At 45.9% G+C, this 288,358-nt stretch overlaps 3 protein-coding genes and 1 non-coding gene across 6 annotated transcripts; 2 read left to right on the top strand and 2 right to left on the bottom strand.

The window, feature by feature from the left end:
- Positions 1 to 47,219: 47,219 nt before the first annotated feature.
- On the bottom strand, positions 47,220 to 47,345 carry LOC141096650 (U6atac minor spliceosomal RNA). Its single transcript, XR_012233745.1, has one exon. It is a non-coding gene; the product is annotated as a U6atac minor spliceosomal RNA (small nuclear RNA).
- A 29,962-nt stretch (positions 47,346 to 77,307) lies between these two features.
- On the bottom strand, positions 77,308 to 149,601 carry NHLRC3 (NHL repeat containing 3). 2 transcript variants are annotated; one of them, XM_073583264.1, is made up of 8 exons: positions 149,465 to 149,601; positions 134,447 to 134,662; positions 121,026 to 121,178; positions 111,595 to 111,748; positions 107,571 to 107,795; positions 105,434 to 105,525; positions 87,171 to 87,283; positions 77,308 to 79,780 (listed from the first exon to the last, which is right to left on the bottom strand). In XM_073583264.1, the coding sequence occupies exons 2-8, from the start codon at positions 134,531 to 134,533 to the stop codon at positions 79,555 to 79,557; spliced, it is 1,050 nt and encodes a 349-aa protein (XP_073439365.1). In that variant the 5' UTR covers positions 134,534 to 134,662; positions 149,465 to 149,601; the 3' UTR covers positions 77,308 to 79,554. The 2 variants fall into 2 exon arrangements, with proteins under 2 accessions (XP_073439365.1, XP_073439366.1); XM_073583265.1 differs by having other exon boundaries at positions 107,571 to 107,771.
- Positions 149,602 to 149,848: 247 nt separating this feature from the next.
- Positions 149,849 to 230,478, top strand: PROSER1 (proline and serine rich 1). The gene is made up of 16 exons (XM_073583263.1): positions 149,849 to 149,993; positions 151,695 to 151,786; positions 165,884 to 166,111; positions 174,982 to 175,047; positions 175,552 to 175,620; positions 177,414 to 177,508; positions 189,597 to 189,690; positions 194,213 to 194,323; positions 196,808 to 196,888; positions 196,990 to 197,068; positions 221,241 to 221,384; positions 223,944 to 224,033; positions 224,109 to 224,153; positions 225,076 to 226,690; positions 227,658 to 227,787; positions 228,038 to 230,478. Exons 3-16 carry the CDS (start codon positions 166,067 to 166,069, stop codon positions 228,158 to 228,160), a joined length of 2,787 nt encoding a protein of 928 aa, XP_073439364.1. The 5' UTR covers positions 149,849 to 149,993; positions 151,695 to 151,786; positions 165,884 to 166,066; the 3' UTR covers positions 228,161 to 230,478.
- STOML3 (stomatin like 3) lies at positions 229,268 to 272,459 on the top strand. Of its 2 annotated transcripts, none has more exons than XM_073583266.1 (8): positions 229,268 to 229,391; positions 245,800 to 245,869; positions 254,996 to 255,099; positions 255,188 to 255,260; positions 256,704 to 256,786; positions 261,080 to 261,283; positions 269,920 to 270,054; positions 271,894 to 272,459. In XM_073583266.1, exons 1-8 carry the CDS (start codon positions 229,386 to 229,388, stop codon positions 272,080 to 272,082), a joined length of 864 nt encoding a protein of 287 aa, XP_073439367.1. In that variant the 5' UTR covers positions 229,268 to 229,385; the 3' UTR covers positions 272,083 to 272,459. The 2 variants fall into 2 exon arrangements, with proteins under 2 accessions (XP_073439367.1, XP_073439368.1); XM_073583267.1 differs by lacking the exon at positions 229,268 to 229,391 and adding an exon at positions 238,649 to 239,018.
- Positions 272,460 to 288,358: the final 15,899 nt, after the last annotated feature.

Here is a 288,358-nt window from a genome sequence, read left to right as displayed (position 1 = left end):
AAAAAATCATATTTTTCCACAAACATGATCTTTTAGTCCCCATTTTTTTTATTTTCCCAAGGGTACCAGGAGAAATTGGACCCCAAAAGCTGTTGTCCAATTTGTACTGAGTACGCTGACACCCCATATGTGGGAGAAAACTACTGTATGGGCACACGTCGGGGCTCGGAAGGGAAGTAGTGACGTTTTGGAATGCAGACTTTGATGTAATGCTCTGTGGGTGTCGTGTTGCTTTTGGAGAGCCCCAAATGTACCTAAACAGTGGAAACCCCCCATATGTGACACCATTTTGGAAACTAGACCCCCTAAGAAACTTATCTAGATGTGTGGTGAGCGCTTTGAACCCCCAAGGGCTTCACAGAAGTTTATAATGCCCGGGCATGAAAATAAAAAAATCGTATTTTTTCCACAAACATGATCATTTAGTCCCCAATTTTTTTATTTTCCCCAGGGTACCAGGAGAAATTGGACCCCAAAAGTTGTTGTCCAATTTGTCCTGAGTACGCTGATACCCCATATGTGGGAGAAAACTACTGTATGGGCACACGTCGGGGCTTGGAAGGGAAGTAGTGACGTTTTGGAATGCAGACTTTGATGGAATGGTCTGCGGGTGTCATGGGCGTTTGGAGAGCCTCTGATGTACCTAAACTATTGAAACTCCCCACAAGTGACCCCATTTTGGAAACTAGACCCCCCCGCGGAACTTATCTAGATGTGTGGTGAGCACTTTGAACCCCCAAGTGCTTAACAGAAGTTTATAACGCCCAGGCGTGAAAATAAAAAAATAATTTTTATTCCACAAAAATGATATTTTTGCCCCCAATTTTTTATTTTCCTAAGGGTAACAGGAGAAATTGGACCCCAAAAGTTGTTTTGCAATTTGTCCTGAGTACGCTGATACCCTATATGTGGGGGTAAAACACTGTTTGGGCGCATGGCAGAGCTTGGAAGGGAAGGAGCACCATTTGACTTTTTCAACGCAGAATTGGCTGGAATTGAGATTAGACGCCATGTTGCATTTGGAGAGCAACTGATGTGCCCAAACAGTGGAAACCCCCCAATTCTAACTCCAACCCGAACCCCAACACACCCCTAACCCTAATCTCAGCCCTATCCCTAGCCCTAATGGGAAAATGGAAATAAATACATTTTTTTAATTGTATTATTTTTCCCTAACTAAGGGGGTGATAACGGGGGGTTTGATTTACTATTTTATGTTTGGCAGCTGTCGCACGCTAAAAGATGCTTTTTATTGTAAAAATAGTTTTTGCATCACCACATATTGAGAGCTATAATTTTTCCATATTTTGACCCACAGAGTCATGTGAGGTCTTATTTTTTGCGGGACGAGTTGACTCTTTTATTGGTATCATGTTCAGGCACGTGACATCTTTTGATCGCTTTTTATTCCAATTTTTGGGACGCAGAATGAACAAAAACCAGCGTTTCATGAATTTCTTTTGGGGGGTGCGTTTACACCGTTCCGCGTGCGGTAAAATTGATAAAGCGGTTTTATTCTTCAGGTCAGTACGGTTACAGTGATACCTCATTTATGTCGTTTTTTATGTTTTGGCGCTTTTATGCAATGAAAACAATTTTATATAAAAAATAATTATTTTTGCATCGCTTTATTCTGCGAGCTATAACTTTTTTATTTTTTCACTGATGATGCTGTGTTGTGGCTCCTTTTTTGCGGGACAAGGTGACGTTTTCAGCAGTACCATGCATATTTATATGCGTCTTTTTGATCGCGCGTTATTGCACTTTTTGTTCAGCGGTATGATAAAAAATCATTATTTTTTGCTTCGTTTTTATTTTTATTTTTTAAGGGGTTCGCTAAAGGGGTTAACTAATGGGACAGTTTTAAATGGGTGGGTTGTTATGGACACGGCGATACCAAATATGTGTACTTTTATTGTTTTTGTTTTTTTATTTCCAAAAAATGAATTTATATGGGAATATTTTTTAATTTTTTTAAAATTATTTTTACACTTTTTTTTTTTTTAACTTTATTACATTGTCCCAGGTGGGACATCACTGTCCTGTGACAGATCGCTGATTTGTCACATCACAGATCACTGTGACAGATCAGCAATCTGTCACAGGCACGGCAGGCCCCCGAAGGTCCCCTTCGCCATATTGGATTCGGGGACCTGCAGGGATGGAGCCCCCCGCAGCAGCGCTGCACATTGCGCTGCTGTGGGGGGCTCAGGGAAGCACGGAGGGAGCCCCCTCCCTGCCGATGCTTCCCTTTAACCCCCGATACACCGCGATCGTGTTTGATCGCGGTGTGCAAGGGGTTAATGTGTCGGGGGCGGTCCGTGACTGCCCCTGACACATTGTGCCGGGTGTCAGCTATGATAATCAGTTGACACCCGGCCGCGATCAGCGGTGCTCACCACGTGGGCGCCGCTGATCGCTCTGACGTACTCTCCTGTCCCTCAGTATTAAGTCCCAGGGCACATGGACGGGATAGTACACCACATAACAGAAAGGGGTTAAAGCATGAGACTGCAAAATATGTAGAAGAGGTCATGAAACTGAGGTGACGTCTCCTTTATTACAGGAGTACATTATCCCATGAACTATACATCCAAGCTTCTAGAGAACCTCCTTCATGTCTACCACCAGTTCATATGAAACACCCTTAGGCTACTTGCACACATCAGGTTTCTGCCGTCAGGCGCGATCCGGCTATTTTTAGAAAAACCGGATCCGGCGTAAATTTTGGAGAACTTAAGAAACGGATCCGTTTTTCCGCCAGATCCGTCTAGCAGATTTATATCTGTTTCCTGGGGGCTGGCCAATTGGATCTGAGCATGGGCAGACTTAAAAAACCGGATACGTCTTTTTCCGGATCCGACGCATTGCGACGTCCATAGACTTCCATTGTAGCAAAAATCCGGAAGCGCTGGATCCGGCGTTTCCGCCGAAGACTAAAAAGTCACTGTTGCCGTTTGTTCCAAACACCGGAATGCAAAGTTTCGCCGAATCCGTCAAAAAACGGACAAACCGCAAGGCCATGCAGCACGATCCGGCACTAATACAAGTCAATGGGAAAAAAAAGGATCCGTCGTTACTAGAGTTGAGCAAAACGGGTCGAAAAATTTCAAAAGTCGCCGACTTTTGGTAAAGTCGGGTTTCATGAAACAAAACCCGACCCTAGGGTGAGGTCGGCCACGAGCTCGGCGACTTTAGCATCAAAGTCGCGTTTCAAAAGTTTGTTTTCCGCCCTTTTTCAGCCAATCAGGATCCACGGACACTGTGGGCAACGTGATGACATAGGCAGGGGTCACCACCATCTTTGAGAAGGGCATGCAAGTGATTGGCTTGCTTTGGGGGGTGTCACAGGGGGTATAAAAGGGAGTGCACACCGACTGCCATGTTACTCATGCTGATCTCAGAATAGGGAGAGCTGCTGCTGCTGCTGATTCTGTAGGGAGAGCGTTAGGCAGGGAAGAAGACACCAAAAACTGCTTCTGCTGCTAGCGATTTTGCCTGTACAACACACCAGTCACTGTGTGTGCAGTGCAAGTGGAGGCTATATTTTGCTGGATCAGCCGTGTTGGTTGTTAGGCTGCCTTATAAGGCTTCCTGATAGCTGCATTGCTGTTTTCCCACTGCTCTGCAAACTGCTTTTTTAAAAGCAATCCAAATTTTTTTTTTGTCCTGGTGAGGTACTGAGCGTGCATTTTTTCACACCATACAGCGGTGTACGCTCCTCACACAGTACCGTGTAACGGCTGTTATCACGGCCACAGTGAAGCTATCTGTGTGTGACTCTGTAAGGATAAGTCGAGGATATGTTCCGTTCTTACAGACCTCCACCTTCTAGTTTTGTCTGGTTTTCAAACAGTTAAGTATATTTGCTGTTTGATCACATTCAAAACTATAGAGTGACAGCGTGTGTCAGTCCGTATACTTAAAAAGCACGGAGCTTGACAATTTTACGGACACCGGACAGCGGTGTACGTGCACGCTCCTCTCTCAGTACTGTGTAACGGCTGTTATCACGGCCACAGTGAAGCTATCTGTGTGTGACTCTGTAAGGATAAGTCGAGGACCTGTTCCGTTCTTACAGACCTCCACCTTCTAGTTTTGTCTGGTTTTCAAACAGTTAAGTATATTTGCTGTTTGATCACATTCAAAACTATAGAGAGACAGCATGTGTCAGTCCGTATACTTAAAAAACACGGAGCTTGACAATTTTACGGACACCAGACAGCGGTGTACGTGCACGCTCCTCTCTCAGTACCGTGTAACGGCTGTTATCACGGCCACAGTGAAGCTATCTGTGTGTGACTCTGTAAGGATAAGTCGAGGACATGTTCCGTTCTTACAGACCTCCACCTTCTAGTTTTGTCTGGTTTTCAAACAGTTAAGTATATTTGCTGTTTGATCACATTCAAAACTATAGAGAGACAGCGTGTGTCAGTCCGTATACTTAAACACGGAGCTTGACAATTTTACGGACACCGGACAGCGGTGTACGTGCACCCTCCTCTCTCAGTACCGTGTAACGGCTGTTATCACGGCCACAGTGAAGCTATCTGTGCGTGAGTCTGTAAGGATAAGTCGAGGACTTGTTCCGTTCTTACAGACCTACACTCTAGGGAGATTCCTATTCTGCCCAATTCTATATATACCTTGTAGTTTGTCATACACTAGCCAATTTCTGCCTGTGACATAGCGGTGTGATATTCACTGGGCCTCACACAATCCAACAGTGTCCACAAGTGTGTTCAGAAATTCTACATCTCCCCTGTCCTATAGTGACATTTTTCACACCAGCGACATTGAGACTGTGACATAGCGGTGTGATATTCACTGGGCCTCACACAATCCAACAGTGTCCACAAGTGTGTTCAGAAATTCTACATCTCCCCTGTCCTATAGTGACATTTTTCACACCTGCGACATTGAGCCTGTGGCATAGCGGTGTGATATTGACTGGGCCGCACACAATCCAACAGTGTCCACAAGTGTGTTCAGAAATTCTACATCTCCCCTGTCCTATAGTGACATTTTTCACACCAGCGACATTGAGACTGTGACATAGCGGTGTGATATTCACTGGGCCTCACACAATCCAACAGTGTCCACAAGTGTGTTCAGAAATTCTACATCTCCCCTGACCTATAGTGACATTTTTCACACCTACGACATTGAGCCTGTGACATAGTGGTGTGATATTCACTGGGCCTCACACAATCCAACAGTGTCCACAAGTGTGTTCAGAAATTCTACATCTCCCCAGTCCTATATACACCTTGTACCTTGTTTTACATTACTATATAGTTTGTGCGATTTTGTGTACATTTTTACCAAAAATGAGGAAGGCTGGTGGAAGAGGCCGTGGAATTGGGCGGGGGTTGCCAGCTGGTAATGATGGTGTTGGTGGTGGATCTGATGGTAGTGGCAAAAGCAAAATAGGACCGAATGCAGGAGGTGTTGAGCCTGCATCATCGTCTGGCTCCACAAGGCCTTGAAGGCTTAGTTTTCTAGGAGTTGGCAAACCGCTTTTAAAGCCAGAGCTTCAGGAAAAAGTTTTGGCTTACATTGCTGACTCAGCCTCCAGCTCTATCGCCTCCTCTTCTGAAGTTGTAAAAAATAAAAGCACTGAGTCGTCATTGGAGGCTCATGTTCATGAACCACACCTTTCCTTGTGTCCTTCACCCCAACCAAGATTGAAGGATGACGCAGGCCATACAACTGATTGCTCCATGGAGCTGTTTTCACATACCATGCCTGGGTTATCAAGTGAAATGGTGAATTACCCAGGCCAAGATGAATCTGACATGGAATGCACTGATGCACAGCCACTGATAGATGATTCTGCTGGTACATTCACTCAGAGCACTACATTGTCCTCGCAGTGTAATGAGCCAGATTCTGACCCTGATGAGCTCAGGTGCCCCTTCCCACATACTATACCACCATACACGGTGACACAGAGGAAGATGCACATGACATTGAAGAGGAGGTGAAGGATGACCCAGTTGTTGACCCAGATTGGCATCCATTGGGGGAAGAGGGTGCTGCTTCCAATAGCTCAGATGAGGAGGAGGAGCATCCACAGCAGACATTGACATCGCAACAGCTGTTATCTGGCAGGCCCGGAGCACTCCAAAGACAGGTTCCAAAAATCAAAAGAGTTGCTGGACAGCTTGTCCAGACGGTCAAAATAGCACAGCGTGCTAGGCCGCAAAATGTCTTCCAAAGTAGGAAGAGTGCAGTGTGGCACTTTTTTGAACAAAATCCTCATGATCGGGCCAAGGTTATCTGTGAGAAGTGCGCAAAGACCTTTAGCCGAGGGAAAAATCTGAAAAATTTGAATACCAGTTGCATGCTTAGACATTTAACCAGCATGCTCTTGCAAGCGTGGACACAACACCAAACCTCAAGTACCACATGTGCAACTGATCACAAAGAAGGTAGTCAGCAACGCTACATTGTTTCCCCCACTGTAAGCCCACCGGTTAGCACAGCAGCAAATGTTGAGGTGTCGTTGCAAGGCCAAAGCAGTCAGGGAATCCCACTGTTATATCAACGAAAGACTGAATCTAGGCCATCAGAAAGAACACCAACTCCATCACCATCAACCCTCTCTCAGTCCGCCCTGTCCACCGCTAGTTCCACCATATGCAGCTCTCAAGTCCAGCTCACCCTCCCAGAGACTATGAGTAGGTCAAGAAAGTACTCAGTCTCTCATCCGCGTACACTGGGTTTGAACGCCCAAATTGCCAAACTAATCTCGTTAGAGATGATGCCCTATCGGTTGGTGGAAAGCGCAGCTTTCCGCGAACTCATGGCCTATGCAGTACCATGCTATGACCTACCCAGTCGCCACTTCTTCTCTCGCAAAGCCATCCCAGCCCTCCACCATCATGTGAAAGACCGCATTGTCCATGCACTCAAGCAGTCAGTGAGTGGAAAGGTGCACCTCACAACAGATGCATGGTCCAGTCGGCATGGCCAGGGCCGTTATGTGTCCATCACTGCGCACTGGGTTAATGTGGTGGATGCAGGGTCCACAGGGGACAGCGGTGGTGGGACAGTGCTGAATAGCCCACGGTATACGAAACAGTTGATTGTAGGCGTTCGACCCTCCTCCTCCTCCAGAAGCGAAAGCTCGTCCACAGAGTGCAGTCGTACGAGCACTCCATCTGCAGCTGCCACTGTTGCACTCGAGGTGTCCCCCTATCGAGCAGCTAGTGGAAAGCGTCAGCAGGCTGTGTTGCAGATGATGTGTTTGGGCGACAGACACACCGTGGAGGTGCTGGCCGAGTACTTTCAGCGACAAACTGAGTCATGGCTGGGCAGTATACATCTTGAGGCAGGCAAGGTAGTTAGTGATAACAGCCGTAATTTTGTGGCAGCCATAGCCCTTTCAAAACTCAGCCACATACCTTGCTTGGCTCACACCTTGAACCTGGTGGTGCAGTGCTTCCTCAACAATTATCCGGAGTTAACAGCCCTGCTCCAGAAGGTGCGAAGACTGTGCGCGCACATCCGCTGGTCGCCTGTACACTCCATTCGTATGCAGAAGCTGCAGCGATTGCTCCACCTTCCCAACCACCGCCTCAATATCGACATTGCAACAAGGTGGAACTCCACCCTGCACATGGTTGAGCGGCTGTGCGAACAGAGGCAGGCCATAATGCATTTGTGGGAGGATACACGGCCAGGCAGTTTGAGAGCAGACATGGAGTTGACAGGTGTGCAGTGGTCGAAGCTGAAAGACCTCTGTAAAGTCCTTCAGTGTTTTGAGGAATGCACACGGCTGGTAAGCGCAGACGACGCCATCCTAAGCTTGAGCATCCCACTTATGCGTCTGCTCATGCAAACTTTGACGCACCTTAAGGAGCAGGCGTCTGCAGCCAATGTTGACAAGGAGGAAGAGGAGGAGGGAATCCTTGATGACATTCAGCCATTGTCTGCTCAGGGACCTCTCCTGGACGAGGTGGAGGAAGAAGAGGAGGAGGAGGATGATGATGGGGATGATTACTTAGGGGAGGAGGATGCATCTCGTGGGGCAAGTGAAAATGTTGGTGTGGTACAGGGTTTGTGTGTGACTGGAGGGATGTGGATTTGCCAGAAAGTGCTCCTCCAACCAGCACTCGCAGTGCATCATTGACACCGGGAACATTGGCCCACATGTCAGATTATGTCTTGCAGATCCTAAAAAGGGACCCCCGCATTGCCAAAATGATGAACGATGATGACTACTGGTTGGCCAGCATCCTGGATCCACGCTATAAAGGCAAATTACAAAACATCATGCCACAGGAGAACCTTGACCTAATATTGGCTAATAAACAAGCAACTCTGGTAAACCGGTTGATTGAGGCATTCCTAGCACACAGCAGCGGTGATGGTTCTCACACGAGCCGTACGGGCCGGGGGCAGCTTGGCAGTGGTGTTCGTGGTGCACACAGCAGAAGTGGAGTTGGAGACAGGGGTTTCATGACAATGTTGTGGACTGATTTTTCAAGTACCGCTCACACAACTGGTAATACTGCATCGATGGAAAGTGACAGGAGACAGCAGTTGTCAACTATGGTTACAAACTACTTTTCCTCCCATATCGATGTTCTCCCGCACAGGTCATTCCCCTTTGACTATTGGGCCACTAAACTGGACACCTGGCCTGAATTGGCACAATATGCCTTACAGGAGCTCGCTTGCCCAGCTGCAAGTGTGCTATCGGAAAGAGTCTTCAGTGCAGCTGGATCAATCCTGACAGAAAAAAGGACCCGTCTGTCAAGCCAAAATGTGGATGATCTAACCTTCATTAAAATGAACCATGCATGGGTTTCCAAGGATTTTGTCCCACCTTCCCTTGATGACACATAGGTTGCCAGAAAAATGGCTTGCTTTGGTCCTCCTCCTATTCCGCGAACTTGACCTATTTCGCCTTTTGCAGCAGCTGAATGTCCCACATCAACATATGCCACTTTGTAATCCGCCCTAACTGGGCTGCCCCCCCCCATGGCCAGGGTCACCACCTAGCGGGCACTGGCACAGGTTCCCTCATAGTGCAATCAAGTGTCTCTGACGGTGGTGGTGCACACCCGCCGTCAGACACACCGCCATACTATGAGGGGCCCAGTGCCAGTACCGACACCCACGAGTGTGCCCCCCTTGCTTGGGCAGGGCCCCAGCATTTGCAATGTTTACCTCTCCCTGCTCCTCCGCTGCGTAGTCTGGGCTGTCAAATCCTTCACTGGGAGTGCCACTACAAATTGATTGAAATGAAAGATGATGGTTAAGATGTAGCTATGCCCTGTCCTGCTGGCCGGGCTCTAGCTCCAGATGATCAATGGCTTCCATTTCTTATGGACGTCGACTCACAATGACATGCAGTGGTGGTTTATCATCAGCTTTCACAGTTTTCCTACTCACAAACGTGTGACATTCCGGCGCACATTTTAAAATGTGCCCTCTCATGCCAATCAAATAGAATCGCCTACGGCCTGTGGCTTCTGTCTTTTGCACTCCAAAGTTACGTGACAGATCATGATAGCCAGTGAGCACCATGTTTACATTGCTCCCTGTGATAAAAATTTGATTGAGATGAGTAACAGTGATGGAATCAACGGAAGTGCGATACAGCAAGACTTTATTCACAAAAAAATGTTTTCACTGTCTCAACACACAAATTAATTGAGGGTCAGCATCGCCTATGAGAATTCTGACAGAAGTTTTTCCCGTGAATAATAATTCCTAGATTTCTGCAATCACTAGCCTTTATGTCAGTAATTGTATGCATCTCATTTCCTATTGCGGAGAGGCTGGACTGTATTACTGAGACAGAAATATATATGAAGATTTAAAAATAACACCAAAAGTATATAGTTGTGTACGAATCAAATGCATTTCCTTTTTTCCACTTTTTAGATTGCTGTGTAATCCATACTGAGAACACGGAGATTTTACATGTTTAAACTATGCTATATATACCTGCTATCCAGTGATAAAGTACCCTTTCTCAACTTTGTACAATCTGGTCAAATCCATACTGGGCCTGAGAACATCTGAGTCTGCCTCCTGATCTATAGACATATATTTTTAATGTGTAAACTAGGCTACATATATACGTGTTATCCGGTGAAACTGTACCCTTTATCAACTTTCTACAATGTTGTTGAATCCATACTGGGCCTGAGAACGGCTGCCGAGCTGTTAAGCAAGCTACAGCACCTGTGGTTTGGACACGTAATTTTTTCAGGAATGACGGTTAGGCCTAACTCCGGAATTGCGGTTGACCTGAACTTACTGGGAAATCATCGTTCGCAGGGAATAATCTGAATCCCAGATCCCCATCACTAACGGAGTTCAGCAGGTTATCCGCACCTGTAAGCGACAAAAGCTGGTCCTTTCAGTGTAGCGTGCATGCAGCAGTGGACATGTACGGGAATGCTAGACCTGTTATTGCTCGATCTCACGTGCCAGAGCCTCGCTTATCCCTCTAGTAAGCTTGACGCGTACTGCGGGGGCATGCCGGAGTCTCGGTTGTTAACGGAATAAAGCTGAGAAATCGCTAGCACAACTACAAACATACATACCACACCACACACAGAATCGACAAAGCTTTCAAAGTGTGCATCTTTTCTTTAGGTGGCATGGTTGTGGTTTCCCGGGTGGAGTCCAATTAAGTCACAGGCTCCACTCCTGGTGGTGCCCTTTTGGACATTCCTTTAAGGTTCAGCTTTGCAATCATACTGCCCCCGGAAACCAAAAACTTTGCCTTCATGGACGCTGTTTGGAGGTTCGTGGGAATAACGCCGCCCGATCAGCAGTCGGCATATGGGTCGCCCTCCCAGGGCTGTGGGGTACTCGGTACCGGGCCGGTGTCAGTGGGATGTGTCATAGCAGCGGTGACCCGGACGGTGGCCCTGGGCGCCCATGTAAATGGCGTGGTATAATGGTAAAGAGTTTATATAGATAGTTTGACGCCACCTGTGGTGTTTGGCAACATAGATGTTAGGCCGACGCTGCATGCAGATCCTCTGGGACTGATGGTGTTGTGCAGCAAAGATGGTGATGCTCCCCACAGGTGGAGCTGGAGTCCCAGGGAAGTGTAGATGTAGTGATGGGGGAAAGGCACAGGCGGTGTAGGTGCTGGTACCCAGATGTAGCGGTGCTGGAATAACTGTAGGACACCAGAGCGTGCAGTTCCAAAGCTTTACTCACAGTCTGCAGGTTACACAGATGCCTGCCTCCGTGATGTGCCCTCCGGGTCAGGACCTCAGCCAACCTCTGGGACCAAAATGGAAAGCTCCCTTCCAACACTCCGCCAACATGTACCTTCCTGAACGTCTCCTTTCTAGCGCTTGTGGGGGAAGCACTCACAGGACCATGGTTCACTGAAGCGCCTCCTGTCTAACAGATGTTCCTCAGACGTTACTTGCATGGCAGACAGCTGTAGCCTTTTCCTTCTGGCTCCCACATGTCGATGCTGGGTCCTCCGAGCCTTAGTTGGGTACAGAGCATTTATAGCTGCTACTTCCCCTGGTTTCTGCTGCAGTAACGTCAGTGTCCCTATAAACTCGGAGACCGGAATCGGGACCATGCGCTCCAGCTAGGAGTGAGCCTTAACTCTGCTCATCCTCCAGCTCCCCTTCTCATGTCCACACACTTCCCCTTCCCTGCACAGAGTGCCCTAACTTACCTCCTCCTGACCACAGAGAGCAGCTCCTCAGCAGTCAGGTTCAGAGGTCTCCCTGCTAGCCTGGAGTGGGAAATGTGTTGTGTGTTGGTTTCACTGCTAGAGAGATCCTTTGTTGCTCCCAAGCTTGACAACACACTCCCTAGGAGGAAGGTAATGCCACAGTGGCGACCGTACTCTTGGGGACGCCACAAGTGCACTGAGGCCCAGCCACTGCTGGATGATGCTGCTGGTACATTGACCCAGACCACTACATTCCCCTCGCACTCTACACTGCCAGAATCTGACCCAGAGGAAAATCAGGTTCCCCTTCCCACATACTATACCACCTTACACGGTGACAAAGAGAAAGGTGCAGATGAAAGTGCAGGTTCCTTGAGCAGGTGGGGGGGGCATACTCATGGGCGATGGCACTGGCACAGGGCACCGCATAGTACGCAAAAGTGTCTCTGCCGGTGGGAGGGCCTAAACAGCCAAGTGCAGTGAGATGGAAGATGGGGACGACAAGGAGTTCAGAGTAGTGCAGGGATTCCCTAGCAAGGAGACTTATGTAATTGTTTTCAATGTTGGGACAGCAATTTTTGGGGAGCACTATACTCTGGTGAATGATATATGGGGCCCACCATACACTGGAGCATTCCGAAGGTGGACATCAGACACTGGAGCAGCATTTACAGGGCCCATTATACACTGGAGCATTAGAAATGGGGCCCATTATATATGGCCCATAAGACAGTGGAGCTTCATCCATGGGGACCAACATATACTATAGCATTATGTGGAGCTCATCATATACGTTTTGAAACATTATATGGGATCAATGATTCCATATGGAGAAATATATGGGCCTCATTACTCTGTATAGCGCACTAAGCGCTGGCCATAATACTTTATGGAGTTATATACTGTCCGTTTTTGGAGGTATTGGAGAATTTAAAATGGATATCAGTCATGAGATGTAAGAAGTGAAGTATTTTTCATTGTACTATACTATTTCTCTGCCGTATCGGAGCATCATGAGTTGTGGTATGTGTTAAAGGGGCGCTCGTTGGCCCTGGGCCCACGAAAACCTGGAGCCAGCCCTACCCCCCCACAACTGTAGCCAAATAACCCCCATTTTTCAGTGCGTAACTAGTATTATTAAGTAAATTAAGGTTGACAAGCTTAAGTAATAAGAATTGATGCTTTTGGCATTCAAATGGGCACTGTAGGTGTGTTTCCTGTCCTCCTCTCACTGCCGACTTTAATTCCCCATTGACTTACATTGGGTTTCGTGTTTCGGTCGGACCCCCGACTTTTCCCTATAGTCGGCCGATTTTGCTCGACCCGACTTTTGGAAAAGTCGGGTTTCATGAAACGAAACTCGACCCTAAAAAAACAAAAGTCGCTCAACTCTAGTCGTTACATTTTGCCGGTTCCAGGTTTCAAAAAATAGCCGGACCGCGCCTGATGGCAAAAACCAGATGTGTGAAAGTAGCATAAGGCCGTTTGCCACGGTCCGAGAATGGAGGGGTGGGGGTTTCTTACAAGAACTCAGCAGCCTCATAGGTAGAGATGAGGGTGTTGAATTTAGGTCAGAAGACGTACGACCGTTCCTTGCATCACCCTCTGTGCCAAGACCGTGAAAAACGTATGTGTGAATCTAGCCTTTTTTTTTTTTTTTTAAACACAGGTCTGCAAGACTTGAGGCTTTATCATTTCATACAGTTTTGTGTCTTTGGTAATGCATCTTATATAAACCTCTAGTTTTCATGAAACTACATGGTCGGTCACCCAGACGGTGGCCCAAGAGAAATACTGCAATTGCAAATAGGAGATGAGCAGTGTCTATGTAGCACCGCTTATCTCGGACATCATAATGCGAGGTTTATACAAACATTAATTAAAATTTTCCAATGACATGTAGTATACCAGAAATGATTTTAGATTTATATTTGTCTAAAGAATATCTCCTAGCCTTCATTTAAGTCTGAAAATACAAAAAAGAGAAACTTGGATGAGTGACCAATAATTGATAAAACTTTATCACACACGTGCCTGTATACTCCCCGATTCTGCTTACAATGGCCGGCCTGTTTATACGGCAGATGTTGGTGGCGGCGGCACAGATTATCACCAATCACCAAGTTACATCCTATTACAGCAAATACGCTGCGCTGATGCCAGTACATGTCCTCGGTGCTAATAATCTACTGAAAAGCTGTGCTGTATATTCCAAGTGGTTTGTGGTCCAAAGGCCTGAATGTTTGTTCTGATATAACACCGGTACCTGAAGGGGATGGCCACAGTCTATGCTACCGACCAATATGAGGAATAAAAAGGATGCATCCAGCCTTGGGACATATTGTCATTAGCAGTTCTGCGTTGTTTGGGGTATGATCCCTTGAGTGTGCAGATCTTCCACATAATATTATCAGCAAAATGGAGACATTTCATAAAATAGTCACCCACATGTCATGTGTGCCTGCCCATTTCCAGAACCTTTATAGAGATGAAGGGAGAGGGCTACAACTGTGCAGCCACCTGACATAGACAAGTAACAGGGCCATAAGTAGCATATCTGCTGGATATGCCAGGAGTATAGGAACAATGCTGGCCATACTCATGAGAGAGGTGCCCACCAGCTTTCTCTCCCGACTCCCCATAAACACGAGTGCTTGGCATTTGTGTTTTCCATGGAGAGAGAGTAGAAAATGGCTGCTGGACATCAGAAATTCCAGCTGTCCAATCCTTCTCTCCTCATCTCAACACCATCAGGGGAGAGTCAGAAACTCCATAAACACCAGATGGTTGGCTGATCTCCCTCAATATTGTCAGGTTCGGTCTATTTCATTGACTTATGGATATGGGACGGACCCCCACTCCATCTTAAAACCACCATAACTACAGTAAACCTAGGCACTAGGGATACATCCCAAGGTAGGTGGCCTTGAGATGCAGGCTCGAGTATTGATCAGCACAGATACTGCTGACGTTTCCGTTACAATGTGTCAGGGAAGCCTGTATGTGGATGTGTGTAATAGGACCTTTAGTGAGGTTATAGCCATGTGATCACCTGTGGGTGTGGTTATGGACCATATAAGGTACCTGAGGTCTGGTCACATGAGAGAGTGCACATGGATCTGATTGGGCCATGTGGAAGGTCCCGGTAGGCCTTTGTGGAGGAAGGTGTGCTACCTTCCTGAAGACCACGTGCTGAGGCTGCTGACCCGGTGAGGCCTATGTATACTGGCTGTATGTGAGGAGGGATAAGCCTCCTGTGTTTTGCTGAGGCTCCAGGACTGAGCCTGAAGTAATGGACATTTTATGCTTGCTTTCGCCCGAGCTAAAGGCTATTCCTGTGTCTGGCTGCAGATAGAGCTCTGCTATGGACATTGCCTTGGCCTGTGTGTGAACAGGACCTGAGGGAACACAGCTCAGCTAAGGACTGTTTATGCTGCTTTTGACTGCTGTGAAGGCTGGAAACCGTGTTTTGTTACTGTGAGGTTTATGGAGCAAATAAACCGAAAGGACTGGTTTTAACCCTGAATGTGCCAGTGTTTACCGCCAAGACCTGCAAAGTGGGTAATCCCCATCCACTCACATGGTGGAACGTTGCAATTGGTGACAGACTGCGGGCAACAGGTTCCAAAGGCACATGGTGCAGTGAGACTGTGATTGCTATAGGGTGCCTCTGTGGATGAGAGGTACCCGAGAACCTGTGTGGCTGACACCAGCAGGTAACGGACAGGAATCCGTGTTGCACTGACCAGGGTCAGTGAGAGACTGTGCATGTGTTTTTTTTTCTTTTTCCTCTTCTCCTCTGCAAAACCTGAAGGTGCTTGCTGTGGCTCAGTGGGGTCACGAAGGTGACAAGCGGCTTGCTGTAACTCGGCGGGGTTACGAAGGGGACAAGCGGCTTTCGGTAACTCGGCGGGGTTACGAAGGGGACAAGCGGCTTGCTGTAACTCGGCGGGGTTACGAAGGGGACAAGCGGCTTCCGGTGGATCGGCGGGTCCACGAAGATGGCGCAGCAGGAGCTGCAGTGACACCAGTCGCTGTGTGTGTGAACAGCAGCCGGAGGTGCCGGTGATTTGTGACAGCAGGAGCTGTGGCCGCGCCAGAAGGAACTGGTGTGGTGTCGTGATTAAAGTGCCAGTACCAGCCCAAAAAGACATAAACTGTACTGTGTGTACTGTGGCATAAGAAGTTCTGCAGAACGGACATGGGGAAATCCCGAAAGGGGGCGGTTGCCCAAATCGGGGTGGTAGCCCAAAAGGGGGTAGAGGGGCAGTGACCCAAATTGGGGTGGTAGCTCAAAAGGAGGTGGAGTCCCAAATTGGGGTGGTAACCCAAAGAGAGGTGGAGTCCCCGAGGGAGGTGGTGACCCAAAAGGGGGTGGAGTCCCAAAAGGGGGGAACCCAAATTGGCATGGGGGCAAAAAAGAGGCAGCGGCGAAGGCACCATTGGACTGTAGCCGGGAGCAGCGAAGTTCCTGCTGTACTGTGGGTAGCTCGGTCAGTGAACCGACACTACAGTGCCCCTTCTGGCTGGATGGAGAACGGGCGATGGGATTGTTAGACCCGGGGAGTCGGGTGCCTGTGCTAAGAACCACTCCTGGACGTTCTGTGTCGCCTGGGACGGTGACGAGAGTGAATGGCTTTGGTGGGGACGATAAAGAACTTTTGACAGCATACCTCTACATTGACACGACTGAGAGTTCCACGTACCATGTAGTGACAGTAGTCCCGGACTTACAGTGTACTATGGTAATAGGGCGGGACTTAGAAGCCCTGTAGGACTGGTGGACAAAAGGAGAAGTGTCTGTTGAAATAATGTGTATGGGAGATATTAGTGTGGAAAGTCCGCCCCCTAAAGTTGACAGTCCTAAGTTAAGCATGATCAGAGAGAACAGTGCGTCGGCCCAACTTACGGACATGAAGTCACCTGATGTGTACCACAGGGGGACTGATAGTGGTGTGGTAATTAAAAAGAGTGGACCTGACACCCGAACAGAGAGCAACATGAGCGTTTCCCATACGGTGGGGTGTGACACAGGTACCGGGCGTGACTGTAATATGTTATTGCCAGTAGCATCCACTAGGGCTGAAGACAGTGTTTGTCAGACATAAGCTTGAACTCAGTGTAATGACAGTTTTCACCAGGTAAAAGCGCACATACGAAACTCGGAGAGAGAGCGCGAAAAAATCTGTCAACAGTTGCCGAAAGAATGTTTAAAGGTGGCGAGCATGGAAGTTGCCAACTCCACGCAGTTGGAGCGGCTGCACCACCTAGAGTCCGAGCTCTTGGCAGTCAAGGCCCTGAGACAAACGGCCGAGCGCAGAGTGGATGAGCTGGAGAGAGAGGTCTTGGAGCTCAGAGGTCACCTGACAACGTGGCAAGGTGGGAATGAGACCCTCAGAGAAGATGTGAGAGTGCTCAAAGAAACTGTAGGAGGTCTTCTGCGGGAGAAGAAGTTGATGGGCGAAGACTTACAGAGGCCGTGGCCGACTGATAGCAAGGCAGAACTGCCAAAGCCCATCTTGGAAAAGGGTCCTGAAGACTGTAAATCTCAGGAAGATTGTGTGCCAAGAGCTGAATATGACAGTCACCCGGTCGTGGCAGATATCTTGAGGGAAGTATCCGTGGTAAACCAGGAACCATCTGTCCATGAAGAGAGTGAGGCTTCGCGCTTCAAGTGCGTGATGGAGGTACCCAAAGACGTGCGTGCGACAAGCATGTGCCAGCGAGGGTGTGCATGAGACCTTTAAAAAGGCAGTAAAGGCCTATAGTGAGAACTGGGCACCAGAGACAGACCAGTTGGTGACACTGGCAGAAATGGAAGACAGAGAGAAGGGTGGCTGTCCTGAAGGAGATGCACCTACAATGTCTCCGCACGAAACAGATGCTCATGGTGCGTAATAGGAAAGCCGCTCGACGTCTGGGAAGCCGCTCGACGTCTGGAGCTTGCGCGGGAAGCTCAAAGTCGGCTGGACTTTGTGGAAGACATAATTCCATTACCCAGAAATCTGGTGGGGAAAGTCGTTGGCAGACTTGGAAAGGTGATGCAGGAGATGGTAAATCTATCCAGTGTTGATCGCAAACAGATCAGTTGCTTGATCTGTTTGCGATCAACATTGCATGCAGCAGCCACCACAGCCTCCCTGACACTGTTACAAGAGGTGTAATGTTTTCACTCCATGTAGATCTCACATTTTATGAGGGACCACAGGTTCTCTATGGGGTTCAGATCAGGTGAACAAGGGGGCCATGTCATTATTTTTCTTCTTTTAGACCTTTACTGGGCAGCCACGCTGTGGAGTATTTGGATGCATGTGATGGAGCATTGTCCTGCATGAAAATCATGTTTTTCTTGAACGATACCGACTTCTTCCTGTAACACTGCTTAAAGAATGTGTCTTCCAGAAACTGGCACTAGGTCTGGGAGTTGAGCTTCACTCCATCCTCAACCCGAAAAGGTCCCACAAGTTCATCTTTGATGATACCAGCCCATACCAGGACCCCACCTCCACCTTGCTGGCGTCTGAGTTAGAGTGGAGCTCTCTGGCCTTTACTGATCCAGCCTCGGTCCCATCCATCTGGCCCATCAAGAGTCACTCTCATTTCATCAGTCCATAAAACCTTACAAATATCTGTCTTAACATATTTCTTAGCCCAGTCTTGACGTTTTATCTTATGTTTCTTGTTCAAAGGTGGTCGTTTTCCAGCCTTCCTTACCTTGGCCATGTCCCTGAGTATGGCACACCTTGTGCTTTTTGATACTCTAGTAACGTTGCAGCTCTGAAATATGGCAAAACTGATGTCAAATGGCATCTTGGCAGTTTCACGCTTGAATTCCCTCAATTCATGGGCTGTTATTTTCAGCCTTTTTTTTATCAACACGCTTCTTGCTACCCTGTTGGCTATTTGCCATGAAACGCTTGATTGTTCGGTGATCACGCTCCAAAAGTTTGGCAATTTCAAGACTGCTGCATGCCTCTGCAAGACATCTTACAATTTTTGACTTTTCAGAGTCCCCCAAATCTCCCTTCTGTCCCATTTTGCCAAAAAATGGAAGTGACCTAATAATTAAGCACACCTTATATAGGGTGTTGATGTCATTAGACCACACCCCTCCTCATTACACAGATGCAAATTACCTGATTTAAATAATTGCCAGTTGGCTTTCAAGCCTATACAGCTAGGAGTAGGACAACATGTATAAAAAGGATGATGTGATTAAAAGACTCATTTGCCTTATAATTCTGCACACAGTGTATAGGCCCATCATACACTGGAGCATTATCCATGGGGCCCATCATATACTAGAGCATCATATGGGGCCCATTATATATGGAGCATTATATAGGCCCATCATACAATGGAGCATCATCCATGGGGCCCATCATACTCTGGAGCATCATCCATGGGGACCATCATACACTGGAGCATCATATGGGGCCCATCATATACAAGAGCATCATACGGGACCCATCATATACTAGAGCATCATATGGGGCCCATTATATATGGAGCATTATATATGCCCTTCATACAATGGATCATCATCCATGGGGCCCATCATATACTGGAGCATCATATGGGGTTCATTATTTATGGGCCATCATATAGGGTATGGAGCATTATATGGAGCACATATGGGGCCTATTCTGTATGGAGCATTATATGGAGTGCATTCTGTATGGAGCAATATATGGGGCTCATTATTCTGTATGGCGCACTATGTGGTGGCCATAATACTGTATGGAGAAATATACTGTCCGGTTTTTGAGCTATTGTAGAATTTAAAATAGATATCAGTCATGTAATGGAAGAAGTGAAGTATGTGTCATCATTGTACTATACCAATATTTCTCTGCCGTATCAGAGCATCATGAATTGTGGTATGTGTTAGGCTATGTGCCCACGTAGCGATTTTTAAGCGTTTTTGCCGTGATTTTCAGCGCAAAAACGCTTACAAATCGTGTACAGAATGCCCCCCATGCATTCCTATGGCATTCCGCACATGCTGTGCTAATGCTGCGCTTTTTTCCGCGGCGGAGTTGCATCGCGGAAAAAATCGCAGCATGCTCATTCTTTTGTGCGGAATCGCAAAGAATTACCGCGATTCCGCACCCATAGGAATGCATGAGAATCGCTTACTTCCCGCATGTGGCTATGCCCACCATGCGGGAAGTTAAGCGTCTCATGTGCGGTTGGTACCCACGGTGTGGAGGAGAGGAGACTGTCCTCCAGGCCCTGGGTACCATACCCCTGTAAAAAAAAGAATAAAAAATAAAAAATCGGGGTATATTTACCTTCCGATGTCCCGCGCTGCATTCCCGGCCTAGCGTTCCCGGTAATGCCTTGCGGCAAGGCCCTGTAATGACGTAGTCTCGCGTGACTCTAGCGGTCTCGCGAGATCGCTATAGCAACGCGAGACTACGTCATCACAGGCAGAGGCGTATCTAGGCTTTCTGGCACCCGGGGCAATAATTTGGTTCGGCGCCCCCCCCAAGTACATATGCGACTTGCACAGTTAGTCATGTACCCACGAGCTGCCCTTCCTAATGCTCTCAATGTTCAGTAAAAAACTGAAAGCAGGATGAGATGCTCGTTGTCACAGGACCATAACTATGAAAATCGCATATGAGTGAAGTGTCCATGTGATGAGTACTGGAACCTGCAGAGCTGAATCCTGACATTGCAGCTTCTGAATCTCACAACGAATGCACTGCACACTTTTAGGATTCTCCCTTGCCGATGTACAGTCATGTCAGCACAAGTATGTGATTTGTATACTTCTGGCCACATTCCAACTAGACGTGCCCGGTCTCGCTCCGTTCACTTTCATTGAGTGAGGCCACACATGTCTAGTCAGCATGTGACCGTATGTATGTAAATTACCGGCACGAGAGAATCCTGACAGCGTTCAGTGAGCACTGTGAGAATTCAGAAGTCTGCAGTCACATAGAATGTCTGCAGACTCAGCACAAACCTGGACAAACTCTTTAATGTTCCTAACAAATAAAAACATGAGAATTAGTCAGTATCGCAAATATTTACATCCAGGTACCTTATAGATGACGTCGTCTCTGCAGTCGGTCTCCTTTTCTTCTTCTTGTCCAGACCCCATGATGAGTTTTCTCATCCACAGCCGTCTCTGCAGACTTCCATCTTCTCCGGTCTTCTGCAGCAAATCCCCACACGATGCCCTTAAAGATAGAAGTGTCATTATAATGCCCCTAAATACAAATATCTGCAATATACTGTCGCCTCACACTATTCCCCTCCCTCCTCATACTGTCTCCTCTAACATCCCTCCTGTTCACCATACTGTCTCCTCATATATTTACCCCCTCACTCTCTATACAGTCTGCTCACACATATCCCCGACTCCCCATACTGTGTCCACATGCATTCACCCGTTCGCACCCCTTACTGTCTGCACCCATCCCCCATACTGTTTCCTCATACATACTCTTCATTTTGTGTCCTCAAATCTCCCCACATACATTAAATACCATCCCCACTCCAAATCCCCCCCATCCCCAATCCCCCACACACATTAAGTACCCCCCATCCCCACTCAATAACCCCTCGTCCCTACTCCCAAATCCCCCCACACATTATGTACCCCCACTCCAAATCCCCCCACACATTATGTACCCCCCACTCCAAATCCCCGCATCCCCAATCCCCCACACACATTAAGTACACCCATCCCCACTCAATAACCCCTCGTCCCTACTCCCAAATCCCCACACACATTATGTACCCCCACTCCAAATCCCCCCACACATTATGTACCCCCCACTCCAAATCCCCCCATCCCCAATCCCCCACACACATTAAGTACACCCATCCCCACTCAATAACCCCTCGTCCCTACTCCCAAATCCCCCCACACATTATGTACCCCCACTCCAAATCCCCCCACACATTAACCCCCATCCCCACTCATTAACCCCTCCACACATTAACCCCCATTTCCACTCATTAATCCCCCATCTCCACTCATTAATCCCCCATCTCCACTCATTAATCCCCCATCTCCACTCATTAACCCCCACACTCATTAACCCCAATCCCCACATTAACCCCCCACATTAATCCCATCTCCACTCATTAACCCCCACACATTAACCCCCATCTCCACACATTAACCCCCCACTCATTAACCCCCATCTCCACACATTAACCCCCCACTCATTAACCCCCATCCCCACATTAATCCCATCTCCACTCATTAACCCCGCACATTAACCACCACACATTAACCCCCACACATTAACCCCCATCTCCACTCATTAACCCCCACACATTAACCCCCATCCCCACATTAACCCCCATCTCCACTCATTAACCCCCATCTCCACTCATTAACCCCCATCCCCACATTAACCCCCATCTCCACTCATTAACCCCCATTCCCACATTAAGCCCCATCTCCGCTCATTAACCCCCATCTCCACTCATGAGCACCCCCCCATCTCCCATCTTCGGTGGTTCTTCAGCTCCACAGAGGAGCACACTTACCACCAGCGTTCGCTCTGGGCGCCGGGAGTGACGTCAGCAGCGTGATCACATGACCTGATCACGCTGCTGACGTCGCTCTGACCCGGCGGTCAGAGCTTCAATTGTACTGGCGTCTGTATAGACGCCAAGTACAATTGCTGCCTGGGAGTCGGCGTGGCCTCCTTCTCTGCGTCGGCTGTCAGCTTGACAGCCGACACAGAGAACCGCCGACTCCCAGGACTGGTAGCGGCAGAACGCAGCCGCCGGGGGGGGAGATACTGCGGACCGCTTCATTAGGCGGCCGGGCGGCCCGACTGCGCCCCCCTGCTGCCTGCGCCCGGGGCAACTGCCCCGGCTGCCCCCCCCTGGATACGCCACTGATCACAGGTCTCGCAAGGCATTACTGGGAACGCTGAGGCCCGGGAATGCAGCGCTGGACGCCGGAAGGTAAATATACCCCGATTTTTTTTTTTTTTTTAGCATTTTAACATCCTATCTTTTACTATTGATGCCGCATAGGCGGCCTCAGTAGTAAAAACCTGGTCACACTTATCAAACACTATGTTTGACGAGTGTGACCAACCTGTCAATCACTTTCCAAGCGATGCTTCAAATCGCTTGGAAAGTGCTTGAATATCGCACAAGAATATCGCGGCAAAATCGCGATCATAATCACGGTAAAATCGCGGTGAAATCGCGTGGAAAAAAACGCGCGATTTCTGGGAAGGAGTCCGGTTTTTAGTGAGCGTTTTAAAACGCTACGTGGGCCCACAGCCTTAAAGTGGCCCACTGACACTCTTTCGCCCGGGGCACACGAAAACCTGGAGCCAGCCCTACCCCCCCCCACAACTTTAGCCAAATAACCCCCAGTTTTCAATGCGTAACTAAGGTTGACAAGTTTAAGTAATAAGAATTTATGTCGTTGGCATTGAAATGGGCACTGTAGGTGTGTTTACTGTCCTCCACTCCCTGACGACTTTGCTTCCCCATTGACTTGCATTGGGTTTCGTGTTTCAGTCGGACCTTCGACTTTTCCCTATAGTCGGCCGATTTCGTTCGACTTGACTTTTGAGAAAGTCGGGTTTCATGAAACCCGACTCGACCCTAAAAAAGGCAAAGTCGCTCATCTCTACTCATAGGTTATTCAGACAATTACTTTGGAAAAAAAGCAGGCTCGAATCCATCTGGAGTACCTACAAAGGGAAAAAGCAAATGGGGGGCTGGCTATCCCGAATGCTTGGATCTACTATCTGGCAGCTCAGATTCAGCAACTGAAGGGTTGGGATCAGTGAGGGGCACTGGAGAAAAATGGGTGACTGGCAATTCAGAATAGCCCCTGGAGAGTACTAATGTACTCAACGCCAACGCCCGGGGAGGGGGAAACAAATTATCTCAAGCTCCAACTCTGGCCATGATCTATAAGGTTTAGAGGAAAGCACCTGTTGGGTGTTTCTGATTGTTCTTTGTTTACACCATTGTGGCATAATCCTAGTCTCCTGGAATTTCAAACTTTAGAAGGGTGCTCTGATTGGGAGGCGAAGGGGGTGATGACGGTGGCACACATTCAGTCTAAAACTACATTAAAACAGCTTGAACAACTGCGCACTGAAATTGACATTTCCCATAGGTTTTTCTACAGATTTTTACAGCTCCAGCATGCGTATGCAGCTCAAATCAAAACTAGAGATCTTAGTATAGACCCTAATCCCTTGACAATGTTGGAGGGGGGCTTGGGCTCCAGAAGAGGACTGATTTCCTCCATCTATAGAATACTTCTCAATGCATTCCACGATAAGTAGCCCCTTTGCACCAAAGCTAGATGGGAGGAGGATGTTGGCCAGCTCTCAGATGATCAATGGGACTATGTATTGAGTTTAGTGCCCTGTGTTTCGTTATCAGATGCCCAGAGATTATCGCAGGTGTATCTAATACATAGGAAATATAAAACGCCTGCGTTCTTGCACAAAATTGCGATAAGGACGGACTCGTGCTGCCCCCGATGTAGCCTACCTGATGCACACCTTATGCATATGTTCTGGGAGTGTCCTCGGCTTGGACGGTTCTGGAATAATGTTCTGAATATATTGGCAAGAGTTTAAGGTACAAGATTGCTCCCGGATCCAAAGGTCTGTGTGCTGGGTATTATACTGGATATTCCTGTGGAAGACCCGCTGGCGATCAGTATGGCTAGAATTCTATATATAGCACGGAAAACTATTGCCTTGCATTGGAAGCAATCTGCACCCCCGATGGTGGCGGAGTTTATTAATAGAGTTAATAGTTCTATAAGGCTGGAAAAAGGAGTGTATATTAAAAGAATATCGGAAAATTTGATAAAATCTGGAGCCCCTGGCTTAACACCCCGGGTTTGCCATCCCAAATTTTGCTGCTGGAGAATCTGTTCCCTATTGTCACGTGGACCCGTCCTGTGTGATGCGACCAGCAGGCCGGTAACTAGAACAACAGGACGCGGCACGTGATACTGTCCTGTGTGACACGGCTCGCAGGCCGGTAACTAAAACAACAAGACAAAGGGAAGGGAAACAGTTACAATGGTGGGTCCTGCGATAGGGAAAGGGGACATGGAGACCTCCTGCACTCCCCTGAGTCAGTGTCCCTAACGCTCCTAACGTTCCCTATGCCGGTTCCGCACCGGGCGCCGATCAGGAACCTGTCGCCCTAGCACACCCTACACCTATCCCTTGCTAGGGAACTGGGTGGCGCAGGTACTGGCCCCACCGCTGTACTAATACACACTAAGGAAAAACACAAACAGGGAGACACCACTTAGCTTTACTCTGTTGCACTTGCTCCTGGCAACAGAATCCACCACCAGCATGCAGCTCGCCTCCTGAATCGCTGCCACCAAGCTCTGTCAGCGCTACAAGGAAATCCCATATGACTCCTTTCACACCACGCTAAGACAGTGCTGCAAGGAACACTCTCCAGCTCCTTCCTCCACCAAGGATGGTTGAAATGAACACTATCACTAACACTGATTGCAACACCTGTGACTCTTTTATAGCAGAGCCAGCAATCATACCTGCATAATAATCATGTGCACTTAACTAAAGAAACTAGAGTGCAATGACGCTCACCACCACCGGGGGCAAACTTAGAACAAACGACACCACAGTGCAATAATCCTAATGGCCACCGGGGGCAAAAAACAACCTTAAGCACAGCTTAGGGAAAAAAAAAGGTTACCTGTGCTTTTTATATGTCCTAATCCAGCATGGATCATGACACCATCTTCAGCCGCCCTTGCCGTGCTTCAGCAGCAATTGCAGATTCCCGCTCACCGACTGGTGTGTGATGTCCCCACGCGTTGGAACTCTACACTTCATATGTTGGAAAGGATTTGTGAGCAGAAGCGGGCAGTTGTTGAATACCAGCATCAACAAGGCCTCCGTTTTTCAGGTTTGACTCCACACATAAGACCTCAGGAGTGGACATGGATGTCAGACATATGTAACATCCAAAACTTTGAGGAGTCCACCAAGATGCTGAGCGGCGATGATGCCATAATTAGCGTCACCATCCCGCTCATCTGCATTATGAAAAGCTCTCTGCTCACAATGAAAGAGGATGAATTGCAGGTGGAGCATGAGGACATGGATCACGGAACCATACAGGGTGATTACACACAGCCCAGCCTCATGTCATCCCAACGTGGATTGGTTGACAATGAGGAAGAGGAGGAGGAGGAGGAAGAACAGGAGCTACTTTCATGCGCTATAGACGGGACTACAACCACAACTGTCATACCATCTGTTCAGCGTGGATAACCTGAGGACAGGGAAAAAGAGGAGGAGGAGGACACCTTGGTCAGTCATCCTGTTGGTGAGGACACAGAAGGCTTGCTTGTTACCAGTCTGGCACACATGGCTGACTTTATGTTGCGCTGCCTTTCCTGTGACTCTCGTATTGTGAAAATATTGGGTAACAGTCATTACTGGCTAGTAACAATTTTAGACCCACGCTACAGGAGAACTTTCAATCTCTTGTTCCAGAGGCAGACAGGTGTACCAAAATGGTGCAGTACCAAAGGGCCATTGTTGCTGAATTATTAAAAAAATTCCCATCTCAAAACGCTGGCAGCAGAGATAACAGTTCGTTGGCCTACCAAGGAGGACAGGCGAGAGAGACACAACTCCAATCCAGCAGAGGCAGGGGAACACTGGCAAAGTTCTGGGACAGTTTTCTAAGGCCCTCCCATCGCCCTGGCACTGAGGCATGGGGTAATCTCACAAGGAATGCAATGTTTTCTAAGATGCTGAGGGAGTACTTTGATGACCGCACCAACGTCCTCCGTGATTCCTCTATGCCTTTTAATTACTGGGTATCCAAACTGGACACGTGGCATGAACTGGCCCTCTACGCCTTGGAGGTCCTGGCCTGCCCTGCAGCTAGCGTTTTGTCAGAGCTGGTGGAATTATCACAGATAAGCGCATTCGCCTTTCAGCGGAAAATGCAGACAGGCTGACTCTTATAAAAATGAACAAGGGATGGATTGGTCCTGACTTCTCGACACCACCAAATGATGACAGCGAAACATAAACTCCAATGTAGTGTTTTTTTTGGGAGGTGTATTCCCATGCACCTCTTCACACCCACACATGGGTATACGATTCCCGATTTTGACTATTTGGTGTCCTCCTCCTCTTTCTCCTCATCCTTACCATCCACCACTCGAACACCAGGGTGAATGTATTCCGGCATGCTCCAGCCACTCTATTTTTAGGCAAGGGTGTTATGATACCCGTCACCAAAATACAAAAAATATGTACACCCCACAGGGGAAATGTTTGACAGGCCATACACTAAGTGTATGGGCATTCCAAGTCTATGAGACCCGCTCCTAGAAATCGGGCCTATTTTTTAATCAGCATAATACCCTCCATAATGATATAAATTGAGATGAAAATGTATATATTTTATTACACCATCAAAAACAAGGACAATAAATACAAAACACACAAAAATTGATCAAGGTAGTAAAAGAAGTGAAATAAAGGTGAGGATTAGAGTTGAGCGACTTTTGGTTTTTTAGGGTCGCGTTTCGTTACGTGAAACCCGACTTTTCCAAAAGTCGGGTCGAGCAAGATCGTCCGATTATAGGGAAAAGTCGGGGTCGTACCGAAACACGAAACCCAATGTAAGTCAATGGGGAATAAAAGTCGTCAGTGAGAGGAGGACAGGAAACACACCAACAGTGCCCATTTGAATGCCAAAAGCATCAATTCTTCTTACTTAAGCTTGTCAACCTTAATTAACTTCATAATACAAGTTACGCACTGGAAAATGGGGGTTATTTGGCTACAGTTGTGGGGGGGGAGGGCTGGCTGCAGGTTTTCATGTGCCCTGGGCGAAAGAGCGCCCCTTTAACACATACCACAACGCATCATGCTCCGATACGGCAGAGAAATAGCGGTATAGTACAATGAAAAATACTTCACTTTTTACATCTCATGACGAGGCCCATCTATTTCTCCATACAGAATCATTGGTCCCATATAATGTTTGAAACAGTATATGATGAGCTCCACATAATGCTACAGTATATGTTGGTCCCCATGGATGAAGCTCCACTGTCTTATGGGCCCAAATAATGCTCCAAACATAATGGGCCCCATTTCTAATGCTCTAGTGTATAATGGGCCCTGTAAATGCTGCTCCAGTGTCTGATGTCCACCTTTGGAATGTTCCAGTGTATGGTGGGCCCCATCTATCATTCTCCAGAGTATAGTGCTCCCCAAAAATTGCTGTCCCAACATTGAAAACAATCAAATAAGTCTCCTCGCTAGGGAATCCCTGTACTTGTCTGGACTCCTCGTCGTCCCCATCTTCCATCTCACTGCACAGTATTTCAACTTTGCAAGTGCTGTGATCCTGAGCAAGCAGGGGGGGCCCACTCGTTGGCGGTCTGATAGTACGGTGGTTTGTCTGATGGCGGGTGGGCCGAACCTGCACTTTCATCTGCAGCTTCCTCTTTGTCACAGTGTAAGATGGAACTGTATATGGGAAGGGTAACCTGAGTTTCATCAGGGTCAGATTCAGGCCATGTAGCGTGCGAGGGGAATGTAGTGGTCTGGGTCAATGTACCAGCAGATTCATCGAGCAGTGGCTGGGCATCAGTGCACTTGTGTCGCCCCCAGGAGTACGGTCGCCACAGTGGCATTACCTTCTTCCTAGGGAGTGTGATGTCATGCTTGGGAGCAACGAACGATCTCTCTAGCAGGTTAACTGATTGGGCGGCGTTATTCCCACGAGTCATGACCCTCCAAACAGCGTTCATGAAGGCAAAGTGTTTGTTTTACGTGGGCAGTATGGTTGCAAAGCTGAACCTTAAAGGAATGTCCAGAAGGGCACCACCAGGAGTGGAGCCTACGGTTAAATTCGACTCCACCTGGGAAACCTCAACCATGCCAGCTACAGAACAGATGCACACATTGCAAGCTTAATTCCGTTAACGAACGAGACTCCGTCATGCCCCGCGGTCCGAGTCCGGCTTACTAGAGGGACACGTGAGGCTCTGGCACATGAGATTGGCCAATAACTGGTGTGTCACGCCCTTACATGTCCGTGGCTGCATGTGCGCTACACTGAAAAGGCCAGCGTTTGTCGCTTACAGGAGCAGATAACACGCTGAACAACGTTAGTGATGGGGATCACTGATTACAATTATTACCCGCGAACGATGATTTCCCAGTAAGTGCAGGTCAACCGCAGTTCCGGAATTAGGCCTAACCGTCATTCCTGAAAAAATGAAAAACTTACGTATGCAAACCACAGGTGCTGTAGCTTGCTTAACAGCTCGCCAGCCGTTCTCACGCCCAGTATGGATTACACGTGATTGCACAAAGGTGAGAAAGGGTACCATATCCCCGGATAACATGTATGGATAGCGTACACATTCAAAATATATGTCTATACATCAGGAGGCAGGCTCAGACGGTGTTAGGCCCAGTATGGATTGCACGTGATTGCACAAAGGTTAGAAAGGGTACCGTATCCCCAGATAACATGTATGGATAGCGTACACATTCAAAATATATGTCTATACATCAGGAGGCAGGCTCAGACGGTGTTAGGTCCAGTATGGATTGCACGTGATTGCACAAAGGTTAGAAAGGGTACCGTATCCCCAGATAACATGTATGGATAGCGTACACATTCAAAATATATGTCTATACATCAGGAGGCAGGCTCAGACGGTGTTAGGCCCAGTATGGATTGCACGTGATTGCACAAAGGTTAGAAAGGGTACCGTATCCCCAGATAACATGTATGGATAGCGTACACATTCAAAATATATGTCTATACATCAGGAGGCAGGCTCAGATGGTGTTAGGCCCAGTATGGATTGCACGTGATTGCACAAAGGTTAGAAAGGGTACCGTATCCCCAGATAACATGTATGGATAGCGTACACATTCAAAATATATGTCTATACATCAGGAGGCAGGCTCAGACGGTGTTAGGCCCAGTATGGATTGCACGTGATTGCACAAAGGTTAGAAAGGGTACCGTATCCCCAGATAACATGTATGGATAGCATACACATTCAAAATATATGTCTATACATCAGGAGGCAGGATCAGACGGTGTTAGGCCCAGTATGGATTGCACGTGATTGCACAAAGGTGAGAAAGGGTACCGTATCCCCAGATAACATGTATGGATAGCGTACACATTCAAAATATATGTCTATACATCAGGAGGCAGGCTCAAACGGTGTCAGGCACAGTATGGATTTGACGGCCCAGATTACACAGCGGAGGAGCAGGGAGAGGTAAAGATTGCAAATGCTGGGGCCCTGCCCAAGCAAGGGGGGCCCACTCGTGGGCGTCGGTACTGGCACTGGGCCCCTCATAGTACGGCGGTGTGTCTGACGGCGGGTGTGCACCACCACCGTCAGAGACACTTGATTGCACTATGAGGGACCCTGTGCCAGTGCCCGCGCCCAAGAGTTGGCCTACCCACCTGTCCAGGGCAACGGCACTCGCACGGTGTCGTGCGCTAGGTGGTGACCCCGGCCATGGGGGGGGGCAGCACAGTTAGGGAGTTTTAGAAAGTGGCATATGTTGATGTTGGACATTCAGCTGATGCAAAAGGTGAAATAGGTCAAGTCCCAGGAAGAGGTGGACCAAAGCAAGCCATTTTTCTGTCACCCTATGTGTCATCAGGGGAAGGTGGGACAAAATCCTTGGAAACCCATGCGTGGTTCATTTTAATGAAGGTTAGATCATCCACATTTTGGGTTAACAGATGGGTCCTTTTTTCTGTCAGGATTGATCCAGCTGCACTGAAGACTCTTTCCGATAGCACACTTGCAGCTGGGCAAGCGAGCTCCTGTAAGGCATATTGTGCCAATTCAGGCCAGGTGTCCAGTTTAGCGGCCCAATAGTCTAAGGGGAATGACCTGTGTGGGAGAACATCGATATGGGAGGAAAAGTAGTTTGTAACCATAGTTGACAACTGCTGTCTCCTGTCACTTTCCATCGATGCAGTATTACCAGTTGTGTGAGCGGTACTTGAAAAATCAGTCCACAACATTGTCATGAAACCCCTGTCTCCAACGCCACTTCTGCTGTGTGCACCACGAACACCTCTGCCAAGCTGACCCCGGCCCGTACGGCTCGTGTGAGAACCATCACCGCTGCTGTGTGCTGGGAATGCCTCAAGCAACCGATTTACCAGAGTTGCTTGTTTATTAGCCAATATTAGGTCAAGGTTCTCCTGTGGCATGATGTTTTGTAATTTGCCTTTATAGCGTGGATCCAGGATGCTGGCCAACCAGTAGTCGTCATCGTTCATCATTTTGGCAATGCGGGGGTCCCTTTTTAGGATCTGCAAGGCATAATCTGACATGTGGGCCAATGTTCCTGGTGTCAATGATGCACTGCGAGTGCTGGTTGGAGGAGCACTTTCTGGCAAATCCACATCCCTCCAGTCACGCACAAACCCTGTACCAGACCTTGCCACGCCAACATTTTCACTTGCCCCACGAGATGCATCCTCCTCCCCTAAGTAATCATCCCCATCATCCTCCTCCTCCTCCTCCTCTTCTTCCTCCACCTCGTCCAGGAGAGGTCCCTGAGCAGACAATGGCTGAATGTCATCAAGGATTCCCTCCTCCTCTTCCTCCTCATCAACATTGGCTGCAGAAGCCTGCTCCTTAAGGTGCGTCAAAGTTTGCATGAGCAGACGCATAAGTGGGATGCTCATGCTTAGGATGGTGTCGTCTGCGCTTACCAGCCGTGTGCATTCCTCAAAACACTGAAGGACTTTACAGAGGTCTTTCAGCTTCGACCACTGCACACCTGTCAACTCCATGTCTGCTCTCAAAGTGCCTGGCCGTGTATCCTCCCACAAATGCATTATGGCCTGCCTCTGCTCGCACAGCCGCTCCACCATGTGCAGGGTGGAGTTCCACCTTGTTGCAATGTCGATAATGAGGCAGTGGTTGGGAAGGTGGAGCAATCGCTGCAGCTTCTGCATACGAACGGAGTGTACAGGCGACCGGCGGATGTGCACGCACAGTCTTCGCACCTTCTGGAGCAGGGCTGTTAACTCCGGATAATTTTTGAGGAAGCACTGCACCACCAGGTTCAAGGTGTGAGCCAAGCAAGGTATGTGGCTGAGTTTTGAAAGGGCTATGGCTGCCACAAAATTACAGCCGTTATCACTAACTACCTTGCCTGCCTCAAGATGTACACTGCCCAGCCATGACTCAGTTTGTCGCTTCAAGTACTCGGCCAGCACCTCGGCGGTGTGTCTGTCGCCCAAACACATCATCTGCAACACAGCCTGCTGACGCTTTCCACTAGCTGCTCGATAGGGGGACACCTCGTGTGCAACAGTGGCAGCTGCAGATGGAGTGCTTGTACGACTGCGCTCTGTGGACGAGCTTTCGCTTCTGGAGGAGGAGGAGGAGGGTCGAACGCCTACAGCCAACTGTTTCCTATACCGTGGGCTAGGCAGCACTGTCCCACCACCGCTGTCCCCTGTGGACCCTGCATCCACCACATTAACCCAGTGCGCAGTGATGGACACGTAACGGCCCTGGCCATGCCGACTGGACCATGCATCAGTTGTGAGGTGCACCTTTCCGCTCACTGACTGCTTGAGTGCATGGACAATGCGGTCTTTCACATGATGGTGGAGGGCTGGGATGGCTTTGCGAGAGAAGAAGTGGCGACTGGGTAGGTCATAGCGTGGTACTGCATAGGCCATGAGTTCGCGGAAAGCTGCGCTTTCCACCAACCGAAAGGGCATCATCTCAAACGAGATTAGTTTGGCAATGTGGGCGTTCAAACCCAGTGTACGCGGATGAGAGACTGAGTACTTTCTTGACCTACTCATAGTGTCTGGGAGGGTGAGCTGGACTTGAGAGCTGCATATGGTGGAAGTAGCGGTGGACAGGGCGGACTGAGAGAGGGTTGATGATGGTGATGGAGTTGGTGTTCTTTCTGATGGCCTAGAATCAGTCTTTCGTTGATATAACAGTGGGATTCCCTGACTGCTGTGGCCTTGCAACGACACCTCAACATTTGCTGCTGTGCTAATCGGTGGGCTTACAGTGGGGGAAACAATGTAGCGTTGCTGACTACCATCGTTGTGATCAGTTGCACATGTGGCACTTGAGGTTTGGTGTTGTGTCCACGCTTGCAAGTGCATGGTGTTTAAATGTCTAAGCATGCAACTGGTATTCAAATTTTTCAGATTTTTCCCTCGGCTAAAGGTCTTTGCGCACTTCTTACAGATAACCTTGGCCTGATCATGAGGATTTTGTTTAAAAAAGTGCCACACTGCACTCTTCCTACTTTGGCAGACATTTTGCGGCCTAGCACGCTGTGATCTTTTGACCCTCTGGACAAGCTGTCCAGCAACTCTTTTGATTTTTGGAACCTGTCTTTGGAGTGCTCCGGGCCTGCCAGATAACAGCTGTTGCGATGTCGATGTCTGCTGTGGATGCTCCTCATCTGAGCTATTGGAAGCAGCACTCTCTTCCCCCAATGGATGCCAATCTGGGTCAACAACTGGGTCATCCATCACCTCCTCTTCAATGTCATGTGCACCTTCCTCTGTGTCACCGTGTATGGTGGTATAGTGTGCGGGAAGGGGCACCTGAGTCTCATCAGGATCAGAATCTGGCTCTGTACACTGCGAGGACAATGTAGTGCTCTGAGTGAATGTACCAGCAGAATCATCCATCAGCGGCTGTGCATCAGTGCACTCCATGTCAGATTCATCTTGGCCTGGGTAATTCACCATTTGACTTGATAATCCAGGCATGGTATGTGAAAACAGCTCCATGGAGTAATCAGTAGTATGGCCTGCGTCATCCTTCAATCTTGGTTGGGGTGAAGGACACAAGGAAAGGTGTGGTTCATGAACATGAGCCTCCAATGACGACTCAGTGCTTTTACTTTTTACAACTGAAGAAGAGGAGGCGATAGAGCTGGAGGCTGAGTCAGCAATGTAAGACAAAACTTTTTCCTGATGCTCTGGCTTTAAAAGCGGTTTGCCAACTACTAGAAAACTAAGCCTTCGAAGCCTTATGGAGCCAGACGATGACGCAGGCTCAACACCTCCTGCATTTGGTCCTATTTTGCTCTTGCCACTACCATTAGATCCACCACCAACACCATCATTACCAGCTGCCAACCCCCGCCCAATTCCATGGCCTCTTCCACCAGCCTTCCTTATTTTTGGTAGAAATGTAGACAAAATCCAACAAACTATATAGTAATGTAAAACAAGGTACAAGGTGTCTATAGGACAGGGGAGATTTTGAATTTCTGCTCACACTAGTGGACACTGGACACTTTTGGATTGTGTGAGGCCCACTGAATATCTGAGCGCTATGTCACAGGCTCGATGTCACAGCTGTGACCAAAGTGACTAGAGGATAAGTGAGATTTTGAATTTCTGCAGACACTTGTGGACACTGGACACTTTTGGATTGTGTGAGGCCCACTGAATATCTGAGCGCTATGTCACAGGCTCGATGGCACAGCTGTGACCAAAGTGACTAGAGGATAAGTGAGATTTTGAATTTCTGCAGACACTTGTGGACACTGGACACTTTTGGATTGTGTGAGGCCCACTGAATATCTGAGCGCTATGTCACAGGCTCGATGGCACAGCTGTGACCAAAGTGACTAGAGGATAAGTGAGATTTTGAATTTCTGCAGACACTTGTGGACACTGGACACTTTTGGATTGTGTGAGGCCCACTGAATATCTGAGCGCTATGTCACAGGCTCGATGGCACAGCTGTGACCAAAGTGACTAGAGGATAAGTGAGATTTTGAATTTCTGCTCACACTAGTGGACACTGGACACTTTTGGATTGTGTGAGGCCCACTGAGTATCTGAGCGCTATGTCACAGGCTCGATGGCACAGCTGTGACCAAAGTGACTAGAGGATAAGTGAGATTTTGAATTTCTGCAGACACTTGTGGACACTGGATACTTTTGGATTGTGTGAGGCCCACTGAATATCTGAGCGCTATGTCACAGGCTCGATGGCACAGCTGTGACCAAAGTGACTAGAGGATAAGTGAGATTTTGAATTTCTGCAGACACTTGTGGACACTGGACACTTTTGGATTGTGTGAGGCCCACTGAATATCTGAGCGCTATGTCACAGGCTCGATGGCACAGCTGTGACCAAAGTGACTAGAGGATAAGTGAGATTTTGAATTTCTGCTCACACTAGTGGACACTGGACACTTTTGGATTGTGTGAGGCCCACTGCATATCTGAGCGCTATGTCACAGGCTCGATGGCACAGCTGTGACCAAAGTGACTAGAGGATAAGTGAGATTTTGAATTTCTGCAGACACTTGTGGACACTGGATACTTTTGGATTGTGTGAGGCCCACTGAATATCTGAGCGCTATGTCACAGGCTCGATGGCACAGCTGTGACCAAAGTGACTAGAGGATAAGTGAGATTTTGAATTTCTGCTCACACTAGTGGACACTGGACACTTTTGGATTGTGTGAGGCCCACTGCATATCTGAGCGCTATGTCACAGGCTCGATGGCACAGCTGTGACCAAAGTGACTAGAGGATAAGTGAGATTTTGAATTTCTGCAGACACTTGTGGACACTGGACACTTTTGGATTGTGTGAGGCCCACTGAATATCTGAGCGCTATGTCACAGGCTCGATGGCACAGCTGTGACCAAAGTGACTAGAGGATAAGTGAGATTTTGAATTTCTGCAGACACTTGTGGACACTGGACACTTTTGGATTGTGTGAGGCCCACTGAATATCTGAGCGCTATGTCACAAGCTCGATGGCACAGCTGTGACCAAAGTGACTAGAGGATAAGTGAGATTTTGAATTTCTGCAGACACTTGTGGACACTGGACACTTTTGGATTGTGTGAGGCCCACTGAATATCTGAGCGCTATGTCACAGGCTCGATGGCACAGCTGTGACCAAAGTGACTAGAGGATAAGTGAGATTTTGAATTTCTGCAGACACTTGTGGACATTGGACACTTTTGGATTGTGTGAGGCCCACTGAATATCTGAGCGCTATGTCACAGGCTCGATGGCACAGCTGTGACCAAAGTGACTAGAGGATAAGTGAGATTTTGAATTTCTGCTCACACTAGTGGACACTGGACACTTTTGGATTGTGTGAGGCCCACTGAGTATCTGAGCGCTATGTCACAGGCTCGATGGCACAGCTGTGACCAAAGTGACTAGAGGATAAGTGAGATTTTGAATTTCTGCAGACACTTGTGGACACTGGACACTTTTGGATTGTGTGAGGCCCACTGAATATCTGAGCGCTATGTCACAGGCTCGATGGCACAGCTGTGACCAAAGTGACTAGAGGATAAGTGAGATTTTGAATTTCTGCTCACACTAGTGGACACTGGACACTTTTGGATTGTGTGAGGCCCACTGAATATCTGAGCGCTATGTCACAGGCTCGATGGCACAGCTGTGACCAAAGTGACTAGAGGATAAGTGAGATTTTGAATTTCTGCAGACACTTGTGGACACTGGACACTTTTGGATTGTGTGAGGCCCACTGAATATCTGAGCGCTATGTCACAGGCTCGATGGCACAGCTGTGACCAAAGTGACTAGAGGATAAGTGAGATTTTGAATTTCTGCAGACACTTGTGGACACTGGATACTTTTGGATTGTGTGAGGCCCACTGAATATCTGAGCGCTATGTCACAGGCTCGATGGCACAGCTGTGACCAAAGTGACTAGAGGATAAGTGAGATTTTGAATTTCTGCTCACACTAGTGGACACTGGACACTTTTGGATTGTGTGAGGCCCACTGAATATCTGAGCGCTATGTCACGGGCTCGATGGCACAGCTGTGACCAAAGTGACTAGAGGATAAGTGAGATTTTGAATTTCTGCAGACACTTGTGGACACTGGACACTTTTGGATTGTGTGAGGCCCACTGAATATCACAGCGCTATGTCACAGGCAGAAATTGGCTAGTGTATCACAAACTACAAGGTGTATGTAGATTTGGGCAGAATAGGAATCTCCCTAGAGTGCAGGTCTGTAAGAACGGAACATGTCCTCGACTTATTCTCACAGAGTGACACAGATAGCTTCACTGTGGCTGTGATAACAGCCGTTACACGGTACTGTGTGAGGAGCGTACACCGCTGTATGGTGTGAAAACATACACGCTCAGTACCTCAGCAGGACAAAAAAAAAAAATTGGGATTGCTTTTAAAAAAGCAGTTTGCAGAGCAGTGGGTAAACAGCAATGCCGCTGTCAGGAAGCCTTAGAATGCAGCCCAACAACCAACACCACTGATACACCACAATATAGCCTCCCCTTGCACTGCACACACAGTGACTGGTGTGTTGTACAGGCACAATCGCTAGCAGCAGAAGCAGTTTTTTTTTCTTCTTCCCTGACTAACACTCTCCCTACAGAATCAGCAGCAACCTCTCCCTATGCTAAGATCGGCAGAAGTAAGATGGCGGTCGGCGTGCACGCCCTTTTATACCCCCTGTGACGCCCACCAAAGCAAGCCAATCACTTGCATGCCCTTCTGAAAGATGGTGGTGACCCGTGCCTATGTCATCACGTTGCCCACAGTGTCCGTGGATCCTGATTGGCTGAAAAAGAGCGCAAAACAAATTTTTGAAGCGCGACTTTGGCGCGTAAGTCGCCGACCTCGTGGCCAACCTCATCCTAGGGTCGGGTTTCGTTTCATGAAACCCGACTTTGCCAAAAGTCGGCGACTTTTGACATTTTTCGACCCGTTTCGCTCAACTCTAGTGAGGATACAAAAAACCTGAACTAGATCACATTGCACAGAAATACAAGCTCAGACCCTGAACAATCCACAATAGTATCTGCATGATAAATTTTCTAAAGTAGATCACACCAACGCATAAGAAACAAGGTCAGACACTAGTGTGCATGCCAGACGTCAGTGAGATACTACAATAAGTAAGTACTGTATGTACTCCTTTCAAGAAATTTCTCATAACTGCAGGCAAAAAAACTGCCAAATGTGCAACAAGGCCAGTCAAAAGAAGAGAAAGCAGTCACTATAGGGAAAGAAAAGAACTGCAAAGAAAGAGCCACTAATCCCTTGCTAAAGTGCAGGACATAGTGCAGACAGGGTACCTAGTATATAAAAGAGCTTACCCAAGTGGGTGAATGTGCACGGTGATCAGCCAGGACCGTGCCCCAACGCACATTTCGCTCACTGGGCTTCCTCGGGGGGCGCACATTCACCCACTTGGGTACTTATTGTAGTATCTCACTGACGTCTGGCATGCACACTAGTGTCTGACCTTGTTTTTTATGCGTTGGTGTGATCTACTTTAGAAAATTTATCATGCAGATGCTATTGTGGATTGTTCAGGGTCTGAGCTTGTATTTCTGTGCAATGTGATCTAGTTCAGGTTTTTTGTATCCTCACCTTTATTTCACTTCTTTTACTACCTTGATCAATTTTTGTGTGTTTTGTATTTATTGTCCTTGTTTTTGATGGTGTAATAAATATATACATTTTTATCTCAGTTTATATTATTATTGAGGGTATTATGCTTTTTTATTTTTATAGGCTCCAATTGTTTAGGGAGTTACCCTTGCTCTACTTATGAGCATGTTCACTGTATTTACCCATAGTGTCGGCTTTGTTAAAATTCTATTTTTTAAACAGGCCTTCCTCCAAAGTCTCGTTATCCACCGCCACTAGATCAAAAGGGTTTACGTGTACGATGTAGCTACAGCCAGTGTCGAATTCCGAACAAGGGTGTGTGGTTTTGCTGGACATAAAATACTTGTTATGGAAAAGGTTGAGGTGTACCCCACAGGGGAAATGTTTGCCAGCCTTTACACTTAGTGTATGGGCATTACAAGTCTAGGAGACGCGCTCCTTTTTAATGGGACATTTTTGGTTAAGAGGCCCTCCTCCATGTTTCTTCCAAGGGGGATTGGGGTTATTGGGGTGCAGAATGGGCATACAAAATGTATAATGTGAAGTGGATTTTCCTGTGCCCATCCAGTACCTGGGTTCAAAGGTATATTGGGGTGCATATGACTTGGTAGCAGAGCAAGCCTTGCAGACAGTTGGGTCGCCCTCTCAGGGCTGTGGGGTACTCGGTACCGGGCCGGTGTCAGGGGAATGTGTCACAGCAGCAGTGACCCGGTCCGTGGCCCTGGGCACCCAAGTAATGGGGGAATGTAGTTAATGGAATTCAATAGTTCGTGAAACCACCTGTGGTGCTCGGCAAGGGAGGTGTTAAGCCGACGCTGCATGCAGATCCGCTGGGACTGATGGTAGGGTGCAGCAAGGATGTAAAAGCTCCCCACAGGTGAAGCTATAGTCCCAGGGCAGTGTAGAGGTGGTTGGCACGGGGATGTATCGGTGCCGTAAGGGTAGGAAGCAGACAAGACACAGCGGGGTGCAATTTCTGTACCTTTACTTGATAACTGCAGTCCAGGGTCCTGATTACAGATGGTAACGGAGCAGGCTAGCCTGGAAGCATTTCAGGGATTCTCTCGCAGCAGATGGGTTGTGCAGTCTCCTTCCTAGCACTTGTTTGAATGAAGTACTCCAAGTACTGAGTTACACTGAAGTTCCTCCTGTCAGATGTTCCTAAGAACCTTACTTGCACGGCAGACAGCTGTAGCTTTTCTCGGGGACTCCTCTCTCCTGGCTCACTATCCAAGCTGCTGTTGTGCCCTCAAGTGTTAGATGGGAGTAGGGCATTTACAGCCTCCTACTCCTCTGGTGTCTATTGTAGGACCATTAGTATCCGTACAACCATGGAGACCAGGCTCCAGTTCATGCGCTCTCACTGTGAGGGAGCTCTCCTTTCCTAGCTCAACCTCCAGCTTCTCTCTACACGTCTGCACACTTCACCCTCTGCAGACTAACTGACCACTCCTTCCTCTTGGCCCTCAGAGAGCACTCCTCCCCTTAATCCCGGTTCAGAGTTCCCCCTGCTGGCCTGGAGTGGAACTGTGTTGCATGTATGGATTGACTGCGAGAGAGACCCATCATCGCCTCCAAGCCTGGCATTACCCTCCCCTGGAAGAAGGCAAAGCCACTGTGGCGGCTATACTCCTGGGGGCGCCACACAATGCATTAGAAAAGGGTTTGGGATTACGAAATGAATAATGTGAAGTGGATTGTCTGTTGGACATACAGTACGTGGTTTGAAAAGCTTATTGGGGTGCATGTAACTTTGGGGCAAGCCATGCCTTGCATTCAGTGCAACATTTTTTCAGGAAGCACTCCTGGACCTCTTGTGAAAGGTGTATTTGGGTCCGTCGTAATTCTTGGCAGCTCATCCACTCACTGCATAGGAGATAGGAGACCCACTGTTTAATAATGGCCCTTTAATCAGATTAATGCCGCCTGATGCCCTGGTAAAAATAGGCTCTGTGACTTTGAGTCCCTCCTTCATAAATGAAACAAGATGTGTCTGCTTATGTGTCACACACCACATGGCCAGCTAGGGTTGTGATATGTTACAATGACATTTCCCAGTGAATGCATTTGTATTGGTTGAAAGCAATGTAAAAGTTGAAAAACGCTTCAAAAACGCTGCGTCTGAACATAGCCCAAGTGGGGGAGGAACATTTTGGTCTAGGGTTCATTATTTTGCCTTATATACAAGTCATTAACCTGGAAAGGATGTACCTTAACATATTTCCCAGCAAAATCCGTTTTGGTATGTTTTTTGGTGCACCGGTAAAAATGGCATGAAACTCTGACAACATTGTTTAAAGTTGTGAACTAGGAGTCAGGAATGTTTCCAGGGGCGATCCCCATGAGGTCCCCATGTCATTTGAACAATATTTCCACCATTTTCAGACCTTAAAAGGCCCCCCGGGGGGATCGTGGTAAAAATGCTCGGGTCTCCCACAGACATACATTGAGCTCGCTGTTCTGCCCGAGTACCCAAGTATTCCAATTTTCTCGACCCAAGCAACGAGCACCCGAGCATTTTAGTGCTCTCCCATCACTACTCTTTATATTGCAGAGAGATATTGTAGATAGAAGAATAGCCGGTAATTCATTTGTCGGCTTCTGTAAAATCACTGCAGGAGCTGACAGGATAGAAGACATGGTTTACATACACTCAATAGATGCAGAATAGTTGGATATATAGATGTCAGTGACCAATACAGTGTGTGTGTGTGCAAATTAGGGGACATGTATGTAATTAATTATTCTTTTGGGGGGAAAAATGGCGTGGGCTCCTGTGCTATTTTCCAATCCAGAAAGGAAAAAACAGCGACTGGGGGCCAATGTTTATAGCCTAGGAAGGGGTTAATACCTATGGATCTCCCCAGGCTATGAATATCAGCCCGCAGCTGTATACAGTGTGTCCGTAAAGTCATGGTGCACTTTTGGCGCCATTTCTCTGGTCAAATCATATCAGACCTGTTCAAGAGGAGAGACACCAAGAACCAATCAAACAACACAAACTCATTTAAGCTGTCGCTGCTGAGCCCCCAGTCAGATTAACCCCCGATAAACTGAACTCTGATTAATACACTGCCAGATCTGGGACATCATGCAACCACAAGCTATAGATTGGATGTGTGTAGGGCGGCAAATGGCGCCCACATCGAACTGCACTGAATAGGCATGAAACTGGGAGAGATTTTCTTTTATTTGGAGCAGATTTCACATTTCTGTCATCTTTTGTTGCTTTCCAGTGACTGGTCAATAGTGCACCCTGACTTTACGGACACACTGTATTTAGCGTTTACTGGCTATTAAAATAGGGCCCCCCTCCAAAAAAATGACGTGGGGTCCCCTTATAATAGCCAGAAAAGGCTATGCAGACAGCTGCGGGCTGATATTCATAGCCTAGGAAGGGGCCATGGACATTGACCCCCCGGCTACAAACACCAGCTCTCAGCCGCCCCAGAAATGGCACATCTGTAAGACGAGCCAATTCTGGCACTTCGCCTTTCTCTTCCCACTGCCCTGTAGCGGTGGCATATGGGGTAATTGTTTGGGGGTTGATGTCACCTTTGTATTGTAAGGTCACATCAAACCCGGTTTACTAATGGAGAGGTGTCAATAAGACACTTATCCATTACTCATCCTATAGTTGTTACAGGTTCCATAAAGACACAGCCAGAATAAAGTCTTTTAATGAAATAAAACACTGATCACAGTTTTTCATCTTTATTATCCAGCTAATCATGTGACGCCCTCGTTCTCCTGTAATAAATATAAAAGAAAAGACAACGATATACCACACCTGTCCGTCGTTCTGTCCCACGCAGTAATCCATACAGTTTGCAACCCGGAGCCGTGCTGAGACGCGACTGCCCCGGCTGCTCACTACTGCGCCAGCACAGCTCCAGAGAATAGCATGACGTCACGGAGTCTGCCCTGCCGGCCTGACCTGCGGTGACCTCTGCAGCGTGGGAAAATGTACTAGCATTCGGCTGTCTGCCCACTTTGATGCCGGTTCTGATGCCCAGAACCCATTTGGGCCAGGCTGGAGGAACCTGCATCTGTGTGTTAATAGCGTGACATCAGTGGCCCAAAGTCATTTAACCCTTTCATTAATGCCCTTTGGTGCCAGTTTTATCATTTTTTTTACACTGATTTTAAGCGTATGCATATCAGGGCACCTCCCTGCATTGTTTTTATTATTGTGTTGCTTATTTTTTGTTATTAACCCCTTACCTACAATTGACGTAATATTCCGTCCATGTGACCATGGACCTAATTACCATGGACGGAATATTACGTCACCATGATCAGCGGCGCCCACGTGGTGAGCGCCGCTGATCGCGGCCGGGTGTCAGCTAATTATCATAGCTGACACCCGGCACAATGTGTCAGGGGCGGTCACGGACCGCCCCCGACACGTTAACCCCTTGCACACCGCGATCAAACGCGATCGCGGTGTACCGGGGGTTAAAGGGAAGCATCAGCAGGGAGGGGGCTCCCTCTGTGCTTCCCTGAGCCCCCCACAGCAGCGCAATGTGCAGCGCTGCTGCGGGGGGCTCCTTTCCTCCAGGCCCCCGAATCCAAGATGGCGACGGGGGCCTGAGGAAGCTGGCTTCCTCAGTGCCTGCAAAGCGCAGGCATGAGGAAGTCTGCAGCAGTGCCTGTGACAGATCGCTGATCTGTCACAGTGATCTGTGATGTGACAGATCAGCGATCTGTCACAGGACAGTGATGTCCCACCTGGGACAAGGTAATAAAGTAAAAAAAAAAAAAAAAAAAGTGTTAAAAATAATTTAAAAAAAAAATCGCTAAATAAATTAGTAAAAAAAAAAAAATATATTCCCCAATAAATCCATTTTTTCAAAATAAAAAAACTCAAAAACAATAAAAGTACACATATTTGGTATCGCCGCGTCCGTAATGACCTGCCCTATAAAACTGTCCCATTAGTTAACCCCTTTAGCGAACCCCTTAAAAAATAAAAATAAAAAACGAAGCAAAAAATAATGATTTATTATCATACCACCGAACAAAAAGTGCAATAACGCGCGATCAAAAAGACGCATATAAATATCCATGGTACCGCTGACAACGTCATCTTGTCCCGCAAAAAACGAGCCACCATACAGCATCATCCGCAAAAAATTAAAAAAGTTATAGCTCGCAGAGTAAAGCGATACAAAAATAATTATTTTTTATATAAAATTGTTTTCATTGCAAAAAACCGACAAAACATAAAAAAAGACCTAAATGAGGTATCGCTGTAACCATACTGACCCGAAGAATAAAACCGCTTTATCAATTTTACCGCACGCGGAACGGTGTAAACGCACCCCCCCAAAAGAAATTCATGAAATGCTGGTTTTTGTTCATTCTGCGTCCCAAAAATCGGAATAAAAAGCGATCAAAAAATGTCACGTGCCCGAAAATGGTACCAATAAAAACGTCAACTCGTCCCGCAAAAAATAAGACCTCACATGACTCGGTGGGTCAAAATACGGAAAAATTATAGCTCTCAATATGTGGTGATGCAAAAACTACTTTTACAATAAAAAGCGTCTTTTAGCGTGTGACAGCCGCCAAACATAAAAACCGCCATAAATAGTAAATCAAACCCCCCGTTATCACCCCCTTAGTTAGGGAAAAATAATAAAACTAAAAGAAAATGTATTTATTTCCATGTTCCCGCTAGGGTTAGGGTTAGGGTAGGGTTAGGGTTAGGGCTAGGGTTAGGGTTAGGGTTAGGGTTAGGGCTAGGGTTAGGGCTAGGGCTAGGGCTAGGGTTAGGGCTAGGGCTCAGATTAGGGTTAGGGGTGTGTTGAGATTAGGGTTGGAGTTATAATTGGGGGGTTTCCACTGTTTGGGCACATCAGGTGCTCTCCAAAGGCAACATGGCGTCTGATCTCAATTCCAGCCAATTCTGCGTTGAAAAAGTCAAATGGTGCTCCTTCCCTTCCAAGCTCTGCCATGCGCCCAAACAGTGTTTTACCCCCACATGTAGGGTATCAGCCTACTCAGGACAAATTACAAAACAACTTTTGGGGTCCAATTTCTCCTGTTACCCTTAGGAAAATAAAAAATTGGGGGCAAAAATATAATTTTGCCGAAAAAAATGTTTTTTTTATTTTCACGCCCAGGCGTTATAAACTTCTGTGAAGCACTTGGGGGTTCAAAGTGCTCTCCACACATCTAGATAAGCTCCGTGGGGGGTCTAGTTTCCAAAATGGGGTCACTTGTGGGGAGTTTCAATAGTTTAGGTACATCAGGGGATCTCCAAACGCACATGACAACCGCAGACCAATCCATCAAAGTCTGCATTCCAAAACGTCACTACTTCCCTTCCGAGCCCCGACGTGTGCCCATACAGTAGTTTTCTCCCACATTTGAGGTATCAGCGTACTCAGGACAAATTGGACAACTTTTGGGGTCCAATTTCTCCTGTTACCCTTGGGAAAATAAAAAAATTGGGGACTAAAAGATGATGTTTGTTGAAAAAATACGATATTTTTATTTTCACGCCCGGTCGTTATAAACTTCTGTGATGCACTGGGGGGTTCAAAGTGCTCACCACACATCTAGATAAGTTCATTAGGGGGTCTAGTTTCCAAAATGGGGTCACTTGTGGGGAGTTTCCACTGTTTAGGTACATCAGGGGCTCTCCAAAAGCAACATGACACCCACAGACCATGCCATCAAAGTCTGCATTCCAAAACGTCACTACTTCCCTTCCGAGCCCTGATGTGTGCCCATACAGTAGTTTTCTCCCACATATGAGGTATCAGCGTACTCAGGACAAATTGGACAACAACTTTTGGGGTCCAATTTCTCCTGTTACCCTTGGGAAAATAAAAAAATTGGGGACTAATTGATCATGTTTGTGGAAAAAATACGATTTTTTTATTTTCATGCCTGGGCATTATAAACTTCTGTGAAGCCCTTGGGGGTTCAAAGTGCTCACCACACATCTAGATAAGTTCCTCAGGGGGTCTAGTTTCCAAAATGGGATCATTTGTGGGGGGTTTTCACTGTTTAGGTACATTAGGGGCTCTCCAAAGGCAACATGACACCCACAGACCATTCCATCAAAGTCTGAATTCCAAAACGTCACTACTTCCCTTCCGAGCCCTGACGCGTGCCCATACAGTAGTTTTCTCCCACATATGGGGTGTCAGCGTACTCAGGACAAATTGGACAACTTTTGGGGTCCAATTTCTCCTGTTACCCTTGGGAAAATAAAAAAATGGGGACTAAAAGATGATGTTTGTGGAAAAAATACGATTTTTTTATTTTCACGCCCGGACGTTATAAACTTCAGTGAAGCACTGGGGGGTTCAAAGTGCTCACCACACATCTAGATAAGTTCCTTGGGGGGTCTAGTTTCCAAAATGGTGTCATTTGTGGGGGGTTTCTACTGTTTTGGTACATCAGGGGCTTTCCTAACGCGACATGGTGTCCGATCTCAATTCCAGCCAAAAACGTCAAATGGCGCTGCTTCCCTTCCGAGCTCTGCCATACGCCCAAATAGTGGTTTACACCCACATGTGGGGTATCAGCGTACTCAGGATAAATTGCACAATATCTTTTAGGGTCCTGTTACTTTTGGAAAAATAAGAATTGAGGGTGAAAAGATCATTTTTGTGGAAAAAATATGATTTTTTAATTGTACTGCTGTACGTTATAAACTTCAGTGAAGCACTGGGGGGTTCAAAGTGCTCACCACACATCTAGATAAGTTCCTTGGGGGGTCTAGTTTCCAAAATGGTGTCATTTATGGGGGGTTTCTAGTGTTTTGGTACATCAGGGGTTTTCCAATCGCGACATGGTGTCCGATCTCAATTCTAGCCAAAAACGTCAAATGGAGCTGCTTCCCTTCCGAGCTCTGCTATGCGCCCAAATAGTCATTTACACCCACATATGGGGTATCAGCGTACTCAGGACAAATTGCACAATAACTTTTAGGGTCCTGTTACCCTTGGAAAAATAAAAATTGGGGGTGAAAAGATCATTTTTGTGGAAAAAATATGATTTTTTAATTGTACCGCTGTACGTTATAAACTTCTGTGAAGCCCTTGTGGGTTCAAAGTTCTCACCACATATCTAGATAAGTTCCTTGGGGGGTCTAGTTTCCAAAATGGGGTCACTTGGGGGGTTTCCACTGTTTAGGTACATCAGGGACTCTCCAAACGTGACATGGCGTCCGATCTGAATTCCAGCCAATTTTGCATTGAAAAAGTCAAACGGCGCTCCTTCCCTACTGAGGTCTGCCATGCGCCGAAACAGTCGTTCCCCCCCACATATCAGGTATCAGCGTACTCAGGACAAATTGCACAATAACTTTTGCAGTCCAATTTCTCCTGTTACCCTTGGTAAAATAAAGAAAATTGAACCTGAAGTATTTTTTTTGTGAAAAAAAGTTAAATGTTCATTTTTTTTTTAATATTCAAAAAATTCCTGTGACGCACCTAAAGGGTTAATAAACTTCTTGAATCTGGGATTGAGCACCTTGAGGGGTGCAGTTTTTAGAATGGTGTCACTTTTGGGTATTTTCTATCATATAGACCCCTCAAAGTGGCTTCAAATGTGATGTGGTCCGTAAAAATAAAATGGTGTTGTAAAAATGAGAAATCGCTGGTCAATTTTTAACCCTTATAACTTCCTAACAAAAAAAAATTTTGGTTCCAAAATTGTGCTGATGTAAAGTAAACATGTGGGAAAAGTTAGTTATCAAGTTTTTTGTGTGCCGTATCTCTGTGATTTAAGGGCATAAAAATTCAAAGTTGGAAAATTGCGAAATTTTCAAAATTTTCGCCAAATTTCCGTTTTTTTCACAAATAAACACAAGTTATTTGAATGCAATTTTACCACTAACATGAAGTACAATATGTCACGAGAAAACATTGTCAGAATCACCGGGATCCATGGAAGCGTTCCAGAGTTATTACCTCTTAAAGGGACAGTGGTCAGAATTGTAAAAATTGGCCCGGTAGTTAACGTGCAAACCACCCTTGGTAGTGAAGGGGTTAAACTTGTAAAAATAAGAAAAGACAAAATTGCGGAAGAAACCAACTTCTGCCTCGTCCATCATGGCGGAAGGAAAACATTGGTTAGAGATGCCAGGGAGGTGGCGATGCCGTAACCGTACATGTGTTGTGAAGGCCGCGCGGCCTCTTCCATCCTTGTCTAGGGGAGTGCTAACCAGCTCTCCTTTCATACAACACAACAGACAAGCGCACCTGCGCGGTATATATAGCACGCCTAGCTCCGGGACAGACATATTATGGTGACCACCAGACCTCGGTATATTCCCGCTCATACCGCTGCGGATCATCACTCTCGTCATCCTCAGAGAGAAATCTCCGCTCATTCAACTCGTTTAAGCTGTCACCAAACTGTCTCAGGAGTGCGCTAATTACATATGCAAAATCCGCATGGACTTATGGGACTTGTCTTAGAAGCTGGATCGTCTGCGGGTCTGCCTGAGTGCAAGGACTTCAACTCCCAGCATGCACCGCGCTACACGGCTTCCTCCTCCCTCTGCTTATGGCGGGGAGTTTACAAAGATCCCGCTTGTGATGTGAAGTTTAGCAGAAAGATGAACACAAGTAGGTGAGTGTGGGGCAGCGGCGCCCTGTGCATCTGTGTGTAGTCGCAACAGATTGGGCTCCTATAGCAACCAATCACCGCTCAGCTTTCCCTTCGAATTCTGCTCTTACAAATTGAAAGCTGTGCGGTGATTGGTTGCTATTTGTCACCAAAGGCAGTTTTATAAATCAGTATTAGAGGAGTGTTGTGGTGAGTGACTGGTCACACGTAGTGTAATGTGGCGTGCTACACGGTCAGACATCATCCTAAGGTCCCTGTCCAACCTTTGCTCCTGCGATACAGCCAAAGTATCCGAGCGTATATGTACGGCACAGCCGCCTTCTCCGCGCTGTGCAGCCATACTGTCAGGCCGCTGCCTATACAAGCCAAGGAGGAGACGGCAGGGGCGCTCTGCCCGCTGTTTCCGTTTTTCGGAACCGCCACAGTGCGTGACCGATTTTCAGCATGTTCCCCTCTATGATGCCTCAGAGCAGGGTGCACAACCTGTGGCCCGGGGGTCCATGCGGCCCACACTGCAGGGGTGCTGTCTGCGGCCCCCCGCTACATGGCCCCCATCACAATGGTGTAGCTTAAAGCTCTTGGGCCCTGATGCAAAAGCTCCAATTATTGCAAGTCTTTAATAGTATTGCTCTTTTTATGGGGACTTATGGGGCCCCCTAGGCTCCAGGGCCCGGGCGTGATTGCAGCCCCTGCACCTATGGTAGCTACGCCGCTGGCCCCAGACGTGGATGGCCGTGTCAGGAAGCTGCTCCTGTGTATTTCCCCTGTAATCCTATGTGCTGAGTGTTTTGGAGCAGGTCTGATCTGAAAAATCAATCAAAAATTCTTTAATGAATCCTTCCTGATCATTTCTATTGTAAAACCGCTTTACTCTTCATATGTTCAGTGTTTTGAGTGTTTTTTTCTGCTTCGGGCTTTGAACAATGCTCAGTGGGAGACATAGAGTGCGTGTCGTTCCATGGAATCTGCTCCTGATGGCATCAGATCCAAACCAGGCAATGTGCAGTCACGAGGCTGAAGAAACAACAAACCCCTGCAGGACAAAAACGCTACAGGAAGTGAAAAACTCATTCATTCTTCCAGCAGATCATGCATCAGGTGCCCGCAATCCAGACCTGGCAACGTGTTCACTGCGTCCAAACGTCTATTGAACGCAGGTGAATCCGCATGTGATCTCTGACCCGTGCGGATTTACTGCATTCAATGCATTCTATTCCTGTAATTTCTCTTGTGGAGACTCGTGTCTCTGCAAGAGAAATTGACATGCTGCGGTCTGGAAAGACGTGCCACATGTAAGTCTCCATGGGTGATCTGCAGGCGTCTGTGGGCACATAGTGGGGATGTAATTTCTTGAAATCCCATCCACTATGCTGTAACATCTGGACGCTGCGGGTTTGACGCTACATAAGTACACAGCAACTCGGGATCGTGGGCACATAGCCTCAAACAAACTGAGCGCAGAGAATGAATCCTAAATTGGATTAGATTAGTGAAGTGGAAGTTTTATTGTCCCAATATCCAAGTAAGATCAGAGGCCTGGTGCCCTCACTGTCTCTGGAGCGGATTCCTCAGTTCTTGTAGTAAGTCATAAATCCTGACAGATTTAGTCCTATATGGAGGGAATCAAAGACTCTTAAAGGGAATCTGTCACCCCATTTTTTGACTATCAGCTGCCGGCACCGACATCAGGGGCTTATCTACAGCATTCTGTAATGCTGTAGATAAGCCCCCCCCCCCCCCCCCCCCCGATGTAACCTGAAAGAAAAGAAAAATGAGTTATATTATACTCACCCAGGGGCGGTCCGGGTCCAGTCTTGGTCCGATGGGTGTCGCGGTCTGGTCTGGCGCCTCCCATTAGCTAACGGTGACATCTGCCCTGTTGAGGTTAGAGCAGAGTCCTGCAGTGCGCAGGCGCCGGACTTCTCTGACCTTTCCTGGCGCCTGCGCACTGCAGATCTCTGCCCTGCCCTCAACAGGGCAGAGCAGTGCGCCTGTGCAGGAGCCACGACAGGAAGGAAAGAAGAGGACGTCACCGTTAGAAGTTAGGAGGCACCAGACCAGACAGCAACACCCATCAGACCAAAACTGGACACGGACCGCCCCTGGGTGAGTATAATCTAACTCGTTTTTCTTCTCTTTCAGGTTACATCGGGGGCTTATCTCCAACATTAGAGTGCTGTAGATAAGCCCCTGATGGCGCTGCCGGCAGCTGATAGTCGAAAAATGGGGTGACAGATTCCCTTTAAGGGTTCACTCACCCTAGCTAATAAATTGGTCTAATACAATCTGATTAAAAAAAAAATTGGATTTTATTCAGACCAAAGTTATTGTATTCTTTGTGCGCATTTGCGTTTTTTTTCACCTCCGATCAGACTGCAAAAATAAAAAACCACAGCATACTGCAATTGCATGCAAAATTTGGAAAGCACCCACCCATGTATATGGCGCATGTAAATCCTCACACTGCACTCCATCACCCAAGTTCAGTGCAATTCCCGCAGATGCCGGCAAAGGAGGAGATGGAGAAATTAATTTCTCATTCTCCTCCACACCTTCCTTCTGATTTTCTGGAGGATCTGACCACATTTCACTGATACATTTTCCCAGTCCCCAGACCTGAATATCATTGAACATCTGTGGGATGATTTGAAGCGGGCTGTCCATGCTCGGCGACCATCAAACTTAACTGAACTGGAATTGTTTTGTAAACAGGAATGGTCACAAATACCTTCATCCAGGATCCAGGAACTCATTAATAGCTACAGGAAGCGACTAGAGGCTGTTATTTTTGCAAAAGGAGGATCTACGAAATATTAATGTCACTTTTATGTTGAGGTGCCCATACTTTTGCACCGGTTAAATTTTGTTTAAATGCAGATTGCACATTTTCTGTTAGTTATATTTCTGGATTCAAATGAGGTTTATTGTACTGAGTCCATCAGTTATTAGATATATGAAACTGAAATAGCTGTTGCAAAAACCAAAATTGTTATAAAGAAAAAAGGTTAACATTAATAGGGATGCCCAAACTTTAACATATGACTGTGTGTGTATATACAGTGCCTACAAATAGTATTCAACCCCCTGCAGATTTAGCAGGTTTGATAAGATGCAAATAAGTTAGAGCCTTCAAACTTCACACAAGAGCAGGATTTATTAACAGATGCATAAATCTTACAAACCAAAAAGTTATGTTGCTCAGTTAAATTTTAATACATTTTAAACATAAAAGTGTGGGTCAATTATTATTCAACCCCTAGGTTTAATATTTTGTGGAATAACCCATGTTTGCAATTACATCTAATAATCGTCTTTTATAAGACCTGATCAGGCCGGCACAGGTCTCTGGAGTTATCTTGGCCCACGCCTCCATGCAGATCTTCTCCAAGTTATCTAGGTTCTTTGGGTGTGTCATGTGGACTTTAATCTTGAGCTCCTTCCACAAGTTTTCAATTGGGTTAAGGTCATGAGACTGACTAGGCCACTGCAACACCTTGATTTTTTCCCTCTTGAACCAGGCCTTGGTTTTCTTGGCTGTGTGCTTTGGGTCGTTGTCTTGTTGGAAGATGAAATGACGACCCATCTTAAGATCCTTGATGGAGGAGCGGAGGTTCTTGGCCAAAATCTCCAGGTAGGCCGTGCTATCCATCTTCCCATGGATGCGGACCAGATGGCCAGGCCCCTTGGCTGAGAAACAGCCCCACAGCATGATGCTGCCACCACCATGCTTGACTGTAGGGATGGTATTCTTGGGGTCGTATGCAGTGCCATCCAGTCTCCAAACGTCACGTGTGTGGTTGGCACCAAAGATCTCGATCTTGGTCTCATCAGACCAGAGAACCTTGAACCAGTCTGTCTCAGAGTCCTCCAAGTGATCATGAGCAAACTGTAGACGAGCCTTGACATGACGCTTTGACAGTAAAGGTACATTATGGGCTCGTCTGGAACGGAGACCATTGCGGTGGAGTACGTTGCTTATGGTATTGACTGAAACCAATGTCCCCACTGCCATGAGATCTTCCCGGAGCTCCTTCCTTGTTGTCCTTGGGTTAGCCTTGACTCTTCGGACAAGCCTGGCCTCGGCACGGGAGGAAACTTTCAAAGGCTGTCCAGGCCGTGGAAGGCTAACAGTAGTTCCATAAGCCTTCCACTTTCGGATGATGCTCCCAACAGTGGAGACAGGTAGGCCCAACTCCTTGGAAAGGGTTTTGTACCCCTTGCCAGCCTTGTGACCCTCCACGATCTTGTCTCTGATGGCCTTGGAATGCTCCTTTGTCTCTCCCATGTTGACCATGTATGAGTGCTGTTCACAAGTTTGGGGAGGGTCTTAAATAGTCATAAAAGGCTGGAAAAAGAGATAATTAATCCAAACATGTGAAGCTCATTGTTCTTTGTGCCTGAAATACTTCTTAATACTTTAGGGGAACCAAACAGAATTCTGGTGGTTTGAGGGGTTGAATAATAAATGACCCTCTGAATAAACTTTTCACAATTTAAAAAAAAATTAAACAAAGAAATAACATTCTTTTTTGCTGCAGTGCATTTCACACTTCCAGGCTGATCTACAGTCCAAATGTCACAATGCCAAGTTAATTCCGAATGTGTAAACCTGCTAAATCTGCAGGGGGTTGAATACTACTTGTAGGCACTGTATATACACTCACTGGCCACTTTATTAGGTACACCTGTCCAACTGTGTGTTAAGACTTAATTTCTAATCAGCCAATCACATGGCGGCAACTCAGTGCATTTAGGCATGTAGACATGGTCAAGACAATCTCCTGCAGTTCAAACCGAGCATCAGTATGGGGAAGAAAGGTGATTTGAGTGCCTTTGAACGTGGCATGATTGTTGGTGCCAGAAGGGCTGGTCTGAGTATTTCAGAAACTGCTGATCTACTGGGATTTTCACGCACAACCATCTCTAGGGTTTACAGAGAATGGTCCGAAAAAGAAAAAAAATCCAGTGAGCGGCAGTTCTGTGGCCGGAAATGCCTTGTTGATGCCAGAGGTCAGAGGAGAATGGGCAGACTGGTTCGAGCTGATAGAAAGGCAACAGTGACTCAAATTGCCACCCGTTACAACCAAGGTAGGCAGAAGAGCATCTCTGAACGCACAGTGCGTCGAACTTTGAGGCAGATGGGCTACAGCAGCAGAAGACCACACTGGGTACCACTCCTCTCAGCTAAGAACAGGAAACTGAGGCTACAATTTGCACAAGCTCATCGAAATTGGACAGTAGAAGATTAGAAAAACGTTGCCTGGTCTGATGAGTCTCGATTTCTGCTGCGACATTCGGATGGTAGGGTCAGAATTTGGCGTAAACAACATGAAAGCATGGATCCATCCTGCCTTGTATCAACGGTTCAGGCTGGTGGTGGTGGTGTCATGGTGTGGGGAATTTTTTCTTGGCACTCTTTGGGCCCCTTGGTACCAATTGAGCATCGTTGCAACGCCACAGCCTACCTGAGTATTGTTGCTGACCATGTCCATCCCTTTATGACCACAATGTACCCAACATCTGATGGCTACTTTCAGCAGGATAATGCGCCATGTCATAAAGCTCGAATCATCTCAGATTGGTTTCTTGAACATGACAATGAGTTCACTGTACTCAAATGGCCTCCTCAGTCACCAGATCTCAATCCAATAGAGCATCTTTGGGATGTGGTGGAACGGGAGATTCGCATCAGGGATGTGCAGCCGACAAATCTGCGCCAACTGTGTGATGCCATCATGTCAATATGGTCCAAAATCTCTGAGGAATGCTTCCAGCACCTTGTTGAATCTCTGCCACGAAGAATTGAGGCAGTTCTGAAGGCAAAAGGGGGTCCAACCCGTTACTAGCATGGTGTACCTAATAAAGTGGCCAGTGAGTGTGTGTATATATATATATATATATATATATATATATATATATATATATATATATTTTCTATATACACAGTTACATATTTAATTTTTTTTCACAGTTTTTTGTGTTCTAAAGTTGTATTCCAATAAATATATTATGTTCTATCTAAATATCTTGATTATTGTATCATAAAAATGATTAAGTGTCTGATGATCACATTGTACAATAAATTTTTCACTTAAATATAAGCAATATATGTGGGAGTCGGAGTCGTGGAGTCGGAGCTGGAGTCGGTGTAAGGGAAATTGAGGAGTCGGAGTCGCAGGTTTGGCTTACCGACTCCACTGCCCTGGTTTTTATTCCGGTATCATTTCCCTGTGGGATGTCTGCGTTCACCAGAGCGCTTGAATCCGTTGATCACTTGGTCTTCTCTATAGTGAATCCTTTATTTTATTAAAATTGTAAAGTTCTTGGAAAACTTTGCAATTAAACATTTATTAAAAAATCCTCTCCGGTCTCAAGAACAGAGGGCTTTATAATTCTATACTTTATTCTCTAGTTTTGCCTATGTTCCTGGCTACCTCTGCAGTGTATCAGATGTGACCGGCTTCCTAAGCAAGGAGTGCTGTGCTTGCGAACGCTGCTATAAAGCTGAGCAGATTGCTGGATCCGTCCAGCCTGATTGTCCCTGCCCTACTACGGTTCTGCAGAGGCATTGAGCAGCGCGCAGTACTGGCCAACGGTGCAGCCATGCTGGTGGTATGACCGGTCAGTCTTCAGGAAAGCAGAGGTTGAGAAGCGGTGTACTCTTGGAAGAAAAAGATTGAAAAATCTCTTTTAATGCCTGTGATGTCTTTGTTGCTCCTCTTATACAGGCAAAATACCTTACAGAAAACCCTAACAGAGCAAAAAGAGATGACGGCGGAGGGTCTGCAGCTACAGGTAAGGCCCAGGCAGCACCTGGAAGGAAAAGGGAAAATTGCAACTGCCCGAACCCTGTGATCTGCATTGTGGGGGTATAAAAATGCCATGGTTGTCTTCTCGCTCATAGTCACCTGTGATTAGTTATACCCCTCCTGCATTTATTGTGTTACTGGGCAGCCTGTTTATTAGGGAACATGATACAGGTGGCTTTAGGCTACATGTAAAGACTAAGGGGCCGATTCAACAAGGCTTATCCGTCAGAAAAGTGGCATAAAAGTTTTGAAAAGACACAAAATTTTGCGACTTTTGGCATTTTCATGCCAGTTTAAGGCCGCGTTCACACTATCAGTATTTGGTCAGGATTTAACATCAGTATTTGAGTCAAGATCAAGAGTGGATGAAAATTTCATGAGTTGGTGATGCGTTTCTATTATACTTTTCATCTGATTTATTGTGCTCCTGATTTTGATGTAAGATATTGATGACCTGGTCTTCACCCGCGTCTGCTCTCTTTCTAATGTCACCATCTCCCTCTATCCGACCACCATCTACTCACTTTCTCATCCCTGTCCTCTTCTCCTGGCACCCATGTCCAACAGCATGCGCACCCCCCGCAGAAACCTTGCACACCTAGACACCCACACGCTCTCTCACTCTATTCTACCACTCCACGACACAGACAGTGCCACTGCTTTCTACAATGCCACTCTTGCATCAGCTATTGACACGGTCGCCCCTCTCGTTCATGGCTGAATGCGACGTACCAACAGACAATCCTGGCACAATAACACCACTAAAAAGCTCCGGCAAGTGTCCAGAGCGGCATTGGAAGAAAACAAATTCGCAAGATGACTTCACTGCATTCAAACAGGCAACACTTGCGTTCAAATCTGCCCTCACCTCTGCTAAACAGGCCTACTTCACAACCCTCGTATCTTCCCTATCTTACAACCCCAAACAGTTATTCAAAACTTTCAACTCCAACCTCCCTCATCTCTGCTGAGGACTTTGCCACACACTTCAAAAATAAGATCGACCAAACACGGCAAGTCTTCATTGTTCAACCACCACAACCCCTTTGTATACCAGACTAATGCCCAAACCCCATAACCTCCTCCAACATCACTGAAGGGGAGCTTAATCGTCTCTTCTCCAAATCGCAACTCACAACCTGTGCACTTGATCCCAACCTCACCACCCATCACTAACGTCTGGTACCTTCCTTCTGCTTTCAAACATGCCACAATCACACCTATCCTTAAAAAGCCAACCCTCGTCCCAACCGCTATGTCCAGCTATCGCCCAATATCACTGCTCCCATTCGCTTCCAAACTCCTGGAGCTGCACGTCCACGCTGAACTTTCCTCCCACCTCTCATCTAACTTGCTCTTTGACAATCTACAATCTGGTTTCCGCGCCCATCACTCCCCTGAGACAGCCCTGACCAAAATTACTAACGACCTACTTACAGCCAAAGCAAACGGACAATACTCTATACTCCTGCTTCTAGACCTGTCCTCTGCATTCGACACAGTTGACCACTGCCTCCAACTACAGATCCTCTCCTCCTTTGGCATCAAATACCTTGCCCTATCCTGGATCTCCTCATACCTTTCCAACTGCACATTCAGCATCTCCCACTCCCACGCTACCTCCTCATCCCACCCTCTCTCTGTTGGGTGTCCCCCAAGGCTCTGTTCTAGGACCCCTACTCTTCTCTATTTATACCCTTGGCCTGGGTCAACTCATAAAGTCCCATGGATTCCAGTACCACCTTTATGATGATGACACTCAGATCTACCTCTCTGGCCCAGACGTCACCTATCTGCTGTCCAGAATCCCAGAGTGTCTTATCAGCCATATCCTCCTCCTCTCGCTTCCTCAAGCTCATTGTGGACAAATCTGAACTCATCATCTTTCCTCCATCTCACAGATCTTCCTTACCTGACCTATCTATCACAATTAATGACATCACGCTTTCCCCAGTACCGGAAGTCTGCTGCCTCGGAGTAACCCTTGACTCTGCCCTGTCCTTCAAACCGCACATCCAAGCTCTTTCTACCTCCTGTCGCCTCCAGCTCAAAAATATTTCCAGAATCTGTTCTTTCCTCAACCCTCAATCTACTAAAATGCTTGTGCACACGCTCATCATCTCCTGCCGCGACTACTGCAACATTCTTTTCTGTGGTCTCCCTGCTAACACCCTCGCACCTCTCCAGTCCATCCTTAACTCTGGTGCCTGACAAATTCATCTTTCTCCTTGCTACTCCTCCGCTTCTCCCCTCTGCAAATCTCTTCACTGGCTCCCATTTCCTCAGCTTTTCCAGTTCAAATTACTAATACTGACCTACAAGGCCATCTATAACCTGTCTCCTCCATATGTCTCTGAACTATCTCCTGATACCTTCCCTCACGTAATCTCCGGTCATCCCAAGACCTCCTTCTCTCCTCCACACTTATTCGCTCCTCACCCAACCGCCTCCAAGACTTCTCCCAAATATCCCCCATCCTCTGGAATTCTTTGCCCCAACATGTCCGACTATCAACCACACTCGGATCTTTCAGACGGAACCTGAAAACCCATCTCTTCAAGAAAGCCTACAGCCTGCAATGACCCCGCTGCCTCCTCACCCCTACCGGAGATATCACCTCAACCAACAGTGGAACTGCTGCAACCCACCAACCTACTGTCTCCTTCCCCACCATCCTGTAGCATGTAAGCCCGAAAGGGCAGGGTCCTCTCCCCTCTGTAAGTGATATCTGTAATTTGTATGTAACTCCTTCTCATGTACAGCACCATGGAAGCAATGGTGCTAAATAAATAATAATAATGTAAGATGCTGAATGTGTGAACGTGGCATTAATCGGCTCCGTGGACATGGGTGGAAATAATGCTACGCCTCCATTTCTGGGGTAGCACATGGAAGGGCACGACTGTTATAAAATGTGCAGAATTCATTAAGTGGTGTCCGCCTCTTCATGAATTCTGCACCTTATACTCGTATCAAAACTGATGGGCACAACCCCAGTCTTGATGGATCGGCCCCAAAATGTGCCACTTTTAAGGACGCAAATTTATTTGTGCATTTAAAAAAAAAAAAAATAATATTGAAAAGTGAAATACATCTGGGTTTATGGTGCTCTTCATTTTGCATTATATCAGCAGGAGCTGGAAACCCTGAGGCAGATGCGTTCTTCTGTCAATGCCTTGAATCATATGACTCTCACTTTACAGAAGGTAGGTCTTGTCTTCTTGTGGGGTTCTGTCTGCCCTAAATTTGTGTGGATTCACCATGAACTCACTGCAGTCACACTAGCCTTGCCCCTGACAAAGGCTGGTCTGAAATGAAATAACCTGCCGGGTGTCAGGTAGCATTGGTGAACTACATACATTTAGACTTGCTTTCTATTTATTGCTCATGAAAGATATTGTGGGGAGGTCAAGGCCTCGCTCCAGTCCTCCTCTGATATGGAGGGCATTACTCTCCTCCATTTGCCTTCGACCAACAATGATGATGCGCAGCATCTCCTCTGTAGTAACTATGTATCAAAAGGAGATCAACCCCTTGGGTCTCTGGCTCCTTAGAATCCCAATAATGGGGTATGAGGATATGAGAGACTTTCCAATGTCTGGGAACTGGGTATTTAGGGAACATCTTAGTTGCAGGTACCTAAAGAAAACGTGTCTGTAGATTTGATGGTGCAGTTGACATTGATGTAAGGAAACAAGAACACCCTGGATATATACCTGTGCCAGTGTCTTGACCCCTAATTTCAACCAAAATTGAGCATGTTGGGAATGTAGACATTCGGGAAGAGCACTGATATGCTATAAGGGGGTCTCAGCTACTGTGTTCTTGAATTGAAAAATCTTTTTGGTCGCTCTCCACAATTGAACCGCAGGTCTATGAATTGGGAAGGAGTGTGTGAGTATTGCTCTGGTGCCTGAGAGACCCCCCATAGACTCTGAAGACTCAAAACAGTGCGTAAAGTGGTGGTCAGAATTGGGCAAATGATGATCTGCTATCCAGTGTTGTGGAAAGTGAAGTTGGCCAGATAAGTAGTATAAGAAGTCCTGGAGTGCCGCACCAACCTCATCCCTGGGTCACTGAAGAGTGGTCAGTTTCTGTTTGTGTCTGAGCCCCATATGAATGATGATAAATGGGAGTTCATCATGGCGAAGACCTTCTGTGGGACAATGGAGGCTGAATGCTCCTGAACATTCAGGAATTTAGGGAGGACTATCTATACGCAGAGTATCCCACTGTAAATATCTAGGTATACACATAGGAAGAATTCCTATACAACGCAGTGATTTAAATATATCCCCTCTTTTGTCTTACCTGCAGGAGAAACTTAGAAACGCTTCTTCTCCTGACATCACGCCAGCCTTTCTAGAAAACACTGGCGATTGTCTAAACGCTGTGTCTAACATCATGTCCTCACTATATCTGAAACTGAACCTGTCAGACTGAACTCCTTGTGTTTCCTCCCGCTACTAATGTACCTATACCCGACATTGCCATTTCTGTGTGTGGTTCCACTATTACTCCCCAGCAACATGCCCGCTGTCTTGGGGTCATACTTGATTCCGAGCTTTCCTTTGTCCCCCACATTCGATCACTTGCTCGCTCTTGTCATCTGCACCTCAAAAACATTTCTAGAATTCGACCTTTTCTTACTTTTGACTCTGCAAAAACTCTTACTGTTTCTCTTATTCATTCTCGTCTCGACTATTGTAACTCTTCTAATCGGTCTCCCTCTTACCAAACTCTCCCCTCTCCAATCTGTCTTGAATGCTGCAGCCAGGATCATATTCCTCACCAATCGTTACACCGATGCCTCTACCTTGTGCCAGTCATTACACTGGCTACCCATCCACCCCAGAATTCAGTATAAACTTATTACCCTCACCCACAAAGCCCTCCATAGCTCAGCACCACCCTACATCTCCTCCCTTGTTTCAGTATACCACCCTACCCGCGCCCTCCGTTCTGCTGATGACCTGAGGTTAGTATCCTCAATAGTCAGAACCTCCCACTCCCGTCTCCAAGACTTTACACGTGCCGCGCCAATTCTTTGGAATGCACTTCCCAGGTCAATACGATTAGTCCCCAATCCCACAATTTTAAGTGTGCCCTGAAAACGCATTTATTCAGACTGGCCTATCACCTCAACACATTAACCTAATCTATCCCTGTGTGGCACAGCCAAAAGTTTTACCATAACCAGATTCCCGCATCATGTTCCCACATGCTTTATGCATCCATTAGCCCTCTGTGTCTGTACTGTTACACACTTAACATTATGGCTGGTCCATACAATCAGGGCAACTGTTACCACCCACCTTTCGTGTCTACCTCTTTCCTCATAGACTGTAAGCTTGCGAGCAGGGCCCTCATTCCTCTTGGTATTTGTTATAATCTACTTTGTGATTATTGTTATGCTGTAAAGTCTATTGTCTGTACAAATCCCCTCTGAAATGTATAGTGCTGCGGAATATGTCTGTGCTATAGAAATAAAATTTATTATTATTATTAGAATATGTACCGTAGTACCCCTTCTATTAACTTGAGTGACCAATGATTATTTCCTTATATGGCCACTAGAGGGCGCACTAACCAGTCATTAAAGACAGCCTGACTAATGTAACTGACTACTGCAATCAAGGCCACAATCCCATATAAGCTCAGGTAATATAAAACAGGCTTGAGTAGCTATTGTTCTAGCAATCATCAATCTATAAATAATAAGAGCATTGGTTGGTGCTCTAATCACAATCATTGTCTGGTTCCTTGTGCTGAATACAGGAGTGATCCCGCCCGGCCGTACCTGCAATCAGCATGGGTAATGCTCGCGCTCAGGTCATCACTTGTGTGAGTTACAATTAGAATAATGTGTATATTATTAATTTTTTATTTTTCTTTAAAATTACAGACCCTGGAATCCATCGCTAAAAACAGTAATGACATGAAAAGTAAGTATTTTGCTTTTATTCATAAAAGAGGAAAAAAAAAGTTCAATGACCAAAATAAAAAAGGTGTATATAATATTCTAATACGTGCAAGGGATAAATCTTCCTGTGCATTCCTGCCAGGAATCAGCATGTTTGACGCTAGAGCTGATTTTCTGCACAATACAGACCTCAACATTGAAATCGCAACACAAAGAATGAAAAGTCATGGAAGTAGGGGAATCGCAGGATGGACCGACATGGCAATGATTTAAAAAGAAAACCGCATGTTCAGAACCTCTCGATTTCTACAGTATGGAGTATTATCGCTATCTCAGAAATCCCCACACTTGGCACGCGTTGTGAGCGGACGCACACCTGACAAGCGGACTAAACTGTTATACTTACCCTACCCTCTCTGGCGCAGTCAGAAAACTTCCCGGCAAGCTGCCACCTGATATGAAGAAGGGAAAGATGCCTCAAGGCCCAGAGCGCGAGGCACAAGATGGCGCCGACATGTGCGCGGCAGGAGCCACAAGCCGCGATGGGGACCAGCAGAGAGAAGCTGCAGCCAGGCTTGAAAGGTTTGCCAGAGCAGGGGAGGAAGGTGCGGTAGAGAAGCAACAAGAGGGATATGTCCAGACCCCAACCTGTTCTCCCCTCTGCTGGATCTTGACCAGCCTGAGCCCAAATCAGAGGACAAGCCAAGTAAAAAAAAAAAAAAGCCAGGAAACCTGTGACTATTCCCCCTATTAAGAATCCACACTTAAAGGGGTATTCCCGTCTCCAAGATCCTACCGCAATATGTAGTAGGAATAATATTACTATTATTAAATACCTGAACAGCAAAAGAACAACAAGGTTTACCCATACAGGCCTCCAAACAAATGCACTATCAGGATGCAGTGGACCCATATAATAAAGATGGCAACACAGGTGCAAAAATACCAATCAAGCAACTGCTCCAGCCTACCAATACATGGAGGGGGCGATTGCCTGGTATGTTGATGCACAAAACAACTTGTATGCGGCGCTGTTCACACTATGGCCATGCACAGCATCCAGGCCAGCCTAGTACCAACACCCTTCTATTAGTTCAGGCGGGCTGCCCAGCGCTAAAAAAATGCATGCCATGTGAACAACAGACACCGCAGTTTACAAGACCAAATGGGCCCAACTGCACCCAGAATAAAAAGTGCAAAAAACACATTTTAAAAAAAATGTGGAGTATTAGCTGATATTTTGGCCAAAATACGTGAGCCCGTAACCTAAGTCAAAGATCTCCACGCTTACGGGTACCTAACACTAAATAATAATACAGCACAGTACAAAAAGAGGACTTGAAAATCCTCCAATAATATTGGGCTCACGTATTTTGGCCAAAATATCAGCTAATACTCCACATTTTTTTAAATGTGTTTTTTGCACTTTTTATTCTGGGTGCAGTTGGGCCCATTTGGTCTTGTAAACTGCGGTGTCTGTTGTTCACACGGCATGCATTTTGTTAGCGCTGGGCAGCCCGCCTGAACTAATAGAAGGGTGTTGGTACTAGGCTGGCCTGGACGCTGTGCATGGCCTTAGTGTGAACAGCGCCGCATACTTGTTTTTGTGCATCAACATACCAGGCAATCGCCCCCTCCATGTATTGGTAGGCTGGAGCAGTTGCTTGATTGGTATTTTTGCACCTGTGTTGCCATCTTTATTATATGGGTCCACTGCATCCTGATAGTGCATTTGTTTGGAGGCCTGTATGGGTAAACCTTGTTGTTCTTTTGCTGTTCTCATTATTGGAGGATTTTCAAGTCCTCTTTTTGTACTGTGCTGTATTATTATTATTAAATACCTCCAACTAGAATTGTAGTATAGTTCTTCTGATTCACTCTGTCTCTTTCCTCATGTGAAGGCATTGCAGGACCTTAGCTATCCATGGTTGCGACCACTGATCTAGTGACAGCTACTTGCTAGTGGTTGTAACCATGAATACCTAAGGTCCTGCCTCATTGTATGCTCCTAACACACAACCCACAGCTGAGGAGTTGGACAGATTTCTATCTCTCCTCTCTCTTCCCAAAATGACAAGATTAGATTCTTAGTTCTAAGACCGGCCTGTTACGGTGGAGGAACTTGAGGAAGCTTTGAGCTCCTTATCAAACAACAAATCAGATGATGGGATTCCAGTGGAAGCGTATAAAAGTACAGTAAACTTATTCTCCCACAACTTTCAGAGGTTTTTAATGATGCAAATGAATGAAGCCACCATTGTAGTGATCCCAAAGGAAGGGGAGGATCCATTACTACCAGTCTTACCGCCCCATCTCATTTCTTACAGTGGACATGGAGATTTGGGCAAAATTACTAGCTAATAGGCTTAAAAAGGTGATAATATCCATAATTCACAGAGACCAGGCTGTGTTTGTCAGATGTTTCAATCGCAGTTAATATTCGTAGATTATTTCTAGTTCTTCAGTTTCCCTGTAAAAACCATAAATATAAGGCAATAGCACTTCTCGATGCAGCTAGAGCCTGACAGCTTCGAATGGTCCTTGTTGTGGAGCACGTTATCTCATATAGGATTTGGGGAGAAATGTATTTCCTGGATTTAGCTTCTTTATTCTGCCCTCACCCCCAAGCTAGGATTCAATTTAATAACCTTAAATCTGAGTCTGTCCCTTCACAGGGAGGCACGAGGCAGGGCTGTCCCATCTCTCTATTGCTATTCACCATCACTGTAGAACCGTTGGCCACGACAAAGTCTCTCCTCAAACATTCAGGGTTTCCCATAGGGGAAATTGCACTGTAGGCCGATGGTCTTCTTTTCCTAGACAATAGGCTGAAGCTATGGCCATTATTAACAAGTCTGGTTTGCTACCAGGCATCTCTATCATTTGGGGTAAATCAGCACTTATGACAGTGGGAACGAAACCCCTTAATGTGGTGAAGGCGGTGGGACGACTTAAGATGGTTAATTCTTTTAAATATTTCGGCATAGTTTTAAGTGAAGATATTACCGAGTATGAATTCCTAAATATCGACCCTCTCCTATCTAAATTCCAGGCTAAAACTACTTTAAACTGCCTTTATCGGTGATGGGGAGGGCTAAGTTCATTAAGATGGATCTTGGTCCGACCTCATCTGGAATACTGTGTCCAGTTTTGGGCACCACATTTTAAAAAAGACATCAACAAACTGGAGCAAGTTCAGAAAAGAGCGACCAGAATGGTGACCGGTCTGCAAACCCTGTCTTATGAGGAAAGGTTGCAGGATTTGGGAATGTTTAGCTTGCAAAAGAGAAGACTGAGAGGAGACTTAATAGCTGTCTACAAATTTCTCAAGGGCTGTCACATTGTAGGAGGATCATCCTTATTCTCATTTGCACAAGGAAAGACTAGAAGCAATGGGATGAAACTGAATGGGAAGAGACAGATTAGATATTAGAAAAAATTTTTTGACAGTGAGGGAGATCAATGAGTGGAACAGGCTGTCATGAGAGGTGGTGAGTTCTCCTTCAATGGAAGTCTTTAAACAGAGGCTGGACAGACATCTGTCTGGGATGATTTAGTGAATCCTGCTTTGAGCAGGGGTTTGGACCAGATGACCCAGGAGGTCCCTCCCAACTCTACCATTCTATGTATCTAATCTATGATTTTGCCACAGCTGCTTTACCTATTGCACAACGCACCAACATGTCTTCCCCCTACAATTTTTTTTCTAAAGTAAATGGCATATTCAGAGATTTGATTTGGAAAAAGAATATTCCAAGAATAAGTCTTGAGGCCTTGCAAGGTTTTTCAGGAATTTCAGAGTTGGGCATTCTGAATAAAGGATTTTGAGCAATATTTGCAAATAAGGCCGGGATCACACATGCGAGAAACACGGCCGAGTCTCGCACGTTATTACCCAGCACTGCCGCCGGCAGTCGGGAGCGGAGCTTGTGGCTGCATGTATTTCTATGCGGCTGCACGCTCCGCTCCCGAGTGCTGGGTATTAACAGGCGAGAATCGGCCATGTTTCTTGCATGTGTGATCCCGGCCTAAGACTATGACTACACAATGCAAAATAGACAATCTCCATTCATCCAAAGTACGAGGACAGCATTTTTAGACAGTGTGGTTGGGGATGGCTCGACGATGGTTATTATCTCACTTCATTATAAGTGCTTGATGGAGCAGATTCTTTAGAAAAGAAGCTGTGATCTTAACACCAAATGGGGACGTAGACCCTATAAGTGAGGATGTGTGGGAAGATATTATGCAGTAAATCCCCATGGAATCAGTGAGTGAAGTTCAGTGACTTTCACAATACTACCTGACTCACAGTATATAATACCCCTCTGCGGTTATACACCTTTTCGTTATGAAACAGATTCAAAGTGTTATATAGGAGCATCTCACAAAATTAGAATATTATCAAAAAGTTAAATTTATTTCAGTTCTTCAAAGCAAAACGTCAAACTCGTATATTATATAGAGTCATTACACACAGAGTAATCTATTTCAAGTGTTTATATCTGTTTAATGTTGATGATTATGGCTTACAGCCAATGAAATCCCAAAAGTCATTATCTCAGTAAATTAGAATACTTTATAACACCAGCTTGAAAAAACTGATTAATATCTGAAATGTTGGCCTACTGAAATGTATGTTCAGTAAATGCACTCAGTACTTGGTCGGGGCTCCTTTGGCATCAATTACTGCATCAATGCGGCGTGGCATGGAGGCGGTCAGCCTGTGGCACTGCTGAGGGGTTATGGAAGCCCAGGTTGCTTTGATAGTAGCCTTCAGCTCATCTGCAGTGTTGGGTCTGGTGTCTCTCATCTTCATTTTGACAATATCCCATAGATTCTTCTTTGGGTTAAGGTCAGGCGAGTTTGCTGGCCAATCAAGCTCAGTGATAATCTTGTTTTTACACCAGGTATTGGTACTTTTGGCAGTGTGGACAGGTGCCCAGTCCTGCTGGAGAATGAAATTTCCATCTCCAGAAAGCTTGTCAGCAGAGGGAAGCATGAAGTGCTCTAAAATTTCCAGGTAGACAGCTGCACTGACTGGTGTAGATAAAACACAGTGGACCCACACCAGCAGATGACATGGCTCCCCAAACCATCACGGATAGTGGAAACTTCACACTAGACCTGAAGCAGCTTGGATTGTGGCCTCTCTACTCTTCCTCCAGACTCTGAGACCTTGATTTTCACGGTCTAGTGTGAAGTTTCCACAATCGGTGATGGCTTCAGGAGCGTGCTGATACCTTGCGTGCGTGCGTGCTGCCGACCAAAATTGAGATGTTTAGAAAATTTTGTATCAATTTTTGATCAACTACATATCATTAACACATCTATCCATCCTGGGATTTCCATAACCCTATGACTTTTCCTTCTTGGTGTTGCAGTTTCAATGTTGAGGAGTGTATGTCGTCTGACAGGTCAATGCTAATCCTAAATCTTCATTGTCCTCTGACTTGTAACGGTCCTCCCAGATATGTGCAGTCCCGTAAAGGTATCCGTTATGATATAATCCCTGTTTATCCCAACAAAAGCAAATCTGAAGCTTGGTCCACCAAGTGCTCACATCGGCATTCCCGAATTAAATGGATGAAGCCTCCACACACATTAAATGACATAGACCGAACCTGACGATATTGAGGGAGATCAGCCTACCATCTGGTGTTTATGGAGAGCTTCTGACTCTCCCCTGATGGTGTTGAGATGAGGAGAGAAGGATTGGACAGCTGGAATTTCTGATGTCCAGCAGCCATTTTCTACTCTCTCTCCATGGAAAACACAAATGCCAAGCACTCGTGTTTATGGGGAGTCGGGAGAGAAAGCTGGTGGGCACCTCTCTCATGAGTATGGCCAGCTTTGTTCCTATACTCCTGGCATATCCAGCAGATATGCTACTTATGGCCCTGTTACTTGTCTATGTCAGGTGGCTGCACAGTTGTAGCCCTCTCCCTTCATCTCTATAAAGGTTCTGGAAATTGGCAGGCACACATGACATGTGGGTGACTATTTTATGAAATGTCTCCATTTTGCTGATAATATTATGTGGAAGATCTGCACACTCGAGGGATCATACCCCAAACAACGCAGAACTGCTAATGACAATATGTCCCAAGGCTGGATGCATCCTTTTTATTCCTCATATTGGTCGGTAGTATAGACTGTGGCCATCTCCTTCAGGTAGCGGCGTTATATCAGAACAAACATTCAGGCCTTTGGACCACAAACCACTTGGAATATACAGCACAGCTTTTCAGTAGATTATTAGCACCAAGGACATGTACTGGCATCAGCGCAGCGTATTTGCTGTAATAGGATGTAACTTGGTGACAATCTGTGCCGCCGCCACCAACATCTGCCGCATGAACAGGCCGGCCATTGTAAGCAGAATCGGGGGGTATACACGTGTGTGATAAAAGTTTATCAATTGTTGGTCACTCATCCAAGTTTCTCTTTTTTTTTTTTTTTTTTGTATTTTCAGACTTAAATGAAGGCTGGGAGATATTCTTTGGACAAAAATAAATCTAAAATCATTTCTGGTATACTACATGTCATTGGAAAATTTTAATTAATGTTTGTATAAACCTCGCATTATGATGTCCGAGATAAGCGGTGCTACATAGACACTGCTCATCTCCTATTTGCAATTGCAGTATTTCTCTTGGGCCACCGTCTGGGTGACCGACCATGTAGTTTCATGAAAATTAAGGGTTTGTATAAGATGCATTACCAAAGACACAAAACTGTATGAAATGATAACGCCTCAGGTCTTGCAGACCTGCTTTAAAAAAAAATAAAAAATTAAGGATAAGGCTAGATTCTCACGTTTTTCTCAGTCCTGGCACAGAAGATGATACATGGAGCGGTGGTGGGTCTCCTGACCCAAATTCGACAGACTCATCTATACCTATGAGGCTGCTGAGTTCTTGTAAGAAGACCATTCTCAGACCGTGGCAAACGGCCTACGGGTGTTTCATATCAACTGGTGGTAGACATGAAGGAAGTTCTCTAGAAGCTTGGGTGTATAGTTCATGGGATAATGTACCCCTGTACTAAAGGAGACGTCACCTCAGAGTTTCATGACCTCTTCTACATATTTTGCAGTCTCATGCTTTAATATGGTCAAATTCCTGTGTAACTTCAGTATATCAATATACGAATAATTCACAGTACACTATACTGGCCTGTATATAATCCTTGAAGTAATACCAGGCCATATAGTGCTTGTTCTGACTAGGACAACAGCCCCAAACATGCAGCCAATGTGATTAAGAACTATCTTCAGCTTGAAGGAGAACAAGGAGTCCTGGAAGTGATGATATGGCCTCACAGAGCCCCGATCTCTACATCATGGAGTTTGAAGACAAAAGGATTTGCGCAAGCCTACATCCACAAAAGATATGTGGTAAGTTCTCCAAGATGTTTGAAACTACTTTAATGTTGCGCTCCTTCAAAAACAGTGTACAAGTGTAAATTAATTGATGTTTGTCACTGAGAAAAATTAAACTCCATAACGATGTCTCCAGAGAGGGGTCAAATCACACTTACATGGAACATATGGGATTAGTTCTAACTGGTGAAATGAGAAAGAGTTGACACTTCAGCCTCCATTGAAGTAGGGATCTCCTGCTGTAACAAGGTAATTACAATAGGAGAGCTGTTCTGAGAGCCAGACAGAAAACCTGGGCTTCATTTATTCAGAGGCAGAGTAGTACACTTCCAAAGCAAGAACTTCCTTTGTTCAAAGCACTGATAACAGAACTTTTGGAGCCATTGGTTAGTGATGCATATTTGGGTTTGCATCAATCCAATATTTATGGGAACTATATTATTGGCATCATAGTGAAGGGACGAACATAATGCATTCATTCACCTCACCGTAAGGTCATTCTATCCCTGACGGATGCTAGCCATGCCATGTTTCATCCCTACAGAAAAGTGAAATCATGACTGGAAACAAGATGACAATATCTACCGCCTAAGAATCTCCATCGTCGAAGATATATATATTTTTTTATTTGTTTATTTTTTTAAATTTGTTTATTAACTCAAAAGAATGTATACATTGATATGTAGTTAGTATTACATATGTGCATTTGCCAAAGTATTCATAAGAGTACAAATTTGCACAATAAAAATTATTTCTACAGTGTTGATTATGCAAATCTTATTATGTAGGTAATCAACCAATTAACAAATGAACAAGAACATCAGACATTCAACCTAATATATTTGATAGTGCATAAGAAGAATAAGAAGTTAAAATTTTGGATGCAACAAATTACCAATCCTCCACTATTCTCTGTTCTTCCTGTTTGGTCTGTGCTGGGAGATTCCGCTTTTCTGTACAGTTACTGTTTCCTTGTGGATCTGCAACATCTGGCTCTGCTTAAAATGTGCTGTATGCTGCTCCGTTGTATGTGCGCCATCCTGTATAGCCTGCTGTCTAAGGCTACTTTCACATTAGCGTTTTTTAGCGCTGCGCCTCGTGCGCAATAGAAACGCATGAAAAAAACGCATCATGCGTTTTGCATGCGTTTGCTTTTTTTAGGCGCATGTGTTTTAACCAGTTTCTAGCCATGTTAATTCTTAAAACGCTTGCGATTTTAAACGCAGGCGTGTGCATTGACATGCGCACGCCTGCGTTCCCATAGACTGTGTTATTTTGTCGCATTCAGTGCACAAGCGTTTTTTTTGTCACAGGTTGGAAGGACCAAAAATGCAACAGTTTGCGTCCAGCGCGCCTAGGCGCACACTATTAAAAAAAAAAAAAAAAAGCATGCGCACGAAATCGCATATGAACACGTGCAAACGCTAGACCATACACCCCCCATGTTAAACATAGGAGCACATGGCGCATGCGGATGGACACGCACGATGCGCTGCGCTAAAAAACGCTAATGTGAAACCAGCCTTAGTCCTCACTGATCCACCTGTCATCCATTAAGACCTGCTCAGCTGCCTTATAGTCTCCGGTCTGCACTGCTCACCCACACTTACACTATGTTCCAAATTATTATGCAAAAAATATTTCTTCATATTTTCTCTAAATTACCTATATGAATTGCAGTCATTGTTATTTTCCAGTCTAATATCTAATATTCTAGTATAATCGCAATGTTTTTGAACAAACTGCCTATGAAAACAGTATATTTTTAAAAATAAGAAACACTCAAAATGCATGTTCCAAATTATTATGCACAGCAGAGTTTTCAACCTTTTTATTTTGAACAAAAAAATGGTCAATTATGAAATTATAAGCATTATCAGCTTATTACAAAATGAAATCAAACAGTTTTCAAGTCAAAACTTTATTCTAGGTGATGTTACATTTGCACATAGGACCCCTTGTTGGAAAGAAGCTTCTGAACTCTCTTGTCCATTGAATTTGTCAGTTTTTGGATGGTTTGTGCTTCAATTGTTTTGCCTGAGGACAGAATACCCTCCCAGAGCTGTTGCTTAGATGTGAACTGCCTCCCGCCATCAGAGACACTCCTTTTGATGATGCTCCAGAGATTCTCAATGGGGTTGAGGTCAGGGGGATGATGGTGGCCACACCATAAGTTTGTCCTCTTTTATGCCCATAGTAGCCAGAGATGAAAACGTGTTATTTGCAGCATGAGACGGTTGTCACGGTCACGTGTGTCTGGACGCAGCGAGTATCGCAAGGCGAACCCATGTGACGCACGTGACCCTGGATACACCGCCTCCAGTGGGGCGAATTTAAATAATAAACACGTGCAGCTGGATACGCCGCCTCCAACTGGCGAATTTAGACATTACACATATATACAAGTCTGGAAACCCCGCCTCCAGTAAGGCAAATTTAAACAATAAGGGAAACCTGGGAAACATTAACAATGGTGGGCCCTGCGATAGGGAAGTGGAGACCCCCTGAGCTCCCCTGAGCCAGTGTCCCTGCACTCCTAACGTTCCCTAAGCCGGTTCCGCACCGGGCGCGCCACAGGAACCTAAAAACCCTAGCTCGTCTTGACCTAAACCCTCACTAGGGAATTGGTCGGTGCGGAAACTAATCCCACCACTGCACTAAAACACACATGAGGAAAGATGACAAAACAGGGAAAACACCACTTAGCTTTGCGCTGTTGCGTACGCTCCTAGCAACAGAGCCCACCACCTGTGTGCATCTTCTCCACCCGGATCCATCACCATAACTGGATCCTTCACCATAGTGCAGCCTTGGAGCAGAGTCCACCACCAATTGCAGAAGTCCAGTAACAGAGTCCCAAAGATGAGTTCAGCTCCTGCCCAAAAAGTCCAGCATGCTTGAGTCCAGCTCTCAGCAACCAAGTCCCACATGCTGAGTGCAACTCTCTCCATAGTCGTCACTCCACCAAGCCATGCAAGCACTTCCTGCCAACACCATAAACTGTGACTCCACCACGCCATGCCAGCCCTTCTTGCAGACCACCTAGCTGCCACTCGTCCCCTCTGGCTGGGCTGCGCAGGACTCATGTTCAGCTCCTTCATTCACCCAGGCTTCCTTGTGAATGACTAACACACAATATCACCAACTGTGAATGATACACCTGACACTCATTTATAGAGCATGCACACCTGTTACCTAATCACGTGCACTTAACCAAAGAACTAAAGTGCGATACCATTCACCACCACCGGGGCAACTTAGAATGAACAACACCACGTGTAATAATTCTAATGGCCACCGGGGGCAATCAACCCACTTTGGCACCAAGCCAAAGGGAAAAAAAAGTTCAGTTTGTGCATTTAAACTGTCAGATCCAGCCTGGATCATGACAGTACCCCCTCCTTAATGAGGGGCCTCTGGACCCTCAAGACCACTCATTAGGGAAACACCTACGGCGGGGACGCCCAGATCCTGAGTTCACCCACCACTACCTGACAGACACTTCAGGTTAATGACAAACGCACCGCTGGTATTGGCAATACATGTTCTGGAGGCACCACTCATCTCCACAGTGCCGACCTGGGGAACGAGTTTATGTATGTGTGTTTAGTATGCGCAGGTAACACTTTGCAACACACTTCCACTGATGTTTTTTTGTGGCCACCCATACATGCTCGTTCACACACAGGTCCGGACCTGAACGTTTATTGCACACATTCATTTGTCATATTTTGGTGAACTCATTCTGGACTCGACAACAGAGGCGTCCCCCTACTGTCACCACACTCACACCCCCGCTATTCACCAAGGGACACCACCCTCCAACCCTTTGACCATGAGGTCTGCGCCTCCCAGTGTTGGTTAATGGCGAGGGGTGAGATTTGTCCCTACTCCCCCGCAGCAAACCTGGAGGAGAAGGGGACAGGAATATGGAGGAAATATACACTCGCTGGTCGCCTTCCTCCAAATGACCAGGAGGGGGCGGCTTCTTCGGTGGTATAGAAGATTTGGCGTCAGCCCCGCGGCCTATCACCAGTCTGCTCACTACAGGTACGTACCCCTTCACCTCGGGGAACCCCAGACAGCACCATGGGGATCACCAACTCCACCCACCTGTCTGGTTACGTCCGCCTGCATGAACAAGTCCCGCTCCCCAGCAGCGACTCTAGGGGGCACTTTACCAGAGCCGCAGGAATATGGAGGAAAAATACACTTGCTGGTCGCCTCCACATGACCAGGAGAGGCGGCTTCTTCGGTGGTATTGAAGATTTGGCGTGAGCCCCGCGGACTATCACCAGTCTGCTCACTACAGGGACGTACCCCTTCACCTCGGGGAACCCCAGACAGCACCATGGGGATCACCAACTCCACCCACCTGTCTGGTTACGTCCACCTGTATGAACAAGTCCCGCTCCCCAGCAGCGACTAGGGGGCTTTTGCCAGACCCACAATTTGCCAAAGCCGCCATTTTGATTTTCTGGTTACCTGAGCAGAGGCCCCAGACCCTGATAACTGCTGCTGCAGCGGCTCTAAACACCTTGCCGCTCCCCACTCACCTCAGTGAGGCCTGGCAGCAATTACTCAGCGGTCTCCACATGGCCAAAGCTCACCAGTGAAAAAAAAAAGTATGGTTGGTGATAATGTCACGGTCACGTGTGTCTGGACGCAGCGAGTACCGCAAGGCGAACCCATGTGACGCACGTGACCCTGGATACACCGCCTCCAGTGGGGCGAATTTAAATAATAAACACGTGCAGCTGGATACACCGCCTCCAACTGGCGAATTTAGACATTACATGTATATACAAGTCTGGAAACCCCGCCTCCAGTAAGGCGAATTTAAACAATAAGGGAAACCTGGGAAACATTAACAATGGTGGGCCCTGCGATAGGGAAGTGGAGACCTCCTGAGCTCCCCTGAGCCAGTATCCCTGCACTCCTAATGTTCCCTATGCCGGTTCCGCACCGGGCGCGCAACAGGAACCTAAAAACCCTAGTTCGTCCTGACCTAAACCCTCACTAGGGAATTGGTCGGTACGGAAACTAATCCCACCACTGCCCTAAAACACACATGAGGAAAGATGACAAAACAGGGAAAACACCACTTAGCTTTGCTCTGTTGCATACGCTCCTAGCAACAGAGCCCACCACCTGTGTGCATCTTCTCCACCCGGATCCATCACCATAACTGGATCCTTCACCATAGTGCAGCCTTGGAGCAGAGTCCACCACCAATTGCAGAAGTCCAGTAACAGAGTCCCAAAGATGAGTTCAGCTCCTGCCCAAAAAGTCCAGCATGCTTGAGTCCAGCTCTCAGCAACCAAGTCCCGCATGCTGAGCGCAACTCTCTCCATAGTCGTCACTCCACCAAGCCATGCAAGCACTTCCTGCCAACACCATAAACTGACTCCACCACGCCATGCCAGCCCTTCTTGCAGACCACCTAGCTGCCACTCGTCCCCTCTGGCTGGGCTGTGCAGGACTCATGTTCAGCTCCTTCATTCACCCAGGCTTCCTTGTGAATGACTAACACAATATCACCAACTGTGAATGATACACCTGACACTCATTTATAGCGCATTCACACCTGTTACCTAATCACGTGCACTTAACCAAAGAACTAAAGTGCGATACCACTCACCACCACTGGGGCAATTTAGAATGAACGCCACCACGTGTAATAATTCTAATGGCCACCGGGGGCAATCAACCCACTTTGGCACCAAGCCAAAGGAAAAAAAGTTCAATTTGTGCATTTAAACTGTCAGATCCAGCCTGGATCATGACAACGGTGCATTATCATGCATGAAAATGATCTTGCTGCAGAAAGCACAGTTCTTCCTCTTGAAACATGGCAGGAAGTGCTGTTTTAGAAACTCCACATAGATTTACCCCTTCAGGGATCCTAAAGGGGCCGACAATCTCTCTCCCCATGATTCCAGCCCAAAACATTACTCCACCTCCTCGTTGGCGCCTTAGCCGTGTTTTCATGGGGTGTCTATCAACCAGCCATCCTCCACTCCATCCATCTGGACCATCGAGCGTTGCACGGCAATCATCAGGTGAACAAAACAGTTTGGAAGTCAGTCTTCGTGTATCGTTTGGCCCACTGGAGCCGTTTCTGCTTGTGTGCAGTGGATAGAGGTGGTCGACAGGATGGCTTATGCACAGCTGCAAACCTCTGAAGGACCCTGCATCTTGTTGTTCAGGGGACGTTGGAGGCACCAGCAGCTTCAAAAACTTGTCTGCTGCTATGACAAGGCATTTTTGCAGCCGCTCTTTTAACCTGACGCAATTGCCTGTTGGAAAGAGTCCTCAATTTTGCCTTATCAGCATGCACACGTGTGTGCTGGGAATCAGCTACATACTTCTTGATTGTGCGATGATCACGTTGAAGTGTCTTGGCAATGTTGATTGTAGTCATGCCTTGACCTAAATACTCCACAATTTGTTGCTTCTCAGCAGCCGACACATCCTTTTTCTTTCCCATTTTGGCAAAAAATGTAGGCTGCTTAATAATGTGGAACAGCCTTCTTAAGTAGTCTTGCCTTTATTTGGACACACCTGCCAAACTAATTTGCACAGGTATCTGCAATTGCTTTCAGTGATATAAAGATCCCTGACACACATCACCATCAATGAGTGTAAAGCCCCCGTTACACACTGCGATATCGCTAGCAATATCGCTGTAAAGTCACCGATTTTGTGACGTTATAGCGATATTGCTAACGATATCGCTGTGTCTGATACTTACCTCCGACCCCTCCCCCGCTGGTTATCGCTAATCGCGCGAGAAGCTCCTGGACCATTCCTCGTCGGTCACTTCCTGCGGCGCTTCCTGCTGTGACGATGAGCGACGCGTGGAGCCGGGCGGGAGGGCGCAGGATCGCCGCGTCTGACAGGTAAGTAGCGACCCCCGTCCCCAGCGATGTCGCTGGTGAGATCTGCCCATTTGGCAGCTCACTAGCGACCACCTAGCGATGCACCAGCGATCCTGACCGCGTCATATCGCTAGTCGGGATCGCTGGTGCATCGCTAGGTGTAACGGTACCCTAAATGACAAACAAAAAAATTCTAACCTTATCACTACTAAACTCTTTTTGCATAATAATTTGGCACACAGTTTAGGTGAGCCCATAACAAAATCGGCTTCTTTCTCCTCCTGGACTGATCTTTCACAAATAATGTGTAAAATCTGACACACATCAGACATTTTGCTGCAAGTTCTCTTTAAACGACAGTTTCACTTTAATGATGCTCTAAGGTTTACAATAAAATCATTTTTGGCATGACTCTGCAGGTGCTTGTCCCACCCCTAAAAAAAAAAAAAAAAATATGATATCCCATTCATGAGAAATTTAGGGTACAAGCCACAGTCAAATCAGTCTGGAAGCACACTAGGGTGTGTCAGTGCACTTGGACAGCTTCTAAGTGCAGTGATACTTCCTACTGGACTTCCAAATTGATATAGTTTCTACACTATAATTTTCATGACTGGAACATCCGATCTGTACGAAAAAAAAAAAAAATATCATATACACATCTGTTTTGCTCAGGGAGAAGCACCTATACCACTACTTCCACATGTAAAACCAATCCTTTACCTATGCATTATGCACTTACTGGTTGTAATGTCAACATCTGATATGTAAATCTGATACTACTAATGTTGCAGCAGGTGAAATATTGCATCTAGAACAGATCAGCTATAGGTTACAGGGCCTGTCTCCACAAAAGGTCCCAAAATGGTTCTTGATCGCCAACCCTTTAATTTCCTTCCATTTTGTTTAAGCTGAGACATCGTTATACATATACAAACTTGTGCAAAACTTTTAATTGCCTTGTTATAATCAGAACTGTCACACGTTCCATTAGAACTGACTTTAATTATCACCTTAGAAGGATCCTGCACTTAGCCTTTCAGTGCCTAGAGCTCTACTTCTATCCTCTTTAACAGAAACATGATGAAGCTGTAACCTCTATAAGTAAGAATTCACATTTAAAGGGAATCTGTCAGCATAAATTTACACCACAAACTATTTATATGCTTATATAGACAAAGACAAGTCCAGCAATACCTTTACGTGGCCAGTCCGTTCCTCCGTTACTAAGCAAGAGGCTGCGGAGCTGTGCAGGGATAGAGCTGGAGCGACGGAGGCTTTAGATCTATGATATTCCTTAAGCATAATTTGCATATCAATTTAAACTCTGATTTCTCAGTAATGGAGGATCGGACTGGCTATGTAAAGCTATTGCTGGACTTTGAATGAGATACATGTACATATTAACAGTTTGTGGGGTGAAATTCTGTTGACAGATCCCCTTTAAAGCAGATCCAGTGATCAAAATTAAGAAAGTCTTATAGCTACTTCAGCCTTCACTCCATGTGCTAGATGCACGCTACACGCTGGATTCATTCCTGCAGCCACTGCACTTCTTCATCCAAGTAAGTGGACTGCAATTTCTTGTTCGCACTGTAATTATCTCCAATGGGTTTTTTTATTAGAAATGGTCTGTAACCAGTACCGCATATTTAATCGATCCATTTAAATTCTCCGCAGCATTTCTGCAACTCCCCGCCGCGGGTAAAACGCATGCGGAATTCGCATGCATTTTCCCACAAAACACAAGCGTTTTTAGCTTGCAGAATTCTTGCGCTTTTCCAAGCGATTTGAAGTATCACTTGGAAAAGTGATTGACAGGTTGGTCACACTTGTCAAGCATAGCGCTTCACAAGTGTAACCAACTTTTTACTATTGACGCTGCCTATGCTGCATCAATAATAAAAGATATTTTTAACATTCTAAAAAAATATATGGATATACTCACCTCCTGGCGGCCCCCGGTCTCCTCAGCAGCGCTGACGGCATGTTCCGTTCCCAGGCGTGCTTTACGAGAATGACCTCTGATGACGTCGTGGTCACACGACCACTACATCATCAAAGGTCATTTTGCCGCAAAGCACGCCTGGGAAGCACCGCTGAGGACTCCGGGGGCTGACAGAGGGTGAGTATATCCCTATTTTTTACTTTAATTCTATTTTTTTACAGCATTATGGTACCCAGGGCCTGGAGGAAAGTCTCCTCTCCTCCAGACCCTGGGTACCATCCGCACATGAAGCGCTCACTTTACACATGGTGAGCATAGCCACATGCGTAAAGTGAGCGTTTCAATGCAATCCTATGGCGGCTACTAAAGGGGTAGATGACCGAGACAATTCTGACTGCTGTGGGTCTTACGTTAAGAGCCCTCACCGTCCCCTTCCCTTATAGTAGGTCATGAACATGTAATTGATAAGTGTCTGGCCAACAATCCTCTATACCTGCAAGTGCTGCCACTTTCTGCTGATGGGATACCTTATCCTTGGGATCAGTGAAAATCAAAGAGGCCGCATCCCCATCGGTGCCATGCCATCAAACTGTATAGCTGGACCCTTCCCTTACTTCAGAATGAAACAAACGCACATTTTCACTTTTTTTTAATCATTCAATTCATTGAATATTTTCCAAGGAGAAGTACCGTATTCACTAAAAGAGAAATGTCCACATAATTATATCCAATGAGATGAGCAGCACAGGACAATCTATGACCCGACAGGAGCTAAATATTTCCACATAATTAAGTGAAGATGGAAAACGAAATACAAAATATTTTAAAAAGGAAACCAGTCAGGAGTTTAGGGTCACACAACCACCTTAGTAGGGTAAAAATAGACAAACTGTGCCATGCCTCCATGGGCAAAAACGGAAAATCAATATTTAAGTTCAATATTTAAAGGAATGAAGCTGCAAGTACACTGGGGGCGGAGCTATCACAATTGTCCCTGCTTAGCTCCACCCCCATGGGCTTGATTGATGTCTATTCAGCGCTGCAGATAACAGCGACATAGAAGCCCGGAAGGTATGGGCGAGCTTGTCTGCTACTTCCCTACACATTGCAGTCTTGACTTTGCTAACCTAAAGCCCCCCAATCACATTAGACTAATGTGGGCCGCACCCGCCAATACAGACGTGTTCAGCCAATGCTCTAATGTGTATCGGGGCTCCAGCCGACTGATGATTGAGGGGTGGTCAATCGGGCATGTCCAATTTCGGACAGCTCTCCGCTTTGATCTGGAGAGGAGCTGCTGACAGATTTCTGTTGATGGCCTTCTTACAGAGAATACAGGAGCGAGCGAGCGCCCCCGTGTATGGGAGAGATGGCCGACAGACAAAGGATCGGCCGAAGCTTCGTTCTAGAGTGTATGGGGGCCAAAACGCTCCTGCCTGGTTCCCTTTAAGGTCTTGTTCTTATTAATACACACATTTCTTACTTTCACAATAAGCAGCATGCTTCATTGCCATCTCTTATATAAAACCAATTCGCCCTTCTCGGGGTCACAGTCCCACGTTTAGTATATTACATCAGTATTTGGTCGGCATTTCACATCAGTATCTGTAAGCCAAAACCAGGAGTGGGTGATAATACAGAAGTGGTGACTTGTTTCTATTATACTTTTCATCTGATTGTTCCATTCCTGGTTTTGGCTTCCACATACTGATGGAAAATACTGACCGTGTGAACATGGCCCAAGAAGTCGAGGCAAAGGGCATTTGCCGCATTATACAGCACAAACCACAGAACTATACGGACTTCAGTGTAATTCTATATTCTAGCTGTAATTTTAAGTGCAAAGTATAACTAAAGTATAACCAAGATCAATAGAACAGTCCGTACATTGTATAATTCCAGCATATTTGCTCACCATTTTATATCTAAGGAGAAGGATGCAATAGATATCGTCTCTGTAAAGGCCCAAACACATTAAAGTTGAGCGAACCCATCAATTTTGTCATGATTGCGCAAACATCTGATGTGTATGGGGGTATATCTCCAGGTAGATAAACCACCGCCAGGTTAGTCTGACAGGCTTAAATGGGTTGTCTCACCTTCTTACATTATAAATTTGCAAAATGCTTCTAAAATCAAGCAACTTTACTGCTTGTTGCCCAGATTACTAGCCACCTCGCCAGTGTATCAGAGGTGGCCTGTTTCCTAGGCAAAGAGAACAGCACTTGCAAGCTTCTTGCCGTAGAGGTTGTAATCTCTGCTCTGAATTTGTCTGAATCAGCTTCAGTTCCTCTGCCCTCCTCTGCTGTTTTAGAAGCAGAACTTCCTCCGTCTCTGTTTGCAGCACTGTACAGGGCAAAGTATGGACAAAGAGTGCAACCATGCCACTGGTCCAAAGTGCCGATCATCAGGAGCACAGCGTCCTCCCTTCACCTCAGCAAGCAGGAAGTCAGTAGGCAGTGGAGCGGTGCGCTGCTGAAGACTGAACACGAGACAAACTTTTCACTCTGCTCTCCCCATAGACGACAAGTGAGTCGAGCTGGACATTCGTGTGTATGATGGAGGGAGGATCTCGACTCTCCGATCTTGCAATGATTCTTGGAGTATCACACAGTTTTATGCTGGAAATGACACCTTTAAATGTCAGATGCATGAAATAAAAAGAAAAAAAAAAAAAATCCATAGAACCTCAGAACCCGACGTCCCTCAATATGAGGGGGAATGGAAACTTTACATACACAACATATACATTTACTTACATTAATTCATTTTCATGAAAACCAGAATACCAACATTTAGATGAACAGAAGAAGGAACAGTAAATGGCACCAAACCTTACAGGCAAGAACCACTGGAAAGTCACAATGTTACGCTGCTTTTTAAAGGGGCACATATTTCTGAACTTGCTCAGCACCAAGTTCTGCGACGTATATGGCCCCGGTTTTGACGCTGACATCTACGAGATGAGGCCGGACCCCGTCAGCCATCTGGATGGTGCTGACAACGTTGCAGTCTCCAATTGCCCCGACTGGAGGTGCAGACAAGAGCAGCAGTCTGCTTATATTTAGCTGGACCACCACCACATACTTCTTGTCAGATGTAAACCTACAGGACGGAAAAAATGACACATCTTACAATGTCGCTTATAGCAGGGTCCGAACAGAGAGCCACAGAACATGTCCCCGGACTATAAAGCGGGGTCCGAGCTGCCATTCATTTCTTCCATATCTCATTTTCCTTCTCTGAACTTCTTCAATTTTGAGCTCTATGAAACTAAAGGGGCACCCAGAGCATAATGTAACCAGAACTGGTATGTAAAGACCATATTTTACTTAGCGCAAATTTCATGACCTGTCTGTGCCATTTTGTGCAATGTCAGCCAATACCACAAGATGGGGAAAAAAAGAGTGACTTAAAAAAAAGCCACAAACTATTAGTCGGGCCCCACGTGTCTGGGTACTACTATATATGACACTTCTGTACAGTTCTGCAATTAAGGTTTTTTTTTTTTTTTTAAGAATGTTGCTCAAGAGCGGGAACCTGTTAATATCAGTAACATTTACTTACTCCTTAAATCTCTCATGGGTCCAGTGTTCCCCATTGGTCCTTCTGCACTCATTACTTACATCATTCATGTGACTGCTGCAGACAATCATTGTCCTCAGCGGTTATGAGCCGCACATGCAAGCATCAAACCAGCTGTGATAGGACTGTCATGTTCTTGCTGCAGGACTGACGGGGACCACCCGTGTGACAACACAAGATATTTACCGAATGAGAACTGGTTTTGTTTTCCTTTCCATCATTTAAGGTTTTAAAAAGATGTGTAAAAGCAGTAGACACCCCATCTGTAAATTTACAGCACATGGTCCTGGGCTTTATTATAAATTTATGGCATTCCTTCTGCAATCGAGCAGGAGCAAGTAGGGTGCCCGACTGTCAAACACAGGCAGGAACCCTGGGGAGAAGCAGGAACCCTGGGGAGAAGACAGAAGAGGTTTACCACCACTTTTGTCTTCTGTGTTGCCTGCAATATATCGCTCAGTGAGCACTATGTACTGAAGAGAAGTATCTGCAATGCCAATGCCTCTGTAACACCTGGCAATTATATGATCGCCAAGTGTCTGCCGGCACAGCAGAGCTGCCGGGTTACAGATCAGCTCTGCTGGTGACTTCTATCACTGTAGTGGACAGTTTTCCTCTATAACTTGGTCTCCTATGGATTTCCCAGTTACAGTAGAAAAATTGAATAATAAAAAATTAATAAAATTATTCTGTTCGATGGAGATCTTTTTGGGCATAATAAAATATGCATAAGTTTATATTAATATATTCACAACAAAATAAATATCTGTTTTGGATATTCAGTGTGAGACAAAAAAAATTATAAAAATCTAAACCAAAAAATGCTAAACAGAAAAATATTTTTTTTCTATATTCGCAACACATAAAAAACAGTTATATAGATAACATAGTAATTTATATACATCCCAAAACAGTGTTAAAATACAATTTATCCAGAGTATTAAAACAAGCCTCATACTGCCAAGTCAGTAAAATAAAAAAAATATGTCTGCTAAAATGAGGCAAAACAGGCAAAAACAAGCAAAAAGAAAATGGTCTTTCAATAAGGCTCTTTCAGGTCTGATAATTTTGGGATTAGTAGGAACAAAAAAAAATTAAAATTTGACTCCATCAATTAACTAAATACTTTTAACCCCCTAAATGCAGAGGTGCTGTCTTCTGTCTCTATCAATTTATGAGCTGTACACACTGAGGGGGTATCTAGTCTAAAGACTGAGATCACTTAAAGGGGTTGTGCCACTTCTGATTAAAAAAAAAAAAGTCATGCACAGTAGAGTAGTGTGTGTTGCAGGTGTGCAGGGCACGGCGATATTTTTGGGCCCCCTAAAAACACATTTAGACTGGCTGATAATCAGTGACAAACGCTTATAGGAATGTTCATTTACAATTATTGGCCTGTCTAACTGGCTAGCAAGCACCCAACGAATGAGCAAAAACGTTAGTCAGGTGAAATGATTTTTAACCCCTGGTGCCCGTGTATACTCAGCCATCATGTGCTAACAGCATTGTGCAGAGCTGAGCTCCGCCAGCTGCCATTAACCCCTTAAATGGCTCTGTCAATACCTGACAGTGACATTTAACGCACACGGTCCATAGAGAAGATTCACGGTTCGCCGATAACTTGAAAACACATCCACGGTATGTGGAAAACCTCTGTGGCTGTCACGATGGTGGTCTTATGAAGACCAGCCGGAGGTAAATGATCAGATGATTGCAGGTTCAAGCACACTAATGGACTGAAAAAAAGAGTAAAGTAGAAAAAGGTCTAAAATATATTTAAGAAAATATAAAAAATTTGATTAAACACTCCTCCCAATTAAAAAAAATATATTTAAAAATTGAAAAATACACATGTGGAATTGTTGCATCTATAACAGTTTGTTGTATCAAAATATAAGATTAACCTGATTGCTAAATGTCATAAAAAGAAAAAAAAAGACAGTTGTGGTTTTTCGGTTACTGGAACACTGCAAAAGAATGCAGTACCTGATGAAACATCGTATCTACGCCAAAGTTTTTATATACTTTTAATAAAAACATTCAATTTATTGTTTTGCCCCCTTGGGGGACTTGAACCAATAATTGTATCTCAACTTGTACTATATACTGCAAATCCAACTTTATTGCAGTATATAGCTGAAAACATGGGTCTCCGATTGGGATTCATAATTTGTCAGGGGAGTCAGGAGGCCCCCCCATATACATTAGCTTGTCGGATAATCCCAAAATTAGTGGACATTGCTGAACTTAGTCTGGTGTGTATGGAGGCATCAATCCTTTCTCTAATCCTAATCCTAACCCCAAATCCTAACCCAAGTTCTAATCACAGTCCTAATCCTTACTCTTAATCCTAGTTCTAATTCTATCCCTAAATCCTAACCTTTGTCCTAGTTCTAATCCTAACCTTAGTCCTAATTCAAACCCTAGTTCTAGTCATAACCCTAGCTAGGATTAGAAAAAGTAACGTTTATTATAATGTTAGTGATTTTTTTGAACTGGGGAAATCCCTAACAGCAAGTCTGTCTCCAGTCAGTTCCCAGCACACACCAGCTTTCAGTCAGTTCCCAGCACACACCAGCTTTCAGTCAGTTCCCAGCACACACCAGCTTTCAGTCAGTTCCCAGCACACGCCAGCTTTCAGTCAGTTCCCAGCACACACCAGCTTTCAGTCAGTTCCCAGCACATACCAGCTTTAAGTCAGTTCCCAGCACACACCAGCTTTCAGTCAGTTCCCAGCACACGCCAGCTTTCAGTCAGTTCCCAGCACAAGCCAGCTTTCAGTCAGTTCCCAGCACACGACAGCTTTCAGTCAGTTCTCAGCACACGCCAGCTTTCAGTCAGTTCTCAGCACACGCCAGCTTTCAGTCAGTTCGCAGCACACACCAGCTTTCAGTCAAAAGGGAGGATGTGGCACACCAAAATGAAGATAAAAAAAACTTTATTCGGCACTCAAGCCATAATTAAAAACCATGCAAAACCTGACACGTTTCCGGTGCAAAAAACACACCCTTAGTCATAGGATACACAGATAACACAATGGTCACATTAAATAGAGACAAGCAACAAATCACAGCCACTTAACAATTACTAGGATATGCATGAACATGTGAGAAACACAACACTTAAGGCCCCGTCTCACTAAGCAATCGCGGTAGCAAGATCGCTGCTGAGTCACAACTTTTGTGACGTAACAGCGATCTCACCAGCGAGATCGCTGTGTGTGACAGCGATCAGCGAGCGGCCCCCCTGCTGGTATCGCTGATCGCTGCAAGAAACCTCTGGACATTTCTTTGGTCACTGGTCTCCCGCTGGCCAGCACGCATCGCTGTGTGTGACAGCGGGAGACCAGCGATCAGGTGTAAAAAATAATAAAAAAAATAAAAAATATAGTTATTCTCACCTTCCGACGTCCCGTTCAGCCATCCCGCCTCTCTCCACGCTCCGGTCCCAGTGATCCTTTGCACGAATGACCGCGAGACTTTGTTATCCCGCGAGACCGTGACATCTCGCGGTCATTCATGCAAAGGATCACTGGGACCGGAGCGTGGAGAGAGGCAGGATGACTGAACGCGACGTCGGATGGTGAGAATAACAATATTTTTTATTTTGATTCTATTTTTTACAGGCTGGCCAGCGATGCCGGGCGCTCGGCATCGCTGTGCTGATCGCTGGTGAAGCTGTCTGTGTGACAGCTCACCAGCGATCACATAGCGACTTACTAGCGATCCTGACACCTTGATATCGGTGTCGGGATCGCTGGTAAGTCGCTTAGTGAGACGGGGCCTTTAGAGAAACGGCTTCAGTAGATGTAAAACAAATCGTTTCTTGAGTTCATTCCTCTTGGAAAACGTGTGTCCAATTTCAGGATCCAATATGCCTCTCTTGTAGTTATCTTCTATTTATTACCACCCTGTAGAGGATTGCGGAGCTTTTCAAAAGCATAAAAAGAAATATTAGTGAGCTCTCCGTGCTGCACACTGACAAAATGCTTTGATGCGCCAGAATAAGATGCATTTTTATTATGAATGTTGGTAATGTGCTCAGCAATACGTTTCTTGATTTTTCTTGTAGTACATTCAATGCATTGTATCTGACATGGCGCACAGAAGATGCAATATATCACATATTTTGTATCACAATTCAAAAAAGAAGTAATGGTAGAAGAAAAACCTGAAAAGGAATTAACAGATTTAGTTCTATCAATGGCGAAAGCGCAAATATTGCATCGATTATTAGCGCACTTAAAAAACCCTTTGCCGATATCCACATTTCAGAAGAAGACTGGCGTTTTAGGAGAATCGGTGACAACGCATTGCCCAAACTGTATCCTCTCCTAGTTAACCAACATGATGTTAATTCTGCCTTTATCAAAGTTTTGAATGAACCTCGGTTTGGATCTCCTGTTAATAAATTGTCTTCGACCAACAGGCATCCTCCGTTAGTTTTTTCAACTCCTTACAGCCCTCAATTTAATAGCATTAAAAAACATTGCTAAAAAATATTTACCTATTGTCAACCAGGACGAAAAATTGCGTAAAATTGTATCTGTAGGCTGTAATTTTGTTGCTAGGAGAGGATACGATTTGGGCAATGCGTTGTCACCGAGTCTCCTAAAACGCCAGTCTTCTTCTGAAATGTGGATATCGGCAAAGGGTTTTTTAAGTGCGCTAATAATCGATGCAATGTTTGCGCTTTTGCCATTGATAGAACTAAATCTGTTAATTTCTTTTCAGGTTTTTCTTCTACCATTACTTCTTTTTTGAATTGTGATACAAAATATGTGATATATTGCATCTGCTGTGTGCCATGTCAGATACAATACATTGAATGTACTACAAGAAAAATCAAGAACCGTATTGCTGAGCACATTACCAACATTCATAATAAAAATGCATCTTATTCTGGCGCATCAAAGCATTTTGTCAATGTGCAGCACGGAGAGCTCACTAATTTTTCTTTTTATGCTTTTGAAAAGCTCCGCAATCCTCTACAGGGTGGTAATAAACAGAAGATGTTGTTAACTACAAGAGAGGCATATTGGATCCTGAAATTGGACACACGTTTTCCGAGAGGAATGAACTCAAGAAACGATTTGTTTTACATCTACTGAAGCCGTTTCTCTAAGTGTTGTGTTTCTCACATGTTCATGCATAACCTAGTAATTGTTAAGTGGCTGTGATTGGTTGCTTGCCTCTATTTAATGTGACCATTGTGTTATCTGTGTATCCTGTGACTAAGGGTGTGTTTTTTGCACCAGAAACGCGTCAGGTTTTGCATGGTTTTTAATTATGGCTTGCGTGCCGAATAAAGTTTTTTTTTATCTTAATTTTGGTGTGCCACATCCTCCTTTTTTTGCTCCTATGCAATGCTGTGCTTTCCAGCCTTTGTGTGTACCCACCTGCTCTACTGATTTGGCTTAAACCTATGTGGTTTCATTCTGGATCCTGTGGAAGCTCCTACACTCTTCTCTCCTGCACAGCTTTCAGTCAGTTCCCAGCACACACCAGCTTTCAGTCAGTTCCCAGCACACGCCAGCTTTCAGTCAGTTCCCAGCACACGCCAGCTTTAAGTCAGTTCCCAGCACACGCCAGCTTTCAGTCAGTTCCCAGCACACGCCAACTTTCAGTCAGTTCCCTGCACACGCCAGCTTTCAGTCAGTTCCCAGCACATGCCAGCTTTCAGTCAGTTCCCAGCACACGCCAGCTTTCAGTCAGTTCCCAGCACACGCCAACTTTCAGTCAGTTCCCAGCACACGCCAGCTTTCAGTCAGTTCCCAGCACACGCCAGCTTTCAGTCAGTTCCCAGCACACGCCAGCCTTCAGTCAGTTCCCAGCACACGCCAGCTTTCAGTCAGTTCCCAGCATACGCCAGCTTTCAGTCAGTTCCCAGCACACGCCGGCTTTCAGTCAGTTCTCAGCACACGCCGGCTTTCAGTCAGTTCCCAGCACACGCCGGCTTTCAGTCAGTTCCCAGCACACGTCAGCTTTCAGTCAGTTCCCAGCACACGCCAGCTTTCAGTCAGTTCCCAGCACACGCCAACTTTCAGTCAGTTCCCAGCACACGCCAGCTTTCAGTCAGTTCCCAGCACACGCCAGCTTTCAGTCAGTTCCCAGCACACGCCAGCTTTCAGTCAGTTCCCAGCACACGCCAGCTTTCAGTCAGTTCCCAGCACACGCCAGCTTTCAGTCAGTTCCCAGCACACGCCAGCTTTCAGTCAGTTCCCAGCACACGCCAGCTTTCAGTCAGTTCTCAGCACACGCCGGCTTTCAGTCAGTTCCCAGCACACGCCGGCTTTCAGTCAGTTCCCAGCACACGCCAGCTTTCAGTCAGTTCCCAGCACACGCCGGCTTTCAGTCAGTTCCCAGCACACGCCGGCTTTCAGTCAGTTCCCAGCACACGCCAGCTTTCAGTCAGTTCCCAGCACACGCCAGCTTTCAGTCAGTTCCCAGCACACGTCAGCATTCAGTCAGTTCCCAGAACACGCCATCTTTCAGTCAGTTCCCAGAACACGCCAGCTTTCAGTCAGATCCCAGCACACGTCAGCATTCAGTCAGTTCCCAGCACACGCCAGCTTTCAGTCAGTTCCCAGCACACACCAGCTTTCAATAAGCTGAATTAGAGCCAGCTGCATAGCACAGGCAGCCATTTCAAACAGAGGGAACTGCGCATGTTCGGCCACAAGAAGATGGTTAGCAGGACGGACAGAGTGGCCAGTAGTACCAACACTTGGTACAAGGACATATATTTTAGATGGGGCATCATTTTAAATACATTTCAATTACAAAGAATATTTATTTACAAGGTGTCTGCATCATTAACAGTACTTTGTATCGTGGCACAACTCCTTTAAATAGACAACGCCAATATTGGCCTTTGTGTAATGAACTGTGTTTATAGTTTATGTATATACCTGACTGAGTAAGGACCATCTTCTGAGAAACAGGAGTCCCAAGAACCAATCCATTCTCCACCGACAGTATCAAACACCTGTATCCTTTTATTTCCACGATCTGCCACCCATATCTACAAGGAAATGGAGAAATGAAGGGCAGCAGAAAAAGCTGTACAACGAGGATACATGTGGTTTTTTTTAACACTTATCCCGTTACTAAACAGAGAAAGTAATGGACCAGAACTAGAAGCAAGAGGCAGAGAATTCGAAAACTGAGTCTGAACCAGAACATAATGTAGTAGAAGAGGCCATGAGGCTCAAGCACAGGTGGCAATTGGCAGCATAATATAAGGGCAACCTGTTACCCTGAATCTGCCGGCAGCATATATGGAGCAGAATCATACTGTGTGCAAAGGGGATTCAATATACACTGCTCAAAAAAATAAAGGGAACCCTAGGCACTCTTACTGAGCAGACACATGGATGTTAGTGACCTTCCTATCATTTCTACCTGTTGTTTATTCCATTGGCACAACATCATGAGAAATGAATCACAATGTTGATTTCACAGAAGTGTGACTGTCTTGGAGTTAGATTTTGTTGTTTAAGTGTTCCCTTTATTTTTTTTTGGAGCAGTATATTTATAATTCAACTCCGTGCTCCCTCTGGATTAAGGAGTCCAGTGGGCGGTCCTACTCAGTGATTGACAGCTATATCTATATGTACACTGTACCAAGGAAGGCTGTCAGTCACTAAATAGGACCTCTAGGGCTTTGTGCACACAGCGGGATATTTTAGGAGTCTTTTGGAGCGGGTCTGCTGTAAAAAGAATAAAAGAAGCTGGAGAGACTCTTCCCAGTCTTTTCTATTTCAAAAGTTTCATTCACACGCTGCGATCAGTACGCCAATTCTGTCAGAATTTAAGCAGTGATTTTCGCCTAGTCAAATGATTGTAAAAAAACAGAAAAACGCTAGTAAAAAAAGGCAAAAAGAAGTGTTTTTTCTGTCATCAATCTGGTTTTTAGTGCAGAAAAGCCACTGGAAAAACACAAAGTGTGAACAGGCGTTTGATGGTCTTGCTCCAAAGACCGCCTGAAAAAGTGTTCAGAAAATGCTTTAAAGAATCTTCTGTTCACTTCTGTGTAAAGACGACTCGCTGTGCAGATTTTTAAACATCTTTCAACTGCTTCAGGTTTCAAAAAAAAAAAAACCCCAAATGGTTAAAGGTGACATGTCTATTCTTCAGGCGTTTTCCTCTATGAACAGGGGCGGGCTGGGCCGGGTGGCAGGAGGGCATATGCCCCCCGGGCCGGTGCCTAAGCAGTTGCACAGGGCCGCTGGAGGACCGGCAGTGATTTATACAGAGCGCACCTGTAGTGCTCGGTTACGTCATCCCCCCAGCTGCCCCGACATGCAGGCTGCAGCAGTATGTCATGAGCAGGTCTAGACTGGCAGTGGCAATACGCTGAAGGTAAATTGGGCCGCTGCGGCCTGGGACAGCCAGGGAGCCGCAGAGAGTAGTTGCAGGGAAGCTTCCGGCTCTGTTCCTGCAGCCGCTTCTTGGAGGAGGAGTATGACAGCTCCACTCCTCATCGGCTCAAGCTGCTGGATGTCTTCTGCTGTATATTCTGCTGCCTGGGACCATGGAGTTCCTGCACTGCTGGCAGGTGAGCACCTTCCCATGACTCATCTCCTTCCTGTCTGCCTCACCTCCTGCGTGGGCTTCTTCATCCTGGGTGGTAAGAGGGTGTATTATGCCAGATTGCCAGCTATCATAGACATTACTGCAGGTCTCCCCATTACAGGTGCAGTAATGCTGTCACTCAGGCTGTAGGGAAAGGCTTCCTCACACTGGAGTCCTCATATTCCACTGGGGACGGAGCTTTGTGCATAGACTAGTGAGGAGAAGAAGTCTGGATTCTGTCTTGTGGCTGCGGTCGATTTATGGCAGCTGCTTGAACTTTCTCTTGAGACCCCTGATCTGTGAGATTTGAAACAGCTGCCACAAATCGCATCATACCACAGGCAGAGCAAGCGACTGACTCCCCCCCCCCAGACAAGAATCCTGCACTGGACTGAAAACTGTGACCCGGGCAGCAGAACACCAATGATAAGACCATCATATATACATATATATATACAGTATATATATATGTGTGTGTGTGTGTTTGTGTGTGTATGTATGTATGTATGTATCTAGTGTGGTGTAGTAACCACTGAGTCCGCTAGGGGGCGCTGTGTGGATGTCCCAGGAGAAAGGATGAATGGCAGAATACTGAATGGCCGTTATGTATCTCAAAGTGGGTGGCTTTGGGATGAAGACTTACAGTGCTGGCAAAAAAAATCTTTACACTTGCGCAGCAAAAAAAACCTTTACATATAAAATCCACATCATAATTTCACTTTTTAAAAGTGTACACAATGAGGGAGATAATAAAAAACTGTCTAATATTAAAGCTGGCTTTGTTGCAAATATCAACCAATCAACGCTCAGTTTTCACTTCTCTGGTAAAGCGAAAGCTGCACTCTGATTGGTTGTTATGTGCAGCTCAGCCGGTTTTGCTATTAGGCAGTCTTTTATTATCTCCCTCAGTTTTTTATTATCTCCCACAATGGGTCGAAAGAAGCTTAAAATGGAAGAGAAATCCCGTGCCTTGGCTCTGCTCGAGAAGGGGGATTCGGTGATTGCTGTAGCTAGAGATCTGGGAGTGTCAAGAGAAGCAATTTATCAACTGAAGCGGTCGGCGGCATCATTGCCTCCTTGGATGGTACCGCAGAGGAAGTCAGGCTCTGGCGCACCTAAGAAGACTTCACCAAGGACTGATAAGCTTCTGAAGCTTGAAGTGATGTCAGATCCTTCTATAACTGCTGTTGAAGTACCCTCTGCTCCTCCAGAACATCGCAACTAGGACAATTTGTCACCGCCTGCAGAAGGACCTGGGTCTAACAAGTTGCCGTGCCGCAAAGAAGCCCCTGCTCACAGCAGCAATGAAGAAGAAAAGGCTTGCCTTGTGTAAGAAATATCAAGATTGGACATCTGAAGAGTGGAAGAAAGTGATGTTTAGTGATGAGAGCACTTTCAGGCTGGTCAGGGGAGGCTCAAAGGTTGTGCATCATCCGAGTACCGTGTCACGGTATGACCCAAAATATACAGTTAAGACTGTTAAACACCCTGACAGTGTGATGGTGTGGGGTGCATTCAGTGGAAGCAGGGGCAGGGCAGGTTTGTACTTCCTTCCCAAGAATGTAACTATGAAAGCAAGCAATTATATTACTGTTTTGGAAGAACACATGCTTACTTTTTGGGTCATACATCAGCGTGATTACTTTATGCATGATAGAGCCCCGTCCACAAAGCCAAGGCCGTGAGAAAGTTTCTCAGTGACCATAACATTAACATTTTAGAGTGGCCAGGTAATTCCTCTGACCTTAACCCCATAGAAAATGCCTGGAATTTAATGAAAAACTAGGTTCAAGAGACACAACCCAGCAACATCAACAATCTAAAGGAGGCGCTGAAGACACTGTGGGTAAACATGGGCTCCACATACTTAGCCAGCCTTGCTGAATCCATGCCTAAACGACTGCAGATGGTGATAAAATGTAAGGGTGACATGACAAAATACTAATTGTAATAAAATATCCACAATAAAACACTTGAATCCACTTGAATATTAAGATTTTGTGGTTTCATTGAACTTGTAAAGATTTTTTTTTGCCGGCACTGTATGTGTTGATCAGCAGTGATACTGGTGATGTGTTGTTTCAATGTGTAAGGGAGAAGTCTCCAGGTAACTAGAGAGATGGGCGGCCCTGGTTACCTACAAACCCACCCAGGGGGTGTGTTTAAAGCACTATTGTAAAGCGTGTGTAAAAGCTTGAAGGACCTGTGATGAGTTCAGAGTCATGTGACCCGGTGGGCGTGGCTATGGACCATATAATGTGGCCAGGGTAGGTCACATGGGGTTGAATGCTGGGACCCGGTTGGTCCAGTGTGGAAGGTCCCGCTGAGATGGAGCTTCCTGGCTAACAGCACGTATGGACGCTGTGTTTAATGGCTGCAAGTGCCTGAGAGTTCCCAGGGAAGGGAATGAACGTCTGCAGTAAGCTGAAGCAGCCATGAGGAGATCCGGACGTGGGTGAGATAAATGTGGCTAAGAGAGCCTGTATGCTGGACATTGTACAAACCGTGTGAACACAGGGTTTACAGAGTGAAGCTATAATGGACGCTCTGCTGTTTATATGCTGAATCTATGGAGTTTATGATATTGCTTTGGTTTATGATGATGAATAAACCTCATGGACTATACTGCTTCATGAAAACCCATGCTGGATCTGGTTTTGTGGCGGCTAAGCGAGAATCCCCTATCTGAATGACAGCGCTACCTCACACTAGCTATGAACCCGTTCTACGCCCGGGTGGCGAGCATTTTTATGGGTATATGGTCTCCCATCCTGGTATGTGCTGCCCCCTCCTATCCTGGTATGCATGGTCCTCTCGCCCCCTCCTATCCTGGTATGCATGGTCCTCTCACCCCCCCAATCCTGGTATGCATGGTCCTCTCACCCCCCCAATCCTGGTATGCATGGTCCTCTCACCCCCCCAATCCTGGTATGCATGGTCCTCTCACCCCCCCTATCCTGGTATGCATGGCCCCCTCACCCCCCCTTTCCTAGTATGCATGGTCCCCTCACCCCCCAATCCTGGTATGCATGGCCCCCTCACCCCCCAATCCTGGTATGCATGACCCCCTCACCCCCCAATCCTGGTATGCATGGTCCTCTCACCCTCCTTTTGGGGTATGCATGGTCCCCTCACCCCCTATCCTGGTATGCATGGCCCCCTCACCCCCTATTCTGGTATGCATGGTCCCTTCACCCCCTATCCTGATATGTATGGTCCCCCTCACCCCTATTAAACTGCACACATACACAAAAGGCCGGGGGAGGAGTGTGGTGCCGGAGCACGCGCATGCCCATACCGTGCTGTCCGGCGCCATATTGCTGAAGACACTGTAAATGCGTCTTCAGTAAAATGGCGCCGGATAGCGCTATGCGCATGCAGGATTCCGACGCCTCGGTCTCCAGCGAGAAGAGAAGCGCCGCGGCAACGCTCCTCCCGGTCAGGTAAGTATGGTGCCGGAGATCGCAGTATGCATTCAGTGTCTACGCGTACCGCCATCTCCTGCGCCATACACACTCCTCTTACTTGTAACCGCTGGATGCCTCCTTCTGTCTGGAGCCAGACTGCGCAGGCAGGTTGCGCTTGCGCAGTCTATAAAGGCTTAAGACAGAGTGACGCTCCCAGCGTTATAGATATAAAATAAACTGTATGATTGTGCGTGTTCATATGGACATGTGTGGATATGTGTGGTACTGTTCAGACATTGTATTGGTTTTGCTGAGGCACATTATGGTGGTATTAGTAAAGCATTGTTCATTGGTCTTAGTGAGGCAGTGTACTGTTCTGTTGAGAAACTGTGTGGTGGAAAAGGTGTTATCGAGGAACTGTATGGTGCTGGTATGGAGGGACTGTATGGTGATGTAATGGAGGGACCGTATGGTGATGGTATGGAGGGACCATATGGTGCTGGTATGGAGAGACCGTATGGTGCTGGTATGGAGGGACCATATGGTGCTGGTATGGAGGGACCGTATGGTGCTGGTATGGAGGGACCGTATGGTGCTGGTATGGAGGGACCATATGGTGCTGGTATGGAGGGACCGTATGGTGTTGGTATGGAGGGACCGTATGGTGCTGGTATGGCGGGACCGTATGGTGGAGTAATGGAGGGACCGTATGTTGGTGTTTTGGAGGGACCGTATGGTGGTGTTATGGAGGGACCGGATGGTGCTGGTATGGAGGGACCGTATGGTGCTGGTATGGAGGGACCGTATGGTGCTGGTATGGAGGGACCGTATGGTGCTGGTATGGAGAAACCGTATGGTGCTGGTATGGCGGGACCGTATGGTGGAGTAATGGAGGGACCGTATGTTGGTGTTTTGGAGGGACCGTATGGTGGTGTTATGGAGGGACCGGATGGTGCTGGTATGGAGGGACTGTATGGTGCTGGTATGGAGGGACCGTATTGTGCTGGTATGGAGGGACTGCATGGTGATGTTATGGAGGGACTGTATGGTGCTATTATGGAGGTGCTGTATGGGTGGTGGACGGTGGGAATGGTGAGCAGTGATTCACATAGGAAATGAAGATTACATGGCCTGACAAGAGAGGAGGGAAGGGAGTATTGGGCCAAGTGTTTTACTGCTAGAGTAGATTCAAGGACTGTGGTGTGTGTGTATCATTATACAGTGGGGCTGTGTTTGTATTATTCGGCGGGTGTGTGACTGCAAGTTTGTGATTTGCATACATGCGGTCACATGCCGACTAGACTTGCACGGCCTAATGCAACTGTATTGAGCAAGGCCAGAAACAGTCTAGTCGGAATGTGGCTGCGAATATACAGTGGGTATGGAAAGTCTTCAGACCCCTTTAAATTTTTCACATTGTTTCATTGCAGCAATTTGGTAAATACAAAAAAAGTTCATTTTTTGTCTCATTAATGTACACTCTGCATCCCACCTTGACTGAAAAAACAGAAATGTGGAAATTTTTGAAAATTTATTAAAACAGAAAAACTGAAATATCACCTGGTCATAAGTATTCAGCCCCTTTGCTCAGTATTGAGTAGACGCACCTTTTGAGCTAGTACAGCCATGAGTCTTCTTGGGAATGATGCAACAAGTTTTTCACCCCTGGATTCTTCCTTGCAGATCCTCTCTAGTTCTGTCAGGTTGGATGGTGAACGTTGGTGGACAGCCATTTTCAGGTCTCTCCAGAGATGCTCAATTGGGTTTAGGTCAGGGCTCTGGCTGAGCCAGTCAAGAATGGTCACAGAGTTGTTCCAAAGCCACTCCTTTGTTATTTTAGTTGTGTGCTTAGGGTCAATGTCTTGTTGGAAGGTGAACCTTTTGGCTAAGGTCGGGGTCACACTTGCAACTGCAATGTGAGAAACTTGCGTGAGTCTCTCGCTTCAATACCAGGACTGCTGCCGGCATTCGGGACCGGAGCGTTCAAACTGCATAGGAATACTTGCAGCCGCACACTCCGGTCCCGAGTGCCGGCGGCAGTGCCAGATATTGAGGTGAGAGACTCGCGCAAGTTTCTCGCATTCTGGTTGCAAGTGTGACCCCGGCCTAAGTCTGAGGACCAGAGCACTCTGGAAGAGGTTTTCATCTAGGATATCTCTGTACTCGGCCGCATTCATGTTTCCTTCAATTGCAACCAGTCGTCCTGCCCCTGCAGCTGAAAAACACCCCATAGCTAGTGTTGAGCATTCCGATACCGCAAGTATCGGGTATCGGCCGATACTTGCTGTATCGGAATTCCGATACCGACTTCCGATATTTTTTCAATATCGGAAGTCGGCATCGGAATCGGAAGTTCAAAGTTGATTGACAGCCGAAATGACGTCATCATGATGCGCGGTGTGTGCGCATCATGATGCGCCGTCATTTCGGGCCTTCCGGGGGTGCCTGCCGGGGGGCTGTGTGGACTGCCCGGGGTCTGTACCGGCCTGCCGGGGGGCTGTGCCGGCCTGCCGGTGGTCTGTGCACCCTGTGGGGGTCTGTACCGGCCTGCCGGGGGGCTGTGCCGGCCTGCCGGTGGTCTGTGCACCCTGTGGGGGTCTGTACCGGCCTGCCGGGGGGCTGTGCTGATGTCCGGGGGTCTGTGCAAGCATCGTCCGATGGGACTATAAGTCCCATCTGGCGATGCCTGCTACCATGACAGTGATTGACACATTAGCCAATGATGGGACAGTAGTAGTCCCATCATCCGGCTAATGTGTTAAATGTTAAAAAAAAAAAAAAAAATACTACATACATACTACATGCATGCTACATACATACTACATGCTACATACATACTACATATATACTACATGCATGCTACATACATACATGCTACATACATACTACATATATACTACATGCATGCTACATACATACATACTGCATGCTACATACATACTACATACATAATACATACATACCACATATATACTACATACATACTACATACATGCCACATACATACCACATACATACTACATACATACTACATACCAAATATATACTACCTACATACTACATGCATGCTACATACATACTACATACATACTACATGCATGCTACATACATACTACATATATACTACATACATACATACTACATGCATGCTACATACATACTACATGCTACATACATACTACATGCTACATACATACTACATATATACTACATGCATGCTACATACATACTACATGCTACATACATACTACATACATACTACATGCATGCTACATACATACTACATGCTACATACATACTACATATATACTACATGCATGCTACATACATACTACATGCTACATACATACTACATATATACTACATGCATGCTACATACATACTACATGCTACATACATACTACATACATACTACATACATGCTACATACATACTGCATGCTACATACATACTACATACATACTACATACATACCACATATATACTACATACATACTACATGCATGCTACATACATACCACATACATACTACATGCATGCTACATACATAACACATATATACTACATGCATGCTACATACATACTACATGCTACATACATACCACATACATACTACATACATACTACATGCTACATACATACTACATGCTACATACATACTACATGCTACATACATACTACATGCATGCTACATACATACTACATGCTACAGACATACTACATACATACTACATGCATGCTACATACATACTGCATGCTACATGCATGCTACATACATACTACATACATACTACATGCTACATACATACCACATATATACTACATACATACTACATACAATACATTCATACAATACATACATAGACATACAGTACATATAACATAGAGTAACATACTTACCAATACTTGTCACATTTTTCCCCGAAGCCATTGTCTTTTACTGTATAAATATTAACATAACAAACCACAAAAATACTCACCCACGATCCGAAGCAGTCCACGAGTGTGTCCCACGACGATCTTGGGTAGAGAACTGCAGCATCAGCTGATGCTGCCGTTCTCTACGGGCTGCAGGAATCCAATGACGGAAGGTAGGTATCCTTCCGCACTGTATTCCTCCGCCACTTTTTGCATGCATGTAGTATATATGTAGTATGTATGTTGCATGTTGTATATATGTAGTATGCATGTAGTATATATGTAGTATGTATGTTGCATGTAGTATATATGTAGTATGTATGTTGCATGTAGTATATATGTAGTATGAATGTAGCATGTATGTAGTATGTAGTATGAATGTAGCATGTATGTAGTATGCATGTTGTATGTATGTAGCATGTAATTTTTTTTTTTTTTTACATTCAACACATTAGCCGGATGATGGGACTACTACTGTCCCATCATTGGCTAATGTGTCAATCACTGTCATGGTAGCAGGCATCGCCCGATGGGACTTGTAGTCCCATTGGACAATGCCTGCACAGACCCCCGAAGCCTGCACAGACCACCGGCAGGCCGGCACAGCCCCTCGGCAGGCCGGCACAGCCCACCGGAGCCTGCACAGACCACCGGCAGGCCGGCACAGCCCCCCGGCAGGCCGGCACAGCCCACCGGAGCCTGCACAGACCACCGGCAGGCCGGCACAGCCCCCTGGCAGGCCGGCACAGACCACCGGAGCCTGCACAGACCCCCTGGCAGGCCGGCACAGCCCCCCGAAAGGCCCGTACAGACCCCAGAGAGGCTGTACAAGGCAAAAACAGGGTTTTTCTTATTCCGATACCGGAAGTCCCATAGACTTGAATGGGACTTCCGGTATCGGAATCGGCGATACCGATACTTTTTTTTTTAAGATCGGCCGATCCATTCCGATCCGATACTTTGAAGTATCGGACGGTATCGCTCAACTCTACCCATAGCATAATGATGCCACCACCATGTTTCACTGTTGGGATTGTATTGGGTAGGTGATGAGCAGTGCCTGGTTTTCTCCACACATACCGCTTAGAATTATCACCAAAAAGTTCTATCTTCGTGTCATCAGACCAGAGAATCTTATTTCTTATAGTCCGGGAGTCTTTCATGTGTTTCTTAGCAAACTCTATGCGGGCATTCATATGTCTGCCACTGAGGAGAGGCTTCCGTCTGGCCACTCTGCCATAAAGGCCCGACTGGTGGAGGGCTGCAGTGATATTTGACTTTGTGGAACTTTCTCCCATCTCCTACTGCATCTGTGGAGCTCAACCACAGTGATCTTGGGGTTCTTCTTTACCTCTCTCACCAAAGTTCTTCTCCCATGATTGCTCAGTTTGGCTGGACGGCCAGGTCTAGGAAGACTTCTGGTGGTCCCAAACTTCTTCCATTTAAGGATTATGGAGGCCACTGTGCTCTTATTAACCTTGAGTACAGCAGAAATTCTTTTGTAACCTTGGCCAGATGTGTGCCTTGCCACAATTGTCTCTGAGCTCCTTGTCCAGTTCCTTTGACCTCATGATTCTCATTTGGTGTGACATGCACTGTGAGCTCTTATATAGGCAGGTGTGCACCTTTACAAATCAAGTCCTATCAGTTTAAATACACACAGCTGGACTCCAATGAAGGAGTAGAACCATCTCAAGGAGGATCACAAGGAAATGGACAGCATGTGACTTACCATAGGAGTGTCTGAGCAAAGGGTCTGAATACTTATGACCATGTGATATTTCATTTTTTCTTTTTGAATAAATTAGCAAAAATTTGTACATTTCTGTTTTTTTTTCAGTGAAGATGGGGTGCAGAGTGTACATTCATGAGAAAAAAATAAACTTTTTTGAATTTACCAAATAGCTGCATTGAAACAAAGAGTGAAAAATTTGAAGGGGTCTGAATACTTTCCGAACCCACTGTATATATCGCATGCTTGTGGTCACAAGACCACCTGTTCCCGGCACCGGCACCAGACTATCATCACAACACATGGTGCGCATGATGTGAGGATTCACACGTAATAAATGTAGACATGTAGCTTACGATCCGACAACCCCTTTAAGGATGGGCAACTACTCGTGGGCCACTGCTGTGTGCTTGCCCCCCAGGCTAAAATTTGCCAGCCAGCCCCTGTCTATGAAGCCGCTCCATACTGTGTAACAGAAATCAATTGGAAACCTAAGAAAAAGAAAGTGCCCGGAAGACACTTGGGCATCTTTTTAAGCGTTTTCTAAGTGTTTTCACCTAAAAAAATATAAAAAAAAATCAAAAACAAAAAAAAACCCTAAAAGTTTTATTATTGCTTAATGTATTTAAAAAAAACATCCAAAAATCACCTAAAAGAACGTCTATGACATTAACAGAACACTAACAAAAATACTTCAGGATACTAAATAAATAAATAAATAAATAAAATGCTGGTGTTTCCTGAAGCAGTTTCCACTTGAAAAAAAATGTTTTTGCCTGCCTGAAAAAAAACAAAAAATTGTGTGAACATACCCTTACTGAACTCAAGGTTGCAGAGTGAGCGGGTATTTGGCAAGAGTTTTTTTTTTATGTTTAATACACTGGAAATGTTCAAACATATACCGCACGTTTCATTCAAGTCAATATTAGAAACCATATAATGGCATACCTTCACGGTGGCACTGTTCATGGAAGCCAGCCAGCCAGTAGTAAATGTTATTCAGTTTATTGCCGAGCGTGGCTTAGCATTTAGAGGAGATAACGAATTGCTTGGATCACCTAGAAATGTAAACTTTCTGGGCATTCTTGAAGTCATCGCCCAGTACGACAACTTTCTTGCACAGCATATCAAAAATCAAGCCAATCACGGCAAGGGTCATACAGACTACCTGTCATCTACAATTATGGAAGAAAATATCAATGTAATGGGTGAACAAGTCCTCAGAGAAACTATTTCTCGAGTTAACAAATCAAAATACTACTCCATCTCTTTGGACTCCACACCTGATGCAGCTTACGTTGACCAACTAACCCTTGTATTGAGGTATATGGAGAAAGATGGCGCTGTGGAACGCTTTGTAACATTCATGGCAAACAAAGGCCTTGGCGCTCAAGACATGTTCAATGCCTTGTTGGAATTTTTGAAGAGACATGTAGCTTACGATCCGACAACCCCTTTAAGGATGGGCAACTACTCGTGGGCCACTGCTGTGTGCTTGCCCCCCAGGCTAAAATTTGCCAGCCAGCCCCTGTCTATGAAGCCGCTCCATACTGTGTAACAGAAATCAATTGGAAACCTAAGAAAAAGAAAGTGCCCGGAAGACACTTGGGCATCTTTTTAAGCGTTTTCTAAGTGTTTTCACCTAAAAAAATATAAAAAAAAATCAAAAACAAAAAAAAACCCTAAAAGTTTTATTATTGCTTAATGTATTTAAAAAAAACATCCAAAAATCACCTAAAAGAACGTCTATGACATTAACAGAACACTAACAAAAATACTTCAGGATACTAAATAAATAAATAAATAAATAAAATGCTGGTGTTTCCTGAAGCAGTTTCCACTTGAAAAAAAATGTTTTTGCCTGCCTGAAAAAAAACAAAAAATTGTGTGAACATACCCTTACTGAACTCAAGGTTGCAGAGTGAGCGGGTATTTGGCAAGAGTTTTTTTTTTATGTTTAATACACTGGAAATGTTCAAACATATACCGCACGTTTCATTCAAGTCAATATTAGAAACCATATAATGGCATACCTTCACGGTGGCACTGTTCATGGAAGCCAGCCAGCTGTTAAAAGACCCTTCCACAGATAGGCTTAGTGCAAGAAACTCCGTTTACCAGATCCCTGGGGTCGCCCCAGCCTCCACCCTTTATTTCCAGTTTAGAGATCAGGACTTACCCAGGGACCCCTGGGCTGCAGGCCTGGATTTAGGGGGGGCCCAAGGGGCCCGGGCCCTGGGCCACCCACCAAGCGGGGGCCTCCCACCAATATAGGAATAAATATCTCAAAACATGTAAAATACACATCTCTCTTTGCCGTGAACCATTTCTAATGATAAGGAACATTTAACAAAAGAGAAACTATTGAAAGTGTAGAGACCTGGCTTCGGTCCTACATCTCAGTGGCTGGCGCAGAGCGGCAGAGTCATGGCACCTGCGTCAGCATCCACTGACCTGGCTAGCCAGACTTCCGTAGTACCTGTACCTAATGCTTAGCTTATGGCATGCCGCAGCCTCCTCCGATCCCAACAGAAGCTTCTAGGCGCGCCGCGCTACCTATTCAGCTATATCGCTCCCTGACCCTCGGATTAGATCAGATGATAGTTTGTTCAGTTCAGCTACCTTCGAGGAAGGAGGCACAGCCACGGAGTCGGCGCGAGAAGAGGATTCTCCACCGCGGAGCTCGGCAGGACTTCACTCCTCTGGATCTTCAGTCACTGAAGATCCAGAGTGAAGTGGTTCAGTCTTCACAGTGTCGCGGTGGGCGAGTATGATCTCTGTCTGTGTGTGTGTGTCTGTCTGTGTATCTTTCTTGCAGCTCCTGTCCTACACAGTACCATACTGTATATACAGGTCCACACTATATTCTGGATTGCAGTGTGTCTGTGTATACTGTATGTATATAGTGTGGACCTGTTTACAGTATAGTGCTGTGTATACAGTTTATACAGCCCCTCAGCCTCTACTCTATATACAGCCCCTCATGTATATACAGCCCAGCGGAAGCCTCTCATACATATACAGCCCAGCAGCAGCCTCTGACATATAGAGCCCAGCAGCAGTCTTTGATATAGACAGCCCAAATTTCTACAATATACATACATACTGTACATATGTACATATCTTAATCTTTAATTCCCTTTCAGGACTTCAAGGTTTGACAAGGTCATTTTGTTATTTTTAGATTACCATCATGGACAATCGTGAAGGAGATAGGCACAGACATCGCACAAGAATTTGGGAGTCTGGGGCTTCTAAAAGACGTAAGGCAAAAGAAGCAACAATGAAATCAACAGAAGAGATAGCGAAGACAAGAAAATTGGACGAGTTCTTCACTGTTCATTCAAGGCAAGTGTCGGGAAAGGATTAATGACCTTGTAGAATTTGATCAACCTGACAATGCTTCAGTGGAAATGCTTGTTGATCCTGGCAAAGAAAAGGCTGAAGTAGTAACGTGTACAACTGAAGAACACAAAGAAAAGGAGACTGATAGTGGCACATCTTATGGAGGAGGTGAAGTTTAGGGCCCACCAGGGGGCGATGACTTTGGACTTTGGCCATCCATTATTTTGGAACAGATGCGAGATTACTGGCTGAAAAGGGGTGTATCAACAATCCACCACTGTGATGAAAGTTTGTTCATTGCACACTCGGTTCAGCAACCTAGAAAGGACTGCAAAAGGACAGCAGTATTCCAAGAATGTGCACACTTGGGCTTTTCCGTCGTCAAAATCATAATAGAGAAGTCATAACAAGGAATTGTTTATGCTTCTCTTCCTCTAAAGGACGCATTTACTGCTTTACGTGCAGATTGATGTGCTTTATTACAGCATCTGAGTCTTCTCAGCTTTCGTCTAATGCACGGTTCCCCAACTCCAGTCCTCAAGGCCCACCAACAGATGTTTTCATGTTTTCAGGATTTCCTTAGTATTGCTCAGATGATAATTGCTTCACCTGTGCAATACAAAGGAAATCCTGAAAACATGATCTGTTGGTGGGCCTTGAGGACTGGAGTTGGGGAACCCTGGTCTAATGGATTCTGTGATTGGAAACATTCACAAGACCGTATAAAAAGTAATGAGCAGTAAGCAGAACATCTGAACTCTACAATTGCTTTCAATATGAGGTTAAAAGCGATTGGGCGAATTGATACGGAGCTAACACAACAGGTCGAGGCTCAGGAGCATTATTGGAGGTCAGTATTGAAACGAGTAGTAAATGTTATTCAGTTTATTGCCGAGCGTGGCTTAGCATTTAGAGGAGATAACGAATTGCTTGGATCACCTAGAAATGTAAACTTTCTGGGCATTCTTGAAGTCATCGCCCAGTACGACAACTTTCTTGCACAGCATATCAAAAATCAAGCCAATCACGGCAAGGGTCATACAGACTACCTGTCATCTACAATTATGGAAGAAAATATCAATGTAATGGGTGAACAAGTCCTCAGAGAAACTATTTCTCGAGTTAACAAATCAAAATACTACTCCATCTCTTTGGACTCCACACCTGATGCAGCTTACGTTGACCAACTAACCCTTGTATTGAGGTATATGGAGAAAGATGGCGCTGTGGAACGCTTTGTAACATTCATGGCAAACAAAGGCCTTGGCGCTCAAGACATGTTCAATGCCTTGTTGGAATTTTTGAAGAGACATGACCTAGACCTGGGATATTGCCGCGGTCGCATTTATGACAATGCATCTGCAATGAACAACAAATACAACGGCGTGCAAACCAAAGTGAGAGAGAAGAACAATCTTGCATCCTGGATTCCTTGTACGGCACACTCTTTAAATCTGCTTGATAAAAATGCTGTAGAAAGCTGCTCGAGTACTGTACATTTTTTTTTTTACTTCCCTTGAAAAGCTGTTCCTCTTCTTCACAATTTCAATGCATCGGCATCAGCTCCTGACTGAGACTTTGAAAAATATTGACTCAGCAACAGCACTGACTCTCAAACGTGTACAACAATGCGTTGGTCCTGCAGAGCTGATGCTACTAAGGCCCTTAAAGCATGACTATCAGCAGACTAAAGATGTACTTAAACAGATTGCTGATGACTTTGAAGAAAAAAAGCTGTGTACGGTGTGAAGCAGAAGGACTGTTAAGACAAATGAATCAGCTTGAAATTGGTATTAACACCACCTTCTGGAATGATATCCTGCAAAGAACAGATGCTACTAGTAAAAATCTACAACACGCAAAATTCGATCTAAACACTGCTGTGGCGTCACTAACCAGCTTAAAAAAACTATGTTGCATCAAAGCGTGACTCCTTCAAAATTTATGAGAAGCAAGGCGAAGAGCTGTCTGGTTCATCTGAGTATATTCAGGCGATAACTCGACACAGGCGCCGAAATGTCTGTCTCAGTCCATTGGATTATTGCCATACGGAAGAAGTACAACTCAGCCCCTCTGAAAAATACAGAACAGAAACTTTCTTGCCTATCATTGATCAGTTTATCGCTTCTCTTGATCAACGTCTTCAAGCATAAAAAGATATATCATACAAAATTTAGCTTTTTTAGCCATCTGAAAGAACTGTCTTCAGACGAGCTTAAGGCCACAGCAGAGCAACTCGTCAGGTCTTATTCAGATGACTTGGACATTACATTTATCAAGGAACTGTCAGTTTGTAACATTTGCCAATTTATTCACAGACGAGGAGCCAAAAGATATCAGCACTAAACTTTTCATGTACAAGCTTATCATGGAAAAGCGTGTGCAGTACACTTACCCAAATATTGAGATAGCTCTAAGGATATATCTAAGTTTGATGGTAACAAACTGCAGTGGAGAGCGTTCCTTCTCAAAACTCAAATTAGTTGAAAACCGATTAAGGACATCCATGAAGCAGGAACGACTTGTAAATTTGGCTATTATGAGCAGCGAGTCAGATATACTGCATGAATTGGACTTTAGTGACATCAGTAGTGATTTTGCAGCACGAAAATCAAGGAAAGTGCCTGGATTGTACAAAATGAATGATTTTACCTGAATTAGTCTGCGTAAATGATTTTTGTAAATAAACTTGCTTCGTTTCATTTTGTGTTTTTGCATTACATATTGCAACACCTTGAAAAATGGGCCTCCCTCCAAAATGGGCCCCGGGCCACCCACCTCTTAAATCCGGCCCTGCTGGGCTGTGGCCATAAGGTCAGCTGCTGACCGGTGGAGCAAGCTGAAGGCAAGAAGGGTGGTCAAATGGGGCAAGTGCCAAGAGGTCGAGTCAGGGACAAAATCAAAAAGCCAGCAGATAGCCAAAATACAATCCAAGGTCAGAGAAAGGAAAAAATCAGAAAGCCAACATAAGAGCAAGGACTAGAGCTACAAGCCAGGTAAGCAGAACTCACTGACTTGCAGTGAAAGTCAGAGGCACAGGGGTTTAACTAGAAGGCAGAAAGGAGTGATTAAAACCAGACAATCTAGTGCCAATGATCGAATAATAAAGCAGGACTGTTGCTGTCAAGCAGCACCCACAATAAACATGCTGCGCCACCCAGCAACCGCAGCAGAGACAGAACCATCACAGATATTACACATCCATCAGTGCACAACGGATTCCTTTGTTTAAAAAAAACAAAACAGCATACTGTGTAGAAAACATTTTTCACTGAATGTCACTATATGGAATAGTGTAGTCTACTGGCCATTCCATACAATAAAATAGATGGTTGTGCACTGGAGAGTCACTGCATCTGAGACAGGAGCAGAGCGCCAAGGGAATGGAAGTGAGATTAGTAGGTGGTGTTTTTTTTTCATGTGTATAGGATGCTTGTATGTATCTGGGAGGCTACGTGGGGGCTCATGCCATATCTGGGAGGCTAAGCGGGGGCCTCTGACGTATCTGGGAGGCTATGTGGGGGGCTCATGCCGTATCGGGGGGGCTACGCGGGGGGGGGCCTCATGCCATATCTGGTAGGCTAAGCGGGGGCCTCATGCCGTATCTGGGAGGCTAAGCGGGGGCCTCATGCCGTATCTGGGAGGCTAAGAAGGGGGCTCATGCCGTATCTGGGAGGCTACGCGGGGGCTCATGCCGTATCTGGGAGGCCAAGAAGGGGGGCTCATGCCATATCTGGGAGGCTACACAGGGGGCTCATGCCGTATCTAGGAGGCTCATGCCGTATCTGGGAGGCTACGCGGGAGGCTCATGCAGTATTTGGGAGGCTACGCAGGGGGGGCCTCATGCCGTATCTGGGAGGCTATGTGGGGGCTCAAGCGGTATACAGGGGCTGTGTGTGGGCTCTTACGGTATATAGGGGGCACATACGATATATAAGGGGGATATCAGCATTTGTAATTCTGCTCAATATTAAGCAATACAATTAATATTAAATAATTCTATATTACTATTAATATTGAGCTGAATTAATTTCAGCCTATTGGTTTGGCCCTTTACAGTCAATGTCTCTCATGTGGCCCCTTAGGAAAATTAATTGCCCACCCCTGCACTCTACTGATATTATTCTAATTGTATGTCACACATAAAACAGAGGAGATGAATATTTGCTGAATATTATAACATTAAAACGCTTACCCGGCCTACGTCATCCACTACCACACTGTGAGGAATGTAAAACTGACCAGGTTTGGTTCCGTTGCCCCCCAACATCCATTGCAAGCTGAAATCTTAAACAAAATGAAATCATCAAAACACATGAACAAGTTTCATCATTTACCCCCATCAAAAAGATCAGGGGACGCTAGAAATGTAGCCCACATCGTATCTTGTCCTCACACCCCAAAATCAGTATTTTTACGATCAGATGGCAAATAGACTGGGAAGCTAAGAAAAGGAAAGGGAATTGCCCACTGTAAATAGGAAATAAAACCTGTCTATATCTTGATGGAGGCCATTCCAATAATGCTGAACGACAGAACATAAAGGGAAAAAAGGAAGGGATGAATGGCACATCCACGTTGAATAATAATAAAAAAAAAAAATCTTCAAACTTTATTACACATTCATCAGATTAAAATCCACATGATGATTTTGGAAAAAGCACTCTGGCGCTAGCTGCACCTTTAGTCATAGACTACACACTAAGGCTACTTTCACACATCCGGTGTGTGGGGTCTGGCAGCGTGCGGCGAAAAGCCGGGCCGCCGGATCCGGCCTGCAGCTGTGACACCGGATGTGTGTGCGGCGAGAGATACGGCTCGGACATTACTTAAAGGAGCCGCAGGAGGAGGTGGACAGAGGCAGCCGATGAGAGACAGCTGCTGAAAGGGAGGTGAGGGGAGGAGAGGAGAGGATAGGAGAGGGGAGGGGAGAGAGAGAGACATGGGGGGTTAACACTTAGTGTCCAGGCGAGAGAATTTCTCTCTCTTGCCGGGCACTTGTAGGGTTAACCCCACAGAGAGATCTCTCTCTCTCTCACCCAGACACTGTGAGTGTTAACCCCACAAGTGCCCGGCGAGAGAGATCTCTCACAAGTGTCCGGGTGACAGAGAGAGATCTCTCTCTCTCTCGCTGGGCACTTGTGGGGTTAACATTCACAGAGTCCGGGCATGCGCTGTGGAAAAAGCCGGTCCGGCGCTGACAAAAAACGTTGCAGGGAACGTTTTTTGCAGCTGCCGGACGGCTAATTTATGCCGTGTCCGGCAACAACCGGACACGACGCATAACCATCCGGCACGATGCGGCGACCATGAAATCTTATGGGACAAAACCGGATCCGGTGCTGGATCCGGTTATTAAAAATTTCGCCGCATCGTGCCGGATTACTAAAACCGGATATGTGAAAGAGGCCTTAGGGAGCAACTAGCGCCAGAAATGCGTCAGCGTGTGTTTTCCAAAATCATCACGTGAATTTTAATCTGATGAATATGTAATTAAGTTTGAAGATCTTTTAATTCAACTTGGAGGATAATATAAGTTGCACCAAGTAAATATGTAGTCAAAAAAAGCTTAAAGTGGTTGTTTCAACTTGAGAAAAGCAAGCAACTTTGCAATTTACTCTTCATTAGAAAAACAAATTTTTCAAGAACTGGGGGATTTTTAATTCTACAGTTTACTATGTGTTGCCACTACTGCAGTCTATCAGTCGTGGCTGGACTACTAGGCAAAAAGCACAGCGCTTACAAGCTCCTTGGTATGGGAGCTTGCAAGCGTTGCCCTGAAGCTGGCAGGATCGCAAAATCAGTTTAGCTTCAAAGTCTCGGATGCTACAGCGGTATAGCTGCCTCTGCTTGAAGCACTGGAGAATTGACAGTACGGACCAGAGGCACAATCTTCAGGAGCGCACTACTCCCCTGGCAAGCCTTGAGCTAGTGGAGCAGTGAGCTCCTAAAGAGAGAAGATAAGAATGGACCTTTAAAACTCGGTGTAAAACATGTGCCAAAGCTCCAGCAGTAATCCATATAGGATCTGAATATTATAAAAGTGAACGGTCCTATGTATAGCACGATAATCCCGTCCATTACTAAATAGTTGTGTAATTATTGTACTACTCATACACATGGCTCTTCTGCTCATTTACAGTTTTGCTAACTCCATGGTAGGCTTATGTGTCTCATGAGACTTTTGGAGGACTTATGTGTAAGTGTGACTGCATCTCTTTACCTCTTTTCTAGCCTGCAACCATCTCCAACAGCTCAGGGCAAGGGGATTAATGATCAGCAGATATTTCTTCTGCGGAGAGATCTTGGTGGTATAAAACGTAAAGACGTACCATCGGTCAGCTTGAGAAGCCTGTTGTTCATTCCTCCATCTCCATCCACGATATACACTTCATCTTCCCCTTTAATGAATATATCTGCAGGCTGATCAAACTGGAGGGGACTCAGACGAGAGCCGGCTATGCCTGGTGTCCCAAGGGTTTTGAGCAGCGCTCCAGATGGTGAGTACTGTTTTACAGTGTGTCCATAAGGTCCTGAAGAACGTAATGACAGGAAAGCTATTAAAAAGATACTAGGATGTAATATAAAGTCCGCCCAACCTTCTGTTATCACTAATTGTGAGAAAGCCTAATTATCAGTTTCTCTTCCAATGAGAGCTCCTTTGACCGCATGTTGTGGGTTCACAGCAACAGCTTCCAAATGCAAATGCCACACCTGGAATCTGTTCCAGACCTTTTACCAGCTTAATTGACGATGAATTAATGAGGGAAATGAGCATTCAGCCCATTAAGTAGCTTTTGAGATAAATGTTTATGGCCGGTGTTCATAGGAGTTCATGATTTATACTACATATAGCACAGGCGATCGGATGATTGCTGCTTCAAGTCTCCTAAGAGGACTATTGAAGCCAGTTAAAAAAAAACTGTTCAAATCACTCTCCTTTTGCCCATTCAAAATAAAACAATTAAAAAAAAACTACACATATTTGGCATTTGCGTTCAGAAATATCTAATCTATCAAAATATAAAGTAAATTAATAAGATCAGTAAACGGCATAATGAGAAAAAAACACAAAAAGGCCAAATTATTTTGCAGTTAAATGCAATAAGAGGGGATCAAACCATCGTTTGTACCCCAAAATGAAATCAATAAAAACATCAGCTCGGTGCACAAAAAAATAAGCCCTCACCCAGATCACGAAAAATGGAGCCGCAACATGTCTCGGAAAATGGCCAAAAATGTTTTTCTTCTTGCAAAGTTTGGATTTTTTTCTTCACCACTAAGATAAAAAATAACCTATACATGTTTGGTATCTGCATATTCATACTGACCTGGGGAATCATATTCGCAGGTCAGTTTTAGCATTTATTGAACATGGTAAATAAAAAACAATTGTGGAATTTTCCCTTTTTTTATTCTTCAATTTCACCGCAATTAGAATTTTTTTCCTGGTTTTGAGTGCACCATATGGCAAAACCAATGGTGTCATTCCAAAGTGCAAATTGTCGTACAAAAAAATAAGTCCTCATAAGGCTACATTGACGGAAAAATAAAACTTATAGCTCTTGGGAAAAAAAGGGGAGGACTTAATGGACACAATCGAGAAACTTGGATCATTCTTAGGTTTATGGATAAACTGGTCAAAGTCTGTTCTGCGTCCCCTGGACAATAGCGATAATTTAGTTCTGGATGGTTTTTCAAATATCCCAGTGCCTCAGAAATGTAATTACCTTGGTATCCATATTACCAGGAAGACAGAAGACAACCTGGGCAAAGTGCGGCCCACATCCGGCCCTCTGGCTGTCTCAGCCAGGCCTGCAAACCGAGACAGCCGTGGGGCTGGAAACCAGAGGTTCACACGCCACACCGTGCCCTCACATATCCGCCCGCTCGCTGTCTCCATCTGTGCTGTGTTGGTGGAGTAGGGGCCTCTGGCCACTTCCTCCACCAATCAGCGTGCGAAACAGCAGACGCGATGACGTCATTTCATCGTGTCAGATGTGTGTACTGCGAAGAGTCAGAGCACCAGAGACACCGAGACAGGAGCAGAAGCAGAGCCCGGGGAACGGGACCGAGGTGAGCATGTGTTATTCTTTTATTTTTTTTTTTTAATATGTATGGGATGTTTGGGTGGGTATGGGGAGGCTGTGGAGGTGTCGTGCTGCACATGGGGAGGCTATGGGGGTGTCGTGCTGCACAATGGGAGGCTGTGGAGGTGTCGTGCTGCACATGGGGAGGCTATGGGGGTGTCGTGCTGCACAATGGGAGGCTGTGGAGGTGTCGTGCTGCACATGGGGAGGCTATGGGGGTGTCGTGCTGCACAATGGGAGGCTGTGGAGGTGTCGTGCTGCACATGGGGAGGCTATGGGGGTGTCGTGCTGCACAATGGGAGGCTGTGGAGGTGTCGTGCTGCACATGGGGAGGCTATGGGGGTGACGTGCTGCACATGGGGAGGCTGTGGAGGTGTCGTGCTGCACATGGGGAGGCTATGGGGGTGTCGTGCTGCACAATGGGAGGCTATGGGGGTGTCGTGCTGCACATGGGGAGGCTATGGGGGTGTCGTGCTGCACATGGGGAGGCTGTGGAGGTGTCGTGCTGCACATGGGGAGGCTATGGGGGTGACGTGCTGCACATGGGGAGGCTATGGGGGTGACGTGCTGCACATGGGGAGGCTATGGGGGTGACGTGCTGCACATGGGGAGGCTATGGGGGTGACGTGCTGCACATGGGGAGGCTATGGGGGTGACGTGCTGCACATTGGAAGGCTATGGGGGTGACGTGCTGCACATGAGGAGGCTATGGGGGTGACGTGCTGTACATGAGGAGCCTATGGGGTGACATGCAGCACATGGGGAGACAATGGGGTGACAGGCAGCACATGGGGAGGCCTATGGTGGTGTCGTGCAGAACATGGGGAGGCTATGGGGGTGATATGTTGGATATGGGGAGGCTGTGGGGGAAACATGTAATATATATGGGGAGGCTGTGGGGGCCTCATGCAGTATATAGGGAGACTGTGTGGGGCTCATGCTGTATACAGGAAGGCTGTGTGGGGCTCATGCAGTATATAGGGAGGCTGTGTGGGCCTCATGCAGTATATAGGGAGGCTGTGGGGGCCTCATGCAGTATATATAGGAAGGCTGTGTGGGGCTCATGCATTATATGTATATGGAGGGGCTGTACTCAGGTTCAAATGACATAGCGGGATGTCAGCATACCTTTAATTCTGCTTAATATTAAGTGATACAATTATCAATAATATAAGATTATAATACATCGATGTTAATATTGAGTAGAATTAATTTCAGCCTATTGGTTCGGCCCTCCGCAACAGTCACGGTCTCTCATGTGGCCCCTCGGGAAAATTAATTGTCCACCAATGTAGAAAACTATATACACTCTTAAATTTGAGTCCTTTGATTAACAAAATGAGAAATAATGTTAGTGCTTGGGGGAAATTACCGATATCAGGTTTGGATAGAGCAAACCTCATTAAATTGTGCTTTATGCCTTGCATTCTTTATGTTCTGCACAATTCTCCCATATGGATTACTAAATATTGGTTCAGGAAAATGCATAATATCTTTACAGACCTGGTTTCGAAAATGGTTATTGAAGAGTTAAATTGGAAAAAGCTACAGCTACCTAAAGATGAGGGAAGACCAACACTGCCACATATTCAGGGATATTTTTTAGCTTCTCAGTTTCAGTATTTTAGAGGATGGACCTCGGAGGGGATTTTAGAGGCTGGGGCGCTAGTGTTTAAACACTTGGGGGGGTATGTTTATGGTTTAAATTTACTTGTGACCAGTAGTGATGAGTGAACGAGCTCAGATAACGTGTTATCAGTGCAGGCTCATGTGCTAACAGATTGTCTTCGGCGTGCTTGAATAATATGTTTGAGTCGCCTTGCCTCCATATCTCACGGCTGTTCGACAGCCACAACTGCACGTGTTGTGGTTGTCAAACAGCCGCAAGACATGCAACCGAGGGGACTGGAGCATAGTATTCGAGCACGCTTAAGACACTCGGTTAGCACTTGAGCATGCTCGAAATAGCAAGAGCTTGTGACTGACGCATGCTCTCCCTGAGCAATGAGAATGGCAGAACAACGCGTATACCATCTTATTGCAGGATCTCGCTCTGGGGTGTGTAACCAGAACGAACGAGGTAAAAACTTACATAATTATTTTGGCTACAAAGCACAAACTCTAATGATCCATGAATGTACGATTGTGATGTTAGAAAGATCCCTCCAAGGGCGCGAGAAAATGGATTTTATTAGTCATAATTTTGATTTCTACACAGAAAAATAGTAATTTTCCCAAATATGCATTGAATAAATTGTGCCGTTACCTTGCCCTACATCCGTTATCCAGAGGGACTTCAACTGCTCCTCCTCAATCAGAGCGAATATACCATGGGGCATGTCAAGAGTGTTCGTCTTCCAGGCGGTCTCGAAGTATCCTTCCTCCGTAAACACCAGCACCTTGGACACGTTATCCCCTCTCTAGGGTGACAGATACAATGGGACAATATGGAACTATGTTGTCATTTTGTGATTATATATAAGGCTACAGAATATACTGGTGTCATGTTCTATCCTTACAAGATCCAAGGTGGACAGGATTCTGTCAGGTGTCTTCCTTTTTAAGAGGAGAGAGAGGTGCAGGATTACAGAAACAGGCCCGCTTCCCTCCATAAACAGGACCATCCATGTCTGCAGGTTCAACCAACACCCTCTCATATCTGCACCCCATGGCTCTGCACGTTTGCCAAGGAACAATGGTAAAATGACCCATCCAGCACTGCCCATGTCCCCTCCAAAAACTATATTTCGCAGGTGCGTCTGATGCGCTCTTCTTGCATGAACACAGATGAGCAGCACCAAGGCAAAAACAAGAATTACAGCGGGACGTAACCAGAACCCATGGGGCATGATTAGGATGTTGGGAATATTCCTAGGAAACCGACTGCTCACTAACCATTATTTACTGTTTTCCAGTTGTATACAGGAGCTCAGGCAGGATGGTCATGTACAGAGTATAAAATAAAATGAACAAAAAAAAAAGTATATGTTCCACTATCTAGTTTTAATTCTTCCAAATAATATGGGTGATGATATAAATAATACAGGGGATATATTCCCTTTAATTGTCGCTGACAACCTGTGACTTCGGCACCATAGAGAGGTCACCAGCAGGTATCGGTGACAGACTGGGGCCGGGCTCAGGTGGCCGTTGTTAAAATTGCGCCAGTCACGTCTGCAACTTGCCATATGCAGTTGCGTGCCAGCTATATCATGCCTTATTCTGGGCTACAAAATGGACAGTATGAGTGCATGCTGCAATAATCTTCTACATGGACCACTGGTGCACATGGACAACATGACTAAAAATACGCTGATCGGACTGATCCCTAAGGCTTCACCTTCATCCGAGTTGGAGGAGCCACTCATCGTGCATATAAATTAGCACTGGATTCGCGATGGACATCTCAGTGGTACCTGACCCACCTCCATGAAAGTCAATGGGATCCGTGAAGTGACCAAAGATATCCATGATTCAACGACCCCGCTACCAGAGGAGACTGAAATATCCCATTGGAATCATTGTGAAACATAACAGAAAACTGCCTGATAGGAAAATGGGGCCTATCCCTTGCGTGAACATCATAGATTCAGACAAAAGGTAGCAAAACCACGAGGGCACACATATGGGTAAAATCTGTATTTCCTAGGAAAGATCCAGTCTGAACAGGTGATCTGAATAAAAAAAGGTAATTTATTTAGGCTGAAAGTTACAATTAAAAGGGATAGATAAACGATAAAATCATGTTGACAATAGTGGTACAGGTCGGCCCTGAACACTAAAAGGATGCAGTATTTAAGTAAAAATTCTGGCACACAGGCATGAGCGCATGTCCAATCCAAAATAATACTGCACCTTACACAGTCAGGTTTGCAGAAACAATTCCCAGGATCTTTTTATTCCTAAAAGATCAACATACTGATCTCACACTGATAAGTTTCATCCTTCAGTGGCAGACCACAAGTTTCTGTGCTGATTAGGGTTTTTTCACAATATTCTGCACAGTTGATTACAGAAATGTGCAATGCAGCCGGATATATAATAACAATTATTACTAATCTAGGCAATTCATAGATAACTTATATTGATTATTCTCTATCAGCAAACAATGAGTAAAGAAGCAGATGTAAAACAAACCAGAATGTGTGTTAACCCTTAGATTCAGACTCTGATGACAGCTTTTTACCCCCTTGGCAGTCTCTCCCGCAGCTCCAGCAGGTAATCAGCTAAATGGCTTCATATCGGTCTTGAAGGAGTTTCCAGAGGTGCTGAGCATTTGTTCACTTTATGGTCCAACTCATCCCAAGAGACCTCAAATGGGTTGAGTTTGGGCGATTGCGGAGGCCATGTCATCGGACACAGCCTCCATCCACCCTCTTGGTCACATTATATAGTCTGGAGTTGTGTTTCGGGTCAATGTCACACTAAATGCAAACCACATGGGCAAGCTTATAGATGCAGAATGCTGTGGTAGCCATGCCGGGTACATTTGTCATGAGTTTGTGGAATATATCACCCACAGTGTAACCAGCAAAGGACCTCACACCATCACACCTCCCCCTCCATGCTTCACAGAAGTGCCACATACATAGAAACCATCTTAATTTTCTCATATGTCACAAATACATGGTGGATGGTACCAAAAATCTCTAATGTCGAGTCATCAGACCACAGCGCAGATTTCCACTGATCTCGTGTCCAATCCTTCTGCTAATTGTCCCAAACAAGTCTCTTCTTGTTTGTGGTCCTCAGTAATGGCTACTTTGACACAATACGACCAAAATGGTCTGCTTCTCGCAGTCTCCTATGGACAGTTGATGTTGAGATCTCTCTGCTATTTGAAGTCGGTGCATCATTTATGAGTGCTATTATCGGAGGCGCCGTAATATTGCAGTTTCAGAAGCTAGCACCTCTGAAGAGCTTATCCTCAGCAACAGAGGTAATTCTTGTTCTCTCTTTCCTCAGGCTGTCTTCACAGGGTCAGTTTCGTCCAACCAAAAGACTGTGTTCATGAATGTATTTTAGGATACCTTCAAGGTTCTAGCAATTTTTAGGATTGACTGACCTTCACGTCAAAGTAATAATGGACTGTGATTGCTCTTTACGTAGTTAAGTGGTTATTGCCATATTCCAGCTGAGAATAATTTTGCGATAGGGCTCAGCACTGTATGGAACTGATTACCAAAACACAACTGATGGTTACAAACACTTTCGGAAGGCTGTAGATTGCACAAATGAACTCTTGATGAGGCATACCTGTTCATTGGATGCCATTGCAGGTAACATTACCTGATGAAGCTGCTTGAGAGAATGCCAAAGGGGTGTAAAGTAAAGTAGTCATCAGAGTCAGAATCTAAGATTTATCACATATTCTGGTTTGTTTCACTTGTGTTTCTTTACTCCTTAATTGCATGTGTCCTTAATTCCATGTGTGAACCTTTGTCAATTTAGCCTGAAGGCAGCAAAACTACAATGTGGACTTTCCAACTAGATCAAGAAAACCCAAAACATCGCTATAACCAGTGTGTACAAAGTTTTGACCAGTACTGTACATGTCACAAATGTATAGCAGATGCAGCTACATACCAATGCATGCATCTGTTTGGAGGAGAACGGTGCTCACTGTGCGCAAATGACGGTAGCAAGATGTCGAAATTGCTATTTGTAAGGGAGGTCTGACCACCTCTCCAGTGATAGCAGCAGCAGCTGCTCGCTCTTGTGATAGATAAAGGTCCAATTGTTTGGATCACATCTACTATGCAGTGGCTTGGCTTTTTACCCAATTTGTTATATTATAACCAGTGTTGAAATATTGTGGTAATCTGATTTAAGTGTGATGTATCAGCACTAAGTTGGTGAAGTGAGAAAAACATAGGTATGAATTATATTTATTTGATCAAATAACTAAAAATTTGCAAGTGTATATGTATTCACACCTTTTGCTATGAAGCCCCTAAAAATAACTAGTGCAAGCAATTACCTTCATAAGTCACATGCTTAGTGACTGGAAGTCCACCTGGGTGCAGTCTAAGTGTCACATGTCTGTCAGTATATACACACTTTTTCTGAAAGACCAGAGGCTGCATCACCATTAACCAAGAGGCAACACTAACCAAACAACATGAAGACCAAGGAGATCTCCAAACAAGTCAAGGACAAAGTTGTTGAGTAGTACAAGTCTGGGTTGTGCTATAGAAAGAAAAAAATCCCAATTTCTTATGATCCCCCGGAGCACCAAATCCATTATGATCAAATGGAAAGAACATGATACCGCAAAAACCTGCCAAGAGAGGGCCGCCCACCAAAACTCTCAGCTCAGGCAAAAAGGGCATTAATCAGGGAGGCAGCAAGCTGCAGAGTTCCCAAGCGGAGACTTGAATATTTAACCATATGACCACAATAAGCCATACACTCCATAAAAAAAAACTTTAATTACACACAAAAACTGTAAGGCTCATATTGAGTTTGCCAAAAGACATGTGGAAGACTCCCCAAATGTAAGGAGGAAGGTGCTGTGGTCAGATGAGACCAAAATTGAATTTTTTGGCCACCAAGGTAAACGTCACGTCTGACACCAAACCAACACAGCTCCTCACCCCAGGAACGCCATCCCCACTGTGAAATACGATGGTGGCAGCATCATGCTGTGGAGATGCTTTTTGGCAGCAGGGACAGGGAAACTGGTGCGAGTCAAGAGGAAGATGGGTGGCATGAAATACAGAGATATTCTTGAGCAAAACATGTGCCAGTGAATTGAGATTGGGATGGAGGTTCACCTTCCAACAGGACAATGTCCAAAAGCATACTGCTAAAGCAACACTCGAGTGGTTTAAGGAGAAAGGTGTAAATGTTTTGGAGTGGCCTAGCCAGGCCTTAATCCAATTGAAAATCTGTGAACTTCAAGATTGCTTTTCACCAGAGGAAACCATCTAACTTGAAGGAGCTGAAACAGTTTTGCCTTCAGGAATGGGCAAAAATCCCAGTGGCCAGATGTGGAAAGCTCATAGAGACTTATGCAAAGTGACTTGCAGCTGTAACTGCCGCAAACAGTGGCAATACAAAGTACTGACTATAGGGGGTTAATACTTATACACTAAGGCTACTTTCACACATCAGGTTTTCGGCGTCAGGCGCGATCCGGCGTCGTGCCGGAATGCCGGATCCGGCAAATGTTTTGTAAAACCTGAAGTGCCGGATCCGGTTTTCTGCCGGATCCGTCTTGTTCTTGACAGACAAAACCGGATCCGTCTCATCCGGTTCATCCGTTTTTCTATCCGTTTTTCGACGGATTACGCCGGATCCGGTTTTTAAAATTGACCCTTCTGGCCTTCCGAACGGGATTGGCTACTGGAAAACTAGATATAGCATGTTCCTACAGCCCTTCTTTGACAGGTTGTAGAGAAGAAAGTGCAGGTTGGAGAGAAGAGCAAGTTACTGGCGAAGATGGATGTTGTCATTGGAAATATTACCACTAGAAGTTCTGTGACGGTTTCAGGGACAATTTTCCACTATACTTTATGTCACCTCAAGGCAGAGTACACTGGGATGACAGAGTGTGAAAGATTTGTGCCCTAAACTTGTGTACCTTCTGGACCAACAGTATATACCTTTGCCAACCAAAGTTGGCTATCTTGTCATGGTCTTACTATTTTTACCTTTAGGCCACAGGTGTGTACCTGGTTGTGTTTTATGCAAAGTATTTCACCTTTTAACAAAAGTTGTGTACATTGTTAGGAAATCACCAACAATAAACACAACTTTTTAGGTGAAATACTTTGCTTCAAACACAACCAGGAACACAACTGTGGCAAAAAGCTAAAATTTACCCACAGTTATATACCTGGTTTTGAATACCTTTTTACCTTTGAAATACCCTGTATTTAACCTTTTTTTTAAACATAGTTCGCCGCAGAAAGAAATGACAGACAACCATTGTGAAACGATAATTTAACTTTTATTAAAATTTTTTTTTTTTTTATGTTTTTAAAGTGCAAAAAACTTTTTTAATAAAGGTTTTAAACCCAATGGGCATTTTTATTACAAAAAAAAAACATTACAACTCTGTGTACTGTGGGGTGGAAATACTGCTGGAGGGGCTGCGGGACACTTCGACACTGGGTGTGTGGAGAGAGGACTGGGATCGTGGTGGGGAAGGAACAGTTAGAGGTGAAGGTGTGGAAAAAGCTACAGAATGGGTGGACATGTGGGAGGCAGAAGAGGTGGTGGGCGGTGGAGTGGAGGGTTGGGCAGGGACTGTAGGAGCAGATGATGTTGATGGAAAGTTGTATGGGGAAGGAGTTTGGTACGGGGAAGGAGTTTGGTACGGGGAAGGAGTTTGGTACGGGGCAGGTTGCTGGAAGTGGGGAGATGTCTGGTACTGGGGAGGTTGCTGGTATGTAATAGGAGGGGGAGGATGGAAAGTGGCTGGAGGGGGTGCAGATGTAATAGGAGGGGGAGGATGGAAAGTGGCTGGAGGGGGTGCAGATGTAATAGGAGGGGGAGGATGGAAAGTGGCTGGAGGGGGTGCAGGTGGAGGAACTACAGTGGTGGGAGGTGGAGGTTGGGAGGTAACCTGCTGTAGAGCACCGTGGCACGAATGCATTACATGCATCTGCTGGGTAGGAGATAGTGTTGCCATGCGCTCCACAACAGACCTGAAAAAGGTGTGGTTTGGCGAAGATCTTGCTTCTGAATGCATGGTTTGCAGAAGTGTCTTCACCTCCAGAATGCTGGAGTTGATCTGCTGAAAGCCTGCGGAGATTTGCTCTGACAAGACTTTGAGACAGTTCTGGAAAGATGCATTCAGATGCAAGAACTCTTGCGCATAACTCTTTTCCTGACCCCTCTGCCGCTGCCGCCCAGTACCCGCAGGTGTACTAGAGGTGGCAGGGGCAGAAGGGTGGGGTAAAGGGAAAGCGATCTCCTCACCAGCAGCTTCATGTAATGTAGGCGGCCACGATGCTCCTGTGCTGGTGGATGGGACAGATGGGTCGAATGTGTGGGAAGGCTGGGAAGGTGCAGATGTACCGGGGCGGTCGAAGTGTCCCTCGGTGCCGGTCTCCTCAGGGATCGCCTCAGAAGGGTCCAATCGTGCAGGCTCCCGAGTGCTGCTCACCGTGCTGTGGAATAAAGAGAAAAAAAAACAATTAAAATACTGACATGGTATGGCCCTGGCTGAAAAAAAAAAGTTACATCTAACATTTTTTTCACATGTGGTGTGTAATATTTACCTTCTGGTGAGCATTGTTTCCCGGAGGAACGACAGGGCTCGTGCGTACTTGTACTTGCTCCTGCGTCCTCCAGATCCACTCGGGGCCCGCATCTCTTTATTGAACTCCTTCTTGAAACGATCCCTCACAGACCGCCACCGATTCACAATTCTGTTCCCTGAAACGAGAAAGGAGTGGTTAGTATACAACATCAGTGTTTCCCAAACTCCAGTCCTCATGGTCCCCAGGGGTCATGTTTTCAGGATTTCCATAGTAAATAGAAATCCTGAACACATGATCCGTGGGGACCACGAGGACTGGAGTTCGGGAAACACTGGTTTACATCAAGCAACCGGTACTGTATATACTTACGCTCTTTAATCTGGGCCCGAGCTTCGAGGTCCTCCCAGCGGCCCACAAGGAGAGAACAGATTTCCTCCCAGAGTCGTCGGGTAACGATAAGGTCAGCGTGGCGGCGGTCAGCCATATTCCAGAACGGCTCCCTTTCTCTGACGAGATCGATGAGGTGGTCCACATCGAGTCCTCCATCCTCACCGTCAGAGTCGGGAGCACGCTGTGAAGGCTGTTAAAAAAAAAGACAAAAATAACATAATTAGCCTCCACAAAAGAAATGAAATAAAAAGTGCAAAAAAAAAAGCAAAAATATTTATACTTACACGCTGGTGACCGCCGCGTTGCTGTCGCCGACGACCCTGGGAGGCACTGCGAGGACCTCTTGGCCGAGCACCAGATTGGGAAGACTAGAGAAGAAAACAAAAAATGTTATGTCTTTGGATGTAGGCATTTGTTTGCTGTGTGTGGTCTGCAGAACATTGTTTTCTATGTGTTGTGTGTAGTGTGATGTTGTGTTTCTGCGTTTGATGCAAAAAACTTACCAATTGTGAGCCCACTCCAAGTGTCTGTCCACCCCTTCCTTCTTCTTCTGGGAGCTCCTCTTCATCTTGTGATTCCTGTTTTGAAATAAAAGGCAATGAATAGACATATATTACAGAGATGATGGATTTTGGAAATAAAAACTTACCGTCAAACGCTGACGATGCGAGGGAGGGCTCCCAGAAGAAGATGTGCTGTCCTGTTGATGGCCAGACTCCATGGCTATGGGTATTGCTGCTGCCAGTGATGCCATTTCTGCTGCTGCTGCTGCTGCATCTCTTTGGCGGCTGTTGAATAAAGAGAAACAAAGGGCCAATGAATATCTTGATATTCCATGGCCCTAGTTTGGAGGAATGGGGGATTTGATAATTACCGTCTCTCATCTGCTGCTGGCCTCCCCTCCTCAGCATGTTCCATTTGCTTCTCCATTTGGGGTGGTGGTGGTGCTGATGGTGCTGCAGTGGTCTCCTGCCTTCTCCTGCTTCGCTTGGTTGCTTTCTTGGGTGGCATGTTGGGTGTGGCTGTGGGTCCCACTGTCTTGCTTTTATATATGTCTTGTGGGCAGAGCTACTGAGCATGCTCAGACCAAAAAAACTGGATCCGGCCACCGGATCCGGCTTTCGCCGGATCAGGCGCATTGCGGCGCTCATAGGCTTTCATTGTGTGAAAAAGCCGGACGCGCCGGATCCGGCGTGTCCGGCTTTTTCGCCGGAGACAAAAAACGTTACAGTAGACGTTTTTTCCAGACGCCGGATCGCGACACATTGCGACACATTGCCGGATCCGGCGAAAACCGGATGAAACGCATGGCCATCCGGCGCGATCCGGCGCAAATGCAAGTCAATGGGGGGGAAACCGGATCCGGCATTGCATTTCGCCGGATCCGGTTTCTGTCAAAAGCGCCGGATCGTGCCCGACGGCGAAAACCTGATGTGTGAAAGAGGCCTTACACTTTCAGTTATTTTGTCCTATTTGTTATTTGCTTTACAATAAATAGAAAACCAAAAGTTCACAGTTGTAGATGTTCTTTACATGAACTAAAACAAACCCTTGGGGTGGGGGTGGATACTTTTGCAATCCTTTGTGAATTTCTGCAATATCCTGTGGATATGTAAAAAAAAAAAAATGTATGAGATGGGAATTCCCTGTTAATTCACTGTGACGTCTCAGGGATTGTTATTACCAAGGATGTAAAGTGCGTTAGGACAGTCACAAGAAGTTAAGCAAAAATGCACAACCGGTCACTCTTCCTGCACATTCTTCTTACGTATTATAGACCGAGTCAATAAAAATGTCATAAATAGTAAAACAATTGGGAAGTTGTGGGTGACTTGCTGGTATTGTATCCAATAAAAGATACAAGGTAGGTCACCCACAATTTTGGAAGTGCTTTACTACTATGTTGGTGTCGCCAACCTTTGGACCTGCAGCAGCTAAGATCTACATCTAAAACCCTTACAGTGTTGTGCCTCGCACAACCACATCAGGCTAGAAGTACCGCTTTTTGCTCAACGCTGTAATTTGGATAACACCCTGTTGCGCTTTACTCGTTCCCTCAGTGATTTCCTAATAAATAACAGAACGTAATGAATACCTGAGCTACGTAGACCAATGAGTTCACATGATCCACAGCCACGTCGTAGGGCACGCCTGTAATATACTCGGGGTTCCTGGGCCAGGCGGCATCCAGTTTGTACAGTTGTTTTGGTGCAAGTCGTAGAAAATCAAAGACTGATTTAACCCGGACCTATAGGAGATATAGTTGTAAGACTGAGTATCATATACAAGACGCCATTATGTGTGTATAAAAGTATTGAGGCTCTAGTACAACTGGAGGATGCAGGGATACAAGCAGTGGGCACAATACAGCAGTGGTCCCCAACCTAACTTACCTGGAGAACCACATTCAGCTCTGAGATAGGGTGGCAAGCCACATCCAGACCCACTGAAGAGCCTATATATTGGAAACTCTGCCAAAAGTGACACCATTTTAAAAACCGTACCCCGCAAATACTTCAAAACTGAAGTCAGCAAAATTTTTACCCCTTGAGGTGCTTCACAGGAATGAATGCAAAGTGGAAGGAAAAAAAAAAAACAAAAAAACTTTTACCTTCAAAATGTTCCTTTAGCCCCATTTTTACAGGGTAGCACGACAAAATGGACCCCAAAATGTGTTACCTGGTTTCTTCTGAGCGTGCCGATTCCCCACATGTGGTCAGAAACCTCTGTTTAGACAAACGGCAGTGCTTGGTACAGAAGGAGCGCCATTTGAATTTTGGAACACAAATTTGGCTGAAACAGATTGTGTGCACCATGTCACATTTGCAGAGCCCCTGAGGTACCAAATCAGCAGAAAACCCCACAACTGACACCAATTAGGAAACTATAGCACTCAAGGATTTTATCCAGGGGTAAACTGAGGATTTTAAAACCACTAATAAGACACAGAATTTGATAAAATTAGATCGTCATATTGAAAATGTTAATTTTGTTCACGAAAATGTTGTTTAAGCCCCAAATTTGTAATTTTCACAATAGATAATAGGAGAAAACAAACTCCAAAATTTGTTACCCAATTTCTTCCAAACATGATACTTCCCCATATGTAGTCAAAAACTGCTGTTTGGGCACATGGCAGGGCTCGGAACGGAAAGAGCTATTTGTCTGGAATAGATTGTGAATGCCATGTTGCATTTGGAGAGCCCCTGATGTGCCAAAACAGCAGAAATCCCCCACAAGTGACCCCATTTTGGAAACTAGACCCCCCCTATGGAATTCGTTTAGGGGTGTACTGAGCATTTTCACCTACAGGTGACTTATGAAACTTTATAACATTTAGATGTGAGAACAAAAAAAAAAAAAAAAATTTCCACTAAAAATAGAATTAGTCTTACCGGTAATTCGGTTTCTAGGAACCTTCTACGACAGCCATATCGGAGGATGTCTCCCCGCCCTGACGGGGGACAGGAAATGCACAAGAGGTTAAATAACCCTCCCCTTCCTACCACCTCCAGTGTTTTTTCTGTACACACTAGCATGTATAGTTACCACCAAGGTGCAGGAATCATCCAGTAGAGTATCAGATAGGGAGGGAAATTAGTGCTGTCGTGGAAGGTTGGAAGGTTCCTAGAAACCGAATTACCAGTAAGACTAATTCTCTTTTCTCTAGTCACCTTCCACGACAGCCATATCGGAGGAATACCAACAACTAATTTCTTAGGGAGAGATAACAGCCTGCAGAACGCGTCTGCCAAACGTTAGAATCCTGTTGAAATTTAGTCTATAATGTCTGGTGAATGTATGGACAGACGACCAGGTGGCGGCTCTGCATATCTGCTCCGAAGATGCGATCCCTCTTTCTGCCCACGATGTTGCTACTGAACGAGTAGAGTGGGCTCTTAGCGATGTAGGAGGGGGAACGTTCTGTGACGAGTAGGCAAGGTTGATCGCTTGCTTAATCCATAGTAACATAGTTTTGAAGGCTGAAGGAAGACCTTATGTCCATCTAGTTCAGCCTATTTTTAGTGCAGCTGTTCTGCATTGTTGATCCTGGGGAAGGCAAAAAATCCACAGAGTAGAAGCCAATTTTCTCCATAGGGAAAAAAATTCCTTCCCCTAAGCTGGGTCAACCATCTACCTATAATATTCTGTTATTCGTAACCTTCTATACTGTTACTCACAAGAAAAGCATCCATTCCTTTCTTAAATTCATTCAGTGAGTTGGCCATCACCACTTCCTCAGGAAGAGAATTCCAGAGCCTCACTGCTCTTACCGTGAAGAACCCTCTTCTATGCTGGTGCAGAAATTGTCTTTCCTCCAAACGAAGAGACTGCCCCCTTGTTCTTGTCACAGTCCTTGGTACAAACAGTTCATTGGAGAGATCTCTGTATTGCCCTCTGATATACTTGTACATATATATTAGGTCTCCCCTAAGTCTTCTCTTTTCTAGAGTAAATAGACCTAATTTTGATAACCTTTCTGGGTATTGTAGTGAACCAACTCCATTTATCATTTTAGTAGCCCGCCTTTGAACCCTTTCAAGTTCAGTAATGTCTTTCTTGAGCACCGGCGTCCAAAATTGCACACAATACTCCAAGTGTGGTCTGACGAGTGATTTGTACAGAGGGAGAATTAGGTTTTCATCTCGTGTCCCCAGACCTCTTCTAATGCATCCCATGACCCTATTTACTTTGGTGGCAGCTGCCTGACACTGGGCACTCCAATTTAGCTTCTTATTGACTAAGATACCGAAGTCTTTTTCCATGTCTGATTTCTCCAGCAGTTTCCCATTTAGTAAGTAATTGTAGCATCTGTTTCTCCTTCCCATGTGCATAACCTTACACTTATCTGTGTTAAACCTCATTTGCCATTTTTCAGCCCAATTCTCCAATTTACTTAAATCTGTCTGTAGTTGCAAACTGTCCTCCTTTGTGTTAACTACCTTACATAGTTCTGTATCATCTGCAAATACTGATATTTTACTGTGTAAGCCATCCACTAGATCATTAATAAATATATTAAATAGTAGGGGGCCCAATACAGAACCCTGTGGTACCCCACTAGTAACTCTGGCCCAATCTGAGTATGCCCCATTAATAACCACTCTTTGTTTTCTATCACTAAGCCAGCTACCTACCCATCTACACACATTTTCCCCTAGCCCAAGCTTTCTCATCATACTTACCAATCTTTTATGTAGGACAGTGTCAAATGCTTTAGAGAAGTCGAGATAAATGACATCCAATGATTCTCCTTGGTCCATTTGAGAGCTTACACCCTCATAGAAGCTAATCAGGTTAGTTTGACAGGAGCGATCCTTCATAAATCCATGTTGATATGGAGTTAAACATTTATAACATTGAGATATTCCATAATGGAGTCCCTTAGAAACCCTTCAAAAATTTTACCCACAACAGATGTTAAGCTTACCAGCCTATAGTTTCCAGGTTCCCTTTTACACCCCTTTTTGAATATTGGTACCACATTTGCTTGCCGCCAATCAAAAGGAACAGACCCTGTTTCTATAGAGTCTTTAAATATAAGTAATAGAGGCCTGTCTATCACATTACTTAACTCCCTTAATACCCGAGGGTGAATGCCATCAGGGCCTGGTGATTTGTCCATTTTAATCTTACTAAGGCAGTTCTGCACTTCTTCCTGGGTTAGGCAGGTAATACTTAATGGGGAGTTTACATTATCACTCTGCATTTCCCCTGGCAAATCCTTTTCCTGTGTGAACTCTGATGAGAAAAAAGTATTTAAAACATTTGCTTTTCCCACATCGCTCTAGGATTTCACCCTCATTGTTCTTTAAAGGGCCGACACCATCAATTTTAATCATTTTACTGTTTATATAATTAAAGAATAGTTTGGAGTTTGTTTTACTTTCCTTAGCAATGAGTCTCTCAGTTTCCACTTTTGTTAATGTATTTGTTTTTTTACACAATTTATTTTTTCTCTATATCTTTTTAATGCATCTTCATTGCCTTCTTGTTTTAGCTTCTTAAATGCCTTGTTCTTATTTATTGCCCTTTTTACATCCTTATTTAGCCACATTGGTGTTCTCCTGTTCCTAGCCCTTTTATTTCTGTACGGTATGGCTAGCTTGCAGTGGGTGTGTAAAACTGATTTAAATATTTCCCATTTATTTTCGGCGAAGGTCCTCTCTAAGCTGATCAAACTTTGCTTTCCTGAAATTCAGCGTTTTTGTAATCCCCTTCCTGGGCACCTTACTGAAGGACAAGTGGAATTGTATTATATTGTGGTCACTGTTCCCTAGGTGCCCATTGACTTGTACTTCTGTTATTCTATCTGGCCTGTTGCTTAAAATTAAGTCCAGAAGGGCTGTCCCTCTAGTTGGGCCCTGCACAAGTTGTGACAGATAATTATCCTTGGTCACTGACAAATTGGTTTCCTTTCTGAGATACGCAGGTTTCAGTTTCCCAGTCTATGTCAGGGTAGTGGGCTTTAAAGTGGACTTTATATATAGACAGACTCCACCCCGTTTCCTTTTTTTACGATCCCTCCTAAACAAATCATATCCTTGCAAGTTAGCCGCCCAGTCATAGCTGTCGTCTAACCATGTCTCAGTTATTCCTACTATGTCGTATTTTTCCTCATACATTACCAACTCCAGATCTTCAATCTTATTGGTCAGGCTTCTTGCGTTGGTCAGCATGCAGGAAAGAAGTTTTGCTTCATTTTTCTTAGCTTCCTTCTGAGTACCCTGTCTTTGGTCCTCTTTACCACATCTAGTATCCTTGATTAGTTTGTCCTTCTGCTGCATGTTCTTGTCTTCTGTTTTTCCTCCCAACCCCTCTTCTTCTAGTTTAAAGCCCTCCTGATGAGTGTGGCAAGTCTTCTGGCGAATGTGTGTTTCCCAGGTTTTGTGAGGTGCATCCCATCTCTTGCAAGAAGTCCATCGTAGAGGTAATTCACGCCATGGTCCAAGAATCCAAATCCTTGCTGCCTGCACCACCGTCATAGCCAGTTGTTCACCTCTAGTATCCTATTCCATCTTCTGATGCCATGACCATCGACTGGGAGGATTGATGAGAAAACAACCTGTACGTTCCGTTCCTTTATTTTCTTCCCCAGAATATCAAAGTCTTCGCAGATAGTTGGTAGGTCATTTCTTGCCGTGTCGTTTGTGCCTACATGTATCAGTAGGAAAGGGTAGTCGTCCTTGGATTTGAGGATAGTTGGTATCCTGTTGGCCACATCCTTGATTTTTGCTCCTGGGAGGCAGCATACTTCTCGTGCGGTTATGTCCGGCCTGTAGATAATTGCCTCCGTGCCTCTTAGTAGTGAGTCGCCCATAACTACCACTCTTCTTTTCTTTCCGGACGCACTGCTTGTTACTCGTGAGTGTTTTTGAGTGTCATTTGTTTCCGCTTTTGTTGACAGAGTAACTTCTTTTGTTGATAGTGTGTCTTCTCTTGTAGATACGATATCATCCTGAGCTGTGCCATTTTCGCTCTCCAGCATGAGGGCTTCATATTGGTTGCTAAGCTGTGTGGGAGGTGATGACCACTTGATCCGTTTGCTTCTTTTCGTCACATGGCTCCACTTTTCAGCCTCTGTATGGGCTCTGAAGCTTTTCTCACTTTCCGTATCCTGAATGGTTGCTTCTGCTTCATCCAAGAAGTCCTCATGTTCTTTAATTACCTTCAATGTTGCTATTCTTTCTTCCTGTCCCTGCACCTTTTCCTCTAAGAGGGCAACAAGTTTGCACTTCTGACAGGTAAAGTTGAGTTTTTGGTCCGGAAGATCCGTAAACATGTAGCATGTGTTGCAGGTGACCATGTGGATTTTTTTCTCTTCCATATTGCTAGTGCAGATGCAGTCTATGATGGGTGCGGCGCGCGGTTTTGCGATGTCCTCAAACAGCGAGACCCGGCAAGTCCCAGTGATCGATCAGCTTAAGGCGACTTTTCTCCTCTTCCCAGAATGCACCGGAAATATGCAGATGAGCTTCCTGCTTCTCCAATCCCTGGTTTTGCAATGTCCTCAAACAACGAGACCCGGCAAGTCCCAGCGATCGATCAGCTTAAGGCGACTCTTCTCCTCTTCCCAGAATGCACCGGAAATATGCAGATGAGCTTCCTGCTTCTCCAATCCCTCCAATTCGCGATTGTATTTTTTGCCGCCTTTATTTCGTTCTGAAATCTGAATGAATAAATTCTGATCAATCCTCCAACTCTCCGTCTGCTGGAGGTAGAAGAGAACTACTCTGCGGACATGGAGGGTGTGGAATACTTCTTTCGTGTTGGAGGGGTTTGGACAGAAGGAAGGCAATATGATGTCCTGGAACCTGTGAAAGTTCGAGACTACCTTAGGCATAAAAAAGGGATCTAATCTCAGGATGATGCTATCCTCCATGATGGTTAAATATGGCTCTTGTATTGAAAGGGCCTGCAATTCTCCTATGCGCCTTGCAGTAGTGATTGCTACCAGGAACACGGTTTTTAGCGTTACGTTTTTCAGAGTTGTGGAAGACAGTGGTTCAAATGGCTCACTGGTCAAGCTCCTGAGAACTAGGTTCAAGTCCCAGGGGGGGATCTGGCTACGAAGTCTGGGCCGGATCCTAGACGTATTAAGTTATGAATCGTTTGATCCATTGATGGTTTGCCAGGTCCTGGTCGTAGAATGAACTAAGGGCTGACACCTGTACCTTTAAAGGTACTAGGTGTGAGTCCCAGATCCAGACTGTCCTGAAGAAATTCTAAGATCTGTGCAATGTTAGGATGGAAGGGATCTGGAGCATTTGGGGTGCACCAAGATGAGAACTTCTTCCAGACCTTCCCATAAATAGCATTAGTGACCGATTTCCTATTTTTCTGTAGGGTTCGGATTACTTTGTCAGATAGGCCTTTAGCATTTAGTATTCTGGCTTCAGTAGCCAGGCCACAAGGTTCAATTTGCGCGGGTCTGGGTGCAGTAGAGGGCCCTGGTGAAGAAGATTGGCCTTCTGGGGCAGAAGTATTGGACCTTCCTGAGCCATGTTTCGTAGGGCTCCGTACCAGCCTCTCCCCGGCCATAAGGGAGCCACAAGGATTGTAGTGACTTGTTCTGCCCGTATCTTTTCTAGTGTTCTCGATATCATGGGAATCGGAGGAAAGGCGTAGGCCAGATTGAACTGCCATGGATGGGAGAAGGCATCTACTTTCCACGCTCCGTCGGTGGGGCTGAGGGAGAAAAAGGTTTCCACCTTTGTATTCTGACCACTGGCAAAAAGGTCCACCTTGGGATATCTCCATCTCGAGACCAGAGACAAAAAGACTGTTTGGTCTAGGCTCCATTCCCCGGGATGAACATCCTTCCTGCTGAGAAAGTCTGCCTCCACATTGTCCAATGCCCTTAGATGTACTGCTGATATCGACAGTAGATACCTCTCTGCTCAAGAGAAGATTCTTGCCTCCACCAATTTTAGGCTGAAAAATTTCGTGCCTCCTTGGTGACGGATATAGGACACTGTAGTCATATTGTCTGATCAGACACGTACATGATGATTTTGGACAAGGGACGATGCTGCCTTCAGTGCTTCCTCTACCGCTCTTATTTCTCTCACATTTGAGGAGCTGGGGGCCATATCCCCTGGAAGTGTGATCTCTCCACTATAGCGCCCCAGCCTTTCTGACTGGCATCTGTGGTGATGATTTTTAGGGGAAGCTGATCCCAGCTGACCCCCTGCTGGAGATTCTGGTGGTTCAGCCACCACAGAAGAGACGCCTTCAAATGACCGGGAAGAGGGGTTCTCCTGGTCAGTATATTCCGGTGTTTCCTTGAACACCGGAGTACATAGGACTGGATGATCCGAGTATGGGCTTGGGCCCAGGAAACGGCTTGGATGCAAGCTGTAAGCGAACCTAGCATGGACATTGAGTCTCTCAGGGTTGGTGCTCTCTGAGCGTGGAGACTCTCTGAACCAGGTCGAGTTGACGTTCCCTGGGTAGAAAAGATGTTCGTTTTTCCGAATCCAGGAGTATCCCCAAGAACTTTTTCCTTGTTAAGTGATGAAGGTCTGATTTTTCCAGGTTGGGGATCCAGCCCAAGGATTGTAAAATCTCCAAAGATTTTCCTACATCCTGGTTCAGGCAAAATATGGATGGAGCTATTATTAGAAGGTCGTCTAGGTATGGGACAATGCAGATCCCCTGCTGGCGAATGAAAATCATTGCCTCTGCCATCACCTTGGTAAACACACGAGGGGCTGATGACACTCAGTAAGCGTCCCTCAGGTCTATTGTAGCCATCACCCAATCCTCTCCTATGAAGGGGATTGCTGTCTTGTCCATCTCCATCTTGAATCGCATGTACTTCACCACTTGGTTTAAGGGTTTCAAGTTTATAATAACCCTGTGTTTCCCTGAGGGTTTTACGACTACAAAGAGGCGAGAGTAGTGGCCTCTGCCCACCTCCTGTTGTGGAACTGGGGAGATCGCGCTTGCTTGCAGAAGTGTTTTTATGTCTGACAGCAAGGATCTTTGGAGGTGTGCCTGCAGGGAGGTTATTCTCAGGCATTGAGGGCGAGGACTCTCGAATCCCAATCTCACTCTATCGCGAATGGTGCGAAGAACCCATTGGTTTGAGGTTATGGACTGCCATTGATCTATGAAATTCGAGAGTCGGCCCGCGACTGGAATACTGTCATTGTTTGTCAGTAGGGTTTTGTTGTTGTTGGGGGGGCCAGAATATTTCTGCCCTTACCCCCTTTCGGATAACTCCACCGGCCCGTCTTGCCGTTCCCTTTGAAATCTCTCTGTGGGGGCTGGTCATGGGGGGGGATGTAAAAAAATCGCTTCTTGGTTTCCTTTGTTCTGGCAGCGACTTCTTCTTGTCCGTGGCTTTCTCCAGGATGTCATCCAGAGCTGGGCCAAACACGTATTTTCCCTGGAAGGGAATTGCACTGAGTTTTGTTTTTGACGTAAAGTCTCCTCCCCAAGATTTCAGCCACAGTGTTCTTCTGGCTGAGTTGGAGAGGACCGCAGACTTCGCTGCTACTCGTATGGATTCCGCCGAAGCATCGGCTAGGAACCCTATTGCTTTTTGTAAAAGGGGAAGGGAGTCAAGGATTTCTTCCCTGGAGGTTCCTTGAGTGAGGTGGTCTTCCAGTGTACGCAGCCAGCGGAATAGGGACCTGGCTACACACGGAGAGGCTATATCGGCCTTGAGTAGGGTCGTGGAGGAATCCCAGGATTTCCTGAGCAGAATTAATTCGGACAGAATAAAGGGGGGACCCACCCCGCTACTTATAGTAGGAGGGTGAACGCTGGGCTCCGCAGAAGCAGATCGTGAGGGCTTATCGACGTCCCTGGTCAGTCTGTCACAGTCACCAGTGCAGAAATGGCCTTACCTGGACGCCCTCAGACCAAGTTTTTAATAGCCGATGTCCACCAGCGCGTTCTGTGCTCTTCCTCCCCTGGTCCACAGGTGGGGGTAATCACGATCACCCCTCCTCGCGGTTGATTCCGCAGCTTTCAGTGGCCGTCCCGTTCCCCCGCCCCATCTGGGGCCGCTGGCTCCGCCCCCTTGGTCCCGGTCTGCCTTGGTGGCCCGTCGGTGGGGGGGGGGGGGGCGCGGTGGTTCAGTACGGGGCCCGAGACGCCGCCAGCTTCTATCAGCGGCCGCCATTGGTCGCATAAGCGTTCCACCTGGAACGCTGGAGTGATGAACCGGAAGTTCGGAGCCGCGTCACTTCCGGTGCGCTTGTGTGCCGGCCGTGGTGGGGAGGAGGACGCCGGGGAGCTCACCGAGGACCCTGGCTGCACGTTGCGGCCTCACTTTACCCCCGGGGGGGGCGCAGGAAAGGCGGGCAGGAGTCCCGAGTCGCGCCGCAGCGGAGATGGGAGCGGCCAGTCATACAGAGGAGAGCGGAGCCCCCGACCATCGGCCGCCCGGCTTCCAGGTATTCGGTGCAGTGCCTCCGGTCGCCGGCCACGGCAGCACTATCCGGACCTCTTCATGCAATATAGAGGAAAGGAAAAACACTGGAGGTGGTAGGAAGGGGAGGGTTATTTAACCTCTTGTGCATTTCCTGTCCCCCAGTAGGGCGGGGAGACATCCTCCGATATGGCTGTCGTGGAAGGTGACTAGAGAAACACTGTATTAGCACCAAATTTATAATTTACACAAGGGGTAATAGGACAAAATGGGCGGCACAATTTGTTATGCAATTTTTACTGAACGTGACAGTACCCCATATGTAGTTCCACGCTACACACTTTTTAAAAAAAATGTTTTAAACATTTTATTTACCTTGTATTTTACTTAGTCCCTCAATGGGAGATGTATATTTTTTACTCAGATGGCTGGTCTCATGCACTGCAGTACCCAGGTATTGCAGTGCATGAGAACTGCCAGTGTCTCACTGACAGAGCGCGTTAGATGCTGCACAGCTGGATCTTACAGGCCACCGTACCCTAGGCTGATCAGGTGATCTCTAGGTTCCTTGGCAGCCAACGGCTCCCGAGATTCCGAATGCGGGGGTCCGACGGTGACAAAGGGGTCTTTTAACCCCCTTTTAACCGCTTAGGTAACACTGTCACAATTGACAGCAGTATTTAAGAGGTTAATCGGTCGCGATCTATTCCAAAACCGGTCGGAGACAATACCGCAGGGTGTCAGTTGTCATATACAGACGAGTTATCTTCTTGCCACTGCAAGATTGAGCGTGCTAAACACCCCCCACCCCAAAAAAAAAAAAATAAAACCATCTCTCTATGAGGTTATTGCTCAGTATGAATACTGATTAATTATAATGTATTACACCCAGAAAAAAAATAAAAGACGAACACAAAATTTGGTATACTGAAGACTCAATGCAGGTTCATGGTTACACAGAAAGGTCTTGTAACTACCATTACTGCACCATAAAGAGCGAGCCCTTCTACACAGCCCAATGCATACTGAACAGGAGGGCTGCATCAATACCATTACCTGGTCCCTGAACACTTTGTGCAGTGTCGGCAGCACTGTATATGGGGGATTCACTACTGACAACCATGATTTTCAGATCCCTTAAAACAAAATGATCAGTGACCAACGACCATTTGTGTTACCCATCATTTCTAGACGTCCGTTTATCCACCACCCTCGGATCCATGCACGGTAAATTGCGACGAATCAATAGGAAACCCTGGCACAACAACCTTGCCTAAAAACTTTGACAAGCATCCAGGGTCGCGGAGCGGCGTTGGAAGAAAAGACGCCTGCCAGACGACTTCATTGCTTTCAAACAAGCTACACTTGCCTTCAAATCAGCCCTCACCTCTGCTAAACAGACCTATTTCACAAACCTTGTATCTTCATTATCCCACAACCCAAAACAACTGTTCAGCACATTCAACTCTCTCCTCTGCCCACCACTGCCACCCCCAACTCCCCTCATCTCTGCTGTGGACTTTGCCACTTACTTCAAAAACAAGATCGACCAAGCAAGGCAAATCTTTACTGTCCCACCACCCCAACCACTCCACATACCAGACCTCTGCCCTTCCCCAATAACCTCCCTCTCCAACATCACTGAAGGAGACCTTACTCATCTCTTTTCCAAATCGCACCTCACCACCTGTGCACTTGACCCCATCCCTTCCCACCTGCTCCCCAACCTCACTAACATGATCATTCCAGCCCTAACCCATCTCTTCAACCTATCCCTATCTTCTGGTACCTTCCCCTCTGCCTTCAAACATGCCACCATCACACCCATCCTCAAAAAATCAAACTTGACCCAACTGCTATGCCCAGCTATCGCCCCATGTCACTGCTCCCGTTTGCTTCCAAACTCCTTGAACAGCATGTCCATGCTCAACTTTCTTCCCACCTCTCATCTAACTCCCTCCTTGACATCCTCCAACCTGGCTTCCGCCCCCACCACTCCACTGAAACTGCCCTTACCAAAATTACTAATGACTTACAGCCAAAGCTAACTGACAGTTCTCCATCCTCCTCCTTCTTGACCTGTCCTCTGCCTTCGACTCAGTCGACCACTGCCTATTGCTACAGATTCTTTCTTCCCTTGGCATCAAAGACCTTGCCCTGTCCTAGATTGCCTCATACCTTTCTGACCGCACATTCAGCGTTTCCCACTCCAACACTACCTCCTCATCCAGCCCTCTCTCTGTTGGAGTCCCCCAAGGCTTTGTCCTGGGGCCCCTACTTTTTTCCATCTATACTCTTGGCTTAGGACAACTCATAAAGTCCCATGGCTTCCAGTACCACCTGTATACGGACGACACTCAGATCTACCTCTCTGGCCCAGATGGCACCTCTCTGCTGTCCAGAATCCCGGAGTGCCTATCAGCCACATCCTCCTTTTTCACCTCTCGCTTCCTAAAACTCACTGTAGACAAAACTGATCTCATTATCTTTCCTCCATCTCGCGTATCTTTTCTACCCAATATATCTATTTTTTAAACCATAAATTTTATTAACAAAATGTGCCAAGCATTACATCGTATTGACATTAATTTCTTAATGAATAACACAATATTATAGGGGATGGGGAAAGGAGGGAGAAATGGGGTAGGTGGTGACATTACATTTACAATCCAATCACATTCTCTAAATGCGAATCTACATATTTACTTAACTACAGTATTTAAATGGAAGGATAACCAATTATTCCATTTTTTATGAAATTGAGACATATTGTTAGATGCAGCAATTATTTTTTCTGATAAACAATTCTCGTTAATCAGCGAGACTACTTCGGAAAACGAGGGGCATTTGGAGTTTGTCCAGTAGCTAGCAATTTTAATTCTTGTCGCCACAATAATATGTACAATTACTGTGCTGAACTCATAGGGAAACGAGTCCAGATCAATGGCGAGTAGCGCCTGCTGTGCGTTAAGAGACACTGATATACCACACATTTGAAGTATCAAATGGTCTATAGCTGTTAACGTTGTTACTTATGACTTGTGTTTTGAAACTGTTAAACTGTAAAGCGCTGCGGAATATATTGGCGCTATATAAATAAAGATTATTATTATTATTATTATTATCCTTCAAACAGAATCTGAAAACCCATCTTTTCAGGAAAGCTTACAGCCTGCAATAACCATTCTGTCGCCTCATCACCACCAGAGCTGCTGCACCCCCCACCTTCTGTCTCTTCCCCACCATCCCATAGAATGTAAGTCCGCAAGGACAGGGTCCTCTCTCCTCTGTACCAGTCTCTCATTCTAAATTTGTTTACTATAAACGATATCTATAACTTTGTATGTAAGCCCTTCTCATGTACAGCACCATGGAATTAATAAATAATAATAATAATAGACGATTGGTTTTGCTGCGGTGAAATACTATCATTTCTTCTCGAACTTTGCCACGTGCCCCCTTGTCCCATCTCTGCCTCCTTGCACCAATAGAAGATGTAGGGGGGGCACTGATGCGGATAATTTGAGGCTTCCGCCCTATGATCTTTGCTGTGGGGTAGAGTTTATAGAGTTGAACCGCCACTCGATTACTGTAGGGTTAGACCCTGAATACCGCACATCCCAGTTCCTCACCTTATGCTTCCCATCGTAGTGCAGTAAGGCATACAGGGCCAGGCTCACCAGGGCGGCAGATATGCAGATACTGGATTTTAGCTTCATGGCGCGGTCGTCTTGTGGCTATATTGACATGGCGCAGACTCTTCCTCAGCACAATGCCCAAGCAATCACGCCTGGCATCACATCAACTGCTCCTCCCCGAAACAATGCCAGCATGGATTATACATACGTCTGAAAGAAAAAGACGTTCTGTGAAAAATACATTCATCACTTCAGCCCCATCAGAACTTGCCGCAAGAAGGGTAGAACCTCCGATAATACAGTATGTTGTGTACCTGGCTAGAGCGCTGACATGCTGTGTACCACCAGCGACTGCTGCAGCCAATCACCGACCGCAGCGGTACATAGCAAAACACCACGGAAGCAACAGGAAAACTTCACACAGATGTTGTCCTGGGTCAGCTCTGAAACCATGAACCCCGACAGCGCGGACCACAGGGGCACCGTGCTGCCCATCCCTATCAAAACTCAGCTCATAGACCAATGCCACAAGGCAGTGAGCCCCCCCCCGAATACTCAAGTCTGAAGCCTTTACACAATATCACACATTTTAAAATGCATAAGATTTATAAATACCAGCGTTCGTTTTATTTGCAACAATTGGTTTTTTGCCATTTTTTTATTTAGACGCACTAGACAAGTCTCGATAAGAGCAAATGATTATGGCGGGTGAGAAAATCTGCCCGATGATTGGCGTCGGCAGATGTGTGGTCCGTTTCTTTCCTCAGACACCCACACACATCCAATATACCAATCGGGCCAGTGTCTCTGCTCCATGGGACTCAGAGCAGCTCCTGTTCTCACCCATTTAGCCGATCAGTCTCAGCCATTAAGGTCTATGATGATCCATAGAAAACATGTGAAATAGAAAAGACACTGCGCTTCAGTTTTCCATCCAAGTTTCATCCTTTTTTAAGGTGAAGGTCACACAAACGTACAAGGGCGTCATTCACACGTCAGTATTTTGCATCAGTATTTGTAATCCAATATGAGGAGTGGAACTTACAGAGAAAAACTATACTTGAAAGATTGACTCCTGTTCTGTGTTTTTTGGAGACACTCCTATTTTTGGTATGGAAATACTGACGAAATACGGAAAAAATACTGTCGTGTGAATAAAGCCTAAGGCCACGTTCACACGTTCAGTATTTGACATAAGCATTCATAAGCCGAAACCAGGAGAGCACATGTCAGGGATAGCAAGGCAAATGGGACAGTGGTCCTGGGATGCCCTGACATGTGCTCTCCTGGTTGGTGACTTGCTGGCTATTTTAGTCCTAAGCCTTACCTTGGTGCTATTTTCTATGCAGGTTATTTTCACTTTAGGGGGTATTCCCTTATCACATGGGCACCATCTTTACAGGTATCTCATGAAAATACTCTGATCTCATACAGGGCTCTCTCTTTTTGCCCTCTGGGGACGCCCAGATTGGCACTATTTCTGCAAGTATTCAGGATTCATATATATACTACTTTGTCTTGGGGATTCTTGTTTCACCCATATTATATTGTATTGTGGTGTGCTATATTGCTGCTTTATGGGACCTATGTGATGTTTTTTGTCTTTTTAACTGATTATATTGTGGTTTGTTTTGTCTACTAATAAAAATTGTTTATACACTTTCTTACGTATCATGGTCTACATATATTTTTACTCATGGGTGTGTGCTTTTTTGTGCATGGATCTTTTTTCTCTAGCTTTTTACATGTTTCTTGCTGTGCATTATGCAGCACCCCTGTTTATTTTTAATCTCTGAAGTTATATACCCTTCAGCTGTGCCCCCTACCTTTTGTCCTTCTACTGCTCTGCACTGCATCTGGATGTAGCAGAGTTGGGGATTGTTGGGGGACATAGGATGGATTTATAGCAGAATCCTTTGGATTATTTGATGTTAACCCCTTAAGGACCAGAGGTATTTTTGGGTTTGCATTTTCATTTTTTGCTCCCCTTCTTCCCAGAGTCATAACTTTTTTATTTTTCCGTCAATATGGCTATGTGAGGGCTTGTTTTCTTGCAGGACGAGTTGTACTTTTGAATGACACCATTGGATTTACCATGTCGTGTACTTGAAAACGGGAAGAAATTTCCAAGTGCGGTGAAATTGCAAAAAAAAGTGTAATCCCACAGTTTTTTTTACCATGTTAACTAAATGCTAAAAGTGACCTGGCATTAGGATTCTCCATGTCACTACGAGTTCATAGACACCAAACATGTCTAGGATCCTTTTTATCTAAGTGGTGAAAAAAAATTAAAAAATTTGATAAATAAAAAAATATATACAGCGCCATAATTTCAATAGCCGCAGCATCTCCATTTTGTCACAAATGACACCATTTTGGAAACTAGACCCCCCCCCCAAGGAACTTATCTAGATGTGTAGTGAGCACTTTGAACCCCCCAGTGCTTCACAGAAGTTTATAACGCCCCGGCGAGAAAATAAAAAAATCATATTTTTCCACAAACATGATCATTTAGTCCCCAATTTTTTTAATTTCCCAAGGGTACCAGGAGAAATTGGACCCCAAAAGTTGTTGTCCAATTTGTCCTGAGTACGCTGATACCCTATATGTGGGGGTAAAACATTGTTTGGGCGCATGGCAGAGCTTGGAAGGGAAGGAGCACCATTTGACTTTTTCAACGCAGAATTGACTGGAATTGAGATCAGACGCCATGTTGCATTTGGAGAGCCCCTGATGTGCCCAAACAGTGGAAACCCCCCAATTATAACTCCAACCCTAACCCCAACACACCCCTAACCCTAATCTCAGCCCTAGCCCTATTGGGAAAATGAAAATAAATACATTTTTTTAATTTTATTATTTTTCCCTAACTAAGGGGGTGATAACGGGGGGTTTGATTTACTATTTATGGCGGTTTTTATGTTTGGCAGCTGTCACACGGTAAAAGACGCTTTTTATTGTAAAAATAGTTTTTGCATCACCACATATTGAGAGCTATAATTTTTCCATATTTTGATCCACTGAGTCATGTGAGGTCTTATTTTTTGCGGGACGAGTTGACGTTTTTATTGGTATCATTTTCAGGCACATGACATCTTTTGATCGCTTTTTATTCCGATTTTTGGGACGCAGAATGAACAAAAACCAGAGTTTCATGAATTTCTTTTGGATGGTGCGTTTACACCATTCCGCGTGCGTTAAAATTGATAAAGTGGTTTTATTCCTCAGGTCGGTACAGTTACAGTGATACCTCATTTATGTCGTTTTTTTGCTTTTATGCAATGAAAACAATTTTATATAAAAAATTATTATTTTTGCATCGCTTTATTCTGTGAGCTATAACTTTTTTATTTTTTTGCTGATGATGCTGTATGGCAGCTTGTTTTATGCGGGACAAGATGACGTTTTCAGCGGTACCATGGATATTTATATGCGTCTTTTTGATCGTGCGTTATTGCACTTTTTGTTCGGGGGTATGATAATAAATCATTAGTTTTTGCTTCGTTTTTTATTTTTATTTTTTAAGGGGTTCGCTAAAGGGGATAACTAATGGGACAGTTTTATAGGGCGGGTCATTACGGACGCGGCGATACCAAATATGTGTACTTTTATTGTTTTATTTCCAAAAAATGAATTTATTAGGGAATATATATTTTTTTTATTTAGCGATTTTTTAAAAATTATTTTTACACTTTTTTTTAACTTTATTACATTGTCCCAGGTGGGACATCACTGTCCTGTGACAGATCAGCGATCTGTCACAGGCACTGCTGCAGGCTTCCTCCTTGCCTGCGCTTTGCAGGCACGAGGAAGTCAGCTCCCTGCAGGCCCCCGAAGTTCCCCGTCGCCATCTTGGATCCAGGGACCTGCAGGGAAAGAGCCACCCACAGCAGCGCTGCACATTGCGCTGCTGTGGGGGTCTCAGGGAAGCACGGAGGGAGCCCCCTCCCTGCCGATGCTTCCCTTTAACCCCCGGTACACCGCGATCGTGTTTGATCGCGGTGTGCCAGGGGTTAACGTGTTGGGGGCGGTCCACTGATCGCTATGACGTAATATTCCGTCCATGGGACTTAGGTCCCAGGTCACATGGACGGAATATTACGTCCATTGTAGGAAAGGGGTTAATGCAATGTTGCGCCGACGAAATAAACATAATTCTGTTTTAATTTTTTTTCTCACTACGCTGTTTAGTGATCAGGTTAATCCTTTTTTTATATTGATAGATTGGGCGATTCTGAACGCGGCGATACCAAATATGTGTATGTGTGATTTTTTTTATTGCTTTACTTTGAATGGGGAGAAAGGGGGGTGATTTTAACTTAACTTTTTTTTTTTTCTTTTGGCATGCTTCAATCGTCTCCATGGGAGACTAGAAGCTGCCATAACCTGATTGGCTCTGTTACATACAGGCGATGATCAGATTAATTCTGCTACATAGAGGCACTCACTTACAATGAGCACTCACCACTGGGTGGCGCTCATAGCAATCCAGCAGTGACAACCATAGAGGTCTGATGGAGACCTCTGGTTGTCATGCCAACCCATTGGCGACCCGCGGTCATGTGACATGGGTGCCAATGGGCAGGATTTCCGGCACACTTGCCGGAAGTGCATGTTAAATGCCGCTGTCAGAGTTGGACAGCGGCATTTAACTAGTTAACAGCCACGAGTGGATCGAGATTCCACCCGTGGCTGTTGGAGGCACGTCAGCTGTTCAAAATAGCTGACATGTGCCATTAAAGATGTGGACTCAGCGACAAATCCCACATCAAAGGGAGGGAGTCCGAGATTGGCGTACTATTACGCCCGATGTCGGAAAGGGGTTAAAAGTAAAAAATGGGTAAGAGGGTCGAGGACTGCTTTGTACAAATAAAGACCTTTGCTCTCTGTGTGTTTTTTTGCTTTAAACTTGCAGGGTTAGTAATGGATGTGTCTCCATTACTATCTCCTGGGCTTGATGTCAGCTGACAATACAAAGCTCTAAAGACTAACGGCCCCTTCCCAGCTATAAAGTCTGGGAAGGGGCAAACGTCCATGGTCCCTTCCCAGCCTATAGCTGTCCGTTTAGCTTTCGCTGGTAATATAAGGGGGCCCAAAGCCATTTTTTTTAGGTCCTCCCTTTTTAATAACCAGTAAAGGCAAAGTAGACAGCTGCGAACTGATATTAATAGGCTAGGAAGCTAAATGGATATTGGCCCCTTCCCAGACTATTAAGACCAGCCCTCTGCTTTCCTTCAGCTGGTTAATAAAAATAAGGGGGACCCCACGCCATTCTTTTCTTTATTAGCTAAATACAAGTACAGCAAGCCACAAACGCTGCACTGATTATATATCTCCCTGACAGCTGTGAATTTTCTGTACTTGGTTGATGAAACATCAGGTTTCCTTTGGGAAATGTGTGTAAAATCGCATGGTCCGTGTGCTGCCTGATGTTTTTCTCACACTCATTGGCGAGTCTCGGCGGCTTTACGCGGCCATACACAGCCTGCTGTGATTATTTCCTCTCCCCAATCCCAGATGAGAACTTTCTCACTAACATTGGTCACAGCACACACTGAGGTTCTCATGTCGCACGCGCCGATTGTACTCGCGGACGAGAGTGAACCCGTAGGCCGGACACTGTGCACTACACGCGCCTGTGTGACACCATGCACTACACGCACCTGTGTGACACTGTGCACTACACGCACCTGTGTGACACTGTGCACTACACACACCTCTGTGACACTGTGCACTACACACACCTCTGTGACACTGTGCACTACACACACCTCTGTGACACTGTGCACTACATGCACCTGCGTGACACTGCACTACACGCACCTGTGACACTGCACTACACACACCTCTGTGACACTGCACTACACGCACCTGTGACACTGCACTACACGCACCTGTGACACTGTGCACTACATGCACCTGTGACACTGTGCACTACATGCACCTGTGACACTGTGCACTACATGCACCTGTGTGACCGGCACACTACACACCTCATTGTGCAGTTATTTTACTAGGCAGCCCCAGGGGCGGGCTGGGCCGGGTAGCAGAGGGGCAAGTGCCCCCCAGCAGCAGTTGCGGGTCGCCCGGCCCTTTGCTGCCTAGAAGCCGGCTAGAGGCACTGTGCTTCAGCCCTGCACAAGTGCCTCCCGGCCATCTCTGACTTGCAGACACGCCCACACTGCGCGGCCATGTCTTCTGATATCACCTCAGCAGCGCGCCGGTCTGGATGCTTTGGTAAGCCTGAGAGCAGCTTCAGAGAATAGGTCAGCAAGGGCTGGGGCAGGGGGTCAGGGACAGGGCCGGATCCTATGTCCTCGGAGGCTGTGAGGATTTATTGCACCACTTTGAACTTTCATGCAGCTCAGGTCGTGCTGTCAGTGGGAGTCATAGGCTCCAGCATCACCCGATCTGCAGCAATAACTCAGTCAGGGTCAGACACCAGTATGCAGGGTCATTCTGCACTGACTGCTCCTGAGCCTGGCTCCAGGACATTGGAATTATATATGATATATAATGTGAGGTCCTGAAGCCCGGTCCAGGTGTGATCAGTCCAGTACATATAACACTAGCCATGTGCACATAGTATAGTACATTAGTACACAGATTAGTGTATGACTGGTATGTATTGTGTTACAGACATCATCTCATGCCTATATAAACTTTATACCTATACCATATAGAGAAAAAACGCACATGGAGAGAAAAAGAGTTTAATAAAATGTCATTTTTTTTATTAGAAAAATGTATTAAAATTTTACAATAATAGTAAAGGAGGGGATAGGGAGACGGTGAGGACTACCAATATGGTGGGACAGCAGACAAGAGGAACATGAAGTATAAGTTCAAGATGCCTATAAATAATAGGGTATATTATACACTTATATGGAACAGGTAGGTGCCGGATTGTAAGTACAAAATATAAGGCCACCGGTGGGAATAGCAACGGACAGTAAAAGAATATAAGGGCAAAAAGAACCAGATGGTAATAGATAGTTACCTCAGACCTGCGGTACCACCACCCCTTGCGGGTATCGGCTTGTGTGCCTTCTTCCGGGGGAGGTTTGAGGTAACCATCTATTACCGTCTTGTCCTTTTTGGACCTTATATTCTCTTACTGTCTGTTGCTATTCCCACCGGTGGCCTTATATTTTGTACTTACAATCCGGTACCTACCTGTTCCATATAAGTGTATAATATACCCTATTATTTATAGGCATCTTGAACTAAGGCTGTGTGCACATGGTGCAGAATCTGCTGTGGAATTTTCCGCACAGATTTTGCTAAATCCGCAGGTAAAATGACCTGTTATACCTGCGGATTCAGTGCAGATTTACTGCGGATTTTCTGCAGTTTTTGTGTGGTTTTCCACTGTGCTTTGACACCTGTGGATTCCTATAATGGAGCAGGTGTAAAAACGCAGGAGATCTGCACTAAAGAAGTGACCTGCTGCAGTTTTGAATCCGCAGCAAATCTGCACGGAAAAAACCGCAGCATGTGCACAGCAGTTTTTTTTTTTACATAGCCTAAAATGGTACTGTACATCACTTGCAGATCTGCTGCGGATCCGCAGAGCCAAATCCGCTGTGGATCCGCAGCAGAATCCGCACCGTGTTATACTTCATGTTCCTCTTTCCTGCGGTCCCACCATATTGGTAGTCCTCACTGTCTCCCTATTCCCCCCTTTACTATTATTGTACAATTTTAATAAATTTTTCTAATAAAAAAAAAAGACATTTTATTAAACTCTTGGTCTCTCCATGTGCACCTTTTTTCTATATGGTCTATGTACTGTCATCCACTGAACCTCTTTACTTAATCCCCTATGTGGACACAAGTGGCTATATTCTTATCAACACTGTGGCATTGTTATCTACATCTGATTTAACCTTTATAACTACAGCACTAATTGGATACTGGTATAAAATAGAAGTGACAAAACCTTGTATTAAAAATATTAAAAGCAAAATGTACTGAAAGAAAACAGGCAAATAAACTTATATACCGTATATACTCGAGTATAAGCCGATCCGAGTATAAGCCGACCCCACTAATTTTGCCACAAAAAACTGGGAAAACTTATTGACTCGAGTATAAGCCTAGGGTGGGAAATGTTCAATAGATTATTCCCCCATATGCTGACCCCATAAGAAGCTCCTTAGATTATTCCCCCATATGCTGACCCCATAAGAAGCTCCTTAGATTATTCCCCCATATGCTGACCCCATAAGAAGCTCCTTAGATTATTCCCCCTTATGCTGACCCCATAAGAAGCTCCTTAGATTATTCCCCCATATGCTGACCCCATAAGAAGCTCCTTAGATTATTCCCCATATGCTGACCCCATAAGAAGCTCCTTAGATTATTCCCCCATGTGCTGACCCCAGAAGAAGCTCCATAGATTGCTCCCCCATATGCTGCCCCCATGTGCTGCCGCTGCTGCATGTAAAAATTTAAAAAAATGACATACTCACCTCTCCGTCGCTGGGTGTCAGATTCTCACCTGTCCTGCGTCGATGGCTGCTCACCGCTATCTGCCACGTCATCAGTCAGTGACGTTCAGACTGCAGGGGGCGCTGCACGCACTAACCACGTCACCGCACCCTCTGCTGTCTGAAGTCACTGACCGATGACAGACAGCAGCAAGCAGCCATGGACGCAGGACAGGTGAGTATCGCTATACTTACCCGTCCTGACGCTGTCGCTTGAGCCCCCAGCTTCTCCGCGCTCTCTTCCTGCATTCAACGGTCATGTGATACCACTCATTAAAACTCATGAATATGCGCATATTCATGAGTTTTAATGAGCGGTGCCACGTGACCGCTGAAGGCAGGAAGAGAGAGCGCGGAGAAGCTGGGGGCTCAAGAGACAGCGTCAGGACGGGTAAGTATGACCTGACACCTCCGACCCCCCGGTGTATATGACTCGAATATAAGCCGAGAGGGGGGACTTTCAGCCCCAAAAAATGGGCTGAAAATCTTGGCTTATATTCGAGTATGTACGGTAATTTAGAATTTTAGCACCATAGGTATAATAGCAGCATGAGTATAATATAGTATCTATTGCACAAAATCTTGGCTAAAAAACATTAATATGTAGGATGTATGCCTATATATAGGGGGCTATGTGAGGGCTCATATCGTATATAGGGGCTCATACTGTATATAAGGGACTATGTGGGGCTCATACTGTATATAGAGAGGCTATGTGAGGGCTCATACTGAATATAGAGGGAAACGTGGGGGCTCACACTGTTTTTAAGTGGCTGAGGCGGCTCATAGTGTACATGAAGAGGTTATGTGGAGGCTCGTACTGTGTCTAGGGGGCTATGTGGGGACTCATACTGTATATGGGGGCTATGCAAGGATTGACACTGAATATAAGGTACTATGTGATGGCTCATACTGTATATAGGGGCTCATACTGTATATAAAGGACTATGTGGGGCTCATACTGTATATAGAGAGGCTATGTGAGGGCTCATACTGAATATAGAGGGAAACGTGGGGGCTCACACTGTTTTTAAGTGGCTGAGGCGGCTCATAGTGTACATGAAGAGGTTATGTGGAGGCTCGTACTGTGTCTAGGGGGCTATGTGGGGACTCATACTGTATATGGGGGCTATGCAAGGATTGACACTGAATATAAGGTACTATGTGATGGCTCATACTGTATATAGGGGCTCATACTGTATATAAAGGACTATGTGGGGCTCATACTGTATATAGAGAGGCTATGTGAGGGCTCATACTGAATATAGAGGGAAACGTGGGGCTCACACTGTTTTTAAGTGGCTGAGGCGGCTCATAGTGTACATAAAGAGGTTATGTGGAGGCTCGTACTGTGTCTAGGGGCTATGTGGGGACTCATACTGTATATGGGGGCTATGCAAGGATTGACACTGAATATAAGGTACTATGTGATGGCTCATACTGTATATAGGGGCTCATACTGTATATAAAGGACTATGTGGGGCTCATACTGTATATAGAGAGGCTATGTGAGGGCTCATACTGAATATAGAGGGAAACGTGGGGCTCACACTGTTTTTAAGTGGCTGAGGCGGCTCATAGTGTACATAAAGAGGTTATGTGGAGGCTCGTACTGTGTCTAGGGGCTATGTGGGGACTCATACTGTATATGGAGGCTATGCAAGGATTCACACTGTATATAAGGGGCTATGTGACAGCTCATATTGTGGATAGAGAAGTTATTTGGAGGCTCATACCTCATATGGGGGGCTGTGTGTGGACTCATACAAAATAGGTTTTATTATACTCACCTACTGGGCAGTCCGGTCCGATGGGCGCCGCAGTTCTTGTTCCAGTGCCTCTCTTCTTCTTGCAATGACGTTCTCCTTCCCTTGCATGGATGACGCATCCAACTTCGTCCACATAGTGTTCCCCATCATGCTCCTGCGCAGGCGCGCTTCTGTCTGCTCTGCTGAGGGCAGAGCACAGTACTGTAATATACATGCGCCTGCGCTCTTTGGCCATTCCCCACACATGCGCAGCACTTGGCTCTGCCCTCAGCAAGGCAGATAGAAGTGCGCCGGCACAGGAGCGCGATAGGGAGCTCTGTGTGGATGACATAGGACGCGTCATCCACACGAAGCAGAGCCCTCACATGACGTTTAATATTATATGATATTGTTATTTTAATATGAACTAATATGTTAATAATAAAACTGAGCAGAATTAATTTCAGCCTATTGCTTTGGCCTCCACGACAGTCATGGTCTGTCACGTGGCCCCTCTGAGAAATTATTTGGCCATAGTATGTGCACAGACATCAAATGTTATATGCAGGATAATATGTGACTGGTGTAACGTCTGGTGTCTGTTTTCCAGAACATACCATCTGATGCCTGTAGTCACAGTATATCATACTAGCTATTGAACCTGTTCTACTCCCGGGTGGCGAGCATTTATATTGGTACATGGTCTCCATCCTGGTATGTGCTGCTTACATCCTGTGCCCTAATCTTGTCATGTGCTGCTCCCATCCTGCGTCCCTATCCTGTCATGTGGTGCTCATATCTTGTCATGTGCTGCTCCCATCCTGCACCCCAAGCGCGGACTGCGTAGGCGCCGATTCCGGCACTACAACCCACCCTCTCCTGACATCACGGACTAATTTCAATAATTTCCGCCCACCAACAAAATGGCGCCTGAAGTGCGCTATACGCATGTGCCATTTCCGACGGAGGATTCATGTCCCGGCCTCTGGCCCGAAGAGACCCCGCGGCAATACCGGATAGGTAAGTTGCTGTGCCGGAGATCGCGGTATGCGTTCAGTGCTTACGCATACCGCGATCTCCTGGCCACAATCCTCATCCCCGGATGTGTAACTCTATGGGGGCCAGAATGCGCAGGCGCGTCGCGCTTGCGCAGTCTATAAAGGCTTCAGACAGAGTGATGCTCCTAGTATTATATTATAAGATACCAGTCATATATTCTCCTGTACCCTGGATGTGGTATACTGTGTGCACAGACATCTAATGTACTGTATACACAGATGATATGTCACTGATATATCATATACCAGTCACATATTATCTTGTATCCATATTTCTAAATGTAACTATGTCTACTACACAGAAAGGATACAACTGTGCCAATTATATTCTGCTTTAAAGAATCCCCCTATAAATTCCCCCCCCCTAATTCTGTGTAGAGGTTAGGGTAGTGTCAGTGTAGCGGCATGTTCTCCGGTATCCAGCACCGCTCTGCTTCTCGTCTGAGTGATGTCTTCACTCTTTGGGCTCCGGCTGAACACTATCCTTTACAGGTGCATCTCACAAAATTCGAATATCATCCAAAAGTTAACTTATTTCAGTTCTTCAATACAAAAAGTGAAACTCATATATTATATAGAGTCATTACAGAGTGACCTATTTCGACACTGTGGATCATCAGCTCCTCCTCACTATGCTCCGTTCCATTGGTCTCAAGGACACCGTTCTCTCCTGGTTCTCCTCCTATCTCTCTGACCGCTCCTTTACTGTATCTTTTGCCGGTTCCTCCTCCTCTCACCTTCTCCTTGTACACTGCCCCTATTGGTCAAACAATCAGTAGATTTGGTTTCCAGTACCATCTCTATGCTGATGACACCCAATTATACGCTTCTTCTCCTGACATCACGAGAAAACACCGGCGATTGTCTAAACGCTGTGTCTAATATCATGTCCTCACTATATCTGAAACTGAACTTGTCAAAGACTGAACTCCTTGTGTTTCCTCCCTCTACTAATGTACCTATACCCGACATTGCCATTTCCGTGTGTGGTTCTACTATTACTCCCCAGCAACAGGCCCGCTGTCTTGGGGTCATACTTGATTCTGAGCTTTCCTTTGCCCCCCACCTTCGATCACTGGCTCGCTCATGTCATCTGCACCTCAAAAACATTTCTAGAATTTGACCTTTTCTTACTTTTGAGTCTGCAAAAACTCTTACTGTTTCTCTTATTCATTCTCGTCTCGACTATTGTAACTCTCTTCTAATCGGTCTCCCTCTTACCAAACTCTCCCCTCTACAATCTGTCTTGAATGCTGCAGCCAGGATCATATTCCTCACCAATCGTTACACCGATGCCTCTACCTTGTGCCAGTCATTACACTGGTTACCCATCCACTCCAGAATTCAGTATAAACTTATTAGGCTGGAGTCACACTAACCTGCGCAAAATACGCTCCGTATTTTACATGCGTAATACGGATGACAGACCCCTAAACAGTGCTCCGTATGTCATCCGTAATCAAGGTGTGGTCGCGTATTTTGCGCATGTCAGCATCTGTATGTAATCCGTATGGCATCCGTATGGTGAGATTTTCTCGCAGGCTTGCAAAATGGACATATAATGGAGCCCTATGACAGTTTTAATAAAGAAACCAAAGAATAGATATAGACACATAGAATACATATATATATATATATTCTATGTGTCTATATCTATTCTTTCATTTCTTTATTAAAACTGTCAGTGTGAGTTTACTGTATAGTGCACTGAATTGCCGGCTTTGCTAAAAGACATAAGGTGCGTATTTCTCGCAGGTCACACGTGTGTTCCGTGTGTAATCCGTATTTTTTGCGCACCCATAGACTTGCATTGGCGTACTACGGGCGTAGTACGCTGACAATTGCAGCATGCTGCGAGTGGCACGGAGCGTAGGATACGGAGGAGAAATATACGGCTGGTGCGAGTGAACCCATAGAGAATCATTGGTCCGTGTCTAATGTGTGCTTTTAGCGCCTCTCACTCTCCCGTATTCCTCGCCAGTGTGACTCTGGCCTTACCCTCACCCACAGAGCCCTCCATGGCTCAGCACCACCCTACACCTCCTCCCTTGTTTGTGTACCACCCTACCCGCGCCCTCCGTTCTGCTAATGACCTGAGGTTAGCATCCTCAATAATCAGAACCTCCCACTCCCGTCTCCAAGACTTTACACATGCTGCGTCAATTCTTTGGAATGCACTTCCCAGGTCAATACGATTAGTCCCCAATCCCCACAATTTTAAGCGTGCCCTGAAAACGCATTTATTCAGACTGGCCTATCGCCTCAACACATTAACCTAATCTATCCCTGTGTGGCACAGCCAAAAGTTTTACCATAACCAGTTTCCCCGCATCATGTTCCCACATGCTTTATGCATCCATTAGCCCTCTGTGTCTGTACTGTCACACACCTAACATTATGGCTGGTCCATACAATCAGGGCAACTGTTACCACCCACCTTTCATGTCTACCTCTTTCCTCATAGACTGTAAGCTTGCGAGCAGGGCCCTCATTCCTCTTGGTATCTGTTATGATCTATGTGATTATTGTTATGCTGTAATGTCTATTGTCTGTACAAATCCCCTCCGAAATGTAAAGTGCTGCGGAATATGTCGGCGCTATAGAAATAAAATGTATTATTATTATTATTATTACAGAGTGATCTATTTCATGTGTTTATTTCTGTTAATGTTGATTTTAAAATCCGAAATGTTGGCCTACTGAAATGTATGTTCAGTAAATGCACTCAGTACTTGGTCGGGGCTCCTTTGACAACAATTACTCCATCAATACAGCATGGCATGGAGGCGATCAGCCTGTGGCACTGCTGAGGGGTTATGGAAGCCCAGGTTGCTTTGATAGTAGCCCTCAGCTCGTCTGCATTGTTGGGTCTGGTGTCTCTCATCTTCCTCTTGACAATACTCCATAGATCTCTATGGGTTTAAGGTCAGGCGAGTTTGATGATATTCTAATTTTGTGAGAAGCACCTGTATGTGACCTGCAAGTTTCTTTACAATGTAAGTCTATGGATCCTCATTTTGAGCCTTGTTCTCAATATCCATAGACTTATATTGTAAAAACCACTTATGAGCCACAGAGCGCAGCATGACCTGTGGAGTCTGAGTAGCTGTCAGATGACTTAGAAGAGGAGCGGCACTAGATACTGGAGAAGACTTCGATCTGTGAGTATCTTAACACACTGACACTACACTACACTAACATTTACACAGGTTTAAAGAAAAAAAAGTCATTGACTGCTTCTTAAGGTGCCTGTTGTATAATGGGTGAGTAGATATGAATCACTTCTATGAGGACAACATGCAATGTCCAAGCCACACACTTGTTTCCCCCCAACACTGTTTTCTGGGCTGTAGGTGATTTTCTGCAGTGACGCCGTGTGATGACAGGTTACTGATTGATGACAGTGCACACGATCATTATTCCCTGGAATTGCAGCGTAGTCATCGCAGGTGTGAGTCTGTATACTTGCGATGTTCACAAGCCGACTAGTGTCTCAAGGATGGGCCGCTGCGGTGTGCGTGACCCCCAGGCCAATATTTGCCAGCCAGCCCCCTCCATGGATGGCCGGCGTGAGTCTCACCAGTACACTGCCCCCTTTACCATGGCAGCTGCTGCAGTGCACTAGTATTGTGACCTGGTGACGGTACAGCTGCCCTTTCTGCTGCGGTTTTCTCACACCTCTACACTGCTGGGCACGCAGAGGCTCCCTGGTACCTGTAGTTCCCCACAGCTCCTGGCATTACACGCCCCCTGCCTCCTATGTAGTCGGGGTCTTGCAGTTGCGGCACCTCACGCAGTCCTCTCCGGCGCTGCACAGGTTAACGAGCGCTCCTGCCCCCCTCGTGGTCAGGTGACCGTAGCGCCCGACGTCATCACTCTGCGACCCCGGGAGCTGTCTGTGCGGGGGTCCCCGAGGGTCTGCGAGACAGACGGACGAAGACGCTGTGCCGTGCGCGCCTGCTTTGCGGGCTGAGGCTGTCGGTGCTGCCTGTGTGCGCGGGGACGGCCGCTCTCCGTGCACGGCGCAGATAATATGGGGGATACCCGTGTGGCGTCATTGCAGGAGGGGGGAGCCCTCCTCACACACCCCCCTGTCAGGGTCCCGGAGCTGCGCGCGGTGACCCGGAAGTGGTGTGCCGCATCCTGCCGCCGCTCATCCATTGTACGGTCGCGGAAATATCTGCTGCATGCTGTTCAGTGATCGGCCGACGGATCTGCCCGACCTCCGATCCGGAGACAGGCGGTGAGTGGCGGCGCTCCCTGCACGGGGCTTCTGAAAGGGATCAGCTGCTTCCTACAAATAAACCGAAATTGCTGCACGATGAGTTCTGCCACTTTCTAGGACCCCCTGCACCATATTACAATTAACTCTTTGCTGTCAGTGGATGAAAACACCCTTATTCTTAAAATGTGGGTCTCTGGCCCGCAGACTCTTGAGGTGACCGATCACACCGTGTCCAGGGGCCGAGGACAAATCTCTGACCAGGGGGGAAAACTCCGGGGGATTCGTGTCACATAACAATAATGTTATTTCTATAGCGCCCACATATTTCGCAGTGATGTACAATGACAGACGTCACAGAGTAACGCCCCACCACCGCAGCAGTGAGCGTACATAGGGGGCGAACAATAGGTGAGAAGGGCTCGTCCTGTACGGTCCGGCCATTACCAGAAGTGATAGGATAGAACGTTCCATGATCCGGTCACCGGCCAGGATCTGACCGAGTGCCGTCACCTGTGTGGGCAGCACGTTACCTACAAGGGTTTCCAGCCTCTAAATAATAATGGTTCTATTCACTGTTTGCAAGAAATGACAAGATATTGTAACTTTGTAACAAACTTCTTGTTTACAAACAACTTTCTTGCTTTCTAGCAGGTGAATATTGTACATGGTGGGAGTCCTGACCCCACAGGAGGCACAGGATGACCCTGCCGCTGTCAGGACAGTGTTTTCCCAGCTGGTTGTTCTGGCGGAGCGTTGTACTCGGGGTGGCTCGGCAGAGAACGGCTGCAGTCTCTGGTGTAGACGCCGTGTCGCTGTTTGTTGGAGCCGGTCTCTCGGGCGTTCGTTCTGTCCTGTGCCGATAGTTGCCCATCACACAATATTTACTGTAATCGTTTAGGTCTGCGAGCGCCTGGACAGTTGTCGGATCAGGAGCTTCACATATGTTTACAACGATGTAGGATTGAAGTCCACAAGTAAGCGCCGAGCTGGGGCATTATTGGGTTAAAGGATCAGTTATATGGGATTCCCCGAGCACAAGTTTTATAATCCCACTTTACAAAGTGAAGGCCTATGTCTGTAGGAGAATTCGCCGCTTTCTGAGTGGTGGCATCTGACCACCAGGAGTGAAGGGGTCGAGGACGGGCCCCAGTCATTAGATATCGGGTCACTGTATTACTTGTGCTCTGGTAGTGATCTGCTTTGCTTTTAGTGCAAGAAAACAAACAAACTGACTTTACTCACCCACCCCTGATGTCGCTGCAGCCAATCAGCGAGTTCAACGACTGTGAGCAACTCGTGCCGTCACTGGCATGGCTACTGTGCTCCCTGATCGTCCGAAGCGCTGTCCATGGACGTCACTGCTGTGTTGGACCCGGGGAGGGTGAGAAAAACTAACTTTAAAAGCCTGAAAGCTACGCCAAGGGGAAGGAATTTTCTGACACTGGAAACCCCATAAGCGAAGTCTTCATACTTGCGTAAATGATCCACTGTATGCAATGTGATCAGGTCATGTCTGTATGTCTAGAGATCCCAGGGAAATCTACAGATGGAGAATTCCAGTGTCCATCAGCTGATATGTCTGTGTTCACCTTCTTTCTTGTTACCATCAGATTGTATGTAGGTAGAAATGTTTTATATGTGGCAGTATGTTTCCCAATAAATTAGGCGAATATTCCCTGCATTGATAAATGAAATGTGTTTTTTTTTTTTTGTATATAGGAGCTGGTGTCAATCATGAAATCCGCCATTAAGATTTAGGAGGCCATCGACACAGAGCCGCCGACCAATGATCTTGACATCGCTGAACACAGGTAACTTTCTAACGTCCCTGTCCACCACTGGGTTCAGCGGACACATCAGATGAATATTGTCCGAGCCTGGTGAGATCTACCTTCAATCTGTTTTGTATGGCGGCCAGGAAAGAAGGGGTAAAAAAGAAGCCTGACGTTGGGCTACAATAGGAACGTCCAGCAGAGATGTTTGTCAGCAATTTACTCCCCCCTCCCTGTCGGTATAGCTGAGCCAAATGTGCCTGTGTATGGGGGGGATAGAAGGAAAATCTCAGCAAATTAGTGTTTGGTCACCAACTAGCTAAAGATTACAGCCAGTCATAAAGGGGAGCTATGATCAGAAAATGACCTATTACTGCAATAAGGTTTTTGTGTTACATTTATTTTTAAAGAAATATTGGCCATGTTTATTTTCACGGCAAGATCTTTATTGAAAAAAAACAAAAAAAAATTATAATTTTGCAATTTTCACAATGGTTATTAGGGCACTTGTTCGACTTATTGTTATTGTAATTTCAGGAACAGTTTTCAGCAGGCTCCTTATCGTCAGAGTCAGGGTTACAATGACAGCTAACAGCTCTATTGTAACGAATGGAAGCGGAGGCAAAGATGGTGAAGTTCACATTCGTTTTTTATTTTTAAAGTGGAACCTCGGTCCGGGGGGCTCCGAAGGGGGCGTAACTAGTGAGCCCCGGGTACCCGTAGTAAAGCCCCTCAGACAGGACCAGAATGGAATACCCAAAGGACACAGGTGCTACCTTCAGTTAGACCCCGGACACGTGGCAGCTGTCCCAGCGGGACCAAAAGGGATAACAGAAATGACAGCAGAGTTCGTAATGACTGGTCCTGGATCTGGGTAGATGGTGTGTAGCTGGCTCCGGTAACCTTGACTCAGTTCTCGGACTCGGATGGCTGTTGGCGGAAAGGGATGGCTTTCGCCCAGATGATTGCAGGTATAACCAGGGTTATCAGGATTCAGATATTTCTGTGGAGACAGAGCATAAGAAAATGCACAGAGACTGCTACGCAGCGCAGACAGGTTAACATCAGAACCGGCTGTAACAAGTATTGATAATGGTTACTCCGACGCTCTCCCGATGGAAGAGAGGTCAGAAGTAGCAGCCAGTGCGCTGCCATTGGATAATTGCTTATTTTGAAAAATGCACGCTGTCCCTTTAAGAAGCCAGGGGGGCGTGTGCGCGTGCCCTAATAGCTCTGGCTGAAGACCTGCCGACAGGACACCAGGAGGTGGGTGAAGGGGAGAGACCTGAATGCTGAGAAGCAGGATGGGACACACAGGGAGCCAGCTGCTGCACAGGCACAGCGTTCAAGGCACGAGGTGAGTGCCCTGAACGGGGCGCAGCGGCAGACCGAGGCGCAGAGCCAGGACAGGGACCAGGTGTAACAGTATCCCCCTCTTTACGCCCCCTCTTTTTCAAGCCTGCGTGAAATCTTTTAAGAAGAGGAGCCTGGATGTTCTCCCAAGGCTCCCAAGATCTCTCCTCAGGACCAAAGCCTTTCCAGTCCACCAGGTAGTAGTTCTTACCCCTTACTTTCTTAATGGCCAGTATATGTTTTACCTCAAAAACATTATCCTCCGAGACAGGGTCAGGAGTGGTGCCCGGATCCTTAAAGAAGGGGCTCAAAACTACTGGTTTAAGGAGAGAAACATGAAAGTAGTTAGGCACACATAAAGAAGAAGGCAACTTCAGCTTATAAGAGACTGGATTGAGTTGTTTCAAGACTTCAAATGGTCCAATGAACCGGGAACCCAATTTGTAGGATGGCATCTTGAGACGGATATACTTGGAGGAGGGCCATACCTTGTCTCCGGGGCGAAAGGTAGGAGCATCCAAATGTCTCTTGTCCGCGTGCCTCTTAATGCGCTGGGAGGCGTTTTCCAGAGCAGTTTTGGTGTCCCTCCAAACCTTAGAAAAATCTTCAGAGAAAGTATCGGCAGCAGGAACGCCAGATGATCTGGAGATGGGAAGAGGTATTCCGGGTTGCAGTCCAAAGACAATCTGAAAGGGAGACTTTCCAGAAGATTCACTTACTTGATTGTTGTAGGAAAATTCAGCCCAGGACAGTAAGTCTACCCAGTCGTTGTGATGCGCGTTGACGAAGTGACGCAGGAATCCAGCCAGGATCTGATTAGTCCTCTCCACTTGACCATTGGATTGGGGATGGTAAGCCAAGGAAAAATCCAGTTCAATTCTTACCAGTTTACATACTGCTCTCCAGAATTTTGAGGTGAACTGGACTCCTCTGTCGGACACGATGTGGAGAGGGAAACCATGGATACGGAAGATGTGTCGGATGAACAGATCCGCCAGTTCAGGAGCGGTAGGAAGACCGGGTAGCGGAATGAAGTAAGCTATCTTAGAAAAACGGTCCACTACTACCCACACCACAGAACAGCCAGATGAGATTGGAAGATCTGTGAAGAAGTCCATCGCGATGTGCTGCCAGGGGGCGGACGGAATTAGTAGAGGCTGAAGCCTACCAGCAGGTAGACGTTTGACAGTCTAGTTACGGGCACAGGAAGGACAGGCTGCAACGTACTCCTGGGTATCCTTAGCCATAGCAGGCCACCAGTAGTATCAGGTGATGAGTTGCAGAGTCTTCCTTTGTCCGTCGTGACCAGCCAACTTGGAAGCGTGACCCCACCGAAGGAGACGAGTACGTTCAGGAGCAGACACGAAAATTTTCCCAGGGGGAAGCCGGGTAAGATCAGCAGAAGCGACAGCGACTAACCTTGAGGGTTCAATGATGTGCTGAGGTTCCTCCTCTTGATCAGGAGGCAAAAAGGCTCTGGAAAGTGCGTCTGCCTTGACATTTTTGTCAGCTGGACGAAAATGAACAAAATTAAATCGAGCAAAAAACAGGGCCCAGCGGGCCTGACAGGGATTCAGCCTCTGCGCGGTTTGGAAGTAAGCAAGGTTTTTGTGATCGGTGTATATGACTACCTGATGAAGAGCTCCCTCAAGAAGATGCCTCCACTCCTGCAAAGCCAATTTGATAGCCAGCAATTCCCGATCTCCAACGGAATAATTCCTCTCTGCGGAAGAGAAAAGCTTGGAAAAAAAAAACCACATGAGTTCATTCGATCAGTGGACGATTTCTGGGTAAGTACTGCTCCCACACCTACGGAGGAAGCATCGACCTCAAGAAAAAATTGCTTATTACAGTTAGGACGATGGAGCACAGGTGCGACAGCAAAGGCCTTCTTGAGAGAAACAAAATCCTCCTCTGCATCAGGAGGCCAATCCTTGGGACTTGTACCTTTCTGGGTCAGGGCTGAGATGGGAGCCGCTCGGGTTGAAAAGTTAGGAATGAATTGTCTGTAGTAGTTGGCGAAGCCCAGGAATCTCTGCATGGCCTTCAGCCCAGACGGATGAGGCCACCTGAGTACAGCCGATAACTTCTCCGGATCCATTTTCAATCCTGTGGAGGAAACAATGTAACCGAGGAAAGGCAAAGAGGATTGTTCAAAGAGGCATTTCTCAAACTTGGCATACAGTCTGTTTTCTCTGAGCCTCTGTAAGACTAGGCGTACTTGCCTCCGGTGCGTGGCCAAATTAGTGGAAAAAATCAGAATATCATCCAGGTAGACAACACAGGTATAGAGCAGATCCCTGAAATTGTCATTGACGAACTCTTGGAAAACAGCGGGTGCATTGCTTAGGCCAAACGGCATTACCAGGTACTCGTAGTGACCATCACGGGTGTTGAAGGCTGTTTTCCATTCGTCTCCTTCCCAGATTCGGCTCAAATTGTAGGCACCTCTGAGATCCAGCTTGGTGAAGATTTTGGCTCCTCGGAGGCGGTCATACAGTTCTGAAATGAGAGGCAAGGGGTACCTGTTCTTTACCGTGATCTGGTTTAGTCCCCGGTAATCAATACAGGGCCGCAAGGATCCGTCCTTTTTCTTCACGAAGAAAAATCCTGCCCCTGCTGGTGATGATGATTTTCGGATAAATACTCTGGCCAAATTCTCCTGGATGTTGTCCGTCATAGCTTGAGTCTCTGCCTGGGAAAGAGGGTAAACTCTCCCATGGGAAGGAGATGTTCCAGGAAGATGATCTGTTGGACAGTCATACGACCTGTGGGGGGGGGGGGAAATCTCTCAGCTTCCTTTTTCCCGAAGACATCCGAGAAGGACCAGTCAGCGGATGGTAACCCAGGCAGGGTAGCAGGTTGGACAGGGGGTGAAACTGGTTCAATCCGGGTTAAGCATCGGTCCGAGCAGGAATCTCCCCAACGCAGAATCTCGCCTGTTCTCCAATTAAGGACTGGTTGATGTTTCTGGATCCATGGTAAACCTAAAAGCAAGGGGTGAGACAAACCAGGGTACACATAAAAACGGATTCTTTCAGAATGCATTAGACCTAACCGGAGTTCCACTGGCTCAGTCTGGAACGGGACGGGTTCGGTCAGTGGCTTGCCATCGACAGCGGTCACCCGCAACGAATTGGGAAGAGCCTGAACTGGTAAGCGGTAATGATACACAAGCGTCTGCTGGATAAAATTCCTGACGGCTCCGGAATCCAACAGACAGAGTCCAGAAAATTTTATTGCCCCGCAGGACACTGAGACCGTGATCTGCAATGAATGAGAGGAATATTCTCTACCTAGAGTGGCCTCTCCTACCGAGCCTAGGCACTGGAGTTTCCTGACTTCGTTGGACAGGAGCGGATCAGATGTTCGGAACTACCACAATATAGACAGCTTCTGACGAGCCTCCTGGCGGCGGCTGGACAAACTTACTCGGTCAACCTCCATAGCTTCGGGAGAAGGTGAGGTAGTCATTTTGGAAGAACTAGAGTCCGGGTGGTAGGACCTCCTGTCTCGCTTGATCTCCATGGAACGCTCCTGAAAGCGCAGGTCAATCCGGGTTGCCAAGGATATCAGATCATCCAAGGTGGTAGGCCTGTCCTGTCCCACCAGCTCTTCCTTGTTTTTTCCAGATAGGCCCTCCCAGAAGGTAGCCAGCAAGGCCTCATTGTTCTAGGATAACTCAGACGAGAGGGTGCGGAATTGAACAGCATACCGAGCCACCATAAGGGTTCCTTGGCGTAAGCGAAGCAGGGCAGAAGCGGTCGACGTGACCCAGCTAGGTTCATCGAAGGCCCTGCGAAAAGTCTCTAGGAAAGAGAGAAGATCATTAACCAGCGGGTCTCCTCTCTCCCATAATGGGTTTAGCCAGGCTAGAGCCTCTCCTGCTAGATGTGACATAATGAAGCCCACTTTGGCACGGTCAGAAGCAAACGTGCCCCAAGATTTCAAAGTGTAGGGTACACTGATTGAGAAAACCCCGACACTGAGTGGGATCACCGTGGAAGCGGGTAAGAGCCGCCACATTCGTTTTTTATTTTTAAAGTGGAACCTCGAGACCACAGTCCGGGGGGCTCTGAAGGGGGCGTAACTAGTGAGCCCCGGGTACCCATAGTAAAGCTCCTCAGACAGGACCAGAATGCTACACAAGGACACAGGTGCTACCTCCAGTTAGACCCCGGACATGTGGCAGCTGGACCAAAAGGGAAAGCAGAAATGACAGCAGAGTTCGTAATGACTGGTCCTGGATCTGGGTAGATGGTGTGTAGCTGGCTCCGGTAACCTTGACTCAGTTCTCGGACTCGGATGGCTGTTGGCGGAACGGGATGGCTTTCGCCCAGATGATTGCAGGTATAACCAGGGTTATCAGGATTCAGATATTTCTGTGGAGACAGAGCATAAGAAAATGCACAGAGACTGCTACGCAGCGCAGACAGGTTAACAACAGAACCCGCTGTAACAAGTATTGATAATGGTTACTCCGGCGCTCTCCCGATGGAGGAGAGGTCGGAAATAGCAGCCAGTGCGCTGCCATTGGATAATTGCTTATTTTGAAAAATGCACACTGTCCCTTTAAGAAGCCAGGGGGGCGTGCGCGCGTGCCCTAATAGCTCTGGCTGAAGACCTGCCGACAGGACACCAGGAGGTGGGGGAAGGGGAGAGACCTGAACGCTGAGAAGCAGGATGGGACACACAGGGAGCCGGCTGCTGCACAGGCGCAGCGGGCAAGGCACGAGGTGAGTGCCCTGAACGGGGCGCAGCGGCAGACCGAGGCGCAGAGCCAGGACAGGGACCAGGTGTAGCATCTATACACAGCTCCTCCTCCCTTCACAGTGACCTTTGCAGATGTTCATTATACACTTTAGTACAAAGGATGTGGCCAGGATCAGACTTTTGTGGCTATGTACATTAGGGTGAAAAGGAAAAATGAACCTTGCAAATTGGTAAGTCTTACCTCTGAAATTTGTTCCTTTTGGCATAAGGATTCACCATGTAAAATATGTTGACATTAAATTTAGAATTATCACTTGCTCAAGTATATAAAAAAGAGAGAGAGATAGATATATATATGAACAACGGCAAAGCAAGGTCCAGCAATAACGTGAGCAATCCAGGAGGCTGTTAAAAAAAAATTTCTTTCTTTTTATTCATAAATCCATTAAAATACAATGGTCCAAGCAGTTCAAAACAGCAGTAATGCAGGAAAGTAGTGCAGATAGGACTACGCGTTTCAGCGGTAGAACCCGCCTTCTTCACGGTCCAGAATCTAATCTGCTTTCCAAACATGGAACCTTATATACATCCCACTCCCATCAGGGTAATTATAAACATATGTGAGAGACTTAAAAACATGAGCTATAAAAGCAGATCAAACATATAAACTATCCACATATTGATCAGTATACAACATGCATGAAGATTATAAGGAAAGGATTCAACATGTTGGAGAAAAATACAATCGGAATATCCAATAACCTGACCATAAGATTTGAGTGGTACAAAAACATAGAACAATAATATTAACCAGCATTATATAATACAAATATATCGGTAGTGCATAATGATAGCTAGGCGGTTATTAAAGCCCTGTGGCATGCGAGTCCCCAACTCAAATATCCACCTACTCTCTCTTGCAAGCACTTTTTTATGAAAATCTCCCCCCTCAATGGTTTTTTTTACATGCTCTATGCCCATAAAGGAGAAACCGCGTAAATCCCCATTATGTTTTTTTGAAAAATGTCGGGATACTACTGATGCACCAACCATAGGCAAATTACTCGCGTCTGACAGGTGTTTGCGGATTCTAGTTTTAAGGGGATTCATCGTACAACCTACATATTGCATACGGCATATATTGCAATTAATTAGATACACTACATTCTCCGTATTACAGTTTATAAAAGAACAAACATTAAACTGTTTTTTATTGGAAATAGATGTAAATATTTTAGATTTATTAGCAAAACCGCAGCACTTACAGATATTGGCACCGCATTTAAAAAATCCTGTTGTTTTTAACCAATTGCTAGGGGAAATTTTATCCGGATCTTTGAACATGCTGGGTGATAATAATGTAGCTAAAGTCGGGGCTCTTCTTGCCACAAAGGCAATATCATTATTTTCCACAATATTTTTCAAAATATCATTCTGAGATAACAAGGGGAGATATTTTTTGATGATTTTAACAATAGAATTAAACTGAGGACTATAATTAGTACTGAAAACCACCCTAGATTTTTTAGAGTCAAACTGTCTTTTTTTTCTCAGTAGATTCCAAAATCTTAACCCTATCCATGCCTGCTACCATTTTCCTGGCTCTCTCCAAAGACCAATTAGGATACCCCCTTTTTTTTAAATTATTACAGGTCATTTCAATTCCTTCCTCCAATTTGTCACTAGATGTAGTATTCCTTTTTAGTCTAATAAGCTCCCCCACAGGAATATTCTGAATGACATGTTTGGGGTGATTAGAGGAAGCCATTAAAATACTATTGCATGCAATGGATTTTTTATAGGGAGATATCAGAACCCCATCATTGTCCAGATCTGCGGTCAGTTTCAAATCCAAGAAGTTAATTGATACCTCATGACCACTACTAGTAAATTTTAGATTGAAATCATTCAAATCCAAATAAGAGAAAAAACTTTTTGCAGACGAGAGACTACCCCTCCAGACAAATATCAGATCATCAATAAATTTTTTTTTTTCTCTTATTTGGATTTGAATGATTTCAATCTAAAATTTACTAGTAGTGGTCATGAGGTATCAATTAACTTCTTGGATTTGAAACTGACCGCAGATTTGGGCAATGATGGGGTTCTGATATCTCCCTATAAAAAATCCATTGCATGCAATAGTATTTTAATGGCTTCCTCTAATCACCCCAAACATGTCATTCAGAATATTCCTGTGGGGGAGCTTATTAGACTAAAAAGGAATACTACATCTAGTGACAAATTGGAGGAAGGAATTGAAATGACCTGTAATAATTTAAAAAAAGGGGGTATCCTAATTGGTCTTTGGAGAGAGCCAGGAAAATGGTAGCAGGCATGGATAGGGTTAAGCTGTTGGAATCTACTGAGAAAAAAAGACAGTTTGACTCTATAAAATCTAGGGTGGTTTTCAGTACTAATTATAGTCCTCAGTTTAATTCTATTGTTAAAATCATCAAAAAATATCTCCCCTTGTTATCTCAGAATTATATTTTGAAAAATATTGTGGAAAATAATGATATTGCCTTTGTGGCAAGAAGAGCCCCGACTTTAGCTACATTATTATCACCCAGCATGTTCAAAGATCCGGATAAAATTTCCCCTAGCAATTGGTTAAAAACAACAGGATTTTTTAAATGCGGTGCCAATATCTGTAAGTGCTGCGGTTTTGCTAATAAATCTAAAATATTTACATCTATTTCCAATAAAAAACAGTTTAATGTTTGTTCTTTTATAAACTGTAATACGGAGAATGTAGTGTATCTAATTAATTGCAATATATGCCGTATGCAATATGTGGGTTGTACAATGAATCCCCTTAAAACTAGAATCCGCAAACACCTGTCAGACGCTAGTAATTTGCCTATGGTTGGTGCATCAGTAGTATCCCGACATTTTTCAAAAAAACATAATGGGGATTTACGCGGTTTCTCCTTTATGGGCGTAGAGCATGTAAAAAAAACCATTGAGGGGGGGAGATTTTCATAAAAAGTGCTTGCAAGAGAGAGTAGGTGGATATTTGAGTTGGGGACTCGCATGCCACAGGGCTTTAGTAACCGCCTGGATATCATTATGCACTATTGATATATTTGCACTATATAATGCTGGTTAATATTATTATTCTATGTTTTTGTACCACTCAAATCTTATGGTCAGGTTATTGGATATTCCGATTGTATTTTTCTCCAACATGTTGAATCCTTTCCTTATAATCTTCATGCATGTTGTATACTGATCAATATGTGGATAGTTTATATGTTTGATCTGCTTTTATAGCTCATGTTTTTAAGTCTCTCACATATGTTTATAATTACCCTGATGGGAGTGGGATGTATATAAGGTTCCATGTTTGGAAAGCAGATTAGATTCTGGACCGTGAAGAAGGCGGGTTCTACCGCTGAAACGCGTAGTCCTATCTGCACGACTTTCCTGCGTTATTGCTGTTTTGAACTGCTTGGGCCATTGTATTTTAATGGATTTATGAATAATAAAAAAGAAAATTTTTTTTAACAGCCTCCTGGATTGCTCACGTTATTGCTGGACCTTGCTTTGCCGTTGTTCACATTTGTATGGATGTACTCCTACATCCTGATCCGGGCACAACGTAGTTAACCAGGTTAGCTGAGGTTCCAGGTGGTTCACAGGAGTGAGCTGGTCTACATTGTTGGATTTATATATATATCTATCTATCAGTCCAGAGAAAGAAAGAAAACATCCGGCACTGTCCCTGGGAAAGAAATACCCGCAAAAGCTGCTGGTAACCGCTATCGGTGTAACACCTGTAACCCTTTTACTGAACGGGGGATCTATCCATCTGAAGAAAAAACATGAAATGTCATAGTAAAAAAGACAGCAGGATGGCACTCACCGTTCACTTGAGATGATTCACTTTATTTCCCATGGGACCTGTTGAAGTGCATTCTGCACGAAACGGCTGTTGTCCGTCTTTTTACATTTCTCCCGTGCCGGTGCCTATGCTTTGTCGATATGAAATAAAGTGAATCATTTCAAGAGAACGGTGAGTGCCATCCTGCTGTCTTTTTTACTATGATATAAAATATATACACACACACACACACACACTTTGGTTTCGCCGCATTCAGAAACGCCCGATCTATCGAAATATAAAATCAATTAATCTGATCGGTACATGGCATAACATACCTTACATAACGCGGGATATGTCTGACGATAAATACTAAACAAACATTTAAAACTGCAATATGATGTGCCATTGAGCAACCAGTAAATGATAACTAATCTTAAAAAAAAAAAAAAAAATTATAAAATATCAATGACCAAAAAGGAACAAAATTAGGAAGGTAAGACCTTCAAAAACTTGCTACTTAATTTTTACCATGCATTTCCTTGGCACCCTAATGTACATGTTTTATATCCTGTAAGGACTCTTTCACATGTCTTGATTATTACGGTACCGGAAAAACCAGTATCGGATATATCAGTGTCCGTGTGTGTAATACTTGTGGCATACGTGTGACAACCATGTGTGTTATGAATGGGTCACCGAGGAGGATGGTAGGAACAGGCTAAGCCACCAGAAGACCAGAGAAGTTGGTAACTAAGCGGATTGCAGACCCCTGATCCTATCAAAACAACTGGCAGTAGCCGTGGAGCGTTCCTACGGTGCCCTAGACTCTTCGTCACAGCCGGAGGACTAACTAAGCCTAAAGACAGAAAGGTGAAATCTAAACTGCCCCGGAGCAGATCCCCAAAGGAATAGACAGCTGTTATGAATGAGTCACCGGAGGAGGAAAAAACAAAAATACAAGCTAAGTCCAGAAAACCGGAGAGGTTGGTAGCTAGCGGATTGCAGACCCCTGATCCTATTCACAACAACTAACAGTAGCCTTGGGGTGTTCCTACGGTGGTCCTAGACACCTCGTTCACAGCCGGAGAACTAAATAAACCTAAAGAAAGAAAGGGGAAATCTAAACTGCCCCAGAGCAGACCCCAAAGCAATAGAAAGCCCCCAACATGTATTGACGGTGAAAACAGATGAAAATACAAACACAGACAGAAAGACAGGCTGAGCAAACGATGGGGCCCTCACTAACTAGATAGGACAGGAAAGAAAAGCAACTGTCTGCAATCACGCAAAAACCCTGCCAAAAATAATGTCCAACACGTCTGATAGAAAAGGCCCTGAAGTCACTAGGCTTCAAAATCACTCTATCAGCACTCAGGTATATTCTGAAAACAGAGCAAAGAGATCAACTGATCAGAGACAAAAATGGAGTTCAGCCAGTCCCAACCAGGGCTGGCTGAACACAAACACTAAGTAAACAGACAAAATCTCATGGAAAAATAGCAGAGCAAAAACTTAGCTTTAGTAGACAGGACTATACTGGAGGCCAGAGCTCAGAGCAGAAAGGCTCACCAGCAACCCAGCAGGGCGTCGGCGGCCTTATATCCACTCAGAGATTCCAGATGTCCAATCACACTCCACCTGTTCAGATGACAGGTTTTTCCCATCCAAATCAATTTCACTACCTCCTTTCACCAGCAGAGGGAGTTCATCGGACATCAAAGGTGAAGGAGAAAATGAGTTCATAACAGACAGCCCCCAAACATATATTGTCGGTGAGACAAGATGAGACACAAACACAGGCAGAGAACAGACTGAGCAAATGGTGGGGCCCAAGCTGTCTAGACAGGACAGAAAAGATACTGTCTGCAATCACGCACAAAACCCTAAAAAAGTCCAACACTTCTGATATACAAAAAACCTGAGGCCACATGAACTCACCCCTGCTAGATCAGCACTCTGTTATAACCTGGAAGCAAAGCAAAAAGATACTAACATAACGGGACTGAACAAGCTGTACCATATGAAACGGCCCAGCAGGGAGTACGCTGAACCCTAGCAACAAAGCAGAAAGCAAAAAAAAAAGGCAAAACCAGATTAGATGCAAAGGATTAGCAAAAAAATCCCTTAACTGAACCATGCAGATCAGGCAGGGGACAAAAGAACTCCAAATGCACAAGGAGGAAAAATTACCAGCAACCTTCAAGAGCAGCCAGCTCAATTATATGCTCCCAGCCAGTAGTAGTAATAATAATAATAATCTTTATTTTTATATAGCGCTAACATATTCCGCAGCGGTTTACAGTTTGCACACATTTCCCAGGTTTCCAATTATCGTCGTCAGGTGGGGAACTTCCATCAACCTGGCCAGCTCCACTACTCTCACTCTCAGTAACCACCAGAGGGAGCTTCGGCACAGAAATCCGAGCAAGAGAATTCACAACACATGTGCCACTTGAGTATCACACGTACCAGCGCCTGGGAAACATTTTCCCCTGCTCTGTCGGCGATAAGCGCGAGCAGGTGAGAATGTTGAGAGTTATATTCAACTGATACAGTGCTAGCAGGCGGTGGCTGATGGAAGTATACGTCTGCCTGCTCCTGTGCTATAAATAAATTTAAAAAAAATGACGTGGGTTTCCCTGTATTTTTGACAACCAGCCAGGCAAAGCTGACAGCTGCGGGCTGCAGCCCTCAGCTGTCAGCTTTAGGAAGGCTGGTTATCAAGAACAGAGGGGTCCCCACACCGTATTTTTAATTACTTAAATAAATAATAAAAATGTGTGGAGTACCCCCCCATTTTTTGACCACCATCCAAGCTAAAGCAGACAGCTGGGGGCTGGTATTCTCATGCTGGTAAGGGGCCATGGATATTTCTCCCCCCAGCCTAAAAATAGCAGCCCGCAGTTTCTCAGAAAAGGCACATCTATTAGATGCGCCAATTCTGGCGCTTTGCCCTTTACTTGCCCTGTAGCCGTGGCATGTGGGGTTCATATTTGTGGGATTGATGTCAGTATTGTCTGGTGACATCAAGCCCATGGCTTAGTAATGGAGAGGTGTCTGTAAGACACGTATACGTTCCTAATCCTATAGTTATACGGTAAATAAACACAGCCAGAATAAAGTCCTTTATTTGAAGTAAAAACATAATACACTGATCTTTTTTTAATCTTAAAATAACAAACAGTTATACTCAACATCCATTCCATTGAAGCCCTCGTTTCTTGTAATAAAACAAAAGTTAAAAACTACCATATCCCTCACCTCTGTTCTTTCCCATACTGTAATCCCAGTCCTGGTTTTAACCGTTTTCAACTTGAACGGTGCCGAGATGCGAGCATCCATGCTGAGTACCACTGCTGAATGAGCTGCTGCAAATGCAGCCTCCGTGAGCAGCGGTGAACTCATCGAGGTTACCGAAGGTCACTGATGCTTCGTTCCCAATCGGGCTGAACTGCGGTGACCTCAGCACCATGGGAAAAAAGTCAGTGAGTTTACAGCAGATCACCGTGAGAAATTACTTGGCATCGTCCAGGTTGAAAACTGTTTATCCCCAGACATGGATTACAGCGTGGGACAGAACGACGGATGGGCGAGGGATATGATTGTTTTTATTTTTGTTTTATTACAGCAGACATAAGGTGAGTATAACTGTGTTTGGTATTTTAAGATAACAAAGGATAAGTGTATTTTGTTTTTATTTCAAATAAAGGATTTTATTCTGGCTGTGTCTTTACCATACAGCTATAGGATTAGTAATGGAGAGGTGTCTTATAGACGCTTGTCCATAACTAAGCCGTGGGATTGATGTCAACAGACAATACATAGGTGACATCAACCCCACTTGCCACTGCCACAGAAGGGGCTACCCAGCACCATCAAAGTTAGCTATAACCGAGGTATAGGCTATGATTGGAGCCACGGGGGGTGGGGTGGGGTATTGTCTACCCAGCACATCAAAGTTAGCTATAACTGAGGTATAGGCTATGATAGGAGCCGGGGGATCTACCCAGCACCACAGAAGTTTGCTATAACCGAGGTGCTGGCTATGCTAGGGGGCAGGGGGATCTACACAGCACCACCAAAGTTTGCTATAACTGAGGTGCAGGCTATGATAGGAGCCGTGGGGATCTACCCAGCACCATCAAAATTGGCTATAACCGAGGTACAGGCTATAGTTGTCTCCTTCTGTGCGAATCTTCTTTCATTGCATCATTTGATCAGTTTCTCCATCTTCTTTTCAGATTGCAGCATCTTATCAATGTGCGTCCTGCAGGAGAAAACGTCTGTGATCATGGGCTCTTTGTGCTTATAACGCTGTGAGATCAACTCTGTTACACCTGGCCGCACAGGAGCCAACAGAGAAAACAGCTCCCGAAATCTTTTTACATTGTGAACGGTCTTGTGAGAAAGCTAGAAGCGCAGCCATGGATAAGAAGTCATTTGAGATGGTGTTGGATGAAGTCAGAAAGGTACATGTAAATTACAGGGCGCTCTATGCTTACAGCTTCGGAGCCATTGCACAATGCGCACACATCCTTTATACATGATCTACATAATGTAATGTCGCTGTGGACATCACTGCCATACAGCATCTGTACCGCTGCCACCGGCTGAAGACAGTGGGAAGTAGTTCTAGTGTTACATTTTTTGGATTTCCCACGGCTCCTGCTATTATTCTAGTGTACCACAGGTGCTGTATGTGTTCGATATTTGAGGTTGAGTTAAAAAATTTCCACACACCGGTTATAGTCAGACTTTTGGTGGCCACAATGTCTTACTGGCGCTTTCCATACGCCCTCTCCCCAGTCCCTGCTGCTCAGGGTTGAATGTGTTACATCTGTGACTGGGGTGTGAAAAACAATGGCTGCCTCACATGTGATTTTCACCAAAGAGCAGCGTGCAGGGATTTGTCTGCTGACATTTCGCGAAGATTTTGTGCACGGGATGGAGAACGTTTCTTGTCGGGAAGAAGTGTGTATGAACAGACAGAGAAGTAATGACGGTGGCACAAGTGTCAGCCCTGAAGAAGGAGCCGGACACCCGTCCATGTCCATGACTGATGACAACATTGAGCAGGCACGGAAACGGATTCTGGTGTGTAGAGGGCTGTGGAGTCGGTAAGCCAAACCTCCGGCTCCAACTCCTCAATTTCCATGACACTGACTCCACGGCCCTGTAGACAAGTGATGGCGGATTATTTCCCCTGAAAGAAGCCCCACAAAGTTGAAGATTCATGTCTGATGAAGAGGTGAAGACAGCGGTGCAGCTCAGCCGAAAATATTTTTTTAAAGGGGGAACGTATTGAAAAGCTGAGAGATTACGTCCGAAAAATGTTACATTTAACTTGATGAAAATCAATTCTACAGAGTGCGTGTAATTTTGACTCATCCTTGTGTCTTTGTGTAAAGGATCCATCTTGGTTGGTTGCAGAGCAATAGTGCATTGAGAACCGGTCTGTCATAGACACAGTATCCCCATTTAGAGGAGTTTTCTTTGATTTTTCGAGAGTTGGCACAGAGTAGGTAAAGAAATAAATCTGACTTATCCCCTTGAAATCCTAGTTCTGAGGCCACCCTGGTCCACACTGGTCCCACAAGTGATATCTTCCCATCCAGCGCTTGCATGACAGCTTCAGTCAATCTCTAGTCTCAGTGATCTTGCGCCATACGTGCAGATGTCACCGGTGAGATCTGTCATTGGCTGCAGCGGTCAGGTACATAATGGGACAACAGATTCAAAGGCTAAGTAATACTTCTTCCTTTATCACATTCTTTGCTTTTTTTTCTGAAAAATCCTACAAAACACCATAAAAAACCCTTCTAGATGCTGTAATGGAAGGCACAATAATGCAAAGCTGCTGCGGCCATGAAATCCAAGCTGTGCTCACTCCTATAGGGGAACATTTACACTGCATTCCCTGGAGCGCTGATCCTGATTATTAACCAAAATGGAAGCAAGTTGCCAGTCGCTTCTGGGGAAAATTAATTAAGTTTGCTTATGCCCGTCAGAACCTTGCAATTTTATGTTTTTGTGTTCCAGATCCATAACTTTTATTTTTTTTACTTTTCCGTCAATATGGCCATGTGAGGGCTTGTTTTTTTACGGGACGAGTTGCACTTTTGAACAACACCGTTGGTTTTACCGTACCGTGTACTGAAAAACGGGAAAAAAAATTCCAAGTGCAGTGAAATTACAAAAATGCAATTTCACAATTTTTTTTTTTTTTTTTTATTATTATGCTCACTATAAGGTAAAGCTGAGCTGGCAATGTGATTCCCCAGGTCAGTACAAGTACGCAGATAATAAACATGTACAGGTTTTGTTTTTATTTATGTGATGAAAAAAAATTCAGAACTTTGTCAAAAAGTGTAATGTAGCTTTTGTCGCCATTTTCCAAGACCCGTAACATCTTAGTTTTTCGAGATCTGGGGCTGGGTGAGGGCTTATTGTTTGTGCCCTGAGCTGATGTTTTCATTGATACCATTTTGGGGCAGATGAGATGTTTTGATTGCCTGTTATTGCAATATTACTGCGGCCACAAAACCGTAATTCTGGCGTGGTTTTTTTCTTCATTATGCCATTTACCTATCAAATTAATTTATTTCATATTTTGATTGGACAATACTGAACACAGCAATACCAGATGTGTTATTTTTTTTTATGGGACAAAGGGGATAATTTGAACTTTTTAAAAAAAGTTTTTAGAACTTTTTTTCTCCTTTTTTACTGTATTGAATAGTCCCTTTAGGACGATCATAGCTGCAAGTCCCCTATCACTTGTGCTGTACATAGCAGTGCATCAGCCCTGCTTTATGTAGAAGAAATCACTTTCTCCTATGAATGCCGGACTAGGGCCGGCGTTCACAGGAGCTCAGTAATGGCAGGCACAGGCGGACATCAGCAGACCCCTGGCTGTCAGAACCACCCATTGATTCCCCATGATCATGTCACGGGCATACCGATGGGCAGGAGCAGTGACTCACTCCCCGCTGGTGTGTGTTAAAAGCTGCTGTCGGAGATTGTCACCATGATGGATCCTGTCTTGCTCTCTGTGATTTGGGGTGAGACAGAGGCCATAAGATTTGATCTTCCAGCATTTACCCTCCATACATGTAAAGTGGCAATCCTAATATGTCAGTTGTGTAATGTGACTGTCTTTCGCAGTGGTGCGACCACGTACAGGTACAGTGACGTCAGTTTGTTATCTGGGTATCTCTGGTGTAGGGTTGGGACTCCCGAATCCTCTGATTTCTGGCCTTACATCAGGTTTTAAATCCTTTTTTCTCCATCGCTTCATTGGGGGACACAGAAACCATGGGTGTATGCTGCTGCCACTAGGAGGCTGACACTATGTACAAAAAAAGGTTAGCTCCTCCTCTGCAGTATACACCCCACCGACCGGCACTTATTTCCCCAGTTTAGCTTAGTGTCAGTAGGAGGTGGACACGGGTCTTTCATTAGACCCCTATCTACCTCAACGTGCGTCGTTTCTTTACAGGTTCCGGAGGGATACGGAGTGATCAGTCACATCCGTACTCCCACAAAGAGACTATGAGTATGGCGTGTACTGCCATCCCGTATCCTCATATGTCTGGATGGCAGGACCCAGAGTCCGAGCACGGATGCGTGTCAGGCGATCCAGCTGGTCCTCGCCCCCCCCCGTCTCCCACCCACTCGCCCACCAGAGCCTGTTGGTCTGGAAGAGACGTGGTCCTTCTTCTACAAGGACCATTGCTGAGGGGTAAGTATGGGACCCCGGAGCATCAAGCCCTTCCCCTCCCTGCCTCCCCGGCTGCTCCTTTCTTTATCTTTTGGCCTGCCATGCTGCAGGCCCGGGTACTGGAGGAGCGGGCGCATGTATGGGGTAGCGATCACGCGGGTGCAGCGTTACCTCCGCGCCGCCCCACGCTTCCCGCCGGCCGCCGCTTTCTAATCCAGGCCCCGGCTTCTATTGCGGCCTTGTCCGGCGTCGCGGCCACGCCCCCCGCCTTTTTCCTCAGGCGGGCTTCTCTCCCGCCCGTTCTAAGCCCGCCCACCGCTCGAGGCCGCCCTTCTCTCTCTCCTCCACGTCTGCGCTCCAGGGGCGGTGCTCAGCCTTCTGGCCTGCCCATCAGCAGCAATCCTTTGCTGCAGTTAACCCGCCCTCCCTCTCCCTGTCTTCACAAGGAAGCGCGCTTTTTCTTTCCGGGCTCCCCTCAGGCGGCCGCCATTTTATCCAGCCTGTCAGCCGGACCTCATCGACTCTTCTGTGGCCCTGCAGACTCGAACGAGCCTTGCAGCAGCGCTCGCCGGAAGCTTCCACAGGACGCCGGACCGTGAGTAGCTCTGCTTCTGCAGACTGACACCCTCCTCTGCCTCCTGTCCCCCAACCTTCCGGCACTGCTTCAGTGACTTTCCCTCATTATGTCTAATTCTAAGCCTGATCGTGCTCGCCCTCCGGCTTCCACCTGCACCTTAGTCAAGTTTTTTGCATGCTCTTCTTGCAAATGCAAACTACCCTCAGGTCAGCCCACTCCCCTCTGCACTGACTGCAGCAACCCCATCCAGACCGCCGCCCTGGAGCCCCCTATTGCTCCGGGTGAGAGCGAATCCCCCATTCCAGACTGGGCTTCTTCTTTATCTCAATCAGTAGCGGATCTCACCAGGGTATCTCAGACCCTAGTGGCCGTTCTTGATAAGTTGCCCCTGTACACCTCTGCAGGACCCAGCAGGTCACAAGAGGTTCCATCTGAACCAGCCAGCATGAGCCGCAAAAGACCCAGGCAGGATCTCCGGCCGGAATCCTCCCCTCACCGCATAGTCCTTCCCAGCAGTCGCCTTCCCGTGCCTCCTCACCTGAGTCCGCCATCCGATGAGTTTTTAGAGCTGGATTCGGACCATACCGCGGACATGAAGGTTACAGTACAGAACCTCATTGCAGCGATTAACCACACTTTTGAGATCACAGACTCCCCTGCGGAACCCTCAAATCAGGAGGTTTCCTTCAGACGGGCAGAAACACCTTCCAGAGTCTTCGCTCCTCATTCTGAGTTTGCCAAGCTCCTCACCAGGGAAAGGGAAAATCCGACCAGGTGCTTTCAAAGAGGGAAGCGCCTCGGCGTGCTGTATCCATTCTCTCAAGAGCTCACAGACAACTGGTCGGCTTCTCCCTCTGTAGACGCCCCTGTGTCCAGACTATCTAACAGCACGGTCCTTCCGATTTCAGGTGTGGCGGCTTTGAAGGATTCTAACGACAGGATCATAGAGTCCTTAGCAAAGTCAGCATTCGAAGCGGCTGCAACGGTGCTAAGCCCAGCTTTTGCCTCCACTTGGGTAGCAAAGGCCATAGCTACTTGGGCGGATGATCTCCGCCAAGGCATTCTTGATGGAGCCCAGCCAGAGCGACTGGCCGAGCTAGCCAACCAGATTTCCCAGGCAGGGGAGTATTTGGTCTCCGCCTCTCTAGATGCCACCTCTTGCGCAGCCCAAGCGTCCAGCAACTTAGTTGCAATCCGGCATACGATTTGGCTCAAGGTTTGGCAGGCAGATTTGTCTTCGAAAAGGTCCCTTACCAATCTGCCCTTTCAGGGTGCACGTCTTTTCGGATCCCAGCTGGACCAGATTATCAAAGACGCCACGGGGGGCAAAGCTCTCTTCTCCCTCAGTCCAAGCCTCGTAGACCCCCTCCAAGGCGTCAGTTTCGGCCCTTTCGATCTTTTCGCCACGCCGCGACAACAGAGCCTTTTTCCAACCAACAAAGGCCACAGGCACGCCAGGATAGGAAGAAGGTCTCCTTTAGGCCCACTCCATCCTGGCGATCTCACTCCTCCCAGGGCAGATCCTCCAGATCCAGAACTGGAAGGTCCACCTCGGCATGACTACCTAAAGTGTCCCGAGGCGCCTTTGCAACTGGGCGGCCGACTCCTTTTCTTCATGGATGTCTGGCTGGCCTCAGTGGAAGACGCTTGGGTCAGGGAGGTTGTATCCTCAGGATACAAGATAGAGTTCGTTTCTCGGCCCCGGGATCGTTTCTTCGAACCCCGTCCTCCAAAAGACCCCGCCTTAGTTCCGGGCTTCTTTGCATCCATCGACTCCCTTCTCAGTTCCGGGGTGATTGTGCCCGTTCCCGAAGCAGAGCGATTCACAGGGTTCTATTCAAACCTGTTTGTAGTGCCCAAGAAAGGCGGCGCGGTCCGGCCCATTCTGGACCTCAAACTGCTGAACAAGAGTGTCCGCCTGCGTCATTTCAGAATGGAGTCCCTTCGTTCAGTAATCGCTTCCATGGAGGCGCAGGAATTCATGTGTTCGATAGATATTCAAGATGCCTATCTGCATGTCCCCATCTTTCACGGACATCAGAGATTTCTGCGTTTTGCGATCCATCAGAACCACTTCCAGTTTGTTGCTCTGCCGTTCGGTCTCGCCACTGCGCCCAGAGTGTTTACAAAGATCATGGCGGCAGTGATGGCCCTGTTAAGGATCAGAGGTCTCGTACTCTTCCCGTACCTCGACGACATTCTGATCAAAGCTCCGTCTTTTCACCAGACTCTTCAAAGCCTTTCCATCGTTCTCGACACCCTGTTCAGTTTCGGGTGGCTCGTAAACAAGAGGAAGTCCTGCCTCGTTCCGACTCAACGTCTTGTGTTCCTAGGCTTATTGTTCGACACCCGTCGATCGAAGGTCTTTCTCCCGGAAGAGAAGTTGATCTCTCTGCGGCGAGATGTTCGATCACTGCAGAGCCCGAAGCTTCCATCTTTCCGGTCAGCAATGAAGGTCTTGGGAAAGATGGTGGCGTCGACCGAAGCGATCCCCTTTGCTCAATTTCACACGAGACCGCTTCAACAGGCCATTCTGTCTCGGTGGAACAGGTCCGTTCTCTCCCTGGATCGTCCACTTTGTCTCTCGTTCCGGGTCAAACAGTCCCTCAATTGGTGGCTGACGTCACCCCTCATTTCCCTGGGACGATCATTCCTTCCGATTCACTGGCAGATTGTGACAACGGACGCCAGCCTTCTCGGCTGGGGAGCTGTGTTTCGCAGTCTGACGGTTCAGGGTCGGTGGTCGTCTCAAGAGACAACTCTGCCGATCAACGTCCTCGAGATACGGGCGATTTATCTGTCTCTCATTCACTGGGAAAGGCTTCTCAGGGGTCTGCCGGTCCGCATTCAGACAGACAATGCCACAGCGGTGGCATATGTCAACCACCAAGGGGGGACACGGAGCTCCTCGGCTCTAGCGGAAGTGTCCAGGATTCTCCTCTGGGCAGAGGTATCGGTCCCAGCGATATCCGCAGTGCACATTCCCGGCGTGGAAAACTGGGCCGCCGATTTTCTCAGCCGCGAGGGTCTCGCGGCGGGAGAGTGGTCCTTACATCCGGACGTCTTTCATCAGCTTTGCCGTCGTTTGGGGACTCCGGACGTGGACCTGCTGGCGTCTCGCCTGAACAGGAAGGTCCCACAGTTCGTATCCAGGGCCCGAGATCCTCTCGCAGTCCTCTCTTCTTCCCAAGCTGTTGAAGAAAATCAAGGCGGAAGGGGTACCAGTCATCCTCATTGCTCCGGATTGGCCCAGAAGAGCTTGGTTCGCGGACATGGTCAACCTTCTCGCGGACGCTCCCTGGAAGCTTCCAGACAGAGCAGATCTTCTGTCTCAAGGTCCGATCTGCCACCCCAATTCTCGGCCGCTCAATTTAACGGCGTGGCTGTTGAAACGGCGGTTCTGAGGCGGTCAGGTTTTTCAGATCGGGTTATTCACACCATGATCCGGGCCAGAAAACCATCATCTTCCTGAATTTATCGTACGTGGAAGGCCTATTTCACTTGGTGCGAGGCCAATGGCGTTCTGCCCATGTCCTTTTCTCTTCCTTCTATTCTGGCGTTCCTCCAGGCAGGCCTGGATGCGGGCCTTGCCCTCAGTTCTTTGAAGGGTCAAGTTTCGGCGCTCTCCATTCTTTTTCAGAAGACGTTGGCCTCCCGTCCGCAGGTCAAAACCTTTCTTCAAGGTGTGGCTCACACGGCACCTCCGTACCGTGCTCCCGTGGATCCATGGGATCTGAATCTGGTTCTGGAGGCTCTTCAACGGTCTCCCTTTGAACCTCTCAGGGAAGTCTCCCTGTCCCTTCTCTCCTGGAAAGTGGCATTTCTGGTGGCCATCACCTCCATCCGACGTGTGTCGGAATTGGCAGCCCTTTCTTGTCGCCCCCCCTTTCCTGGTGCTCCATCAGGACAAGGTGGTCCTACGGCCCCCGCCTTCCTTCCTTCCTAAGGTGGTGTCCACTTTCCACCTAAATGAGGACATTGTTCTCCCATCCTTTTGTCCGGGTCCAATCCACCCTCTGGAGCGCTCCTTGAACAAGTTAGACCTGGTCAGGGCCATGAAGGTCTACTTGGCTAGGACGTCTCCCTTGCGGAAGACAGACTCTCTTTTCATCATTCCAGATGGTGCGCGGAAAGGTCAGCCGGCCTCCAAGGCTACCATTGCTCGCTGGATCAGATCAGCAATTTTGGAAGCCTACCGGGTCAAGCATCGGGTGCCCCCTCCTGGAATTAGAGCTCACTCTACCCGGGCAGTGGGTGCCTCCTGGGCGGTGCATCACAGAGCTTCTGTGCAGCAGCTCTGCAAAGCGGCAACCTGGTCTTCGATCCACACGTTTGCCAAATTTTACAAGGTCCACACCTACGCTTCGCCGGACGCCAGCCTAGGCAGAAGGATCTTGCAGGCGGCGGTGGTGAGTCCGCTGACCTGATGGAAGTTTGTTTCCCACCCCAGGGACTGCTTTGGGACGTCCCATGGTTTCTGTGTCCCCCAATGAAGCGATGGAGAAAACAGGATTTTTGGTTGCTTACCGTAAAATCTGTTTCTCGGAGCCTTCATTGGGGGACACAGCACCCTCCCATTTCTGCAACTCCTGTTTCTTATGTTTGTTGTTGATTACAGTTGAGTTGTCTGTTCTGTTTTCATTCTGTTTTGTTACTTCTCCTACTGCTTTCTCACTAACTGAGGAAATTAGTGCCGGTCGGTGGGGTGTATACTGCAGAGGAGGAGCTAACCTTTTTTTGTACATAGTGTCAGCCTCCTAGTAGCAGCAGCATACACCCATGGTTTCTGTGTCCCCCAATGAAGGCTCCGAGAAACAGATTTTACGGTAAGCAACCAAAAATCCTGTTTTTATCAAATCCAAGTGTCAGTGCACACTGGAGCGTATTTTCTTGGGATTTGAGTGAAATAGGTTCTCATACAGAGGAGCTCGGCCTGATCTGTGGACGGGCCTTTATTCTGCCACAGAAACAGTGAATTGTGCTGTTACGATACATTGAGCAGTCTCTTCCTGATCATTTCTTTGTCTCTTTCCTTTCTGCAGGCTGTGGTTACGGATTATAAAGTCAAGGCCTTGGAGAGTGTACATGGATATTTTTCCTGTGAGCAGGTACAGTAAATCGGGAACATGTCGTTGACCACTACGGGACACCGCTGTTCATTCACATCCGCCCCTGTATGGACGCAGTGTCTACTACCGAGCTTGGTTGTTTCCTTTCATAGTACATCTAGAAGCCGTATATTTCACAGAGGTCATTTTGGGTAGCTATTATCTCTTCTTAGAAAATAGCCTTTTCCTCTCTGAAGAGACAGTTTGTATATTTAATTTCCCAGAGGAGCACTGCATGGCTTCTAAGTCTCCTCACTCTGATATGCCAGGCTTGTCTTGTCACACTCCACAAGGAGAAATGTTACCTCTTAGAAAATAGCCTAAAACTCTATAAAGACCGCCTCAGTAGACCTGCGGTGGGCTAAACGAGTTGTAATATGGACCCTATCATGCAGCCATACTTTAGCCGTAAAGCTGCTCTGAAGCTCCTGTTGACAGGGATCTGCATAGAGAGTTGTGTGCCGCTCCTCCGGACGCTGTGTAACCTAAGTCTCTCTCCTGTAGGTGGTTGAATTATTAAGATATTTCTCTTGGTCGGTTCCTCAGCTGAAGGCAGTGAAGGCAATGCAGCATGTGAGTACACATGGTATATACTGTCAGATGCGTAGGGTGATGTATATCAGGAAACAATGCCATTATTGCCCGACAAGTGCTACAAGTTACATTCGAGAAGCGGCTCTGGTGTTGAACAGTTGTCTTGTCTGATGATGTCTCTCCCACCAGTGATTGCACTAGATCTTGGAAAAAAAAAAACCTCCATTGACTCAGTTTGTGATGATGGCCGCAGCTCGGTTCTTTCATTGTGCCGATCCCACTTTAGGTCTATTGGCTTTGCAGCTGATAGACCCCCAACAATCTATCTCTGGAGCCTCTTTCTTGGCATATGTGTTTGACAATTAAGCCCCTGTAAGAGCCTTTCCAGTAGATTTCTGAACATAGTGTGTGACCACAGGAGGAATGAGGAGGTCTGCAGTTTTCCCACATACTTTTTCAATTCTTCATTATTTTTAATATCCGTTCTCTGTTAGCGATTGCAATTCAACCATATTGCTCTCAGAGACTGTAAGCGCCATACATAATTGTTCCTGCAAGTTCCACACTTAAAGGGGTTAGCCGGGATTATTTTGCTGTGGGCCTAAGAACAAACAGGCAGATAGTTGCTACCTACCTGCCAGCTGTGCCCGGCAGTCACAGACCACTCCTGCCGGCGGTTTAGCTGCTTTAGCTGACATCATGTTGACCAAGCATCAGCTTTTCTTCCACTCTGCTCTGTTGATGGGGCATCTCTGTCGATGTCATGATGATTGACTGCCGGCTTCCCTCTGCCCAACTGCGGGGAGCCAGCTGTCAATCGGCATGATTTTGGCGATCACGCCCCATGAACAGCACCACAGAAGGCAGCTGAATCGCCGTCAGTGATCCCTGATGATGAGAGATCTGCGCCTACAGACCATTATTTGGGGGGTTTGCAATCTCCACATGTAAATAAGTGTTGTCATTCACTGACAGCAATCTGGTATCCTGACCAATATTCATATAACATCACAAGGGGGCAGAAGATTTCATAGTGGATAGAGAGTTTCCCCGGAACTTTATAACTCCTCCTTGGCACATGCACTGATCGACAAGTCCCCATCATTGGTCACCGAACAGGTCCCATAATACTAGTATTACAGCTGGTCACGTTCCCTTGAATGGGGTAGAGCTGCAGTGGTTGCTCACTGGAGGGTTGCTATATCTGGGTGCCCATGGGGGAGGCATTTGTGTCTAAAAAATGCCCCCATAGTACTATCTGTTTTTGGCTTGAGACTTCATTTTTGTTTAGCATAAAAAAATAAAAACTAAAGCAACAAATATATTCTGCAACGATAGAATGAGGATTAAGCCGCTGCGGTCATGTGTCCAGACGGCATGTTGTCGCTGAGACCGGGGACACAGGCTTGTGCACTAGTGATGAGCTAGCATGCTAGGATTAGGTGTTATCTGAGCATGCTTGGGTGCTAACCGAGTGTCTTCGGCGTGCTCGAATACTAAGTTTGATTCACCGTGGCTGAATGTCTCGTGGCCGTTCGACAGCCACAATACGAGCAGGGGTTTCCTAACAAGCAGGCAATCCTTGCATGTGTTGTGGCTGTCTTGTGAGCCGCCAGACATGCAGTCGCAGTGACTGGAGCATAGTATTAGAGCGCGCCGAAGACGCTCGGTTAGCACCCGAGCATGCTCAGATTGCACCTAATTCGAGCACGCTCACTCATTCACTATTGTGCACCCCTTTCTTATTTTATAACATTCAGCCCATCTGATTATTATTCCTGGGACTTTTAGTCCCTGGCGATGATGATATTTCTCACACTCTTCTGTTGTAGAAAATGGTCGCCATTCCTGCGGTGAAGGTTGTGAATATACTGAATTGCTTCACGTTCAGTAAGGACAGACTGAGCGCCCTGGAGCTGCTGGCGGTGTGAGTACTTATGTCAGCACTTTACATTGTGACCTATGCACTACAGCTCAGGCAGCCTCTGTGTTTGCGTCTCACTTTCAGTCCTGCTTCTGCATTAAAGGCGATTTCCCAAGAATAAACCTCACACAAAACCTTTCAGCTTTTCAATCATTTACAAAACAATAGACCTGTCTCTAGCTATTACCGTTAAAGCGGCGTTGTGGCGCCCCCTGGTGTTCCTCACTTGGCTAGCAGCGTAATTGCCACCATTTGGATCTTATGCGCACACACGCTTCGGCGTTCTTCCTACTATTGTGCAAGAATCCACACAACATTAAAGGAAATGTGTCATCAGAAAATGACCTGTCGTTTAAGGGTTTTCATTTATTAATGTTTGGATTTTTTTTCTTTATTTTTTTGCTAATTGTTTTTTAATGTTTAATATCATTATCCATATAAAATCAGAGTTTTTACAATTTACCCTCCCTTCTAGGTCTTAAGTCTCCTTCAAATATTCAAGTTGTTTTTGTGTTGTTTTTTTTCGTGACACATTGGGCTTAACTTTTATGTCATGGTCCTCTTCTCTTTTTGTTTTTGTTACTGGTTTTGGGCGATATTGGTGGGGAAAGTGACTGAGATTTTAACCTCAGTTACAAGAGAAATCCCGCCTCCTCTTTGCATAGCAGAACTGTGTGAATCTCCTGTGGAGGAATATGCGCTGTCAGCGCCTTCCATTACACGTGCAAAGAGCTTAAGTGCTGTGTATACAGTGAAGGAAAAGGCAGAGACTGTAATAAACCACCTCTGCCTTCTCCATGCGGACTCCAGTCACTTGATGGCAAGATGGTCACTTGACTGCTGTCAGCGCCTCCGATTACTACATATAAAACACTTTTTTAGCGCTGTGTATACAGTGATGGAGACGTAAGAGGCGGTAATAAACCATCTCTACCTTCTCTTTGGGGACTCCGGTCACTTCACAGCTGGATGACCGCTCCTGCAGCTACACGATCGCCTGTGGCTGTGCTACTATGCAATGACCATTCACAACGTCGCTGCATCGGAGGAGCCAGATCGCCAGGATGTGTGAAGTCTATGGGTGGTCTTTGAGAAGGAGAGAGCCCTCTCTTTAAGAGAGAATTTTTAATAAGAGGTAAACTGCAAAGTTTCTTGTTACGTGCCCTTTGCAATTTTACCAACTTATAAGGTAAGTGCACGTTCTGAGAAGGAATGGAAAGAACGGCCGGGGTCGCCATAACTAATATGTCGGAGCAATGTCAAACGATGTTTAAAAATGATTCCAGCGGATGAATTGTTTTTGCATAATAATGAAAATGTCATTTTTTTTTTTCCCCAATTGTTTTGCATCTTAGTTTCTCGTACTCCGAAAATCACTAGAGAATAGGGAAACGTTCCCGCGTTGTTGCCATTCATTGAGTTTTTGTTTCTGTTCACAATTGTTCTTAAAGGGAAGGTGAGCTGCGGCAGTGATGTCCCCTCCAGAGGCATTTGTGGGGTACGCGGATGTCCTCACTAATAGGAGAGAGAGTGTGTGATACCCGCCACTCCCGTTCCTGGTCCGACGCACCTCGGTGGCCTGTCATAAGCTCATCGTTTACATTGCCTTTAATCCTCCTGACAATGACGGTGACGGAGAAGGGAAATGGAGTCACCAAAGGGATCATTAAAGGAAGATTTAGACATTCTAACATCTTTACTAGTGAGAGGACAATTATCAGAGGGATGGCGACAGCAAACACCGAGGTCATTAAGTGTTTTTTGTTGTTTTCAAACTCGACTGGTGTAATTGTAGCTCGGTCCGCAGAGACACTCGCGGGCTCCCGTCTGATTTCCAGCCCGTGATGTAATGCTAGCACAAGTGGAGAAATAATTATTCCTCTCCCTTCCAGCTTCCTCTGGTGCAGATCTTTGCATCTTTTTGTGAATTAGCATTTTTTTTTTTTTTAGCTTCCACACTGCACAGTCTGCCAGGAAAAGTGACCTGTGTATTATCTCCTGTGGTTATCCCAGGAGAGCCCTTACTCCTAATCCTGTTAAACCAGAGAGTTATAAAATAGTTAATAAATAACATTTCCCACGTGTCTACTTTACATCAGCACAATTTTGGAAACAATTTTCTTTTTTTGTTAGGACGTTATAAGGGTTAAAAGTTGACCAGCGATTTCTCATTTTTACAAAACCATTTTTTTAGAGACCCCTCAGTTTGAGGGGTCTATATGGCTGAAAATACCCAAAAGTGACACCATTCTAAAAACAGCAAGGTGCTCAAAACCACATTCAAGAAGTTTATTAACCCTTCAAGTGTTTCACAGTAGCAGAAGCAACATGGAAAGAAAAAATGAACATTTAACTTTTTAGTCACAAAAATGATCTTTTAGCAACAATTTTTTGTTGTCCAATTTGTCCTGAGTACGCTGGTACCCCATATGTGGGGGGTAACCACTGTTTGGGCACACAACAGGGCTTGGAAGGGAAGAAGCGCCATTTGACTTTTTGAATGGAAAATTGGTTCCAATCGTTAGCGGACACCATGTCGCGTTTGGAGAGCCCCTGTGTGCCTAAACATTGGAGCTCCCCCACAAGTGACCCCACTTTGGAAACTAGACCCCCCCAAGGAACTTGGATACCTATATGAAAAAGAAATTCCAATATTGATCCAAAATAATCACTCAGGACTATGAATATGCAAAAAAAGACTAGAAACCCAAAAGAAGATATTCAAAAAATATCAACTAATTTTTATAGACACCACAAAAAATATTCTATAAAATAAAATATTTATTCATGACAGAGATGATGTGTGAACAAGAATTTTTTTATTTTCACAAATGGAATAAAAATTAGACATTAAAAAGACATAAAAAATATAAATGTGTGCAGGGGTACACAAAGAAATCAAGCAGACAGGAGGAAGACCAAAAAATATAACAAAAATCAATGTGGAAAATTCACTAAAGGTACATATGTGTATATAATGAAAAATAATTCTGCCCATCTGAAGCAGAGGAAAAGAAATAATATCCCATTTTTACTTTTTCTGTAAGCCCTGTTTCACACATCCGTTTTTTGGCATCCGCATGCATCCGTCAAAGTGTGAAAAAACGGATCCGTTTCTGTTTTGCCGCAAATGGATCCGTTTTTTTTTTTTATGGATCTGCGGTAGCCGCTAATGGAAGTCTATGGGACAAAAAAACGGATCCTCAAAAAAAATGTCGGATCCGTTTTTTAACGGAAAACGACGGGTTTAGACGGATTTTAAAAAACGGAAGTGTGATCAAGGCCTAACACAAAATGCAATGATCCTAACATGCGAAAAAAAAAAAAAAAGGTTTTTGAACTACTTCCTGAATCTGAATTAATAATACAGCATGGTATCCTTTCTTTTCTTAAGACCCAGTGGTAATCTTGTGTTTAGTTTGAATATCCACCAGGCTTCTCCTTAGAGTCGCCTCAGTGTCACCTTCTCTCATGGGCTTATGACTTTTTTCTATAGCGTAAATTTTAAGCGACTCCAAATTACTCTGGTGGCGATCTATAAAATGTTTTGAAACTTGGGACGTATTCCTATTTACATTTTCAACATCATAGATGTGTTCTCTGATTCTCGTCTTTAATTGACGCTTAATACTGCTATAATACGCATGTTCATTCAACATTGCTAAAATACGTATGTTTTTTCATAGCATTCTTTCTTGCAAACTTGCTAAGCCGGATTTTGGTATAAAGGTGCTGTGTTTTTCAATGTCGCTCATCATGATTAAGGGAGCTTGGTCTCCAGAGACGCGTCGCTCTGACTACTTGTAACCTGTCGTGCTGATGTTTTATCCTCTCTTTGGAATGTGTCCGTGGTGAATAAAACTTTGCTTTTCACTACGCTGTTGAGCTGGACATTCTACTTCATTTGGATTCCTCACGCCCTGACACAGCGGGTTCGTGCTCCAGGCACTAACAAGAAGCAGTGAGCTGGAAAATCTTTCCCTTTCTTATGGTCCCCCTGCACACATCACTCCAACGCACGTTTCGCTATTGCTCCCTGATGAAGCAATAGCGAAACGTGCGTTGGAGTGATGTGTGCAGGGGGACCATAAGAAACCAGGGTTAGTATGATCTTTATTTGATTGCTGCTTTCACAGACTGATAAGGGTCACTACAATATGCTATTGGTGAGGTGCAGGAGATTTTGAAGGCACTAAGCACTTTATGTATGTATGTACTGTATATACTCACAGTGAGTAATTGATGTTGTAGCTGCCCTTATATTAATTATAGGGATTAAAGGACCTAATATTGCACTAAACGCTTTATATATACTGTTTATTTGCACTATTTTATATGGAAATTATAAATTCATTTTATATATAGCACTACTTAGTGTTTATTATAATGCACTATATTATATATTGATGAATTTTTTCATGCATTTCTTTGATGAATTTTCCACATTGATTTTGTTATCTTTGGGTCTTCCTCCTGACTGCTTGATTTCTTTGTGTACCCCTGCACACATTTATATTTTTTATGTCTTCTTTTTAGTGTCTAATTTTAATCGCATTTGTGAAAATAAAAAATTCTTGTTCACACATCATCTCTGTCATGAATAAATTATTTTATAGAATATTTTTTGTGGTGTCTATAAAAAAAATTAGTCGATATTTTTTGAATATCTTCTTTTAGGTTCCCCCAAGGAACTTATCTAGATGTGTAGTGAGCACTTTGAACCCAAGTGCTTCACAGAAGTTTATAACGCAGAGCTCCTCTAAAAATGATTTTTTTTTAGCCCGCAATTTTTTATTTTCACAAGGGTAACAGGAGAAATTGGACGCCAAAAGTTGTTGTCCAGTTTATCCTGAGTACGCTGGTACCCAATATGTAGGGGGGAACCACTGTTTGGGCACACGTCGGTGCTCGGAATGGAGGGAGCACTGTTTGACTTTTTGAATGCAAAATTGGCTGGAATCAATGGTGGCGCCATGTTGCATTTGGAGACCCCCTGATGTGCCTAAATAGTGGAAACCCCTCAATTCTAACTCCACCCTAATCCCAACGCACCCCTATCCCTAATTCCAACCCTATCCCTAATTCCAACCCTATCCCTAATTCCAACCCTAACCCTAATTCCAACCCCAACCCTAATTCCAACCCCAACCCTAATTCCAACCCCAACCCTAATTCCAACCCCAATTCCAACCTCAACCCTAATTCCAACCCCAACCCTAATTGAAAAATAAACATAAAGATATTTTCTTTATTTCATTATTTTCCCTACCTAAGGGGGTGATAAAGGGGGGGTTTATCTACTTTTTTTAATATTTTGATCACTGCGATAAACCCTATCACAGTGAACAAAATGTACCTGGAATGAATGATTGAATCTGCATGCGCCCGCCATTTTGGAAGATGGCGGCGCCCATGGGGCAAGACGGAGGGACACCGGGAGGTACTGGGATTCGGGAGGTAACGGGGGGAGGGGGAATCGTAAGGCGGGGGGAGCGGAGAGGTGAAGAGGGGAGAAAATACGGCGGCGGCAGATCGCCCCCGTCAGTCGGAGGAGGGGGGGGGGCAGAGCGCAGTCTCCAGCCATGGCCGATTATATTGCAGCATCGGCCATGGCTGGATTGTAGTATTTCACCAAGTTTCGATAGTGAAATATTACAATTGCTCTGATTGGCTGTTTCACTTTCAAAAGCCAATCAGAGCAATTTTAGCCATGGGGGGGGGAAAGCCACCCCTCCTGGGGTGAAGTACAAGTCTACCTGTACCTGCGGGTCAGGTGACCTTTCATTGACCCCAGTCACCCAACCCGCAGAAACGCGATCTCCCCATGACGCCACATAGGCGTCACTGGTCAGATTGGCACCGACTTTCATGACGCCTATGTGGCGTCAAAGGTTGGGAAGGGGTTAAACCTATTTTTCATTTTTGCGCGTTAATTTTTTTTTCTCCCCTCTTTCCCATAACTTTTTAATTTTTTTTCTCAACATTGAAAAAAATGAGGTGTTATAATCCACAAGGAATTATAGTCATACCCTTTCTAGCCAACATATACATTAAGGATTACCGTATATACTCATGTATAAGCCGAGTTTTTCAGCACTTTTTTTTTTTTTTCGGCCTATACACAAGTCAATTGTCCCAGAGGGCCGGCAGGGGAGGGGGAGTGGTGGCTGTTACTGTGCCCACTGCTAAAGAGAAATGAATATTAATTTCTCTTATAGCTCGCACAGTGACACCCACAGTCGCTGGCTTCCAGAACACATCCTACTCACCTTCGCGCCCTCTCTGCATCTCGGTTCCAGCTCCAATAGCATTTCTGGCCGATCGATCACATGGCCGCGCTCATTAAGGTAATGAATATGGATTGAATATTCGTTACTTTAATGAGCGGGGCCACGTGATCGCTTGGCCACAAGATTTGCTGGTGCCAGAACGAGATGCATCAGGGCGTGCAGGAAGGTGAGTAGGATGTTTGTTTGTTTTTTTTAATAGGAAACATGCATACAAGGATAGTTGATAAGGAGCCATGCATACAAAGACAGGGACGGGGGAGCCATGCATACAAAGACAGGGACGGGGGAGCCATGTATACAAGGATAGGGACGGGGGGAGCCATGCATACAAGGATAGGGACGGGGGGAGCCATGCATGCAGGGACGGGGAGCCATGCATACAAGGACAGGGACAAGGGAGCCATGCATACAGGGACGGGGGAGCCATGCATACAAGGACAGGGACAAGGGAGCCATGCATACAAGGACAGGGACAAGGGAGCCATGCATACAACGACAGGGATGAGAGGACTATGCATACCCGTCTTATACTTGAGTCTATAAGCTTACCCAGTTTTTCGTGGCAAAATTAGGTGCCTCGACTTATACTCGAGTATATATGGTATGTTCCCATATGGATTATTATGATATAACTAGCTGAAGAGCCCGGCGCTGCCCGGGCATAGTAACTAACTGTGGTTAGTTATAGCAAATTATAATTATCCTCCATCCCATAGTCCCGTGCCCATATACCCATCATACATATCCTCCATCCCATAGGCCCGTGCCCATATACCCATCATACATAGCCTCCATCCCATAGTCCCATGCCCATATACCCATCACACATCCTCCATCCCATAGTCCCATGCCCATATACCCATCACACATCCTCCATCCCATAGTCCCATGCCCATATACCCATCATACATATTCGCCATCCCATAGTCCAGTGCCCATATACCCATCATACATATCCGCCATCCCATAGTCCCGTGCCCATATACCCGTCATACATATCTTCCATCCCATAGTCCAGTGCCCATATACCCATCACACATCCTCCATCCCATAGTCCCGTGCCCATATACCCATCATACATATCCTCCATCCCATAGTCCCGTGCCCATATACCCATCATACATATCTTCCATCCCATAGTCCCGTGCCCATATACCCATCACACATCCTCCATCCCATAGTCCCGTGCCCATATACCCATCATACATATTCTCCATCCCATAGTCCCGTGCCCATATACCCATCATACATATTCTCCATCCCATAGTCCCGTGCCCATATACCCATCATACATATCCTCCATCCCATAGTCCAGTGCCCATATACCCATCATACATATCCGCCATCCCATAGTCCCGTGCCCATATACCCATCATACACATCCTCCATCCCATAGTCCCGTGCCCATATACCCATCATACATATCCTCCATCCCATAGTCCAGTGCCCATATACCCATCATACATATCCTCCATCCCATAGTCCCGTGCCCATATACCCATCATACATATCTTCCATCCCATAGTCCCGTGCCCATATACCCATCACACATCCTCCATCCCATAGTCCCGTGCCCATATACCCATCATACATATTCTCCATCCCATAGTCCCGTGCCCATATACCCATCATACATATTCTCCATCCCATAGTCCCGTGCCCATATACCCATCATACATATCCTCCATCCCATAGTCCAGTGCCCATATACCCATCATACATATCCGCCATCCCATAGTCCCGTGCCCATATACCCATCATACACATCCTCCATCCCATAGTCCCGTGCCCATATACCCATCATACACATCCTCCATCCCATAGTCCCGTGCTCATATACCAGTCATACATATCCTCCATCCCATAGTCCCGTGCCCATTTATCCATCACACATCCTCCATCCCATAGGCCCGTGCCCATATACCCGTCATACATATCCTCCATCCCATAGTCCAGTGCCCATATACCCATCACACATCCTCCATCCCATAGTCAACCATTATTACATCATAATGAGCAGCGGCGAGGCTTGCAACCTATGATGTCATCAGCGTCGCCATGGCAACCATTGTGACATCTTAATGAGGGGCAAGGCTTGATATGCACACACTGTTTCCCCATTATGCAAATAGGGGCATTATGACATCATAATGAGGGGCGGGGCTTGACGCGCACACACTTTTTCCCCAGTATGTAGGGGCAAAATTGTTTGGTGAATTGGAACGCGCGGGGTTAAAATTTCGCCTCACAACATAGCTTAGGACGCTCTCGGGGTCCAGACGTGTGACTGTGCCAAATTTTGTGGCTGTAGCTATCCCGGACAGACACACACACACACACACACACACACTTTGAGCTTTATATATTAGATTTGACATTTTTTACAAACGTAATCCTCCTTGTAGATGATGACTCCATATGCCCATTTGTATATTAAAGGGATACTCGCCCGTATGTTTTGGCTCCTACTTTCTTGATTCCTGTAGTGGTAGGACATGTTTTTTGTTCACCGCAATATATGTTTTTTGATTGTTGAGGTCAATAAAATTAGCATTTTTTATTACTCTTTGGCCTCTGATGTTTCTATATAGGTTATACGTATCCTCATTTGATGGTGCCTGATGTTTTCTCACTTTTATGAGGATTTATTATTGGATGAATGGCCTCCAAGGTGTTCACATGGGTTTTTGCCGCAGTCATGGCCCTTCTCCGTAACGGTGGGGGATCGTCTACAGACCACCTTGTTCGCCCTGACTCGCTTTGGGAGGCTCATCAGCGGACCAAAATCCTCTCTGATCCCGACTCGGTGTCTCCTTCTCTTGGGGATGTTGCTTGACATAGTTCAGACAGGGGTATTCTCCCAGAAGAAGCGAGGACTGCTCTCCATACCAACATTCATTCCCTTAGACAGCTGTACCTGCTATGTTTCTCCATGACCGCGTTCGCTCATCATTAATGCCGGTTTTCATTTATTTGTCGCTTATATTAAACTGATTGTTGCCCCCAAACTCTAGTAGGAAATAAATTTCTGTTTGACAAGGATTTCTACATCCCTTGATCCCCGGCATCACTCGGCTGTTCTTTACCTGTCAGTTTTTCTAATATTTTTCTCCGATGAATACCTGTATGCTTGTGCCTGTCTGCTTGGTTGTAATCAATGGTGAAGACTGTAACATTCTTTTAATCCAGAGTCCAATGATCCAGAAGGACCACAGAGGACTTGTCTGCTGTAATCCCTGTTGGGATCATTACAGTAACATATTCTTTGATAATACAATATTTTTTGGCTTTCCTACTAAAGTCTCTGTAAACATACAGGCGCGTTTTCTACACCGTGTACATGTGCTAAGTGATCCCCTGAGATGTCTGTGCCCCGGTGTCATGTTCTCGAGAGACGGGAACAGTTTCTCGTTGCGTCATGGCTCTGCTGCTCTGTGATCGCTGCTGATGCCATCCCTGCACCTCACATACAATAGCTGGGGTACAGTTATACTATACACAGGCAGACAGCAAGGGTGCTAGAAAGGAACAAAGTGATTGCGTATTACTGGTATACACCATAACTGTCTGACCTGTGGAGGTCCGACTTTTCTTAATCAAGGGGACACAGCGTTGGTGCATGGAATGGCAGCAGCCGGACTCAACTGTGGAGGAGGAGAACACGGCTCCAAATCGGCATTGCATCCTTTTATGTGAGCGCTCCATAGAACATCCCCCTCCCCCACCGATCATAGGGTGATGTTGTATAGTAGTAATATGACATCAATGTATAAGATGGGAAAACCCCTTTAATTAAAGGGGATCTGTCATCAGGCTCTGCTACTCCATTTAAGAGCAACATGGTATAGGAGCGGAGATCCAGGGATTTGTCACTTACTGGGCTGCTTGCTGTAGTTTTGATAAAATCCCTGTTTTCTCTGCTGCAGATCTAGCAGTTCTCTGAATGCTGAACTCTATATAACCCCACCCACACCAATGCTAGCGAAAAAAAATTCAGAAATTTGTCACCCCCCCCCCCCCCCCACACCAAAAAAAAAAATTCGATTTTGCCACCATTTTCCAAGACCTGTAACTTTTTCATTTCTCGGGGGCTGGGTGAGGGCTTATTGCTCCCCGAGCTGACGTTTTTACTGATACCATTTTGGGCAGATGCAAAGTTTTGACCGCCTGTTATTGCAATGGTGCAGCGGGCATCAGAATTCTGATTTATTTATTTTTTTAATCTCATTATATCGTTTTACCAATAGAGCAGAGATTTCCGAACCCGTCGATACCAATTATGTGTTTTTTATTTTTTTTTTTTAAATGGTTTTATTTGGGGTTAAAGGGAGGTGATTTGAACTTTTGTGTATTACTTATTTTTTTATATAGATTTTTTTTAAAACCCTTTTATGTTACTTTTTACTTTCTTCAGTAGACCTCTTAGGAGACTGAAAGCTGTGATCTTCTGATCGCTGGTGCTGCACATAGCAGGGCTTAAGGCCTACTATCTATAACAGAAATCACGGTCTCCTATGAACTCTGGAGGATCGTGATGACAAACATGGGGGTCATCAGAAGTACCCCGGTAGTCATAACCCATCGGCGCCCCTGCAAAATGAACATATGGCTTCTTCTAGTCATAGCTATCCAGGTGCACATAACCAGGACCTGTAGTGCTAGGATTTAACCCTGTCCTACCTGGCTTTCCTGCATTGACGTGTCACCAGAGTTGTGCAGTGAATAGTCACGGGGGCTGAGAAGGTCCAGGAAGCCCCATAGTGAGGAGGAAACAATAATTTAACAGCAGAAATAACCAAAGCAAATAACTACCAGCTCTGTATATCCACCATTTTAAGAAAGATTCACTCATTGTATATGTGACTTTATTTAAGAGTGTCGTATCTTACAATAAAAAAAGTAACAAGAATGAAATCCAGAAGAGTTTGATTCCAGTTGGCCTTCATCAGATTCATTAGGAAAAAAAAATACTCAAGGCGTTGGACTCACCACCATCGTATATGAGCTTTTAGAACCAAAAATCTATTTAAATGTATCTATAATCACTGCGTTTACTTATTTATAAAATAGCAATGAGACACGACCACGGGCGCCACATCACACATTGTGCCCACTGCTTATTTTAAGGTGGATGCCATCGTGCATTGTGGTTATACATGTGCCCCTTCCCATTGTCCTTTCCCCTCCCGTGATGGACATTTTTTTTTTCTCCCATGTTAAACTTTGTAATTCTTGTAACTCCTGTAATTGCTGTTCTCCCATATTGCATTTGTTTTCCTATTTAATTCCCACTACAATGTTGCATATCAACTCCAACTTCACAAGTTTTGTAGCAGTAAATTTGGCCCTCTTGCTTCCCGCCACGCTGTAATTTACCCACACAGTGTTTTTGGGTTCACAAGTGGCATTCGTAATATTTGTCACCTCTTCCCCGGTACCCCACCAGTGTCTTCTTCCAGCTACAGAGGAGTCATGTCAGTATCAAGAATTAGTAAGACGACTATTAGTCTTTCTCCTTCACCTCATTGGGGGACACAGGACCTTGGGGGACACAGGACCTATCCTGTGTCTCCCAATGAGTGGCTCGGAGAAAAGGATTTTATGGTGAGCACACAAAAATCCCTGTTTTGTTATTAAATCCAATTTTCAGGTGTAAATAATGCATTTTTATTAGCTTTATTCTACGTCTCATATGACATGGTATTGGTGCAGGGATTTATGGACGCAGCCGACTCTTCTGTATAATTTTTGCTTGCTCTGAACCTCTAGATCGTGACACTTAAAATCCTTTTTTTTTTCAGGAATATTCATGATGCATCAAATTATAAGCCAATCGAAGAACTTTTTAAGATAAACCAAACTGAAAAGAAACGCAGCAGAAGAATCCTGGAGCAGGTATCTACATAACAGAATTGGGATATTTGATTTTTTTTTTCCGCATTGGTAAGGGAAAGCAACCAGTGTCTAATTGGGAGTCCTAACAATGGCATTAGTGATAAGACGAGCCCACGACATTTTTATCTGCTCAGATTTTCACTGGGGGCTACCTACAAGTATATTAAAACCAACATCTTTTAGGGTACATTCATATGCAGGGTTTTTGTTTTGTTTGTTGTTTCCGCACCAAAAACCAAAGTGTTGGAAAGAATCCCGCTGCATAAAATACTTGTGTTTTTGGTTCGGTTTTGCAGCATTTTTATTTGCATTTTTTTTATTCTATTCTTTTTGAAAAATGCTGTGAAATAGTAAAGAATTGACATAACCGCAGATTTCCAAAACCGCCCAGGAGCTTAAAAAAACCACATGGGGGAAAAAAAAGGTGTGTACATGAGATTTTTGAAAGCTCATTCACTTTGCTAGTACTGTAAAATGCAATAAACAAAAGAAAAATAGAATTACACTTACCGGTAATTCGGTTTCTAGGACCATCCACGACCGCAACATCGGAGGATATTTCCCCACCCTAATAGGGGACAGGAACAACAAAGCGGTCAAATAGCCCACCCCAATAATTCCCCTCTCCAGTATTTTTCTAAAGGACCACACCAGCATGAACGCTTCAATATTTATTTACACCAAAACATGACACAAAATAGTAGGGTGGGAATTACCCGTGCTGTCGTGGAGGGTTCCTAGAAACCAAATTACTGGTAAGTGTAATTCTATTTTCTCAAGTCGCCCTCTATGACAGCGCAACAGGAGGAATGCCAAAGGCTACGTTTTTAGGGAGGCACAATGGCCTGGAGAACTTTTCTCCCAGTCAAAATCTGTATTCGACAATAGGTCTAGTCTGTAATGTTTAGAGAAGGTATGGTCGAGGACCAGGTAGCAGATCTGATAGTTGAAAGCGCTTGCCCTTTCAACCCATGAGACTGATACAACTCTGGTGGAGTGTGCTGTGAACTTCTCTGGAGGTACCAAGTTCTGGTTCATTTAAGCTTCGCAATTGCTTTTTTTAATCCAATTTGCCATCGTGCTTTTTGAAACCTTTTTGCCTTGATGTCCATGTTGCTGGGTCAAGATATTCTGATCCTTCCTCTTGGTGATAGTGAAGACTAGCTTTACATACGTACAGCATATGGAACTCCATTTCTCTACGGTTAGATGGACTCTTGTAAAAAGAAGGTAAAATAATATCAGACATATGGAATTCTGAGGCTTCTTTAGGTAGGAAAGATGGATCCAAGCAGAAAATGATCCTATCTTCTAGAGTTAATGTTCTCTAGTGGAGAGGGCCTGTAGCTTACTGATTCTTCATGCTCTTGTGATTGCCACTAAAAAGTCTGTTTTCCAGGTCAGTTCGTCGGTCTATAGGCTCAAATAGTGGAAGTGTTAGACCTTTGAGGACTGCATTCAGATCCCAGGTCGGGATCAAGTTGTATACTCTTGGTTGTAATTGAGAAGCCGCAATTAGTGATGAGTAAGCGTTAAGCGTTTGTTTGTAAGGCAATCCCTGCGTGTGTTGCAGCTGTCGATCAGCCGCGAGACATGCAGCCACGGTGACTCAAACATAGTAGTAGAGTACTCCAAAGATGCTCTATTAGCACTCGAACATGCTCGGGTAACACCTTACCTGAGCACAGTCGCTCATCACTAGCTGAAATCATAAACCTTCTGATCCAACAATAATCTGCCAGGCTTTGGTCAAAATATGAACTAAGGGCTGCCAATTGTACTCTCTTAGCGTGCAGGTTTTTAATCCCTTTTTCAGCCAACTGTGTAGGAAGTCTAGAATTTTGGGCATGTTTGGACGTAGAAGATCCGGACGGGTAAAGCCACACCAGGATAGAAAGGTTTTCCATATTTTGTTATAGATGGAATTTATCGGCTTCCTGCTTTTCTGAAGCAAATCTATGACCTTGTCCGAGAGACCCTTAGCTTTTAAGATGACAGACTCAGAAGCCAGGCTGCAAGTCGCAAGGCTTGAGAATCTGGGTGATAAATTGGCCCCTGGTGAAGAAGGTTGCTGATTGATGGGAGAATCAGGGGACCAACTATTTTTAGGCTGTTCAGTGTCCTGAACCAGAGAGATGCCACTAGGATTGTTCTTATTTCTGTAATGTTCTTAGCAGAACAAGAATAGACTGGAAAGTATATTACAGTTTGAAATTCCAGTGGTCTGCGAATTTGTTCAGATTTAGGCAGAAAAAGTATTCTGCTATTGTATTTTGACGGGTCGCAAACAGGTCCCCGTTTTTTGACCAACGTGTGAAATACTTCCGTTTTTAGGTTCCATTCCCCTGGGTGTATGATTTCTCTGTTGAGAAAGTCTGCCTGGACATTAGTGGAACCTTTTAAATGAAGTTCTGATAGGGAGAGGACTTGTCCCTGTGCCCGAACAAAAATTCTGGCTGAGGCTATGTGCACACGTAGTTTTGTGCTGCGGATTTGGAAAAATCCGCAGGTAAATCTGCAGGTCAAAAGACCTGCGGATTAGCCTGCGGTTTAGCCCTACGGTTTCACACCTCTACAATGGAGAAGGTGTGAAACCGCAGCGGATTCCGCACAAAGAATTGACGTGCTGCGGATTTGAACCCGCAGCATGTGCACAGCGTTTTTCAGTTTACCATTGAAAACAATGGTACTGTACAACGCAGCTAAATCTGCTGCAGACCCGCAGAGCCTGAAACGCTGCGGATCCGCAGCAGAATCCGCACTGTGTGCACATAGCCTGAGAGAGTTTTTAGGTTGTTGTTCCTCGTGCTTCGCTGGTGGTGTAGGTGAGCCACTGTGGTCATATTGTCAGAGAACATTTTATCATGAGTTCCCTGCAACAAGGTCACCGCAGCCTTGAGGGCATGCTCCACTGCTTTCAAATGTCTGAAATTGGATAACCGAAGACTGAATTCTTGAGACTCTATTCCTTAGAACGAAGCCTGGGAGACTGTGGCTTCCCATTTTCTTTTTCTAGCATCTGTTGTGATGGTCGATAGAGGATTCTGATTCCAGGATACTCCTCTGTTCAAATTTCTTGAATTGAGCCACCAGTTGAGTGAAGCTTTTTTTTTTTTGCAGTCCAGTAAATAGATTTGTTTTGTTTAGGGATCCGGGAATCCGTCCCAGGAGGATAGTGTGTCTGTAGGATTCTTGTGTGGGCCTGAGCCCTAGCTACCGCTTGGATACACAAGGTCCTAGAGCCCAAGACTGACATTGCGAACCTCAGTTACTTTTTTCTGATCCCGTAAAGCTGTTACTTTGGATTGTAACTGGATGTGTTTGTCTCTTGGTAACTAGGATATCTGATCTTGAGAATCTAACAGAATCACTAAGAAGATCTTTCTACTGGAAGGGACTAGGTCTGATTTTTGATAGTTCACCAGCCACCCCAGAGATGTCAGGATTTGAAATGTTTGTCGTATGTGTTCCTCGTGTATTCAAACCGGCAGGGTTATCGTCAGAAAGTCGTCGAGGTAGGGGATGAAACAGATGTTCTTGTTTCTGATGGACACTACTGCCTTAATAGGTAATAAGGATTCCTTAACCCTGAAAAGTCATCGTGTGTGCTGTATTCAGCAGTGCGTTCCATCGTGGAGAGGGGAGGAAGAGATTCGGGAGGACCCCAGCTCGCAGCCACTTTGCTTTATCTGGTGACGCAGGAGGAGTGAAGGGGTCCTATGTCCCAGAGGAGACCGGAGCAGCGATCGTCCTCAGCTGCCCTGCCTAAAGGGATGTAGGTCGGCGTCTGTTGCTGGTCCCAGAGCACCGTAGGATGAACTCCTCATGCTCCATAGTTGCAGGAAAAACACTGGAGAGAGGAAGTGGGGTGGACTCTTTGACCTCTGTGTTTCTTGTCCCTATTGGGGTGGGGAGTAACCTCCTGTGGTGCTGTTGTAGAGGGTGACTTGAGAAATAAAAAAAGCTGCAAAAGCCTATGTGTGAACATACCTTTTCCGTCACTTCTAATTAACAGCCAAATATTAACGTAAATGACATTTTAGTATGATTATAACTTCTGTATAAATATTTTATTAGCAATGCATTTAAAAATATGAAAAAATGGAAAGACACACAAAAATATATATAACAAAGGGGGTGTAGCAGGGACTATGGGCATGTGAGCAATATGGGGAAAAAAATCACTAAACATCTGCCTATGTTAATGTATTTCTAATAAAATATCTTTTTAGAGGTTTTTTCTTTGTTTTTTTTTTTGTAGTTTTGACCTCTTGGTTTCTTTATTTCTTTTTGGTTGTGTATCATAGTATGATTATAGATACTTATTCCATCCCATAATTGTAATGAAAACTGCTCGGTAATACATCATCTGGGCCGGTGTATATTTGTGATGTAGCCACTGGATATCCCATAGACTGCGATCAGTGGGCTGACGTATGTGGACTCCTCATGTGGTACTAGTCTAACGCGTCGCTTTATTCTGACATGTGGGCATGAACTAATACGATTCCTTTTCTTTAAGGCTGTGAAAAGAGGCTGCAAAGCCCCGAATGCTATGATTTCTTCATGCGGGATGATCCCTGGAAATCCGTACCCTAAGGGAAGACCCAGTCGCACTCACGGAATATTCCCTGTAAGGATAATGTGACCACTTATTGCAGTATGTACCATGCAGTCCTCCTAGCTCAGACTGCGAGAGGCCTATAGCATAAGGACTGGATCACCTATAGAATTAAAAGTGTAAAGAAAATTTAAAAAAATCAACAAATCAGAAGATAAAATATATACAACACATGCATGGAGATCCCAACACACAGGCTCTCCATACATGTGCTGTGACTGTGACAAAGCCGCGACACATGCAGCTGCGGTGCTGATCAGCCAGCGCGATCCTGGAAGTTGGGTTACCGCTGCAGCTTATTCGGTAAGCACTATAGCTTGCCAAATAAGAGGGAACCCGAGCAAGTTCGCTCAACTCTACAGTCATGGCCAAAAGTTTTGAGAATGACACAAATATTATATTTTCACATGATCTGCTGCCCTCTGGTTTTTGTGTGTTTGTCAGATGTTTTTATCACATACAGAAATATAATTGCAACAATATTATGAGTAACAAAAGGTTATATTGACAGTTAGAATGAGTTAATGCAGCAAGTCAATATTTGCAGTTTTGACCCTTCTTCTTCAGGACCTCAGCAATTCTCCCTGGCATGCTCTCAATCAACTTCTGGATCAAATCCTGACTGATAGCAGTCCATTCTTGCAAAATCAATGCTTTTATTTTGTCTGAATTTGAAGGTTTTTGTTTGTCCACCCGTCTCTTGATGATTGACCACAAGTTCTCAATGGGATTAAGATCTGGGGAGTTTCCAGGCCATGGTCCCAAAATCTCTGTTTTGTTCCCTGAGCCATTTAGTTATCACCTTTGCTTTATGGCAAGGTGCTCCATCATGTTGAAAAAGGCATTGTTGATCGCCAAACTGCTCTTGGACGGTTGGGAGAAGTTGCTCTCGGAGGACATTCTGGTACCATTCTTTATTCATGGTTGTGTTTTTAGGCAAGACTGAGAGAGAGCCCATTCCCTTGGCTGAGAAGCAACCCCACACATGAATGGTTTCATGATGCTTGACAGTTGGCATGAGACAAGACTGGTGGTAGCGCTCACCTCGTCTTCTCCGAATAAGCCGTTTTCCAGATGTCCCAAACATTCGAAAAGGGGATTCATCAGAGAAAATGACTTTACCCCAGTCCTCAGCAGTCCACTCCCTGTACCTCTTGCAGAATATCAGTCTGTCCATGATGTTTTTTCTGGAGAGAAGTGGCTTCTTTGCTGCCCTCCTTGAGAACAGGCCTTGCTCCAAGAGTCTCCGCCTCACAGTGCGTGCAGATGCACTCACACCTGCCTGCTGCCATTCCTGAGCAAGCTCTGCACTGCTGGTAGCCCGATCCCGCAGCTGAAACACTTTTAAGAGACGGTCCTGGCGCTTGCTGGTCTTTCTTGGGCGCCCTGGAGCCTTTTTGGCAACAAGGGAACCTCTCTCCTTGAAGTTCTTGATGATGCGATAGATTGTTGACTGAGGTGCAATCTTTCTAGCTGCGATACTCTTCCCTGTTAGGCCATTTTTGTGCAGTGCAATGATGACTGCACGTGTTTCTTTAGAGATAACCATGGTTAACAGAAGAGAAACAATGATGCCAAGCACCAGCCTCCTTTTAAAGTGTCCAGTGGTGTCATTCTTACTTAATCATGACAGATTGATCTCCATCCCTGTCCTCATCAACACCCACACCTGTGTTAATGGAGCAATCACTGAAACGATGTCAGCTGGTCCTTTTAAGGCAGGGCTGCAATGATGTTGAAATGTGTTTTGGGGGATAAAGTTCATTTTCTAGGCAAATATTGACTTTGCAAGTAATTGCTGTTAAGCTGATCACTCTTTATAACATTCTGGAGTATATGCAAATTGCCATTAGAAAAAATGAAGCAGTAGACTTTGTAAAAATTAATATTTGTGTCATTCTCAAAACTTTTGGCCATGACTGTAATTGTGAGCCTAGCATAAGTGTCAGTGGCCAGAGTGAAAGTTGCAAAATTTCTGTCTCTTATGTGGAGAGTGATATGTAATAATAATAATAATAAAAAAATATATATAGTTTAAAAAAAGAAAGTCCATTCAGCAAAAAATGATTATTTTTTTTTTACTTTTCTCCTCTGCTCGTTCGCTTAGTATGAGTATCTTCTTACGACTCTCAGTTGATTTGTGAAGTTTTTTGCTGATTTTTGGAGAGGAGCTAAAAAATCGAAGATACGTGTTATATATACACTCCTGTTAAAATGAGCTTACTGACTCATTCTCCATTAACTCATTCTGCAGCCAGCAACAGTCCATGCAACGGAAGCTGTATAAAAAAAAAACTGCAAAATTTTTAATGAATTGCTATTTTTTTTAAGCCAAAATATATGAATTTAGGTAAAAGAAAGGGAAAATAAGCGGAAAACAATTCCCCTGAAGGTGTCTGTTCATCGCTATGCATAGCGGGAGGAATTTTGAAGCACTGATAAGAGTGCAGTAAAATTAGGGATAATCCTTGACTATACAGTATTTTTGTTTTTAAGGGAACCCCAATAAAGAAAGAAGGTGAAGAGACCAACGAAGGCAAGGGCATTGCTGCCAGAATACTCGGGCCCTGTAAACCGGTATGTATTAGGGCAGATTTCTTTTTTTTATTTCAGGTAACGATTTCTCATAAGTCTTATTCCACAAAACTGTTCATTGTTTGTTTTTATTTTCTTGACAGCCACCGTCAACTTATAACCCACACAGGCCAGTGCCGTATCCGATTCCACCATGTCGGCCTCACCCAACCATTGCACCAAGTAAGAGGAGGAAAATTGCTTTCTCCAGTTAAACAGGAAATATAGACCAGAGCGTAAAAGTGAATCTGGGTCTAATTTTGCTATTCTGCTAAAAGCATTGACTGCTGTTACAGCATTATTCTCAATGAATCTCTATTGATCTGTTAATGATTGCAATCTGCTGCCTCTCCTGATCACTAACAGTATCTCTAAGCTTGTTGCTTAGGCCTTTGACTCATTGCCTTCCTCTTCTCCTCTTGTCACTTTACCCATCATCTAGCATCCGCCCTCTTTATATATCTGTTTCTTCCTCTTGCGGCAATATCGTTTCATCGACTTTTTTGTAATATTAAGTGTTTGTTTGGATTTTTTCATTGATGACCTATGCTTAGAATAGGTCATCAAAATCTGATCGGTGAGACACCTAGCGCCCCCCGCTGATCAGCTCTTCCCTGTGCAGTGTATCACACCCCGCTGATCATATATGGATGGCCTATGCTTAGGATAGGTTCTCAATATCTGCTCGGTGAGGATGAGACACCCCGTTGATCATATATGGATGGCCTATGCTTAGGATAGGCCATCACTATCTGATCAGTGAGGGTGAGACACCTGGCACCCCTTGCTAATCAGCTCTTCCCAGTGCAGTGTGTCACACCCTGCTCATCATATATGGATGGTCTATGCTTAAGCCCCTGTCACACATAGCGATCTCGCCAGCGAGATCGCTGTGTGTGACAGCTATCAGCGACCGGCCCCCCTGCCGGTTATCGCTGATCGTTCCTGAAAGGTCAGGACTTTTTTTGGGTCGTTGCTCCTCCCGCCTGCCACACCCAGCGATGCGTGCTGGCCAGCGGGAGACCAACGACCAGCGATCAGGAGCTGGTAACCAAGGTAAACGTCGGGTTTCAAGTGACGCGCGCCACTTAGAAACCCGATGTGCACCTTAGTTACCAGCTCCCTGCATCAGCACGCTGGTAACTAACGTACACAGTGACGCGCCCTCTCGGCGTCGCTGGTGCTGATGGCTGGTGAAGCTGCCTGTTTGGCAGCTCACCAGCGATCATGTAGCGACACACCAGCGATAACGTTGTCGGGATAGCTGGTGAATCGCTATGTGTGACAGGGTCCTTAGGATAGGTCCTCAATATCTGATCGGTGAGGGTGAGACATCTGGTGCCCCCTGCTGATCAGCTCTTCCCAGTGCAGTGTGTTGCACTCCACTGATCATATATTGATGGCCTATCTTTTAAATAGGGGGCATCAATGTAAAAGGCTCGGACAGCCCCGTTAAGATTTGGTCTGGTCATCTTAGGACTTCATAGGTTTGGCATTTGAAATCCTCGTCGTTCAGCTGCGTTCGCCTGATTCAGTTGGGCCAGCAGTGAAAACAATTATAGGATTTAGAGGAGATCATTGAAATGAATAGGCATCTGAGTAATAATTTGACCCCAGAACAAGGTAAACTAGAAAGCCAATGTACTTGAGGTAATAAAAAAACAGCTATCATAAAAAACCTCATAGATACTGATAAAAAGTTACAAATTTATTATTGGGAAGAAAAATGGACAAACCACATAAACTGACATACACCTTACAAAAAGTGCACACTAGGTCCACCCTATGGATGGTCCCTGACCAACACCCTGCCTACCTGCGGAGGTAAATTCGAGAATGGTGCTCCCGCTCAACGATGGCTGCCCACAATCTCCTGTCAGGCCCTCAAGACAAGTGACCGATACACTCACGTCCAAAGGGGACCTACAACCAGACCTGATAAACAAGGGGCAGAAAGACAGGAAGGGTGTATATGAGGTCAGTGGAGATGAACCTCCATGCAGGGTAATCAAAACGATAGAAATTTTTGTTATGACATTAGCATTGTCATCCCTCTCTGCTGTATCTACGCTGTGCCCTGCCTGACAGCGGAGGTTGGCACCTTACTGGTCAGCGGATATGGCGCCCCCACTCCTCTAACCGCATTGATGGCGTTTCCACAGGTTAGGTGATATATGTATGATCTGTCCAACCGCTCTGATCCCCACTGATCATGAGTATGGGGGTCCTGTGTCCCCAGTGTGAATAGTAATGTGCATCTGTGACTACTATTCCATTCTCTTCCACAGGTGTATGGGAGAAGTTGTCACACATGCATGCTCTCACTACAATAAACAGTGAATAGGGCAGAGGTCACGCATGAATCCTATTGCTCCAGTAACTTGGACTCTAACCAAAATTTCCCAAAACCCTGAACAGAAAAGAAGGATTTTTGGTACTCACCGTAAAATCTCTTTCTTGGGGCCTTCATTGGGGGACACAGGTAACCATGGGTGTATGCTGCTGTCGCTAGGAGGCTGACACTATGCAAATAAAGCAAAACTGGCTCCTCCCTCGTAGCATACACTCACCGATAGGCAGGAAGTACCTCAGTTAAGTGTTAAAGCAGTAGGAGAAGCAACCAACAAACTCCACATATGTACCGGTTCAACAACCAAGGCACGTAGGGCCAAAGCCAGTACAAACAAATACGGAGGTTGCTGTGTGCCCCAATGAAGGCTCCAAGAAAGAGATTTTACGGTGAGTACCAAAAATCCTTCTTTCTCGTTCGCCTTATTGGGGGACACAGAGACCATGGGTGTATGCTGCTGCCACTAGGAGGCTGACACTATGCACAAAAAAGGTTAGCTCCTCCTCCGCCGTATACACCCCACCGACCGGCAGGAAATTCCCCAGTTTAGCTTAGTGTCAGTAGGAGGTGGACACGGGTCTTTTATTAGACCCCTATCTACCTCGTCGTGCGTCGTTTCTTTGCAGGTTCCGGAGGGATACGGAGTGAACAGTCACATCCGTACTCCCACAAAGAGACTATGAGTACGGCGTGTACTGCCACCCCGTATCCTCATAGGTCTCCGCAGCAGGACCAGGAGCCTCGCACAAGTAGGTGCCAGCCGCACGGACGGTCCTTGCCCCCCGCCTCCCACCCTCTCGCCTACCAGAGCCTGAAGGTTGGATGAGGCGCGGATTTCATAGAGACAGACAGCGTGGGATTTTCAGGTACCTTTATTGTAAGGCCCCCTGCCTGGGTGAGTATGTCAGTCTTCCCCCGGCGTTTTCTCTTGGAGCGGTCGCCAGGGGGACCACGTTAGGGTCCCTGCACGCCCCGCATCTCCCCACGGTCACCGCATCCATGCAGGCCCCGGGTCTTCACGGGCCTCGTTCTGCGCTTCCCCCCCTTTTTTCCATCTCAGCAGGGGTAGCGCTGGAGTCGGGCAGTTCTGGGCAGGGACGCGGCCCGGTGTTGCGACGCGTCTTCCGCGCCGACCCCCTGCTGACAGGCGGCCGCCGCAACTAATTTAGGCCCCGGCTTGTGTTCGGGCCTACCGCAGCGTCGCGGCCACGCCCCCCGCCCCTTTCTTCTAAGCGGGCTTCTCTCCCGCTCTCCCCAGGCCCTCCCCCCGCCTTTCCCTCTCCTGCCCAGCATATTATGGCTAGAGGGCAGCAATTATTAACCCTGCGAGGAGCTCCGCCCTTCCCCGGGACCCGCGCTTTTCTACAGGCAGGTGCCATCTTCACAGCCTGCCAGCCGGACGCAGCTGGAGACGCTCTCCAGCCCCTGAGCAGTTTCTGCAAGCAGCTTTTTGCCTCTTTGGGACGGCCAGCCGGACTTCTCCCTGATCTGCATCCCCGGACAGGTCGAGCAGCATCGCTTTTGGGGACACCGGACCGTGAGTAGCTCTGCACGGCAGACTGACCCTTCTCCGCCCTCTGTCCCCCAACCTTCCGGCACTACCTCAGGGGTCAGTCCTTTCCCCTCTGCCTGGACTGTAGCAATCCAATCCAGCCCGACGCCGCTCAGGAGCCATCCATAGCCCCAGGGGTGAGTGAGCCCCCCTTGCCGGGTTGGGCCTCCTCCCTATCACAGTCGGTGGCAGACCTCACCAAGGTGTCTCAGTCCCTAGTAGCCGTTCTGGATAAGTTGCCCTTGGGAGCTTCTGCGGGACCTAGCACGTCCCAGGACGTCCCATCTGAGCCAGCCAGTGTCAGTCGCAAGAGACCCAGGCAGGATCTCCAGGCGGAGTCCTCTCCTCGCCCTACCTCACCCCATACTCCCCAGCAGTCTCCCTCTCGGGCCTCCTCTCCCGAGTCAGGTGAAGCGCTTTCGGAATCTGAAGGGGTCTTAGAGCTGGATTCGGATCAGGATGCGAACATGAAGGTTACGGTGCAGAACCTCATTGCCGCGATTCACCATACCTTCGACATCACTGACGCCCCTGCGAAATCCTCAGATCAGGAGGTTTCGTTCAGGCGGGCGGAAACACCTTCCAGGGTGTTTCCCTTTCATTCCGAGTTTGGGAAGATTTTTACCAAGGAAAGGGAAGATCCGACTAGACGCTTTCAAAAAGGAAAGTGTCTCGGCGTGCTGTATCCGTTCGCTAAAGAGCTCACGGACAACTGGGCCGCTTCTCCTTCAGTGGACCCTCCCGTATCCAGACTCTCTAATAATACTGTTCTTCCGCTGTCAGGTGTAGCGTCCCTAAAAGATTCTAATGACAGAATCATAGAATCCCTAGCAAAGTCTGCCTTCGAGGCGGCATCTGCGGCGGTATGTCCAGTCTTTGCTTCATCTTGGGCAGCAAAGGCTATATCCGCTTGGGCAGAGGACCGTCGGAAGGGCATTCTGGATAAGGCACAACCGGAGAATTTGGCCGATCTCGCCAATCAGATTTCCCATGCGGGGGATTATCTGCTTTCTGCTTCCTTGGATGCCGCATCTTGCGCGGTTCAGGCGTCAAGCAACATCGTGGCAATCCGACGTACAATTTGGCTCAAGGCCTGGCAGGCGGACTTGTCCTCTAAAAAGTCTGACTAATCTGCCTTTTCAAGGAGTGCGTCTCTTTGGGTCCCAATTGGACCAGATTATTAAGGACGCTACCGGAGGTACGAGTTCTCTTCTCCCCCAATCCAAGCCTCGCAGACCTCCTCCAAGGCGTCAGTACCGTCCCTTTCGGTCTTTCTGCCGTTTCAATGCGGCGGAAAACCCTTCCAACCAGCAAAGGCCACAAGCACATCAGGAAAGAAAGAAGGTCTCCTTCAGGCCCACTCCGTCCTGGCGGTCCCACTCTTCCCAGGGAAGACCACCCAGATCTAGATCTCGACGGTCTACGTCCGCATGACTATCATCAGTCTTCCGTGGGTCCCTTCCAATTGGGAGGTCGACTTCTTTTCTTCAGCGACGTCTGGTTCGCCTCAGTACAGGACGCTTGGGTCAGAGAGGTTGTATCGACAGGATACAAAATAGAGTTCGTTTCTCTTCCACGGGATCGCTTCTTCCATCCCGTCCGCCACGGGATCCTGCCTTGATCCCGGGGTTCGGTTCGGCCATCGCCTCTCTCCTCAGCTCCGGGGTGATTGTGCTCGTTCCCGAATCGGAACGATTCACAGGGTTTTATTCAAACCTGTTTGTGGTGCCGAAAAAGGACGGGGCGGTTCGACCCATCTTGGATCTCAAGTTACTCAACAAGAGAGTTCGCCTCCGCCACTTCCGGATGGAGTCGGTTCGCTCGGTGATTGCCTCCATGAAGGAGCAGGAATTCATGTGTTCCATAGACATCCAAGATGCCTATCTACAAGTGCCCATATTTCCCGGACATCCGAAGTTCCTGTGGTTTGTGATTCACCACGAACATTATCAGTTCGTCGCGCTCCCTTTTGGGCTCGCCACCGCTCCCAGAGTCTTCATGAAGATTATGGTGGCGTTGATGGCCTTGTTGAGGATCAGAGGTCTTGTTCTTTTTCCGTATCTCGACGATATTCTGATCAAGGCTCCCTCCTTTCATCAGGCCCGCCTTAGTGTGGCGATCGTTCTAGACACCCTGTCCAGTTTTGGGTGGATCGTCAACCGGAAAAAGTCCTGTCTGATCCCTACTCAACGCCTTGTGTTTCTGGGCCTTCTTTTCGACACTCGTCGGTCAAGGGTATTTCTCCCACAAGACAAGATTCTTTCCCTGCAGCAGGGCGTCCGATCACTACAGATCGCACGGTTTTCATCTCTCAGGACAGCCATGAGGATTCTGGGGAAGATGGTGGCAGCAATATAGGCAGTTCCCTTTGCCCAGTTTCACGCCAGGCCCCTCCAGCAGGCCATTTTGTCCAGGTGGAACAGGTCGGCTCTGTCTCTGGATCGTCCGGTTCGTCTTTCATGCCGGATCAAGCGGTCTCTCAACTGGTTGACGTCTCCCCTCATTCTCTCGGGGCGGTCCTTTCTTCCCACATTGGCACAAAGGACGCCAGCCTCATCGGCTGGGGTGCAGTGTTCCGCAATCACACTGTTCAGGGTCGATGGTCGACTCAGGAATCAGCTCTGCAGATCAATGTCCTAGAGATACGAGCGATCCTTCTGGCTCTCGTCCACTGGGAACGGCGCCTCAAGGGCCTGCCTGTCAGGATTCAAACAGACAATGCCACAGCGGTGGCGTATATCAACCGACAAGGGGGGACACGGAGTGTCTCAGCCCTGGCGGAAGTGTCCAGAATTCTTCAATGGGCAGAGACCTTTGTTCCAACAATTTCCGCGGTTCACATTCCCGGCGTGGACAACTGGGCCGCCGATTTTCTAAGCCGCGAGACAGGGGAATGGTCCCTGGTCCCTACATCCGGAGGTGTTTCATCTGCTCTGCCGTCGGTGGGGAACCCCGGACGTAGACCTCATGGCGTCTCGCCTCAAAAGGAAGGTACCACAATTCGTGTCCAGGTCTCGGGACCCCCTGGCAGTGGGCGCCGACGCTCTGGCCGTTCCTTGGTCACAGTTCGAGCTCCCCTACCTGTTCCCTCCCCTGCCTCTTCTTCCCAAGCTGTTGAAGAAAATCAAGGCAGAAGGGATTCCAGTCGTCCTCATCGCCCCGAATTGGCCCAGAAGGTCTTGGTTCGCGGACATTGTCAACCTTCTCGCGGACGCCCCCTGGAAGCCTCCCGACAGGGCAGATCTGCTGTCGCAAGGCCCGATTTGCCACCCCAATTCTCGGTCGCTCAATTTAACGGCGTGGCTGTTGAGACCGAGGTTTTGAAACGGACAGGATTCTCTGACCGAGTGATTCATACCATGATCCGCGCCAGAAAGCCTTCCTCTTCCAAGATCTATTACCGTACTTGGAAAGTCTATTTCTCCTGGTGTGAGGCCAATGACATCGCGGCCATGGTTTTTTCGCTTCCTTCTGTTCTGGCGTTTCTTCTGACAGGGCTGGATGCGGGGCTTGCTCTCAGTTCCTTGAAGGGTCAAGTTTCGGCACTGTCCATTTTATTTCAGAAGACGCTGGCCTCCCGTCCCCAGGTCAAAACCTTTCTTCAGGGTGTGGCTCACACGGTTCCTCCGTACCAAGCGCCCGTGGATCCTTGGGATCTTAATTTCGTTCTTGGGGTTCTGCAAGGTCCTCCTTTTGAACCTCTCAGGGATGTTTCCCTTGCCCTCCTTTCTTGGAAGGTGGCCTTTCTGGTGGCCATTACTTCCATCCGACGTGTGTCAGAATTAGCGGCCCTTTCTTGCCGCTCTCCCTTTTTGGTACTTCATCAGGACAAGGTAGTTCTGCGGCCTCCGCCCTCTTTACTTCCGAAGGTGGTATCTTCGTTTCACCTCAATGAGGACATTGTTCTGCCATCCTTCTGCCCGAGCCCAGCTCATCCTCGGGAGCGATCCTTGAACAAGATGGACCTGGTCAGGGCATTGAGAGTCTATCTAGCCAGGACATCTTCCTTGCGGAAGTCAGACTCTCTGTTTATCATTCCAGACGGTGCAAGGAAAGGTCACCCAGCCTCAAAGGCCACTATTGCTCGCTGGATCAGATCGGCAATTTTGGAGGCATACCGGGTCAAGCATCGTGCAGCTCCTTCAGGGATCAGATCGCACTCTACCCGGGCGGTGGGTGCCTCCTGGGCGGTGCGCCACAGAGCTTCCGCGCTGCAGCTTTGCAAAGCTGCAACGTGGTCTTCGGTTCACACTTTTGTGAAATTCTACAGGGTCCACACCTACGCTTCGGCGGACGCCAGCCTAGGTAGAAGGATTCTGCAGGCCGCGGTGGTGAGTCCACTGGCCTGATGGAAGTTTGTTTCCCACCCCAGGGACTGCTTTGGGACGTCCCATGGTCTCTGTGTCCCCCAATAAGGCGAACGAGAAAACAGGATTTTTTGGGTTGCTTACCGTAAAATCTGTTTCTCGGAGCCTTCATTGGGGGACACAGCACCCTCCCATGTTCTACAACTCCTGTTCTTATGTTTGTCGATTGGTTACAGTTGAGTTGTTCGTTCTGTTTTCAATCTATTCCGTTACTTCTCCTTCTGCTTTCTCACTAACTGAGGAATTTCCTGCCGGTCGGTGGGGTGTATACGGCGGAGGAGCTAACCTTTTTTGTACATAGTGTCAGCCTCCTAGTGGCAGCAGCATACACCCATGGTCTCTGTGTCCCCCAATGAAGGCTCCGAGAAACAGATTTTATGGTAAGCAACCCAAAAAATCCTGTTTTCTCTATCGCTTCATTGGGGGACACAGGTAACCATGGGATGTCCTAAAGCAGTCCCCAAGGGTGGGAACGGAAAGAATGCAGAGAAAAAAAGGACTAGGCCGGCCGGTGCGTAACCGCCGCCTGTAGCACCTTTCCTTCCTAGGCCTGCATCGGACTATTCATAAGTAGGAACTTTGTAAGACTTTGCAATAATGTGCACAGATGACTAGGTCGCGGCCCTGCAACCTGTAAAGCCGAGGCCCAGCGAGAAACAGCCCCAGGATTTATCCAGCGTATGGACCGGAGAGGGGCAAGAAGGACTTAGAGAAGAAAGGGCAATGTCTGCACTAAAGTGGAATGAAAAAAAGGAACGGAGGATGGCAGGATAATGCCAACTCAGAACTCCCCTGATTTCTCTTCTTAGTAGCCAATAAGGGTAATGGAACCAAATAGTTGTTCTTACGCCCCCTAAATCACATCTTCAGAAACTGTCATAGAAACTTGAGGATGCAGGTTTTCTCGCCCAAAGCATGGTCAGAATGACCTGATGAGAAAAACCCCAGTCCATCTCAGAAGTAGGCTTCAAAGGCCATGGCATTAAACTTAAATGACTGTGAAACTGTGGCAGAAGAGTGGCCTTGCGGAAGAATATCCGGACGGTCCGGAAAGCCCCAGGAGGCGTCCATGAACATGAACCCCAGCTCCAGGTACCAGGTCTGACTTAACAGCTTGTACATATCAGGACTATTGGAAATCCTTCTGACTGATTTTTTTTTTTTTTTTGACTTGTGATTAAGGGAAGAGGCGGGGACAGAAGAGGCATCTTGAAACTGCGACCACGGAATCACAAGTGCGTCGCATCCGACAGCTATCGGATCCTGGAACCTGGTAACCTACTGGGTAACGTTTTTGGTTCGTTCGAGAAGTCATTAGGTGGGCATCCGGAATGCCCTACCTCTGACAAATTTAGCCGAAGACGGCGGTGTTGAGAGACTGCTCACCTGACGCTAAACCCCGATGATACAAAAAATCGGCTTCCCAGTAGTCTGCCCTTGGAATGTGGATGGCTGATATGGCGGGGACATGGCCTTCCGCCCAACGCAGGATCGTTGTTACCTCTACCCTGATCCTTGTGTTGTGAGTCCCATCTTGGTGGTTTATGTTCAAAAGACATACTGATAGGGAATTTAGATTGTGAGCCTCATCGGGGACAGAGATGATGTGTGTAAACCAGGGCAGTGGTGTCGGAGTCGGTGCTCATTTTGGTGGAGTCGGTCTAAAATGGACCGACTCCGACTCCTAAAATATATAATAAATTGGGTACAGTAGTTCAATGCAGAATGTGCAGAATATTTTTTCATAGGAATTTGGGAAAGTTATGAAATGTCCTATAAATGGCTGTTCTATTCATGATCTAAGGCTACATCCACACACAGCGTTTTTCCTGCGTTTTTTGAGGATACGTTTTGAGCTGCAAAAGCAGATCAGCTTTTAAAAAAACCGCATCACCTGAAAGGTTTTTGAGCTCATAGATAATGTTTTCAATAGCAAAAGCAGATTAGAAATCTGCTCTATCTATCCATTTATCCATATCTGTCTATCCATATCATATCTTATCTGTACCAAAAAGATTGAAAGCCAGGTAGCACACAGACTGACACTCCTTTTTTTTTTTTTTTTTTTTTTTTAGCACCAGTCAGGTACACCTCATAGCTGCCCAAAAGGACGCACAGTAACACATCAACATCAATTGATAGTTGGAATAAATAGACTGCATTCATCACCACATCTTCTTAAGGTGCAGGCTTTATTTTCAAGTGCAGGGGTGTGCAGTATGAGGTTCTGCAGAACAGTATGATGTTTCCCCCCCCCCCCCCCCGGGTTTGATCCTGGCTACGCCCATGGTGTGAATGTAGCCTGAGGATATAGGCTTTGTCTTAGCTGAGATATGAGATAAGTTATAGTGATATATATATATATATATATACACACACAGTGGCATGCAAAAGTTTAGGCACCCCTGGTCAAAATTACTGTTATTGTGAACAGTTAAGCAAGTTGAAGATAAAATGATCTCTAAAAGGCCTAAAGTTAAAGATGACACATTTGTTTTGTATTTTAGGCTAAAAAGTAATACACATTGTCATTTTTTCACATTTTAAAAATTACAAAAAGAAAAATGGTCCGATGCTAAAGTTTGGGCACCTTTGGAGATTTGTGTGCTCAGATAACGTTGACCAAGGTTTCAGACCTTAATTAGCCTGTAAGGGATATGGCTTGTTCACCCTCAATGTTAGGAAAGGCCAGCTGATGCCGATTCCACAGGTGTAGAAACACATAGCCTCCTCTAACCTTGTGCGAAAAAACAGCCACCATGGGTTCTTTTAAGCAGCTGCCTAGCACTCTGAAAATGAAAATGGTGGAGGCCCACAAAGCAAGAGAAGGCTATAAGAAGATAGCAAAGCGTTTTCAAGTTGTCCTTTCCTCAGTTCAATATGTAATTCAGAAATAGCAGTTTAAAGGAACAGTGGAGGTCAAGATAACGTCTGGAAGGCCAAGCAAAATTTCAGAGAGATATGCTTGTAGGATTGCTAGAAAGGCATATCAGAACCCCCACTCGACTGCAAAAGACCTTCAGAAAGATTTAGCAGATTCTGGAGTTGTGGTAATTGTTCTACTGTTTAGAGACACCTTATCAAATATGGCCTTCATGGAAGAGTCATCAGAAGAAAACCTCTCCTGCACCCTCACCATAAAATTTAGCATCAGAGGTATGCAAAAGAACATCTAAACAAGCCCAATGCATTTTAGAAACAAGTCCTGTGAATCGTTGAAGTTAAAATAAAACTCTTTGGTCGCAATGATTAAAGGTATGTGCAGAGAAAAAATTGCATAGAATTTCAGGAAAAGAACATCTCTCCAACCATTAGGCATGGGGATGGATCAATCATGCTTTGGAGTTGTGTTGCAGACAATGGCACAGGGAACATTTCACAGGTAGAGGGAAGAATGGAGTCAATGAAATTTCAACAAATTCTTGATGCAAACATAACACCATGTGTAAAAAAGTTGAATTTGAAAACAGGATGGCTTCTACACATGGATAATGATCACACACATCAAAATCCACAATAGACTACCTCAAAAGGCGATAGCTAGAGGTTTTTCAATGGCCCTCACAGTCCCCCGATTCGATCATCATTGAAAATCTGTGGCTAGTCCTCAAAATAGCAGTGCATGCAAGACGACCCAGGAATCTCACAGAAATGGAAGAATTTTCCAAGGAAGAATGGATGAAAATCCATCAAACAAGAATTGAAAGACTCTTGGCTGGCTACTAAAAGCGTTTACAAGCTGTTTACAAGGGAGTGCTACTAGGTACTAACTATGCAGGGTGCCCAAACTTTTGCATTGGCCTATTTTCCTTATTGTAATTTTTAAAATGTAAAAAATGACAATATATAATTTTTTTTGCCTAAAATACAGAGAAATTGTGTCATCTTTAACTTTAGCCCTTTTAGAGATCATTCCATCTTCAACTTGCTTAACTGGTCACAATAGCAGTAACTTTGACCAGGGGTGCCCAAACTTTTAAATGCCACTGTGTGTGTATATATACAGTGGGGCAAAAAAGTATTTAGTCAGTCAGCAATAGTGCAAGTTCCACCACTTAAAAAGATGAGAGGCGTCTGTAATTTACATCATAGGTAGACCTCAACTATGGGAGACAAACTGAGAAAAAAAAATCCAGAAAATCACATTGTCTGTTTTTTTTTTCCTTTTATTTGCATATTATGGTGGAAAATAAGTATTTGGTCAGAAACAAAATTTCATCTCAATACTTTGTGATATATCCTTTGTTGGCAATGACAGAGGTCAAACGTTTTCTGTAAGTCTTCACAAGGTTGCCACACACTGTTGTTGGTATGTTGGCCCATTCCTCCATGCAGATCTCCTCTAGAGCAGTGATGTTTTTGGCTTTTCGCTTGGCAACACGGACTTTCAACTCCCTCCAAAGGTTTTCTATAGGGTTGAGATCTGGAGACTGGCTAGGCCACTCCAGGACCTTGAAATGCTTCTTACGAAGCCACTCCTTCGTTGCCCTGGCGGTGTGCTTTGGATCATTGTCATGTTGAAAGACCCAGCCACGTTTCATCATCAATGCCCTTGCTGATGGAAGGAGGTTTGCACTCAAAATCTCACGATACATGGCCCCATTCATTCTTTCATGTACCCGGATCAGTCGTCCTGGCCCCTTTGCAGAGAAACAGCCCCAAAGCATGATGTTTCCACCACCATGCTTTACAGTAGGTATGGTGTTTGATGGATGCAACTCAGTATTCTTTTTCCTCCAAACACGACAAGTTGTGTTTCTACCAAACAGTTCCAGTTTGGTTTCATCAGACCATAGGACATTCTCCCAAAACTCCTCTGGATCATCCAAATGCTCTCTAGCAAACTTCAGACGGGCCCGGACATGTACAGGCTTAAGCAGTGGGACACGTCTGGCACTGCAGGATCTGAGTCCATGGTGGCGTAGTGTGTTACTTATGGTAGGCCTTGTTACATTGGTCCCAGCTCTCTGCAGTTCATTCACTAGGTCCCCCCGCGTGGTTCTGGGATTTTTGCTCACCGTTCTTGTGATCATTCTGACCCCACGGGGTGGGATTTTGCGTGGAGCACCAGATCGAGGGAGATTATCAGTGGTCTTGTATGTCTTCCATTTTCTAATTATTGCTCCCACAGTTGATTTCTTCACTCCAAGCTGGTTGGCTATTGCAGATTCAGTCTTCCCAGCCTGGTGCAGGGCTACAATTTTGTTTCTGGTGTCCTTTGACAGCTCTTTGGTCTTCACCATAGTGGAGTTTGGAGTCAGACTGTTTGAGGGTGTGCACAGGTGTCTTTTTATACTGATAACAAGTTTAAACAGGTGCCATTACTACAGGTAATGAGTGGAGGAAAGAGGAGACTCTTAAAGAAGAAGTTACAGGTCTGTGAGAGCCAGAAATCTTGATTGCTTGTTTCTGACCAAATACTTATTTTCCACCATAATATGCAAATAAAAGGAAAAAAAAACAGACAATGTGATTTTCTGGATTTTTTTTTCTCAGTTTGTCTCCCATAGTTGAGGTCTACCTATGATGTAAATTACAGACGCCTCTCATCTTTTTAAGTGGTGGAACTTGCACTATTGCTGACTGACTAAATACTTTTTTGCCCCACTGTATATATAATATTTATTAGAAAAAGGAAGAAACCGCACAGTACTTGGCTTCGGGTGCACAGCCCCCAGGCAAATAGTCCAGTGTCAGCCACAGTATCCAATATTCATTCCAAATAGAGGCAGCACTCCATAGTTAGTTTTCAAGTGATAGTGAATTTATTAGACCCACATATCAGAGCTCTGATATGTGGGTCTAATAGATTCACTATCACTTGAAAACTAACTATGGAGTGCTGCCTCTATTAGGAATGAATATATATGTGGAATTATATAATTAGCAAAAAAGTGTGAAACAACTGAAAATATGCCTTATATTCTAGGTTCTTCAAAGTAGCCACCTTTTGCTTTGATTACTGCTTTGCACACTCTTGGCATTCTTTTGATGAGCTTCAAGAGGTAGTAACCGGAAATGGCTTTCACTTCACAGGTGTGCCCTGTCAGGTTTAATAAGTGGGATTTCTTGCCTTATAAATGGGGTTGGGACCATCAGTTGTGTTGTGCAGAAGTCTAGTGGATATACAGCTGATAGTCCTACTGAATAGACTGTTAGCTGCTTTTTTCTTGCCATAATAATAGTTCTAAGTAAAGAAAAACGAGTGGCCATCATTGCTTTAAGAAATGAAGGTCAGTCAGTCCGAAAAATTGGGAAAACTTTGAAAGTGTCCCCAAGTGCAGTGGCAAAAACCATCAAGCGCTACAAAGAAACTGGCTCACATGAGGACCGCCCCAGGAAAGGAAGACCAAGAGTCACCTGCTGCGGAGGATAAGTTCATGCGAATCACCAGCCTCAGAAATCACAGGCTAACAGCAGCTCAGATTAGAGACCAGGTCAATGCCACACAGAGTTCTAGCAGCAGACATCTCTACAACAACTGTTAAGAGGAGACTTTGTGCAGCAGGCCTTCATGGTAAAATAGCTGCTAGGAAACCACTGCTAAGGACAGGCAACAAGCAGAAGAGACTTGTTTGGGCTAAAGAACACAAGGAATGGACATTAGACCAGTGGAAATCTGTTCTTTGGTCTGATGAGTCTAAATTTGAGATCTTTGGTTCCAACCACCGTGTCTTTGTGCGACGCAGAAAAGGTGAACGGATAGACTCTACGTGCATGGTTCCCACCATGAAGCATGGAGGAGGAGGTGTGATGGTGTGGGGGTGCTTTGCTGGTGACACTGTTGAGGATTTATTCAAAATTGAAGGCATACTGAACCAGCATGGCTACCACAGCATCTTGCAGCGGAATGCTATTCCATCCGGTTTGCGTTTAGTTGGACCATCATTTATTTTTCAACATGACAATGACCCCAAACACAGCTCCAGGCTGTGTAAGGGCTATTTGACCAAGAAGGAGAGTGATGGGGTGCTATGCCAGATGATCTGGCCTCTACAGTCACCAGACCTGAACCGAATCGAGATTGTTTGGGGTGAGCTGGACCGCAAAGTGAAGGCAAAAGGACCAACAAGTTCTAAGTAAGCATCTCTGGGAACTCCTTCAAGACTGTTGGAAGACCTTTTCCGGTGACTACCTCTTGAAGCTCATCAAGAGAATGCCAAGAGTGTGCAAAGCAGTAATCAAAGCAAAAGGTGGCTACTTTGAACAACCTAGAATATAAGACATATTTTCAGTTGTTTCACACTTTTTTATTAATTATAATTCCACATGTGTTAATTCATAGTTTTGATGCCTTCAGAGTGAATCAACAATTTTCATAGTCATGAAAATAAAGAAAACTCTTTGAATGAGGTGTGTCCAAACTTTTGGTCTGTACTGTATATTTGTAATCAATATTATATAGTGTATTACATATTTACAATTTATTACAGTTTTTTGTGTTCTAAAGTTGTATTCCAATAAATATATATTATGTTCTATCTAAATATCTTGATTATTGTATCATAAAAATGATTAAATGTCTGATGTTCATATTGTACTACAATAAATTTTTCACTTAAATATAAGCAATATATGTGGGAGGTGGAGTCGGAGTCGGTGTAAGGGAAATTGAGGAGTCTGAGTCGCAGGTTTGGCATACCGACTCCACAGCCCTGGTGTAAACTGTAAAGTGCTGCGCAATATGCCAGCGCCATACAAAAATAAAGATTATTATTACTATGTAAGCCACGGCTGTGACGAAGTCTGACTTACTGAGCTGCAAGAGATTGATGGGGAGGAGGGTCTCCTGAACATTCCAGCGACCCTGCGCTGTGAGAATGAGGAAGCCCGCTCCCCAACCCTGAAGACTGGCATCGATGTTGATGATCTGCCAACAGAACGGGAGAGATGACCTCCTGCGCAGGGCAGAGACGGACAGTGTCCATGAAGAGAGGGACTGCTTCACATTGAGAGGTAAAAGCACTGGCCGATCCAGGGAACAGGCCAGTGAAACAAATCTCTTGTCCCAGGTAGACCAGAGGGCCTAGTGAAGAGGGCGCGTGTGAAGCTGGGCATAAGGCACAGTTTCCATGACCGCCGCCACGACCTCCGTGAAGACCCTGGTAGTGGACACCAGGCAGAACTGGAGTGCCGTGAACTGATAATGGTGGTCCTGTATCGCAAAACCGAAGGAACCTCCGATGCCGTACACAACAGAAATGTGCAGGAAAGCATCCTGAATGTCCACAGAGTAAAGTAAGTCCCCCTGCTCCATGGAGGGGATCACCGAGCGCAAGGACTCTGTTCTGAAGAGGTGAATCTGAAGGTGGCAATTCAACTGCTCGAGGTCTAAGATCGGAGAGAAACGTTTTTGTTTTTTTTTTTCGGGAGTACGAAGAGGTTCGAGTAGAAACCAGAAAACCGTTCGTGCCAAGGAGTGGGTACAATGACGCCTGAGCTTAGGCAGGGACAAGACGGCTTGGAGAACCCATGAGACGGTTGAATTGGTGGGAAAGACAAATGTCTTCCTGGGGGCAAAGAAAATTCCATCTTGTAGCCAGGTGTCGCCGACCGCCGACAACCAAGTCTCCGTTAAAGGAAGAAACCTGCTTTCCACCCTGGAAAGAATCCCAGGTAGGGATAACCAGTCATTAGAGGAGAATCTGTGATAGGGGGATCCGGAGGACTTGGAGACCGGTCCTAGGTCTCCAGTGAGGAATAGCTTGAAGGAAGGTTTCCTTCTTTCTTGTGCAGAACGGACCTGCTGGAAGGGACCGCCAGAAGAAAGACAGAGAGGTGCTTTCACGTCTGGTGGCGTCAGAAGAGATCTGGACCAGCTTGGTCCAAAAGAGCTAGATATGCTAGCTCCTCTGTAGGAACCACCGCCATAAAACCCAGACGAAGAATCTTTTCCCAGGGCGATATGGCTTTCAGCACTCAAGTAAAGGCGAAATTAGGTCAGAGAGAAGTGCATGACGCCTCTAAGGCCGATACAGTTAAGGCCACAATCTGTCCGTAGCGTTCTTGAGAGACGCCGCATCAGGGCTGGACAGAACAGTTTGAGAGGCTAAGCGTGAAAAAAGGCGGATCCACCTTAGGGGGATCGGACCAAATGCTGACAAGGTCTGAACTAAAAAGGTCTAGAATGTCCAGACGGTTTCGTCCTGGGAAGCATTTGCCGAGAAGTTCCCAGTGTCTAGAGGTGGTAGCCTCGTCCTAGTCTCAGGACGGTGCAGAAGACGGTATCGACCCCTTATTAAAAAGGGGGAAGGCCACCACCAATGACCCACCGTCTTCCTCTCAGCCCTTTCTGAGGAGAGGAGTGAGGAGGGGCTAAGGCAAGAACTGGCCACCAAGAGTCACCCTGAACAGAAAACCTGTGAAAGAGAAAACACTGCGGATCTGGTGTTAGATCCAGATCTGCCTCCTACAGACACTAAGCTTAAACTGAGGTACTTCCTGCCTGTCATTGAGTGTATGCTAGGAAGGAGGAGCCAGTTTTGCTTTATTTGCATAGTGTCAGCATACACCCATGCTTACCTGTGTCCCCCAATGAAGCGATAGAGAAATCAGTTTAGTTATTCTATGATGATGTAGCTTACTCTTATATTATGGCGTAACTCTATGCTAAACAAATTTTTTAAAAGGGGTTATCTGGGATGAATGTATTGATGGTAGGTGATCAGTATCTGATTGGTGTTGGTCTGACACCCGGCACTTATTTAATCAGTTCCTCCGGCGGCTGGATGTAATCAGTGGCCGGAGCAGCACAGCTCCATGCATTGTAGTGTCCGCTCCCAGGTCCTGCAATTCACCTCGTATTCATGTGATTGTGGTTTAAAGTGTATCCCGGGGAGCGGCCACTAAGCAATGTACAGATTCTTACAATACTTACACCCGGCTGGTGCTAATAACGGCTACTTTGTGGGGGTACCAGGTGTCCGACCATCATAGGTCTGTTATCGATGACGGAACGAAGTTATGGAGATGTCATCGATGTTATTCCTGGACAGCCCCTTTAACATGACGGTAGCAGGAAGATTCCTGGGCTTATGTTTCTATGATTTGTTAGGTGGAATCCTCTATGAAAATCAATTACTCCAAAGAGAATAAATTGTGTATTATTACTGATTGCGGGGCCTGGTGATCTGCAGCGGGTGCCGTCCTCCGCGAAGTGTGATTGTGTGGATGGACATATTCGGCTTCGTATGGAAATGTTCTTTTCTATGCCACCTCCAGCTGAAGCCACAACGCTTTTTCTTTCCAGCTGTTGTCACTTCTTTTCCAATTATTAAATATTGTAGTTTTTTTTTTTTTTTTTTTTTTTTTTTTTTTTTTTAAACCTGCCGGCACGACCACAGAAATGGGGGGGGTCGCCTGTAGCCAAGTGCTGGAAAAGTGACTCGTGATCATCCTCTACATTCTTCTACCTCTCTCTTCATGGATGTCTGTCGCAGCCCATACGGTTCTTCTGGGCAGTGGTTAGATCTGGAGATTGTAGTGCATCGGCCATCACCACAAAGATCTCCGTATTGTCACGTAGCTCATGTCTGGTCATCAGTCTGACTACGAGAATACTCAGGTCCTAAGCAGAGCGGAGGAGTATCTGGAGTGGTACTGGGCCTGTCTCACTCTTACTATAGTATGTCATTAAAGGTTGAAGTTTTAATTTGGGGCAGTGGGTGCTGAGCCAGTGGGTGCACCACTAATCCACTTTTCCTGGCCTGGGTGTTTGTGTAGAGGACTAGGGGAACCAAACTGAACCAGGCGAAGGGCAGCTTGGCTCCATCTCTAGCTTTGGATTTCGCTTTGATATTGCGTTAAGCTTTCAGAAAGGATTATACAGCCGTTCTCACACGAATTATCAAAGTAAACATGCTAGTGTCATCAGGCCTAAGATATCTATGTAATAATATATGCAGTTAGTATTGTGAAATCTAATGACGGATCCACTTTTAAGGCAGATCCATACCAAAGATGGGAGGATAGAAAACCCCTTACAGGTGTGATACTGTACATGCGGAAGCCACCACCTGGGACGCGAATAATTGTCATAAATGGAGGTGCTCCACTAACTTTCCTTATACGAGTCCAAAGACTACAGCAAGGAGGCAGAGAATAAATGGAGAGGTGGCCTGTTCTCTTCTCAGGAGCACGCTGGCTCCAGTGTTTCTGCACAGGACACCTCTCCATTCCTTCTCTGTCCGTAAGCCGCCTCATCGGGTGGGATCTGCATTTATGGCACATTCTGTGCCTCCTGGAAGGTGATGACATTGTAACATTGGCAGATTATTAGTTTGTCAGGAAGTATTGCTTCACTTTGATGCTGCGGTTAAAGAGGTGACTTCCCATCTTCTACTAGCTACTAGGCCCTGACAACTTCAGCCTAGGAAATACTACAACTTCTTACCACTGCAGTTGTCAGCTGTAGTATAACTACATAGCACCTTGCAGTTCTGCCCAGATGTGTTATGGTATAGCGGAGCTAGTACCACCCTGCTTAGAAAGACCACCCGAACGGCAAAGGGCCCAATATGTATCTGGTGTGATCCAAACTGTACAAACACGCACACATTTATACTTGTATACACCCACAAAAATGTGTATGTATGCAAATAAAATTACCACAGGCTGTCACTTACGTTGATAAAATCCCTGATTAATCAGCAGGAGATGTAGTCCTCCATATTCATGAGCTCTGTCTAATCCTGCCCCCCCACCACTGATAAGTAGGTTTCTGCCTATGCACAGTGTACGCAGAAAGCTTCCTGTCGGTGGTGTGTGTAAGTTGCTGAAGATGGTGGCCGTGGGCGAGCTGCTGCTCCATAACGCCCTGGCACTTTACAAACAAGTCGTGTCCCAGTCCATATGTGTTGTGCTGTGTAAGGTGCGTTACACACACTTGCGGGCCGGATGCTTCCACTGTCTCCACGTCCTCTATTCCAGGACCTGCCGCTCACACATCAGGGTCACTGTTCATTTTAACAATTTCAGCTTTACTGGACAGTTCAGGTACATCAGTCTTTAACACGCAATATCGGGCACCGCATCCTCCACCACTTGCTTCATTCACACAGTACATTTCAACCATTTTCTTACTTTCAGCTCGGACTATCCCTACTTTATCAGCTGCTGTTAGCCCCAGGGATTCCCCAACTGGTACCGCAGTATTACTGGGATCCGCTACATTTCCCTCCTGCGGATCCACGTCCATCTTCCTCTTTACGGAAGGGTTGTCGGTGCTCTCCATAGCCGCAGACGTTATCCTTGAGCTCTGGATGTTGCAGGAATGTCCGCTGGGAGATTTGTACGACCTCATACCGCCAGAACACTTTGTCCACACCGTGCTTCCAGCACTTTGAGCAGGGCCGGACTGGGACTAAAATTCAGCCCTGGCATTTGAAGTTACACAGGCCCACTAGTCACATGGTGACTATATAATATTTTTGTACAGTTGTAGGTTACAAGAAGTGAGAGATTAACACGACTATATAACATGTAGTCAGAGTTGTGCCCAGTATTTCAGCTCAGTCCTATTTATTGCTTTTAGGTACAGTACTCCTCCCAAAGCTCTGTCCCCTTTTGTACGCACGGTGACAGAATTCCTGGCAGAACTGCTATCCATTGGGCAACCAGACCCCCTGGTCATAGCTGTCCCTATCATACCTCCCAACTTTTCAAGACGGGAAAGAGGGACAAAGACTGCGGCGCGCCGCTGCAAATTTTAGGCCACACCCGGCAACACCCATTTCGCAACTAGTCGCACCCATCTCCACGCCTAATCGCACCCATTTAGCACTGCTGATCACACTGACTGGTACTGAGGGCACAGTGGCTGGCATTATGGGCACACTGGCTGGCACTAAGGAAGAGAGAAAACAGAGAGAGAAAGAAGAACAGAGAGAGAAAGAAAGAACAAAGACAGAAAGAATAGAGAGAGAAAGAAGAAAAGAAAGAAAGAACAGAGGGAAAGAAAGAGGGGAAAGAACAGAGAGAGAAAAAAGAAAGATTAGAGAGCGATGAAAGAACAGAGAGAGAAAACGAGGGAAAGACAGAACAGAGAATGAGAAAGAACAGAGAAAGAAAAAGAGAGAAAGAAAGAAATAAAGAAAGATTCTATAAAGATACTATAGCAGCCCGGCTCCCATTGTAGTGCCCACCTGAGCCTCCCGATGCAGGACATATCATGATCTGCTCACATGGCCGGCATCCCCGATTCCAAGGCGATCCTGCAGTCTGCGCTGTCGGAGGAGGACACGGTGATGGATCTGAAGCATTCCTGGTTCCGTCACAATCTCCTCAAGAAATTATTTCATTTCCGGTCAGCTTCCAGCACATCACTTCAGGTGGAACATCGTGTGTGTTTTAAAATGCTCCTTGGGGCTCCGCCGTGTACTCCTGTGTCCGTGGGAAAAGCCCGCTTTGTATGCTTCGTACACACTTGGCTCCGCTCCGTACATCCCGTACACATATGGCTCCACTCCGTACACACACTGCTCCGCTCCGTATACCCCATACACACACGGCTCCGCTCCGTACACCAAGTGCACGCGCGGCTCCGTTCCGTACACCTCGAACACACGGCTCCGCTCCGTACACCTCGTACACGCGGCTCTGTTCCGTACACCTCATACACGGCTCCTCTCCATACACTTTGTACACACACGGCTCCGCTCCGTACACCTCGTACTCATGCGGCTCCGCTCCGTACACCTCGTACACGCGGCTCCGTTCCGTACACCTCGTACACGCGGCTCTGTTCTGTACACCTCATACACACACGGCTCCTCTCCATACACCTCGCACACACACGGCTCCGCTCCGTACACCTCGTACACGCGGCTCTGTTCCGTACACCTCATACACGGCTCCTCTCCATACACTTCGTACACACACGGCTCCGCTCCGTACACCTCGTACTCATGCGGCTCCGCTCCGTACACCTCGTACACGCGGCTCCGCTCCGTACACCTCGTACACGCGGCTCCGCTCCGTACACCTCGTACACGCGGCTCTGCTCCGTACACCTCGTACACGCGGCTCCGTTCCGTACACCTCATACACACACGGCTCCTCTCCATACACCTCGCACACACACGGCTCCGTTCCGTACACCTCGCACACACACGGCTCCGCTCCGTACACCTCGTACACGCGGCTCTGTTCCGTACACCTCATACACACACTGCTCCTCTCCATACACCTCGCACACACACGGCTCCGCTCCGTACACCTCGTACACGCGGCTCTGTTCCGTACACCTCATACACGGCTCCTCTCCATATACTTCGTACACACACGGCTCCGCTCCGTACACCTCGTACTCATGCGGCTCCGCTCCGTACACCTCGTACACGCGGCTCCGCTCCGTACACCTCGTACACGCGGCTCCGCTCCATACACCTCGTACACGCGGCTCCGTTCCGTACACCTCATACACACACGGCTCCTCTCCATACACCTCGCACACACACGGCTCCGCTCCGTACACCTCGTACACGCGGCTCCGTTCCGTACACCTCATACACACACGGCTCCTCTCCATACACCTCGCACACACACGGCTCCGTTCCGTACACCTCATACACACGCGGCTCTGTTCCGTACACCTCATGCACACACGGCTCCTCTCCATACACCTCGCACACACACGGCTCCGCTCCGTACACCTCGTACACACACGGCTCCGCTCCGCACACCTCGTGCACACACGGCTCCGTACACCTCGTACACACACGGCTCCGCTCCGTACACCTCGTACACACACGGCTCCGCTCCGTACACCTCGTACACACACGGCTCCGCTCCGTACACCTCGTACACACACGGCTCCGCTCCGTACACCTCGTACACACACGGCTCCGCTCCGTACACCTCGTACACACACGGCTCCGCTCCGTACACCACGTACACACACGGCTCCGCTCCGTACACCACGTACACACACGGCTCCGCTCCGTACACCTCGTACACACACGGCTCTGCTACATCTACCCTGTTAACCCCTCCTGACCCCACACATACTTACCTCATCCAGCACCATAACAACAGCACAGAAGAGTCTTGCAGAAACCAAGAGGCAAGGCTGAGCGCACAGGACCTGTGATGAGGTCACAGGAGGGGCGGAGTCAGGGGTCACATGATCAGGGGTCTGGACAAAGGCCTCCTGATCATGTGACTCCTAACTCCTCCCCTCCTGTGACCTCATCACAGGTCCTGTGAACAGAGAAGAGAGCAGGCAAGCGACGCTGTGAGTGGCTGTGGGGGGTCTCATGCTACAGCAAGGATGGGGTGCGTGGGGGGGCGTGGAGGCTTACCTCCCTGCAGTGCGGGAGGGTTGGAAACTATAACTGCCGTGCCCGCAGAGGGCCGGCGGCAGGAGCAACAGCCAGGCCAGTGGCCGCATCAGCTGGCAAGCGGCCAGATGATCAGGCGCTGCCGCCCGCGGCCCACATGACAGCGGCCCAGCGGGAAAATGCCCGGTTGGTTATTTTACCAATCCGGGCCTGACTTTGAGCTTCACCTTCCCTCAAACGAACACTTTCACTAACTGACTAAACCGTGCCTATAACACAATACATTAGTCACATTACACTATACATTTTACGTGACATCATAAAATGCACTAAAAACACATGACAGTATTCACACTACACAATTGTTGTCTTCAGGGGCAGTAACACGACCGTTTTGGTCCCACCCCTACATGGGTGGGGATATACAGAGCTCAGCACTCAGAGAACTGCTAGATCTACAGCAAAGAAGACAGGGATTTTATCAAAACTGTAGCAAGCAGCACGATAAGTGACACATCCCTGAAATCCGGGCCTCTGATTTCTCATAGCATTCTTTTATCATTTTTGCCCGGCAGTGTACTGCATGTTCCAATCCTCATGGTGACCTCCCCTTATATGCATGCTCCTTGTATGTCACGTGGCAGGACAACGAGGCAGGGGGAAGGCAATTCTCCATCAGTCCATTGTGGGGAAACTTGATGCAAAGCTGTATATAATAAAAAAAATGTATTCCGGTTTACTTTCTAGACTGCAGAGCGTAAATTGTGTCGGGGCTCTGTTCTCTTCTTCTTGCTCTTCTATCTTTTAGATTGCTATGGGAAGACAATGGCGGTAAAGAAGGAGCAGTCACACTTAAATACCGCTGGAGAAGGTCAAAGTTTATCTGAAGGGGGAGGGGCGACAAGCCTTAGCACCAGTTGTCGCGATTGGGCTAAGACAAACGAGAATAACAGTAACTAAATTTTTTCTGTTTTCCGCCAATGCTCCTTTTTGCACAGTGCCACAAGCTGCTCCTCATTGCATGTACAGAGAAAGTAGGTCAATGTAAATGTTGGTTCAGCTCGCAAACTGACGAGCCGACCAGCAGGGTCATCATTATCATTCTTTTTTTTTTTTTTTTTTTTTTTTCCATAACTTTTTTTTTCTTTTATTAGAGTGGTGTGTCATCGAATTTTTGTTAATTTGACTTTTCTTTGCCCAGTGTTATTAAAATGAGATTGGAGCGCTTTGGAAATTTGGCTAAAATGATCAGTATGAATGTAGTTAATGGGAAATTCTAAAGTTCTGTGATGGATATAATTACAAAGTGCCTTTCTAAAAGCAAGCTATTTTGATATTTCCTTGTTGTTAAAAAAAAAAAGAAAAAGTGCAGTTTAATTTTCTGGAACATGCAAGCTCTATTGTTGGAGAGCACTTCCAAGATGCTCTGAGGTTGGCCGGATCACTGGTAACACTGTTGACTCACAGTCCTCTGCGAAAGGCACCGATGCAAAGTGCTTTTCTAAAAGCAAGCTATTTTGATATTTCATTGTTATTAAAAAAAAAGAATACGGACGTTTTAATTTTCTGGAATGTGCACAGTGCACCAAGCTCTATTGTCGGAGAGCACTTCCAAGAAGCTCTGAGGTTGGCCGATCACTGGTTGGCTCACAGTCCTCTGCGATAGGCACCGATGCTGCAGCTGCCAAGCTGCCTCATATAGTGTCACCTAGGACCAGTGGAGCATCATGCCGCTGGTCCGAGCTGTCAATCAAGCAGAAGCATACTGGAGACCCAGGGCAGGGGATGAGTGATCGCATTTAGAAGAAGAGTTGACCCATTTAGAGATTTCGGTCAGTTGCTTTTGGATGATTCAGTCCAAGAAGTAAAGTCATACCTGGCTTAATCGTCCAATTCTGACTCTACCGTAGACTTTGTATTGATGGACAGCTTGAGTCCATGCCGTTCGCAAATGTTCATTTGTAATATCAGAGACTCGTGAATTTTTATTTTATTTATTTTTTTGTTTGTAGTTTCGAAACATACCTTGACATAAAGAGAAGTCACGTACCTCGATCCTCACCCTCCACTTTATTTTCTTTATAATGTTTTTCTTTCTTAATGGTTTTCTCTTTTCTTCTTTTTCGAATATTTTGTTGATCTTTGCCTGACATTCATCAAGGAAATGTCTCCGATCAGATCTCCATGATCATTGCCATCACATCAGTGATTACAAGGGTTCTTTTCTATGAGTGAACCTGACCCTGTAGAACTCTCTATTCCTGCTCAGGAGATTAGGGCCAACTCTGAAGCCCCGTGTGCTCATCTATCTAGTGGACGGGAGCAGGCGCTGCCTACTATTTACCTACAATCTTTGATTTCAGGCAGATCTGAGGTGGAACGCTTCCCATGTGCACAAGGGCGTTGGCTAACATTGGTCCATGAGCTGTCCATGGCACACGCGAACAGCACATGGACCGAAAATCCCGCTACACTCACACATCTGGTTTTCTTTTTTCTCATCCATGCACTATCTGGTTTTTAAATGGACAGAACCCCTGACCCATAGAGACTAATAAAGCTGTTCACGCATCACTTTTTTTCTTTGGATATGTTGTATTTTCTCCGTTAACTCCTCGCAGGGTCCAATCTCATCCATCAGAATTCAGCACTCAAGGTCCCTCAGAGATGGATGAAAATCTAAACACGTCCGTTCTGTATCCAATTTTCTTCTGTTTTTAATGGCTCCAGTGCGAAGTGTCAGTAGAAAAAAAAGTTCTCACAGTTTCCAAAAATTCAGGCAAATTGGATGACATTGGGGACAAAACTGGTCTTTAATGGGTGCAGAAATGGAAATGGATGTGTGAATGTAGCCAAAGTGTTTTACCTTTTGAATTGGATAACTGGGTGACAAAATCACATGGAGCAGTATATCATGGTAAGGATAGTGAAAATCAGGAGTATCCACTCATCTGGCGGTGTAGTGTGAAGGCGGAGAGGCTGGAGGAGAAAAACTTCTTCCAGATGAATAGTAGTAGAGTAGGAGGATATCCGGGTGAACGAGCGGCACTGCGGTAAATGAGAAGCCTTTTGTGTTCCAAAATGGTTCTTTATTGTTCCAACGCATTTTGGCACCGTACCGGCGCCTTCCTCAAATATCAGGTTTTTAACCTTGAGAAAGGTGCAGAAACACGCTGGGACAATAAAGAAAAATTTTGGAACAGAATAAGCTCATTTACCGCAGCGCAGCCCATTCAACATAATATCGCCCTCCTCTACTACCTTTTGAATTGAAAGCTCCATCACAGATTTTTCGAAAAATTACTACACAAAATAATCCCAATAGACCCCATTATTGTCAAAAGCGTCCCTCGGGAAGTGCTGATGTTGGATCTTGTGATCGATCCGGCACTACCATCATTTTTGTTTTTTCTATTTCTATAGCAGAACAGAAATGCATGAGTCGAGACTTATACCTTAAAACTAACACTCGGTTGATTTTAATTTCTTACGTTTGCTTTTCCCTGTACAGGTGCATACGTCAATGGCGCCCTCGCTGCCAACTTAGCTCCTGGATCTTTACCTCCTCCTTATTCTTCCAATCCAGCTACACTAGTGGCAGGTATTATTAGCGGTATCTATTATAAAATTTTGAGCTGTGCTGTATAAAATGCTAATTATGCTCGGGATTTTGTAGGAACTGAGGATCCTGCTGCTCAAGGAAAATCTACACCCAATCAAGGTAAGGAAAGTAATCTTCAGGACGAGTGGTAAATGCTTGGACAGTTTGTCATGATGCCTAATTTATTTGTCGAGTTTTACAGAATGTTTAAAGGGGTTGTCCAGTACCTAGCCTTGTGATGAAACCTAAGTTTTAGGTCGGGTGGGGTCCGATACTTGGCACACAACACAGATCAACTGCTAGCTAGAGCACAACAGTGCCATACACTGTTTAGTGGTCATTCTTAGGTAATGCAGTCCAGCTCTTATTCAGTCAGTCACATGCACAACCCATTTTTTACATAAACCACCAAACCATCCTACATAACTCTAGTCTGGCCAATGCAAAGTCTACTTTTGCCATTAAATTTGTTGTTGCTTGCTGGAAGGTCGTTGCCACCTTTCCAACATTGCACTACTGATACAAACTCAGGAGCTGAGCCTGCATCAAACCTGGCAGATGCCGGCTTTGTTACACAGCCAGCATCTGACTCGAACACTGAGCAGAGCTGTTCTTCACGCCCATTGGGTCCAGGCAACACCATACAATAGTGTCGATGGGTAGCCGTGGCAGCCAGTGGCCTGCCGTACAACCCCATACCTACCATGAACTGTGAAGACCGGCCTGTGGGGTACATAGGACACTGTGATTTTGTCTGTACTCTATGGTAGATGTGATCAAACGGTCCATAATTCAAGTCACCCCTTAAACAAATTTCAGAAAAAAAAAATTGGGGGGGGGAATATAAAAATTCAAATGCTCTTCCATCAAAATGAATAAATTAATAAACTTATTTGGCATCGTTGCATACGCAAGAGCAGTCTAAACGGGCTACTAAATGCCCGACTGTCAACTTACAATATTCATTTGACGGCCTTGGATTTAAACACTGCCTTGTATAATTATTATTTTTTACTAATACATTTTTTTCTCCTGTTTCTAGCTGCTGCTGCTCCAGCGAACCCTCTTGGTTCTCCACATGGGAACAGTTCTTCTGCACCCCCAACACCTGCTGCTACACCTGGCCCAGCCCCTACCGCTTCTCCTGCTAAAGCAGTGAACTCGCCATCCACTCCAACTCCACTGTCTACTCCTCTATCAGCATTTCCAGGGCAAGGTCCTTCCTCTATGACATCTCCTAAGCCATCTACACCCACTCCAACAGTGATTAAAAGTGTTCAGATGTCCTCTGGTTCACCCATACCAGCAATAAGCACACCATCTACATCAAGCCCCGCAGTATTCCCCAGTCTTCCACTTTCTGCTCTTCCAGCGCAGCCAAGTTCCTCCACACCCTGTGCTATTCCTGGGCCCAATGATGCATTGTCATCCTTGTCACTTCCAGGACTTCCATTTTCTGCCACATCTTCTACATCCACTGTAAGCAATGCTATGATGCCATCTATATTTGCTGGTCTACCTTTGCCCTTTAATCCAGCTTTCCAGGGTATGACTAGTCCAACGCTATCTGATCTTGCTGGAGCCACTGGACAAATAGGCAATCCTCTCCTGTCAGTTTTAAAAGGATTTTTAGCGTCGAATGATTCAGGGTTAATGAATTCGCCTTCGGTGCCTCCATCTGGACTGTTATCAGGTCTTCCAAATGTGGAATCGGTCTCTACAGTAAATAAGTCTTTCACTCCTCCATGTTCAACCCCTACACCTCAGAGAGCGGCCACTCCCGGAACATCTATATTTTCAGGCTCCTCTTCACCTTCATTGTCAAATCCCATATCCACATCTGCACCAATTCCAGGACAACGTCTGTTGGCCACACCATCTCCTCTTAGTTGTGCATCCACTTCCCTGCCCGAACAAAATCTTTCCTCATCACCATCCGCAAGTAATATAATGGTTAAAAATGAACCAGCTAGTCCATCACCTTCTGCTTTCAAGGGTTCATCACGTTCAGCCACACCTTCTCATGGTTCTCTAGGCTTACCCCAAGTTTTAGGCCATATGTTTCCATCAGGACCGAGCCTGGCTAATTCGATGAACCCAGGATTGTCAGGACTTTCCTCCCTCAATGGAAATCTAGGCAGCCCAAACCTGTCTTCTTTAGCTTTGGGCACCTCTGCAGCAATTCCTGCGGTTTTCCCTGCATTTACATCATTGTCCACCGGCTCGCCTTTTGCAGGTAGCCCATCTCTTACTCCATCTCTTCCAATGCTGACATCTACTAGCTCAGTTGCTACTGCAACGCCACCTTTAACGTCAGCTGTGTTCCCTGGTCTTTCAGCACCCGCTGCCGCTGCAGCAGCAGCTGCTGCTTCACAGTTTCCATTAAACCTATCTACCGCAGTCCCTTCATTGTTTCCTGTACCACAGGGACCCTTGGTCCCTCCAAATGCTAATTTTCCTGTGTTCCCAGTTTCTGGCACACCACCAATAAACTCAGCGCTACCTGCTCTTCCACCCTTCCCTGGACTGCAGCCTCCCTGTACAATGTCAGGAGTTCCTCCGGTGCCGGCATCTGCTCCATCTCCAGCATCTGTTCTACCAGGATTCGCTTCTGCTTTCAGTTCTAACTTTAACTCTGCCCTCGTGGGTCAGGCCGGGTTAGTAACATTATGATTTTATTATATTGTTTTGTTTTTTTTTTATTCTGTCATATAGTCATGTCTGCATCTTGTTTCTGGTGTGGTGTGTGGCAGCTGAGGTGTGCGTGTGTGGCAGCTGAGCCGTGTGTGATCGGTATCAGTTAATTCAACCTTCTATGGCCTGCTTCCCCATATAGACTGCTTAGGAGGGTTGCTTTTTTAATATTTCAATTTAATGTTATTTTCTAAACAGATTTGTTGTCTTAATTAGCTGCTCACACCATAATCTCGTCGCAATGACGTAGTTTGAATGTGTAGCCTCATCACACAGACTGTTGTATACACACTACAAGGATCCTGATGAAGGGTCCGATAGACCATCTGTGAGCAGCAGCGCTGCCGGCTATCTAACCTGAGTGACTACTGCAAAGGCTAGACTCCTAGTAAGGCCGGGATCACACATGCAAGAAACTCAGACACGGATTGGAGTGTGTGGCTGCATAGAAATACATGCAGCCGCACGCTCCGATCCTGAGTGCCGGCGGCAGTGCCGGGTATTAAGATGCGAGACTCGTCCGAGACTATCGCATGTGTGATCCCGGCCAAAGGTGCATCCCGTATTCCAAAAAGTACTATATAAAAAATATATGTAATCTAAATACCAGACTAAAAACGATGTGTCCTCATAAGATGACCTATGGCGATGCAGCACAAAATGGCCCTTTTTAGTCACCTTTATGACTTTTTGTAGTTTGCAACAGGAGCTCCAGAATGATTCCCAACTAAGCTAAACACATTAGCGAGACCGGTATGTAATGTATTGGGGATTTCCTGGCAGTCCTTGGATGGCAGATTGGAATGTCGGATTTCACCATGCCCAATACTCTAGTAAAGGGGTCCCAGTAGCGATTAATTTCCCTCCATCATTGAAATATTGTTTTCTAATTATTGTTTAGTAATTGCTAAGGGCTGTCTTTTCCCACAGGCCTTCAGCATTTCCTCTCCTTTCTCTCTCTGGTCTTCCTGGATTTCCACAGAGTCCTTCTCAGTCACTGCAAGGCCTCCAGCAGAGTGCCGCAGCCGCCGCCGCCGCAGCACAATCGGCTTTATTACAGGCAAGGCTCGGAGTATATTCCTTACAGGCTCCAGTACAGTGGGAATATTGCTGTAATCGCGATGTAACGCTGCCCTCTCTAGTCTCCAGTATAGCAAAAATATATTAATACTGAAATATTAATCATTTAATTGCAAGTTTGAATCAGTCCCGATATTCCCCCGGTGTTTTGGTATGTTTTTCTTTTCTTGAATCTGGTGCCAATTTGGCATTCGATGTATAATTGACGGTGTTTTTGTCTTTTTCATCAGGCACATTCAGCATCTGCCCTGGAAGGATTTTCGGCACAGGCGGATGCCTTTGCCGGTTTTCCCACAGGACCTGGTACAGCATTTTCACTTCAACCAGGATTGCCCCAACGTGGCTGGCAATAATCAGAAAGTGTTGTAATCCACCTCATTTTAGTGAGGTTCATTGTGTCACAGTTTTTAGAGGGTTTTTTATAGGTTCAGGATTTTTTTTTTTTTAATTTTTAAACAAGTCTTTGAGGGTTCTATATTGTAATGGCTAGGTATGAACTGACACAGGTATTATGACAATATTAGCCTATGGGTCTAATTTATTTTTACATCTTTTCAGTAATTTTTATATTATTTTAGTTCATGAAATGTAGGATCCCTCACATATTTTAGTGAGTTTTAATAAATCATGTAAAAGAAATCACAGAAATGAAATGGGTTACACCAACCTGATGGCTGAGTCATCACGGGCGCACTTTTTATATTTGGAGAACACTAAAGCTGCCATAGGTGTAAGATAACTGTCAGCTAACTTCCTTCATGTAATCTGAATCATGGGAATAGCAAATTATGGACAGATGCGATGGACTTGTCTTCTGTCAACCTTAAAACTATGAATTTCTAAGAAGTAAGAGGGCGTCCGCTATGGACGTGGTGAAACAGATGGGACGTCATCTTGCCCGATCTTCTGATGGCTGATATCTAGGAGTGGTGTCTGTCACCTCTGACATGAGAATTTTTGCTGATTCTGCAGACTGACATATCTGTGGTCAGTATTAAAGAACCTGGCATGATGCCCGCCATGTGTACTACTCGGTATCGATGGCGACCTCTTCCTGATCCATCTTTTCAAGTGGCGACCTCAAGGATTATTTTACTCACTGAGCAATGTGTACTTGACCATAAGCTATTTTAAGAAAGCCTAAATTGCAACAATCTGGTGGATGTTTTCCATGGATCATCTTCTCTTATTCAGACATCTTCTACTCCCCTCTCCCATTACACATGTACCCTCAGACGAGCATGCTTCTGTACTACATGGGGGAGAATATGTTCCTGCCAGTTGCCAACTACCTGGTTTTTCTCTGCCACCACCTTCCATCGTCATTGGGGTCCCTTATACATCAGATGGTTGTCCGATCCTGCCAAAATTGTCGGGTGTTGTGGTCTTTTACTTGGTATGGCCAGTTTAAAGAGGACTATCGGTTATGAGAAAAGTCAAAAAAGTGACTGTAGAGGAAATTATAAGAATTTTCTCAAATACCTATCAGATGATTTTCCTCCATATACCTATGAGGCACATGTCTTAATTTCACTTCACCAGAATGAGCACTAAATTTTGCAAGATTTACCCGTCTAAATGGAGGTAAGCAGATTCTACACAGCATCGGAATAGTTAAATGGAGGCTTATGCCTAGATTTGGATGTACATGGCCTGTGGGGCTACTTTCATTGACTCGCTCGTTCATACAATATAATGGAATTCGCCAAAAACGAGAATCACAATTGTGAATTAATTAATCTCAACGAACAGCAAATCGGTCAAACATTTTCCTCCCCCCTCTAGTCATGAGCCTGAACTTTTCTTTTTTCTACTGCATAATGCTATGTATCAGCCATAATATTGTCACTATGTAGCTAATATACGAGGATACAGTAGATTGTTAAGGGTTAATCGTGCAAGAGGAGGATATAGTTGCATGCGGAGCAAAAGCTGTGACCTGATCTGTTTCTGCTCCTTCCAGCCTTAATAATACAGAGCAGTCGTTCTTACCTCTTATATTGTGACCTCTAGTATGAAGATGACCTCTCTCCTGTGCTTCTATGCTGCTCAGAAGCAGGCAGTCTCACACAGCTGTCAGAAGAGCGAGACAGTGAAGAGCCTTCAGCTGACGTTGGACTGCTGTTCGTTCCACAGCTAATAGAACTAAATTAGACAGCGTTTTTATTAGTTTTACTAAATACGTTTTTGCCACCTTGACACCTTAAGTTTTCCATGTGAGAGGACCTCACTTATACAACCTGTAGTAACCCACCTTGGGCATGAAATTAGACGACACTGGTGTGACCGAGGTCTATAATAACACAATCGCGGTCTGTGACCCAAGCACAGAGCGTTAATCTTTGTCAGCGATTTATTAGTTTTTCACTGCAACACTGAGATAATATACAGGTTTAATTAAGTTAGCATTGTCCTACTATTAGGATGTGCAATGAGGACTATATGTGCTAACATATCACTTATTTTTTTGTACATGGTATTGGTTTCTTATTTGGGTGGTTGTTGTTATGCGAAGCCCCCGCTGGGTGCGTGCAGTAATCACCTATCACTACTGAAGGCACTGACTGCCCACTAATCACAGTGTCGTAGAGCCGGTGCCATATATAGTAAAGCCAGCTACAACAGTTGCTGGATATGATGTGGATGTGACCGGTATCGCATGTATTTCGCATCAACCTATTGAGGAAACGGAGGTTTAGATATTAGGTTTTACATTAACTATGCAAATTGTCTCTTCAGAGAGGACGAGGACTTGAACTCTAGTGCTACTTATTGGTAGTAGCAGTCGTAAAAGTCAATATCGACCCTTTAACAAGCCTTGCAATATGACTTAGGATAAAAGCCAAATCAAAATCTCGATTTTCAGACACGGCGTTTCAGGTTATTGCCCCTTCGTCAGTGCAAAGCATGAAATTTGATTTGGCTAGGTGAGAGGCTAAGACTGAGATCTAAGGAGCAAGTTTTCTTCTTTAGCAGAGTGACATGCCAGGTCTGACATACCAGTGTGAGGAGTCTTAATCGCCTTGCATGCTCCTCTGGGAAGTTAAATATGCAAATATTCTCTTCAGAGAGGAAAAGGACTTGAACTCTAGTGCCACCTATTGGAAGTAACACTTCTACAAGTCAATATTGACTACTTAACAAGTCTTGCAATGTGACTTGGGGTAAAAGCAAAATCAGATCTCATACTTGGCACTGATGAGGAGCAATACCTCAAAACACCGTGTGTGTCAATTGAGTTTCTGATGTGGCTTTTACCCTAAGTAATATTGCAAGGCTCGATAAAGGGTTGATATTGACTTTTAGGATTGCTACTTCCAATAGGTGGCACTAGAGTTCAAGTCCTTACTCTCTGAAGAGACAATGTGCATATTTAATTTCCCAGAGGAGCATGCAAGGCATTTAAGGCTCCTCATACTGGCGCGCCAGACCTGGCATGTCATTCTCCACAAGGAGAAAACTTCCCCCTTAGATCCCAAGTTTTTCATTAGTATTTCCCACTGTGAGTCTGTAATCAGGTTTGCATCAGTTTTACAATGAAGATGCAATATTATTTATTGTACAATACAGTGAGGAACGTGCTACAAATTCCAGTTGCCTGCCGTTCACATCAGAGGAACAGGAGACGGGAGAAGCTATAGTGGGTGCAGGGATTGCAGTCACACCCGGCCCTGGAGCCAAGCTTGCGCCACTGTGGCATATATATGATCCTTGTGAATGGAGGAAGTGCATTATATATAGTCATAAAGTCTTAGTCTAAAAATGAAATATTGGGAATCTCCTCCAGTTTTAAATGATGTGTTCCTGCAACATTATCGTTCTTTCGCAGCGCTTGATGTGAGAGCCGGATATTTTTCTGCTTTGCATACACTACATACTTTCCATAAGCGACATGATGTCCGCTAACGATTAGAGCTAATGTTCCATTCAAAAAGTCAAATGGCGCTCCTTCCCTTGTGAGCCCTGCCCGTGCGCCCAAACAGTGGTTTATGACCACATATCGGTGTACTCAGGAGAAATTCCCCAGCAAATTTTAGGATCCATTTTATCCTGTTGCCCATGTGAAAATGAAAAAAATTAGGCTAAAAGGAAATTTTTGTTGGAAAAATTAAAATGTCCATTTTTTCCTTCCACATTGCTTTAGTTCCTGTGAAGCACCAATAATCTTGTTGAATGTAGTTTTGAGTAGCTTGAGGGGTGCAGTTTTTAGAATGGTGTCATTTTTGGGTATTTTCTGCCATATTGACCCCTCAAAGTGACTTCAAATGTGAGGTGGTCCCTAAAAAAATGGTTTTGTAAATTTTGTTGTAAAAATGAGACATTACTGGTCAAATTTTAACCCTTATAACTTGCTAACAAAAAATAAATTTGTTTACAAAATTGTGCTGATGTAAAGTAGACATGTGGGAAATGTTATTTAGTAACTATTTTGTGTCACACAACTCTCTGGTTTAACAGAATAAATATTCAAAATTTGAAAATTGCGAAATTTGCCCCAGATTTCCGATTTTTTTTCACAAATTAAACGCAAAAATTATCAACCTAGATTTACCACTAACATGAAGCGCAATATGTCACGAAAAAACAATCTCAGAATCGCTGGGATCCGTTGAAGCGTTCCTGAGTTATTACCTCACAAAGGGACACTGGTCAGAATTGTAAGAAATGGCCTGGTCATTAAGGTAAAATAGGCTGGGTCATGAAGGGGTTAATTAGTGATTGTGATCTGGCCCAGTGACACAATCTAGTAGTGCAGTATGGCGGGTGATATCTGGCGGTAAAGGCCGACTAAATGTGTAGATACATGTGACCTGTTGAGCCATGTGAGCATTATAGAGCGAGGTCTTACCCCCTAGAAGTCAGAGCGGAGGGCGGCAGGCCGGCATTTATTTATATGGCAGCTATGCATCTTTTGTTTCTTCTTTAGGAGAAATGTTTAGATTGCCATTGCTGTTTCCAGAAAATTCAGCTGTATAGTGTTGGGAGCTGAAATTATAGGAATTCTCCATAGAAAGGCAGACTATTTCAGCTGGACAAAATGTTACACCTTCTATTATGTTGGTTTGTGTGTAACTGCAGACAACTTTATTCTAGATCCATATCACAGATCCCAAATATTTGGGCATCCAATGGATCCCCTCCCATAACCCTTAGTTAGGTGGTCCTAAAGGCTCCAATACCCATAAGACCAATATTGGCCAAATCCGCCAACGTCAACTGATGGTCTAATGTCTATTGCAGTGGCGGCTGACCGAAGGTCAGGAGAGATGTCTGATTTTGGACTGGCGATCTTGTTGTTCTTCGGGAGAGAAGTCACGGGCAGAGATGTCAGTCCGCACCTTTCTACAAGAGAGCACAAGAGTTTTCGGCTGAAGGATTGCTCCGGTGTATGGGAAAGCCCGCTGAGATGGCTGTTGGTGGAAGAACCGTTCAGTTGACAGCCATCTAATGTGTTTGGCCAGCTTATGTCACCAGTGGGCATGCTCCAATTGCTTGCCCTGCCACGATAAATATTCTTATTTGGCAGGCTCCTACTTCCATACGAGTGTATCTGTCACTCTGTAGTCTTGCACTTGTGTAATCTGCCTTTTTAGAATAGGGGATGGCAGCTGCATGACAGCCACTTGCACCTTGACAGTCCAACTCTTAGGTTTTCCATTATTTTCTACTTTGGTCACATCCATGTGAGAAATGGGTCTTAAATGAGAATATAATTTCTTTAAATATGAAATGACGATAATTTTAATAGTGCACCCATAAAGTACGGTTTGACAGACATTTTAATTTAAATAATTGAAAAATCCTTTTAGTCCTGTTCACATTGCACAAATTTCAGGGGATGAATTAAATATTTTAAAATAGCATAGCGGGAAAGTGACCCGCCATATGTGGATGTAGATTTAGGGAGGAAATCGTGTTAATCCAATTGAATAGGACTAATCCGGATGTAAATCTGCAGCAGAAATTCAAGTGTCAGACGAGGATTTCTGCTACAGATTGTGCGTCACATTTTTCCAAAGATAAAATCTGCCTCGCGATTATGACCTTAAAGTAAAAAAAAATGTTAATTTATTGTTGGTATATGAATATAATGAATTAGTATGAATACTATTTACCTCGTTACGTCGTCTGTGTTTTCTGTTAACTGAATGAATTCTGTCGATGCTCTTCTTGGACTGAGCACTGGACAAGCTGTGTAATCTGGTACCTACATGCTATAGATGTGTAAATGATGCCGTGCTGACCATCCTGCGCCAGTTGTTCTATTGTGAATTTTCTGGAATCATGAAATAAATGAACTTTTTTTTAAAAGCGCGTTGTGTAAAATAATAATGCTGTCATTCTTCTGAGTGGACAAAGGTAATAAATGGAAAAAACCTTTCCAAACACTTATCTTGTGTCCTGTGTATCTGATGTTCGTACTTTCTCATTAAAATACTTCACTATTTCAAATCACCAACCACTAGATTAAGGCTGTGTGTACACGATGTGTTTTTTTTTTTTTTTGTTTTCAAGGCGCTTTTCCGCTGCAGAATCGCCACGAAAACTCATCCCATGCAATCCTATGGGATTCCGCAATGCTGAACTAATGCAGATTTTTCCGCTGCGGAATCACATAGCGGAAAAATACGCAGCATGCTCGTTCTTTTTGCGGAATCGCACCCATAGGATTGCATTGAAACGCTCACTTTACACATGTGGCTAAATAATTCGCATGCGTTTTACCCGCGGCGGGAGTTGTGGAAGTGACAGTTTGCCCAGGGTGGGGGGGAGATTAACCCTTTTCCTTCAAGCCTGGAGGAAAATCTCATAGCACTTGGATATTAAATACAGTCTCAATACTCTCAAACGATCTGAAAACAAAGATTATTCAACATAGCTTTTCAGGGGAAGGATACAAAAAGTTGTCTCAGAGATTTAACCTGTCAGTTTCCACTGTGAGGAACATAGTAAGGAAATGGAGGAACACAGGTACAGTTCTTGTTAAGCCCAGAAGTGGCAGGCCAAGAAAAATATCAGAAAGGCAGAGAAGAAGAATGGTGAGAACAGTCAAGGACAATCCACAGACCACCTCCAAAGACCGGCAGCTTCATCTTGCTGCAGATGGTGTCACTGTGCATCGGTCAGATCATTTGAGAGTTGTTTTGAGGATCCCATGATGCCACTCTTCATAGGAGAATCAAATAGGAGAACTACTTGCAAGTGGCCACTTTAAATACCTTTTCTCATGATTTGATACACCTGGCTATGAAGTTCAAAGCTCAATGAGGTTACAAAACCAATTTAGTGCTTCAGGAAGTCAGTAAAAAGTAGTTAGGAGTGTTCAAATCAAGAAAATGATAAGGGTGCCCATACTTTTGCACCGGTCAAATTTTGTTTAAATGCAGATTGCACATTTTCTGTTAGTACAATAAACCTCATTTGAATCCAGAAATATAACTGAGTCCATCAGTTATTAGATATATGAAACTGAAATACCTGTTGCAAAAGCCAAAATTGTTATAAAGAAAAAAGGTTAACATTAATAGGGGTGCCCAAACTTTTACATATGACTGTATGATCTAGTCGGGCCTAAGGATTGACTTTCTCTCCCACCTCAAAAATACGTAGTGACTCCATTAAGATCCTTTACACGAGAGCAAAAAGCTCTAGAAAGCGAGGTCCTAAGTTTAGTTAAAAAAAGGAGCCCTCCAGGAGGTTCCCTTTCAGGAGACGGGCAGAGGGTTTTACTCCCCTCTCTTTCTGGTGACCAAACTGGACGGCACTTTCCGAACAATCAAATCTAAGGAAACTAAACATATGTCAAAAATTCAAGATGGAGTCAATCAAGTCCACCACCAAAATCCTGTTCCCGAACTGCTTCATGACAGTATTAGACCTTAGCGACACGTATTATCACGTCCCCATTCATAAAGACCCCCAAAAATATCTCAGACTAGCTGTCTCTATAGATGGCAGGATAAAAGAATTCCAATACAGGGCCTTGCCGTTCGGGATATCTATAGCCCCACGGGTATTCACAAAGCTAGTAGCAGAAAAGATGGCCCACCTAAGGGAGCAGGACATATTCATAATTCCATATCTGGACGACTTCCTAATAGCAAGCAGTCCAGCTCAAAATGCAAGGAACAGAGGGACAGGATGATGAACACTCTACAAAACCTCGGCTGGCTTCTAAGCGTGAAAAAATTGAGGTTGGAGCCCAGCAAAGTGCAGGAGTTCTTAGAACTAATACTGGACTCAAACATCCAAGAGTGCCGCCTCCCAGACCGCAAGAAAGAGAAAATTGCTCAAATAGTGGCAAGAGCAATACAGAACCCCTCCATGACACTAAGAAAAGCAATGTCAATGTTGCGCCAGGGAGAATGGGTCCTTAAACAGTCCATTTTTGGGCATATTGTAGAAATGTGGGAAACCGCAGATATAGATCTGTTTGCCGACTTCAAAAACAAAAAGGTAGAAACATTCTGTTCCTTAGACCCCAGGGGGAATCTTCTGGACGCCTTCATGCTCCCATGGACACAGAGCCTGACATATGCCTTTCCCCCAATCATTTTCATTCCGGCAGTCCTAAGGAAAGTCAGGACGGAACAAGAATGATATTAATAGCCCCCTTCTGGCCCAAAAGAACTTGGTTCTCCTGGCTGAGAATGCTCTCAGTAACCGACCCTTGGATCCTACCGGATCTCCCGGACCTACTGTCTCAGGGGCCGGTGTTACATCCTCAGGCAGTGAACCTCCATTTAACAGCATGGAATTTGAAAGGGCACTGATGAGGGACAAGGGATTCTCGGAGAACCTAATCGCTACATTACAAAAGAGTAGGAAACCGATTACGACAAGAACTTATGAGAGAACTTTACCTCTGGGGTAAAAGTCCAGGATGGGGTTCAGATTGATACAATTCTGGAATTTCAACAAAGAGGCCTAGAGCAGGGACTGGCGGTTAACACACTAGAGGTACAAGTAGCGGCCTTAGGTGCCCTTTATAACCATGATGTGGCAGGCAACCCTTGGGTAGAATGATTTATTAAAGTCGCAACTAGGTCTAGGCCAATAATTAGCCGAAGGTTACCATCATGGGACCTGAATCTTGTACTGTCTGCACTAACGGGTCCCCCGTTTGAACCTATTCAGTCAGCACCCCTAAGGATCTTGTCATTAAAAACTGTAGTTCTGGTGGCGCTAGTATCGGCTCGCAAAGTGAGCAATATTCAAACTCTATCAGCAGTGCCACCATTCACAAAAATGCTAGAGGATAGAGTCATCTTAAAACCTGACCCAGCCTATCTACCTGAAGTGTCATCACATTTTCATAGGTCCCAAGAGGTAGTCCTTCCTTCCTCCTGCCCAAATCCTAGAAATAAGGGGGAGGAAAGATTTCACACCCTAGATGTGAAGAGGTACCTAGTTCAGTACTTAGAGGCCACCAAAGGATGTAGGAAGGAAGGCTCTCTTTGTGTTTCCAGGGACCTCGGAAGGGACTAAAAGCATCTAAGAGTAACCTGGCAAGGTGGATAAGGGATGCGATTGCCCTGGCCTATTCATCCAGCGGGAATACCATCCCGGAAGGGTTGAGAGCTCATTCCACAAGAGCAATGGTGACCTCATGGGCTGAAAGATCGGAGGTATCAATAGAACAGATCTGTGAGGCGGCCACCTGGTCATCACCCTCAACCTTTTTCAGACACTATAGATTAGATCTAGCCTTTACGTCTGACTTGATCTTCATAAGGGTGCTTCAGGCTGTGGTCCCTCCCAAAGCTACCAGTCTCTGCAGTTCTGTCCGTTGTGCTGTCATGGGTGAGAGAGAATAACTTAGTTACTCACCGATAACGGTGTTTCTCGGAACCCATGACAGCACCCGCTTATTCCCTCACTTCATGCGTGTGGTGAGCACGTTTTACTGTCCGTAGAGTGCTTTCGTTTAGGCAAGGTGCTTCTTGATAATAAGCAATATTATAATGTTATATATATATTTTTGTTGTTTAACTAACCTGGAGACCCTCTGATGCTCTGTAACCAACTGGAGGCGGAGGAGAGGTACCGCCCTTTTTATCTGTAGGTTCCTGCCCCTGAAGGGCGGATCCCCTCTCTCTCCGTGGTGCTGTCATGGGCTCCGAGAAACACCGTTATCGGTGAGTAACTAAGTTATTCTCATTGATGTGGACAAAAAAAAAACTTGGAGGAAAATGGAAACCAGAAAATCCAAATCTCTACTGTCCTTCTATTAAAGCCTTTTTTAAAAAGGCAAAAAATACACTTCTAATGGTCTTCCTTTTTTTGTGTATGTGACTTTGTGTAGCACTATGTAGACGTATAATTCTGGGAATTCAGCAGGAAAGTAATGTCCGGTTCTTTACTTTTAATCTTGTGTTTGGCCAAGTTTTGTTGACACTGTAAACTTTAGAGCTTTCTTTCTGCATTCTTGTAATGTTCTCACTGTCGGTCTTTATATGTTTATACCTCTCTTTCTTCATGTGTGCAATACTTTTTCTGCGTCATTTCTCATTATTAGACATAGTTTATGGACATCTATGGTTTGATTTCTTTGCCTATGTGGATTGAATGGATTGTTACCGACATCTGGTGAGAATTTCATGTCAATAGCGTCTTTAGAAATATACTTAGAAAATGAGTGAGGTGTTCAATACTTATTTCACTCACTGTAAGTTGTTTGAGTATGTATTATGGGCTCAAAAGTATTAGGGTATGTTTCCACGGTCAGGATTTGCTGCGGATTGAACGCTGCGTACAGCCCAGCATCCAGTCCGCAGCGGGCAGATGTTACATCATAGTGGCGGGGGTTTTATGAAATTTCAGCTACAGTACGATAGTATCACTGTATCATGGTTAAAGCATTTCTCAGTAGAGAATACAAACCTGCCTTTCTAGTTTTCGCTCTTGGCTCTGTATTGTAAATCTATGGCTTTTTCTCGCATTGTTGACTTTGAGCTCATTGTCCTCCCTGACTGTAACACTTGACTATAGCGCCCTGGTGTTATGCATAGTTATGGTACTATGGTGACTCCGGTCTCTATAGAAATGAATTCCCTTTTCTCAGTGCTGCTCTGAAGCAAAGTGAAGGATGTCCGTGTTGGTGACAACATACTAATGTGTGAGAGGCGTGTACACACCATGGAAAAGAAGTAGAGGCTCGGAAGGACGCGCACACCTTCACGGGGCCAGGACTGCAGTCAGCACCCGCATGTGAGTACACACAACTTCTAAGTCTGAAATTAATTCCATCCATTCAGGTAAGGGATTTATGTTTTGCTTAGCATATTCTTCCAGGAAAAAGATTATATACATATCCTTAAAGCGGAGTTTGGAGGGGCGTAATTGTTTTGTGTGCAGGACAGGATCGATGCGAGTCTATGGTACAACTCAGACAAAGGTTTTTCCATGTGGATACAGGGACTGTGTTGAAAAAAAAAAATCACAGTATGTACAGGATTTTCACATCGATGGATGTGTAATACAGAAGGCGTGGACCTGTATACCTGTATTATGTCCTTTTTTTAGGAATCCATTGCAATAACAATACAAGAAACTGCTCTGGATCTTTTTTTCGTTGACCTCCCAATACATGGATGTCATGTGGATGTTAGAACCTGCCGTACGGACAATATACACATACAAAACACCATACAGATGAAAAAGATCCTTCTTTTGTTTTAGGACGCAAAACAAATAATTTTTGTTCTGTTTTTCTACAATCAGCTTTAGGCTTCATGGACACAGGCGTATTATAGCTCCGTACTAACAGCAAATTTTATGGAAGAGTAGAGCGCCACCCAGAGGAGACTGGAGCAGTATAAGGGTTCATTAACTATTTAGAAACACATTTGTACATCCATATTTCAATGTGTACGACCCCCAAAAAATGCAAATCTCAATGGAAGAAGGCAAAAACTAGTTTACCTTTCACGGCATTCATTCCCGTGGTCAACAACATAAAAAGACAAAATCCTATTCGAAGACTCCTTACGTGCCTAGGATTCACTTTTATTAAATAGGAAATTTCAGGACCTGCCCTGAGTCTCGCGGATTTCGCTCTCAGATCTGTGATTTTAACAACTATGTCAATACATCCAGTTTGAGCGCTATCTATCAAATGGACAGAACTAGGACAAGTCGCATGGATGTGTGAATGCAGATATAGTTCTAATTGATGTAGTACAAATAGGGTTGTCTGCGACTTTTATATTGATGGCCTACTCTTAACGTAGTTCATTAATATCTGATCGGTGGGATGCAACACCCGGCACCTCACTAATCAGACGTTCTCGATCAGCTCGTGGCTGGATGTGCTGAGTTGCGGAGCTGCACTGCACAGCTCTGTCAACTCCATGAAGGCCGCGGGCTGTGCACTGCATTTTCATCCCCTATTGATTCAAAAACTCGTCCACAGCCACTAAGCCGTTACCAGAGCGGTGCTGTGCAGCATTGCAACGTGGCACATCTAGCAACTGAATGGCGGGGGTGCCGGGTGTTGCACCCCCACTGAACAGGTATAGATTACCTATCCTAAGGATGTGTTATCTGCACAGAAAGTACCAGACAACCCCTTTAAGCATCTGAGCATCTTCCACATAGGTGAAACAGTGATGGCTAGACATTTGGGGTAATTTTGAAGGATGTTCGCAGTATTTGGTACTTACATCAAAAATACACAAAGGGTTGCAGAAAATGGTTTACATAATCCCAAAAACAAAAAATATTAAAATATAACCTTTTATTATACATATATTATATAAACACACATGTATAATGGCATGTAAAAGTTTTGGCACCCCTGGTCAAAAATACTGTTATTGTGAACAGTTAAGCAAGCTGAAGATATAGTTATCTCTAAAAGGCCAAAGTTAAAGATAACACATTTCCTTTGTATTTTAAGCTAAAATTATATAGTCATTTTTTTACATTTAAAAAATTACAAAAAGGAAAATGGGCCAATGCAAAAGTCTGGGCACCCTGCATGGTTAGTATGTAGTAACACCTCATTTTGAAAGTGTCCCAGCTTGTAAACCGTTTTTATAGTCAGACAAGAGTCTTTCAATTCTTGTTTGAGTAATTTTCATCTCTTCTTCCTTGGACAATTCTTCCAGTTCTGTGAGATGCTTGAGTCATCTTGCATGTGTGGTAACTAGCAGGTACGCGGGATGCAGCGACAAGCAGGAGGCAGAGCAAGGGTTAAACTCAAGTTTTATATGAATATATAAGGTAAAGCTGACAACGAATTCTCCACGCAGGAAGCTAAAACAAAAATACACAATCTCCACACGGGATATCTAACGCGGGGTGGGAGGTGACCGTTATGCGGCCACGGCTATTGAGGTATGAACAATGGGAAGTCACTTATCGGTCTCTGACATCCTGCAGAGGTGGTGTACGGGAACTGTTCAGACGGTGCTGTAGTCGTGTCCAGCCTTGGAAGTGTTGCCGGAGGGTCTGGAAGTCCTTGCACTCCGGTGGTGCCGGGTGTATGCAGGCCCCGTGTAGCTCTCCAGGGGTCGGAGCCTCCGGGAGGGAGAGCGGGGCGGGGGAACGAGCGGTTCCCGGAGAGGAAGCTGCAGCCACGGTGAGGAGCGGCACAGGTGCAGCCGTGGATTCTGGGGAGGGATCTGCAGCCGTGGTGAGGAGTGGCACAGGTGAGCCCGCGAATCCCGAGGAGGGAGCCGCAGTCGCTGTGAGGAGCGGCACAGGTGAGCCCGTGGATCCTGGGGAAGGCTGGCCCCAGTGATGCCGGGTGGGATGCCCGTGGAGAGGTGCTGTCCAATGCATGGGAAGTGCCTTGCCTGAGGGCGCGCCGAGGGCCGTGTTCTACAGTGGGTCTGGGAGCAGTCTCTGGTTATGCCGAATCGGTCGAATGTCCTGACAGGTTGGGTGCCCACGCTCCTCTGTCTAATGTGCTGACTCATTGCTGAAGGGGGAGGCCTGCTTCTCTTCTCCCACCTACGTGCATACTCTTCCTTTTTTTCATGTGCTCCTCGTCCTATAGTCATAGTCGACCCGCCCCTCTGTTGCCTGGTCACCAGTGGACCCTGGCCTGAAATCGTACCCCCTCGGGAACACGTGACAGCCCTCCTAGTTCCGGCCCAGGCACACCGTTGGTCCTCTTTCCTGGACCCACTCCCTTACATTACCCCCACCCTTTTCGCTTGCCAGTCCATGGGCGAGGGTCTCGGGGTTAGGGTGCTGGATCTGTCTTCGCCATGCAAATTGGTCCTGTTCATAACATTCGGGGGGTTTTCCTGCTGTTGACCGCTCAGAGCGTCGTAGTTCGGATGGTGCAAAAGAGTTTTTTGGGGTGGTGGAAGCTTGCTGGGTATCTGGGGCGTCGAGCCCCGGTGGGTTGGTATTTGCTGTCAGGAGGTCTTTGTCCCATACTGCTGGTACTGGGTCCTGGGCCTTAGGAGGGCCCTCGGGCTGCTTGGGGTCTGTAGATAGACAGGGCCGCAGCATGTTGCGATGCACCGTTCGAATTGGCTGCCTCCCTTTTTCAGACTATCTCGTATACGTCTGAGCTTACTCGGCGTAGTATTCGCTAAGGGTCCTCTTCCCACCGGTGTTCCATCTTGTTTTGGGGGCGTCTCGCTCGGACTAGGACACGATCACCCACTTGAAATCCTGTTGGTAGTGACGGGGCTTTGCCTTGGTGTTCTAGTTCCCGGAGCTTTGTTTGCACTAGTCTGTGTAAAGTTTGTAAGCGATGTCGGTGGTCTCGGACCCACGAGGACACCCCTGTCCACGGACATTCTTCTTCAGGGTTCAGCTCTAATTCATTGATGCCTTTTCCTTCCCGACCGAAGAATAGTGAGTATGTAGTGTATCCTGTGATTCGATGAACCCGGTTATAGTACACCCATGCCAGTTCTGGGATGTATTCAGGCCGACGGGTTTTCCGAACTTCTTCCAGAGTCCGTAGCATTTGGATGATGGTACGAATAAATTGCTCACAGGCTCCGTTTCCTTGAGGATGGTATGGTGTGGTTCGGGATTTGTTGATACCTTACAGGCGATGTAACTCCTCCATTATTTTCCCCAGAAAACAAGCACCTTGCTCTGAGTGGATTTGTCGGGACATCCGTAGACTCGGATGAAATTTTTGCAGATGGCATAGGTGGCGGACTCTGCCGTTTGATCTCGGGTGGGCGTCACCACGGCGAATTTTGTAAAATGATCCGCCATCATTAGGCAGTACTCGTACCCCTGGTGGGCTGGCCGAATGGACAAGTAGCCCACCATCAGTAGTTCTAGAGGGGCCATAGTTACTATCGTCTGTACAAGGGCCCTCTGCTCCGGTGGTTTGGTCAGCACGCACTGGCGGCATTTCCTTCAGACCTCTTCGACCTCTGTTTTTAATCGGGGGTGGTACATGAGTCAGCCATGGCCTGAAATTGTACCCCCCGGGAACAGGGGTGACAGCCCTCCTAGTTCCGGCCCAGTCACACCGTTGGTCCTTTTTCCTGGACCCACTCCTCTACACATGCGCTGTTATTTTGAGGTCTAGCCATAGTTTTTTAATGATGCTCAGATGAGAGAACTGTGGGGGCCATTGTAAAACCTTTTGAGGTAGTCTATTGTAAATTATACGTGTGTTTTGTATCATTATCCATTTGTAGAAGCCATCCTCTTTTCAACGTCAGCTTTGTTACAGATGGTGTTATGTTTGCATCAAGAATTTGTTGAAATTTCATTGAATCCATTCTGCCCTCAAACCGTGAAATCTTCCCTGTGTCGTTGGGTGCAACACAACCCCAAAGCATGATTGATCCACCCCCATGCCTTATGGTTGTCGAGATGTTTTTTTCCTGAAATTCTGTGCCCTCTTTTCTCCACACATACCTCTGATCATTGTGGCCAAAGACTTCTATTTTAACCTCATCGGTCCACAGGACTTGTTTCCAAAATGCATCAGGATGGTTTAGATGTTATTTTTCATCCTTCTGAAGATGAATTTTATGGTGAGGACGTAGGAGAGGTTTTCTTCTGATAACTCTTCCATGAAGGCCATATTTGTACAGATGTCTCTGAACCTGAACAATGTACCACAACTCCAGAGTCTGCTAAATCTTTCTGAAGGTTTTTTGCAGTGAAGAGGGGGGTTTCTACTTTTGCCTCTCTAGCAATCCAATGAGCAACTCTCACTGAAATTTTATTTGGTCTTCCAGACCTCATCTTGACCTCCACTGTTCCTGTTAACTGCCATTTCTTAGTTACATTTTGAACTGAGGAAAGGGTAACTTGTAAACTCTTTGCTATCTTCTTATAGCCTTATCCTGCTTTGTGGGCCTCCACCATTTTCAGAGTGCTGGGCAGCTGATTAGAAGAACCCATGGTTGCTGTTTTTTGGTACAAGGTTAGAGGAGGCTGAGCCTTTCCTAGCGATGATAGTGAACAAGCCATAGCCCTGACAGGCTAATTAAGGTCTGAAACCTTGGACAAAGTTATCTGAACAAACAAATCTCCAGGAGTATCTAAACCTTTTCATCGGCCCATTTTCCTTTTTGTAATTATTAAAATAAAAGACTATTTTTTTGCCTAAAATACAAAGGAATGTGTCATCTTTAACTTTAGCCCTTTTAGAGATCATTTCAACCTCAACTTGCTTAACTATTCACAATAACAATAATTTTGACCAGGGTGTGTGTGTATGTATGTGTGTGTGTGTATATATATATATATATATATATATATATATATATATATATACACATACAGTGTGTATGAACAGGCCTCCCAGCAAACAATCTGTATACTTGCCAAGGGTGGACTTTATTGGGTCTACATGGCGTGGCGACGTTTCAGCTCTCAAGATCCTTTATCAATTGTTCATGTATGTAAAAATTGTATTTCAAAAAATCATACCAAGAAGAAACATTTCAGAATTTTTTCCAGATTTAATGTTGCCTATAATCTGTATAGATTTCCGTAATTGAAAACAGAAACCCTGAAATAGTTTTGGGTGGAAAAATGAAAATAAAAAAACAAATGCATAAATACGCACACCCTTAAACTAATACTTTGTTGCACTAGCCTTTGAATTTATGAATGATTTATGAATGCATTCAGTCTTTTTGGATAGGAGTCTATCAGCATGACACATCTAGAATTTGTAATCTTCCCTCACTCTGTCTTGTGCTGGCACTCTTAAGGCCCTTTTACATTTAGTGATGCACCAGCGATCCGACGAGCGATCCGACCCGGTCAGGATTGCTGGTGCATCGCTAAATGATCGCTAGTGAGCTTCCACACAGGCAGATCTCACAGCGATGCAGCAGCGACGCAGCGCATGATACTCACCTTTCACACACAGTGATCCTGACATCCTCCTGCCCGTGTCCAGCGTCACTCGTCTCACACAGCAGGAAGCTGACGACGAGAAATGGAGCCGCCCGATCTTGCGCGATCAGCGATGGACAACGGGGGAGCCGGTCGGAGGTAAGTATCACACATAGCGGCGGACTTGTACTGTTTAGCAAAGCATATCTGGGCTTTAATATTTTTCTTTGGAAGAAAAGACGTTTGTCTTACCCCACTACCACACAGGCCAGACATATGAAGAAAATTAGATTGTTGTTACATGTAGTACACAACCATGACAATTATACTGCACAGTTAATTTAAAAACAGTCCCAAATTTAATGTTTCCTTGTTCATGCCTGCTAACAAAAAAAATAAATAGAAATCAAAAATGTGTACATACCCAAAAATGATACCAGTAAAAAACTACAGGCTTCTGCAAGAACAAAACCCTCATACAGCTTCATTTATGGAAAATAAAAAAAAAAAGTTGAAGTTGTCAGAATATGGTGACCCAAAAAAAAGTCTTTTACATTTAATTCCTTTTGTAAAAGAAGCAAAGCATAAAAAAATATATTAATATACCATATAATAATAATGCCTTTATGTTTATCAGCTTGATATATCTCATTCTGCAAAATGCAAGGCATTGATCACAATATAACCCATATCCTCTAAATAGGAAACCATGGAAGGGGATACAAAGTCTCACGTTCCTAAACATAAGAGGGAGGAAAAAGATCAGTTGGTCGGTAAGTACTCACCCCTACCCAAATGTTACTGTGATAATATCCACTATACGTTTCCCTTCATGCCCCATTCTTGGATTCGATGTGTAAAGCTGCCCAAACCCAACAAGACTGGGATGTCACCTGTAGACCTTAGATGAGCAATGATAAAATACCCCAACATTTCCAAACTCTTCCAGTGCTACCGAGACCATATAGATCTTCCAGCAGTGACCACCTTCTTTCTCTTTTATCTATGGTTTTATTGCAAGTCTATTTTGAGTGTGAATATGAGAGAGACTTGAGATTGATGATGAATTTGGGATTGAACATACCCACTTCGGTGACCTGCGTCACGTGATCGCAGGTCACCGGTGTGTCAGCATGACAACCTGAGGTCTCCTGGAGACCTCTATGCTTGTCAGTGCCAGATTACTGTGAGTGCCACCCAGTGGTCGGCGCTCATAGTAAGTCATCAAATCTACTACATAGCGGCGATCTGACCATTGCCTGTAAGTAGCAGATCCGATTGGGCTATAGCAGCTTCTAGTATCCTATGGAGTCTATTGAAGCATGGCAAAAGTAAAAAAAAAATTGTTTAAAAATATTTAAAAAAAAATAAAAGTTCAAATCACCTCCCCTTCGCCCCAGTCAGAATCAAGCATAGACATATTTGGTATCGCTGCGTTCAGAATCACCCAGTCTATCAATAAAAAAAAGGATTAGCCCGATCGCTAAACGGCGTGGCAATAAAAAAAAAGTCAAAATGCCAGAATTACGTTTTTTTGGTCGCCGCGACATTGCATTAAAATGCAGTAACAGGCGATCAAAAGATCATATCTACACTAAAATGGTATCATTAAAAACATCAGCTCGGCACACAGAAAATAAGCTCTGACCCAACCCGAGATCACGAAAAATGGAGACGCTACGGATATCGGAAAATAGCGCTTTTATTTTTTTATTTTTTTTGGGGGGGGGGGCAAAGTTTTGAATTTTTTTTCACCACTTAGATGAAAAAGAACATAGACATGTTTGCTGTCTATGAACTCGTAATGACCTGGAGAATCATATTGTCAGGTCGGTCAGTTTTAGCATTTAGTGAACCTAGCAAAAAAAGCCAAACAAAAAACAAATGTGGAATTGCACTTTTTTTGCAATTTCACTGCACTTGGATTTTTTTTTCCCGCTTTCTAGTACATGACATGGTAAAACCAATGGTGTTGTTCAAAAGTACAACTTGTCCCGCAAAATACAAGCCCTCACATGGCCATATTGATGGAAAAATAAAAAAGTTATGGCTCTGGGAAGGAGGGGAGCGAAAAACGAAAACGCAAAGCCGAAAAAAGCTCCGGGGGTTAAGGGGTTAAACATGCCAGGGTAGAAGTGCAATTTAGAGGTACAATAATTCAAAGAGGTGACAACAAATACACATTGTGCCTAATCCCTGTAGCAAAAAATATGTTGACTTTCTGGAAATTCACGATTTAAAAAATGTAAAGAATTTTCCTATGAAGATTAAAATAGAAATAGATGCCATTGTCATTATTGTAGATCTGTTCATCTCTCCGTAACTCGAAATCTATATATATAAAATTGAATGTGTGTGTATCAACAACCAATCACGAAGCATCTTTCATTTCACCAGCGCTGTTTAAAAGAAGCTGAGCTGTGATTGGTTGCTATGAGCAACAGTTTTCCCACTCAACAACACCTCAGCAGACACTGACATGGTGGGAGAAATCTAGCATCCCCGGGAACATAAAATAAAATAAATCTTTATTTTTATATAGCGCTAACATATTCCGCAGCGCTTTACATTTTTGCACACATTATCATCGCTGTCCCTGTTTGAGGCTCACAATCTAAATTCCCTATCAGTATGTCTTTGGAATGTGGGAGGAAACCGGAGAACCCGGAGGAAACCCACGCAAACACGGGGAGAACATACAAACTCCTTGCAGATGTTGTCCTTGGTGGGATTCGAACCCAGGACCCCAGTGGCTAACCACTGAGCCACCGTGCCGCCCGGAACATAAGCTCCCAGCCATTTTCTGCCCCCCCAGAAAGGAGCAGAGAGCACAGGACTGAATTGAATCACCCCCTCCCTCCCCATATACCCAGCACACATCCTCCATCCCATAGGCACATCTTCCCTCTTACAGGGATCTCTGGTATGGAAGTTAGGGCAAATCCACTCAGCGCTCTGGTTCTGACTCCAGGCCTCTCTTAAAGAGATCCCCAGTATGGAAGTTAGGGCCGTTCCACTTAGCGCTCTGGTTCTGACCCCAGGCTGACAGGATGATGTGGGATATTAGTGGTAGTAGTCCGGTGGCTCTGACGGGATGATGTGGGATATTAGTGGCAGCTGTCCGGTAGCTCTGGTTGACGGGATGATGTGCGATATTAGGGGTAGTTGTGGCTCTGGCTGACTGGATAATATGGGATATTAGGGGTAGTAGTCCGGTGGCTGTGGCTGACGGGATGATGTGGGATATTATAGTGAATGTGGCTATGCGGAGTGGGCGGGGATCTACACTCAGCTTTATATATATATATATATATATATATATATATATATATATATATATATACTGTATATATATATATATTATAATTTGTTATAACTGTAACATAGTTATTAAGGTTGAAGGAAGACTTTAAGTCCATCTAGTTCAACCCATATCCTATCCTAGCTTGCCCTAACATGTTGATCCAGAGGAAGGCAAAAAAAACCCCATGTGGCAAACAGTAAGCTTCACATTGGGGAAAAAAATTCCTTCCCGACTCCACATGCGGCAATCAGACTAGCTCCCTGGATCAACGCAATATTAAGGAAACTAGTGTATATACCCTGTAGTATTATACTTTTCAAGAAAGGCATCCAGTCCCTTCTTAAATTTTAGTAGGGAATCACTCATTACAACATCATATGGCAGAGAGTTCCATAGTGTCACTGCTCTTACAGTAAAGAATCCGCGTTTGTGAGTATGCTTAAACCTTCTTTCCTCCAGACGTAGAGGATGCCCCCTTGTCCCCGTCACAGGTCTAAGAGTAAAAAGATCATTAGAAAGGTCTTTGTATTGTCCCCGCATATACTTATACATTGTAATAAGATCACCCCTAAGCCTTCGATTTTCCAAACTAAATAACCCCAAGTGTAATAACCTGTCTTGGTATTACAGACCCCCTAGTTCCCTAATAACCTTGGTCGATCTTCTCTGCACCCGCTCCAGTTCAGCTATGTCTTTCTTATACACCGGAGACCAGAACTGTGCACAGTATTCTAAGTGTGGTCACACTAGTGACTTATATAGAGGTAAAATTATGTTCTCCTCATGAGCATCTATGCCTCTTTTAATGCATCCCATTATTTTATTTGCCTTTGCAGCAGCTGCCTGACACTGGCCACTAAATGCGAGTTTGTCGTCCACCCATACACCCAGGTCTTTTTCAGTGACAGTTTCGCCCAGTGTTTTACAATTAAGCACATAATTATACATCTTGTTGGTTCTACCCAAGTGCATGACCTTACATTTATCCCCATTAAAGCTCTTGCCATTTATCAGCCCAAGCTTCTAGTTTACATAAAAGCTTTTGAAAAGTCCATGTACACCACGTCCACTGCATTCTCTTGGTCCAGTCCGTAACTTACCTCTTCATAAAAGCTTATCAGATTAGTCTGACAGGAACGGTCCCTTGTAAACCCATGTTGATATTGGGTCATAAGGTTATTCTTCTCCAGATACTCCAGTATAGTATCTCTTAGAAAACCCTCCAGGATTTTACCCACAGTTGAGGTTAAACTTACTGGCCTATAATTTCCAAGTTCAGTTTTTGTCCCCTCTTTGAATATTGGCACCACATTTGCTATACGCCAGTCCTGTGGTACAGACCCTGTTATTATGGAATCTTTAAAGGTTAAAAATAATGGTCTGTCTATGACTGTGCTTAATTCCTGCAGTACTCGGGGGTGTATCCCATCCGGGCCCGGGGATTTGTCAATTTTAGTGATTTTTAGATGCCGCCGTACTTCCTGCTGGGTTAAGCAGGTGACATTTAATGGAGAATCTTTATCTCTGATCATGTCATCCGTCATGGGATTTTCTTGTGTAAATACTGTTGAAAAAAAGTCATTTAGCATATTGGCTTTTTCCTCATCCTCATCCACCATTTCACCCAGACTATTTTTAAGGGGGCCAACACGATCATTTTTTAGCTTCTTACTATTTATGTAGTTAAAGAATATTTTGGGATTATTTTTCTCTGTCTCAATCTTTGCTGTCTTGATTTGCTTTTTACTGAATTTATTTAATTTTCTGTATTTATTTAATGCCTCATCACTACCTACTTGCTTTAATTCTCTAAATGCTTTATTTTTATCTCTTATTGCGCCCCTTACAGTTCTATTTAGCCATAGTGGTTTCCTCCTATTTCTAGCATGTTTATTCCCATACGGTATATATTGTGCACAGGTCCTATTCAGGATGCTAATAAACGTCTCCCATTTTCTTTGTGTATTTTTATGTCTCAGGATATCGTCCCAGTTAATTACACCACGATCATTTCTCATCCGTTGGAAATTTGCCTTCCTGAAGTTTAGTGTCCTTGTAACCCCTCTACTACACATCTTATTAAAGGATACATGAAAACTTATACATTTGTGATCACTATTACCCAAGTGACCCCCAACCCTTACATTTGATATGCGGTCTGGCCTGTTGGTTAATATTGGGTCTAGCAGTACCCCCCCTCTTGTTGGGTCCTGAACCAGTTGTGAAAGGTAATTGTCTCTCATAGTAGTCAAAAACCTATTACCTTTGCTGGAACTGCAGGTTTCGGTTCCCCAATGTATTTCAGGGTAGTTGAAGTCCCCCATAATAATGACTTCTCCTTGAGTCGCTGCTTCATCTATTTGCTTTATGAGGATATTCTCTGTTGCTTCCATTAATTTTGGAGACTTATAACAAACCCCTATCAGTAATTTATTATTTTTCCCCCCTCCCCTTATCTCTACCCACAGGGACTCTACATTTTCATTAGATTCATATATATTATCACGAAGGATGGGTTTTAAGGATGATTTTACATATAAACACACACCTCCCCCTCGCTTATTTGTTCGGTCATTTCGGAACAGACTATAGCCCTGTAAATTAACCGCCCAGTCATGGCTCTCATCCAGCCATGTCTCAGATATCCCCACCATGTCATAATTATGTTCCAACAACATTAACTCCAATTCCTCCATTTTGTTGGCAAGGCTTCTGGCATTAGTATACATGCACTTTATGTATCTCTCTGTACCTCTATTCTTTCTTAAATTATTAACTGTTCTAACCCCACCCCCATGCCACCCCCAATTTCATTATTTGCGCCCAGGTCTCTATCTGCACTGTCTTCCCCTCCTATAAAAGGAATACCCTCCCCCCCGTCCCTAGTTTAAACACTCCTCCAACCTTCTAGCCATTTTCTCCCCCAGCACAGCTGTACCCTCCCCATTGAGGTGCAGCCCGTCCCTAGCGTACAACCTGTAGCCAACTGAGAAGTCGGCCCAGTTCTGCAGGAACCCAAACCCCTCCTTTCTACACCAATTCCTGAGCCACTTATTAACCTCCCTAATCTCCCATTGCCTCTCTGGCGTGGTACAGGAAATATTTCCAAAAATACCATCTTGGAGGTCCTTGCTTTAAGCTTACAGCCTAATTCCCTGAAATCATCTTTAAAGACCTTCCACCTACCTCTAAGGCCGGTTTCACATTTGCGCTTCAGGGCGCAGCGACTGCCTGCGCACGGCCGCAGCTAAGGCCCGCCCCTGCCGCGCCTCCGCCGGTAGCTCCGCCTCCGGGCGCATGACGCTGCATGCGTCATGCGTCCCCTATGTTTATCACTGAGGACGCAGGCCATGCGCAGTATGCGTTTGGCGGCGCCTGCGTCCTTTTGACGGTGCGCCGAGCGCAACCAAATTGCAACAGGTTGCGTTTGGCACTGGTCGGCGCACCGTCAAAAGGACGCAGGCGCCGCAAAAACGCATACTGCGCACGGCCTGCGTCCTCAGTGATAAACATAGGGGACGCATGCAGCGTCATGCGCCCGGAGGTGGAGCTACCGGCGGAGACGCGGCAGGGGGCGGGGCTTAGCGGTGGACGGGCGCAGGCCGTCGCTGCGCCCTGAAACGCAAATGTGAAACCGGCCTAACTTTGTCATTTGTGCCAATGTGCACCATGACTGCTGGATCCTCACCAACCCCTCCCAGTAATCTGTCAACCCGATCAGCGATGTGTCGGACTCGAGCTCCAGGTAGGCAGCACACCGTTCGACGATCCCTGTCTTTGTGATAGATTGCCCTATCTGTTACCCTAATAATTGAGTCTCCCACTACCAGAACCTGTCTGGCCTGCCCTGCTCTCCTATGTCCCCCCTTACTGGAGCAGACACTCCTCTGGCTTTCAGAGGACATGCCTTGCTGCAGCAGTGCTACCCCTGCACTGACACTCCCCTCATCTGCCAACTTAGCAAACTTATTGGGGTGTGCCACATCAGGACTAGCCTCCCTGATGCTCTTCCCTCTACCCCGCCTTCTGTCACCCAGCTAGCTGCTTCATTGTCCTGCAGCTCCAACCTAGCATCCCCCCCTCATCTATCCCATTGAGCGTCTGCTCAGTGAGCAGAAGACTTCCTTCCTTATTATCTATGGATCTCAGTGTTGCCAGCTGCACATTTAGATCCAGTATCTGGGCTTCCAAATGCACAACGTGCTCACATGTCGCACAGCAGTATGCACCCTCGACCGGCTGTTCAAGAACTTCATACATGCGGCAAGACGTGCACTGGATGGCATTGGCAATAGTGGAGCACATCCTAATGGGGATTGCACCAGACAAAAAGATAAGCAAAAATAAATAAAAAGTATTAATAAAATATAACAGCAATTCAGTAATACCTCCCTTGGAAACTCCCTGAATCCAAAGTCACTGAATCACAAGTCAGACCCTTACCACAGTTCGCACTTATGCTCAGGTCACACTCGCTCAGGCAGAAGATTTCAAAGATTTTTTTTTTTTCCCTTTTACTAGCACACCACTCTGCTGCTCAATGCACTTCCAAAAGGAAGTTGGTTACTATGCCCAGGTAGCACCGGGCTCTTCAGCTAGTATATAATATTTTTCAGTCCTATCCATGAAAGACAAGGTGCTCCATAGGAAGATTACAATGCACCCTCTATCATAGTGCTGGGAATTAAAACCCAACGTAAAAGAATTTAGTACTAGGCCTGTTTCACGGTCCATAAAAGATGGCAATAAATCTTGCATAATTGAGACTGTTTGCGGTCAATTATGGGCTTTACGGTCCTTATACTGACAGTGAAATATGGACGTCTGAGCTTAGCATTTTTGCTCTTAGGACGCCTCACACCCTACAGTTCGCACCTAACAAGCTGGCAGCTTATCATCATTCTTATTACTGATTTATCAGACGTCAAACAGAATTACTAAGGTTTTTAAAACTGATTGGTGCTCAAGGATATGAGCGTTTGAAGGAGAAACCAAGCAGGTTAAGCAAAGTCACAAATGACACGGTGTGTATTCTTGGCTTTCATGGACGTAGAAGTTTAAGATTCTAAAATAATTTGTCAAAATGAGGAAATGCCCCATTGGCCTCTGTTTACTGTACTGTGGAGATGATATGGTGTCTATCCATGTGAACATTGCAGCCAGGCACTACTAGTAGAGTTGTGCTCAACTCTAGTCACTAGCCTCAGTGGTAATGCATTAATGTATCTCGAAAAAGGCTATTTTTCTAAACCTGGATAACCCCTTTTTATGCAGTTCTGTTTTTTCTGTTCAGTTGTGGTCTTTCCTTTCTTTAATGGGTAACTAACGACTAAAATTCTTCTGACGTCATAATGAAATAACAGAGCATTGCTCTCTGGAGAGTAGGGTCCTGGGAAGCTTTTTTTTTTTACTGGCCTCTGGCTCAATCTCGAGCCATGGCGACTTGATGGATGAAAGATGTGTAGGAAGATCAATCTTGTGAAAGCCTAAATAGGTCAACCAGGGTCTTCTTCACCGTTATCTTGTCATTGAGTTGCTGGTCTTCCTCTTCGCTTTGTTCCTTCTATTCTTCCAACCATGATGTCCTTCTCCAGTGATTGCTCTCTTCGTATGATGTTTCTAAAGTAGACAAGTTGTAGCTTCGTGATCCTTGCTTCAAGTGACACGTCTAGCTTGATTTGTTCCAAAACTGGTTTGGGGAGACACTATGCTATGCACCTGAGATCACCACTGCTGTAGGGCTGAATACTTTGCCTCTTTGGCTTACCTTGGCTCTCCTCGGATACACGATAGAGTACAGGTTTATATACCTGGATATGGATCTGTACACCGCTCAGATTATACAGTATATCTGTGTAGAACTGAGCAATGCCAGTCGGGAAAAGAGGCCACAGTGTTTCTGTCCCTAAGGCTAGGGTCAGATAAGTATTTGAAAAATTGTTCAAGTTTCTTGCAGAAAAATTAGATGATTTTCTTCCATACGGTTATCCATTTTTCACATTTTCCTTTGTAAATTAAGGCAATCTATCTGTAAAAATCAGATGCTATAAGGTTGATCTGCATGGGATCTGTTTTTTTTTTTTTTTTTTTTTTGCACGCATAGGCTTGTAATTCTCAGCCAATACTCGGAAGTAGAGATGAGCGAAATCGAGAGAGAGATATGATTTCTATGGGTTTTGGTTACAGTTGGGGTAGAGTTCTGGTACCTGAACCGAGCTTTGGACTAAAATTTCATTGGTTCTCTCAGCCTTACTCGGAAGTGTATAGTAGATGCTGGAATGTTTGGCACACCGATACTTATCAAAGACCCTTATTTAACAAAACGTCTGACGTCTTACTATGTTATTAACTCTTTTTAAATGCAGGATAACAAAAAATTGGTTCCAAAATGTGGACACTAAAACCAAGCAGAGTGTGTGGGCCAGAACGTATTGTAGTATGATTACTAGATACAAGAAGGATGCAGGACTCTAGAACGGTTTATAAGAAAGGAGCCTATCGAGCTGATCCAGTTCTGACTACATCTGTAGCTACAGAATGTCCAATGCTGTTTTATTTCCTTTCTTGGATCATCGCTAATATTTGTGCTTTGTAGATGCCATGAAAGGAGATATTGGTGTTTGTGGCTGGATCATTCTGCTAGTCTCCGCTCTACTGACGGCCATCACCTTCCCTATTTCCATTTGGTTCTGTGTTAAGGTAACGCAAGTCATTACTGTAGACTCCTATTCAGACCTACAACCCGGGCATGTCATCTTATTTATTATATTGTATGTCAATGTTCTAGATTATTAAGGAATATGAACGCGCTGTGGTGTTTAGGCTCGGACGTATAATCTCCGGGAAAGCCAGAGGACCAGGTAAGGTCTGCCTGATAATAATAGGAGACGATTTATACTATCTCAAAGTTTGCTTTGTTATTTAAAAAGTAATGGCAAATAATTTATTTTCATATTTTGTGGCTTTTACAATTTTCTGCCTGCTGTGATGTTTTATGCCAACACTTACCTTACACTAATCCTATTAGGCCAATTTCTCATGATGTGAAAAGAAGCACATTTTCTGCAGCGCGTTCACGTGTTTAAAATCTGCTGCATTGTACAGTACATTGGATTATAAGAACGCTCCTGCAGATGCTGAGAAATCTATCCTTAGCATAAATTGACGTGGGTTACAGGTTTGAGAGTTGTATCATGTCAATTCATGCCGCGTATGTTGGTGTGCGAGTTTCGTGTAACTTCCCAGCTCTTTTTTCACAGTGATGACTTCAGTCATTGGTAAATATGGTCTGACCATCTCTACTGTTGGAGGTCCACGGTGGAGATGCCACATGGAAAAGGGGCTTTATAGGCCAGATCCACGTTCTCAGTTCTGCTGGTTGTTACTGGGAACAGTAGATAAGACTAACAACTTAGCTGAGCCTCTAGGACACGGTGGGAGAGGTGATGGCCATGGCCATACATGAAAGATAAATATTGTCTGAAACTCATAGGTTTCAGCAGGGTAGGAAACCACACGGAGCATGTCTCAGTGCCAGGATGTGTTCTGTATCTGTGCCCAGGAGCAGAGGAGAGGTATGAATGGGGAGTATCTGAATGTCTTGTCTGAGGATATGTACATTTCTAGTTTGGGGTCTAATCTTAGGTCTGTAAACTGAGGTGTCTGATCTGGGGTATGTATTTTTTTAGGTAGTCTGGTCTGGGGGTTGTAGATAGGGATCAGATTTGTGGTGTCTAAAAATGGGAGCCTGGTTTAGGATCTGTAAAACCAGGGATACCTGGTTTGGGGTCTGTAAAAACAGTGTGGTCTGAGGTCTTTATTTTTAAGTGAGCATGTTTTTAATTAAGAAATTTTTTTTAGGAGCTCTGGTATAATCTTTTAGAATAGGAGGTTTGGTGGAAAAGTATCTTTTATGGATCTGTTTTTGTTTAGGTGGTCTGATATGAGGTCTGTGTGCTTTTAGGGAGTCTAGTGTGTGGTATATATTAATTTAGAGGAGTGCAGAAGGGGGTACACATACTTACTTGTGACTCAGATCTTTTGTAGACATGTCTATCTAAATTATCAGGGCATAAAGCTGAAAAATGTTGTGCCCCGATCTGCCACTTCATCTACTCGCCTTTGGGCTCTCCCTGATGTTTTTATCAAAACATTACGGATATAGCTATAGCCGTTTGATGTGCTATGGTATTGCAGAGGTGACCAGCTGTAACAAGCAGGGGATGGTACAGTATGTCGTCAGGTAGACCTAATGCGTAGAATAAATGTCCAGAATGTTCTGACACCCCTTTCTTTGTACACAGGACTGATGTTCATTCTTCCCTGCACAGATACCTTTATTAAAGTGGATCTTAGAGTTATATCATTTGCAATCCCTCCACAAGAGGTAGGTATGCAAAAATATCCTGTGATGCCCTCTATGACTGTCCAGACCAGCAGAACATAGAAAATGTGCTCCAAGTAGTGATGGGTGAGCGAGCTTGGCACTGCTCAATACTCAATTGAGCATCGGGATTCTGGATCAAGTCGCAAGCGCCCAGATCCCCATAAGAGAATTATCAGAGCCGGGCGCAGAGAGAGAGAGAAGTTTTCCGACCTCCGGAAAAATGCTCGCGTTTGCCATTAACTTCCTTTATGGTTGATCCTCCATTCGAAGACGTCTGAGTGTCCGACACGCTCAATTCGAGTAGCGAGCACTCGAGAATTTCAGTGCTCTATCATCACTAGTTCCCTTATGTTAGGGCTGGATATAGACAGCATAGGGCTCACCTGTAAGATCGGTACATCACAGCGCACCCTCATTATAACAAAGCATTGGTAATTGTGAGCGGCACAGTAAGAACTTTAAATGAGTGTGAACGTATTCTGCACCATTTAAGAATTAGAGTAAGCAGGGCCGGACTGGCCATCTGGCAATTCTGGCAAACGCCAGAAGGGCCTGTCTGGTCATGGGCTGCCTTGTCTGCTAACAGGATTAGTATTCTCCAGACACCTATTCTGTTAAGAGTTGTGACAGAGCACAAAGTCACTGACTCCGTCACTTAGCCCAGTAGGCCATAGGTGTCGTTAACAATATTGGTCTTATAGCAAATATTGCTATTCTCCATCAAGGGTAATATTAGTAATATACCCTATCTGGTGCTTGGGGACAGTGACAGCATGGGCCTCTGTGATTTCAAATACCAGGACTGAATTTCAGTCCCAGTCCGTACCTGGCAGTAAGTATAAAGTGAGAAATACTGAGCTAAGTATGTATGTATGTCTGAGATGACAGACTCGTTGTTGAGTTCAGGGCTTTTTGGTGCCATGTCATCACTTCCAGGTCTCCTTATTCTTCATTACACTGAAGAAACTGATGTAGTGGACAAATAACGCACCATCTTGATAACTTAGAAGCTTAACTCAATTGAAATAATTTATCATTGCACAAACCAATTAGCAATGTCAGGTTAGATGTCTAATTACATTTTTCTGCTCTGTGATATCTGTTAAGATAAAGTTGGCTACACATGTAGTTTTTAATGACGTTGGCTGTGTGTTTGGAGTTGATGATTTCCTGCAGAATAAATTCAGAGGTCTCCCTGAAGGTATTGTATGATGGATAAATATCTGCCTGTATTTCTCAGCATTGAGGACTTCATGAAACGGGCATCATTGATGACCGCAGTTGAAGTTATCAACCAAGGAAATTAGTGCAGCAGATGAAAGACACATCATGGTTAATTTATTTGTAAAGCAGGAGATGTTCAGCATTGCCATCATCTCAGAATTGGTAGCAACCATTCGGACCCAGCTACACCCATCCACCTATGTACAGTCTGACCAGAAGTGGTCTTCGTGGAAGAATTGCAATCAAAAAGCATACTTTTAAAAAGGAAACAAGGCCAAGCGACTAAACTATTCACAAAAACATAGGAACTGGGATGCAGTAAATTGGAAGCTGATGGTCTTGAGTAATCCGTGAAATATTTGGCTGTAGCAGAAGACAATTTGTCCTCATAAGGGCTAGAAAGCGATATAATAAGTGTCTACAAGCAGCAGTGAAAAATGGTGAAGGGTCCTTGCATGTTTGAGGCCCCATTTCAGCAAGTAGAGTTAGGGATTTGGTCAGGAATAACGGCGACCTTGAAGCTGTGAAATGCAGGCAGATACTTATCCATCATGTATTATCATAAAGGAGGCGTCTGATTGGCTCTAGATTTATTTGGCAGTAAGACAACATCTCCAAATATACAGCCAATGCTATTAAGAACTATCATCAGCAGAAAGAAGAACAAGGAGTCCTGAAAGCAATGATACGGCCCCCACGGAGCCGTGATTTTAACATAATCAGGTCTGTTTGGATTACATGAAGAGACAGGAGTTCCTCAGGCGACTTCCTCTGAAGATCTGTAGTTACTTAAAAAACTGTGTACAAGTGTACAGGTTTGGTCTGGCCCACAGGAGAATAGGAGAATCCTCCGACGGGCCCTTGTGCAAGAGTGGGCCACCACCCTCCTATATGACCAGTACTTGGCACTATACATTTGAATCACTATGTACAGACAAAGGTGGCATCTTATTCATTTTACAATCTACCTAGTCCATTGTTATATAAATTTGTGATTGAGGATAATGTCACATTTGTATTTAGGTGAAAAGTGGGGCCCTCCCCCTCGTTCCCCCCCCCCCCCAACATCACACTCACCTCCTCCAGCAGTGCCTGCGCTGCAGCTCTGATGGTCCTGTGCCGATATCTGTTCTTCCTGTGTGAGTGGGTGGTCATGTGGTACCTCTCATTAAGATCATGAATATGGACGCCATTCCACTCTCATAGGCGTGGCGCCCATATTCATGACCTTAATGAGCTGTGCCATGTGACCGGTGATCGCGCGCTCACACAAACAGGAAGAACTAAAGATACCCATGCCGGCAGTGCCAGAGAGACATATACACACATGCAGCAGCAAGGAACGGACCAAGACACGGCACAGGTGAGCCGGATGGTGAATGAGCGGCAGCGACGGGGGGGATGAGCGGCGGGGGGGAGAATGAGTGCTGGGGGGGCAGAATGAGCCGAGTGGAGAATGGGGGCCGGGGGGGATGAGCGCCGGGGGGGTGGAGCATGAGCGCTGGGGGAGGAATGAGCGGAGCCTGCACTGGGAAGATGGCTGCACTGAGGAGATGGGTGCACTGTGGAGACGGCTGCACTGGGGACATGGCTGCACTGGGGAAATGGGTGCACTGGGGAGATGGCTGCACTGGGGAAACGGGTTCACTGGGGAGACTGCTGCACTGGGGAGACGGCTGCATCGGGGAAACGGGTGCACTGAGGAGATGGCTGCACTGGGAAGATGGCTGCACTGGGGGAATGGGTGCAACGAGGAGATGGCTGCACTGGGGAAACGGGAGAGACAGCTGCAGCGGGGAAACGGGTGCACTGAGGAGACGGCTGCACTGGGGAGACGGCTACACTGGGGAGACGGCTGCACTGGGGAAATGTGTGCACTGGGGAGATGGCTGCACTGGGGAGATGGCTGCACTAGGGAGAGAGGCTACTTTCACATAAGCGATTTTTGCCAAAGAGTCTGGATTAGTCATACTCGCCAATGGGGGAGGCAGCACTAAAAGTGCCTAGGGCAGCATAAACTCTAAATACGGCCCTGCTGACACTGCAAGTGTACCTAGAAGACCTGATGCTGTTTCAAAAGCATCGGGAGGTCAAACCAAATATTGATCTGATTTAGATATCTCTTTTATTCATTCACTTTGCATTTTTTTAATTGATAAAAATAAACTATTAACATTTCTATTTTTTAAAGTATTTTTACTTTGTAGCATTTTTTTCACATCAGCCTGAAACAACATTGCAAATTTGGGTGGTTTTTCAACAAAGTACCACTTTTTTTTTTAATCAAATATTTTTTATTACAACAAATAACCATATGGTAATACAGTCTGACACAAAACAAAGCACCACTTTAAAAATAATTATTGTCTGTGACCAGATCATGTTATATAATGGCCATGGCCTGAACATGTTAAAAGATAATGCTTTTGTGATTATATCTGTCATTTTGCGCAATTCCCCATCCATGCAAGAAAACCCGCTGTAGGTTCCAGTAAAATATTGTTTTATTCGAAATCCATTAAATATCATCATGTCAACACAATAAAGCAAGATGGTGACGCATTTCGACCTTACGGTCTTAGGCTGGGATATCACACATGCGAGGAATACGGCTGAGTCTCGCATGTTAATACCTGGCACTGCCGCCGGCACACGGATTGGAGCGTGCGGCCGCACAGAAATACAAGGAGCCACACGCTCCGCTGCTGAGTGCCGGCAGCAGCGCCAGGTATGTATTCCTTGCATGTGTGATCCCGGCCTTAGTCGTAAAATGTCACACCAAAGACCAAAAGGTCTAAACGCATCAACATCATGTTTACTGTCCTGCTAAGATGATGGCGTTATAAATTCTGTTTTTCAGTTTTACCAGAGTAGCAAAATATGAAATCTAAGCAGTGAGTGTCCTTGTCACTTGGTGAACAACACAGCACACTGAACAGATCCCGCAGAATTATATTGAGAGTCTGTCCTAAAAGTAGTGATGTGTGATCCACAAAGGCGACTCCAACGCTGAGGAGTACACGGCCTTATTGAGAGTTGATCTGGTTTTTTTTCTTGGTTTTTTTTTAGATTCTTACTAAGGATTCAGTGACAACCACAGTGGATGGAGTCGTTTACTACAAGATTGAGAACGCCATCAAATCTGTGGCAAATGTCAACAACGTTCACCTAGCCACTGCCCAGCTGGCACAGACAACGCTGAGGAACATCTTAGGTACACAAACTCTTTCCAGCATCTTGTCAAACCGCGAGGAGATTGCCCACAACATTCAGGTAAGTCCTGATTTAGATTGTTTTCTATGTTCCACAATTTCTCCAACCAGTTCTGTCCATCCTCCGAGTTATAAGAATAGCCTTGAGACATGTGACACTGTGACCTATGTAATAATCATACATAGACCTCAATATAAAGCTGTGCTCAGTGGTCAAAAGGGAAAACGAACATTCAACATAACAGGATTTTGGTTGCTTACCGAAAAATCTGTTTCTCAGAGTCTTCATTGGGGGACACAGGAACCGTGGGGTGTGTGCTGCTGTCACTAGGAGGTTGACACTATGCATGAAAAAAATGTTAACTCCACCTCCGCAGTATACACCCCTCTGACCGGCTGTAGGACAATCAGTTAGTAAAAAAGTAGTAGGAGGAGACATTATCATGTAAGTCATCAAATATTCATTACACGTAATAAAATCATGGGAGGGCGCTGTGTCCCCCAATGAAGACTCTGAGAAACAGATTTTACGGTAAGCAACCAAAATCCTGTTTTCTCTTTCATCTCATTGGGGGACACAGGAACCGTGGGACGTCCAAAAGCAGTCCCTGGGGTGGGAAAAGACAGAAACTTCCTTCAGGTCGGAGAACTCGCCACTGCCGCCTGCAAGATTTTTCTGCCTAGGCTGGCGTCCGCTGAAGCATAGGTATGGACCTTATAGAACCTTGAAAAGGTATGCACGGGCGACCATGTGGCAGCCTTGCACAACTGCATGGCTGATGCCCTGTTGTGTACCGCCCAGGAGGCACCCACCGCCCGGGCTGAATGGGCCTTGACCCCAGCAGGGGACACCCTGTCCTTTACCCGGTAGTCTTCCAGAATTGCCATTCTGATCCAGCGGGCAATTGTTGCCTTAAAAGCCGGCAGGCCTCTTCTCACCCCATTGGGGATAACAAAGAGCGAGTCCGCCTTCATGAAGGTGTCGGGGTAGCTATTTAGGGAGGGCTAAATTAACCCTTCACGGTTGAGCCAGTGATATCCAAATTATTCCAGTGTTGCTAGCAACTCAAATGACCACACGGAGACGGGGGTCTCTGTACGGGAGGATCGAGGCAGATCACTAAGCCCCTTTATTTTAGTCACATCTTTTATAATCTTTTGCTTTAATTATGCAAGGTTCTCAAGTACCAATAGCATCATTTCACTTTATAAGCCAATAATATTGCAAGAAAACCGGAAACTACATATATGTCCGTATCCAAGTAGAAAGTAGTATAATGGCATATTCAGAGCAATGCACCCCCCCCCCCCCCGAGCCCCTTATCTTGCACCTGATGGAAACAGTCTGGTTTCATGACAGCCCATGCCAATTATAAAAATTTATCTTACAACAACAAAAACGGAGAAACGAAACCTTACATTGAATGGATAAAACGAAACTTCAACTCTGATTTTAGTATTAACCCTTAACAAAGGGAGTGGTCCCGGCCAGATAGATCCTTATCGCCCTGACCAGGTCTAGCTTATTCAAAGAACGCTCCAGAGGATGGGTTGGAGTGGGACAAAATGATGGAAGGATTATATCCTCGTTCAAGTGGAAGGCCTATACCACCTTGGGAAGAGAGTTAGGAGGAGGCTGCAAAACCACTTTGTCCTGGTGCATAATTAGGAATGGAGGGCGACAGGACAATGCAGCTAATTCTGAAACCCGCCTAATAGAGGTGATGACTACGAGAAATACCACCTTCCAGGACAACAAAGACATGGGAGCTTCCTGTAGGGGTTCAAAGGGTGAACCTGTCAAGACCAAGTTAAGATCCCATGGAGCCACAGGGGATCTGTAAGGAGGGGCCGCATGTGCCTTGCAGAAAGGTCTTAACCTGTAAGCGGGAAGCCAAATCTTTTTGAAAAATAGAGAGAGCAGATACCTGGCCTTTCAAGGAACTTAGGGCCAGACCACCATCTAACCCTGCCTGGAGAAAAGCTAGGACAGATGGCAGGGAACAGGGCATAGGTGTGACGTGATTAGACTCACACCAGCCAAAATAGGCCTTCCAGGCTCGATAATAGACCCTGGAAGAGGAAGACTTCCTAGCCTGGATCATTGTATTAATGACTCGGTCCGAAAAACCCACTGCTCTCAGTATTGTGGTTTCAACGGCCATGCCGTCAAACTGAGCAACCGAGAATTTGGGTGGTAAAACTGCCCTTGAGCCAGGAGATCTGGTCTGTTGGGGAGTCTCCAATGGGTGCCTGTGAGAAGATTGATAATTTCTGCGAACCAGGCCCACCTGGGCCAGTACGGGGCGATCAATATGACCGGCACCCCTTCCGCCTTGATCTTCTTTAGCAGTCTGGGCAGGAGAGGAAGGGGAGGGAACGGGTAAGGGAGTCTAAAATGTGTCCAGGGAATGACCAGCGTGTCGACCCCTATTGCTAGAGGATCGCGGTATCTTGAGACAAACTGTTGGACCCTTCTGTTCTGTTGTGATGCCAGGAGGTCCACATCCTGAGTTCCCCATAGCTGGCTTATCTGATGGAACACTTCCTGGTGTAAGGACCATTCCCCTGCCCTGAGCCACTCCCGACTGAGGAAGTCGGCGGCCGTGTTGTCTGTGCCAGGAATGTAAACTGCCGAAATTGCCAGAATTGCGGTTTCTGTCCAGTTGAAGATTCTGGATAGCTCAGCCAGTGCCCGGGGACTTCTGGTTCCCCCTTGGTGATTGATGTATGCCACCGCCGTGGTGTTGTCCGCTTGAATCCGGACTGGATGGTTGTTGAGGTATCTTCTTTCCCAATGTAGAAGTGCTTGAAAGGCCGCCCTGAGTTCTAGAATGTTGATTGATAGTGAAGATTCTTGCCTCGACCATCGTCCCTGGACAGTCAGGTGGCGGAATACCGCACCCCAGCCCAGGAGACTGGCATCTGTAGTTACTACCTGCCAGTGGACAGGGGGAAAAGGACATCCCAGATGAACAAGGGGGGAGGTCAGCCACCATTGAGGGACTCCCTGGTCTGAATGGAAGGGAGGAAGGGGCGATCCAGCGAAGAGATGGACCTGTCCCACTGACGGAGGATGTTCCTCTGCAGTATCCTGGAACGGAACAGGGCAAAGGGTATTGCCTCTGAAGCTGCCACCATTCTTCCCAGGACTCTCATGGCAGCGCGAAAGGATAGAAGCCTAAATTTCAACACAGAGCGAATTCCCTGCTGGAGGGTAATCCACTTTCTTTTTGGGAGAAAGACCCTTGAGCGGCGGGTGTCGATTACCATTCCTAAGAATTCTCGGCGTTGTGTTGGCGTTAAGTGGGATTTCTCCCTGTTTATGATCCAACCAAACCGGGACAGCGTGTTTAAAACTACCGCTAGATTTTCCTGGGCCTGAGCGAAGGAGGGCGCCTTGACGAGAATATCGTCGAAATATGGTACCAATATTATGCCTCTGACCCTTAATATAGCTACCATCGCTGCCATAATCTTTGTAAAAATTCTGGGAGCTGATGCCAGCCCAAATGGCAGGGCCACAAACTGGAAATGCTGCTTTTAGACAGCAAAACGCAGAAACCTCTGATGTCCCTGAAAAATGGGGACGTGTAGGTAGGCGTCCCAGATATCTAAGGAACATAGGAATTCCTGATCCTCCATAGATGTAATTACCGACCGATTCCATCTTGAAATGGCATAAACGGACCCATCTGTTTAGCCTTTTGAGGTCTAGTATGGGACGAACTGAGCCATTCTTTTTTGGTATCACAAACAGGTTTGAGTAAAAGCCGGTAAAATATTCCTGCTCGGGAACGGGGACGATTACTCCGGGGTTGAGGAGAGAGTCGATTGCCGCAAAAAACGTAGAGCCATAGCAGCGTCTTTTGGTGGCTGCGATAGAAAGAAGCGATCTCGCAGAAGCACGTTGAGAGCTATTTTGCATCCTGTTGATACTGCCTCCTTTACCCAGATATCCTCTACTGAATTCTGCAAGACATCTCTGAAGAGGAGAAGGCGGCCTCCTAGTCTGGGAGAGGTACTGGGAAGGGAGTTAGACTCCCTGCTGGCGTCAGGCTGAAGTGGCTCTGCCCAGCCGTGACCTGGTAGTTCTGCTGTTGGAACTGCGGGAATGCCATGACGGGGTGGCTCGAAATGATACCTTCCTCCTACCTCTCGGTGCTTGCAACCTCTGCGGGCCCTGAGCATAAGTGCCTGTGGCTGGGGTACGGCAAAAGGGCTGAGCCCTATGTTTGAAAACATATCGACAATGTTTTGCCTGAGGGAGAAGGGAGCTTGTACCCCCCGTTGCATCCTTAATGATCTGATCTAACATTGACCCAAAGAGCCGGGTGCCCTGAGGCGGCAGATTGGTCAGTGATTTCTTTGAGGACAAATCAGCCTGCCAAGCCTTTAGCCGGACGGCTACAATGCTACTGGATGCTTGAGCTACGCAAGACGCAGCATCCAGGGCTGCTGATACCATATACCTCCCGGCATGAGAGATTTGATCTGTGAACTCCGCCAGTTCCGCTGGAGGTGCCCCGGCCAATATGCCCTGTCTAAGCTGTTTGGCCCATTCTGTAACAGACTTAGTTACCCAGGCTGAGGCGAAGGCTGGACACAATGTAGCGGCTGCTGCCTCAAAGGCGGATTTTGCCAGGGATTCTATCCTCCTATCATTGGGATCTTTTAGGGCTGCCCCACTGGCGAGTGGAAGGACTGTATTGGTAGCGAGTCTGGACACTGGTGGGTCCACCGAAGGGGAGGCGGTCCAGTTGGCGGTGAGATCTGGAGGGAAGGGATATAGAATTCCAAAACGATTCCCTCTCTGAAACCGCCTGGTTGGGTTTTCCCTTTCCCTGGCCAACAATTCCTCAAAATCCTTGTGGGAGGCGAAGACCCTAGAGGGGGACTTATGACGCTTAAATGAAAAAACCTGATCATTAGGTTTTGATGTGGTGTCCCCAATGTTAAAAGTCTCATTGACTGCGGCAATGAGGCCCTGAACCATATCCTTGACCTGGGACTGTTCTGGCCTGTACTCAGAACCCTCCTCTGAGTGTGACTCTGATAATGCCTTGCCTGATTCCGGGGATGAGGACCAGGAGGAGGCAGACGGCAAGAGGAATTCCGGCGGTGAGATGGAGTGAGAAGGGGACCTGGGTTGGTGGTCCTGTCTAAACCTTTTACGGCCTCTAGAAGGCCCAAAAGGAGGCTCCTTTGGTGCTCCTGTGTCCACTGGAGTCTGAAGTGGCAATCTGTTAAGCACCGTTACCAAGGTCTGTGATACCTTGGTAAGGTCGGCCACGGACTTAGATAAGGAAGAGGCCCATCCTGGACAATCGCTGTCTCCCGTGATGATGGATGGCCCCTGGGCGGTAGGAAAGGTGGCTTCCTCCTGCTCCAGGGGTAATGTGGGAGTTCTGACAGGCAAAGCGGGGGGCTGCACCTGCTCTCTAGCGTAGGTGACACCGTAGGTCTGCTGCAATCTGAGCAGAGTGGCGAGGACTGACCTGAAGGAAGTATGACATTGCATTTGGTACATACAAAATATTTGACCAAGGTCACTGAAGTGGATGAGGAGAAGGAGCGGGACTGCTCTCCCTTGGGCATACTGACAGGTTTTTCCTGGTGCCGACTGTCGGGGGTAGAGCGCGGAGTGAGGGAGCAACCTGTAGTGGGATTCATGAGGATACGGGGTGGCATTACACGCCGTACTCATAATCCCGGTGTGGGAATACAGATGTAGCATATCTACTCTGTATCCCTCCATGGTTACCTGAAAAGGAACGACGCACATTGAGGTAGGCATGGGTCTGCGAGAGACCTCTGTCCACCTCCTTCTGACACCAAGCAAAACTGATTGTCCTACAGCCGGTCGGAGGGGTGTATACTGCGGAGGCGGAGTTAACATTTTTTTCATGCATAGTGTCAACCTCCTAGTGACAGCAGCACACACCCACGGTTCCTGTGTCCCCCAATGAGACGAAAGAGAAACATCATTTTTTGTGCACTCAAGAAAAGGGTTTTGTTCAAAACTATACAGTGTGCAGTTTGTCACTTTTGCACCATAGGGCCTGAAGGGCTCAACAACCATGTGAGGAAATATTGCTGCTTATTTCTTGATACTGTGATTTCACTATGGCCGTCAGTCATAAGTTCTTGTATCATAGTTCTGCGATATCACCTGCACATTATTCCCATATGTTAACAGCACCATGTGCAAAAACCTTTTCCCATGATTTCCCATGTGTTTCACTTCACTATGTTTGCTGTTCTTGTTTTGTAATATTACTTTGTTGTAGTTTCTAAATTGTGAGTTCACAGATGAATTATCATTGTATTGTGACTTGAGTATTTTTATAATCCCTTTACTGTGACATCACTGTGTTATCTCTGTACTGACATCACTGTCTATTATCACTTTACTGTGACATCACGGTGTTATCTCTGTACTGACATCACTGTGTCTATTATCACTTTACTGTGACATCACGGTGTTATCTCTGTACTGACATCACTGTGTCTATTATCACTTTAAGGTACTGTCACACTTAGCGATGTACCAGCGATCCCGACCAGCGATATGACGCGGTCAGGATCGCTGGTACATCGCTAAGTGGTTGATAGTGAGCTGCCACATAGGCAGATCTCACCAGCGACATCGCTGGGGACGGGGATCGCTACTTACCTGTCACACCAGGCGATCCTGCGTCCTCCCGCCCGGCTCCACGCGTCGCTCGTCGTCACAACAGGAAGCGCCACAGGAAGCTGACGACGAGAAACGGTCCTGAACGTTCTCGCGCGATCAGTGATAACCAGCGGGGGAGCCGGTCGCTGGTAAGTATCAGACACAGCGATATCGCTATAACGTCACTAGTTATAGCGATATTGCTAGCGATATCTCTTAGTGTGACAGGCCCTTTACTGTGACAGCACTGTTATCTCTGTATTGTAACATCACTGTGTTATCTCTGTATTGTAACATCACTGTGTTATTTCTGTACTGTGACATCACTGTGTTATTTCTGTATTCTGACATCACTGTGTTCATTATCCATTAAGGCTAGTTTCACATTTGCGTCTTTGTGCGCAAGTAGAAACGCATGCAAAAACCTGCATGCGTTTTTGCATTCGTTTGTGTTTTTTTTGTGCATGCGTTCTCTAGGTGTCACATTTCACAGGAGGAAAATCCTTGAAAAATCCTTGAAACAGACTCCACCAATGGGACAGCAGTGGGCATGTGTCATGGGAAGGTGGTGGTTTAAACCAGTGTCTAGACATGTTTACTCTTAAAATGCATGTCCATGTGCACGCCTGCGTTAACATAGACTGTATTGCATTGTTTTCACGCATTCCGTGTGCAAGCGTACGCATGCGTTTTTTTACGCCTTTGGGCGGACCCAAAAATGCAACATGTTGTGTCCGGCGCGTCTAGATGAACACCTAGAAAAACGCATGCACACAAACGCAGACAAACGCAAGACCATGCGCACGCCATGTTAAACATAGGTACGCATGCACATGGATGCGCACGATGCGCTGCGCAAAAAAAGCTAATGTGAAACCAGCCTTACTGTGGCATTACTTTATTTCCCTGTCCTGTGACATAATTGTGTGTATTATCCTTGCATTGTGAAAAACTGTGGATATTATCACTGTACTGTGAAATCACTGTATTTATTATCACTGCACTGTCAACACTGTGTTCATTATCCTTTTACTGTGACAACACTGTTTATTTCCCTGTCCTGTGACATAATTGTGTGTATTATCACTGTATTGTGACATCACTGTGTTTATTATCCCTGTACTGTGAAATCACTGTTTTATCTCTGTACTGTGACATCACTGTAATTATTCTTTGAGCAGTGACATCACTGTATTAACTCTGTACAGTGACATCACTCTGTTATTATCCTTGTACTGTGACATCACTATTTATTATTCTCAGTACTGTGACATCACTCTGTTTTTATCTCTGTACTGTGACATCACTGTTATTATCCGCTGTGCTGTGACATCACTGTTTATTATCTCTGTACTGTGACATCACTGTTGTTATCCGCTGTACTGTGACATCACTGTTTATTATCTCTGTACTGTGACATCACTGTTATTATCCGCTGTACTGTGACATCAGTGTTTATTATCTCTGTACTCTTACATCACTCTGTTATTATCTCTGTACTGTGACATCACTGTTTATTATCTCTGTACTGTGACATCACTCTATTATTATCTCTGTACTGTGACATCAGTGTTTATTATCTCTGTACTGTGACATCAGTGTTTATTATCTCTGTACTGTGACATCACTGTTATTATCTCTGTACTGTGAAATCACTGTTATTATCCTCTGTACTGTGACATCACTGTTATTATCCTCTGTACTGTGACATCACTCTGTTTTTATCTCTGTACTGTGACATCACTGTTTATTATCTCTGTACTGTTACATCACTCTGTTATTATCCCCGTACTATGACATCACTGTTTATTATCCTCTGTACTGTGACATCACTCTGTTATTATCTCTGTACTGTGACATCACTGTGTTTCTGTACTGACATCACTATATTCATTATCCCAGTGCTGACCTCTGTGTTTATTATTCATGTGACATACTAACTGTAACAATTCTTCATATGCTGTGACTTCATTGTGCATTTATAAAAGTGATACAATTGTTCCATGCTTCCTGTCTCTTAGTCCATACTCGATAACGCCACACACCAATGGGGAGTAAACGTGGACCGTGTAGAGATGCGGGACGTGCGACTTCCTGTGCAGATGCAGAGAGCCATGGCTGCCGAGGCAGAAGCTGTACGAGAGGCCAGAGCCAAGGTAAGTGTCATACTGTACAAGCAATACGTATATACAGAGCACTGGTGAAAAAAATACAGTTTACGGCCGGCCACAATGCTTCGGCCGATTGTTTGGCTGACTGCCATCTCGGGCGACTCTTCCATACACAGTTCCGCTCATTCGGCCGAGCGTGCGTGTATTTCGGTGAGCGAGATGCCGACTGACAGCAGCTTATCTCTGGGATAGCGATGCAATCCAAATCTGACATGTGCGATAGACATCACCCCGACCATTAGTCAGCTGGGCCACCTACACATTAGCCTAACACGTATGGGGACGGTAAAGGAGTACGAGAATTAAATGCACCAAAATCAACAGCAGGCGCCCACCTCATTATGAATATGGTGCATATTGGGCAGAAGTCTGTAATAATTGACACCAATTTTTGGCACAAGTTCTTGCAGATCCTTTGGGCTGCTCTGCCCACATTGTGCAACTGATTGCACAAAAATATGCATTTTTTTACATGGCCCTTGACGGTTGATGCGAAAATTGCCGTGCAACAACAGAAATCTGAGTCGCCCCTTCTAAAGAGAGTGCGGTCCATCAAATTTTGTTGAGATCATTTGAAAACAGTTCTTATAAAGTGTGAACAGGGCCTTAAAGACAATGTGTCGTAGGAAAATGACCTACCGTCCAATCAGGTTTTATTGTTAAATGTGTTTTTTTTTTCTATTTTCACTATAGTTACATAAAAATAATATTCAGAAATGTTTCCCAATTCAGAGTGTCCATTTAGTCTAATGCTAGGCTCATAATTCGATTTTTGTACAAAAGACTTTTCAGAAGTTTCATTATCATGACAGCCAGGATGATAACACAGGAGAAACCGTTTATAATAGTTGATAGTCACAACTCGCCTCCTCCCCATCCTGTACAATAACCAATAACACATCCATATAAAATGACTATAGGTTTCATCATTAACACTATGGGATATCACAGCTCACCTCCTCCCCCTCCCTTCATAATTAACTTTTACTGAGATTATAGCTTGCCCAGTTCACAGTAGTATACAAACAGTTTCTAGCTCAGTCTATAGCTAATGTCCATGTAAAGAGCTGGAAACGGGAGTCTAATATTAGACATGGTAGCCAGTGTCAAAATTGGAAGATTTTTCTTAAAACATATATAGTGATGTAAAAAAACGAAAGAAGGATAAAAAAAAATGCATTTCACATAAAGAACTGATTTAAACATTATGTAATTCTCTGATGATACATTTCCTTTAAAAAATGTCCAGTTTTTGCTTTAATTATATTCCAGCTTCACTCCAGAGCTCTTTACAGGGGAGCACTTATTTATCCTTTGAGCCAACAATCTGTGTTTACAAAATCAAACAGGTTGAATGAATGCAAGATAGGACTCGTGCACATGACCATGCTTTCGGTCCTAGTGCGATCCAACAAAATATTGCATTGCATTCAGACCAATATTATTCTGTGTCCATGCTCAATTTATTCCTTGGAAAGAGTTGGTCTGATGGAAAAAAAAAATCGCAGCATGCTTGAGTTGAATCAGATGATTGGATCGCACTCGGTCAAAGCGTCTATAGAAAACATCGGACTGCACTCGGCTGACATCTGAGTGCAGTCCAATTTCCACGGACGGACAGAATGGGGAATTTTTTTCCCATCTTCTCCTCATCCAAAAAAATCAGATCACGCTGTAATGAAACTCTAATTAAAGTCCGATTTTCATAATTGACCCAATTATCTCCGATGAGAGAAAATTCGCTGGCGTGACCCCGGCACAGAAATAAATATCAGAGACTGCAATGAATGCTATAAACTAACACTCATGTATCTACCATTATAGATTGTGGCAGCAGAAGGTGAGATGAACGCCTCTCGAGCCCTGAAAGAAGCCTCCATAGTGATATGTGAATCCCCTGCAGCCCTGCAGCTGCGTTACCTGCAGACCCTGAACACAATCGCGACAGAGAATAATTCCACAATCATATTCCCCATCCCCATTGACCTACTGCAGGGCGTTCTGAAGAAATGATCGGCTGCCAGGCTGTAGGGTTACTGGAGAGGGGGATCATATGGAATAGTCTCTGGAATATGCTGTGCACAGCGTCTGCCTCTGAAGAGTCGCATAGACATATTGCTGCAGGCACACGGCCTATGGAAATAGTGCGCTTCTTATAGAAGTACACACTAATGTAGGATTCTGCAGTCGGTTGTTACATGACTCCTTTACTGGTCGACTGGTTTTCATTTCTGCCGATCGGTATGATTTAGCTCAGCTATTTGGCTTTTGTAAATTAAACAATTACTCCAAATTGAGCCTCAATGTTAATAACTATGTAATAAAATAATAAAGTTTTTATTGCTACAATGCTTGTAAAAAACAATAAAGTAAAGCCACCTTGTCATAAAGCTTGATTTAAAATCTCTTACTTTTTATTTGTTGTTTCTGCAGTTTCTTTGCAGGTCTGTACCTGTCCATACTCCATTACATGTGTCCCCTAATTTTCCACAGAGATGGCTGTTAGTCGCTAGGAGAAGGATATTTGTCCGTCATTAGGAGTCGGATAGTCGTTTGTCGCTAGGAGTAGGATAGTTGTCTGTCACTAGGAGTAGGATAGTAGTCTGTCGCTAGGAGTAGGATAGTTGTCGCTAGTAGTAGGATAGTTGTCTGTCGCTAGGAGTAGGATAGTGGTCCGTCGCTAGGAGTAGGATAGTGGTCCGTCGCTAGGAGTAGGATAGTGGTCCGTCGCTAGGAGTAGGATAGTTGTCCGTCGCTAGGAGTAGGATAGTTGTCTGTCACTAGGAGTAGGATAGTTGTCTGTCGCTAGGAGTAGGATAGTTGTCTGTTGTAAGGCGTAGGATAGTGGTCCGTCGCTAGGAGCAGGATAGTCGTCCGTCGCTAGGAGTAGGATAGTTGTCTGTCACTAGGAGTAGGATAGTTGTCTGTCGCTAGGAGTAGGATAGTGGTCCGTCGCTAGGAGTAGGATAGTAGTCCGTCGCTAGGAGTAGAATAGTGGTCCGTCGCTAGGAGTAGGATAGTTGTCTGTCACTAGGAGTAGGATAGTTGTCTGTCACTAGGAGTAGGATAGTTGTCTGTCACTAGGAGTAGGATAGTTGTCTGTCGCTAGGAGTAGGATAGTTGTCGCTAGTAGTAGGATAGTTGTCTGTCGCTAGGAGTAGGATAGTGGTCCGTCGCTAGGAGTAGGATAGTGGTCCGTCGCTAGGAGTAGGATAGTGGTCCGTCGCTAGGAGTAGGATAGTTGTCCGTCGCTAGGAGTAGGATAGTTGTCTGTCACTAGGAGTAGGATAGTTGTCTGTCGCTAGGAGTAGGATAGTTGTCTGTCGTAAGGCGTAGGATAGTGGTCCGTCACTAGGAGCAGGATAGTTGTCTGTCCCTAGGAGTAGGATAGTCGTCCGTCGCTAGGAGTAGGATAGTTGTCTGTCGTAAGGAGTAGGATAGTTGTCTGTCGCTAGGAGTAGAATAGTGGTCCGTCGCTAGGAGTAGGATAGTGGTCCGTCGCTAGGAGTAGGATAGTGGTCCGTCGCTAGGAGTAGAATAGTGGTCCGTCGCTAGGAGTAGGATAGTGGTCCGTCGCTAGGAGTAGGATAGTTGTCCGTCGCTAGGAGTAGAATAGTGGTCCGTCGCTAGGAGTAGGATAGTGGTCCGTCGCTAGGAGTAGGTTAGTGGTCCGTCGCTAGGAGTAGGATAGTGGTCCGTCGCTAGGAGTAGGATAGTGGTCCGTGGCTAGGAGTAGGATAGTGGTCCGTGGCTAGGAGTAGAATAGTGGTCCGTCGCTAGGAGTAGGATAGTTGTCCGTCGCTAGGAGTAGGATAGTTGTCTGTCGCTAGGAGTAGGATAGTTGTCTGTCGCTAGTAGTGGGATAGTGGTCCGTGGCTAGGAGTAGGATAGTGGTCCGTGGCTAGGAGTAGGATAGTGGTCCGTGGCTAGGAGTAGAATAGTGGTCCGTGGCTAGGAGTAGAATAGTGGTCCGTGGCTAGGAGTAGAATAGTTGTCTGTCGCTAGGAGTAGGATAGTTGTCTGTCGCTAGGAGTAGGATAGTTGTCTGTCGCTAGGAGTAGGATAGTTGTCTGTCGCTAGGAGTATGATAGTTGTCTGTCGCTAGTAGTGGGATAGTGGTCCGTCGCTAGGAGTAGGATAGTGGTCCGTCGCAAGGAGTAGGATAGTGGTCCGTGGCTAGGAGTAGAATAGTGGTCCGTGGCTAGGAGTAGAATAGTGGTCCGTCGCTAGGAGTAGGATAGTGGTCCGTCGCTAGGAGTAGGATAGTGGTCCGTCGCTAGGAGTAGGATAGTGGTCCGTCGCTAGGAGTAGGATAGTGGTCCGTCGCTAGGAGTAGGATAGTGGTCCGTCGCTAGGAGTAGGATAGTGGTCCGTCGCAAGGAGTAGGATAGTGGTCCGTCGCTAGGAGTAGGATAGTGGTCCGTCGCTAGGAGTAGAATAGTTGTCCGTCGCTAGGAGTAGGATAGTGGTCCGTCGCTAGGAGTAGGATAGTGGTCCGTCGCTAGGAGTAGGATAGTTGTCTGTCGCTAGGAGTAGGATAGTTGTCTGTCGTAAGGACTAGGATAGTTGTCTGTCGCTAGGAGTAGGATAGTTGTCTGTCGCTAGGAGTAGGATAGTTGTCTGTCGCTAGGAGTAGGATAGTTGTCTGTCGTAAGGACTAGGATAGTTGTCTGTCGCTAGGAGTAGGATAGTTGTCTGTCGCTAGGAGTAGGATAGTTGTCTGTCGCTAGGAGTAGGATAGTTGTCTGTCGTAAGGAGTAGGATAGTGGTCCGTCGCTAGGAGTAGGATAGTTGTCCGTCGCTAAGAGAAGGATATTTCCCTGTCATTGGGAATAGGATAGTTGTCCGTGGCTAGGAGTAGTATAGTGGTCCGTCGCTAGGAGTAGAATAGTGGTCCGTCGCTAGGAGTAGGATAGTTGTCTGTCGCTAGGAGTAGGATAGTTGTCTGTCGCTAGGAGTAGGATAGTTGTCTGTCGCTAGGAGTAGGATAGTTGTCTGTCGCTAGGAGTAGGATAGTTGTCTGTCGCTAGGAGTAGGATAGTTGTCTGTCGCTAGGAGTAGGATGGTTGTCTGTCGCTAGGAGTAGGATAGTTGTCTGTCGTAAGGAGTAGGGTAGTCGTTCGTCGCTAGGAGTAGGATAGTTGTCTGTCGTAAGGAGTAGGATAGTTGTCTGTCGCTAGTAGTAGGATAGTTGTCTGTCACTAGGAGTAGGATAGTTGTCTGTCGCTAGTAGTAGGATAGTGGTCCGTCGCTAGGAGTAGGATAGTGGTCCGTCGCTAGGAGTAGAATAGTGGTCCGTCGCTAGGAGTAGCATAGTTGTCTGTCACTAGGAGTAGGATAGTTGTCTGTCACTAGGAGTAGGATAGTTGTCTGTCACTAGGAGTAGGATAGTTGTCTGTCACTAGGAGTAGGATAGTTGTCTGTCGCTAGGAGTAGGATAGTTGTCGCTAGTAGTAGGATAGTTGTCTGTCGCTAGGAGTAGGATAGTGGTCCGTAGCTAGGAGTAGGATAGTGGTCCGTCGCTAGGAGTAGGATAGTTGTCCGTCGCTAGGAGTAGGATAGTTGTCTGTCACTAGGAGTAGGATAGTTGTCTGTCGCTAGGAGTAGGATAGTTGTCTGTCGTAAGGACTAGGATAGTTGTCTGTCGCTAGGAGTAGGATAGTTGTCTGTCGCTAGGAGTAGGATAGTTGTCTGTCGCTAGGAGTAGGATAGTTGTCTGTCGCTAGGAGTAGGATAGTTGTCTGTTGTAAGGAGTAGGATAGTGGTCCGTCGCTAGGAGTAGGATAGTTGTCCGTCGCTAAGAGAAGGATATTTCCCTGTCATTGGGAATAGGATAGTTGTCCGTGGCTAGGAGTAGTATAGTGGTCCGTCGCTAGGAGTAGAATAGTGGTCCGTCGCTAGGAGTAGGATAGTTGTCTGTCGCTAGGAGTAGGATAGTTGTCTGTCGCTAGGAGTAGGATAGTTGTCTGTCGCTAGGAGTAGGATAGTTGTCTGTCGCTAGGAGTAGGATAGTTGTCTGTCGCTAGGAGTAGGATAGTTGTCTGTCGCTAGGAGTAGGATAGTTGTCTGTCGCTAGGAGTAGGATGGTTGTCTGTCGCTAGGAGTAGGATAGTTGTCTGTCGTAAGGAGTAGGATAGTTGTCTGTCGCTAGTAGTAGGATAGTTGTCTGTCGCTAGGAGTAGGATAGTGGTCCGTCGCTAGGAGTAGGATAGTGGTCCGTCGCTAGGAGTAGGATAGTGGTCCGTCGCTAGGAGTAGAATAGTGGTCCGTCGCTAGGAGTAGGATAGTTGTCTGTCACTAGGAGTAGGATAGTTGTCTGTCACTAGGAGTAGGATAGTTGTCTGTCGCTAGGAGTAGGATAGTTGTCTGTCGCTAGGAGTAGGATAGTTGTCGCTAGTAGTAGGATAGTTGTCCGTCGCTAGGAGTAGGATAGTGGTCCGTCGCTAGGAGTAGGATAGTGGTCCGTCGCTAGGAGTAGGATAGTTGTCCGTCGCTAGGAGTAGGATAGTTGTCCGTCGCTAGGAGTAGGATAGTTGTCTGTCACTAGGAGTAGGATAGTTGTCTGTCGCTAGGAGTAGGATAGTTGTCCGTCGCTAAGAGAAGGATATTTCCCTGTCATTGGGAATAGGATAGTTGTCCGTGGCTAGGAGTAGTATAGTGGTCCGTCGCTAGGAGTAGAATAGTGGTCCGTCGCTAGGAGTAGGATAGTTGTCTGTCGCTAGGAGTAGGATAGTTGTCTGTCGCTAGGAGTAGGATAGTTGTCTGTCGCTAGGAGTAGGATAGTTGTCTGTCGCTAGGAGTAGGATAGTTGTCTGTCGCTAGGAGTAGGATAGTTGTCTGTCGCTAGGAGTAGGATGGTTGTCTGTCGCTAGGAGTAGGATAGTTGTCTGTCGTAAGGAGTAGGGTAGTCGTTCGTCGCTAGGAGTAGGATAGTTGTCTGTCGTAAGGAGTAGGATAGTTGTCTGTCGCTAGTAGTAGGATAGTGGTCCGTCGCTAGGAGTAGGATAGTGGTCCGTCGCTAGGAGTAGGATAGTGGTCCGTCGCAAGGAGTAGGATAGTGGTCCGTCGCTAGGAGTAGGATAGTGGTCCGTCGCTAGGAGTAGAATAGTTGTCCGTCGCTAGGAGTAGGATAGTGGTCCGTCGCTAGGAGTAGGATAGTGGTCCGTCGCTAGGAGTAGGATAGTTGTCTGTCGCTAGGAGTAGGATAGTTGTCTGTCGTAAGGACTAGGATAGTTGTCTGTCGCTAGGAGTAGGATAGTTGTCTGTCGCTAGGAGTAGGATAGTTGTCTGTCGCTAGGAGTAGGATAGTTGTCTGTCGTAAGGACTAGGATAGTTGTCTGTCGCTAGGAGTAGGATAGTTGTCTGTCGCTAGGAGTAGGATAGTTGTCTGTCGCTAGGAGTAGGATAGTTGTCTGTCGTAAGGAGTAGGATAGTGGTCCGTCGCTAGGAGTAGGATAGTTGTCCGTCGCTAAGAGAAGGATATTTCCCTGTCATTGGGAATAGGATAGTTGTCCGTGGCTAGGAGTAGTATAGTGGTCCGTCGCTAGGAGTAGAATAGTGGTCCGTCGCTAGGAGTAGGATAGTTGTCTGTCGCTAGGAGTAGGATAGTTGTCTGTCGCTAGGAGTAGGATAGTTGTCTGTCGCTAGGAGTAGGATAGTTGTCTGTCGCTAGGAGTAGGATAGTTGTCTGTCGCTAGGAGTAGGATAGTTGTCTGTCGCTAGGAGTAGGATGGTTGTCTGTCGCTAGGAGTAGGATAGTTGTCTGTCGTAAGGAGTAGGGTAGTCGTTCGTCGCTAGGAGTAGGATAGTTGTCTGTCGTAAGGAGTAGGATAGTTGTCTGTCGCTAGTAGTAGGATAGTTGTCTGTCACTAGGAGTAGGATAGTTGTCTGTCGCTAGTAGTAGGATAGTGGTCCGTCGCTAGGAGTAGGATAGTGGTCCGTCGCTAGGAGTAGAATAGTGGTCCGTCGCTAGGAGTAGCATAGTTGTCTGTCACTAGGAGTAGGATAGTTGTCTGTCACTAGGAGTAGGATAGTTGTCTGTCACTAGGAGTAGGATAGTTGTCTGTCACTAGGAGTAGGATAGTTGTCTGTCGCTAGGAGTAGGATAGTTGTCGCTAGTAGTAGGATAGTTGTCTGTCGCTAGGAGTAGGATAGTGGTCCGTAGCTAGGAGTAGGATAGTGGTCCGTCGCTAGGAGTAGGATAGTTGTCCGTCGCTAGGAGTAGGATAGTTGTCTGTCACTAGGAGTAGGATAGTTGTCTGTCGCTAGGAGTAGGATAGTTGTCTGTCGCAAGGACTAGGATAGTTGTCTGTCGCTAGGAGTAGGATAGTTGTCTGTCGCTAGGAGTAGGATAGTTGTCTGTCGCTAGGAGTAGGATAGTTGTCTGTCGCTAGGAGTAGGATAGTTGTCTGTTGTAAGGAGTAGGATAGTGGTCCGTCGCTAGGAGTAGGATAGTTGTCCGTCGCTAAGAGAAGGATATTTCCCTGTCATTGGGAATAGGATAGTTGTCCGTGGCTAGGAGTAGTATAGTGGTCCGTCGCTAGGAGTAGAATAGTGGTCCGTCGCTAGGAGTAGGATAGTTGTCTGTCGCTAGGAGTAGGATAGTTGTCTGTCGCTAGGAGTAGGATAGTTGTCTGTCGCTAGGAGTAGGATAGTTGTCTGTCGCTAGGAGTAGGATAGTTGTCTGTCGCTAGGAGTAGGATAGTTGTCTGTCGCTAGGAGTAGGATAGTTGTCTGTCGCTAGGAGTAGGATGGTTGTCTGTCGCTAGGAGTAGGATAGTTGTCTGTCGTAAGGAGTAGGATAGTTGTCTGTCGCTAGTAGTAGGATAGTTGTCTGTCGCTAGGAGTAGGATAGTGGTCCGTCGCTAGGAGTAGGATAGTGGTCCGTCGCTAGGAGTAGGATAGTGGTCCGTCGCTAGGAGTAGAATAGTGGTCCGTCGCTAGGAGTAGGATAGTTGTCTGTCACTAGGAGTAGGATAGTTGTCTGTCACTAGGAGTAGGATAGTTGTCTGTCGCTAGGAGTAGGATAGTTGTCTGTCGCTAGGAGTAGGATAGTTGTCGCTAGTAGTAGGATAGTTGTCCGTCGCTAGGAGTAGGATAGTGGTCCGTCGCTAGGAGTAGGATAGTGGTCCGTCGCTAGGAGTAGGATAGTTGTCCGTCGCTAGGAGTAGGATAGTTGTCCGTCGCTAGGAGTAGGATAGTTGTCTGTCACTAGGAGTAGGATAGTTGTCTGTCGCTAGGAGTAGGATAGTTGTCTGTCGTAAGGCGTAGGATAGTGGTCCGTCGCTAGGAGTAGGATAGTGGTCCGTCGCTAGGAGTAGGATAGTTGTCCGTCGCTAGGAGTAGGATAGTTGTCTGTCCCTAGGAGTAGGATAGTTGTCTGTCGCTAGGAGTAGGATAGTTGTCTGTCCCTAGGAGTAGGATAGTCGTCCGTCGCTAGGAGTAGGATAGTTGTCTGTCGCTTGGAGTAGGATAGTTGTCTGTCGCTTGGAGTAGGATAGTTGTCTGTCGCTAGTAGTAGGATAGTTGTCTGTCGCTAGGAGTAGGATAGTTGTCTGTCGCTAGGAGTAGGATAGTTGTCTGTCGCTAGGAGTAGGATAGTTGTCTGTCGTAAGGAGTAGGGTAGTCGTTCGTCGCTAAGAGTAGGATAGTTGTCTGTCCGTCGCTAGGAGTAGGATAGTTGTCCGTCGCTAGGAGTAGGATAGTTGTCTGTCGCTAGGAGTAGGATAGTTGTCTGTCGCTAGTAGTGGGATAGTGGTCCGTCGCTAGGAGTAGGATAGTGGTCCGTGGCTAGGAGTAGGATAGTGGTCCGTGGCTAGGAGTAGAATAGTGGTCCGTGGCTAGGAGTAGAATAGTTGTCTGTCGCTAGGAGTAGGATAGTTGTCTGTCGCTAGGAGTAGGATAGTTGTCTGTCGCTAGGAGTAGGATAGTTGTCTGTCGCTAGGAGTATGATAGTTGTCTGTCGCTAGTAGTGGGATAGTGGTCCGTCGCTAGGAGTAGGATAGTGGTCCGTCGCAAGGAGTAGGATAGTGGTCCGTGGCTAGGAGTAGAATAGTGGTCCGTGGCTAGGAGTAGGATAGTGGTCCGTCGCTAGGAGTAGGATAGTGGTCCGTCGCTAGGAGTAGGATAGTGGTCCGTCGCTAGGAGTAGGATAGTGGTCCGTCGCTAGGAGTAGGATAGTGGTCCGTCGCTAGGAGTAGGATAGTGGTCCGTCGCTAGGAGTAGGATAGTGGTCCGTCGCAAGGAGTAGGATAGTGGTCCGTCGCTAGGAGTAGGATAGTGGTCCGTCGCTAGGAGTAGAATAGTTGTCCGTCGCTAGGAGTAGGATAGTGGTCCGTCGCTAGGAGTAGGATAGTTGTCCGTCGCTAGGAGTAGGATAGTTGTCTGTCACTAGGAGTAGGATAGTTGTCTGTCGCTAGGAGTAGGATAGTTGTCTGTTGTAAGGCGTAGGATAGTGGTCCGTCGCTAGGAGCAGGATAGTCGTCCGTCGCTAGGAGTAGGATAGTTGTCTGTCGCTAGGAGTAGGATAGTTGTCTGTCGCTAGGAGTAGGATAGTTGTCTGTCGTAAGGAGTAGGATAGTGGTCCGTCGCTAGGAGTAGGATAGTGGTCCGTCGCTAGGAGTAGGATAGTTGTCCGTCGCTAGGAGTAGGATAGTTGTCTGTCACTAGGAGTAGGATAGTTGTCTGTCGCTAGGAGTAGGATAGTTGTCTGTTGTAAGGCGTAGGATAGTGGTCCGTCGCTAGGAGCAGGATAGTCGTCCGTCGCTAGGAGTAGGATAGTTGTCTGTCACTAGGAGTAGGATAGTTGTCTGTCGCTAGGAGTAGGATAGTGGTCCGTCGCTAGGAGTAGGATAGTAGTCCGTCGCTAGGAGTAGAATAGTGGTCCGTCGCTAGGAGTAGGATAGTTGTCTGTCACTAGGAGTAGGATAGTTGTCTGTCACTAGGAGTAGGATAGTTGTCTGTCACTAGGAGTAGGATAGTTGTCTGTCGCTAGGAGTAGGATAGTTGTCGCTAGTAGTAGGATAGTTGTCTGTCGCTAGGAGTAGGATAGTGGTCCGTCGCTAGGAGTAGGATAGTGGTCCGTCGCTAGGAGTAGGATAGTGGTCCGTCGCTAGGAGTAGGATAGTTGTCCGTCGCTAGGAGTAGGATAGTTGTCTGTCACTAGGAGTAGGATAGTTGTCTGTCGCTAGGAGTAGGATAGTTGTCTGTCGTAAGGCGTAGGATAGTGGTCCGTCACTAGGAGCAGGATAGTTGTCTGTCCCTAGGAGTAGGATAGTCGTCCGTCGCTAGGAGTAGGATAGTTGTCTGTCGTAAGGAGTAGGATAGTTGTCTGTCGCTAGGAGTAGAATAGTGGTCCGTCGCTAGGAGTAGAATAGTGGTCCGTCGCTAGGAGTAGGATAGTGGTCCGTCGCTAGGAGTAGAATAGTGGTCCGTCGCTAGGAGTAGGATAGTGGTCCGTCGCTAGGAGTAGGATAGTTGTCCGTCGCTAGGAGTAGAATAGTGGTCCGTCGCTAGGAGTAGGATAGTGGTCCGTCGCTAGGAGTAGGTTAGTGGTCCGTCGCTAGGAGTAGGATAGTGGTCCGTCGCTAGGAGTAGGATAGTGGTCCGTGGCTAGGAGTAGGATAGTGGTCCGTGGCTAGGAGTAGAATAGTGGTCCGTCGCTAGGAGTAGGATAGTTGTCCGTCGCTAGGAGTAGGATAGTTGTCTGTCGCTAGGAGTAGGATAGTTGTCTGTCGCTAGTAGTGGGATAGTGGTCCGTGGCTAGGAGTAGGATAGTGGTCCGTGGCTAGGAGTAGGATAGTGGTCCGTGGCTAGGAGTAGAATAGTGGTCCGTGGCTAGGAGTAGAATAGTGGTCCGTGGCTAGGAGTAGAATAGTTGTCTGTCGCTAGGAGTAGGATAGTTGTCTGTCGCTAGGAGTAGGATAGTTGTCTGTCGCTAGGAGTAGGATAGTTGTCTGTCGCTAGGAGTATGATAGTTGTCTGTCGCTAGTAGTGGGATAGTGGTCCGTCGCTAGGAGTAGGATAGTGGTCCGTCGCAAGGAGTAGGATAGTGGTCCGTGGCTAGGAGTAGAATAGTGGTCCGTGGCTAGGAGTAGAATAGTGGTCCGTCGCTAGGAGTAGGATAGTGGTCCGTCGCTAGGAGTAGGATAGTGGTCCGTCGCTAGGAGTAGGATAGTGGTCCGTCGCTAGGAGTAGGATAGTGGTCCGTCGCTAGGAGTAGGATAGTGGTCCGTCGCTAGGAGTAGGATAGTGGTCCGTCGCAAGGAGTAGGATAGTGGTCCGTCGCTAGGAGTAGGATAGTGGTCCGTCGCTAGGAGTAGAATAGTTGTCCGTCGCTAGGAGTAGGATAGTGGTCCGTCGCTAGGAGTAGGATAGTGGTCCGTCGCTAGGAGTAGGATAGTTGTCTGTCGCTAGGAGTAGGATAGTTGTCTGTCGTAAGGACTAGGATAGTTGTCTGTCGCTAGGAGTAGGATAGTTGTCTGTCGCTAGGAGTAGGATAGTTGTCTGTCGCTAGGAGTAGGATAGTTGTCTGTCGTAAGGACTAGGATAGTTGTCTGTCGCTAGGAGTAGGATAGTTGTCTGTCGCTAGGAGTAGGATAGTTGTCTGTCGCTAGGAGTAGGATAGTTGTCTGTCGTAAGGAGTAGGATAGTGGTCCGTCGCTAGGAGTAGGATAGTTGTCCGTCGCTAAGAGAAGGATATTTCCCTGTCATTGGGAATAGGATAGTTGTCCGTGGCTAGGAGTAGTATAGTGGTCCGTCGCTAGGAGTAGAATAGTGGTCCGTCGCTAGGAGTAGGATAGTTGTCTGTCGCTAGGAGTAGGATAGTTGTCTGTCGCTAGGAGTAGGATAGTTGTCTGTCGCTAGGAGTAGGATAGTTGTCTGTCGCTAGGAGTAGGATAGTTGTCTGTCGCTAGGAGTAGGATAGTTGTCTGTCGCTAGGAGTAGGATGGTTGTCTGTCGCTAGGAGTAGGATAGTTGTCTGTCGTAAGGAGTAGGGTAGTCGTTCGTCGCTAGGAGTAGGATAGTTGTCTGTCGTAAGGAGTAGGATAGTTGTCTGTCGCTAGTAGTAGGATAGTTGTCTGTCACTAGGAGTAGGATAGTTGTCTGTCGCTAGTAGTAGGATAGTGGTCCGTCGCTAGGAGTAGGATAGTGGTCCGTCGCTAGGAGTAGAATAGTGGTCCGTCGCTAGGAGTAGCATAGTTGTCTGTCACTAGGAGTAGGATAGTTGTCTGTCACTAGGAGTAGGATAGTTGTCTGTCACTAGGAGTAGGATAGTTGTCTGTCACTAGGAGTAGGATAGTTGTCTGTCGCTAGGAGTAGGATAGTTGTCGCTAGTAGTAGGATAGTTGTCTGTCGCTAGGAGTAGGATAGTGGTCCGTAGCTAGGAGTAGGATAGTGGTCCGTCGCTAGGAGTAGGATAGTTGTCCGTCGCTAGGAGTAGGATAGTTGTCTGTCACTAGGAGTAGGATAGTTGTCTGTCGCTAGGAGTAGGATAGTTGTCTGTCGTAAGGACTAGGATAGTTGTCTGTCGCTAGGAGTAGGATAGTTGTCTGTCGCTAGGAGTAGGATAGTTGTCTGTCGCTAGGAGTAGGATAGTTGTCTGTCGCTAGGAGTAGGATAGTTGTCTGTTGTAAGGAGTAGGATAGTGGTCCGTCGCTAGGAGTAGGATAGTTGTCCGTCGCTAAGAGAAGGATATTTCCCTGTCATTGGGAATAGGATAGTTGTCCGTGGCTAGGAGTAGTATAGTGGTCCGTCGCTAGGAGTAGAATAGTGGTCCGTCGCTAGGAGTAGGATAGTTGTCTGTCGCTAGGAGTAGGATAGTTGTCTGTCGCTAGGAGTAGGATAGTTGTCTGTCGCTAGGAGTAGGATAGTTGTCTGTCGCTAGGAGTAGGATAGTTGTCTGTCGCTAGGAGTAGGATAGTTGTCTGTCGCTAGGAGTAGGATAGTTGTCTGTCGCTAGGAGTAGGATGGTTGTCTGTCGCTAGGAGTAGGATAGTTGTCTGTCGTAAGGAGTAGGATAGTTGTCTGTCGCTAGTAGTAGGATAGTTGTCTGTCGCTAGGAGTAGGATAGTGGTCCGTCGCTAGGAGTAGGATAGTGGTCCGTCGCTAGGAGTAGGATAGTGGTCCGTCGCTAGGAGTAGAATAGTGGTCCGTCGCTAGGAGTAGGATAGTTGTCTGTCACTAGGAGTAGGATAGTTGTCTGTCACTAGGAGTAGGATAGTTGTCTGTCGCTAGGAGTAGGATAGTTGTCTGTCGCTAGGAGTAGGATAGTTGTCGCTAGTAGTAGGATAGTTGTCCGTCGCTAGGAGTAGGATAGTGGTCCGTCGCTAGGAGTAGGATAGTGGTCCGTCGCTAGGAGTAGGATAGTTGTCCGTCGCTAGGAGTAGGATAGTTGTCCGTCGCTAGGAGTAGGATAGTTGTCTGTCACTAGGAGTAGGATAGTTGTCTGTCGCTAGGAGTAGGATAGTTGTCCGTCGCTAAGAGAAGGATATTTCCCTGTCATTGGGAATAGGATAGTTGTCCGTGGCTAGGAGTAGTATAGTGGTCCGTCGCTAGGAGTAGAATAGTGGTCCGTCGCTAGGAGTAGGATAGTTGTCTGTCGCTAGGAGTAGGATAGTTGTCTGTCGCTAGGAGTAGGATAGTTGTCTGTCGCTAGGAGTAGGATAGTTGTCTGTCGCTAGGAGTAGGATAGTTGTCTGTCGCTAGGAGTAGGATAGTTGTCTGTCGCTAGGAGTAGGATGGTTGTCTGTCGCTAGGAGTAGGATAGTTGTCTGTCGTAAGGAGTAGGGTAGTCGTTCGTCGCTAGGAGTAGGATAGTTGTCTGTCGTAAGGAGTAGGATAGTTGTCTGTCGCTAGTAGTAGGATAGTGGTCCGTCGCTAGGAGTAGGATAGTGGTCCGTCGCTAGGAGTAGGATAGTGGTCCGTCGCAAGGAGTAGGATAGTGGTCCGTCGCTAGGAGTAGGATAGTGGTCCGTCGCTAGGAGTAGAATAGTTGTCCGTCGCTAGGAGTAGGATAGTGGTCCGTCGCTAGGAGTAGGATAGTGGTCCGTCGCTAGGAGTAGGATAGTTGTCTGTCGCTAGGAGTAGGATAGTTGTCTGTCGTAAGGACTAGGATAGTTGTCTGTCGCTAGGAGTAGGATAGTTGTCTGTCGCTAGGAGTAGGATAGTTGTCTGTCGTAAGGACTAGGATAGTTGTCTGTCGCTAGGAGTAGGATAGTTGTCTGTCGCTAGGAGTAGGATAGTTGTCTGTCGCTAGGAGTAGGATAGTTGTCTGTCGTAAGGAGTAGGATAGTGGTCCGTCGCTAGGAGTAGGATAGTTGTCCGTCGCTAAGAGAAGGATATTTCCCTGTCATTGGGAATAGGATAGTTGTCCGTGGCTAGGAGTAGTATAGTGGTCCGTCGCTAGGAGTAGAATAGTGGTCCGTCGCTAGGAGTAGGATAGTTGTCTGTCGCTAGGAGTAGGATAGTTGTCTGTCGCTAGGAGTAGGATAGTTGTCTGTCGCTAGGAGTAGGATAGTTGTCTGTCGCTAGGAGTAGGATAGTTGTCTGTCGCTAGGAGTAGGATAGTTGTCTGTCGCTAGGAGTAGGATGGTTGTCTGTCGCTAGGAGTAGGATAGTTGTCTGTCGTAAGGAGTAGGGTAGTCGTTCGTCGCTAGGAGTAGGATAGTTGTCTGTCGTAAGGAGTAGGATAGTTGTCTGTCGCTAGTAGTAGGATAGTTGTCTGTCACTAGGAGTAGGATAGTTGTCTGTCGCTAGTAGTAGGATAGTGGTCCGTCGCTAGGAGTAGGATAGTGGTCCGTCGCTAGGAGTAGAATAGTGGTCCGTCGCTAGGAGTAGCATAGTTGTCTGTCACTAGGAGTAGGATAGTTGTCTGTCACTAGGAGTAGGATAGTTGTCTGTCACTAGGAGTAGGATAGTTGTCTGTCACTAGGAGTAGGATAGTTGTCTGTCGCTAGGAGTAGGATAGTTGTCGCTAGTAGTAGGATAGTTGTCTGTCGCTAGGAGTAGGATAGTGGTCCGTAGCTAGGAGTAGGATAGTGGTCCGTCGCTAGGAGTAGGATAGTTGTCCGTCGCTAGGAGTAGGATAGTTGTCTGTCACTAGGAGTAGGATAGTTGTCTGTCGCTAGGAGTAGGATAGTTGTCTGTCGCAAGGACTAGGATAGTTGTCTGTCGCTAGGAGTAGGATAGTTGTCTGTCGCTAGGAGTAGGATAGTTGTCTGTCGCTAGGAGTAGGATAGTTGTCTGTCGCTAGGAGTAGGATAGTTGTCTGTTGTAAGGAGTAGGATAGTGGTCCGTCGCTAGGAGTAGGATAGTTGTCCGTCGCTAAGAGAAGGATATTTCCCTGTCATTGGGAATAGGATAGTTGTCCGTGGCTAGGAGTAGTATAGTGGTCCGTCGCTAGGAGTAGAATAGTGGTCCGTCGCTAGGAGTAGGATAGTTGTCTGTCGCTAGGAGTAGGATAGTTGTCTGTCGCTAGGAGTAGGATAGTTGTCTGTCGCTAGGAGTAGGATAGTTGTCTGTCGCTAGGAGTAGGATAGTTGTCTGTCGCTAGGAGTAGGATAGTTGTCTGTCGCTAGGAGTAGGATAGTTGTCTGTCGCTAGGAGTAGGATGGTTGTCTGTCGCTAGGAGTAGGATAGTTGTCTGTCGTAAGGAGTAGGATAGTTGTCTGTCGCTAGTAGTAGGATAGTTGTCTGTCGCTAGGAGTAGGATAGTGGTCCGTCGCTAGGAGTAGGATAGTGGTCCGTCGCTAGGAGTAGGATAGTGGTCCGTCGCTAGGAGTAGAATAGTGGTCCGTCGCTAGGAGTAGGATAGTTGTCTGTCACTAGGAGTAGGATAGTTGTCTGTCACTAGGAGTAGGATAGTTGTCTGTCGCTAGGAGTAGGATAGTTGTCTGTCGCTAGGAGTAGGATAGTTGTCGCTAGTAGTAGGATAGTTGTCCGTCGCTAGGAGTAGGATAGTGGTCCGTCGCTAGGAGTAGGATAGTGGTCCGTCGCTAGGAGTAGGATAGTTGTCCGTCGCTAGGAGTAGGATAGTTGTCCGTCGCTAGGAGTAGGATAGTTGTCTGTCACTAGGAGTAGGATAGTTGTCTGTCGCTAGGAGTAGGATAGTTGTCTGTCGTAAGGCGTAGGATAGTGGTCCGTCGCTAGGAGTAGGATAGTGGTCCGTCGCTAGGAGTAGGATAGTTGTCCGTCGCTAGGAGTAGGATAGTTGTCTGTCCCTAGGAGTAGGATAGTTGTCTGTCGCTAGGAGTAGGATAGTTGTCTGTCCCTAGGAGTAGGATAGTCGTCCGTCGCTAGGAGTAGGATAGTTGTCTGTCGCTTGGAGTAGGATAGTTGTCTGTCGCTTGGAGTAGGATAGTTGTCTGTCGCTAGTAGTAGGATAGTTGTCTGTCGCTAGGAGTAGGATAGTTGTCTGTCGCTAGGAGTAGGATAGTTGTCTGTCGCTAGGAGTAGGATAGTTGTCTGTCGTAAGGAGTAGGGTAGTCGTTCGTCGCTAAGAGTAGGATAGTTGTCTGTCGCTAGGAGTAGGATAGTTGTCTGTCGTAAGGAGTAGGATAGTTGTCTGTCGCTAGGAGTAGGATAGTTGTCTGTCGCTAGGAGTAGAATAGTGGTCCGTCGCTAGGAGTAGGATAGTGGTCCGTCGCTAGGAGTAGAATAGTGGTCCGTCGCTAGGAGTAGGATAGTGGTCCGTCGCTAGGAGTAGGATAGTTGTCCGTCGCTAGGAGTAGAATAGTGGACCGTCGCTAGGAGTAGGATAGTGGTCCGTCGCTAGGAGTAGGTTAGTGGTCCGTCGCTAGGAGTAGGATAGTGGTCCGTCGCTAGGAGTAGGATAGTGGTCCGTGGCTAGGAGTAGGATAGTGGTCCGTGGCTAGGAGTAGAATAGTTGTCTGTCGCTAGGAGTAGGATAGTTGTCTGTCGCTAGGAGTAGGATAGTTGTCTGTCGCTAGGAGTAGGATAGTTGTCTGTCGCTAGGAGTGGGATAGTTGTCTGTCGCTAGTAGTGGGATAGTGGTCCGTCGCTAGGAGTAGGATAGTGGTCCGTCGCAAGGAGTAGGATAGTGGTCCGTGGCTAGGAGTAGAATAGTGGTCCGTGGCTAGGAGTAGAATAGTGGTCCGTCGCTAGGAGTAGGATAGTGGTCCGTCGCTAGGAGTAGGATAGTGGTCCGTCGCTAGGAGTAGGATAGTGGTCCGTCGCTAGGAGTAGGATAGTGGTCCGTCGCTAGGAGTAGGATAGTGGTCCGTCGCTAGGAGTAGGATAGTGGTCCGTCGCAAGGAGTAGGATAGTGGTC

Source organism: Dendrobates tinctorius, unplaced genomic scaffold (assembly GCF_039654945.1).
Source record: "Dendrobates tinctorius isolate UK_male_01 unplaced genomic scaffold, ASM3965494v1 ptg000075l, whole genome shotgun sequence".
Classification (NCBI taxonomy): Eukaryota; Metazoa; Chordata; class Amphibia; order Anura; family Dendrobatidae; genus Dendrobates; species Dendrobates tinctorius.
This window is presented reverse-complemented; position numbering and strand designations above follow the sequence as displayed.

Bases quoted from the DNA above. Each gene is read 5' to 3' on its own strand.
- NHLRC3 (XM_073583264.1), bottom strand. From the start codon at position 134,533: ATGAAGCTAAAATCCAGTATCTGCATATCTGCCGCCCTGGTGAGCCTG. The intron at 111,749-121,025 runs GTATTCATTACG...CTGTCACCCTAG, and splicing joins CATTGGTCTACGTAGCTCAG to AGAGGGGATAACGTGTCCAA. The intron at 87,284-105,433 runs GTAAGCGTTTTA...ATTTCCTTGTAG, and splicing joins TAGTGGATGACGTAGGCCGG to ATATGGGTGGCAGATCGTGG.
- PROSER1 (XM_073583263.1), top strand. From the start codon at position 166,067: ATGGATAAGAAGTCATTTGAGATGGTGTTGGATGAAGTCAGAAAG. The intron at 196,889-196,989 runs GTATGTATTAGG...TTTTCTTGACAG, and splicing joins TACTCGGGCCCTGTAAACCG to CCACCGTCAACTTATAACCC. The intron at 197,069-221,240 runs GTAAGAGGAGGA...TCTATCTTTTAG, and splicing joins TCACCCAACCATTGCACCAA to ATTGCTATGGGAAGACAATG.
- STOML3 (XM_073583266.1), top strand. The intron at 245,870-254,995 runs GTAAGTACTCAC...TGTGCTTTGTAG, and splicing joins GGAAAAAGATCAGTTGGTCG to ATGCCATGAAAGGAGATATT. The intron at 255,261-256,703 runs GTAAGGTCTGCC...CTTTGTACACAG, and splicing joins CGGGAAAGCCAGAGGACCAG to GACTGATGTTCATTCTTCCC.